Raw genomic sequence first — 252,169 nt, 5'->3', positions numbered from 1 at the left:
GCCACAAATAAATGATAGAAAAGTTAATCTTCTTCATGGTGAAGGGCACGCCATCACCAGACACCGACAAGAAGGAGCTCAGGAACATAATTATGATAAAACTTTACACTAAAATAATTAATTTTCAAAAAAAAAAACATGACTACAATATACATTGCAGTAAAAAACAGTTAACCTAATGTAACTTTATTTTTTAAAATCAGTATAACCCAGTACGGGTACATCTCAGTACGTAGCAGTCACGTACTGAGATTTTTAAGAGGAAATCAGTTCGATGTGAACCCAAAAAAGCGGTTTGTAAAAAAAAAAAAAAAAAAATTCTTTACTTTTCTCTGTTTTCCAACTGATTTCCCTAAACGCCCTGTTAATGTAAAGCTGTTGTGTCTTGCCTTCATTAATAACTGAATCAGAATCTTCATCTAGTTATTGTGTTTCTTGCAGTAAAGTACTACATGCTCAACTCTTTCTGGCTGGTGACAGTGTGTGCAGTTTACAGTCAAGCGCTTGCCTGTTTTTTATATGTGAAGCAGGCAAATGTTAGAAACACAGAACGTCTTTAGTATTTACTTCTCTAACTACTACAGCAAAGATATTGTGGAAAATATTGTTTATGTAATTTTTCTTTGTAAATAACCATTAATAAAAAAAAATGTACATGTATCTGTAATGTCATTTTATCATGTGCGATATTTTCCTGTTCATTTTCCTTTCAGCATAGGTTTATTGTATATGCTTGCTCTTTACCTGTGGCTGCTGTAACAAGTACATTTCCTCATTGTGGGATCCATAAAGTAATCACATTTGATATGAACGTTTTGCCTTATGCTTCCACCCTTAAATAATTTTTTTATAGATCCGACTGTGTGTGTGACGTTTGATTCTACTTTAGCGGTAAATGTGCTACAGCCTCTGCTTTAGGCACATCCCTCTATGATAAATACAGCGTCTACTCTATATATCAGCCTCTTTAATAATGTTTACTAAAGAAACACCTACTTTCTTTCATAAATTAGTGATATACACAGAAATATCAATATTCATAGATATTGCTAACCACTGAAAGAAAAATATCCTTATGTACAATATATACTTTTTATATCGTTAGATGTTTTTTGGAATACATAATTTAAATAAGCCTTGTGATGGACTGCATGGAATGAATGACATATTTAACTATTTAAGCATATAATACTTTATATTATTTAGCCGGCTCTTTTATTATTCATTTATAATCTGTTGTCTTTAGTGTTCTATTTTGGTTCAGAGTAAAAAAAACGTGATTTTCTGTTTTCCAAACGTAGTTGTACATTTATTTCTTAATAGAGAAGGTTAAAGTTTGTCCCCACATGACAAGGTGAGTCTGAGGCTGCGTCCTAATGTTCCTTCCTATCTCCTTTACTATCCACTGTTCCTTCATCCCCGGAAGTGTTTAAGTGGTGGCGATGATAAAAAAAAAAATTAAAAAAAAAAGCGCCCGAGTTCTCTTTAAGCTCAGGAAAAGAGGCTCAATGCTTCCTTTTTTTTACCTCCTTTAACCTAGGAAACACTGATGCATCCTTTACGAAAGGAGACGAGATAATGCTGATTCACAATTCTTTGCGGCGACATTTAAAGGGACACGTACACCCGAACGCTGACAAGTATGGAGATCATGGAAGTTCAAAGCAATAATATGTCTTGACTTTATCAGATTATAACTGACATAAAACAGACAGTCTGTGGTTCTAGACAAAGGGATCATAGAGACATGTTTATCCATATTATGTTTTATTCAACATAATTCATATTCCTGAGTGTGAGCAACCATTCTCAATGTGACGTTCTTTTAATTTCACTTTTGTGAAAGAAGATAGGAGGACGCAGAATGAGTGTGTCTCTGCAGGTGAAGGGGTGAACAGCAGAGGGCGCTGCTCCTTCTTCTCTGCCCGGAGGTTAGCAGGGCCAGGCCTGGACACGTTTGTTTTCCCTGTTACAGAAAACATTCCAAAATGTATTCTACAAATCTGACTATTAATGGTGGCCTACTTGATGCCTATGTAAGGTTTTCTCTACCTTCTTCTGGATCTTTTAATTGAACAGCTCCAAGGACAGAGTTGTTTATTTTAAAGAGGTTTATTCACAAACAACGTTTAGTTTACTAAGCCCACTTGCAGGTGTCCAGAAAAGACATCTATGTTCCTCCTGTCTGTCTCCCTCATCTGTCTCTGTGTACCTCTCTATCTGTATATCTTCATGACTGGACCCTCCTTGGAATCCACATGTGTCACAAACATGATAATACTGTATATCACAGGGAAGCCCAACTCCTTCATTGCTGACCTTGGGGTCATGTGAACACTTGTGTGAAAACCACACCTATAGAGTTTAGGGCCCATAAGACACATTCAAAAATACAGAACTAATCATTTTAACCACCTCCTGTATACATGACATGAATGATTGCAAAGCAATGTGCATACTGACTTCTGGACAAGACTTTGGTGGAACATATCTGCAATGTCCCAGAGAAGGACATTTCTGTCTGGGGCCGAGAAAAGCAAAAAGAGAAGAATGGATGAAGACGAAGGGAAAGAGCATCCTCATGGCTCGACGTTAACGCTTGCCTGTTTCCAGTGGTGGACAGTAACTAATTAAATTTACTTAAAGCTGCAATATGTAGAATCGTGAGGTGCTCCACACTCCCCCCTCCCCTCCTGTAAAACTCAGCGATCTTCTTGGGAAGGCTTGCGCACAACTGTGGAACTTTTTGCAACTGTTTTCTCCATAGATTAGTAACAAATGTTGGGACTTTATCTTGTGTTATTAAAGAGTATTCTGATGTTTTAGAGACATGAAAGCACGTATCACTCGCAGCTGTGAGGACAGTAAGAGTTTCAGAGCTGCTCCACACACAAGCAGCCGTGCTGCAGCCGAGCTGAGCTGATCAGACCTGACAGACTCCACACTGCAAATGAAATCGGTCTGTTCTCTGTCTCCACCTTAGATACGGTTTCTCTTAGTTTTACAATCTATTTATCCCGTCTATTATCACATTCTCTCTCTCTGACTCAGGGCGACTGTGCATGGACTGAAAGCGGATCGCGCGCAGTCTGCCGCACACCAAGTCAGAAGAACCTCTGCTGACTTTGTTCCTGCTTAACACATTTTTGCCTTTATTGTGTTGCTTCTCCACCTCAGTCTTCCTTTGTCCTCTTGATTTGCTGTGTAACCGCTGTGCCAAAAACCAGGTTAGAGACTTCAGCTTGAATATTATACCATGGGACTGTTCCTACTCTCGGATCGGGAACGCGCATTGACTTTTGATGAGCAGCCAATAGTAACGCTGAAAACAGCTCATGGGATCGCCCTGTTGGTAGAAAGATCTCTGATTGGCTGAAGTCCAGCGTCACACTCCTGTATTTTTAAAGTTAATTTACAGAGCCATGGGAGAATAGATTCACTGTCCACTCAGAACATTTTGGATTACAATATGCTCAAAGATGATTATGGATTTTTGAACAACTAACACCAACAAAACTGTACTATACTGTGCAGTATATAAGTTTTTTTTTGATTTTCCTCTGAGTTCCAGAGTGTGGCTATCGCCCAGCTGCCGGAAGTAGGACCCTGTTACAGCGTTAAAAAAAAATAACGCAGTTAATTGTTTTTTTTCACTCCTAAAAGTGCTGAACCTTTCTCATTTCAAGAGTCCCCGGTATACCCATAATACTGATGCACACACTAAAACAAGAAGGGAGACTGCAGAGCTTCTCAGCTTTGTTGACGTTAATTTTAGTATAAAAATCAAAACACTGGATGAAAAACAAAAGCCCAGTTGTGTGTAAATTGTGCAAGAAAGAGTTTGTGGATCATCGGAGCTACCACCTCAATGCTGAACATGTAGCAGCTAGCACGGACAGCTAGCGACGGCACTCAGACAGTGCTAGCTGCAACATGCTCCAAGTCACATTCCAATGGAGATTTCACCATGTCGTTACTGGCCGGAGGTACAGTCCTGTTATGATTTGATTGCTTCTAATATGAAAACATGCATTTGTTTATGTTAAAAGACTGCATTTTAAGTGACTTTAGCTTCAAAAGATTTAACAAACTTACATATTTCTTTCAGAATTCCATGCACATGCAACCGTGTTGTGCTTTAGGTGGGGAGCAGAGAGGGGAGTGGATTGATTGTGCGTCAGTTAAATAGGTCCGTTAATACAACGGACGTCCCCTGTGGTTCCCACCCACTGACTTCCGTTCACCCATTACATATATATAGCAATAAATAACAATAATAATGTGTTTGGTTACATCACATTTACTTACATGGATATTGCGTGGCCCCACAAGAATATCCATACCAAAATTGCCACTGATTTTCAAGTATCTGTACTTTACTTGAGTATAATATTTGGTGGATACATATTACTTTCACTTCGCTACATTTGAAAGACAAATAGCTATAGTACTTGTTACTTTATTATTCTTTTCCACGGCCATTAAATTGCGACCCACGTTTATCAAAAACAGCTGTTGAAAACACACACATTCTCTTTTTTAAAACATAAATCTATATATTTTCCTGTGCAACATGCACTTCACAGCATGCCTATCAAAAGAAGTTTATTTCAAAATAAAAGACAAGTCCAACATGAGAGACTGAGTATTTATTTATTTTTGACCATCTGTTTGCAACCCACTCAGTACAAGTCCGCGACCCACCAGTTGAGAATCACTGCTCTAAACCGTACTTCTTACATTTGTTTGTGTAATGCTGAGCTTAATGAACAGTTTGTTTGAAAAAGGTTAGATGACAGCTGATGCAGTGGCCAAGCAGTTAATGTAATTTACAAAATATTTATTTTTACGAGACAGTTCACATACATGTTCATTGTTTTACTGCTTCTTCACATTATACAGATTGTACATTTTGTAAAATACATTAACCACTTGGCCACTGCATCAGCTGTCAGCTTTCGATTCTCATCTCCACATAGCGTTTGCCTAAATTTAAACAAGGATAATCACTCTCCATGACTCTTTTTGTTCAAAAATTACTCGAACAATCTTTTTCAAACAATCTGTGGAGGCAAATTTCAGCATCCTGCCTGTACAGTGAAGATAAATTACTTTGTTTTGGTCAGTGGCGTGCACAGGTAGACACTAGGTGGTGCTAAATCACCTGCCCTTTGCCCTCTGGACCAAGCAAGTGCCCCAATTTGACATATTCTTACTGGTGAGAATGTTTTTGATGATAAATCATGAACGATAAACTATCACACAGTCCTACTAGACGCTACCCAAAACCAATAATAGATATGATGTGATGATGAGCACCGGTAGAGTTTAAATTGGTATTCTACAGCATGTGAATCTATCAGTATACTTAAGATGAATATTTAGTAGGCTATTGTGTAGGTTTACATAAGGGTACATAATTAACACTTGCAGTAATTTATTTGATAAATGACAAACAGGCAATTCCCTACTGCCTGCAGCAAAAGTAGCCCTGTGCCTTGTTGAAATATATCCAAACAGTCTTATTCATATTGTTAATCTCTTTTTATTTACCTAGAAAGGAGAGGATAAGATAAGAGAGGAAAAAGAAAGGGAAATACAGCATGCAGCTCAGGGGAAAAGCTCTCTGCTCTCCTGGATAAAAGCATCCAGCATCAGCAGCAGAAAGAAGGAAGAGGAAGATGAAGATGAAAGGTCAGAGTCAAGAGTCATGTTCACAGTTCAGGGCATTTTAAAGCTCAGATTTTAAAGTTGAACTCTTCCTCTAATTTTACTGAAATATCTTAAAATCTGTCCACATTTTATTTGGTGGTTTGGCTGTACTAAATTAAGCATTAAGCTATTTTAGCTAAATATATTTGGTTTGTACCAACAAGTTATTTCTATGCCACAAGACTTGCAGTAATCTTGTATTTACCTTAATAGGCTACAGTATATTCAATCTTAAAAGTAGGCTATTACTAAAACTGTTATTATTCTATTCTAGGCAGCTACAGCAGGAAAGCAGTAACGCAAAGAAGAGATGGTTGAATTTCCAGATTCATCTACATATAAAGCAGAATCCATAGCAGCACTATGCACAGTTACAGAATCAGAAGTGCTGTCTGATGACCAGAATGAGGGAGAAAAAGAAAGGCATGATCAGAATCAGAAGAATCAGAATCAGAATCAGAATCAACTTTATTGACCAAGTAATGTATGTTATACACACGAGGAATTTGACTTGGTGAACTGTGCTCTCTCTAATAGTGTAAACATTAAATAATAACAATCAACTAGAAAAAAAAACAAATATATATATATACAGTATATATATAAACAAAAATATAAACAGTAGTTAGACTAATATGTGCAAAACTAAATAAAATAACAAGATATAATAATAATAATAATAATAATAATAATAATAATAATAATAATAATAATAATAATAATAATAATAATAATAATAATCTATACTATAATTCAAGGGACGTCTGTGTGTGTGTGGAGCAAATATCTCCCAGACGCGGTGCGAGTTCAACCTGAAACTCGGTCAACAGGTTCCAAATACCCCGAGTGTATGTATCTGTTATTTTGGATCCAGGGTTGTTAGGTTTAGTTCCAGGGTTATTTCACAGAAACAGGTCTGACACTCTTTGACTGTTTAGCGTTGATCAGAGTGACAGCCTGGGGGAAGAAACTGTTTTTATGGTGGGTAGTTTTGGTGTACAGTGATCTGTAGCGTCTGCCGGAGGGGAGGAGTTTAAACATATTGTGTGCAGGATGTGAGGGGTCTGCAGTGATGTTACCTGCCCGTTTCCGGGTTCAGTTCCAGATGGTTCTGCCTGCACCAGAGAGCCAGCTGTTCCACCTCCCATCTGAAGGCAGACTCGTCCCCATCCCGGATGAGACCGATGATGGTGGTGTCATCTGCAAACTTCAGGAGTTTCACAGAGGGGTCCCCTGAGGTGCAGTCATTGGTGTAGAGGGAGAATAGAAGTGGGGAAAGAATGTGATGCTTCCCAGCATTACTTGCTGCTTCCTGTCAGTCAGGAAGTTGGTGATCCACTGACAGGTGGAGGCCGGCACTGTCAGCTGGGTGAGTTTCTGGTGAAGGATGTCCGGGATGATGGTGTTGAACGCAGAGCTGAAATCCACAAACAGGATCCTAGCGTAGGTCCCTGGGGAGTCGAGGTGATGCAGGATGTAGTTCAGTCCCATGTTGACTGCATCCTCGACCGACCTGTTTGCCCGATAGGCAAACTGCAGGGGGTCCAGCAGGGGTCCTGTCATGTCCTTCAGGTGGCTCAGTACTAGCCTCTCAAAGGACTTCATGACTACGGACGTCAGAGCAATGGGTCGATAGTCATTGAGTCCTGTGATGGCAGGTTTCTTTGGGACTGGGATGATGCTGGAGCTTTTAAAGCAGGAAGGTACTTCACACAGCTCCAGTGATGTGTTGAAAATCCGTGTGAAGATGGGGGCCAGCTGCTCAGCACAGGCTTTCAGGCAGGAGGGAGACACTCCGTCTGGTCCTGGAGCCTTTTTGATCTTTTGTTTCTTGAATAGCTGGCACACATCTCTTTCAATGATCTTCAGGGCAGGTGGGGGGTCAGAGGGTGAGGTAGAAGGGGAAGTGGTGGGGGGCAGGAAGGGCAGAGTCCAGGTGACAGGCTGATGCTAATGAGCAGTGGGGTGGGTGTGAAAACCTGCAGTAGAAGCTATTCAGGTCTTCAGCCAGTCTATTGTTACCTGCAGGGTGGGGGGAGGGTTTCCTGTAGTTAGTAAGCTCATGCAGGCCTTTCCACACTTCTGAAGGGTCTTTGTTTGAGAAGCTTTGTTTTAGCTTCTCAGTGTAGCACCTCTTGGCTACTCTGATCTCCTTGGTTAGTGTGTACTTGGTCTGCTTAAACAGGACCCAGTCCCCACTCGTCAGACAGTGATCAGAGAGCCCCAAAGCTGCCCGGGGAACAGAGTGATATGAATCCTTTATTACAGTGTATAGTGGTCCAGTGTGTTAGCCCCACTGGTGGGGCACTTTATATGCTGTCTGTATTTAGGGAGTTTGTGGGTTAGATTTGCTTTGTTAAAATCCCCGAGAATGATTAGCAAAGAGTCAGGATGTTTTTTCTCCATGTCTGCTATCTGGTCGGCCAGGTGCTGTAACGCCTCTGTTACACAAGCCTGAGGTGGGATGTAAACACCGACCATAACAAACGAGGAGAACTCCCGCGGAGAATAAAACGGTTTACAGTTTATGAAAAAACTCTCCAGATTAGGGCTACACGTCTGCTTCAACACTGTGACATCTGTACACCAACCTTGGTTAATGTAAAAGCATATTCTGCCTCCCCTCGTCTTCCCAGAGAGCTCTTTTACGCGGTCCGCTCTGAGGAGCTGAAAGTCCGGTAGATATAGAGAGCTGTCCGGGATGAGTTCACTGAGCCAGGTTTCAGTAAAACACAGGGCGGCGGATCTGCAAAAGTCCGTGTTTCTGGTGTTTAGGAGCAGCAGTTCATCCATTTTATTTGCCAGAGAGCGGACATCCACCAGGTGAATGGATGGAAGCGCAGTGCGTAATCCCTGCTGCCTGATTTTTAACGAGCGCGCCTGCTCGTTTACCCCGTCTGCGTCTGCGGCGACTGTATGTGAAAGAGATGACACAATTAAAAAGATAGCAGCTATGCAATATCCAACAACTGGCCATAGAGAAAGACATCTAGGTAAACCATAATGAGGTCATCAGACTCTTTAAATACATGGCACCAAGGAGGAGGATGCTGCTTTAGATAGTGGTCATGCTCACTCTTCACTCCTCACTTCAAAATGACACTTTATACACTTCTTTTGTTCTGACAGGGGAAGAAGAGTACACTAATCTATCATTGTAGCTTGTAACTTGCTTAAAACCTCTCCATGTGCGTTCATTCCAAAGAAATAAAACAATAGTGATTGACAGATCAGTGCTATAGTGTGAAACTGTACCAGTTCAAAGGTCAAGTAATTTTATTAAGATATTGACATAATTATGCAATTACATTCAACATGTGCCTGTAATGTTTATTCATTTTTTAAATTTCACACTGTTATAATAAGGCAGCCATCAGTTCTACATGCCGCACCTGGGCCATCACTGTGGCATGTTGAGCAAGTCCCTTAACCCGCGCTCCCCAGGCGCCGCAAAATGGCTACCGACTGCCCCCCAGGGATGGGTTAAATTGCAGAGGACAAATTTATATGTGTAACAACATATATCAATAAAGGCCATTTTAATGTAGCAGCAGATTTGAGAAGTTGTGGTTGTAAAGTTAATTTAAGTAATTAAAAAAACGTGAATAAATATTGGATTACAAGATTGCAGCTGTAATCTTATTTGTATAAATATCAGTCTATCATTTTTTTTCCCATCATTTGTGACATTAAATTTATTTCACGTGTGGACTTTTTATACACAAGCTCACATCACATTCTACAAGCTCTCACATTCTCAACATATCTACCTTCATACTGTGGGTAAGACTGCAGTCTAACAATCACAAAATTACAATATTTTTACAGTAATTATTATAATTACAGTAGCTCTGATTGTCAATTATGCAATTTCTGGGTATCAATATGGACATTTATTGTTGAATTTCTCCACATTGGCGCAGTAAAAATGCTTGATATCAAGTATTTGTAGTCATACATGTGCAGAAGGCAAATATACCATCCATAGGCAGGAATTATTAACCAAAGTGTTTTTAGAGTAGCTCAAATACAGTCAATTATGCAATCTCTAGGTATAAATAAGGTACATTTATTGTTGAATTTCTCCACATTGCTGCAGTAAAAATGCTTGATATGAAGTATACTAGTCTTATATGTGTAAAGGTTAAATATACCATCCATAGGCAGGAATTATTAACCAAAGTGTTTTTTCAGTAGCTCAAAAACAGTCAAATATGCAATCTCTAGGTAATGCAGCATGCGGCACGCGCAGACCCTGGCCTCGCAGGGCACTGCCCAAGCAGGGGCCATCTCGTGCCACACCTGCAAGCATGCCCTGGAAGACCCCCACCAGGACCGGCTCAGCCAACCGGCCAAGCACCCCCCCCAGAGCGTCCACCCCCCACATTGGCGCGGCAGGCCGCTCCGGGCCCACACACCGCGGGGACCGTCCCCAGGACAACCAAGAGACGAGACTAGCACCAAGCCACACACGAAGGGAAGAGGCACCCCCACGCCCCACCAGGCCGACACCAGGCCCGCCACGCCCGACCGAATCATCCTGATGTTTTTGTACTGTACAAAGAGGGGCCGGACCCCACTCGACAGGCCCAAATGTGTGAGCTACCCACCACCCTGTTATGGTACCTCTCCATTCCCCAATGGAGTGGATGTGGAGTTTGTGGTCGTACCCTCCGTGTGGTGGTGTGTTGAGGTGCGATTAAAATTGGAGGGATTGGTAGGGCAACTTGAGGTGGGAGTGCAAATATGGGACTTTAATTGTTGAATTTCTCCACATTGGTGCAGTAAAAATTCTTTATATCAAGTATACTTAATTTTTTACTTGTTCATGAGGCTAAAATGCACCAGAAAGCAAAACATGAGATGTGTGTTGTAAATAACACAACTACCATACCATTAACATTTGTATTTAATCCTCCAGCATTGTTAATGCTTAGAGGTGGTGTGAGGGAGGATGGGGTCGGCTATGCTAGACACTTAACCCGTCCAATTATCCTCAAATATTACAATCACATTTTACCCTTGAGGTCAATTTGACCCCATGGAGATTTGCCTCCTAAAAAGGTTTTTCAGAAAGTTGTTGACCAAGTTTCTGTGTCAGGCACTTTTGTCTTATTTGTTGAATACATAAATAAGCCCTTGATGATGAAACCTTGACCTGTTCTCTAGCGCCACCACTAGGCCAAACATTTAAATGAGAATGAATTTATCTTGAATAGTTTTCACCAAAATCTTCTCAAATTTACTGACAACATTAATATAACCTATTGGTTGAGGTGATGATATGACCTCAAACTTTCAGTTTTAAAGTTGGTGTATACTATAAATCTTTCATCCAAATGTTTTCTAATTTAAATTAAATAATTAAATTGGTTTTTAAGCTTTCATTGGTATATGTTGTTACACATATAAATTTGTCTTCTGCAATTTAACCCATCCCTGGGGGGCAGTCGGCAGCCAATTTGCGGCGACTGGGGAGCAGTTCGGGGTTAAGGGACTTACTCAACATCCCACAGTGATGGCCCAGGTGGGGCTTGAATCGGAAACCCTCTGATTACAAGGCCAGAGTCCTTAACCACTGGACAAATGAAGATACCAGATCTATAAGTGTCCTGTTGTATGTTAACAGCGCATATCATCTATGTAGTGCAAACAGAAGACACAAATAATAACAATCCGACATTCAAAAGCGAAGCGAGCAAACACTTTCACTGCAGGGGGCGCCTTGTTGATATTCAAATGTTGTGTTTCATAAGATCCATCTGGGGAAAATGATTGATCACCCAGATCAGAAACATAACAAAATGTTTTTATGGCTCCTTACCAAGTATTTGGCAGTGATAATGTCCCGTTTTTAATTAATGTTCTATTATTGTAATTAACATTAGTAAGTGGGTCTTGGTCTAAAGGTTTATCTGTTTTTTGTGAACACAACTCTCCCTCCATCACTCTGTTTAGATCCTAGCTTTAGTCAGTGCCCCTCATGTTTTTCACCTTACCAACAGCTCCAAGAGTTAATGAGTTAAGCCTGTTATTCACACATTCATGTTGAATAACATGGAAGCCAGTCAGTGTACAACTAACATAGGGGTGGGCAAACACTTGCTTGTAAAATTTGAATATGGTGCCGAACCACAAGCAAATTGTTTGTGAGCTGATATAAATGACATTAAAAAGCATGTTCGCATGAGTCTTAGTGCACAAGCAGTGTGACGGTGAAACTTTATCACTGGGAGAACACTACTGTATGTGCAGCTCCCTATAACGACAGAGTCTCACTGTGTGAACTGAGAATGAAGGACTTTACATATTTGTTTTTGGTGATGTGTACAGCTTGTATAAACTTTTTAACTTACCGCAAACATCCATATAGACCAGCGATTCTCAACTGGTGGGTCGGGACCCAAAAGTGCGTCGCCGACCTGTCCTGGGTAGGTTGTGGACAGCTGGTCAAAAAGAAACAAATACTTAATGTCTCTCATGTTGGACTTGTCTTCTATTTTGAAAGAAACTTTTCTTTTGACAGGCATGCTGTAAAATTCATGTTGCACAGGTAAATAAATAGATTTGTTTTAATAAAGATTGTGTGTGTTTTCAACAGCTATTTTTGAAAATTTTTTTTTTTTTTGGTTGAATTCTGAAAAATGTAATGGTTGTGGCAAAATGTGGGTCTCAGGGTGAGACCAGCTGAGAACCCCTGATATAAACAATATTCAAAGCTGTTTCTGCTTTCTTCCAGCCATCAAGTTTCATTAAAACAAAGCCGATCAGATCAAGTCAATCCCAATAGATACATTTTTGAAATAATCTAATTTATTATCACTTTAAAAACTTTATTCACTGCAACAAAAGAGTGTAACGGTGCCAGCTTTTGGAGTTGTGATTGTGTTCTCTTCCTTATTCTCCTTCATTCACTCTCTTCTTTCTCTCTCCACCCGCCTGTGTTTGAAGGTATGTGTGTTTGCTTTTAATGCTAGTATGCACAGGCAGGATTAACAGCCTGAAGCACAATAGCTGCTATTGCTTCAGGACCTACACCGTAGTTACGGCATCGACGTGACGCAGTGGATGGCCAACAGCACTTCTGGGTCGAGGGAATGCGTCGCTTTGGAATTGGCCGCCATGCTTCTTGGTGTTGTAGCTGTGTGAGTGTGTGTGTGTGTGTGTGTGTGGTTTCAGAGCAGTAAAAGGCCCTTGTTTATCTTTCCGTCACAGTTAACATTGTTTAATGTTTTTTAAGCATCTTAAATTGCAATTGATTCTGGGATTATTACTTTCCTAAGTAACCATGTGTGCATTGTTTCACGCAAACAACGGTTTCCAGACACACGCTTCATTTGTCAATATAAACATGTGTAACATGCAAAGTATAAAAGTGTATTGAGTTGTAGACTTGAAACATAGATTGCTGTTAATGAAACACACTGTAGGTACAGAGACGAGGCAGAGTAGCGATAACAGAAAACACACCTTTTATCTGTGATTTGGCGGGGCTTCACCTGTGCTGCAGCTATGAATTAGGGCGACCGTGGTTCAGGTGGAAGAGGGTCGTCTTCTGGTCGAGAGGTTGGGGGTTCGATCCCAGTACCTTGACTGTGTGTCGAAGGGCAAGACACTGAACCCTAATTTGCTCCCAGTGGTCGACTAGCGCCTTGCATGGCAGTCCTGTCCCATTGGTGTGTGAATGTGAGAGTGATTGGGTGAATGAGCTGATATGTAAAGTGCTTTGGGACTGCTTCAGTGGGGGGATAAAGCATTATCAAGTCCATTTACCATGAAAAGAAATAATAAAACACTGGCACTTTTTGTCCATCTTGGTTCTCTCCTCGACTCAGTCTGTCAACTCTCGCATTATTTTGCAAAAAGTTGAAACATGCCAGTGTTGACTGGAAAAGGCAATGACCTTGGGTGAGGTTTAGGGCCGACCAACATCACAGTTCCTCGAGGCACAGTCAGGATTTTTGGGAGGTATTTTGGGTGGGTTACCTAGGGTGGTGGGGTCAGTGGCTCAGGCCCAGGTGGGGTCTCGGATGGGGATGATTCTGCATTTCACTCTCACGTTGACAGTCAACTTTTCCCCACCTCTTCCATTTCCTACCCTGACTCCTTGTTCCCTCCCCCATCACCCAGGTGTAACACTGCCCTCTTTTTATATCCTCCCTTCAATAAAGTTTTTCTTATCCTTCCTTAGGGAGGGCTGGTGATGGTCACAATTATGCAATAAAATAAATGTATTTATTTAATTGCAATAACAAAAAATGCATTGCTGTCTTAAGAAGCACTTCTTGTAGTGTTGACCTTCGACAGCATGTGCAAAGTGAAAAAAGACAAAGGAAAGAACCAATCAGATGCATACATGTCAAGTCCTGCCCACGCCCCCAAACATTTTAGTGGCATGACTTTGGATGGCACACTGATGGGTGGGGGAGGAGCTTAGAGGAGGTCTTGGCAGCTGAAACCTTGCTAGCTCTCTAACATTGTGGACTGCATCTTTTAAGAGTAACTAATCCATGAGGTCTGATGCACGTCTAGACTGGAAATACAAAAAAATGCTGGTCCTGTTAACTTTAATTTCTAACTTTGTCAATTACGGTACTTTTTTTAATGTGCGCAAATAGCCAATAATGCCAGCAGTCTTTATTAGTTTTATACAGTATGAAATTCATTTTTCTAACATTAAGGCAGTAACTGTCTTTCTATGTTTGAGTCCATTGTTTGTTGATATTTGTGAATAATATGTAATTTATATGCTTCCAAAGCCAAGCAATAGAAACCAAACTATAAAACACAAAAATCTCAAACCAGCCTAATGGAATAAGGACGCTGTTTAGGACGAGGAATTCGCATGCGTGGGAAGGAGTTTCCTCCCTGGACAGACAGCAGCAGGACTAAACAAGCAGCATGCCTCTCCCATCCTGTTGATAAATTGTGAAGAGAAAAGATTGCATCTTTGGGACATGATTTTTCTTTGAATAAGGCTCAAGTGGAAATATTCATCTTCATAGTACATCAAAAAGGTCTGTTAGTTTGCTCCTCAGGCCATTGTTATATGACTTATTACATGTAGACTCTGAGTCCCAAGTAATGTATTAACCAGTTTATGTAATGATCAACCAAGTATCAACAAAGTTAACTGTCAGTGTTAAAAAATATTTAGTTCCTCCCAGGCAATCCAAGACACACACAAAAAAAAAATGTGTGTATTTGTATGTAAAAATTCCACAATGTTCAGTGTTAGCTTTGTTCTGTGTGAATGACTCAACGTCAACAATGGTTCAACTGTCTTCCACGTCGGGGAGTGCCAGTATATATAAAAAGTGCAATTCACCTTTAACTGAACCCAAACTGGATGAGAAGGTAAAAGGCGTGTCGGTGATTTTAAACAAGAATTACTTGAACAGTGAAAGGCTTCAGTTAAGGCGTCAGAAATGTATTAATATTAAAGCTTCTTTACAAAAAGGTTCTGAAAATGTTAAATAGTGGGTGAAGCCACTCTCTCTGTCTCTCATTAAATTAGACCCATTAGGGGTTCTATGAAATACTTCAGATAACTTATCTTGTCATTTTCTTTCCAATAGCTTTTGGAGCTTTCTCTAAACTTTCTGCATTTTATCACAAACATCTGTGACGTCAACAGAATCAGCTGCTGTGAGCGATGTAGTGACTTACAACCTAATTTTTTTAGTTTTATTTCAAACTTTTGGTTTGAGGCCAAAATCATCAGACCTACTTTGTTCTGAGTGACAACAATGTGTACACTATAGGTTTTCACATTTATCACTAGTCTACATTCATTATTCAACAGTTTAATGAGTCTGGACAGACATAGAAAGATTCTATTATGGGGCTACAAATCTTAATGTGTACAAACAGTGAGGCTCTCCCTGTCGTCTCCATTACAGACTGCAGTCCATAGCAAAAGCAGCTCATTAAGAGCAAAGGCAAATGAACCCATGAAAAAAGGGTCTCGATTCAGGCATATAACATCAAAAAACCCCAAACTGCTGAAGGCAGCTTGTGTAAGTCAAGAATATGGAATGAAGAGCTCTTTTGTAAACACAACTGCTATTTGTTTATGCAATAATCCCTTTGTGTACAAAAGCCTCAAGGCAAATTACACAAGAGCGGGAACTTTCCAACAGATAAGTGTAATCTACAACAGTATTAAACACACAGAAATACAAACCAAATTATACAGGTGTCCCAAGAAAACATCGGCAACATTCTCAGGAGATTGTTGTCACGATTGACCTCATGTAATCCTACATGTTAGTATTCTTTGTTTTTTAGTGCTGCAACATTTATTGGTTCAGCCACAAAGTCTTTCATTGAAGAACATCCAGGTAAACTAGTGATTCAAAATAACAATATTAAATATCCAAGTTTTTGTTACTACTTTTAAACTTTACAAATGAAGCATATAGAGTATATACTTGTACCATAACGGATACCTGAGAGTGTCTGAAATGAAAAGAATAAGAATAGGATGGAAAAAAAACTGTTAAAAAAAGCTACATTTATTTTACTTAAGTCAACAAAAAACTAGGAGATAAACCAGTAACAGTAGATGATGACTGGTTTTACTAAGGCAACAGAAGATATTACAGCCAAAACACCGTTAATATCTGTGTTAGGGTTACCAACTTCTCTGAAACTGTGAGCTGCTTCAAAGCTACTGAATAAGTAGAAGGGCAACCAGTTTATCTACGCTTCTTAAATGCAAAATTGTATGCATTCATCTTAAATAGCGGGTAAGATTAGAGAACTTCTCCTAGTACCAACACTTGTTACACTTACTTAGGTTTTCCCTCCAGCCTAAATTCTTGCATGTGTTGTACCTCACTTTGGACAACAGTGTCTACTGAATAACATTGTAGAATTGTGGAATATAATGAAGGGAGTCTAGCAGTAATTTAAAAAGGTAGGAAATATGGCCTGGGGTCTCTGGGGGTCTGCTCGGTCAAAAAGGGTTGGCCTGGGGCTCCTTGGCTCCCGTTGTTGCTGCCAGCCTGGCTGCACTTTCAGGCACGGTGCGGAGCCTGGGTTGACAAAACATCGCACATCGGTCGTGGATGCACTAGTATGCCTGAGGCTGTGGGATAAGCTTTAATTGGGCTTAACCTTAGACACGTTGATCCCACATATCAGTTTAAGGTATTAGCACTCACTCCTTCCCTCTGTTCAAAGCCACCATTATTATACACAGCATGCGCACTAGGGGTGTAACGACACACAAAAATCACAGTTCGATACGTACCTCGGTTTTAAGGTCACGATTCGGTTCATTTTCGGTACAGTATGGAACAAAATGCAAGACATAAATTTGCTTGTTGTTTATTTGAAACTTTAGTAAACCAACAATGTATTTAACATTATACAGAATATGAAAATAAAGTTAAAAAAAAGTAAAGTGCTGCCTGGTAATAATATGCGCAAACAAATAATACATTAAATATCATAGAAATAAGTTTGCAGTTTGTTAACAACTTTTAACAAACAAAAAGTACAGCACAGTTCCAACATGTAGCCCTTGCTTTAGACCTTCATATTTTTGGTCAGAAAACTTTACTTGTCCACATTGTCGCAGTAAATGCAAATCTGCTGGAAGTTACAAATGCAAAACAGAAATTTGCTTGTTCATTAAAAACTTTAGTAAACCAACAATGTATTTAACATTATACAGAATATGAAAATAAAGTAAAAAAAAATAATACTATACTGTTTTAAAGTGCTGCCTGGTAATAATATTCTCAAACAAAAGATACATAAAATATTATGAAAATAACAGCTTTTATCCGCTGCTATAAAAACTGATGGCAGTTGTTACAGCTTTGGCCAGATCTGAATTGTGAGGCAGAGGCTGCTTGAATGCAGAAGTCAGCTGCGTTTGCACTAAGGACGTTTTCTTTCTTGTCGCAGTGATATTTGCACTCGGGTGGTGCCGTTTCAAGTGAATTAGCATGTTCGTCGTGTTCCCGGAAACATCTCAGCTGAACAATGTCGGCATACTGCCCTCGTTTTATCCACTTGATATTCTGTGTTGCAGTATTTCACCCGGCAGCCTAAGTGTTCCCAAGCAGGAGACTTTAGCGACAGGGAAGGGTCCTCCAGATCTGGTTTCTCAGTAGCATTTGCCATGACGTACGGGCTGCACATGTAGCTGCAGGCGGAAGTAAACACAGGCAACTTCCATTCTGTTCCGGGAACTCACCCGTGCACAACCCTGAACCCGAACCGAACATTCTGTGCTGAAACGGTTCAATACAAGTAAATGTATTGTTACACCCTTAATGCGGACACACACAATGGGATCACAGGAGTGCTGCTTCGGTTCTATGTTGAACCAGCGGGGAAACGCTGTTTGTTGTATACAGAAGAAGTGAGAAACGTTATTTTAACCTGTTTGTTTTGCACAACATTGCATTGGTGAATGGAGTGATGTCTGACATATCAGTGCAGCGTGAGGAGCTAAAGGCTACTTTTTCTTGACCAAAATGTAAAAAAATTGTCTTGATCAAATAGCAGGGATTTACACTTTTAGGTTGTGAGTGAGTACATTTTCATTTAAACCATCATTAGGTATTGGTTAAGTTAGTTATTGAGAATTCGATTCACACTTCAGCCCGAGTTCATTCCAATACGGAAACGCTGTTCACTGCTGCCGTTTTTCTCTTCCACAGAGCAAAAAGCACATCTTTGTTTTTCTTCACTTCAGGTGTGAGGATGCCAATTTTCATCTTGGTAATGTTTATTTCTTTAAATAAATGTATGTAAAAAAGAAGAAGACATAAATCCCTGTCGTATTCTGGCCAAAGGGTGAAAATCCCTGCCTTCTTTATTTGCATGTTTTAAAAAGCAACAAATAAACCACTAGTAACTGGACTGTGGATAAACAACACATGCTGGAACCATACAGCAGTACTGCAGTTACTATGCAATAAAATTTTATTTGATTGCAATAATAAACCATGCATAGCTGTTGTGAAAAGATTGCACTGCCTGTACAGTAGTATTGACCTTTGACAGCGTGTGCAAACAACTACTATGTCATGCATTTGTTTCATTTTCATTACATCCATCCATCAATATTCTGACCGCTTGTTCCTGTTTTTCAGGAACGTGGGGGTCTGCTGGTGCTCATCTCCAGCTCTTAATGGACATTCATAGTAAATAATCATGTTCCTATTTAATTGTACTCGTCAATAAACAATTTTAACAAAATTATAAAACATGTAATAATTGCATGTACATTTAAAAACTTTTTCAACCCAAAACCACTTCTTTTTAGTAAACATATCTTATCACAACCCATACACCAAATCTGCTATACATAAAAACATTTGTCACAATGTTTTGGTAAAAATAAACACCTCAAGATGCTTATTTTAATACAAAAGCTTATCAAGTGCAGGAGTGTTTAACCTTTAATATATCAAACATAGGATGGATATTATTCAGTGAATGGTATGTGAATGTGTAATGTTCTTTTATAGAGAACAAACAGCTGTGATTTCAAAGCTCCACTTACGTTTTTAGGTAACACTTTATTTGAAGTATTATACATGAGGCTGACATTACGCTGTCATAATCTGTCATTAGCATTAGCTGTCATGAAGGCTGTCATTTAGTGTCGTTCGCTAAATTATGACACCTTTGGAACTATGTTGGCTTTTTTTGGGTTAGGTGGAGGGATCTAGTGGGGTTAGGGTTAAGGTTAGGGTGGGTAACGAGCGACACTTCCTTCATGACACCTTATTTATGTAATGATAGGTGTCATGTCATAATGACAGCGTAATGTCATGTATAAAACTTCAAGTAAAGTGTTACTCATTTTTATTATTGTATGTTATCAATTATAATAACTAGGTTTGGTAAAACTGTTTATTTCATTAATAAGATTAGTGCAGTGCCCGTGGGAAGTATGTCTTGCTATAAAAAAGTGGGAGGTTAAGTAGGTTTTTCATGGATGGTTTACATGGGAGCATTATTTTCTCTTTAATTCAGAATAAAAGTCAAATCCTCTTTAAACTGACCTTGTAAACACTTAGTTCCTAATGCAAATTTAATTCTGAATTAAATACACGGTTCACCCAAAGTGAGCAAAAAGTGAAGCCACTCCAGCGGGGTGTTGGCGCTCTGCCGGCCGGGACACCACGGGATGGCCGTGAAGCACCATTCCTTGAGCCCCCGTCTCAGCTCTGCTACCCCGACACAGAGCCTCTGCCAGGCCAACCGTGTCGCGTGATCAAAGCCAGCAAAGGTTCAATCCACAGAGATGATGTCATCAATTCTAAAATTTTATAAAATTGTCCACTCCCAGTGGGCAGTTTTATGAAAGAATTTATTAACGGTATCATTGCAGTCCAAACAAATCTGACGCTGCACAGCTTTGAACCCAGCAGCAGCCAAGTTGAAAGTCTCAGGTCAATCTGAGCCTGATTTGCAAAGATATTTGAGGAACACACACACACACCCACACAGACCTTTCTTACATTATAGTATAGACACTAGTACAATGCCCGTCGGAAGTATGTATTCTATAGTGGGAGCTTAAGTAGAGTTGTCAATAATGGGCATAATAACAACATACTGTGTAGCATTATAAAGGGGTATATTTGCAGGTGCTAAGTAAAATAGTGTGTGCAATTTCCCTGGTTTAATTTTATGAGACATGTGCATGATAAATGTGTTGTTTTTTTCTCATTTGTATTTTTTTCGTTTGGTGTATTTTTCTGTAATGTATGTTTTTTGGAGTCATGTGTATTTTTGTATCTTTCTGTTGTCTTTTTGTATAATTATTGTTTTTTGTTGCCATTGTAGTGTATCTTTTTGTATAAATATTTAGTTTTGTGTAGATTGAGTCATTTTCATATTTTTGTTGTCGCTTGCTGTATATTTCTGTAATATATGTTTTTTGGAATCATTTTGTGTGTTTTTGAAGTCTTTTTGGTTCTCTCACACACGCAAAAAAATGTGCCTCTTTCAACACAGGTCGTCAAACACTTCCAGGTGAGGTCTGTCCAATCTAAATAGCGAACGGTCAAACTAACATGAAAATAAACGTTTTGAAACATCATCACCAAATAAGGAACAGTAAAAAAGTATTTTTCCTCAAAAGAGAAGTCCACAAAGAGCTCTTGCATGCACCGGAAGTGAACTGTATCGTGAAATAGATCTAAATGTGCGCCAGCGCCCCCTCACACTCTGAGGTCAAAAGCTGAATAGGTTCCATTTGCCGTGCGGTCCGGAAGTTCAAAATAAAATTAAAATAAACATTTGGAAATTACCAAAATACTCCAAAATAACAGGTGCACACATTTGGGGTATTTGGAGTCCGTTGACAAAGTTTCAGGTCGAACAGGCACCGCGTCGGGGAGATATTTCTCACACACACACATGCACACACACACACCTTGTATTTATAAATGGATGTAAAACGACTTAGTAATGGGTTCACAGACTTTGCTCTCTTTATTTTTGACGTATATTCATTTTAAAAGATTGTGTAATCCAGATAGGGGACGTATTAGCATTATTTCTCCTAATCAGGCTTTTGTTTTGAGTTTTTTTGCGACTGTGCCGTCAAGTGTTGTGAGTTTTGGGTGCAGCTGCCCACGCTGACCTAGATCAGACTCCAAACTGGGAGGAAGGAGAGGACGACACGGTGTTAGTTTGCAGCAGGTCAGACGGGTTGGACCGTCAGCTTCAGCCTACATGTATCTCCTCAGTGGGTTCAGTGGCTCCAGGGCTCGTTGGCTGCAGAAACCTACAGTGTGCGCCAACTGGACGTGGGCTGCTCGGTGACGTCGCCATTACTGTTGTGTTTACTGTATGAGGGAGGAGTCTGTCAGGCTGGCTGTGCTGAGAACAAACGGGACCGGGTGTTGTTGGTGATGTTCTTCACAATAAAAGCACGTGTCTGACATTGTTACATGTTAACGTGCTGTACGCAACAGAACATTAACTCTGGAACCAATACACGGCCACCATCACACTGGCGCTTGATATTTAATGTGACGCATCGTTCATATTTATCGTAATAACGCCGTCGACGTTTGTTTTGAATGTCTCAGCCGGACGCTTTGTTTAGTTAGTGAGAATTTGACGCCGACAGGAAGTGGGATGTGGCCGTGATGGCCGTGCGCGGCTATGTTGTGAAGCTGCGCTACTCCCGGAGCTGTTGCTCGTCAGTCAGACGCAGCGGGGCTCATCGACACTGTCATCATCTGTGTCCGAGCTCCTCCTGGGGCGAACGTCCCGCCTGTACTCGGCGCTTGTGAGGCTCCCGCCCGGACGCACAGGGAAGGAATGTGACGGCAATACTTCGACCTCTGCTCCTGCCAACAGCGTCGCGTCTCCCCGCGGGTTCGTCCCCATGTCCGCCGCTGGTGCCTCTGTGATGGAGCCCTCTCTGGCCATCGGAAGGCTTGACCTGAGCTCTAACTCTACTGCTGTCGGTGTGCTCCCGGACCCGGAGAAACCCGAGGCTCTCCCGGTGCTGCCCCAGGGACAAACTCACCTGAACGGCTGCGTGCCGCTGTCGCACCAGGTGGCGGGACACAAGTACGGAGTGGACAAAGTCGGTACGTGTCACACACGCAACACTACATCACCTGCAGTCACTTCACGATGAGTGATGACACAGCAACCTTTGGGTAACACACCTGTTGCTGATGACAGACACGGGCCACAGACCCATTTCTAGTGATAATTTGTTTTTAATATCTCTTTCGATTTTGTGTACTTTTTTTGCTTAATGTCTCTGCACTCGTTAAACACTTATATTTGTAACATTTTCTAAACGTTTTAGGAAATCAAGCTGCTCCAAACTTGGTGTTCCGAAGAGAACTTTTTAGCTTTTTAATGAAAAAGAGGGGAAAACCACAAAATTGCCACAGATTTCAGTTACACCACATTTTCTTAACGAGCCATCCACATATGACCATGTTTGTTGAGATTAGTGTTTTCTTAAAAACTGACCTATGGTACACCTATTGTGTTTTGATCTTTAGTAATCACTTTAATTGTTTGATTCAGTGGCCAGATCGGAAGTTATTTTGCCAAAACTTCACAATGATAAATAATGGAGCAGTTCAAACCCAAGATAATTCAACGTATCAATTTATGTGTTGATGCTCGAGAGTTTTGGGTTCTCATAGTAAAAAACTTTGTCACTGTTTCATAGTCGATATATTTTGAACATTTAGTTCACTTTTCTTTAATTTGAGACATGTTCAACAAAACATGTTAATTGTTAATAATAATGCGTATACATGAAAATTAAATCTAAATTTGAATGTAAAAGTTGAATATAAATATTGAATATAAATTTAAATGTTAAATCAGTCACCAAGTAAATTGACATACAGCATGCCAGTACTCTCAGTGAATCTCTCTGTTAAATTGTCTGAGGGCAGTTGTCCACACATTCCCTCAGCTGATGTGCCCGTACACCAGTCATTAAAGCTCTTTAGAGATCCCACTATGTCTCACTCTTCCCATCTCCTCACTCAATTCAATTCAAAATCGCTTTATTGGCATGGCAAACAACTTCACATTGTCAAAGCAAGTGTGACATAGAGGTAGCACAATGTACATACAAAAATAATAAATATTAAAGATAACAAAATGTGTCTTGTGCAATAATTTCTAAACATTTAGCTTTAGACTTGGAGACCAGTTTAACATTTACATTTAGATTTAACATTTACCCCTTTTTTTAATTTTTTTGCACATTTTTTACACAATGGTATAGAACATGCTATTTTACATGCATTTCTGTCTCAAATGAAGGAAAGTGAGCTATACAGCATATACGGGATGGGACAATATTTTGATACTATTTTAGTTACAACACAATAAAATAAAAATGCAAACCCAAGGTACAGTAAAGTGTAAATGTTGCACTGCATATCAAAGTAGTTTCAGCTCAGTGCTGAAATGCTGTTGAATGCAAACTTCAGACCTTCCCCCTGGAATTCACGCCAAGCTTGTGTTGCAAGTCAAGCACTTCTAGAAGTTCTTTATATGCATAATGTGAACCCTTTCAATTCTTTTCCTTCCTGTGTTGACTTCTTCCAACAAACTGGAGTACATATAGTATTTCCTTTCATGCTTAAGCTGAAACATTGCAAACCTTACACAGAGACAAATGTATTGAAGCCGCATTCCCTGAGCTCAGAACACCTCCACTTAAAACGTCATTCCAATGCGTAATGCGTATTATGATGATTTTTGGTGCCAAATGTGTTTACTTCCTCCTGAACAGAAACCACCTGCAAGCATTTTTGAAGGTTACTCATAACTGGAATGACTCTTTGTAATGTCATGTAAAACCTGTTGCAGATGTTGAAGAATTTAAAAAATGTATGATGCATAGGTTTTATTTTACAACTGCTGTCAAATGGATGCCTTGATGAAGGGAAGGTTTTTTCTGTTGATACAGAAGCATTGTTAATGTCTTTATATAAAACATAATTCAGTTTGAGTTTTCAATGCATAAGGAGATATAAGAGTATTTGGGCCTAATGCAATAACTACTGGGTAAGTTCCTGCTGTGTTTGTACAAGTGACATTTACCAGGTTTTTTTTATTTTTATTTTTTTTAATTTAATTTTTTAAAATATTTTTTACCTTGTCTAGTGCATATGGTATCAAAAAGTAACATTGTGTGCAGTGCAATTTTTTTTTTTGTGTGTGTGTGACTGCTACGCACATTTTATTCTTACAATTATTTAATTCTGTATGTTGAATCATTATTTAGCTCATATAATAACTATAATAGCTCTTCTAATAAACCTGATGGGTTTTTTTCACTTTTCTTTAGAGATGTTGAACACTTTTGTGGTTTAAGAGTAACAGAAGGTAAAACGATTGCATGGAAACGGATTAATAAATGTTATTTGGCGTCATAACATCCCTGAGCCCTTCTTATTCACTCAAAAAATTTTTTGTAATTTTGCCATATAACGAGAACAAATAAAATATTGGTGTCATTGGTTAAAAAGTACATACGTTTGTCTATGAGTTTAGAACATCATACCACAAAGGTAGTACAGTTTTATTTTTACCACCTGAGGAATATGCCCAGAATACGCTCTGTTCTAACTTTTAAAGACACAGAAACAATCGTTGTGCTTTTATCTCTTCTGCTTTAGTTTACTGTCAGTCTTTTTACCTGCACGGATCACAATTCCATAAGAGGTCCAGAACTCGGCTGCCAGGCTTTTAGCAAGGACCAAGAAATGTGTTATATTACCCCTGTTTTAGCATTTTTACACTGGGTCCCAGTATGTTTTTAAGGATAGATTTTATTGATTACTTTTAAGGCCCTTAATGACCATATACACCAGCTCTCTGTTCTTTGGGCCCGGCTGAAAACTAAAGGAAACAAAGCTTTTCAATTCGGACCCCAAGACTCTGGAATGATCTATTCGAGGAGATCAGGTCTGCTGATTCTGTGACAATATTACCTTTTAAACATACTTTTATTAGAGAGCCTTCGCTGATTTTAAGTAACTTAAGTTTAAACTTATTTTTCTGTTTGTGTTTCTTAAACTGTTTTAATCTCTGGCCAAAACTCTATATCTCATTTTCTAATGTATAACTGCATTTATAAAGCACTTTGTAACATGCTTTATAAATAAAGTGTATTATTATTACTGTTAATATTGGACAACAAAGGGAAGAAAGAGCAAATGTCACAGCCGACCTCAACGCTTCATTCATGTACAAATGTTGCTGAGCAGGCAAATGGGCCGTTTTGGGGCCTTCATACTCAAAGGCTGAGCTTGCATTTAAAATACGGTCACGTTAGCATTATGACTTCATCACCATATCTCTATCTTGTCCAACTGTCTGCAGTTTAGGGCATGAATGCCACGAGGAGAATAGGAGCTTTTTACGTCTTTGGCCGTCATTACTGTCCCACGGTTTTATGTTATCGAAGGTGTTTATGATCAAGGTTTATCATTAAGCTGGACTTTACACTCAAGTGAACTCGATAAAGGTGCAGTGCTTCAATGGACTTTAATGGCTTTGGTTTTGTTGCAGGTATTTTGCAGCATCCAGATGGAACGGTCTTGAAACAGCTTCAACCTCCACCAAGAGGTCCACGGGAGATGCAGTTTTACAGCATGGTAGCACACAAACACACACACACACACACACACACACACACAGGAACCTTCATGACAGGCCGGTTGATGTTGTGACCTCACTGGATATTTCTTTCCTTTGGAGTGTTTTCTGTAAATTCAGTAGACAGTCGTCATTTCTGAAGAAACGAAAAGCCACTTGAGTTGAGGCCTGTGCATTGCCATGAATCTGACGATTCACGATTTGTATCTCGCAATACGAAAAATTCCGATACTAAACAAGTATCTTTTACAAGTACAAAATTCAATTTATTTAAATTTCTTAAACTTTCGAGAACAAGTAAATGGTAATTAATAAGGATGTCCCGATACAACTTTTTCATGTTCGATATGATGCCGATATTGCAACCTTGCGTACTGATATTGATCCGATATCAGCATTATTTAATTTTTTTTTTTACTTTTAATAAAGAATAATTAGTTATTTTGTGGCTTGATCAGGTGATGTTACTCAAACAGAGAACAATAGTCAGCAACAGTAGCTATGAGAAAAACTGACCCATTTATTATTGGTTGCATAATTTTTAACCTTCAACATAATATCTACGGTATTCTACAGTTGAATAAAATAATTTTTTAAAAAAATGAATGGGGGGGGGGGAACAATTATTTGTTTTCAGGCTGATATCGGACCAATATTGATATCGGATCGGGGCACCCCTAGGAATTAACTGTCATTCAAGTACCAACATAAAAAACAAGTGGTATTTTTTTTTAGCAAACTGTCAAATAAAGTTTTCAGAAAAGTTTACCGTTTGATTCTACAACAGATTGTGATTCTGTTAAGTTCTTAAATTTTTGAAAAAAGTAACCACATACATCTATAAAAGTGCTCAGTATGTTTTATGAAAATGAAGTGTACTTAACTTACAAGCTAAAATTCATTGAGGAGTGAGGTAGTTTAACAAGGTCTGATGTGCTTCACTGACACGTGGTGACTGAGTGTTTTCGTGTTATGCATACCGTATGTTGGCGCATTTGAATGTTTTTTTCATTAAAAAAAGATTTAAAAAAATTGATTTGGACATTTTTTCGATCAATACGATTATCACACATTGAAATATCGCGATGTATGGCCGAATAAATTTTTTCGTACGCCCTTATTTGAGGCTATTTCTTTTCTATTTGGGTTGAACTTTAGTGTTCATGGCATGAGTCAATAAAGTAATTGCCATGTGATTGATGGATTAGCATGATTGTGTTTGTAACCAATAGTGTGGAAAGTCGAGTATATGTTGACGTTACATTGGAAGCAATGCAGCTGCGGTTTGAAGAAATTATTAAAAAGTTAAAGGTATGTCCTTTAAAAAAGTAGAGAAGTACAGTTTGTGACCAAGTCATGTGACTTTAAGTCCTTTAATGTCCAGACTAGGTGTGCTGCTATTTTACATATCTGCATCTCACACTGTATTATAACATGTTTCTCCATGTCTGTGTGTGTGTTGTAGGTATATGAACAGGACTGCTGTGATCCTTGTCTGCTAGAACTTCAGAAGCATCTGCCTAAATATTATGGCACCTGGTCCTCTCCTGACTGTCCAAACGGTAAGAAACATTACCGTGCCACTAAATCCTCAACACTTTACAGCAGTACTTGCTTCTCACTACTCGCACTCGACAAAACCCTGAGCTGTATTTATGTAGCCTAAACGTAAAGATGTCAAGAGAGATCAGAGGATTGTGTTTCCAGTGAGAATAGAAGATATGAACAAATGTGGTTATGTGTGTTTCCTGAGGTCAGAGGGTGAGGCCACTTACCAAAATACTGTCAAAACTGAAAACCAAATGAAAGGCGCACACACACACGCGCAAGCACAGACAAGTCAAAATGTACAAATACAGATACACAATCATGCACGCACATGCAGAGACTCAGTGCACGTGTAATCAACCACATCTTGACACAATGTACACACAGAACTACAAAAAGGATAAGAACAAAGAAGCACACACAAAGACACGATGAATGACATGGGATCACACAGAAACAATAACAATGACAACATGAACACAAACACATTAAACAAAAAACGCTTCCACAAAGATCAACAGTGGAGTCATCCACGTTTGATCAACTGGGCCCGGTTCTTCAAAAGGAACCAGCTCGGATTCTGGATAACGGATTGGATCAAATCTTAAAAATGTTTTTTTCAGAAGAAAAAATTGATAATGTAATCAGAGTAGATCAGATAATCCAATCTTGGTTTTGATCTGGATCAAATGTATAGTTTGAGTTTTTCAGAACTTTTTATTAGGATTGGGATCACATCAAATAATCTGGATTAAACTGATCCCATCAGAAGGGTAGATTCAGCCTCGATTTCAGGCCCAAAATGTATTAAAACTTTTAAAGTGTATCAAATAATAGTATATTTGGATCCGGGGACCATTTATTAGGTGCACCGCCTGCTCCCTTCCCGTCCTTATTGCTTCAAACAGCTCCTAAACCACCTGAAACACCGTGTCTAAACTGCCAAAAAAACTTATGCAATTTATCACTGACTCCTAAATACAGAGCCATTAGAACAACACTGCTGAACTTTACTGTCTGTGAATCTTCGTCCGTTTTTCGTGCAGCGCTGCTTTATGAGAACATGAGCAGTTTCACTTGCTCTGAGTCAAAGTGTGTCACAACATCTCATCTTTGTTATAGAACATTTGTGGATAAAGTTGTTTGATGCTGTGGAGGAGACCACCTATTTGTTGTTTAATTATTACGGTCTGGAATTATGTCATCAGGATCATTTAAATTGGGTAAAATTAAAGTCTTAATGTCTTAAAACTTAAAGGTCGGGGAGGCTCCGCCTTTACCCCTCCCCTCTGTGCTCTGTCTCACTCACATGCATGCGCACAGCAACAGCAGCAAACCTCAGCTCATCACTTGTATTGTGTAGAAACTTTGTTGTGTCATTCAGCAGTAAGTAAACAATAAACTTTCCCATCATATATATATATATATATATATGTGTGTATATATGTGTGTGTGTGTGTATATATATATATATATATACATACACATACATATGTGTATATATATATAGATAGATAAAAACTGACCAAAAACTCTGTTTTAACTGTATTTTAACTCTGTCAGCGGTTACGCGCTTTCAGCGTGAGCTTGTGCATGCGAGGTGTCGAGAACGAGCAGGTAGACAGGGAGACGTGATTGGTTAAAAAAAAAGCTTTGTTTTTTTTCCATTGGTCGAAGTTGTTACAGATTTACAGCTGCTACAGTTGACAGATTTTCTTCGTTCCTTTTTCAGAGCACATAAGATCTTAATTTCTGTCAGAAATAAAAGACAATTTCAACCAAAAATCTAAAAAGTGTATCTGGATGAAATCGCCTACCCTAGCTTTAATCAATAAACCTGATGAGATTCAGTAAATCAGATACCTGAGTGGAATTTGAAATTGGGTGACATTAATGCTGTTCTCATACATCTTTATATGACATATAAATAATTCAAAAGGAGCAGTAACAATAATCCATGTCACTACAACGTGTCTCTTACTTTATTTTTGACATACAATTTTGTTTAATTATGAGTTTTTTATTAATTAGTATTTGTTTTGTTTTCTCACAGGAGTTAAAAACAAAAAACACAAAAACGGAATTTAAAAGAAAATAATGTGGAAAACATGGAATTTTGAAAAAAATAAAACAGATTTTATAGGGCCCTAATTATTGTAATATACAACTACACAAAAATCATTATTTTTTGTATGCACTCATTCCATAATACATAGGAAAACTATACCTATTTTTTAATATTTCATTACTATATATTTCATGAGTAATATAGTTGTCTTTGTCACATTTTATTTGGCTTTCATAAATAATTATGCACATTTACAGATAGTGTACATGATATCAGTAGGTGTGGCTTCAGATTTTTACTTGTCCTTTGGTGTACCTTGGGCATAAAAAATTTGGGAACCACTGAGTTAGGCTATAACAGTATAGGCCTACAGCAGAGTAGAAAGAATTTGGCCTCATGAAATAATCCCCAAACAGCTGTCAATACTGACTCCAAATAATATATTTAATTATGTCACTAATTGATGTATATTCATCACAATCAAAAACATTGTAGTTTTGTTTTTCAATATCTTTTTAGTGATGCATGCAATAATAATAACAGGTTGGTCAGGGTCTCCAAAGGATTGAAGCGGTCTTTATCAAACAAAAATGAGCTTTGGTTATCCAGATTTGGCGATCCTGAAAAGTTTCTATCCAGATCAGATTGATCCAATCCGATGTTGCTTTGAAAAAAACAGCTCAAAATTAGGATGGGCTAAGTGATCAGAGATAGAAAAAAACGGATTACCAAATCAGGATCAAGTTTACCATGACCAACCTCCTGCATTCTGCCAGAACCAGAACCAGCAAACAGGACGTGCAACATGGAATGCCATTGTTAGACTATTTCTGAATTGGATTTGGTTTGGATTTCAAAAACCAATGATGCCATTGCTTTATTATCCTGTTTTATCATTGCACGCATCACTAGAAAATAATCTAAAAACAAAACTCCAATATTTTTGATTCTGAAGAATATACATCAATTAGTGACAGAATATTGACAGCTGCTTGGGGGATTATTTTATGAGGCCAAACTATTTCTACTTTGCTGTAGGCCGATACTGTTATAGCCTAACTAATCACTGTAGCCTGACGGATGAACAAATCAAATGTAAACCTTATGAATAAATTGGATTTCTTGTAGGCTATACTGCATGATCCCAAATATACTACTATCTGATACACTTTAAAAGTTACATTGCATTTTGGGCCTGAAATCCAGGCTGAATCCACCCTTCTGATGGGATGAGTTTAGTCCAGATTATTTGGCTCTAAGAGATCCCAATCCTAATAAAAAGTTCTGAAAAACTCAAACTAAAGAATTTTCAGACCCTCTTTGTCCTATTTCAGGGTTGCAGGGGTCTGCCGGTGCCTATCTCCGGCTCACACTGGGTGCTAGGCGGGTGTACACCCTGGACAGGGCGCCAGTCCATTGCAGTGCAACGCACAGACAGACAAAATAACACTCACATTCACTCCTACCGGCAATTTAAAGACTCCAATCAACCTAACAGTCGTGTTTTTGGATTGTGGGAGGAAGCCAGAGTACCTGGAGGAAACCCACACAGCATGGGGAGAACATGCAAACTCCACACAGAAAGGATCCAAGTGCCCAGCCCAGGGCTTGAACCCAGGACCTTCTTGCTGTGAGGTGGTCGTGCTCACCACCAAGTGATCTAATCCGATTACATCATTAATTATTTTTCTTTTCAAAAAACAATTTTCATAGTTTGATCCAATCCGTTATCCAGAATCCAAGCAGATTACTTTAAAAAAAAAAAAAAACTGGCCCCAGGTTTAGTTTGAAAGTAATTGTAAGTTATTAACGTTTTTTTTTTTACTTGCAAAATATTTGTAACATGTATTCTGCTCTTTATTATTTTGATGCTGTGGATGAATTTTAGTGTGGGATTAATTATCTGTGGCTAGAAAGAATCACACAAAACAATGAAGTCAGCCTGAGAGGATTGACTTTTTCAAAGCTTAGACATTCAGCTAGAAATCAACAAAACAATATTAACAGGTTCTCAAAGGCTGAAAAAACAGATGATTTATTTCCAAGGCAAATTGATTTTAAGTGCTGGTGGTTGACAAGCTGCTAATGCTACAAACACACACTGACTAATGACACACACAGAGAAACAAATTACACAACTGATGATTGGATGCTAATGGCCATAGAAATGGAAGGAATATCACCAAAGACTAAGTCATTGTGTTTCTACTTTGCTGAAACAGATCTGTACCTGAAGCTGGAGGATGTGACGCGTCGCTTCAATAAGCCGTGCATCATGGACGTGAAGCTGGGCCAGAGAAGCTACGATCCTCACGCCTCACAAGAGAAACGAGAGCAGCAGGTCAAAAAATACCCCCTGATGGAGGAAATCGGGTTTCTGCTGCTCGGCATGAGGGTGAGTGAGCTGCTCATTGGACGCTAGAAGCAGGGTTGTGGTCAATTATAATTGTAATCGGTAATTTATAATTAATTACAATAATGGCATAATTGTAATTGGAAAATCTGTTGCCATTGTAATCATAATTGAATTGTAATGTAATTCACATTGTAATCGTAATTAGCATGAACATTTGCTTTAAAAAATTGTCTATTATTTGATTAAAAATAAAAAATGGGAAACCATGTTACAGTTCTGACTTACTCATACGTAGTTAATTATTAACATATGTTTTATATCAAGTTTTTCGACGAAGGGTCAGAAGGGTTTAGTGGGTTTGAGAATAAATTGTATTTAATTAGGGACGATAAAATTTTACAGAGTAACAATTCTGTGATTATCGCTGATGTTTTGTACAGAATTTATAGCTATTGCTAAAAAATCCAACTCTTGTATAGTTGGGCTTTTACATCAGATATTAGAATTAGGGATGTCCCAATACAAGTTTTTAACTTGCAATACGATACCGATATTGCAGCCTTGACTTTTGGCCAATACCGATATCGATCCGATACATTATCAGCACAAATCATACAAACTTTTATTACTTATTTTGTAGTGTGGAATGTTAGAAAAGGCTTGATCAAGTTACTCAAACAGAGAACAATAGTCAGCAACAGTAGGTATGAGAAAAACTGACCCATTTATTATTAACCAATTGGTTATCTATAACAAAATATCTACAGTATTCTACAATTGAATGAATATAATATACTGTATATCGGAGATTTTAGATACAGTCCGATAAAATCCGATATTTGTTTTCTGGCTGGTAACGGACCAATATCCGATATCAATATCGGATCAGGACACCCCAAATTATAATCAATGCACTAAAATGTAAAGATGCTAAAATGACACCATAAAAAGCACATTCAGTAATCACAACAGGCCTGTAAATTTACCACTTTTGAAATGTACTTGGTGTTTATCAAATTTAAGGTTTGGGTCTTAATTTATCTCTACAAACTTAATGTCATAGACCTCCTGTATTTTGTTATTTTCTAAAATGATTTCAAATGTTCCTGATACACTTTATTTTCTGGTTAAGAAATACATAAATTGTTTTAGGTTTTTTTTGCAGCCAACAACATCATCAGCATATCATTAACACTGCAGTTGCTCGACCTTAATCTTTGTCTACTGTACCTGTTCGATCCCATCATGTTCATCAGGGTTGCCAGTTATTTTAAGTAGTTGTGAAATGCTCAGGTTGGATAGTGAGGCACTGTTTACATGACAACGTTTTGATTGCCATTTTTGTTTCCAAAAAATTCCGCATTCACACGGCAACGTTTTCAAAACTATCTCTGTTTTACATGAGACCACGGAAAGCATTAAAAAACAGTGTAGTATACATGCCAGACCAATAGATGTCGGTATAATTTTTCAATAAAAATAAACACATGCACAGATACGCATCCTCTGAACACAAGTAAGAGCAGAGCTTTAATCAGACCTATAAAGTTAGACCCGACCCGGCCCAAGGCTGACAGAATACGGCTCGAACCCGAATAAAGCTGATTTCTCTTTAAGTCTGAATCTATTGCTGCCAGACATTATTGAAATCCATGCGTGGCACGCACACATAGGGGAGTTTTTTCAATGACTTTGCTTTATTTCATAGCCGCTTGTTCTGCATACAACTGTAAACATGACATTCAGCTTCATGTATCCTACACACTACGTAGCGGTTTACTGCTGCAACACACACAGTTGAGGGAGCTGCTCTCTACATATGTGACCCACACAGCAACACGAGTCCAGAACGAGTCATTCATGCATTTTTTTATATTATTTATTCATGTACCAGAGGACAGCCTTCATTCACCTCCTCAGCAAATATTTGTGTGTCATCTTTCGCTGATTGAAACACATCACCTGACCGTTCATTCACAATGCAATGACTGAGCCAAGTCCAACCAGAGTCTGTGTTAAAAAGATAGAAATTAAGCCCGACCCCGGGTTTGGTCAAATAGCTCTAAGTAGGAGTGCAGCACTGTGATTGTCTTCAGAATCTGGTGCAGGCATGAAATACGTCTCCGCTGATCCAAATGACGGTGAAGTAAATCAACACTTTGTTGGAGTTAAATTCCAAGGAGTGATGCACACGAATAGTGTGCACCTCTGAGCTCTGCAGCCTCAGTCTGCATGCTTATGACACAAAGTATAGTTTCCCTGTTTCCACAGAGACGGAGGGGGTAGCGTTTCAAAAACTTTCATTCTGGAGCCCGTTTTTAAAAAGTTCTGTTTTCAAGCACCAGAACACAGTTGCCGTGTAAATGGACCACCAAAATGCAACAAAACTTTTGTGATTTCACTAGAAAATGTTCTCATGTAAACAGGGCCTGAATGTACCCTGTAGTGAATGTTTACACTCCCACAAGTGGTATTGGAGTTGTTCAGAACTGTTGTTTAGGCAGTACCAGTAGTTTACATATGTAAAGGTCTGCTGTGTTGACCCACGTTAATCAGGGTTGGCTGTTACATTCTATAGATGTGAGTTGCTCTGGTGCCATGGTGCATAACAACTTTTATTTATCTATATGATTCTCTTGGGGATCATTTCGTCATTTTTAAAATTGAAATCAAGGGGTATACTCAAAGGCTCAGACACCCACACCAAAAATATTTTCCTGGATAAGAAAGCCTAACAAGGTGACCAAGTGATGATGCACAAATTGCATTATAACATTTTTAGTGTATTTTACAGCTGATTTAAGACATGGGTCAAAACTGACCTGTTGCATTACAGATGCTAACACAAGAGGAAGGTTAAGGTTAAGTTCTTTTGCGTTATTCATTTCAGACTCAGTGTTTGTCATTAATTGTAAATTAACTATTGAGTTACTGGGTTTGGATGGCTGGGAATGGAATTGGATAAAACATCTTTTAAAATCTGATTACTAAAACCACCATCTACATAGTAGTAGACAAATTCCTGATTTAATCTGTGATGGATGACTCTGTGGAGCCTTTTTTACAGCAGTTAGGGCAAAAGCATGCACACTTGTAGCTGGAGTTTCGATGGCTGTGGCAAAACTCCCCCTTTTCTGTTTTGCATTAAAGAGCTTTTATTTGCTTTGCAATGATCTGACAGACTCAGACAAACAGCCTGATTGGTTGTCCAACTGGTGGAAATGGGTGGAAACTGTTTCAATATTAGGAGGTATTTAATTTCATTTAAATCCACCTCCCTGTGTTTATTTTGTAGGTGTACAAAGTGGGCAGTGACACCTTTGACTCTTATGACCAGCACTATGGGCGGAGCCTGACTAAGGACACCATCAGAGATGGTAGGTGAACCTGTTCTTCCTCTTTACAGATCAAAACAGCCCCAAGTCACGCATGATATCACATTATGTTTCTTCCTCTTATATTTAATGCACAAATTCACATTGGTTGGTCCAAGTAGACCAGAGACGGGCAACTTTTATCACAGCTTGGGCCACAAAAATGGGATTGTCTCTGAACTGAGGGACATTATCAACAGCATTTAATATAATATAATGATGATCTGAGCATTAACACAGGAAAGAACAAAGAGTTTTTGTTGTGGGTATTTTTAGTTTTTTTGTTGATTTTCCTCTCATTTTTTTGTTGTAGTTTTCTGTATTTTTCTGTTTATTTAGTATGTTGTAGTCATTTTGGAAACTTCTGGGGTTCTTTTTTGCATTTCTCTGAAATTCTGTATGTTTACTTTAAAGGTCCAGTATTATTATATTTTTCACCCATCTCCATTTGTTCTAAGAACCCCAACAACATCGTATTTTGAGGTTTATTTTCAAAAACCCACCTGTTTTCCAGAGTTTTAACCCTCTGAAAAGTGACTTTCTGAGCAGTTCTAAAAACTGGCTGTTTTGGGACCTACTTATGCATATTCATGAGTAGGCGTGTCTGTAGACATTGACTCCTCACAACAGCTGATCAGCTGATAGCGATTTTCTTTTGCTATCCACACACTGGTTATTGTTTTCAGCCAAAAAGCTTTGCATTACATTAAAAACATGACTATTTAAGCGGCTGTTGTGATTGTGAGTTTGACAAACACTGTTTCAGGGTGTGTGTGTGGCAGCAGAAATCAGCTAAGTCAGCTGGAGCTGCTACTTCACTTTCCTATCATCCTCTCCTCCACTGATTACAGGAATAGTCAATTATGTTTCTAATATTTTTATGAGGAAGCAGAACAGGATCAGCATAAACATAAACTCGTACAATGCAGCACTTCCTAAATTTCCCAAGTTTGAGTAGAACCAAAAGCAAGCAAAAAACAAGATGCATAAACAGAACAACAAAGGTAGTATGTAATTACAATGAAGCCCAAGGATAAGTCACACAAAAACAAACAAACAAACTAACTCACCCACCCTCCCTACCCAGGGGTATGTTGCCCAGCAGCAGTCCATATCAAGACAGTATACATAATAAGCAGCTTATTGTCCTTCTAAGAAGGATCATTGGTAGGAATAGTCCATTCAAGGTGATAGTCCTCTATTTTGTACAACCACTGAGTCGCATTGGGTCACAAACATGTCGGATCTCAAAGGCGAAACGAGGCGGTATAACGGGTACTAAAAATTAAACTTATGGCTACTCCGTGGCCGCCCACTGCTCCTCAAGGTGGGGTTAAATGCAGAGAACACATTTTGTGTATGTCGCTTTAAATACATATTGGGCGACCGTGGCTCAGGTGGTAGTGGGTCGTCTTCTAATCGAGAGGTTGGGGGTTCGATCCCAGTACCTGACTATGTGTCGAAGTGTCCTTGGGCAAGACACTGAACCCTAAGTTGCTCCCAGTGGTCGACTAGCGCCTTGCATGGCAGTCCTGTCCCACTGGTGTGTGAATGTGAGAGTGATTGGGTGAATGAGCTGATATGTAAAGCGCTTTGAGACTGCTTCAGTGTGGTGATAAAGTGCTATATAAAATCAAGTCCATTTATCATTTATTTATATATGACAAAGTATATTATATTCTATATTAAACCGCATTGTTTGTTTTAGCTGTGTGGTAGTTTGAAAGGGAGGAGCTCACATTCTTATAGGGTAGGAGGAGCCAGGATATTCAGAAGGAGGAGTTTTTGCTACGTGATGTGAAGTTGTGAGAAAAATTCAATTTGCCCGTTTGGAGCTGACATTTACAAAATTTGGAACAACAAGGAAGGGAGAAAACAGGACTTTTTAACTCTGGCCCTCTGAATGAGGCAAAAGAGATATACTGTATATCACTGTAGCAAAACCATTAAAGAGATTTTTTCATAATACTGCCCCTTTAAAGAGCTTAGGGCTGGATTTGTGAAAAAATAAAAATTATTTTTAGTCTTTTAATGCTAACGGTTGATGAAACGCTCAAAACCAAAGAGAATCAGCCCACACACATTTCTCCTTATTGCCTTAAACAGATTGTGTGATACATTTTGTACTGCTGTTCTGGGAACAAATTTCCCGGTCAGTTCAGCAGACGCGAAGTCAAATGACGCTGACGGTGAAGTCAAATGCGCATTCTCGACGACTTGGAGAGGCGGCCCAATACCAGAAATAAAATAGAATTAGAAAGATGGCTTGGAAACTGAAAGAAGGCAAGCACAGTGGACTAAACTACTGTTTGGTTCCACAGATGCACGCAGAGGTAAACAGCCACATGAACGGCAAGTAAATAAATAACTGTGTCGCAGATGGAGTGCGGATTGGGCCGCATTTTTTCATCCGAGTTCGACCCAACAGTGAAAACCTCATTTTTCTCTCAAAGAAATGACATATATATACATTTGTTCTAGTGGTATGCACCAATTTTATTAACAAACAACTGTTAATGTCAACATCACATCAGCACACGGGTAACAAGCAAAAGTGAAACAAGTAGGGGTGAAGTGCACACAAGAGACCCATCGAATCGATTTACATAATCCATGTTATTGTGCAGTAAAAGGAATATTTCAACAGTGTATTCCTTTATAATTGGCCTCTGCTCCATCTTCCCTGCATTGTGCATCTTGCTCTCACTGTTACAGTTAAAGCTGCATTCTTCAGGGCTACAGCAGCTGTGCCTTTGCTGCTTTAAGAGGCAGCACAAGAACAAGAGCCACATGCAGCCCCCGCCATTTGCTAATGTTAGGTCTAGATAGTAATTGGAACTGCGGCAGAGCGACCAACACCATAGCATTGAAATTCATTTTGTTTTGTAATTTTTTTCACCATATTTTTATTTTTTATTTTTTTTATTATGACTATTAAAAAAAAAATACATTTGAACCAAAACTATCAAAACATATCAAAAAAAAAAAAAAAAAAAAAAAAACATTGTTTCGTCACATGGGACAAAATCCAATAAGAACTCATGTGATCATGTGGTCGTACGTGTTGATCACATCAAATCTGTGGGTTTTGTTGATGAATGAATTTAATTTTTAAAAATATGCCTAAACAGTTAACTTGTACATTTTAGTCAATTATATCTTTACAGCTTTAGTTGACTAAAGTTTCATTTAGTTGATTAAAACTAGGCTCTAACTGAATGAGTTCTGATGAGTACATTTTTACTAAAAGTAATTTGCACTTTTGTTTAAGGACTTTGACTAAAACTAAATCCCAATTAACACAGAGTCTTAGCCATGTTCCTCTGGCTGTAGTACAAAGTAGCAAGTGTTTGTGATGTTTAGGGTGGATGAAACTGGGATCCAGTTCTGCAGATGGACTGGCAGAGGTTTCTTATGTGCTCTTTTTTCACTAAAGGTATAAACCCTGTTATTCCCGGGAAACTTATTGTCTCGTGTCTTGTTTTTGGTGCCAAACCTTTAGTCTCCACATCATGGCAGACCTGAGACTGACCCAGGTACCGCTAGATCACTGCTGCTAATCTCAATTCGCATTGGACCATGTGTTGGTGCCTACTGCTGCTAAATACCATCATCTTTTCCTTAGTTAACTTTGTCATGTTCTCTTCAAATTTGTGTAAAATACAAGCATATTTGATGTGCACTGCTGCCATCTAGTGGCAGGCTGTCCACTTTATTCTTTAGATTATAGCAGTGGTTCTCAACCTTTTCAGCCCACAACCCCTAAAATAAAGGAGAGACCGGGGAAGGTGGTTGAACACAGACATTAACATTGAAGAACAGTCATGTGGAGACAGGGCCATCGATAAGGGGGAGTAAAAGGAAGAGATTTTTGTGGCCTATCCATAAAGTCAGCAAAATGATGGTCCATTGTTCTATATTATTATTTGCGTCATAGTATATAGTTATCTTAAAGATGTAAATCATTGTTTTAATCAGAAATAAAATGGGTTAAGTGACCAAAGGTGGTGAAATGGGATTTTAAAGAAAATAAATTGGTTAAAGTTGAAAATTAGAATGACCAAGAACAGAGAAAAAGTGGTAAAAATGGTTGTCAATATTGGTTTAAAAGTGGCAGAAATGGGGGGGAGGCTGGTTGGTAGTGTAATTTAAAAAGTAGGAAGAATGAGTTTAAGCTTGCAAATAATTTGCATTATTAATTGTGAATTTGGTAAATTGGCAAAAATAAGCATGAATTATGGCGAAAAGAGGTTAAAAGTGACAATAATTGGTCAACATATGCAACATTAGGTGAGAAAAGTTGTGGAAAGGGTTTATAAGTGCTGAAAATATCTTGGAAGTAGAAAAAAGTGCAGAAAAAGCATTGAAATTTGATAGAGAAGTAGCAGAAATGGGAGTAATGTAGCAAAAATCCATTAAAAGGAGCAAAAAAATGGCAAGAACATGTGATGAAAATAGGTTAAAATTTGGTAAATTGGGTGTAGTTGCAGAAAAGGGTAACAATAAGCAAAAATGGGTTCAATTTGTTCAGAAAATATTCTTAGTTTCTTTTCCAGAAATTGGCGACCCCTACCCAGTGTCTTACAACCCCAAATGGGATCGTGACCACAAGGTTGAGAACCCCTGGATTATAGTGTATTTTTAATTAACACTGTGGCGCACTGAGAGAATGTGGCTGAAGAACTGACTGCCAAAAGTTGATCTTTTCTGTTTTTAATGATGTAATGTGACACCTAAAGCTTCTCAGACTAGTGTTGTGTTCAAGGCCACACTATCTGAGACCAAGACTTGCCCGAGACCAAGACCATAAACATTTTTTCTTTAATTTAAAAAACTATATAAAATTATGACAAGGTTCGACAGTTAAATAACATTCTCTCTTTAATTTTAGTTTATTTTAAATACATTTGATGGAGAAAAAAGGTGCCTGCAAAAAATTAACTAAAATATTAAAACTGCTACTGATAAATTCACAATTATTCTGCGTATTTGAAAACATGATTTTTATGTCAGCTGAATGTACAGCAAGTGTTTAAAAGTATTTCTGCCAACTTATTCAGAAATATTATTAATATTCTGGATACAGTGGAAACAGAAACTATAAAAAATTGTTATATTGTGAACCTATTTATATTGTAGGGAAGATAGTATATGCAAATATGTAATTTGAGTCTAAAGCCACAAAAAACACCACTTTAAAAAGAAAATAGACTAATCCTCTTTACAGTTATGAGTCCAGGCGATGACGTGTTGGTGACGATGTAATCCAAAATGGCGGCGGCCGGAACTACAGCCGACCCTATTTAATAAAAGCCTTAAAAGACATGGATATAATGAAAAGAGTGGATGGACAGAGGCATAAACATGCAGACTTTCACACGGACACACACGGACTGATTAAACGCACACGGACCTCGGAAAACGGAACAGGTTTCATTGACGGCAGGCACTAGGACCCAGAGGCGGAGAAAATGCGTCCCCGTAGTTTATCATTTTACCAGTTGTTAGAGCTACTGTCTTTACCAGGGAGATAATATTTATTCTTGGTGTTGTTTCCCAGAGTTTTACTGGGAGTTTTATTTTTTTTTAAAAACTTAAACCGTAGCCACCCACACACACACACACACACACACACACACACACACACACACACACACACACTAAGGAAGGTTGACTGAATAAAGGATTGTTTTATCTCAGACTCTTCATAACTTCAACATCTAAGGTTCCACTGACGTTCCTTTATGTAAATAAAATAGCATTGGTATCTTCAGGCAGTGAGTAGAAAGCAACAGTAGGATAGTGTTGTATAGAAATCACACTTTCTGCTTCAAACACAAAGTACAGTCGATGACTGCATCAAACCTCATCCATAAAATCGTTAGCGCTTCTAAAAAGCCGCCACAGTCAGAATTTTTGTCTGTTGGATATTTGGAGGTAAAACTTGGCTTTAGTTCACCTCCTTTTCTCTTCTCTCCCTCAGGTTTGGTCAAATTCTTTAAAAATGGTGTGAGCCTGAGAAAAGATGCTGTGTCAGCAAGTATTCGCAAAGTACAGCGGATCCTGCAGTGGTTTGAGTCACAGCAGCGGCTAGCTTTCTTTGCTAGCTCCCTCCTTTTTGTCTACGAGGGTCTCCCCTCCTCCTTCTCCTCCTCTTCGTCCTTCCCGTGTTCGGCTGTCATTGTGACCAAAACATCATCTGTGAGCGATGATGGGAAAACAAAGCCAGAGAGAGCAGGAGAAAGCCTCGCAGAGTACAACAACAACCACATTGAGGTGGCGGAGGCCTGGGACCACAGCCTGTCCACCGTTTGTGACCTACACCATGTAATGAGCCATGGCAAGTGTGGAGATGATTGTGTGGAGGTCTCAGCCAGCTCAGTGTGTGAAAAAAACATCTCAGAACTGTGTGAAGACAACTCCTCCTGGAAGCAGCCTGGAGAGCCGCTCCACACGCCCAACGCAAATGGAAACAAGTCCATGTTGGAAGGCCATAAGGAGGAGGAGGTGGAGCTAAAGGAGGGTGGAGGACACGCAGCAGCAGAATCACAAGTGGAAGTCAGGATGATTGATTTTGCTCATGTTTTCCCAAGCCAGAGCCGAGACGAAGGCTACATCTACGGCTTGAAGCACCTGCTCACTGTGCTGGAGCAGATTCTGTGTGACGCTGCATAAACACCTTCATCATCATCATCTCACCTCTGTACCAAGCTGTACACGGATGTCTGACGAGCCAATCAGGAGTCTGACACGTGGCGTGCTGGTTGTCAAGGAAACGTGAACATCAGACCTTCTCGGTCATGTTCAATCCTAACCATTCCATTTGATTTTCAGAGGATCGTGGTAACCACGGTAACCTTGCTTATATTCTCAAACTTTCCTTCATTTCTTCCGTCATTTGGTTTGTTTTTTTAAGCAAGTCTGAACTGGATCGTCTGATGTTTACAGTGCGGTACTTAATGAGAAGGACCTGTAGACCAATAACTCAGGTATTTACTGCAAACACACGTTACTAATACTACTGTTAACCTCTCAGCAACATAATAGTTGTCCAGTGGTAAAGGATGGTTGTTGTTTTTTGTTGGTTTTTCTCCTCCATGTTAAACACTCGATGGTGTTGAGTTTGGAGACTTGCAGTAAGTGTGATGTCACTTCCTGTTGTCGCGTGTTGTGATCCAGTCCCTCCCCAGCAGGTAAATGTTGCTCATGTCATACCTTGTGCTGCCTTGTCTGATCCTCTATCAGAGAATAGTGCTGCTCATGCTAAGCTAATCCCTGGTGCCAGTGTGTGCGACTGTGACCATGTTTACTTAAACCACTGCTTCTCATGTCTCACACATGTCATTTTTGATTTCGTTTTTTTCGGCCAAAATAGACATTTTACTGTATGTTTTAGCTGATTTTTTTTTTTTAGCCCTTTGGATTTTAGTCGAGTTTACTAACCAGATGTTTCACATGCAATTTGATTGACACATTAATGAAGGCGGGACCACTGCTTCATGACACATAAGCAGATTTTACAAAGACTAAAAAATGTAGATCTCAAGCTTTTTGATGATCTGGACAACAGATCAGAAATGTAGAGTTGAGTGCAGAATGGACTCTTTTACTGACCTACTGGGTCAGTAAATAGAAGCCAGACTGAGCTGGCTTCTATTGGGGATTTTAACTGGATGAACTCACTACACCATCACTGGTGCTTCTATGCTAACCTCTGTAGATAAACTACAGCAGGATTCTCTGTCGCTTATTTTAACATCCAAACAGGCTTTTGGTGTCATAACATGTTCTGAGCATGTGCAGCAGACCGTGCACCTTGTCCCAGTGTAACTTGCAAACTCCTCTCTACTGATCCAGTCTGTGCTAAAAGCCTTTAGGTGACATTTAATCTAACCTGTTTGAACTCCTTTGGTTTGTGTCTAAACTACGAGAGGGAAAGTTGTATTTTTTTAACCTGGACTCGTTTTAATGAACTGGATTATTAATCTTATGTTTTAAGAATGTTTACAGGAACTAATCCACAGATTTTTCTCATGACTGCCTTTCCCTTGTGTGTGTCATTTGAATATTGATTCTATCGGCAGCTTTATGAATTTCTTAAACTGCTTTCTAGCCTGCCGTGTCTTGTCTCAATAAAACCATATCGGGCATTTGATTCTCGGGCATTGTTGAGGGTTGATGGAACACAGGCAGTGTCGTATGAATCCAGACAAAATGCAATGATATACAAAGCATGAAAAGTTAATTTTTAACTGTAAATGGGACAAATGAGTGCAAATGTAAAAACAGAAATATATCGTTTGTAAAATATACAGCTTTGCATTCCAAAAAAGCTCAGAAGTGGAAGAAGATTTCTCTGTTCAAACATTTGATTCCTTGTCTGTGGTTAGTAATAAAAAAGCTTTAACTCTACATTTGTGGTGCTCTTCATTTTTTTTTTTTTAGCTTTTCAAAAAAAAAAAAAGGCTTCCAGCAAAGCAAATGCTCCTTCACCACAGAATCACATCTTATATGTAGATTTTCATTGAAGGTGTTGGAACAGCAACTTAAAAAACATGTACGAGGTGACCACAAAGAACTGATGCTGTTTTAGAGCTAAATCATTGTCATACAAAATGTTGATGGTCGAGATCAGACATGGCCAACTAATGGACCCCAAAATAACTACACAAAAATATATATATATTTTTGTATACTTTATTATCTCACAATGGAGAAATTCACTAACCATTCCTTGGGGAACAGTTGGCAGCCATTTTGCAGCACCTGGGGAGCAAAATAAATCCAGACATACAAAATTACACAAAACCGCAATAAAAAATACATTAAATGACTCCAAAACTAGAGATGAGCTATATTATCTGCCGATATTTCCAAACATATTGAAAAACTGATATTTTGCTCTGTGAGATGACATAAAAGCGAAGTATTCCTTTTTTCCTTGATGTTTATTTGTGGAATACATCCAGTGAGCAAGGCAATAAAAGTGGGCGTATACAGTTATTTCCATGGAGAGAAAAATATTATGATACCTCAAATTAGGTGTAGGGTGTATTATGTGCATAATTTTTGTATCTGCTATTACCAGAAATATTGTGTTGGAAAATATTGGCAAAAAGCTAATATCAAACATCCCTATCCAAAACAAATACATGCACAAAATGATGACAAAAACCCTATTCAGTCATGTGATTATTATTCAAAATATTGACAATGTGTCTTTTTGATCAGACAATTACGTTCCTGTGATAAGTCACTCATGTCTGCTCTAGATTAATTTTCACTGCAATTCTTTGTATTTGTAAGGGAGAGTAGGCTCCCTTCAGCAGCAACCGGGCCTACCATCAACGTGGGAGGAGGGTCCAAATAAATCAAATCAAATTAAAGTGACACACTCACGACTATGTGGGAGGGGGGGAAATGCCCAAACACCTACACCAGGACTGCACCGCACACGAAGAAACCACCACCTCAGACCCACCACCACCGATGGCTGAAACTGTAACTCAATCCCTTTTATTCTCCCACCCCGTTAATAGGCCAGATTAACTTGCTCGCAGCAATACTGCTACATTCCCTTTTCTCTGATCGTCGCCCCGACGAAGCACCAATAGAAGATGAATGAGCCTAATTCCATGGTCGAAAGAAAACAGACATAGCAATTGATTGTGAGGAAACGGTCTCGCGGGGGTCCCCTCCCTAACAGTCCAGGGAAGGTGATGGAGGTTTGAATGCTGGCCAGCTGTGGAGCGTGTTGTTTGCCGCCTAGTCAAGCCACTACTCCCCAGAGGGGAGCATGCTCTAGCGGCGGGATGAGATGCCAGTGTCGTGACTGGGACGCAACAGAAAATCGACTGGAAGCCTTGCCTCACGGCCAAACATGAGGAAGAAAGGAGATTCCCTAGTCGATTGGTGGGGAGTAGTGTTGTAAGCATACAACACTTGTGGTAGACAGGAGTGCCAATCCCGCTTACGGGATGTTGGCAAAGTACGTAACAGATCGTGAAGTGTGCGGTTAAACCGCTCGCACTGGCCATTCCCAGCGGGGTGATAAGGGGTTGTCCGGGACTTTTCGATCCCATATAGTTTGCAGAGCTGCTTAATGAGTGTACTCTCAAAGTTCCTACCCTGGTCCGAATGAATCCGGACCAGAGCGCCAAACTTAGAAAACCACTCCACTGACAACACCTGGGCTACTGTAGAAGCAGTTTGGTCTTGGGTCGGAAAGGCCAGGGTGTACTTGCTGAACACATCTGTCACCGCAAGGACATTCTCCAGTGCGCTATGAGATGGCTCGAGCAAGGTGAAATCTATGGCCAAAATTTCATTCGGCTCTGAAGCCAACAAATGGCCCAGGAAACTCCTAGCTGATGGCCCGGCATCCTTTGCGACCTGACATCGTTCACAGGTTTGACACCAGTGCCTCACATCCGAAGCCATCCCCGGCCAGTAACACAGCTGCCTCAGCAAGTCCAAGGTCCTATCTACACCTTGATGGCCTTGATTTTGGCGGACCTCAGTAAGGACCTGTGCTTTCAAGGCAACAGGCAGGAGCACCTGACGAACTGGCTCCCCACCATCGGAACGCGAAACCTGCCGATAAGCCACCCCAGCCTCCTCAACCAATCGACCCCATTGTCTGAGAAGTGCCAGAGCGAGCCGGGACAGCTGGCTACGGTCATCGCGGTTTGGGTACCGTTTCTCACGCCAGAATGCCAACACATTACCGAGCACTGGGTCAGCCTGCTGAAGGGCTGAGAGGTCAGTGGGTAGTTGCTGGGGAAATACCTGTACAGCGGCTTGCTGTGCTTCAAACCCTCGGGTTTGCAAAGCTTGCCTCAAGGGTGGTGGAAGGCCGGTACCGGCAACCATTGCATCCAAGTCTATGGCCACTGGTGGGTGCAGACGGGACAAAGCATCCGCATTCGAGTTGTTTTTACCTGGACGGTAGCGGATCTCAAAATCAAAAGCAGCTAGCTGGGCTGCCCAACGCTGCTCCAGAGCACCCAGTTTGGCCGAAGACAGGTGGCTCAGGGGATTATTGTCTGTGAAGACAACACACCTGTGGCCAAGCAAATACTCCCGAAATTTATCGGTCATAGCCCATTTTAACGCCAGAAATTCCAATTTCATAGAACTGTAATTTACTGGGTTGCGCTCTGTCGGTCTCAATCCTCTGCTTGCAAATGCAATGGGTCGAACCTTCCCCCCTTGCTCTTGCGAAAGAACAGCGCCCAGGCCACCATGACTGGCATCCACCTCTAGGATGAATGGAAGGGAGAAGTCCGCATATGCAAGCACAGGGGCATCTGTGAACTTGGACTTCAATGCCTCGAAGCTCTGTTGATGATCGGACGTCCACTTGCCCGCAACCAAAGGCTCGGACCGCTTGGACTTTGACCCTCCGAGATTGGCTACCAGCCGGTGAAGGGGGCCATCCAGCTTGGCAAAACCCTCCACAAAACGACGATAATAGCTGGCGAACCCGAGAAAGGATCGCAGCTCTAGGATGGTTGTGGGGGATGGCCACTTAGCTACCGCCTCAACCTTTGTGGGGTCAGTGGAGACACCACTGGCAGAGATGACGTGCCCTAAATAGCTAACCTCCGGTCTGAAGAAGGAACATTTAGACAGTTTTGCCTTCAGGCCCTCCCTCTGTAGCCGCTGGAGCACTTCCTCCAATCTCCCCAAATGTTGCTGGAAAGTGGAGGAGAAGACAACAATGTCATCCAAATACAAAAGTAGGGCCTGACATTGCTTATCCCCAAAAATCCTCTGCATGAGGCGCTGGAACGTGCTAGGGGCATTACACAGCCCAAAGGGCATACGGTTCCATTCAAACAGTCCGAACGGAGTGCAGAACGCTGTCTTCGGCCGATCTGCTTCTGCCATGGGAACCTGATTGTACCCACTGGCTAAATCCATGGTGGAAAACCAGCGGGCTCCAGTCAACACATCTAGTGACTCCTCTATGCGGGGAAGGGGGAAGGCATCCTTCCTTGTTTTACGGTTAACTTGATGGTAGTCCACGCAAAGGCGCAAGCTACCATCCTTTTTCTTAACCAGGACGATCGGAGAAGCAAAAGGACTGCTGCTCTCCCTAATGATCTGTGCACTTAACAGCTGATTTATATGCTCTTTGACTACTTCGTATTCCGAGGGAGGAATACGTCTGTAGCGCTGTCGGATGGGGGCATCATATAAAAGAGGGATCTGATGGGAAATTAAATTAGTGCAACCTAAATCACTATCATGGGAAGAGAACACAGAAATGTACTGATTGAGAAGACAACGCGCTTTCTTCTGCTCCTCTCCGGACAGGAGGGAAAGGTCTACTGCCTCAACCTGGTCCAATAATGTAGGGGCAACTGCCTGCAATGTCACAGTGGCTACATGGGCAGAGGCCTCTTCAATTACCGAGGGTGAACTCGCCACATGAACTTCCACCAGGGCACCTACTATAGTGCGAGGGTAAAGCACGACCTCCACGGTACCGACATTCACGATGGGAATATACGCCGTGCTGTACTCCACATCCACCAGTGATGGGGAGGCCAGCAATCCAGCAGGGAGTCCCTGGATTGGGGGCTTATAGACTACGCTGCACCAGAGAAATGGGCTGAACAGGTGGCTTGTATCACCTGCATGGTGCCACCAGGGATCCTACAAACCACTCTACCAGGGACTTCAGCGAGCGAATCTATTGGGATCCGGTGGCATTTCTGCAATGCTTGTGCCACCGATGGTGGTACTTTAGTGACGGTCGGCAGCTCAAACAGAACAAGACGATACTGGCCAAACAGTGTCTTGCAACACCTTTGCAGGATGTTCATCCCCAGAACACAAGGTAAATGAGGAGAACCATCAGTGGGAGGGTCCTGGACCACCAGTACTCCTCATCCTGGTAGCAGGTTGCCACAGAGCTCAACATCAAGCTCCAGGTAACCGAGGTAGGGGATGGGCAACCCATTTCCCGCCCGAAGTTGCAGCCACTTACAGGATTGTAGCCTATCCTGGCCCCACGGTTCAAAGTGCTCCTTAAAAAATGCTGTGTGACAGTGGATACCATTGAGCCGGTATCGACTAAGCAGGGAACCAGTGCCCCCCCCATAACTACCTCTACCTGCGGACAAGCGGCAACCTGCTTAGCTTGGTCCCTGTACCTGAAAATCGCTAAACTTTGGCTCTGCAGCTCGGCGGGCACTAGTTTTCCGACTGCTGAGAGGAATGAGGCTGCGGGCCTGGTAGAGCGCAAGCAGACCACGATTAGGGACGGGGAGGACCACGCCCTCCCTCACATTCTCTGGCAAAATGGCTGGGTTGCTGACAACGTCTACAAATTACTGTAGCCCGGTTAAGTGGACGATTGTGCTGCTGGTTAGTCTGCAGCCTAGCCAGTGTTTCAGTTAGCTGGTTAAGCTGTGCCTGCTGGAGCTTTAACATCTCCTTTACTTCGAGCAGCTCACTAGGTGGTGGATTAGCCACCGGAGGGGTGCGCTGGACTCCATACTGTTGGCCCAGTACTGAAGGGACCGAGTGACTCCGGCCCCGCACACCTCCTGGTAATCCCTCCTTCTCCCATCTAGTTGCCTCGGCTCTCACTTCGAGCAGAGAAATTACAGGCTGCCGACGTACCAACTGTTTTAGCTCTTGGCGAAGGGAGCAATCCAACACGTTCTCAATAAACTGATCACGCAATAAAACATCCGAATTAAGCACATTACTTGGGGCCCGTTGCTTCACAGAGGCCATTAAACTCATGAGTGCAAGCGAAAACTCCTGAAGAGTCTCCTCCTCCTGCTGCCGTCGTGAGAAAAAAGCCTCCTGTAAAGCAACGTAGGAGTCCGAACAGCCATAAAGCTCCCGCAAAATGGCAATAATGGTGTCTGGATCATTGCGCTCTACGTTTGTTTGGTACTTTATCTCCTCACGTGCTTCTCCTGTCAAGTGATCATAAAGAAAAAACGCTTTATCTGATATTGACAGATGACGTGCTCACATACATGCCTCAGCTTCCTCCAGCCCTAAGCCTGATCTACCTGAAAAAATGGGGCACTTCCTGTCTCGAGGTACTAAGACCAGTCTCTTAGTGACTGGAAAACTAGTAGCAGAAGACGCCCGCTGGGGCTCTGTGGGAGTGAGAGGTGCGGCACTAGGACCAGGCGCGGCCTGCTGCAACCTGTCATTGTCTGCCCTCAACTGTGCTACCAAGTCCCTCAAATCCTGAAGTTCCCCCTCCATTATGCTACCGTGACCACTAAATCTAACCACTATAATCAGGAAACGCACTGCTGCTTCGCCTTAGAGTCAATATCCATAGGACTACCTTTAAACAAAACCGTCAACGTATCAAGAAAAAAAAAAACCCACACCAAGCACTCACGTCTCAACGCTCACTATATACACGTCCTGTCGGCAACGCCAAGTGTGGCGTTATGGTACGAGGTGAGTACCACCAGTTGGGTAAAAGAAATGACAACGCCAACCCCCAAAATTAGGTTTAAACAGACTTCCATCAAGGGGTAAACAGAAGGCACACAGGTGATCGTGTATAAAGGAGAACAGAGACGTGTTTCCTGGTGGAATAACTTACAATGGTTTATTCTTTAACAATAAAAAGGCTGTTCATATAAGAGTAAGCTCCCGATGGATGCCCGCTGCTGCAGGGAGGAGAAGCACAGTAAGGATACAATATAACAAAATAAAACACCAATATAAGCGGACATTTCATAAGCAAAAAGAAAACCCAAATATGTTTACAGGTCAGGTCTGCAGTTTGGGATATTACGTCAAGAAAACAAAACACACACAAGTAATGAATCTTCCCTTAGTCAAAACACACACACACACACACTACACACGGACACGCAAACGTTACACACACACACACACACACACACACACACACACACACACACACACACACACACACACACACACACACAGAAGCTGAACCGGGCAATGCCCCTCACTAAGATCCGAAGCCGTGGCAGCCGAGTTCGAGCCGAAGCTACCGTAACACAGTAACAAAACGCCTGGCTCTGGGGAAGCCTCGGGGTCTAAGCGTTCCCTTGGACACTCAGTAGGCGAAGCAGCAGTGTTCCTTGTTTTACTTAGCTTTCTCCTGCTGGTCCCATGTCCCGATAGTCGGCAGCCCTCCCCCACTAGCAGAGCCTCCGTCCTGCACGGCTGGTGTATTCCGGTTCTGCTTAAATGGACTTGATTTGGTAAATGGACTTGATTTATATGGCGCCTTATCACCACACTGAAGCAGTCTGAAAGCACTTTACATATCAGCTCATTCACCCAATCACTCTCACATTCACACACCAGTGGGACAGGACTGCCATGCAAGGCGCTAGTCGACCACTGGGAGCAACTTAGGGTTCAGTGTCTTGCCCAAGGACACTTCGACACATAGTGTCGAAGTGTCGAACCCCCGACACATAGTGTCGAAGTGTCGAACCCCCAACCTCTCGACCAGAAGACGACCCACTACCACCTGAGCCACGGTGGCTTAACACAGACACGTTATCACAACAGCTAATGGTAGCCTACACATTAGCCACAACCAATGCCGACCCGTTGCAGGGCAGGTCAGGTTTGGGGAGGCTGACGATCGCCACCGTCTGTCGGTATTGAATGACCCTACAATGCGTAATCACCATGGGTCCATCATTAAGATCAGGTAATCAAACATTGAAAATGAGCACACCTACCGATCCAAGAATCAATGAGAGCACGCAGGTCCAGTAGCGTGCAACACGAGTGCCCGAGTCAGGTATTGGGAGGAGCAAAAGCCAGGGAGGAGCGAGTGGTTGGGGGAAGAAACTCAATCCCTTTTATTCTCCCACCCTGTTAATAGGCCAGATTAACTTGCTTTGCAGCAATGCTGCTACATAAGCAAATCCCTTCACCACTAGAGCAATGGTTGCCACATTAAATATTTTTGAAATGTTCCCACAAATCAGATTTCACTTGAATGATCTTGCATATGGCATTTTTAGGGTTTGCTCTAACTTTTCACTTATTTTAAAAGTAACCTCGTAAAAATTAATCCAACTGGAATACACCTTTTCGCGGTGACATCAACATCCGGGACATTTGCCTTAGCAACGCCCTCTGCCTTTTTAACAGGGGTTTACATTTGCCTGACAACCGCTATTTACCGGGAACAACACAAAGGTTTTACTCAATATTGTATGAATATTTCATCAGATTAGAGCCAAAGGCCAAGCATCAATATGAAGGGAAGTTACATCTGGTTGGTTTGGAATCATGTCCATATAAAGCACCTCAAGGTTCATGGAAAAACGACCCGACAACATGACCAGATCTTCAATGGCCTGATATTTACGAGTACTTCATTAACAGCCCTGGCTGTTGATAAGTCCTCATGGAAAAGATGAGGATTTACAAAAGCTTGGATGCTTATATTTTCTTTAATGTAGGCTTACAGTATATATGTGTTTTTGTGTCTATATAGGCCTGTGTCATCAATTGGCTCGTTTTGCGATGTGGCTATGCTAGGCTAGCGCTGCTAATAATATAATACTACAGTCTAAATTAAAACGTAAATGGGTATATTAAGCACAATTTTTTAATTTAATATACTTACAGTTCATATACAAGTCAACGCATTGCATCTTTACTGTTAATGTCACGTTGCTTGTCTTCAAGTGAGACATAATAGCCATAAACATTTCAGTCATTACTGAATAAATTACAATTTAAATGTAGGATAATTCATAATCAATGTCATAAAATCAGTCAGGAAGAAATTAGATCCCTAAAATGCACAACCTACCATTAACTAAATGTCTACTGCAAACATACGACCACTTTGATTTTGAGCTCCATGTAGTTCCATCTACGTTTGTTTGCCTCAGTGCTTGGATCCATGCTTTCCGTTTCTGGGTTTTTTTCTGTCTGTATTCTGTAAAAGGATATCTTTTCCTTCAGCCAGACGTGGTTAAGAAGGCCAAATACTACGCATGATTTGGGCATTACATGATAAAAAATCGGCCAGACTGCAAGATCAGTGGTAAATAGCGGTTGTCAGATGTGTATTGAGAGTGAGGAATCGCGTGGTAAGTTGGGTTGTTTTGGGGGGGGTCTGAGCTCGTCAGCCATGATGGTGGTAGACGCCCCCAGAATTTCACGCAGTCGCCAGAGCTTTACTTTTTGCGCATTTACGACAAGGAAAAAGAAGAAAAGCAATGCAAAAAGAGAAGGCGAAAGAAAAGGGACCTTACAGGGACAAACTGATACCAAGCACAAAAAAGAGGTATTTGGAGAAGCTAGTGGACATTCGCAACATCGACCCGTACGAGCTAACTGCAGCGGAATGGCACAGAGACCTGGACCTTTTACCTCCGTGCACATACATGGACATCGTAAATTACCTAGTTTTTGGTGTAAGTTACTACACAATGCAGGAGTTCAAAAGCCACAAGTCTCTGGAAAGTTACGAGACTTTCTGCTGCGGCTGGGTCCAGGACTTGGTCATCTACAAGCCTCCAGCTGGTGAAAACAGCGGTGTACTGGCACATAAGGTAACCTGCACTTCCTAGCTTTAAGAGACAACTACATAAAGACATTTTAAGAGAACGTTCCAGAGTGAAAATGCAGAGAACACACTCTCATCCACGGGGGTGTGCGATCGAAAGTAAGGTCCTTTCTTCTAATTGCAGCCAACCAAGCAATCCGACGTCTCCTCGTCAGGTCAGACACTTGCTCTCCTAGATGCTGTGTCCATTTCGGTAACCTAAAAAACTGTATCCCGTTGTTCCTCCATCTTCCATGGCTATCGTGGGAGGTATTGGAGCAGTTTTTAACGCAGCAGTGACTTCCAGGCATGGTCAAACAGTGCGGAATAATAAGTACCTCCGCTACTACCCCGTTAAAAACACATGTAAACAATCTGTTTTGCCGCGGGACTTATGCCAACATGGCGGCGGGGAGGATCGGGGGGAGGGGCTCTAGGCCGTGACGACAACTCCTTATTCTCAATAGATGTTTTCACGGCGGTGTCTTCAACCCGGAAGACGCCTTTTTGGAGATAAAGCAGCAGGTCTACAAACAGCACGTAGACAAGAAAATCCCGAATTTCGAGACAAAATGGTGAACTATTGCCGTGTTTTTGGCTGTACCAATCGGTCTCACAGTGTGACACATTTGGAATTTTATAGCTTGCCAAAAATCATCAAAAGTTATCAGAGGAAAGGAGGCGTTAGTGGCTCGCAAAGCTAAACCAGGATCTACGAGGCAAAAATCTGGACTATTACACGAACTGAATTTCACCAAGCCCATACACAGCGAGGACCGTAAATCTTATAGAAGTTTGGAGTTCGGCAGCAGAGGCTCGCGTTAGCAACAATATATATCAGCAAATAACTCAGTCAGTTCTAATAATTTCACAGTGACCCTGCAGCGTAGTTACTCTAAAATAGTATACGACCACCAGGCTATCTTAGATTCAGGCAAATCAAACAGTTCTAGTCCGTTAGATGTGACTACTCTGGACCTCGAGCCTCGGACTGCTAAGCCAGCTACATCCAGCGACCTGTGGAGCAGCGGAGCTTCATACCAGCGTTATCCGCCAGCGGAGGAGACGTAAGCGGTGTGATCAGAAGCAGGAGCGGGGCTAGCAACCAAGCTAAAAGCTAAGCTCAGAGAATGCAGCTTTCTTCCATCCTGCTTTCTAATGTCCGCTCTCTGGAGAACAAACTGGACTACCTGAAGCTGGATTTAAATGTAAGACGGGAGATGAGGGCGGCGGTGTTTGCATAAACATCAATAACAACTGGTGCAACATCCTGATGTAGATTTCTGACTATAAAATGCAGAGATTGTGCTTCCCTCATCTGTTGTATTCTTTGGCAGTCTATAAAACCACGTTTTTCACGATCTGACCCATTAGTACAGCTAAAAACACGGCAATAGTTCACAATTTCCTCTCAAAATTTGGGATTTGCTTGTTTGTGTGCTGTTTGTAAACCGGCTGCTTATCTCCAAAATGGCGACTTCCGGGTCGATGATGCGGTTGATGACGCACCATGAAAACCCTTAGAAAAATAAAATTGCATCAAAAAGGTTAGAATGTATACAATTTATTGCATTTAAAAATAAATTAGGATTTTTAGTGTTCAACACAAAATTGAAAGGTGTGTTACAACAAACTGGAACATTTGTTCTAGTCTAGATTATATGACCATTATATAAAGGGCCTGTACTACGAAGCTGGATTAGTATATCCTGATAGCTCTTCGTTGGCTTCTCCTAACCAAACATCCTCAGTCACAGAGCAGCTGTACTATGAAGTAGGATATCAACATGTTCACTTAAAGGAGCAGTCTGCAACTCTTATGAAAATAACTTTTTGTCATATTTGCTAAAACTTTCACTTTGTAAGGACAGTTTTACATCAAACAAGTAGTTTGTGTGAAAAAAACCCACTCAATGAGTTCCCCCTGCTGCTCCTGTAGCCTTTGGCAGATTGCCAAAATGCACCACGATCGAGCAAAAAGAACCAATCAAGACCAGGATTGTGTTTGATAGGCTGTCTGACAGCTGTTGCTCACAGGCCCCGCCCCTTTCCCTGAGCTAGAGCGCCGTCTCTTTACAGTGTATGGTCTGGAGGAGTAGAAGATGGAATTGGTGACTTTTCTGCTTGAAAGGTAATTTCTGTTGCTTGATTTACATTATATTTGATTTGTAATTTTTACACTAGAACTCTGTAGTGCATGTGTTCATGTGTGCCCAGCAGCTTACGTGTTGTTGCTGCTGCTGAGGTTTGTGCACAGAGAGATGCGCTGCAGTAATATGCTTTTAACAGAGCATGTTATATTACTGTGTTGTTACTGTCGGACTAACGTTAGCTTGTTAGCTCCTCTGAGGGAGGGACTTTGGAAAGTTTGGAGGCAGGGCAAGAGAGGAGCGGGGAGGGAGGGGGAGAGAGGGATCTGAGAGTTGCGGATTGCACCTTTAAAGGAAGGGTAGGCGATTTTCAAAAGCTAGCATGATTTTGAATGTAGCCTCCCCGACAGCTCCACCTTTACCCCCCTGCCCCCTCTCTGTGCTCTGTCGCACTCACATGTATGCGCACAGTTGCTGCAGATAAGCTCAGCTCATCACTTGTATTGTGTAGAAACTTTGTCTCATTAAGCAGTAAGTAAACAATAAACATTACCATTATATATGTTAAAAAAACGTGACCAAAAACTCTGTTTTAACTCTGTCAGCGGTGATGCGCTTTCAGTGTGAGCTCGTGCTTGCGACGCGTTGAGAACGAGCAGGGAGACAGGGGGAGGTGATTAGTTTAAAAAAAAAATAAAAAAAATCTTTTTTTTACATTGATCGGAGTTTTCTTCGTTCCTTTTTCAGAACACATAAGATCTTAATTTCTGTCAGAACATAAAGATAGTTTCAACCAAAAATGTAAAAAGTGTAACTGGAGAAAATCGCCTACCCTAGCTTTAAGCCCATTTATAACAATCTCAAATATCACAAGGTTTGATTTTAATGAAAGGAAAAGAGGTATTGAGAATGGTTGCTCACACACCTTCCACTCAGAAATCAACATTTATCCAACATAAGTACAGTATGATGTATGAAAATGTTACATTTGTGCAATATGTTGAATAAAACATGTGGCTAAAAATGTCTGATACCTTTTTCTTGAATAACTGTCTGTTTTATGTCAGTTATAATCTGATAATATGGCTTGCATAAGTTATCGGTTTTAGATTTAAATTTGTTCAAGGCATATTATTGCTATGAACTCAACACTAACATGTCCAGAGAGATGTCATTTGACACCTATACCTTTAAAGTCCAAGCTGGTGTCAGATGGCAGGTGTGAACAACTCAGCTTGTGACCATTGTTATGTTACTGAGGCCATTACCCCCCCCCCCCCCTCAGCTAGGGTGGGGGGGTTGCTGGGTAGGTTCCAGGACACAAAGACCTTTTGTATTCTCCTTTGTGTTTCCCATAGAGGTTGCAACTTATATTTCAACTTTTGCGACAGAAAGTAGTAAGTAGTACTTCCGCATTGGGTCAAAGGTCAAGCATAAGTGATGGTGTAAACAGAGATTTAGATTATTTTTCCCTGTTGAAGCATTGATTCTTTGTGCATCTTGTGCACTTTCTTCAAATGTGTAAAATAATAGCCTAATAAAATAATCATGGACCTGGTTAGTGAATGGTGGACCTCGTGAATTTACCTTTTTAAAGTGAGAACTCAAACAATCCTTTTCATACTCGGAAATCTCGCTTCACCATAAATAGCAACAATACATTTTATTTATAAGCACTTTTCAAAAACAATAAAGGTAAATAGTGAAAATACAGGAGTAGGAAACAGGAGCTTGGTTGCTTTAATACTGTTTTTATTTTTCTAATTTTATTTATTGTGGTTTATTAATTGATCACAACAAACACAGCTCATTAATTTGGCCATTCTTATCCAATAATTCCATATAATGTTATTTGGATTAACAAACATCATCTACCTGCGAGAAACTGGTTTCTCAACACTGGCCGTCATTTACACAAACGCCCAAAGTTTGTCACTGCCCAGCTGCACATTCCGATCGAATGGCTGCATTTACATAAGAGAGGTGGCCCACTGAGTTGCAAATCAGTGTCATTTGGCAACCTCTGGACAGGGCAACAGGAGTAAGAAAATCTTGGACATGCTAGTGTTAAATGAACTTCAGTCTAATTGAGTTCCTGTGAATGCTCGAATAAGCATGTCCTTTTAAATGTTGTCGCTGCAAAGAACTGTGGATCAGCATTATCTGGTTTGTATTATCTTACAAGACTGAGACTCACGGCTTTGGCACATATGAATACATGGTTGAATGAATGAATTTATTGGTCTGAAAACGCCCGACACACGCAGGCTTTATCAGCTGACCAATGTAAGTCAATCAGCAAAAAATCTATATCCTTCCTATAGGATGTAATCGGGTAAATTAAAGGATTGCATCAATCCTTAAATGTTATCTCGCTCCTTTAAGATCAGATTCACCTTTTTTTCCCAAAACAGTTTTTTATTCATTTTTAGAACATACCACACATAACATACATTAAAAAACACAATGCCCATTTAGAAAAAATAACAAAGAAAGCAAACCATTACACAATTTCTCACACTCAATGACCTTTAACAAACATGAATAGACATACTCAAAAACATTTTGTCTGCCCTTGAACACATAGATGTTGTCAACCCTCCCACTGGAGAAGATCACCTGTTGCCTCCACTGATCCACAGCAGGTCCATGACTCTTTTTCCAAAATAGTGATATACATCTTTTAGCATTCATTTGTACATGTAAATTTCTCTGTGTATAAACCAAATAAGAATAGTCTGTCAGTGTCGTAGTACATCACACACAGAATAAATCCTGGATGTAAAGAGAAAATCCAACTTTGTAGTACAGTCACTAAATGAGCAAGATGATTAGACGTACATAAATCCTTCCAAAGCTTTTTTTTTTCTAAACAGCAAAAAAACCTTAAAAATGTAGAGCAACCTAATTAGAAAAAAAGATTAAATCATCCCTGAAAACACTTCCTCAGCATAAAAACAGAAGGTGAGGCTGCTTTATGTCAGACATTGGATTGGAATACAATTGATAGAAAAACAAATGTAAACATGAAATACACTTGAAGAGACAAACAACATATCATTCGGTTCAGGGTTGTGTCTTCATCAAGCCTGAACTTAATAGCATAACAGTCTGTTCACCTCCTCTAGGTTATGCTAGGCTAAAAGTTTTCCTTTGTTTCACATTGTGAAAGTGACAATTTTTGTTTTGTAACAGAAAAGTCAGGCTATCATCCTTCGATCACAGGATTTATTAGATCCACAGAGACATACATTTGGAGGAACACATTCTTCCTGTGACTTCTTCCAATGCAGGTTATAGTCTTTTTAAGGCCTGCGGGTAGTACTTCAGAAATATCCTATGGGTGATCTCAAACGTGTCCCCGTAAGGTTTGGTCGGGTACTTCCTGGAGTTGTAAGTGAATCCCTTTTCTACCTGAGACACTGCCTGGTTAAAGGTGTCCTGCTTGAAGGGTCTCCCACTATCCAGACACTCCACCAGGGTTTGGACAAACAGAGCCCACCGCTGTGCGTAGTAGTCCTCCATGAGCCCACCCCACTCTTTGTTAGCATAGTCCAGGATCTCACCACTGGGACCCCATAGAGTGAGCTGGTTTCTGGCATTCATATCATAGAGCTGTGCTTCTTCCTCGTTCAGAGCAAGTGATCGTGCCCGTTCCAACCATGTCCCCAACAAAAAGTTACCATCACTACTTAGCAAACGATTTAACTCTGGAAGCAGGTCATAGACCAGCACACCACCAACTGTCATGAGTTCCAGTAACTTTTGGTTCTGGTAAGCATAAACTAAATCTTGGTAAAAGGAGGTTGTCAAGACCTGTAAGACCTGCCGAGTCACATCCACAAGATCATACCGGAATGTCTCCTTTGACATCAGAGAAGGAGCCGCCTCCATAAAAAGTCTCCAGGCTTCATACAAGTCTGCTGGGTCATACCAGATGTCAGTTTTTAAGTGAAATGAGGGTCGTCGCACTAGAGGGCTGTGGTTGTGGTTTACGTAATGTGGAACTGTGCAGTTATAAACACTAGAGAACAGGAGCCTCCAAGCAGCTGTCAGGGTTTCCAGCGTGCTGCCATAGCGCCGCACTGCATACAGCGATGCCCACTTGGTCAGGTTGACCGGCTCTTTGCGCCAAGCCAGCTCACTCATCAGTTCAAACATGACAGGATTCTGCTCAATACCCTCTGGTGTCATGCCAAGTCCTACCAGGGTGGAGTTTGGGAAATCTAACGCTGTGAATGGCCCAGAGTTGATGCTTTCAACTGTTCCAAAAAAGCCATTGTTACCACCAAAGTTCTGTAACATACACCAGATAAAAGGTTGTCCATAAAAAGACTTGGTGTGGGAAAAAATGGGTTCAGTTTCTGCAAACAGGTCCAGCACAATCATTCTTCCAATGGGCACTCCATGTAATAGAGCCTTAATCTGGTCTGGCTTCCAAAAAGTAGCATCACTATAGAACAGCCAACCTTGCATGAGCCAAATTGCATCAGGATCAACTGAGGAAAGAAAACAGATTTTGATTAGCATCGTCCGGGTAGAAAGACTTTCTAAGTTTGAGAGTTTTTGGTGCTACTGAATGACTGTATAATAGAATATTATGTGTGTTTGCTCCTGTACTCCTTCTGGCTTTTGTCTTGCAGGTCCGTGGGATCCTTAGTGTGGAGTTACAGAGTCTCAGTGGCTCTGTCTCCACCCTTTCCTCTGCACACACCCAACACAGCATAACGTGGATGGCTGTTCATCATAGGAATGGGATCCACACAAGGTTCCTGCTGCTTAACAGAAGGTATTCCTTGCCGCCATGATGAATTTATGTTGGGTGTGGTATACATATGTATGTGTATATACGTATATATGCATATGTGTGTATCCATAAAATGAAGAGTCCGTCCTTAAGACTGCTCTACTGTAAAGTGCCTTGAGATACCATTGGTTATGATTTGGCGCTATACAAATAAAGATTGATTGATTGATTGATTGAATATAATGTAGGGGTTTATCACCTGAGCCACGGCGACCGTGGCTCAGGTGGTAGTGGGTCGTCTTCTGATCGAGAGGTTGGGGGTTCGATCCCAGTACCTGACTATGTGTCGAAGTGTCCTTGGGCAAGACACTGAACCCTAAGTTGCTCCCAGTGGTCGACTAGCGCCTTGCATGGCAGTCTGTCCCACTGGTGTGTGAATGTGAGAGTGAATGGGTGAATGAGCTGATATGTAAAGCGCTTTGAGACTGCTTCAGTGTGGTGATAAAACGCTATATAAAATCAAGTCCATTTACCATTTTAGCATGTTGGAATTCGATATCATTGTCACTGAAACACTCACCAGCTGTCATGGAGGCAAAGACGGAGCGACTGACTGCAGACAGGTAGGCAGGGTCAGAGGAAGGTGGAGTCATTTCATTGAACGTGTCAGTGTTGTAGATGTGGTCTGTCCCAAATTGCTTAATCACCTGGGACAGATAAAGGGAGCCGATGTGGAGGAAAAGTGGGTCTGTGGGATTTAAGATGTAGGAACACGAAAAGCTGCAGTTGAAATGAGCCCAGGGCCCTAGTCTGGTGACATTGGCTTCAGGATACAGCCTGGAACACAAGGACACCTCAAGTCAAGCAAACGGCTCTTGTTTAGAAACTAGGGATGTAACGATTAATCGTAAGGCAGTTAAAAATCGATTCATAGGTATCACGGTTGATATCGATTTTCTGAAAATTGAATCGCAATACTTTTTTTAACCAGCAGAGGGCGCTATCCACAAGTGTTGGCGGCAGGCGGAGTCTGCTAATACTTTCTTTTTGGCCGCCTTCTACTCTTAAATATGTTAATAAATGATTTATTACCCCTTTAGCACCGAAAGAATATCTGTAATATTACTTAAATATCTGTAAAAGTCATGTTTTTCTATTAGCTCTGTCTGCTAGCATAGCATCTCTTCTTCACTGCAAGATATCTGCATGCCAACCAACCACTGTGTTACCAGCCCCCTCTGCTGGTCCAAACAAATATGACGTAAATCAGTGCAATCACGGTTTTTTTTTTTTTTAAGTCCAATTGTTAAGGCACAAAATACATTTTCAGTTGCACTTTTAAAAGAAAAAGAACTATTATGCAGTTTTGCATTGTTTATTATAGAACCAGAATTTAAATTAATAGGCTTCATTTTCATTTGTATTATTCCTTTATTTATTTCATTCAAGATTTATTTTTAGTTAAATTGCATTTTTTTTAATAGTTTATCAAGGAATTCTTTTGACAATGAAAAATAAAAGGAAAATAATACAGTATTTTCTAGTTTTTTTCCCAAAAAAAAATTTGTCTACAGTCCCATTTTGTAAAAAAAATCGTGAGAGAATCGTATCGTGAACCCAGTATCGTGAATCGAATCGTATCGGGAGTTGAGTGAATCGTTACATCCCGATTAGAAACCCTCCATATTTTAGTGAAACATTCTGCACAGCTAAGCTAGGAGAGACTTGAGGCGAGATCTTCTGATCACTGATGATAGCAAATGTAAAATGACTGTATGTTTAGCTAGTTAGCTTAGCTTGGGCTTCTATTGTGGACATCTCTGGACTTTGTGAAACCTAAATATTTTTTAGCGTGTAGTATTATTACCAATCAATCAAACTTCATTTATATTGCACCTTTCAAACAAATCCAACTTGCTTTACATTATTTTACAAAAGTAATTGACTATAGGTAAAATGATAAAAAGTTTTAGAGACTAATGCACACAGATGTAATTAATAAAATATTTTAAAAGATGACAAATAAGTGGTCATGTGATAGCAGTGGTGTGAGCAGACAGTTAATTCTGATAATGCCCCAACGACATTGACTTTTTGTGAACGTATGCTGTAGACCAGGGGCCACCGACCTTTCTGAAACAGCAAGCTGCTTTAAAGCTAGTGAATCATCCAAACAGCAAGCAGTTAAAAAAAGTACTTATTAAATACTAAGTTTTTACTTTAAGTTTCAACATGCAACAATTTAGTTCTCCTTATTTATGTAATTGTTTTATTTTCATTATGTTTCACAGGAAATCCTCATGTCCCTATTTTACTAGCCACTAATAAATGTAAATAATCGTAAAACATGTAACATTTGTACAATTCAACCATTATGTAATATTTTTTCAAATCCTCTTTGTGTTTTTGAACCTTACACAACCCATACACCAAAAAACACTTAAAAACATGCCACAATATTTCTAAAAAAGGGTGATTTAATACAAAAACGTATGAAGTGCTGCAGTATGTAACTCTACTAAGGCTCCGACTACATCTGTCATCTGTATTTATCTGTGTGGGTTTGAAGCTTGGCAAGTAAATCAGATTTTAGACAGAGCTCATTGGTGACGAGAACTCCAGAACAGGCCTGAGGGCACCTCACATGGTCCATGCGGGCTACCTGGTGCCCGCAGGCACCATGTTGGTGACCCCTATTGTAGACTATGTCACTAAAAAACTTTTGGCCAGAGTCGTTACACAGTAAGTGTAGAACGAGGGAATATATTGCTGGAAGAACAGGTTACCGCCCTGACGGAGAGCTTTGACACAACCGAGAACTACATAAGAAGGCTCAACATCCGGCTCGTCGGTCTGGTGGAAGGTACTGAAACAGGTAGAGTTTTTAAGATATTGCTGCCCCATGTGCTTAAGATGGAAACCAAGGCCGGCCACAGCAAGTTAGAGGGAGCGCATGGGACCCCCGCATCGAACAGAAGACCCAGACCCGTTCTGCTACGTTTCTACGCTTTCAAAGATCAGCAGAGGGTGATGGAAGCTGTGCACCGACTTGGGGGAAAATGGAGGTTTGATAAGTGTGCTCTTGTTGTTTAAGGACAATACTGTGGGTCACCTGAGGATTCCTTTAGGGATGTTCCCAGAGAAGGCAGGAAGGACAGGAATCATGCCAAACGACCTCATTCGATCCAAGATTTTCAGCTGCAAAAAGAAGAGAAGGATGAGAGTGACAGTGGCATGTTCATCACCCTGTACTGGGGGAAATGCTAAATATAATATCTTTGACAGAAGGATAGTCTGAGGATGTGTTGACATTAAAAGTGTAATCTTGCTCAGTGTGAGAGGGCAAAAGCATGATGTTCAAACAGATTCACTATGAAGAGGAGGAATCAATGCAGGGGTCAAGGTGAAAAACCTAATGCTGATTCAGCACATTGCATTTGACAGGATGCAGTACCTGGAGGACGAGCTGGTTCACATGCCATGACTGAGGCAGGGGTCCTCCAAACTTGAACATGTTTGCCATGCGATTCCAGGCCAGAAAGGCTGGGCCAGAGAAAAACTCTTCAATCTCTGACTGATTTAGGCCGAGAGAACGGTAGACCTGAGGGAACACCACAGCGTCATCAGTTTCTGCTCACACAGTATGGAAAATATTGAAGAGAGCTGAGGAATAGACTAACCTATAGCGGTCAGGAGACCCACACATGTCAGACTCTTACCTCTTGCCAAAGAGCTTCCTGGCCAGTGAAAGCTAATGGCAGGTTGATTCCATTCAGAGCCATCCAGTCTATCTCCCGCTCCCACCTTGGCCAGTCCCACCACACGGCAGAATAGCTGAAGGTGCAGACATTCTGGTAATAACGGAACCTAAACCCAAACACAAGTAAGGCTATATTAGAAACCGGTTCTGTCCTACGCGTTTCAGCTAACATGGCCTTCGTCAGGGCAGGTATACTGGGTCTTCACAGCTGCAGCTTACAATGAACCAGAAAGTCATGTGATCAAAAATGTCTCCACACACTCCACAGTAAATAGAGTAAACATGCAAATTCAATCAGTAATGGGTTTGAGTTTAAAACCAAACAGAGACGAGCACCATCAGATGTTAAAAGGTTTTTTCCTCACCCTCCTGGGCTCAAAGTAACCATACCATTGACTCTCAGCCAAACTTCTACATCTAACAGGATTATTTCAAATTTACTTGCACTGTTTAGTGTTTTTCACTCATCATCAAATATTTATACACAATTCTATCCTAGGGCCTCCCCCCACCAACCTGATTTCAGGTCAAGTAATACATATCTCAAAGGAAAAAACATTAAATCTACTTTTAATCTGATGCCCACTGGATCTATTCCACAAATAAACATCATCTGTACAAAAAGAAAACTTATTCAACTTAAATGATAGAAAAAGTGCCATATTTGTTTTTAATATGTTGTCTCAAACAACAGTACATATCTGTTTTTGAATATCAGTGAAAAAAACTATACCAATGTCAAATGACATTTTATGGCTAATATTGGCCAAAAAAAGTTGCCCATCTCAACATTACTAAAGATGGAAAAATATAGATTAACTCTAATCTAAATCATACATATCACAATTTATACTTTTTTTATGGCAATATTAGAAATCTATTTCTCCCCAGATTCCATGTTTTACATATTTATTTTTAACCATGTGAGCATGTGTTCATATGTAAACACTACATGTAGTGTAGTGCATGTTCATGTACAGTGTAAATAACTGTCAGTGACTGACTGACTTGTGATGTTTTTAGGAGTATATGATTTTGTTTTTGGATATGAAAAAATGTTTTAAAGAAATTAAAACATTGTTACTATTGAATTGCAATATTTATTGAATCAGTACATGCATCAAGATAAAATTGAATCATATGGTCCCATCACTAAGGGTGTAAGAAAAAAATTGATTCAGCGATATTTCACCGTACAATTATTGTATCAATCTAAAAAAATGTTCAAATTCATTTATTTCTTTTTATCTTGTTTTATTACAACAAAAACAAATTTAATTGTGCTAAAATATGCATAGCACAAACATTTAGTCACTAGGTGTCAGTGAAGCACATCAGACCTTGTTAAACTACCTCACTGACTTTTAGCTTTTAAGTTAATCACACTTTATTTTCATAAAACATACCGTTAATATTTTTACTTGAATTATACGTTCTAACAATGGATCCCAAACTTTTTGTGCCTAAGGTACACCAAAGGACAAGTACAAATCTGAAGGCACACCAAATGTGCAAAAATAGTTGGGACACACGCGCGCGCACGCACGCACACACGCGCACACGCACACACACACACACACACACACACACACACACACACACACACACACACACACACACACACACACACACACACACACACACACACACACACACACACACACACACACACACACACACAGGAAAGCCCCAGTGAGCACACAACATAACTGGGATGAGCTGAGGTGAATATAATGCATAATAGATCACTGAAGGGCGGGTCTTTCAATGAGCCGACAGCAGTAAAAAAAAAAATAAATAATGTGTAACAATGCTCCATTTGTCAAACAGCCGGAACAGGCCTACACACACACACCAGGGTTGGGCTCAATTATAATTGTAATCATGTAATTGATAATTAATTACAGTTATGAAATAATTACAATTCAATATTTTTTAACTGAAAAAAGTCTGTTGCTTTTGTACTTAGAATTTAATTGTAATTAAGTTCAGATAATTTACTTTGCAGTTGTCATGGAAATTCTATAAAAACTGTCAATTACAACTGAATTCATTGCAAACCTTCGGAACCATGTTACAGTTCTATGGCTCACACATATGTAGTTAATCATTCAAATATGTTTCATAACTTCTCCCACCACCTGTTAATTCACGTTAGTTTTTTTTTAACCATACATAGAGAAGCTTTCCAAAAAATTTGAATATCATGGAAAAGTTGTATAATTTCCATAATTCCATTTTAAAAAACTCACTAATTTCACAATTTAAATACACAATTTCTACCTTTGTTTTTCTGTTTGCTTTGTTCTTAATAAAATTGTTTATCCAACAGTTGGTTAAATCTACACATTTATACTATATATAATGTACATGCAGGATGATGTGTAACAATCAGTAAAATTAGCTATAAACACATTTTTTAGAACTAAATATAAGGTCTTGCTGTGAACAGAAAGAAAGGAAGACGAGCCAGATAATTCTAAACTTTAGAAAATAATACAATCATAACTTTTAATCATAAATATGATTCCTCAAAATAACAACCTTTGAGTTAGGTATTACCGCTCACTCATTCCCTTCACAGCCACCAACTTTATAGCTAAGCTTCACACTAGTCACCATACCGGTTTAATTACACAACATAAGCACAATATGTTCTACAACTTCACATCTCACCCTCACTGTAAAATAATCTATTCTTCCCCACCCTTTATATTTCCTACCTTGAGTCTCTCTCCCCCCCACTCCCTCCCTCCACCTAGGTGTAACACTGCTCTCCCTTTTTATATCCTCCCTATAATAAAAGATTTCTTACCCTTCCTTAGGGAGGGCTGGTGATGGTCACAATTAAACAAAACATGCATTGCTGTCTCATAATGATTGCACTTCCTGTCGTGTTGACCTTTGACAGCATGTGCAGACAAGGTAAAAAAAATAACCTTTGATATCTCTGTCACAATATTTAAGCTTCCAGTGAATAATTTACAAATAAAGAAAAAACTTTTTTATGGATCGTAAAATGTTGTTATTGTTGTATGAAGCCAATATTTCTGCAGCCTTGCACATCATTGTTGTCCTGTTAAAGTATTTTTATACAAAGACTTAAAAACAATCTGAAATTAGTGGTGACTCAAGTAAATCACCTTTATTATGCATTATAACAATCTGTCCTTGAAACACATCATATAAACCTTCCTTAAGTCTCTAAAATATTAAAACAATGAAAAACATCTACTAGAAAATAAAATCACAGAACATTAACTAATCATGTAATATACATTTCAATAAATAAGTGCATCCCATGTTCCCATGTTGACTCTGAGCTTTATTCTGTCTGTTGTCTGTGGAAGTGATGGGTCTAGATCAGATGATGAAACTAGGGTCAGCTCATGGTTTTAATGTCCAGGGAGGGGCGTGTCCACTCTGCATGGACTTAAAGAAGAAGAATAAAAGAAGAGGTAGATAATGTCATGTTCATCAAAAGGAAAACTGAAAGTGATGGAAATAAATATCCTCAGATGGACACAGACACACAAAGTTTAAACAAACACACAAATACTGTCCTTAACTGTCTCACACATTAAAAGCATCTATTTACATTAAACTTACATTAATGTACACAAAGACTAGCTCCTCAAAAGCAGAACAACATTTATTGATCCAGAAATTAAACTGATCTTACCTTTATAGGCTCAGTTTCCTCCTTTGTTTTCAAATCCCTTTGAACCTCCATTCATGGTGGTTTTTATCAAGAGTTTCATTTTCAATAAATCCACTGCTATTTGGTCTGTTTCAATCTCTTTCTCTCTTTCTTTCTCACTCACTCTCTGTTCCTCGTGTCGATTTTGTCAAAACAAAGCGGCATCTTTAATGTTTCCGTTACGTGTGAGTAAAATTACCGCAATTTACCAACACTGGCTGTAAAGAGCAACTTCTTATCTTTCATAAACTGATGGTATTTCCGATAGAGCAAATATGAGCAGAGTTACGGTCATTTAAATTAACGTGTTGCGTTCAGGGACCCTGGGAAACCCAGTCCGTTTGTATAATCCAGCCATGAAAAGAGCACGTGTCTGGGTAAATATTGACGTATAGTTACCCTACACAACAAAAGATATGAAATTAACAGCATGTACTATCAACAAACCCAGAGTCACTTAATGGTGATGTAATGCCATACATGTGTCATAAATTAACGTGTTGACGAGTTTGTCTGTGGGAACCGAGTTGAGCTGGTGATCACGTCCATCAGAGGAGGGACGAGGAGGGGGGATTCCTGCTGTGAGCTTGGAACGGCCCAAGCTGGAAGTATAAGTACACCCACTTTCATCAGAACAGAGGACCTTGGACCACTGGCCAACAGTCCAGTCCTTCTTCTCCTCTTTTTTTTCTGCAAAAACTGAGAAGTAAATGGTGATTTCACAGTATTCTAATTTTTTTAAATCCTGTTTTTGTGGGTTTTATAAGCTGGAAGCCCAAATTATGTGAAAATAAACAAATAAATACTTGAAATCGTTTAAATTGTGGGTCCTGAATCTATAATCTATGAAAGTTTAACTTTTTTTAATGGAATTATGGAAATTAAACAGCTTTTCCATGATATTCTAATTTCTGTAAATATTAAAGAAAACTAAATGTATACCGACAGAAAAAAGGCTCAGACGCTCACAGCATAATCATTACCACCAATATTTTCATTGATTAGGAAGCCTAACAAGGTATACAAGAGATGAAAAACAAATTGCATGATAGATAGTATTTTTTGGTGTATTTCACAGCTGATTTAGGACAAGAGTCAAAACTGGCCCGTTATTATGAGAGATGCAAACAGAAAGATAACACAAGAGGAAGAATTAGCTTTATGGGCTGATTTATTTCAGGTTTGGTAATTGTGATTCATTCAATTAAGTTATACAAGCTCAGCCAGTTACCATAACAGAAAAGCCTCCAGGCACCAAAGCAGGAGACTGGACAGAAAAGAACTGACAAACAAAACAGACTAAGTGGGCTCCCTGGTGGTTCATCAGAGTACTACGCTAAGGGATGCAAGTTTATATGCAAATAAAATGAGATTTACAACCCAAGACTCAAAGAAAGCTTGGCTAAAAGAATAGTCAATGAAAGTTTTACTAGTCAAGGACAATGAAAATTTACAACACATCAGATACCGAAAGCAGGGGGAATATTTTCTGAACAATTTGAGTCCATTTCCCATTACCCTTTTTCTGCAACAACATGTGCACTACTCACTGCATATTAGGGTTGGGACGAAATCTAACAATAATAAAATGCAGTTTTCCTTTTATGAATAAACGATTGTATTCGTCTCCTGAATCCAGTCTATCGATCTGCAGCCCACTGACCATGAGACTCTGTATTGTTCACTTATCTTCCCTGGTCAGGTCTGTGCTCATTACTAAGAGTGGAACATGAACACGTCTATATATTAAATCTGGGCTGTTCTAGTTTGACGTTTATGCACAGATGAATTTTTGAAGAATGACATGATTTAGTTTTAATTTCAGAGTGATTTAATTGTCAGTCTCTGTTTTAGAATGTTATTTGCAGAGTGGCACTTTTTGCACTTTAAATAGGAATAAAATGTCCAATTAATTATTGATAGATATTTTTTTTTCTGCAACGGACTGGCGTCCTGTCCAGGGTGCACCCCCACCTAGCGCCCGACAACAGCTGGAGATAGACATGAACAGACACCCACCACCCTGAAAAAGACCAAGTGGGTTGGATAGTTTTTTTTATTCCTATTGAGTTTAAACGGTTATATCCAGAATAAATGCAACAAAAGCCAGGTGTAGTCAGGCAAAAGTACGGTTATTTTTTTAAACTGCATTGCCCCCCATTTCACTTTAAGAAAAATATTGTTGTAAAGTTGCACATGCTTAAATAAACAGCAACTTTTTGCAAAATTCAGCAACAAACCACATTTTAAAAAACGTCTGAATGTGTTTGTTACTTTTGACCAGATTTACAGCAAAATTTGTGAAATTTGACACTTAGTTAAAGTTAAATGCTAAATCTAACTGGTAAATATTAAATCTAAATGTTACATTTCAATATAAATGTTAAAAAGCTAAATGTTAAAGGCACACAGTGGACTTCTTGACCAAAAGAGTTGACACATTTGAGTTTTTTTAATGATCCATCCATCCATCCATCTTCTCCCGCTTAGCCGTTTCCGGGTCGCGGGGGCAGCATCCTCAGTAGGGAGGCCCAGACTTCCCTCTCCCCGGCCACTTCCTCCAGCTCTTCCGGGGGGACCCCGAGACGTTCCCAGGCCAGCCGAGAGACATAGTCTCTCCAGCGTGTCCTGGGTCTTCCCCGGGGCCTCCTTCCGGAGGGACGTGCCCTGAACGCCGCACTAGGGAGGCGTTCAGGGGGCATCCTAATTAGGTGCCCAAGCCACCTCATCTGGCTCTTCTCGATGCAGAGGAGCAGCGACTCTACTTTGAGCCCCTCCCGAATGACTGAGCTTCTCACCCTATCTCTAAGGGAGAGCCCAGCCACCCTACGGAGGAAACTCATTTCGGCCGCTTGTACCCGTGATCTTGTTCTTTCGGTCATGACCCAAAGTTCATGACCATAGGTGAGGGTTGGAACGTAGACCGACCTGTAAATCGAGAGCTTTGCTTTTCGGCTCAGCTCCCTTTTCACAATGACGGACTGGTGCAGACTCTGCATCACTGCAGACGCCGCACCAATCCGCCTGTCGATCTCTCGCTCCATCCTTCCCTCACTCGTGAACAAGACCCCGAGGTACTTGAACTCCTCCACCTGGGGCAGAACCTCATCTCCAACCCGGAGAAGGCACTCCACCTTTTTCCGGTCGAGAACCATGGACTCGGATTTGGAGGTGCTGATTCTCATTCCGGCCGCTTCACACTCGGCTGCGAACCGATCCAGTGAGAGTTGAAGGTCACGGTATGTTGGAGCCAACAGGACCACATCATCTGCGAAAAGCAGTGATGCAATACTGAGGCCCCCGTACCGGACCCCCTCAACGCCCTGACTGCGCCTAGAAATTCTGTCCATAAAAGTTATGAACAGAATCGGTGACAAAGGGCAGCCCTGGCGGAGTCCAACCCTCACCGGAAACGATTTCGACTTACTGCCGGCAATGCGGACCAGACTCTGACTCCGGTCATACAGGGAACGAACAGCTCCTATCAGGAGGTCCGATACCCCATACTCCCGGAGGACCCCCCACAGGAATCCCCGAGGGACACGGTCAAATGCCTTTTCCAAGTCCACAAAACACATGTGGACTGGTTGGGCAAATTCCCATGACCCCTCAAGGACCCTGCTGAGGGTGTAGAGCTGGTCCACAGTTCCACGGCCAGGACGAAAACCACATTGCTCCTCCTGAATCCGAGGTTCAACTATCCGGCGGACCCTCCTCTCCAGTACCCCTGAATAGACCTTACCGGGGAGGCTGAGGAGTGTGATCCCTCTATAATTGGAACACACCCTCCGGTCCCCCTTCTTAAAAAGGGGGACCACCACCCCAGTCTGCCAATCCAGAGGCACTGCCCCCGATGTCCACGCGATGTTGCAGAGTCGTGTCAGCCATGACAGCCCCACAACATCCAGGGCCTTGAGGAACTCCGGGCGGATCTCATCCACCCCCGGAGCCTTGCCACCGAGGAGCTTTTTAACCACCTCGGCAACCTCAGCCCCAGAGATAGGAGAGCCCACTCTCGGGTCCCTGGGCCCTGCTTCCTGATTGGAAGGCGTGTCGGTGGGATTGAGGAGGTCTTCGAAGTATTCCCCCCACCGATCCACAACGTCTCGAGTCGAGGTCAGCAGCGCACCATCCGCACCATACATAGTGTTGACGGTGCACTGCTTCCCCCTCCTGAGACGCCGGATAGTGGTCCAGAATCTCTTCGAAGCCGTCCGGAAGTCGTTCTCCATGGCCTCACCAAACTCCTCCCATGTCCGGGCTTTTGCCTCGGCGACCGCCGTGGCTGCGCTCCGCTTGGCCCGTCGGTACCTGTCTGCTGCCTCCGGAGTCCCACAGGCCAAAAAGGCCCAGTAGGACTCCTTCTTCAGCTTGACGGCATCCCTCACCCCCGGTGTCCACCAACGGGTTCGGGTATTGCCGCCACGACAGGCACCGACTACCTTGCGGCCACAGCACTGATCAGCCGCCTCAGCAACAGAGGCACGGAACATGGCCCACTCGGACTCAATGTCCCCCGCCTCCTCCGAGACATGGTTGAAGTTTTCCCGGAGGTGGGAGTTGAAGCTCCTTCTGACGGGAGACTCTGCCAGGCGTTCCCAGCAGACCCTCACTATACGTTTGGGTCTGCCAGGTCTAACCGGCATCCTCCCCCGCCATCGGAGCCAACTCACCACCAGGTGGTGATCAGTTGACAGCTCCGCCCCTCTCTTTACCCGAGTGTCCAAGACATGCGGCCGCAAGTCCGATGACACGACTACGAAGTCGATCATCGAACTGCGGCCTAGGGTGTCCTGGTGCCAAGTGCACATATGGACACCCTTATGCTTGAACATGGTGTTTGTTATGGACAATCTGTGGCGAGCACAGAAGTCCAACAACAAAACACCGCTCGGGTTCCGATCAGGGGGGCCGTTCCTCCCAATCACGCCCCTCCAGGTCTCACTGTCGCTGCCAACGTGAGCGTTGAAGTCCCCCAGCAGAACGAGGGAATCCCCAGAAGGAGCACTCTCCAGTACTCCCTCTAAGGAATCCAAGAAGGGTGGATACTCCGAGCTGCTGTTTGGCCCATAGGCACAAACAACAGTCAGGATCCGTCCCCCCACCCGAAGGCGGAGGGAGGCTACCCTCTCGTCCACCGGGGTAAACTCCAACGTACAGGCACTAAGTCGGGGGGCAAGAAGTATAGCCACCCCGGCCCGGCGTCTCTCACCATTGGCGACTCCAGAGTAGAAGAGAGTCCAACCCCTGTCGAGAAGGCTGGTTCCAGAGCCCTTGTTATGTGTCGAGGCGAGACCGACTATATCTAGTCCGAACTTCTCCACCTCGCACACAAGCTCAGGCTCCTTCCCCGCCAGAGAGGTGACATTCCACGTCCCTAACGCTAGCTTCTGTAGCCGGGGATCAGATCGCCAAGGCCCCCCGCCCTGGACGACTGCCCGATCCACACTGCACCGGCCTCGTATGATCCCTCCTGCGGGTGGTGGGCCTACTGATTCCTCAGACCAATATACAACGCTTGACAGTATCAATGCTCCGAGCGGGGCTTCCCTCTTGAAATACTGACTTTGTAAGTTTGGAGGAGACGGACCATCTTTCTCCAGGTCATGTGACCTGGAGAATGCCTGGAGAAGTTTACTTTACTGCAGTCACATGACCACAGACGCTATATATCAGCCGGGTCCCAATACTTGCGCCCCTCATTTTCACATTCTCGATGAGGGTGCGAGTGCGTAGAGTGTCTCAATTCTCCAGAGTGGTCTTTCGCCCCGCCCCCTATGCGTTTTTGATGCACACTTCGCCGAAGCCTGCATTCAAGCGAACTTCGGCGAAGCATATTACCCATAATTCTTTGTGGTTGAAGTTTTGCAATGATGTCACTGATATCACGTGGGTTTTGTTTATCCTTCTGTGGGTCCTCTGTGCCAAATAAATGTGCTTTTAAGTCCAAGTATTGAAATATTTTACTTGGAAAGAAGCATAAAGCATTACGGTGATTTATACAGCGATATTTACGGACATTCTATGCAAACAACTTCATAACTTTTTTTGTGCAATCATTTATACAACATCCAATTTAAACTTTACACTTGTACAACAAACTTAGGATGTATAAAAACATATTACAAAATAAAGGCTTTTTCTATTTTTGCAACTGAGTTCATGGACTGTATCTTTTTATGACGTTTAAGCTGCAGTTTTTGGTTGAAATTGTACACCTTTTTTGCTACAAAGTTTCCTGTTGTGTACATTTTCTTTTGAATATTGAAATTTTCTTCATTCCTCTGCTTGATGGAATGTTTACAAATCTTAAGTGAAATTTGCAAATGTATATTTATTTGTGGCATTAAAAATACAACAATTGGGCATTAAATCCTTAAATCTGACTTGCTGCTCCATGTAGAAACTCTATAAAATGATTTGTACAAAGAAATAAACTGTGAACCACTTCTTTATCAATAACTGTTCAGTATGATCACCATTTAATCCAATAAAAACTGAACAGAATATGCATCCCTATTTAATTTATTTTTTACTCTTGAAATCGATCTAAGATTTGTTACAATCTTAAATTTTCACATTTGAACTGCATAACAAATGTATTCTAATCATAAAACTAAATGTAATCATGTTCAGAGAGATAGTGGAGCAGAAACCTGGGCAGAATGTTACAGAAGATTTGGAGCGTCTTTTTTTTTATTGTACTGTGGTTCTTAAGGAGCTGGCTGAGGCTAAAGGGAATAAACTTAACCCCACTAATGGTTGATTGTATTAAATTTGGTTACTTTTCTAAAGATAAAAATATAGACTTTGTTGTTAATAGTTTAATTCTCCATACATAAATGCCAATTTAAAAAAAAAAAAAAACATCCTAGTTTCTTACTTGGGAAAAACAACTTTATTCTGCTTGTGAAATCCCTGAAAATATTGAAAAATGACTCTGCACTGAAACTCTGTACAGTGTTAGAGCAAATTATGTTAATATAATTTAACGTATGTACTGATCCTGGTACGCTTTTGTTGATATGTTATTGGTGTTACTGGAAAATATGTGATACTATTTGATTTTACTCTTATTATTATTATAAGTACTTTTTATTTTATTCTCTACCCTTTTTCATAATGTTCGTTCAACCTGTGAAGATGGCAAATAACCAGTGCACACTTTGTAGAGGGGCGTGGGTGCAGTGAGAGTATTGGGACCGAGCCATTGTTCCCACGTGACGTCACAACATACGGACATTTCACGACCCGGCGCCACTGCTGTGGACAGCTGATGGAAAGCTGATTGAGCATATATTAGATATCAAAGCTCAGTTTCCTGTACTAGTGAGGTCTGCACTAGTTTACCAGTAGAACACTCAAACATGTACTAATAAACTAGTAGAGAGGAAAAATCCCTACATGTTAACTAGTAAGGTGCTAAATATCCACTAGATAACTAGTAACATGTATTTTGTGTTAACTAGTGAGCCTCAAAATGTTTACTAGTTAACTAGTTAGACCCAAATGCCCACTAGTATAACGAGTGATGCAGTTACACATTTTACTTGTTTACTAGTGAGGCTCTAAATGTTCACTAGTTAACTATTGAGAGCAAAAAGGCAACTAGTAACACTAGTTCATGTCATTTTAGTCTTAATAGTGAACTAGTGAGGCTCAAAATGGTTAACTAGGTATCTAGTAAGACCCAAAATGTCACTATTTGTACTAGTAGGGCTCTTGTTGGCATTACTAGTTAACTAGTCCACTTTTAAATTTTACTAGTACTACTAGTGAACGCAAAAATGTTTACTAGAAACACTTGTTAAACTACATGTTAATGAGTGGGTGGGGTCTGAGCATATTCTAAACCTTCCCATTGGTTATCTATATAGACTTCTCCCAAAAAATTTCCATGGAGACTACAGCATGAAAAATGTATGTATAAAATGTAACATAAATCATTATACAACTATTGTCAGGATTTGTTTTTTTATTTTATCCCATCATGACTGTATTCATAGAAAAAACAAGTAGGCGTACTTCTTTAGGTCAGAAGAGTGATAAACTACAGCCCAAGATGTAATCGTTACAATATCATACTATTCATGCAATTCTCACAAAAGGAAAGAAATAGTTATTCCGGTAGCACTAGTGGGCGTTTATGGCCCTTACTGGTAGCACTAGTGGGCGTTTTGGCCCTTACTGGTAGCACTAGTGGGCGTTTTGGCCCTTACTGGTAGCACTAGTGGGCGTTTATGGCCCTTACTGGTAGCACTAGTGGGCGTTTTGGCCCTTACTGGTAGCACTAGTGGGCATTTTGGCCCTTACTGGTAGCACTAGTGGGCGTTTATGGCCCTTACTGGTAGCACTAGTGGGCGTTTATGGCCCTTACTGGTAGCACTAGTGGGCGTTTTGGCCCTTACTGGTAGCACTAGTGGGCGTTTTGGCCCTTACTGGTAGCACTAGTGGGCGTTTTGGCCCTTACTGGTAGCACTAGTGGGCGTTTTGGCCCTTACTGGTAGCACTAGTGGGCGTTTTGGCCCTTACTGGTAGCACTAGTGGGCGTTTATGACCCTTACTGGTAGCACTAGTGGGCGGTTATGGCCCTTACTGGTAGCACTAGTGGGCGTTTATGGCCCTTACTGGTAGCACTAGTGGGCGTTTTGGCCCTTACTGGTAGCACTAGTGGGCGTTTTGGCCCTTACTGGTAGCACTAGTGGGCGTTTTGGCCCTTACTGGTAGCACTAGTGGGCGTTTTGGCCCTTACTGGTTGCACTAGTGGGCGTTTTGGCCCTTACTGGTTGCACTAGTGGGCGTTTTGGCCCTTACTGGTAGCACTAGTGGGCATTTTGGCCCTTACTGGTTGCACTAGTGGGCGTTTTGGCCCTTACTGGTAGCACTAGTGGGCATTTTGGCCCTTACTGGTAGCACTACTGGGCGTTTATGGCCCTTACTGGTAGCACTAGTGGACGTTTATGGCCCTTACTGGTAGCACTAGTGGGCGTTTTGGCCCTTACTGGTAGCACTAGTGGGCGTTTTGGCCCTTACTGGTAGCACTAGTGGGCATTTTGGCCCTTACTGGTAGCACTAGTGGGCATTTTGGCCCTTACTGGTAGCACTAGTGGGCGTTTATGGCCCTTACTGGTAGCACTAGTGGGCGTTTATGGCCCTTACTGGTAGCACTAGTGGGCGTTTATGGCCCTTACTGGTAGCACTAGTGGGCGTTTTGGCCCTTACTGGTAGCACTAGTGGGCGTTTTGGCCCTTACTGGTAGCACTAGTGGGCGTTTTGGCCCTTACTGGTAGCACTAGTGGGCGTTTATGACCCTTACTGGTAGCACTAGTGGGCGTTTATGACCCTTACTGGTAGCACTAGTGGGCGTTTATGACCCTTACTGGTAGCACTAGTGGGCGTTTATGACCCTTACTGGTAGCACTAGTGGGCGTTTATGGCCCTTACTGGTAGCACTAGTGGGCGTTTATGGCCCTTACTGGTAGCACTAGTGGGCGTTTATGGCCCTTACTGGTAGCACTAGTGGGCGTTTATGGCCCTTACTGGTAGCACTAGTGGGCGTTTATGGCCCTTACTGGTAGCACTAGTGGGCGTTTATGGCCCTTACTGGTAGCACTAGTGGGCGTTTATGGCCCTTACTGGTAGCACTAGTGGGCGTTTTGGCCCTTACTGGTAGCACTAGTGGGCGTTTTGGCCCTTACTGGTAGCACTAGTGGGCGTTTTGGCCCTTACTGGTAGCACTAGTGGGCGTTTTGGCCCTTACTGGTAGCACTAGTGGGCGTTTTGGCCCTTACTGGTAGCACTAGTGGGCGTTTTGGCCCTTACTGGTAGCACTAGTGGACGTTTATGGCCCTTACCGGTAGCACTAGTATAACGAGTGATGCAGTTACACATTTTACTTGTTTACTAGTGAGGCTCTAAATGTTCACTAGTTAACTATTGAGAGCAAAAAGGCAACTAGTAACACTAGTTCATGTCATTTTAGTCTTAATAGTGAACTAGTGAGGCTCAAAATGGTTAACTAGGTATCTAGTAAGACCCAAAATGTCACTATTTGTACTAGTAGGGCTCTTGTTGGCATTACTAGTTAACTAGTCCACTTTTAAATTTTACTAGTACTACTAGTGAACGCAAAAATGTTTACTAGAAACACTTGTTAAACTACATGCTAATGAGTGGGTGGGGTCTGAGCATATTCTAAACCTTCCCATTGGTTATCTATATAGACTTCTCCCAAAAAATTTCCATGGAGACTACAGCATGAAAAATGTAAGTATAAAATGTAACATAAATCATTATACAACTATTGTCAGGATTTGTTTTTTTTATTTTATCCCATCATGACTGTATTCATAGAAAAAACAAGTAGGCGTACTTCTTTAGGTCAGAAGAGTGATAAACTACAGCCCAAGATGTAATCGTTACAATATCATACTATTCATGCAATTCTCACAAAAGGAAAGAAATAGTTATTCCGGTAGCACTAGTGGGCGTTTATGGCCCTTACTGGTAGCACTAGTGGGCGTTTATGGCCCTTACTGGTAGCACTAGTGGGCGTTTATGGCCCTTACTGGTAGCACTAGTGGGCGTTTATGGCCCTTACTGGTTGCACTAGTGGGCGTTTTGGCCCTTACTGGTAGCACTAGTGGGCATTTTGGCCCTTACTGGTAGCACTAGTGGGCGTTTTGGCCCTTACTGGTAGCACTAGTGGGCGTTTTGGCCCTTACTGGTAGCACTAGTGGGCGTTTATGACCCTTGCTGGTAGCACTAGTGGGCGTTTATGACCCTTACTGGTAGCACTAGTGGGCGTTTATGGCCCTTACTGGTAGCACTAGTGGGCGTTTATGGCCCTTACTGGTAGCACTAGTGGGCGTTTATGGCCCTTACTGGTAGCACTAGTGGGCGTTTATGGCCCTTACTGGTAGCACTAGTGGGCGTTTTGGCCCTTACTGGTAGCACTAGTGGGCGTTTATGGCCCTTACTGGTAGCACTAGTGGGCGTTTATGGCCCTTACTGGTAGCACTAGTGGGCGTTTTGGCCCTTACTAGTAGCACCGGTAGCTTCGATTAGCAGATGGTAGCGCGTGATGTCTGCCGCCAACTTCTGGTTATATTTGATCATGCAAAAAGTATAAAAAGCCCACAAAACCCCTGCAGCTGTACTTCTGAATGTGAAATGATGTATAAAAATCTGTCTGTCTGTCTTAATGTGGATGTTGTTAAAAAAAAAAAAAAAAGATTAAAATCCTTCAGCTGTAGACTATGTCCGTGTGTAAGAAAATGTTAGTTAGATTCCAATGAAAATGCAATATTTTATTTCACACTAATAATTAATACAGTTGTTTTTACAATAACAATAATTTCCATTACAATTCTGCTATGATAACAATTATATTTACATTATAGCAACAATATGATTAAAAAAGGAGCATGGTTGAATATTGGTTTTCTCGTCATCAAAATAGGCTAACAATTGAAAACTAATTTATTTTAAATAAAATATATATTTTATTTTAATGTGTTACTTAAAAGAAGACATTGTTTGGTTTATTTCCGATTCACATGAAAACATTTCATTTGAAATAACACAAAAATAAATTGATCCTACTGTTAAAAAAAACAAAGAAAAAACCATTTAAAAAGTTTACATTTTTACATATATACCTGTATATTTCAGTGACATGTTATAGTTTTATTTCCCACAAATACTGCAAGGAATAATAATAATTATTGTATTTTAGAACAAATAAAACAAGGTTTATTGGACTAGAGATAAAAACTTTTCAGTAATATGAATACAAATATAACATCAGATTCTGAGAAAACCTAAGGTACTATTCAGAGCTGGCCATTTAAAACTGTATAAACACTGGTTTGACATTGACCAATCAAAACCCTTGTCCCGCCTACTTCATTAGCATGCAGTCCACTAGTGGCACTAGTACTACTAGTGGACTGCATGTTGACCTTTACAAGTTAACTAGTAGGGACAATAGTGACACTTGTAAAACACATATGGACTGTACTAGTAAAGTAGTTATGTTCAAAACGCTTAGCTAGTTAATTATTAAGGGCATAAATGTCCCTAGTACCTCTAGTGCCAGTCTTATTGATCTTACTTGTTAACAAGTGGGGTTCAAGATGTTTACTAGTACTAGTAAAAGTCAAAACACACTTGTATCACTACTTGGGTCTTTAAGTACTTACTAGTAAACTAGCGAGACTTTAAATGCATACTAGTTAATTACAAATTGTCAACATGTCCACTAGTTTCACCAGTTAGGCCCTGTGTGACTTTGCTAATTAACTAGTGAGGCCCAACACAGTTAACAAGTAACAGCAAAAATGTCCACTAGTTAGACTAGTCAGGGTCTTTTTGGCAGTACTTGTTAACTCGTTAAAGAGAAATTCTTCATCACATGTTAACTAGTAGTCAACAAATCAGGGTACTAGTGGACATCTGTGTTCAACTAGTTAACTAGTAAAGTGTTTTGGCTGCCCAGCATGTAAACATGTCAAATTGTAGCATACAACTAGTTAACTAGTCGAAAGCAGATGTCCGCTAGTATGTTGTTTTATGTATGTTGTGTGGCACTAGTTTAACTAGTGCCACACAACATACATACATACATACATACATACATTTAATATTTATATATAAGATTTAAAATTTGACATTTAGATTTAACATTGACGTTTTTATGAGACTCCGCAATCCTGAAAAACAGGAACAAGCAGGTCTGAAAATTGATTAATGGATGGATTTTATGAGAATTTTTTTTTTTTTCATATTTCACAAATATTGCTGTAAACCTGGTCAAATATAACACAACATAATTCACAAGTTTTTTCTTAAACGTGGTTTTGTAACTAAATGTTTATTTTATCAAGCGCAACTTTGCAATCGGCGCCCCATAACTTTGTTTATCTTCACAACTCTAATTATTGATCATTATTACGCATCGTGTCCGGGACGGGTCACTGACCTGTGCGGGGTGTTGATCCGCAGCACTCCGGTCAGTCTGGGCAGAGGACTGGGCAGATCTATGTGGTTCCCGGACCAGGACACTTGGCAGTTGCAGAAGTATTTGAGATAGTTGTAAATGCCGGAAGCCACGGCCACGCCGCTGCTGCCGGTGGCCACGATCTTTGAGTTCTTGGCGGAACGGAGCTCGCACACGTCCAGGCTGTCGTTGGACAGACTCCTGTTCACGGCCACTACAAACTCCGTGGATCTGTTCCCGAGAAGCCGCTTCAGCAGCCCGATCACCGCCCAGCTCTGCGCCTTGTCGCTGCCCGCGGCTCTGACGCGCTCCAACGCGGGGAACGAAGGGCTGGCAGTCACACACACACAGAGGATGAGGAGGATAAAGAGGCCCTGGCAGCAGCTTCTTCTCATGTTGGACATCTTCAAAACCAGGAGACTCTACTTTACCAAGACACTGCTGACCAATCACACCAGGAGCTCAACTTTCTCAGTGCTCTTCTTCTTCTTCATTGGGATTTTATGGCAGTTGGCAAACTAAAAAGTGCATTACCGCCACCTACTGTTTCTAAGTGGAACTGCGTTTAAGAAGACCATAACTTGCAAAATGAGTTAAATAATAGTCAAATAAATAATATTATCTCCCCCACCACCACCATTAGACCCCCAGAAAGAGTCCAACAGGGCCCTCACTACACTCCTCTAATCTGTATGGAAGCCCGTTTCTGCCACTAAAAAAAAAAAAAAAAAAAAATCACCAAGGTAAGTCATAATTATGAGTTAATAAAGTCACAATTATGAGAAAGAAAGTCATAATCATGAGATACAAACTAAGCATTTGCAGCAGTCTACCGATGTACGGCTTTTTAGGCACAACACTGGCCTGGGCACATGGACTACTACAAAGGATCTTTCTTTTATCTTATACTGGATTTTTCAATGGTACTGGAAATTAACGATCCTTGACTTTACTTTTCCTTGTATCTTGACGATGTGATTAATGTTCAGAGAATCGTTAAACTGTACAAAGTGGATGCAGGCACCAGCGTATGTCGTGTCACTAACAATGTGCACTAAAGTTATTTATAATATTGACGATGATATGGGATGCTAAAGTGATAGTGATTCTCTCTCCAGTGTTTGCGTTCATAGCTCATCCTCACTAGTCTAGGTGGCGTGACTATGGATCATTTTAGTGTGGAGGGATGCAGATGTAAATAAATGTGTTTAGCATTTTAAAGTAAAGTCGCTCCTTTCCTTTGTGAGGAGCTGCTGCTGACTGGGCCTCAACGGGTGTTGTGCCGAAATTGGTGACCCCGTCAGATTGTGTGTCTGCAGCATTTCACAACAAAAACGTGTGCGTAATTGTCAACAGCAGAGAAGTTATGTTAACAATGGTGTCATTGGCACACTAACCGTAGGATATTTGAGTATTTGAGATAGTTGTAAATGCCGGACGCCACGGCCACGATCTTTGAGTTCTTGGTGGAGTGGAGCTCGCACACGTCCAGGGTGTCGTTGGACAGACTCCTGTTCAAGGCCACTATGAACTCCGTGGATCTGTTCCCGAGAAGCCACTTCAGCAGCCCGATCACCGCCCAGCTCTGAGCCTTGTCGAGCTCCAACGTGGGGAACAAAGGGCTGTCGGTAACACACACACACAGACAGTAACGCACACACACAGACAGTAACACACACACACAGACAGAAACACACACACACACACACACACACACACACACACACACACACACACACACACACACACACACACACACACACACACACACAACACACACACACACAGAGGATGATGCTGAAGAAGAAGAGGCTCTGGCAGCAGCTTCTTCTCATGTTGGACATCTTCTAAACACGTTTGCTTGGACTTCTGCAGCAAACCAGGGATCTCTGCTTCACTAAGACACTGCTGAAAGCTTACAACACGAGCTCCACTTTCTCCGTACACTCTGCCAATTAGAGCAGATAATACTGACCAGCGTCTCACATGATCAGTCTAGCATGTGACACTACCTTGACATGTTGATGTCGGTCAGGAGCTGTACAACACATAGTAATAGTAAATGTGATAGTAAAGCATATAACACATTTCTATTGTTCAGCCTGAACCAAATAAGCAGGGGATAGGGCTGGGTGATTTGGACAAAAACTCATCTCGATATTTTGGCGATAAGCAGCAGCAAAACAAACCGCACGCACACAAGCAAATTCCGAATTTCGGGAGCAAATTGTGACTGAAAATATACTCGCATATGCGACCATTTGGGTCGCAGTCTCGAGCCCTGTGATATCTTGCCCAGCTTTAGCAGAGAAACTTGGTTAATGTTACAGTCACATATCTTAGATGTATCAGGAGATTAATTTATATAAATCAGAAGTCAGGAGACCCATTACCCCAACATTGGCAACTGGCAGTTCCCAAAGCAACTGTACAAAATGACTCAAAATACATAAATAATAACAGACACAAAGCAACAAAAACAAATACCCCAAATTACTCCAAAAATCTACTAAAATGACAGGAAAATGCACAAAACAATAAAAACCCAACAATCCTTCTTTGTTCTTTCCTGTATTTACCAAATTGGTTAAAACTGAAATATCAGTAACATCAAATTGCACTCACCCTGTTCCCTTCCCCCTCACCTAGGTGTAACACTGACTGTCTTCTCTTTTTATATTCTCCCTCTAATAAAGTGTTTATTACCCTTCCTGAGGGAGGGCTGGTGATTGTCACAATTATGCAATAAATGCATTTATTTAATTGCAATAACAAAACATGCATTGTTTTTGCAAAAAGATTGCCATAGTGTTGACCTTCAACAGCATGTGCAGACAAGGTTAAAAAATTATTAAATTAATTATTATTCTTATGCTGACTGTTTCCTGTATTAATGCAGATTATTATAATGCTGATATGAATGTAAATTTTTCAAAGCTACTTGTTGTGCGTTACATTTACACAGCTGTGGTAGAACTGATTCCCAATCAGTTTTTCTTCCTCACCGCCCAATAACAGACCTGGAGTCACTTTGATGATTACATCACTGATGTTCAATGAGTGTATTAATTCAATCAAAACAGGGAAATGAACTACAATTGTTGCACAGAAATTGAGAAATTTGTCTTTTCTGATTTATTGTCAAAACATCATATCATTGGTAATTATTAATTACAAAAACATCATAAAACAAAAGCAAGTGAAACATGTCAAAGATGTTACATTTGATACATTTTCATTAAACCAGAATGTAACTTCGCACAGAGAAGGAAACTAATGAATGCTTAGTAAACAGGCTGGTGCTGTAGCTATAGCAACTAAAACCTGTGTAGCCAACTCCATTTATAAAAAGCTGTGTAGTGATTTCATCCTCTAAGGCAGTGGTTCCCAAACTTACAGTATGTCACGCTTTCTTTAAAGAAAAACATTTTCAGGGCACTCATGACAAAGGTAAAAAAATGTCTTTTCTTTATGAAGACTATTTAGGAACAGTAATAATGGTTATTTGTGTGCAAAGAAAACTATTTTTAATGCTTAATGTACAGTAAGGCTGTTCTCGCCCCCACAACCACTGCTCTGAGGTTGAAATGTATTGATCACAAAGCCAGTCAGTATGATCTACGGTAAATTAATAAACTAATACTGCATCTGCACCCAAACAGTTGCTTGCACGTCGGTGACTTCAGGTTGAAGGAGAGCATAAAATCCTAATGTCGATATTATTCCGTCTGCTCAGTAAAATATGAAAATCATAATATACAACAATGACATGCACATTTCAGAATGGAGGCAATAGTTAAAGAGTACCTGTAGTAAAAAAAAAAAAGTAGATAAACGAATATGTGTTTAATGTATTACCAATAAACAAACTTTACAAAAAAAAAAAAAATTAGACCTGAGCACCAGATTTGTGAGATTTTCCACTTTATTTATGTTTTTGTAGTGCTAATCACTACATTTTCTTTAATATAATTGTATTTAATACTGAGGACAACCCAGGGCTGTCAGAGCCATATAGAGAGAGAGCTGCGACAACTCCGTTCACTCCAATGGTTCTTTTTTTTTTTCACAGCAATGGCGGCTCATGAAGCCTCACAATTGTTCCCAGAAGTGATCAGTTTACTATTATAGCCAATGGAGCAAGAGCGGATTTGACAGTTTGTGATGCACTTTTGAACGTTAAGACATTATTATTATCAGCCAGTGATGTGCCGTCAGGGTAGCCAAGGTAGCAATGCCTACCCAAGGGTGAATTGATATTTTGATTTGTTTTAATTATAAATTATTTATTTTTCCATTTCCAACAGCGCCTATAAGTTTGAAAGTGTCCGCATTTTGTGCTTTTCATCGCCCAAAATACTAAACAGTGCTATTTCCTGGAACGTCTGCAGTCTCACTCCTAACACTTTGGACGTAGCCATGCTATGCTTTTTTTTTTTAAGAAAAACGACAGCTTTTAAAAGATGGGAGACCAACACCTGAGTTACCAGACCTTCAGCAAAGATAAGGTCAGAAAATGTTTCATACTTTGCACAGTGAATGGAACAAAAGGAAGGATTGATGCTCCTCACTGAGGCTGTTTCAAGTTGTCATTTTCTCCGTGTTTGTGTTTCCAACACAAACAACAGATGTCATGAGATATATCTTGTTGGGAGAGTACGGAGGCTTTATTAAATAATTGTTTATGTTTCTTTAATGGTGTTTATTTATCTTTCTTTATGATGAATTTTATATTTTGATAAGCGCATTGAGATGACTTTGTTGTAAATTGCTTTATACAAATAAAGTTGATTTGAATTGAATTAACAGTTGCCAGCAGAAACATATGAAATTGTAATTGGTGGTCTCGATTTCCAACGTGCCTACCCAACCCTAGTGGTCACGGCACGTCACTGTTACCAGCGTATGTAAACTCATTAACGTGTGCATCAAGGCATGTTAGTGGATTATCCCCCGCTAAACTAGTACATTTTTATTTTCATTTTTTGTATTTTCATTTTTTATTACTATTATCATCAATGTTTTTTCATTGTGAGATGCACTACTGCTGTTTTTATGTTAAAAAAATAAATAAAAAAATTCTAAATTATTCTTGTAAAATTAGGGGTTCAATACACAGTGTTTACTTCACACAGTTTTATCTATAGATAATCTATAGATGTCTATCTGGGCAGTGACGTACGTCACCCTAGGCTACATATCTTTTTTTTAATCAAACAATAAGCTTTTCAATTGTGTTATTTGTGGAAAAAGTGCAAATGAAGTGTTTGAATACGATCGCATCACAGATTTTTTTATTATTATAATCCTGATTTTTTTTAGATTGCTCCTGCTGACTTTGGCTAACCATTTTTCTCTGTTTTTTTCACTTCTTTTTCAGAACGAGTGGAGCATCCCCATACAGCACAGCAAACTGTATGACAAGTTATAAATGTTTCTGACTTTGTTAGACATTTATTTAATGGATTTATCTTGGTACATAAGTGCATAGCAAAAAATATAATGTCTATTTTTATATATGTATGAACATAATAAATATGTTTTCAATGTGTCCTGTCTGGATGTGGTGCTTTTTTATATTGTATATACACATACATATGACGGTGTACTGTACACTGTATTACAGTTATTGATGACAAATTCCAGAAAATCCAAGTTATGTCACTAGGAATCAATAGATTCCAATGACCCGTCAGAGCCACCAGCAGGCCCAACGTGACTGACTAAACCTCTAGTACACAGGGTCCCAACCTTTTTTGGGTCATGACCCCATTTTGTTATCACAAATTTCTGGCGACCAGAGAGACTTTTTTTTTAATTACCTTTTGATCATATTTGTATAATGTTACGAGTACTTGCACTGTAGGGACGAGATACGCCAGCTCAGATATTTTTATACTGTATTTTTTTAATACCAGATTAATATTTGAGGAAGTGAAAGTATAGAATGCAGTTGTTTGAGATTGTGTGATGGCTTTTAACTTGGAAAAAGAATAGTAATCTAAAACATTAAAAAATATAATGTAAATTGTTATTTAATTAACTATCACATTTTTTTTTTACACTATTTCTTTAATTAGATTGATATTTGAGGAAGTGAAAGTATGGAATACAGTTGTTTGAGATTGTGTTTTTAATTTGAAAAGGAATAATTGTGAAAATTATAAAAAAAAAAGAATTTTAATCAAATAAAAAAATGTACAAGACATTTCAGGCAACCTCATATGGGGTCACGAACCCAAGGCTGAAAAACACTGCTCTACTATTATTTATGATTCCAAAATTAACCACAGGTACCCTTTAAAGTCTAAAAAGTACCACTCACCCTAGATATAAAACCAATCCCACTGATTAAATAATACAAAATGTAAAGTATGAAAACACATGACCAAACACACTCAGATTACTGTACATCAATGGTACCAAGGTAATAGAAAAGAGAGAAACATTTTCCACTGATTTGTACAAATGTTCTTGTTAAGAAAGGCCAAGTTTCAGACCAAGTCTACATTTAGGGCTGGCTGAGATGAATCTGCTCTCCAATAGACCACAAACTGCCTTCTATGTATTCAACAGTAAGCGTTCAACCTTCTTAGTTTTCAAGGCTTTATTCCAAAAAGGTGGCTCAACACATCCTGAAAGTCAGTGGCTAATGTTGAGGGTGCAACCAATGCAGCGGTGTGCTCTATGTGTGAGTTTTTCAGTCAGTCACACACACGTGTCCAGTGAAAGCTGCTGTCAGAGGCAGAATGTTACCGACCGTCCCCCCACAGCGGAATTAATGAACTGGAACAGCCACTGAACATCACGGTGAACTGAACATTAAAAAACCAGCATCAGATAATGCAGGAAAAGGGAAAGCACTCACAGCTTTAATAACTGAGGACGGATGCACCATGCTACGTACGCAGGTTGGTGTCAGAGTGGAGGGAAAGTCATACATCTGTTGAATATTTGTTTTCATGTTCTGTCTAAAAATAAGATTTCTGATCATTTAAAAAAAAATCAAATACCGGTAATAAATTAAAGTTTGTGGACCGTGGAGCAGTGGCACGTATGCATTTATGGTTGGAAGAGCGTATAAACCGTACAATAAGGTTTGAAATGTAAGATATCACAGCCCATATTTAATAGTAGGAAATATAAACATAAAGTTGTCAAATCATCACATTAGGTTTGTTCAGGAGCGATCGCACAGAGGACTGTGAGGCTGATGGAGAAGCTTATACGTAACTCATACACGTACGCACGCACACACAGCGCTGCAGCAGCCTGGATACAGTAACAATCAGCCAGTTTGTATTAGAAGGAAACAATAAACTGCATGAAGTTGCCAATTCACCACGTTGGGTTTGTTAAGAAGCGATCACGTCCAGATTCCAACTCAGAATCCCTACTTGACGTGATTGCTCCAGGGGGCTGATATAGTTCACTGTAAGGTATAATTGGTTTCAGTAAAAAAGTGACCAGTGAGGAGGAGACTTCATGTAGAAATGGAAACTCAGTTGAAATACACAAAAATCTCTGTTAAACCGAATGGGAGAATAGCAGCCCATTCTGATTGGACGATTCTTTTGAAGGGCACCTTCATCAGCCAATAAAGGGGAAGATTCACTAAAGGGTTAGATGTAATAACGGTCCCATATTATGAAAAACACATTTATTCTGGTCTCTACATATATAAACTGGTCCTCCCTGAGCCTGTCAACTCTCAGAATGAAGAAAACGATTCCTGGATGGTCTCTGCAGCCCACTCACTGGTAAAACGGCGCTTCTACAGGCTGTTGAGATTCAGAACCAGTTGTGACATTACCGAAGGCTTCATTTACATAAGCCGACCTCCTGTGAGCGGTGATAGGAGACATCCGAGAGGGAGGAGTTCATCCCCGAAGTGGAGTTTGGTGTGTCCAGTGGCGAGATAGCAGTAGTGTTTTGCAATGTTGCCGCTCAGATCGAGACACGCAAAATGCCATGTTGCTGGTTGTACAACGCGCCTCCAGTGAACATACACTGCAGTGTGTGCAACATTTGTTCATGTGGAGGTGTACTCCGCTCTAGTGGTTTCCATCGCATCATGTGGTTTGGTGCATTGACTCAGTGATATGTGTTCAGGCACTTCTGTGTAACCTGCTGTTCTAGTAAAAAGGAATATATACTATACTATATTTTCAATTATGTAAAGCTACATAAACGAAATGTGTTCTCTGTATTTAACCCCTCCCTGAGGAGCAGTGGGCAGCCACGGTGTAGCTGGAGCAGACCTGTTATATATAACAGCATAACGTGGATGGCTGTTCATCATAGGAATGGGATCCACACAACGTTCCTGCTGCTTAACAGAAGGTTTTCCTTGCCGCCATGATGAATTCATGTTGGGTGTGGTATACATATGTATGTGTATATACGTATATATGCATGTGTGTATCCATAAAATGAAGAGTCCGTCCTTAAGACTGCTCTACTGTAAAGTGTCTTGAGATACCATTGGTTATGATTTGGCACCATACAAATAAAAGATTGATTGATTGATTGATTGATTATATCGCCTCGTATTGCTGATCTGACGTGTTTGTGACACAATCGACGCAGCGATTGGACAAAACAAATGACTGTCACCTTAAATGCACTATTCCTGTAGTTAGAAGAGCAGAGGAGAATAAAAAAGTGACTCAGCAGCTTAACACTCCGGTGAAAGTTTGAATGACTGCTGCTGCGAAACACGGACCCTGAAACGGTGAGACGAACTCACAATAACCGTTTAAATATGTGTTTAACTGAAATGTGCAGCTTTTTGGCTGAAAACAATAACAAATGTGTGGATAAAAAAAATAAATTTGCTTTGGTGATCACTGATCCCCCTCGTAAAAGAGCGAGACATGCAGGAAAGTCAGCGTCTACAGACACGCCCATTCATGACAATGCATAAGTAGGCCCCAAAACGGCCCGTTTTTAGAACTGCTCTAAAAGTTACTTTTCAGAGGCTAAAACTCTGGAAAACAGGCAAGTTTGGGAAAATAAACCTCAAATACTATGTTTTTGGGGTTAGAACAAATGGAGATTGGTGAAAAATAGCATATGGTACCTTTAAAACATGAGAAAACATCACTCCAGGCCCTAATAAGGGGCACAAACCCCAGGAAATCAGGACTGTGAGTCTTCTGCGCATCACAATGTGCCCACAATCTATTTAACTCGTGTCCCTCTGAGGAACATGTAACAGAGGTGGGAGACTCGATTCATATGACTGGACTATGACTTTAGACTTGACTCAGACTTGAGCCTATTTACTTGAAATGACTTGAGGAAAACTTGTGATATTTTTTTATTTTTACATTTAAGAATTAACTATAAATGTATTAATAGACCTTTCACAATAACCAGAAATACGCAATTGTAGTGTATGCGCTGCGGACTTCCGGTAAAATGTCAACACAGCAGAAAGTTCCCTCACGGATTTGCCTATCATACTTAAAAATTCAGCCGAACAACTCTATCCGTCGTTATTGGAGTCACAGGAATCTGCGACAACGATCAGGAACACAGGTAATTTTCAAAGACATTTTATTTTTTAACAATGACCATGTTAGTGTTAGCCTTTGCTAAGCTACTTAGCTTCACTTAAGTATAGCAGATAAAGGCAATACAGTGATTTTGATATGTTCGTTTATCATTATAGATGCTGTTAAGGCTGGCTGTCTGTGCACGTCTGTGTTTGCGTTGCTAATGTGACTCAATACGGTCAGAATATCAGCATAAGTTTGTGTCAAACTTACGTGCGTCCCGATGTGATTCTATCCATCTATACTTGGACCGAGGGGCTACTGTGTGTGTGACTGAAGGGATGCTGTTGTATTTAAATAAACATGTTTGTGTGTCCTCTTCATCATGCTGCTCAACTTGTGTTGGTGCTGTTATTAATGATCAAGGACACATGACACCTTATTGACCCACATTTAGTTGATACCCACTGCTGCCGTTTGATTTGTTTCAATAAATTGTTTGATTTGAGGAAATCTCAACTGCATTCTTTTATTTAAAAGTCCTACTCCTTAGTTGAGTATTGCATGAAATTTACATTCCCATAAAGAGTTAAACATGTAGTCACATTCATTAATATATATGTTTTGATTTGATGTATGGCTAATATCTCCGTAATTATTGGGGCACCACCTGATGCATTTTTTTTTACATAATTAAAGAAATTAGAAAACTAGAAACAAGATTGTTGGGCTCGACACCTTTAAAACTACTGCCTCGCCAGTACATTGAAAAGATAATTGTTTTTCTTAAATTTTGACAATTATAAAAATTCTACTTTGTGAATGTAAACCATTGTTTATGCAGTTACACAGATGCATCAGGATTGTTATAGATGGAGATTATAGAGTTCAACAATTGTATTATTTTCTTCTTCTTATACGTACTAAAATAATAGTATGGATACTGGATTACTAGCTTCTGACCCCTCCTGAAAGGCGAACATCAGCATGTTCTACTGTCTGAACACGTTACAATATAAGAAATGCCCAGATATGTTCCAAGTTATTTTTAAGCTTGTTCATCTTGGCCGAATTAGAATAAATTGAGACTGTGAATGTTGTTTAGTTTACACTTTGATAGGGGACAAGGCCAAAACATTACAGCAAAATAACTACATGTTGAGCTAGCACAAGATGGGAAAAGTTTTTAATTATTTTCTATTTTTTTCTGAGCACTGCACTGCCCCCTACAAGTAGTTCATACTGCGCTACATATTTTTGAGGTAAATCAAAACTGAGGGCCTCAGTTAGATGACTAAGGGGTCTATTCTCCCGTCTGGACTAAAGCGCTTTTTTAAAGCGCACTTCTACCCTGCTCATATTCTCCGGTCCAGGCTGCTGACAAGCCCACCGCGCGTAAGGAGGCCAAAAACACGTAGTCAGTCAATGGAGGAGGTCTGATGGAAAGGAGGCGGTGATGCCATTTGTCTGAACTGTTTACAAATCCCAGAACATGGAGTTTTCCCAACGCTTGTAAATGTCATTGAAATCCATGAGAATTAATAAAATCTGGAACTGTTTGCGGAGATTGTTTTAGCACCGAAAAATAGTACGACTGACAAACAGGAACAAACACACGCAGAGATCATCGCTGCAGTAAATGTTGACACAAAACACAGTGGAGATGGAAAAAAAACTCCAGTTAACCTTCCTAGTATAAGAAAATAATTTAAATGACACAATTGTCAATATTAACATCCACTGAATAAGAAAATGCTGAGTAAAGACAAGTGTGTGTGTGAGGGAGAGAAAAAGCTGGACACCCGTGGAGGCATATGTAGAGTCCAGTGTGGCTGTGGTGCAGAGAGTCGCTGTGCGCGGAGCTCCATGGATGTCGCTCCGGACACACCGCTCCAGGAAACTCCTGTGTCTTTCTCTCCATGTTTTGACTGTAAAACTCTAGTTGATGGCTGTAGCATCAGGCCAAATCAGCTGAGCGCTGCTCAGGAATACAGACCTGCTGGATGATGGTCAGTAGATCATCTTCAAATGGTGCAGACTAATTGACAGACTGCGTTGATGCATTAACTCAAATCAATGGCACCAATGGAGCAAAGGACGGTTTCTGTCAAAAGTGTTTCATGGACTGATAAGAGCAAAGTTAAAGAACCTGACGGAACAGCCACATTAAATTAAGGGAAAAAATATTGTTAGGTTTTAAAGTTGTTTTTTTCTTTGTTTATTTTGTTTTCTGCATTATTAAATGTGTGTGCAGCAGACAGAAGTCCACCTGCCTCCATTTGAACTTCTTCAAATGTCATTTTGTACTTCTGTGCACTCACCTCTCCACGTTGAACGAGCAAAATGTTCATTTAAATAGGGCCGTCTCAACCACGTCTATACGCACACCTATTGGTGCCGCAATGTTAGTGAATTCCCCACAGCAGGTGAAGAAACAGCACCAGCAAAGGATTTAGGGACGCACCTGGTTTTCCACCCTTTATTTCAGATCATAGTAAATCCACCCCAGAGTGCGACTAATGTGACGAAGCGGCCTTTACGTGGATTTTTTTGCTAAATTATTGGAATGTGGCGGTTTAATAGCCCTGAAAATACGGTATATCAAAAATATATTGATACTGCGGTCAACTAAAAATACTGACAGGTGATAGTTGTTCATTTGGTAGCGAGGCCTTAAAACGTCTCCTCGTGTAAAACACCTCCAATAATTTCAACCTTTAAATTCACTACTTTGGTTAGAAAAATGTCCTTCTCTGTCTGCAACACAGACTGATCGTTCTCAGGCTCAGTATGAACACAGGCAGCAGACTGGAGTCTTGGAATAAATTACCAGAGCAACAACATCTGGATTATGGTGGTCCAGCATTTTGGATGCCTAATTTTAGCCTGAACATAGCCAGGATTACCGTATCATTAATCCAGCTTCTTGGAATAGGGCCCAGAGATTATCATCAACCAATCCAAAGCAAAACAAGTGAGAAGCTGCTCATTGGCAGACGGATGTTCTTTGTCTTTGGTTTGAGCAGCTGGTGAGTCCTGTTCAACTAAAGCAGGGGTGTCAAACTCATTTTAGTTCAGAGTAGTTTGAACTCAAGTGGGCTGCAGATTTTAGGTGGGAAAAAAAGAACAATTTTAACATCATTGTGCTCTAGTTTTCAATATCAGTTCAATTCACTTAAAAAATTATTGATTTTGTTACCAATTTTTGTGTAATTTAGAGTAACTCTGTGGAATTGTTTGTGAAAAATTGCAAGATTTGTGATATAAATGGACATGTAAAAATGCAAGCCCTTAAAAATATTGTGGGGTTTTATTAAACTGGTGATTTTGAGATATCTACAACTGATTTATTTTGTAATTTAAACAATAACACGTTTTCTGTCATTTTTACTTTCTCCTGCAGGCCGAATTGGATGCTCTAAAGGGCCGGATTTGGCCCCGGGCTTTGAGTTTAACAAATGATATAAAACTTTTTTCTTCAAACCCAAAGAGGTTTTACAGCTTTTTTCCTCTACGCTGTTGATAATGCTCCTCCTTTTTCACTTGTTGAGATAAGTAAGCCTACTGTTATATTTATGCCATTGAATTTCTGCTGAAAATGAAATGTTTATGTGATTGATTTGCCTGTTAATGTTGTCATAAGTTAAAGTGTTTGTATGTAAACCATTTTACCATTTGCAGTGAGTGCCATGGGATGATTATTGGATTTGGGGCTGAAGGTAACTTTGAATTAAACTGAGCAGAAGGTAGTCTCTATTTCTTAAAAGCTATTGTTTAAAATTCATTATTAATGCTCCAAGTAAAACAAAATAGATTAGAATACAATTTGTCACAGTACACAATGTGTGAACTGAGATCAAGCTACTGCTGTCCAAAGAAGAAAACCTGAGGTGATTCACCAACGTGTCCGTTCATGTTTAGGACTGCTGGCTGCTCCACTGCTTGGCCATGGGTCTGCGGAGCAGCTCCTCCACATGACGAGCCACGTCCATTGTGTCCTCCAGGTCAAAATCCCCGTCTGGGTCCAGCATGTTGTCACTCCTGACAGCACAGGAACAGAAGGCGAGAAGAGACACGGATGAATTGAATTAACTTCATGTACTGTACATGGAAAATAGTTTGTTTTCATGCAAACATCAATCAAGCTTGAAGACCTCTCTTGTCGTGTTTGAGTGTAGGTGGCACTTTAAAGAGCAGGAATATATCTATGGGAGCAGATTAGAGCAAATTTTGATGGAGAAAATAATTTTGGGCAAATCAAGAATAAAGTTGAAATGTGAATGAGAATAAAATTTTAATATAAGGTTGAGATTAAAGAAAAAATGAACTCATAATACAACATCGTGACAAAAGTCAAAGGTCTGCTAATAAAGTCAAATCTACAGAAGCTGACTAGGGCCAATTCACCATATGACAACAAACAGCAGGTTGTGGTCGTTTACAAAATGCTGTGTATCAATGAATGCGTTAAACTATACTTCAAAAATGGGTTTAATAACAAAGAGATTTTTTCTTCTTTAAATGGGACATATCATGCTAAATCCACTTTTTTAGTCCTTAAATGCATTTTGTTGTATATTTAGAGTGTTTAGAAGTACAGAAAAGTTCAAATTAGTCTCTTCAGGTGCTCCGTTGATATCTTTATATTCTGTTTTGGTCATATTTTTCAATCTGTTTTGATTTTTTGATTCTCTATTACGTTTTTTGAACAAAAACGTCACAGTATTTGCAGCTGAACTGCCAAATTAGGACATCGACTCCAGGCCCAATACTTCGAGCAATCCGCCATTTTTATTTCTCGCTTTTATTTTGTAGTCCAAGCTCAAGGATGCAGAAGTTACGAGAGGTGAAATCAAAATGTTCAGTTGTTGGATGTAGTAACCCACACGATTCATTACACCGTCTCCCAGCATCAGAACCTTTTCAAAGTGCCTGGTTGAGTTTTATTTTTCATGGAAATGTACCCACATCTGTGGGAAAGGTCATTTTTGTGTGCGAAGCACTTCAAGGGTGACTGCTTCAGCAACCTCCACCAGTATAAAGAAGGATTTGCCAAAGACTTTGTCTGATTGAGGGTTCAATTCCTTCTATCTTTGGAGACGACGAACAGAGCACTTCAGTAAGCTGTAAATAACGCTAAAAAATGTGATGATAAGATGTCCCTGTCATTGTTTTGTTAGCATTAGCAGTTGCACCGTCTTCATATGTTAGCGCTGTGTGCTCGTTTTAGATCCTTGATGATATGGCCTACGTGATTTAATTTAAGTCTAAAGTTTTCATTAGTCATTTCATTTTGTCGTTTTTGTCTCTGAAAAGACTGTATTAAAATGCATTTTGTGGCGTTAGCTTGGCGCTAGCATTAGATCAGTGCTTGTGTTAGCTCGGCGCTTGTGTTAGCTCACTTGTTAACATCCATATGAAGACGTTCTGCAGGTTCATTATCTTTTTCATCTCGCTCTGCCGGGTCCGACTCTGGCTCGAACATGTAAGGCCGGATGGACAAGTCTTCTGTTGTTGACATTTTGTAAATAACGTGTGAATAAAAAGTTTCTGCACCGCTAAATAATCATATCTCTTCTATCAAACTACAAAAATGGCCGAACAGGGTGGAGTTCAACCTGCAACCTGGAGAGGGGGCGGGGTATGAAGTGTCTCATTTGCATTTAAAGAGACCGCACCAAAACGAGTTGCTCTTAGAAGCACATCAGAAAAGGGGTAGAAAAGGGGTGGAGCTATAATAATGAGGAATTCAGACCCAAGCATTGCAGTTCCGCTTTATATAGACCATAACTGTACGATTTATATGTAAAAAGGAAGGATTTAAAAGCATGATATGTCTCCTTTAACTCAAACACGGCGGCGTAATCTATTTAAGGCCTTTAAAGAGATATTGACAAAAATGTAATCTGTTCAGATGGAAAAACCAGTGAAGTCTGGAAGAGATGGAACATTCCGTCCATCTATGGCTATTGAGGAGCTATGGAAACAGATTAGGGCCAGTTTGGATAAAGACCGTTGTCATATATGGTGAATTGGACCTAGTCAGCTTCCATAGATTTGACTTTAATAGCAAGCCTTTGACTTTTATCATGATATTGTATTTTGAGTTTATTTTCAAAATTTCAACTTTAATCTAAAAATTTTTACTTTCTCGACATTTGAACTTTATTCTTAATTTGCCAAAAATAATTTTCTCCACTCCTGTAGAAAACGGATAAAAACCTTTTTATTCTTTATTTTTTAAATATTCAGCTCCATCCGCTGTAGCAGCATGAAACTGGTCGTATGTTTTTCACCCAGACAAATGCTGGAGAGCATGTGCAGAACGCTGCGTCCAAGCTAAGGTGTCACGTATTGCTTGATTGCCATTGTATTAACTGGGTTTGTTAGTCAACCTACAGATTGTCCGATTCCAGCCGAGCTAACCTGTTTACAAGCAAATTTTAAATCAGGTTACGATCGGACAGAGCCAATTCTTCAGTTTTCTCAAGCTCCATGTAACCTCACTGACTGGAACCAAGTTCAGACAAATCTGGTAGAGGTATATCTCCACTTTCTACTGCACAGAACTAACCTGAAAACATCAAATCTGCTATTTATTTAGAAACAGCATCGTACTCACACAATGACACCATTTGTTTATCAAATATAAACATTTCCTTGTATTGTCTAAAAACTCTACTTGGCAAACTAAAGTTCACAGATCACTGAACTTTCTCATGAAGTGTCAAACACTTTGTTTGGCATTCACTTGCATTAAAAGTGCTTAAGAAATAGGAAGTGATTAATTATTTGAATTGTACACTGTGAACACACATGGTGTCATATTACCTCCTGTATTGGTGGTCCTATTAAATTATTTTTTGCCTTTTTTGTCAACCATTTTCACAATTATTTTATTTCAATACATAATGTATCTAAAGGATTTATCCAACTTCAAATGTACATTATTTACAGCGTTGTGACTTTCTAAACAATATCTTAGCAACCTGGCAATACGCCAAGTCTTTCATTGATCTTTTCTGTACTCATACTTGTTTTCATCAGATGAAATTGTGTCGTCTTTGAAAGCAACACTACTGATGGAGGATGGTGGAGCAGCACTTACAGAGATGGGTAGGAAGCAAAGCTGTTGGGGTGGCTCGCAGAAGGTGATGCTGTCTGGTCCAGAAACATTGCAGCTCCTGCACTAGGTTCAGGGTTTGGACTTGTGAATCTAAGGGAGATATTTATAATGTGTAATCTGCATTTTGCAAAGTCCAAACAAAAAATGTTAAATAAAATAATCACAGTGCAGACTAGTCTGACATCAGCTTTGAAACATTGCTCTATTACCACGTGCAATAGCTGATAGTACATTGATCTGAGCATCTCTGGTAAAGAAAAAAATAAAAAAACAACTCACTCAGGCACAACTTGTTTGATCTGTGGTTTAACGTAGCCGTCCACAGCTTTTGCTGAAATAGAGACATTAAATATTACATAAAGGAATATTAAAATTAACTCCACAGACTGTTGAGTTATTAAAACATCAGTGACGTGCAGTCAAGGTAGGAAAGGTAGGCAGTTCCTACCCAAGGAATAATTGATATTTTGATTATTTGTTTTAATAATAATATTATTATAGATTATTTATTTCTTAATTTCCAAAAACCTACAGTATCTCAAAGTTTGAAAGTGTCAGCATTTTGTGCTTTTCATAGCCCAAATGACTAAACATCGCTATTTCCTGGTACGGCAGAGACGCTGCACAGTCTCACTCCGCTGTAAGGCAGGAGGAGGCCACACCCTCTCCCAAAAGCACATTGCTGCTCTGCCTCTGACCCCATTGCGTGTTTCTGTTTGCGCATGTCAGTTCCCCAATATGAAAACCATTTACGTAAAAAGGCAGCTCTCCACCCTGCCTTTGGACGTAACCGTGCTATGCTGAAAGCTATACGTAAGTTCACAGTGCGTTAGTGAATTAATACAATGTGGCTGCTGCTACGTTCTCTAGCTAGTGGGCGGGATAACACAACAAGCAGGATGACAGTGCTAGAGACGATAAAGAAACTTTCTTTTGAAGAAAAACAACAGCTTTTAAGAGATGGGAGACCAACACCTGAGCTACCAGACCTTCAGCAAAGGAAAGGTCAGAAAATTGTTCGTACTTTCCACAGTGAATGGTACAAATGGAAGGATTGGCTTTGTGGATGCTCCTCACTGAGGCTGTTCTGAGTTGTTTTTGTTGTCATTTTCTCCGTGTTTCTGTGTTTCCAACACAAACAACGGACGCGCTGCCTTGTCATGAGATATATCTTGTTGGGAGAGTATGGAGGCTATACTGAATAATTGTTTTTGTTTCTTTAATGGTGTTTTATGATATTGATTTTGTTTGTGCCGAAACATATGCAATTGTCATTGGTGTCGACATTAGTGGTCTCGATTTGTTTGTTTCAGTCTAACAAAATATTCAAACATAAATCACAATTTAAAAATTATATATAACAAGACTGAAACAGGCAGAAGCAAAATACTTGTGTTGATACGTACACAGTGGAGGAGTGTAGTATTTGGCAAAAACCTCATCTTTAGGCCGATCAGGATAGAGAAACAGGAGATGATTCAAGTCGCTGATGCGATCAGCAAGAGAGCGAATGGTGAAATCCTTTGTTGTGTATGGCAACAGATTCCACACCATTCTTTCACCTATGAGAATACAAACATGTCATAGGTACGCATTGTTGGAGATTTCCAGAAAGAACTTAAATGCAGTAAAAAAAAAAAGAAACCTGGGTCACATATATATATATATATATGCTTCCAGTCTGTCTATACTCAAGTTTTTACACATTCAAAAATGTGTGAGCATGTGGTCTGTAAATAATAACCTCCAGTCAAGATGTTACAGGTTGTGTCTGTATAAGACGATCAGTGTGTCCATTAAAAACACTGTTTAAAACACTTTAAAAGTCTCCATCTTCTGCTGATCTAAGTGCGATATACAGCACTGACGTTTTTTATAATGCCTACTTAATGTGGCTCTAAACACATGAGACGTTCAGGGGAGCCTGTCGATGCATATATGCAACACATAACAAAAACAAGGGGATAATCTTTGTATTAAAAAGGCTCAAGTGGTAAACAAGACAAGTAAGGATTGGGATCACTGATCGACACAATATATGAGTTCAAAAGTCAGACAGATTGTTTACGACAGCATTTAGGCCTCCAAATCCTTCAGAGAACTTTGTTCCTTTAACTCAGTGAATAGAAAAAAAATTTCTTTATCTAATACTGACACTTTATCCCTAATGTCAGAGGGAAACAATACCCAAAGCAGTTTGTAGATGATGAAGACAAAAAACATTATAAAAAAGGTATGTAACATTCTTTCATGTCCTTGTTTTTCTAGTCCAGTGTCATTAAACATGAAGTTCCAATTAGGGATGAGCAGTACCAACATCTTTGCTTTAGATCAGGGGTTGTCAACATTAGGGTCGGGAGCCCATTTGGGGTTGCGAGACACTGGGATGGGGTCGCCAAATGCCTTTAAGAAAGTAAGAATATTTAAAGCACTGGATGTTCCATGTCGCGCAGGTTGAGTAATTATATCAACAAAGTCACCTGTGACCCCTGGACGACCCGGAGAGTCTATATCTACCAGTGTCATCAGGTGATCTGTTCCTGTCAAAATCTTGTCGCGAGGACACAAGGATCCTGAGTAACAGGATGCTCTGGCAGTCATCCAGGATTCATAGAACCGTAGTTACATGCGTAACTCTTGTTCTATTTCATCCTTACTGACCACCAGAAGCGGTGCTTAAAGCACTGGATGACTTATACCAGAAAGGTCATGAAAGAATCCTCACCTACTCAAGGCCTATTAATATTATATAAATAATAATTATATTGATAATAACTATTAATCATATATCAATAATAATTATATTAATAATAGTTATATTGATAACCGCTGAGCTACAGCGGCTTCAATGAAGGAACTTCACTCAGGCCAGCGAGCGCACCAACCTGGAGTGATCAAACTGTGCTCCCAGTGAATCTAACTGGAACATCATGTGTGTACACAGACACAGACACACACACACACGATTTCATAAAATTATAATATATGGCTGCAGAGACTGGAGAGAAAACAACAATTTTAGCTGAAGCATTTCACATGGTTTCAGAAGGCTTGACCCAAAGCTTCTGAAACATTCAGTACCTGATTTGTTTGGGTTCTCTGCTACCCACGCGATGGTGATGCCTCCAATCTCTGAGTCGCTGAATCGCAGCAGGAATGTGCCGTTTGGCTTGGACAACAACATGTCTTGAGCCTGCTGCTTATTTACAAAGCCCAGAATCGCCCTTCAAACACACATTAAGTATTCAAGTAAACTGTGATGGATGTAAGAGCCACAACAAAAGCATAAACCTAAACAACAAACCTAATTCACATTAAGACTGAAACAAAGCATGAGTAATTACCCATCATTCCAGTGTGGTTTCAGGTGTCTTTTCATCAACTCTACAACTCCATCAAACCACTGCCAGAAGGTGAAGTTTCGTCCAGGTAAGCTGTCCTAAACAATTCAAACAGAATCATCATCAACGAACCAAAGGACTATCATCAGATGTAGTTACACCATTATTACACCTGTCAGACTCTTTGCATTGATAAGAAGCAGTTCATCACGGACAGTGTTCTCTCAAAGTGTTTGATGTCTCTGCACATACCTAAAAACAAACTGAAACACAACACTGCTCACAAATATTTAAAGGGTACCACTACCCGTAGTGTAAATATATGTCAAAAAAAAATGTTTAATGTATTACCAATAAACAAAATATGTGCACCTTTAAAAAAAAAAAAGTTTTTACAACATTTTTATAACTTGGAACATAAACTATGAGGAGTCTCCTTTTTGGTCAGGATATGACACACTTTCGTTGATCAGCATGGCCTGTCGCTATAAAGAAATGGTGCATTGTGGGAGGTAGAGGTGTAACATGTCTGTTTACATTGTGAGAAGCGTAGTTTTTCTGTTTGCGCTCGGGGCGAAGCAGCCATATGTACCCTTTCCTTCAGTGATAAAGTGCAGCATCCAGGTTGTAGGTTAGGAAAGGAATAAATATAACTTTTCACAGCAACTATCTACTTTTTGTGTGCCTCCCTGCACCCATTCAACATGCAGAACTAGCATTACAGACAGAGCAGATACGAGCCATGGCGGAGTGTTGGAAGTGCAAAAATATAGCGAGCAACTGTGATGAAAGCAGCGTGAAAGAATATCTGTTCATTGACAGGATGATGCTCCACTACCTCCGAAGAGGTAGTGGAGCATTTTAGAGACAAATCTCTCCCCATAGATGACGAGTCGCTAACGTGTGTTTAACGAGGGGTTCCTCAGGTTAGAAGTATGAACAACAGGTCTCCCTTGGGCCTCCAATTTGGGTCCAATTCTTTTCTCAGTGTACATCAATGACTTACCTAGAAAATGTGATAACGTAAAGGTACAGATGTTTGCAGATGATACTGTAATCTATACACACGGAAGGACTATGGTAGACATTTCAGCCAATTTAACATCAGCAATGGAAAAGGTCGCCCAGTGGCTGACAATTCCTGCCTCACCTTGAACATCGATAAGACTGCCATTATATACTTCAATAACAAAATAATAGCGCCTACCCCCATAACCATAAATGGGAAACTCATCAAAACTGTAAAACTGTGCCTTCTCATTTAATGCTATTAAACTTTGGAATAACCTCCCATAAGAGCTTCTTAGTATAAATAATGTAACAACCTTGTCATGAGAAGTTAACGCATGGCTTTTAGGTATTGTTTGTATGTTGTATGAATAAGAGTTATTCACTAATCATGATTAACTTTTAGTTTAATTGCATTTGTTAGTGATCTTAAAATTATATTTATAATAATCATAACGTGTTCTTTTTTTTAACTGGTAGAATGTACATAACTTGCACTGTATATATTGCATCTTGACCCCGAGCTCAAGGATTACAGTCTGGTACAAACATCGCTGTTTTTATAACTTAATCTATTTGTATGCTGAATTAAATGAAATTCCCATTGCTGGCATTGCATTTCACTAAGGATGTAGACAACCAAGGAAATGGTTGGTCGACCAAGACTATGGCACAGGTAGCGATTAGTTGACCAAAAAAAAAAAGTTGCCTGTGCACTGTCATCTGATTGGAGCAGAGAGACAGAATTAAGACACGCTTGAAGCATTCACTGTTGAATCAATCCTTTTTTTCACAAGAACATGGATTATCTATATAATTGATACATGGATTATGTAAATAGAGCCATCTCTAGCACGCACCTACTGTATGTGTGTTTGACGTGCACTTGTTTCCCCGTGCGCTGATCTGATGATGACAAACAGTTGTCTGTTGTGTTAATAAAAGCAGGATTACCACTAAAACAAATGTAAATATGTCATTTGTATGAGGAAAAAATAGGTTTTAATTGTAAGTTTCGGGTCGGGCACGGATATAAATACCTAAAGTCTGTCGGACCCGTCGGTTTCAGTTTTGAGTTCGGGCCAAAGCTTGAATAAGGTTCATATCATAAATGGTCTGTGTTTAACCAAAACAAAATATTTGTCTCTCTTTTTCTTTTTCCTCGTCCTCCTCTCCAACTGCTCAATCATTCTCCGACTCCGCTGCACAAAAACTCTGAGAAACGCAACAATGCGCACGCGGGTCAGATTGGAGCCACAAACTATTCACACTTGAGTTTGCGCAGCGGCGGCGTCGTCGTCAATGGCATCACTAATTTTGCTCAAAAAACCAAACTCCAAAAGTTCCCTTTGGAACTATTTTGGCTTTAAACGAGGCAGATACGGTAAAGCAATAGGAGATCCACTGTGCAGGCGCTGTCACCAGCTATAGGAGGCAAAGGAGGGAATACTTTTTGTTTGATTTTTCCACATGGACTCAGAGCACTCATTTTTTTATTTAATTTTTTTATTTACAGAGATATTTACAATGTTCAAACAATATTTACAAATTATATACATACAAAGGAGGGACCACATCCAATCACATAAAAAAACCAGTGACGTCACCCAGAAAATGCATACAAATAAAGTTTCCTCAGGGAATCAGTTGTGTTTATTGCATTTTATCCTCTATGGTTTATACTGTTGGAGATGAACATTAGTTAAACAAATTAATGTGCAAAGAAAACTGAATGATTATTTTTAAAATTTAAACCATATAAATTCTAACTTAATTTATTAGTTTTTTATTGCTTATATGCTTTTGTTCATGTACTCTTATGCACCAAACAACACTAGTAATTATTAAATATTTCTATCTTGTACAAATACATTGCAGTTCATAAAAATAATAATAATAAAAGGCTTCAGTATTGCGATATCACCCGGAACCGTGATACTTTATCTGGTATAGTATCATGGTTACTCATCTTGGTATTGTGACAACTCTACTGCAGTATGGGTCATAAGTCCCGCCTCCTCAATGTTAACGGATAGAATGTTGGTCAAACTGTAAAGTTAAAATACTCGTCACATAATTTTTTATCCAAACCTAAACTCTGCTGTGATCATTGTTATTATCACCTTACATTGTGTTCGAGTGCTAATTTATCTGTGAGGTTTGTTTGAAATAAGTTATTTGAGGTTGAAAAATGGGATTTGACGTCATATATGACGATGATTGTCAGCCAATGATTGGGCGGTACGCAAAATGGGCGGGGCGTGCTACTAGGGCTCCTCCCACCGGATCGTACTGCGCAGACTCTGGCTCCAAATGACTTCAAATTTGCAAGATGGAAGCGCCCCTAAGTGCTGTATTTTGGCTTCAAGAATGTTGAGTGGGAACAACTACAGTACAGGCCCACTAGTCCAGATACCTTCCACAAACGTAAGAAGCACTCAGTGGAAAAAAGAAGAGCACTCACCCGATTGAACTGAGCCCAGGATATCGTCATGGTGCGGTAGTCCTCAGGGTTATTGCTGCTGCTTGTGAACGCTTTTTGTGCCAAAAAGACTTGGTTGTCCTCTGAGAGGCCCCGTTCACTGTGCATTTCTGCCTTGTACTTCATGTCCAGGGCCTCACATAGCTGGTGCCATAACACCTTGTCTGGGACGATGAATGGCACTCTGCCCTGAGGACAAGAGCAACAAAAACACCAGCTTATCTATAGAGAAGATTCCCTAGATTCCTTTAAAGAGTAACTAAACCCCAAACCCACTTTTTCTGCTGAACACATATGTATTTGGGTATTAGGTCCTGCTGTTGATTGATCCTAGTCCAACTTTTAACATTGTAGTAAAAGTATTTTAATTTTACACAATTGTTGTAAAATGTCAGAGTGACTGCCCTCTAAGGGTTGAACTATTACAATTTAATTTTGCTATTGGCTGAGTCAGATTATCAGGGTTCCCACACTTTTTTCACAATGATTTTTCAAGACTTTTCCAAAATATTTTGCCAAATTTCCATCACTTAATTTTGAACCGCTAAGATCTATTCAAGACCATTAGAGCGCAAAAATGAGTGGGCCTTTCCAGTGTACTAGAGGTCTGTGCCATAGTTAGAGGCAAAAATGTGGCACAGGGAATGAAGTTCTGTCCATCACTTATTTATCATATAACATCGTACATTGCGGAATTGCCTTTGACATCCATTTTGCAATATTTTTTAAAGTAAAGATGCATCAGCTATTGGATGTAACATTAAACAACAACTAACTTAGTGCTACCATGTTTAATTATAAGATTACAATTTCAATTTGCAGACATTTGATGAAAGCAATGTACAACACATGGTGTTAGGATTAAGGGTCTTGCTTAACGTTCCATTGTAATAGCAAAGGTTGGATTTTAAACATTAAAATAAAATAGGCTATATTTCATAAACTTTTCCACAACAGTTAAATTATTCCATAACTTTTCCAGGAATTTCATGGATTTTGACGGGTCATTTGGACACGGTCACTGTTGGCCCCGCCTCTCCTCTAAAAGCTGGGAGGAGGGACTAGTTTTCCTTCTATCTCAGCCCTCAGTGAGCATTGATTTACAGCCCTAATGCGTAACTCCATGCTTCATGTATTCCTGCGGAATGTTTTTGACCCTGTGCTTCTATAAAGAGCTGATTCTGGTCTAATCAAAGGGTTCATCAAGCTGTGTGTGTATTGTGTATTGTGTGCGTATGTACAGACACATTGTGTACGCACTTTATTTTAGTCAAAGAGCTCCAAACAGGAAAAATGAAAGACTAAAGAAACTGATATAATTTAGTACTTTGGACAGCAATGTTCTAAACTTTTAATTTGTATTTGAGATACCAACCTCATGTGCAGTTAAAACAACACGTTTGTATTGTTTCACAGGTATTGTTGAATGTTTTACAATAAAATATGTTTGGCACATTCAAGGTGTATGATGTCAGTTATGAAAAAAAATCAAGATTGGCCAAAATCGGTATCGGCCAGTCAGGCTTTTAAAAAAATCGGTGATCTGCCAGAAAATTGCAATCTGTGCACCCCTATTGAATTGTATTTTTTTATATTGCATATACATTCCTAGTCCTGAAATATTGAAATTGTTGGACATGGCCAGCATCACTGTGGACTCTATCGGCAGCAAAAAAAATCCTTTTCTTGCAGCGTGCTCAAAGAGCTGCTACCCATTACCTAAATGTATTGGTCTGTACCTACAGTATTCATTATCATCTCTCTATTACATTCAGGGAAACTGTGCATTGTGGTCTTAATCATCCAGAAGCCCCAGGACTCACCGTCTCAGCAAAGGCATTGTCCCACAGTACTGTAGCTGTGGCATTGTTGTCCTGACTGCCGTGAACAATCACCACCACAGGTAGGGATAAGGTCTGCACATTGCCATACAAAACAGAGACAGTGGCAGGTTGAGGCAGAAGTCCTCAAAGACATTCAATTGGTAAAGTATTCTAGTCCATCAGTGTAATTGTGCTACCTTCACGTGAAAAACCAACTCGTTACTTCCCACACTAAACTGGGCCTCAAAGAGAACTGTGAACTTCTCCTCAGTCACCGACTCAGCACCTCGACGGTCTGAACGCTTAATGCGCTTTAATGACTGGAAAAGCACAGAAAGCATCAGAGCACAGATGAGAAACTGCTCCATGAACACAAGGTCTATCAGTTAGTGTATTGCAAAGCTTGCCATGTTCCTGAAGTGAGCACTGAGGGTACCAGTGGCTTGGTGATACTCCATCACACAGTTGTTGTTCAGGATTTCTCCACTGCTTTCACTTCAAAACAAATAAAGGCAGAGAGGAATGTAAGGCATTCAGTGGAAAAATGACCATTTTAAGATCGTAGCAAATGACATTGAACTGGTTTGATTACAGCAGGTGGCGTTCTGTAAACAGCTAATAGCACACATTTTAAATAATAGGTTTAATTTATTCAGAAAACTTTTTTCAGGAAATTGATTTTAATCTCCTGACATGTTTCGACTGCCAACTGTCAGTATTCCTCAGAGGCATATACTGATTGCTTTAATGTATCCCTACGAGTTTCATAAGGAAAGCATCTATTGGTCGCTTTCATGTGTCCTTATGCTGCATTCAAATGCACTGGGAACCTGGAAAAATCCGACAGAATAAATCGGAAAAGTGCAATAAAACGGCGCTTGAGCTCGAGATGCCGACTTGGGAATTCGGGTAGGCACCAAGCAGCCAGAGTCGGTCAGAATGATGTTTTAGCAAAATGGCAGTCCACACCGTTGAATCTAACAGTCACTTTCTCCTCAACTTTTACTTTTGTGTGTTGTCCAATTTGGCATTTTTGGTTTTAAAAGTGTAGAATAACTTTGTAGCGGCATTTCCATTCCCACTCTGTTCATTTGAACTGCGTAAGTAGTGATGCCGTATAGTTCAATGCATTCTTTCTACAGTCTATGTTTCAATGACTCATGCAGGATCCCCCTCGCTGGTGCATTCAAGTCATACTTGCAGTATTTTATGTTTCTCTCTCTCTCTTAGCCTCAAGGAGCTAATACATTTACCCAGCAGGCATTTTTGTTCCTCGAAAAATATCAAAACAAACATTGGCTTACTGTGGCCAGTCATGTTTACCAAGCTTACTGAATAAAACGCATTTACCTCGGCGGTCAAATTGACGACCCGGATCTTTCCGGGTTCCGAGTGTAATCAAATGCACCAATATGAGTTGTTTCTGGGCATGGCCAACTTGAGAGTTCTCTCATGCTGGCCATGCTCCCTGTCACCCAATGGTCTCTGGATGAATTAAAAAAACTCATAGGGATACATCAAAGCAATCAGTAGATGCCTCTGAGAAAGACTGATAATTGGCAGTCAGACCATGTCAGGAGATCAAAGTACATTTCCTGAAAAAAGTTGTTTGAAAAAATGAAACCTCAACATATTCTTAAAAAAAGAAGACAAAATGAAATTGCTGGAATTAGTCCACATACTGACCTGTGCGTGCTCTCGTTCTTCAATAAAGCTTTGGCCTGCTGCTCATTAACAATGACGGCCTTGACCTGAGGTGGGTTCATGTGGACGTTTAGCTTCCCGCCCACGAGAAGCCGAACTGTAGCAGCAAATTTGGTTTGCGTCTTTAAAACCTGGGGCGGCTGCTTTTCAATGATGAAGGTGCTGAACAGAGGGAAAGCCATTCAATGAAAAGTGTAACACAACTAGATAATGCATTAAAATAACCTACACAAGGTGAGTAAATCAGTTACTAAAACCAAACATGCCTTGAAGACAGAAAAGCCTAAATGAGCTGTAGCAGACTCTCTTTAAGTAGGAATTTGGCCCAAAATATTTCAAAGACAAGTTATCAGAGTAATTGTGAGTTTTGGATGGCATTACTCTGACACCCAGTGACACAGTGTGAAACCGCATTGTTACATTTGATACTGACTTTAGCGTTAACTGATCATATATCGATATCGGTCCGATATTAACATGAAAACGAATATCGAATATCGGATTCAAAGTTCCGGATTCTCCAATCCCCCCCCAACAATTTCATTTTTTTAAAAATTTTCTTCAATTGTAGAATACTGTAGATATTATGTTGAAGGTTAAAATTTCTGTAACCAATTGGTTAATAATAAATGGGTCAGTTTTTTTCATACCTACTGTTGCTGACTATTCTTCTCTGTTTGAGTGACATCACTTGATCAAGCCTTTTCTAACATTCCACACTACAAAATAAGTAATTGTTTTTTTATTTAAAAAAAAAAAGAAAAAGTATGTATGATTCATGCTGACATCGGATCGGTATCGGCCGATATGCAAGGCTGCAATATCAGTATCAGAAATTAAAGTTATATCGGGACATCCATGCCAAAGACTGCCTTCTTCTAGCTTTATATCTCTGTAATCAGAAACAAGTAGGCACAGTAAAACTAATCCACTAATAAGGGTGTGCGATCTGACAATATTAGTTTGTGAAGAATGAAAACATGACGACAATCTGGCAAATCACGGAGATCGTAGAACCGCCTGTAGTGCACATTTTATCCCTCACTGTGCCGACTAGGGCTAACTAATGACTATTTTAATAGCCGACTAGTCATCGATTATTGAAACGATTAATCGACTAATCGCATGACAAATCGGACATTTATTTGCTCTATGTTGCTACAATCTTTTAAATTTAGCTTGAGGCAAATTACAACAAATAAAAACAATAAATAAATAAAACAATTCCCAACTTAGTGTAAACAGGTTCCTTACAAACACAAAATAAATTGAATACATCAACCCTAGAATCTGCTTCAGTAATAGCATTTACACATTAAAAAGCTTGTGCATATTGGTCATTCCATTAGTGTTATTTATATAATTAATTTCCTCATTAATAATAAAATTATTTTCTAAAAAAATAAAAAGCACATGAAAGGCAAAAATAACTACATACACAACTGCATTTTTACTATTTAATATAAACCACTGCTGCTGAATCTAGTTTAGTATATACGTATCTAATAAATTACATAAAGTTATTGTTGATAAATATCTCTCTGATTACTATAATTAAACCAGATCAAGCTGATGATTTAATCATTCAGGATATTAGGTGTAATAATCACAATAGGTAAATATCCTTGTAAAGGATATGATTGTCCAAACTGTGTGAAATGAGGGGTTCATAACACTGCTTTAAGTAGGATTTTATTAACATGAGAGTGTTACCTCAAAAACAAATGGAAATCACTAGACTGATCTGCTGCCTTGTTATGTAGCAAGTGTTGCTAATGCTAATGCTACACCACTTTAGTTAAACAAAGTAAAAAAGACTGTATGACTAAAATAACTTGTCAGCCTTTTTGTTTGATGTTAATTGTACTCGGAACCAGTTTGATAAATTGCTTACATGAATTTTCTATAATGTTTGAAAAGTACCACGACTTAAATTATCTTTTATCCATTTTTTCTATTTAGGGCGATGATTTTAAGGAAATGAATTGGTTTGCTTACTGGTAAATCATTTGAAAATAGTCTAAATGATATGAATAAAAAAACTGCCGTAAGAATGTGATTGTGATTTTACAGATAAAAAATCGTGAATGACCCAGGGCGATATAAATGGTATATTTCTGTGTGTCTCTCCAGGATCTCTGCTGTAAAGTTGTACGCAGCGCACACAGGGGGGCAGACGTCACCTATGAGCTCCTTTATACGGTGGCCGACAGGAACAAATGCGCAGATAACAGCGAAAAGCTGAAAACTATGCCATTAAGTCCAGTTTTCACAAAAAGCACATTTTTGTTTTGCTCCACCTCAGATGTGAGGATTTGTTTTCTTTTCTTACCAGTGTTTGTTAGACCTCAATAGGCGGGGCCTCTGAACCAGGAAAAATTAAGTGCGTAAAATGTTAATGACAATCAAATTCAGTCACCGCGTTTATAAACACCCAATCGTTGGAACGCTGGGATTGGTTTAATACGAATGTTTCATAAATCACACGTTGGTCTTATTGTATGAGTAAATGTACACTCAGATTTACACCCGTTTTCACGGACGGTTGATAAATGATGGCCAATGTGTTCATTCTTACTTTCATCTAGCTGACTGTCTTTCTCTAAAATGGCATCTATTAAACATCAAAGACATTCTCTTTCCCACCTGGTGACGAGTGCAGAGATGATATCTGTGATATCAGCGTTTAGTTTGTTAAGCAGCTCTTCCATGGGGCCAGGCAAAGGCAGCTGCTGGGTCAGATGCTCACAGCGTCTGATCTGCTGCCGATTTTGCCAGATCAGATCAGCAAGCTTCTCACACCTGGAAGTCAGAGGCAGAGGGTAGATGTCTCACTAATGTGGAGCAGATGCTAAAAGCAGAAAAAAGCCCACAGTCGTATTTCTAGACAAAAATAATTAGGCCATTGACATTTGCGTCACACAATGCAATGTGATTTGTTTTCCAGTAAATACCAGGACTGGAGAACATCTAGTCCTCCCTCATGAGGGCCTCCATTGCCAGCCAGCTGCTGCCTCCTCTTCCACTGAATCAGCTCCTCATCCAAGATGAGCGTCTGCTGCTTTCTGAGCAGGGAGAAGGTTTTCTGGTGCTCTTCAGCCAGGTCCTGCAAACACATGGTTAGGGGACTTTTGGACACTTGTTTTAGATAATGTAAGACACAAATGGAGATATTAAACAGTTATGAAGTTTTAAAGTTGTTCACAACTGTAAAATTGATTAATTTTTAAAGAAAGTTGAATACTTCTGCCTGGGATAGGAGCAGTGTTAACTTGGTTGCATATATTGCTGTCAACAAATAAAAACCACATAAAAATATGATTATACAGTACATTTATTCAGAGCTAATTTTGTCTATCAATTGTTAATATTGACAAAGGGGCAAGTGAATTATCTTAATTGAGCTTTTAAGTTATTTCTGAGTAGGAACGTAGACATTATGAAACTGTTTTTGGAGTGGATCATCATCTAACGTTTGGAGAATAGGAAATTAGGTAAATATCATGTTTCAAGTAAAAAATTAAAGTCCATCTACATTAACAGTTTTAAGGAGGCTTTCAAACAGACTTGTTCAGCAGTAAAACTAAGAAACATGAAGTCCTTATTATCAGTGTACAGCCATTTCTTCTGTCCTCAGCCTTTTCCAAGCCTGGGGAAAGTCATTATTTAGCAGATAGCTAACTATTGTTTGTTACCATCATATAAAATGGAGTGCAAGAATGATGAAAGATGCAAATAGCACATTGGTTCTGTTAAAAATGGAAATTAAACGCAAAAATAAATGTAGTTGCTTTGGTTACGAGAATAAATAAATGTGTTCCATTCTAATCAACCAAAAAAGACCATATTTACAAAAAGGTCCAACTGAAAAGAAAGAAATGATTCTGCATCATGTTACACTAATGCTTGATGTCTACTTCCTCCACTGATCTGCCAGTCCATCCTATCAGCAATGTTATGTGTTTACTTGGTACGCTCTCGTAGAAATAAAGTTGATTTAATCAAGAGAAGATTATAAAGTATTGTGGATCTCTTGTCATGTTTCATGCATGTGTGTGGCGTCTTCCTACAAGCCTGTGTTTCTGTAGGGTGCTGGCCTCTGTGGTGAGCCAGGATTCAACAGTGGCTCTTTTGCTCTGCAGTGCGCTCTCCCGCTGGGTGCGTTCAGCTGGAGTCAGTGAAGACAAGCTGCTCAACTGGGCTGATCCACAAAAACAGAGACAGTACACAGGTTATCTAAACCAATTGGATTGTTCAACGTTTTTTGAGCCAAAATTCATCTTTTCATTGAAAAAAATTGCAAAGGCACACCATTAACTGAAAATATATTTTTTGTTTTTTTATTTTCGAGCTTATATTAACAATATACAGTCATTCTCATCAAAGTGTCGATTTGAAATCAAATAAACACAACATTTTTTTTATAATCTTGCACATTTTCAAATAAAAACAAATGACAATCTTTCTTATAGTTAGATAATTATATATTAATATTATTATTATAAAATAAATATATAATACATTTATATAATTACATTTTGTTCTGTATTGCTAAATGTTAACAAATGTTCAGATTTGATCAAAAGACTGTATGTGTATATACGTATATATGCATATGTGTGTATCCATAAAATGAAGAGTCCGTCCTTAAGACTGCTCTACTGTAAAGTGCCTTGAGATACCATTGGTTATGATTTGGCGCTATACAAATAAAGATTGATTGATTGATTGAAGACTGAACTGAATCTAGTTTATTAACGATGAGAACTGAGTGGCTGTTTTTTTTCACAATGCTATTTTTTATCACTTCGTTTCACACAAAGACAAACACAAGCTCTTTATCTGTTCCTCCTCAGAGTGAGAGCAGTCCTAAAGCACAGCATGTGGTGCTTAAGGCGAGCAACTATCACATGGTGGGGGTCTCCTCTCTGTGCGCTTTGTGACGGGGGAGGGGCCACAACAGCACAATGGAATATTTACAGATAATTATGAATTAGTTTTTAAAAATGTTTTTTAGAACAATTTCCCACGGCACACCTGACGATCTCTCACGACACACAAGTGTGCCGCAGCACAGTGGTTGAAAAACCCTGATCTAAACCAGGAGCCCATGGAATTATGTCATGAAGGATGACGGGCTTGGGGCGAGTGTCAGGACACAGGCCAACGTGCCATTTGCAGTCAACACGTGGATATAAAGTTTATGTGAAGAAGATGTTATATAAAATGTGACAGTTACAGGCCAAAATCCGTTGGTACCCATTATAGCGCCACCTAGTGGTGCACTTTTTGGTATGGGTGGACTGTGTGCTCTTCCATATACACCCTGTACATTTGAAAACCCTCAACATGATAGTTGAGCTGAATTAAATGTTTGTTGTTTATGTTGTAATAAGCCACAACCACTTTGGCCATTCACGATTGACTTCGAAATATGTACCCAGGGTCATACCCACCAAATTTGGTAAAAATCGGTCTTGACATTGAAGAGATATAAATGTCCCATATTTGCAGTGCTTCCTAATGGCCTACATTATTCAAATTTGGAGCATACCCCCACAGTCACATCAACCAAGGATCTCCGATTTTGTGTTGTTAGCATTTATTTTACCGAGATATGCAAACAGTTTGTGTTTTTATAGCTAGCTAGAAAACTTTATTTTTTAATAATTTGCGCATATTTTGACCGAACAAAATTCTTTTATCAGCTTTTGATCAGGTCCAACTGAAGACTCTATGTGACAAGTTTGGATTGGACAAAACACCAAGGAGGAGTTGAAAAAGTAGGTTTTTGATGTGTAGCGACTTACAAGAGTAATATGCCGTGGGAGTGGGTGTGGCTTATTTCAGAAGATGCAACTCTATTTAGGGAACATGTAGATATAAAGTTTATGAAGATGTGATTTAAACAGTGAATGCTACAGCCCAAAATGTGTTTGCACTTATAGTGCTACACTTTTTGGCTCTTCTATATATTCCCTGTAAATTTCACAGCCCTCAACATAATTCTTTAGCTGAAACAAATGTTTGTTTATATTTTATGTTGAAATAAGCCACGCCCATTTTGACCAATCGCGATTAACTCCGAGATATGGCCTCAGGAGCAACCCAAAGTCATACCTACCAAATTTGGTAAAAATCGATCTTACCATTTAAGAGATATAAATTTCCCATATTTGCAGTGCCTCCTAGTGGCCTAAATTATTGAAATTTGGCTCATACCCCACAATCAAGGATCTCAGATTTGGTGTCGTTAGCATTTATTTTGACCAAGATATGCAACAGTTCGCGTTTTTTCTACTTTACTAGTTAATTTGTCTCTTACTCTATGTGCCAAGTTTCACGCTGATTGGACAAAACCCCAAGGAGGAGTTAGAAAAAGTAGATTTTGCAGTTTTTTTTGTTTTTTTTTGCCAACAAAACTCAAGGCGGAAATGGGTGTGGCCTAGCTCAGCTGATTCAGTACTATTCAGGGAACCTGAGGATGTAAAATTTTTGGATGTGCGACATACGGTGTGGGAGTTATAGGCCAAAACGTGTTGACCTTGGTTATCGTGCCACCTGCTGGCAAACATGTGAGTTTTGAACTCCATCTAGGTAGTGATACCCTGAAGCCACACACCGAATTTGGTTATCCTATCTGAGAAAAGCTGTCCACTTTAACTCGGACGGACGGAGCTCAAACCTATATCCCCCTTCAAATTTGGATACACTTGTTTCTGAACAGGTGTATCCAGATAAAGAGAAACCTTGAGTATTTTTTATCTGGCTTTTTAGTTAAAGCTCCAGGTGATGACAGCAATGTAATCCATTTGCAATAAAAGCCTTTTACTTAAATATGAGAGAAGTATCAAAGGCAACTGGAATTAAACTCCAAGGCTACGTTCACACTGCAAGCCTTAATGCTTAATCCCGATTTTTTGCTCAGATCCAATTTTTTTGTTTGTCTATTCACATTACCATTGTGACCAGTATCTTACTCCAGTGTGAACGATTTGCGGCTCCAAACTGACCCACATGCGCATTATCGTGTTTGTCTCACGCAGGGCTCGAGACTGCAACCGAATTGGTCGCATATGCGACTATTTTTTCAGTGTGTGCGAGTGAAAATTTCATCTGGTAGCATCTGTGCGAGTGAAAATCCAAAAGGAGGAAACTTCCTCATCCTGTTGAGTCTTCCTCCTGTGAATCAGGGTCCGACATGGACACTACACGTGCTGCCATGTCCCCAAACACACAGCTGTTGCGTCACCAACACTGGGGAGAGACACATTTCCACATGCATTTCCTTTTAATTTTGGCACTCCTGTGATTCCATACTATTTACATAATCCAGGTATCAAATATAAGGATAATCCATGTTCTTGTGCAGAAAAAGGATTGTATCAACAGTGAATGCTTAAAGCCTGTTCCTCTCTGCTCCAGATGACAGCGCAGCAATAATGACGTCAACGTATCAAACACATATCAAATCCGCCTTGATCGTTCACAATGAGGTCGCATTAAAAAACACTCTTATCTGTATCTGATTCAGGAACACATGTGAAAGAGGTCTAAATCAGATTTGAAAAAAATCAGATATGGGTCGCATTTAAGTATTCTCACTGCTATTAAAAAATCAGATCTGGTCACTTGACCCCACTGCACTGTGAATGCAGCCAAATTCATAGCAAGTTTTCTCGCCTTTGCTACTCCCACCTAGATGCTTATTAATCCTCCAAGCACCTTGCGGTTGGACCTGTGTAAACAGTATCAGTTCTGATCCTCACCCTGAATGCGCAGGTTTTCTTGGTACTGAATGATGAAGTACTCCTGACTGTGCTGCAGTTTTCTCAGTTCATTTTCAGTCTCTTGGGTAGCGAGACGAAGCTCCTCAAAGGTCTGGTTGATCTGTTGGTGGCGTTGTGAGAGTGTATCCATGGCAACAACCCCACTTCCACAGCTGACCTACCCATCACATGTTTGTTAGGTGTTTAGTATAGTTTCTCGATGTGTGAATCTACTTTGATTCCTACAAACGTTACCACTAACCTTGGTGGCTTCCTGAACCAGCCTCTGCTCTGAGTGAAGGATGTGTTTGATGCAGCGCACGAGCTCCAAAGGACAGCGGTCATAGGTGCTCTGTAGGCACAACACACAAACACACAATTTAGATTTTCTCAATGCAAAAGCACATTTTTCATTTGCTAAACATTTTTGTTGTAAACTCTAAAAATGTACTTGGCCTTTTAGATTTGCTCCACAGTCAAGCTATTTTAGTGATCGATTATTCAGAAACTTCCCTTAATTGTTCCACCATCTCCAAATCTGCATTGAATTTGGGACTTACGTAGAAATCACCTGTGAATGTGCCGAGTATAAACACCAATGTGCTCCTTTGGAGTGCGTGCGGTCCACGAACGCACATATTGAGAGCAGAAGTAAAAAGGAAGAACATGCTGAACGCAGTGATAGAACGTACACGCTCATCAGAATCATCATGGAGGGACCAGAACTGACGGACTATGATGCCAGGCCAGATGTTCAGCTGTGGTTCTCCCAGAGCAGGGGTCTGCAACCTGCGGGTCGGGAGCCTAATGTGGCCGTTTGACTCTTTTACAATGGCTCCCTATAGCTTTAAAAAAAACTTTTGAAATAAAGTTATTTTTTACAGAGGCTATTAATGATTAATGACAAATAAAATCATAATATAACAATTTGTTACCTTAAAATAAATCACGATGTGCAATGACTCAGCACCTTCCTACTTCACCTCCTGCAACATCTACAGATCATCAACTTTCCTGCACCTGTGGTTAACCTTAAGTTTTATATCCCTGGTAAGATAACTAAACCAACAAAAACACTATTCTGGAATACAATAGAGATTTTAATTGTGTGGGAACAGATTCATTTAACCACCAATGTGCAGGTTTAATATACATGTTTTATGTGTGGCAAGAAATTAGCAATTAGCATGTGTTGACCAACTTTTTTTAAGTTTCCATTTACATGATCAATATAAATCCATTTACATCAAACATTATTCTATACAATTTTAACTGTATAGAATTTAATACACTATATTGTCCTCATTGAGAAGGTATTTATGGCTCCAGGAGGACTTTAATCCAGGTGAGATTAGGTTAAATGGTTCCTTGTTAAGGTTGCAGACCCCTGACCAGGGGAAGAGGGTTAGGAGACCCCACTATAACAGCTGGACCCTCTGAATTTAATTCCATGGGGTGAAGCAATGCAGATGCTACGTTGATTATGCTACTGTTAAGTTAATTCAAGTACAGCCTTTCTGAAAAAAAAAAAAAAAAAAAAAAACAGAATACATGTAACCTGTTGTTAGGGTTTGCTTTTATTTAAAATAAATAAATAATTGTTATGTCTTCTTTTAAAATTATATAAAAGAAATGACCTGTTATTTCAGCCACTGCTTGTTGCAGAAAAACGTAATATTGACACTAAAACCTGAAAACATTTTGCAAATATCAAAAAACGGTGCAACCAAATTCTGTGCTTCAGTGTTTCCACTGGAAAAGTTAATGTAGAGCTCTGGGTTGAGTCCAAGTTGGTACAGTTTGGTGATGAGCTGTTGGGGGATGATTGTGTTGAATGCTGAGCTGAAGTGTATGAACAGCATTCTAACATAATAATCCTTAGTGTCCAGATGTATGAGGGCTGAGTGGAAGGCGGTGGAGATGGCAGTGTTTCAGGAACCCAGATCCTCTGATCCAACTTTCAGTGTAACTGGTTTTTATGACTGGAAGTAGGGATGGGCGATATACACTAAAAAAAAAATAATTCCGATAATTTCTGGTATTTATCACGATAACAATAAAAAAAAAGTCACGATAAATAAATACTCTAAATAAATAAATAAAACAATTCCCAACTTAAAGTATGAACAAGTTACTTACAAACAAATCAATCTGAATACAACAACACTAGACACATTAAAAATGCTACAATCTCTGCTGACTCAAAGAGTTCATGAGCTGATATTTTATATAATATATTTGTGCATGTGGGTCACACTATTAGTGTTATTGTATGCAATTGATTTTTTTCCTCACTTGAAATAAAAGTATTTTCTAAAAAAAAAATAAATAAAAAAAAGCACATGAAAAGCAAAATAACTCCATTAGTGTTTTTACTACTGCTGAATGTTTGTTATTTTATATATCATTATGAGTTACATAAAGTTATGGTTAATTAATAACTCTGATTTCCAATAATTAAACCAGATCAAGCTTGATGATTTAGTCCTTCAGGATATTTAAGTGTAATAATCACAATAGTTACATTACTGTCTAATGGGACCAGCTTTGTCTTGTGAACACGTGAAATACAATTAAAAAATATTGTGCTTCACAAGTTGGGACAAATGAATAGTGACTTTAGTATTTATGCTAACATTTATTTCACACGACGTGTGACACGTTAGCTTTAATCCTTCCATACAAGTACTAAATTTTACCATAAACAAATCGGTGGCTCTGTGGTTTGATGACAGTAAGACGTGTTCTTTTTACTTGGTCTATTCCCTATATGGAGAGGTTAGCATTAGCTCTTAGCCCACTCTATTGTGTTGGTGGGTTAGCTTAGCTTAGTTAGCTTTAGTTGAGTTTCCAGTTCATAATTGTTGCTACAGGTTAATCTCAGTCACTGTTTTTGTGGGAACTTTGGGTGGATCTGACGGAAGAAGTTGGACTGGTTCACTTTTTTGGATGATAGTCTGGTCTTAACCAAGTAGTGGTCCGTGATGTATTGCTGCACAGCAGCTTCAGGTAGCCATGACGAGCACCGTCGTCTGTGTGTGTCTGAGGGGCGGGGGCGGCGCACACCGCGGAGGCTCCCTGGCGGAGGTCCAGTGAACAGCGCTCCGCTCCAGAGAATAATAAGTTGTTGACGACTAACTTGGGGGCATTTTTGTCCAGTGGAACAAGGTTTTTAGGGACATTCTTGGCTAAATTTGATTGACAAATGGCCCGTAACCCTTGCTAATTTCTGACATGGGCATTTATCGTTTCTATCATGGGATGACATATTCTTACCGGTGAGAATGTTTTTGACGATATATCGTGAACGACAACATACCGCACATTCTAAACTGGAAGCATGCAGTGGAAACTGGTAAGGGACTACACAACCACGCTACGTCCGAAGACCACCTGACCTGTGATTCAATGTGGAGGGACAAGGAAAGATGGAAATTTAAACATGAATTAACACTGATTAACTGCAGTGCAACAGTTATCTGTCTGCAGTTATTGATGTGGAGTTCCTTGCTGTGAACCAATTGCCCTCGAGGGGTGACCATGGCCCATACAGTGGAATGAATGATGATGGACGTGGACTACTTGTGTCTCTATTTGAGTTTGCATTAAGGAAAGATGCAGAATTTGCAAATAAAGCAAAAACAATTCTTCGAAATGCAACCTACACAAGCCATGGCATTCAAAATATTGTTATAAATAGTGCTTTAGTAAGAGAGAGCACAGTGGAAGAAATTGGTGAATCCTACAACACATTAAAAGTGGACAGAACCATAGATCCAACAGGGACAGAGAATATCTCTATAGTTTTGTGCTTTCTGAATGAACTGAGCTCGTCCAAACAGTTGCCATGGCTGACCAGGGAGATGCAGTAACATTGACTGACACCATCATAAGAGAGCTGACCACATATGGCCAAAGCTAGGTGTATGATGGTGTCTCACTCATGTTAAGTAAATATGGAGGGGTACAGAAACTGCTGCAGCAAAAACTGAACAGAGATATACCATATGTCCACTCTTACAACTAACAGCTACATTTAGTAGTCAACCATGCCCTAGCATTTGAAAAGGCAGTGATGTACTTCGATGTGTGTAACATGCTGTACAAGTTCTGCAAAAGACCAACAGTTGCCATCCTTTACAAACGGAAGACACTTAAATGCTTTTTGGACCAAAGTAGGAGTGGACCTTTTGTTACAAGCATGTTGATCTGGATGCTGATAATGATGATGTTGTATATTTACAATGTCATCCTGTGTGACATCTTCCACACAAATATATCTATTTTCTCTATTGTGCAGTTTCTGTCATTCTGAAATCATACGATGACCTATCTGCACTGCTCCAAGAGATCAACAGAAACAAGGAATTTGGAGCAGATCTGCATTTTGAAGCAGTGAGATTGTGGCAAAGTATGACCGAGCCCAGCTTTAGGTTCATTACTGAGATGGTGCACAAGATCCTTTTATATCTTGACCCCAAACAAGATGTGGCAGGCTGAAAGCATAGATCTGGTTACAGGTGAGGAAAATGTATATTTATTTTTAATCGAGAGTGAAATCAGTAAATCTACTTCAGAGCAAAATTGTATTGTGTCGTATGTGACGTGTGTGTATTTATATATACCCCACTCTGCCACTGAGCCACTGTTGCTACTAAGAGGTAGGACAATAGAAATGTATTGCCACTTTTTAATTAAAATTTTTTGTTGTTATTCATCTTTGTCTAACTGTTTATATGTTCAAATGAAGCAATTAATTCAATTCAACTTTATTTATATAGTGCAAATTATCTTCTTGAAGGCCGATCAAATTCTAAAATTCTTAAGAAAAAAGAAAAAACTCAACAAATCCACATGAATATGCATCAGCTACAATGGGGAGAAATCTACAATCAATTATTGGTTACAATCCTGAGCAGACAGCACAAACTCCTCACATTCAGGCTTTTAGTTAGGAACCAGCTCATAGCTCATAATTAAGATGCAATAGGCATAGACTGCCGGGGGGGGGGGTCTGGCATGCTCGGTTGGAGAGAGGTTGGAGAGGGCGTTATGAGAGAGGTCATTTAGGTTAGAGAGGGACCGGAGAGGGTCCCATTCCTCTTTCAAACACTCCCTCTATGTCTGCTTCTTCCCTTGTGTGTTTGCTCCTGTACTCCTTCTGGCTTTTGTCTTGCAGGTCCGTGGGATCCTCAGTGTGGAGTTACAGAGACACAGCGGCTCTGTCTCCACCCTTTTCTCTGCACACACCCAACACAGCATAACGTGGATGGCTGTTCATCATAGGAATGGGATCCACACAAGGTTCCTGCTGCTTAACAGAAGGTTTTCCTTGCCGCCATGATGAATTCATGTTGGGTGTGGGATACATATGTATGTGTATATACGTATATATGCATATGTGTGTATCCATAAAATGAAGAGTCCGTCCTTAAGACTGCTCTACTGTAAAGTGCCTTGAGATACCATTGGTTATGATTTGGCGCTATACAAATAAAGATTGATTGATTGATTCAGGCTGTGTGGCCTGGAATCCATCCTAATCACCTTGTATTATTCATACAGGCGATAAGTCTAGATGTGCGTTTGAGTTCTGGTGGCTGAGCAAACACTCGCAGAGTAACCAATCAAACAATAAGAGGACCTGACGACAATCGCCCGACAAGTATATCATGTATATATATTGTTTTTGTCATGTCTGGTATGGTGCAATCAAAAATAAATAATTAAATAAAATTTAAAAAAAATCAATATTTGGCACCAGTGAATCGATAACGTATCAATAGGGAACGTGAGCTGGGTTTAGACCGTCGTGAGACAGGTTAGTTTTACCCTTCTGATGATGTGTTGTTGCAATAGTAATCCTATTGCAACAACACATCTCGATATATTGCGAGATGAAATCTCGCAATAAATCGTCGTATCGATATTTTGGCACACCCCTACTAAAGGGAGCCAGCAGACGAAAACAGTGTGTAGTACGGCACAGACTTACGGTTTTAAAGCCTCTTCTTGTTGTGGTTTCAACATTATATCCAGGTCCTTTAAAACAGAGCAGAGCAAAGCTTCGAAAGTCTTCTCCGTGTCGGCCGCCATGTTTGTTTTGATACTGCTTGGCACACGGAATATTAGGGGTGTGAAAAAGAAATCGATTTCACAATATATCACGATTTTTTGGGTTCCGATTTTAAATAGATTTTGTTTATTTAAAAAAATTGATTATTTTTTGTATTTAATCAATATTTTTGTGTATTTCTGCAATATTTCAGTGGTGGTTACAATGCTTTCAATGTGTTGCAATGATTATTTGATGCACTTGATTTTATGCTGGCAGTGTGTAATGTCTACAATATTTATGTATGCACAGGCATTTTATTTTCATATAATCTGTTCAGATCAGTGTTTAAACTGACACTAAGATAAATTTTTTCTTATTTTTGTGCATTGTCAGTAACTCAGGGTTAACTGGGTTGAATATTGTGATATATCGCGATAATGTCGTAGCGTGACCCAAGTATCGCGATACGTATTGCAACATCCTTGCCAATAATCACCCTTACGAGATATGATGTTTTTTCCTGTTCGGCTCTTATGCGTCTGCTGCACCATCTATTTAATACAAGTGGTTTGCTCAGGTGCTCCTGCCTTCACCTGAAGACCCCTGCAACCACTTAGCTGCCCCGATGTTGCCTGTGTGCATCCTCCGCTTTGTAAAGGCTCACAGAGCTCGGACTCCCCCAGGTCAATTAAACGCAAAGCTCAGATTTTACCACCGCGTGGAGTTCGCTGTATCACACTAAACACTGCTGACATGTATTTTTAAAATCGACCTGCATTAAATGTAACAATGATCTGCATTGCACCTCCTGGTGAAACAGAGCAGCAGAAAGAGTACAAGGACTACAGAGAAGCGCTAAAGTTTGTTTGGGGGGGGGGGATAATTAACAATATACCTTCACGAACATATTGTCAGGTCAACAAACTATGACGTAGAGCTTTGTTTAAATGCCTATTAAGAGTGAAATGGTGTATGTGATATTGTTTGCACTGATACCTTGAGTTGATTTGCATAGTGGCCGAGCTTTATTTTAAGGAGAAAACCATCCTCTCCTCCTTGAAGCTGAGCTTTCATCTGCAGTTCAGCCACCAGATTATCCAGCAAACGCTTGGCTTTAGCTTCCTCTGCTGGGTTGTCCATGTCCACTAAATCCCTGTGAACAGTGGAATAAAACCTATTCAGGCCAATACAGGAAATAATCATTAATTCATTGAAGGGCAACTTAACAGTATCATTTTAAACTGCAATATTTCAAAAATGCCAAATTTGTGGTTTCTTTGAGCTTCCATGGTATATAAAAGGCAGGGGGCAGTGGGGCCGTGTGACATCATCAATCAGATGATTTTATGATGGCAGAACACAGGCACTGTAAAGTAGTACCATTTTTAAAAAGCAATAAAATGAATATGATGCATAATAATGCGTTTTGTTAGGGCAGAGATCTTCTAATAGTACATTTCAAAGATTTTAGGCCAAATATGTAAAAACAGTGGAGGATCCTTTTAAACACTAAAGTGTTTTAGTTTTGTTTGTTTTTTGGGCAAAAACTATGATGAAATTATTAGTCTAACAAGTGTCTCACGGTAACTATATGGTACTTAATACCAATTTGAAAGGCAGACTCATAAGTGAGTTTATACTTTTTTTAACCAAATAAATATTAGAGATCTTGATGAGTTGATGAGATTCATACCACTGTTGGTTTTCTATCCACTGGGCCAAGTAGTGGCGCACTTCGATGGGGAAGTGTTGACCATAGAGCGCCTGCATCTGGTGCAATGCATCGCCTTGCAGCTGCTGGGCTTGTATCCACATTGCCATGGTGCTCATGAGGAAAAACAAACAGTAAACACTTTAGCTGTTTGAATGTTTGAGGATAAAAACAGAAGAAGTAAAACAAACACCAAATCTGTAACTTACTTGTACAATCTTTAATTGTGCACACACTCAGTTGGTTATGACTGTCTTCTGCTCCCAACAGAGAGGAACAAATTGTACATTGAATGTCTGATAAAGCGTCTAGCGGCTATAAAGAAAAAACATCCAAATGAATAAATGTGTACATAAGCCCTGGGGTCTGTTCCAAGAAGCTTGCTCAACATATCCTGAAAGAAAGCCAGAGCTCCAGCTAGAGGGAGCCAGATAGAGCTGGACTTAGCATTCCAAAACATCTGACTAATCTGTGATTACCATTGTTTACTTTCATTCAAATAAATGTAAAAAATAAATATTTTTTTATGATTTTTGTCTTTAGCCTATGATCAACAACATTCTCAGGCTTAAAATGAACAGAACCAGCCAAGGAACAGATTTGACTCCCAGAAATAGTTGCCATGGCAACAATCTCTCGATTGCGGTGTTCCAGCGTTTTACAATTCAAAGTCCTCTATGTCCTATCCTAACCAGCAACTTGGAATTGGGCCCTGATCTGTTACGCACAGTCCACACCTAAAGATTCTCTAAGTCTGAGAGACATTTTGCCTGTTACACACAGACCCACAAAAGAAGATAAAACATCAGCCATCGAACAGTTTTGATCATTCTGTGCGTTTGGGCAACGATAACTCAACACAACCATTATGTCACACCACTGATCTTCTTCCAAAACACAATGCTTGCATAATCAATTGAGATCTAACGACATGATTAAATAATTTTTTTTGTCTTTCTTTTACTTTCCCAAAATATGGTATCATATGTAACGATTAATCGTAAGGCAGTTAAAAAATGATTCATACGCGTCACGGTTCACGTCGATACTGTGAAAATTGAATCGCAGTACTTTTTTTTAAACAGCAGAGGGCACTATATTTATCCTTCTCTTGTCCAGAAGTGTTGACGGCGGGCTGAATCTGCTACAACTTTCTTTCTGGCCGCCTTCTACTCTTTAACATGTTCATAAATGATTCCTTATCCCTTTAGCACCGAAAGAATATCTATAATATTACATGAATATCTGTAAAAGTCCCGTTTTTCTATTAGCTCTGTCTGCTAGCGCATAGCATCTCTTTTTCATTGCAAGAATATCTGCATGCCAACCGACCACTGGGTTACCAGCGCCCTCTGCTGGTCCAAACAAATATCTAACGTAAATACAGTGCAATTACTGTTTTTTTTTTTTTTTATAGTCTAATTGTTAAGGCACAAAATACATTTTCAGTTGCACTTTTAAAAAGAAAAATAACTATTATGCAGTTTTGCATTGTTTATTATAAAACCAGAATTTAAATTAATAGGCTTCTTCTTCATTTGTATTATTCCTTTATTTATTTCATTCAAGATTTATTTTTAGTTAAATTGCATTGTTTTGAATAGTTTATCAAGGGATTATTTTGACAATGAAAAAAGTACAGTATTTCTATTTCCCCCCCCCCCCAAAAAAAGGAATATTTTTCAGTCATCATTTGTCTACAGTCCCATTTTGTAAATTAAATCGTGAGAGAATCGTATCATGAACCCAGTATCGTGAATCGAATCGTATCGAGAATAGAGTGAATTGTTACATCCCTAAATATAACATAATCTATATAGCAGTGGATCTCAAACTTTTCAGCCCACAACACCTGAAAAAAAGGTTCCAGAGACCGAGGACCCCCACGGTATCTGAAGGTGTTTGAACACAAACATGAACACTGAAGAACAGTCATATGGAGACAGGGCCATCTATAAGGGGGGATAAAAGGGAGAGATTTTTGGGGCCCATCCATAAAGTCATCTAAATGATGGTTCATTGTTCTATGAATCTGTGATAACCACATTTATTTATTCATCTGAATAAAGTCCACTGTTATCCAGGAAGTTTATTATTATTTGCACTAGTATGTAATCATCTTAAAGATGTAAATCCTTGACAAATATTCTTAGTTTCTTAAAGAGTCTATTTGTACGGTTGCCGTACGGACAGTCCTCGGTGCTATTGGTACGGTTACCGAAGTACACGTTCGTAGCTTGTTAGATTTAGGGTATAACCCAATATCACAACAATTTTCAGGGTTAGAGTTAGGGTAAGGTTTAGTCTTAGTCAGAGGACCTAAACTGACCAATAACTGACCTATCACGTGACCTATACTGGACAAATAGAGGCGTTGCGTATGAATAGAAGGTTGGTATATTGATACGGCAACCGTACCGATAGCCATTGCCTTTCTTAAAGGCAGTGTCTCGCGACCCCAAATGGGTTCCTCCTGACCCCAAAGTTGAGAACCCCTGGTCTATAGTATTGTATCGTGAACCATTTTAACCCTAGTGTTTGTCTAAAGTTTAGGTAACATAATATGATGGAAAATGTGCATCATCATGTAGAATAGCTTTTACTTGGAAGTCACGAAAATGCAGCAAAAGCTGTCCTTTACAACTATGTTTTCATGTTATTTGAAGAAAGTGTAGTAATTGTAATTGGCTTTGGTAATTGAGAAAGAAAAATGTAAATGTCAATATGTAGAGATGTCTCTTCTTCAGCATGCCTGGTTTCATGGTTTCAGCCCCCCCTGCAGAACATTAGCAGTGTGAAAGAGACAAAAACTCACTTTTCTGTTGTTAATCAACTCAATTTGCATCAATTTTGTCATTTCCTACTACTTTTACCGAACAGCTAATGCAACGCGGAAAAGTTTGTGTTTCTAGACCTTTTAGATTGTCAGATGACGACCTTTACATGTTAGATATTAAACTAACCGCAGACCATTTTTAAAGGTAAAATAAATAAATACAAATCTAATATGAAACATGAGAAGTTAGCTTCCCTCTGTGGCCTACCTTCTTCTGTCCAAGTCCACTGAAAGCACCAAGAATCCAGCCTCGGTCCTGCAGAGACAGCCCCGGGCCACAGCTGCACTTAGCTTAGCCTGCTAGCACCTCAGACCCGAACAGGCGGAGTGAGAACCATTGACAGCTTCTCCCAGCGGGACGAGGGACAGTCAGAGAACCGAACTCCGTCCCACTGTGTGCAGTGGGTCAGAGAGAATCGCGCGAACAGAGAGGATAAAGTCCTCCGTGCAGCGCCACAAGTGGCTCCGTAGGTCGGTTAAGACTCAGGCTGAGCCCGCCCCGGTGCTGCGTACACACGCTGCAGACATGGAGCAGTGTCACCCTCTGCGATACAAGTGTTCTGTAATAAACCCTCACATTCTTTACTCATAGACCGTGCAACAAGTGTTATTTCTGACTGTTTCACTTGTTTCATTCACCTACGTCATATGTGGGCAACTGGCGGCTCGGGGGCCACATGCGGTCATCAGTTTAAGAAAGTGCGGCACCGAAAGCAGGATTTTTATAGTTAACTAAAACAAACGAGGGACCAAAACTAGAAGTGAAAAAAAAAATTGTTAAATGAAATTCAAACTGTATTGTGTGTATACAAAACTAATTTAAACACATTTGACTTATAGCAAAATCATTTTTGTCTTTGTAGATTTATTTTTTTCATAAGCTCTTTGGGTTGATCTATTTTTTTTATCAGCTCATGGTTTACAGCGGCTGTATATAAGGGTGTGTGATATAGGTGGTGGATGATATAAATTTAGCCTATGGTAGAGATTTGGGCTATGTTTGGAATCGCATACTAACGTACTACTCATAGCCTAACGTCAAAATGAGCATGTGAGATATCAACGGATGTATACTATATCAGGACATTCCCTAAGTATGCACTGTGGGCACACTACTCATACTCAACCGCCTCCATTGTGAGCGGAATGTAAAATCGTCTTGGGACTGGCTTGAAGCTAAAAGGTGAACTTCCCCTTTTTAAAACAAAATAATCTCTTTTTATCTTCCATTAGTTTTTTTAACCCTTTTGTAAATAGGGCTCTTGTTTTGAAGTTTACCAGAAGTTGTATCAGTAGCACAATGGCAGGTCTCCGAAAATCTCTGAAATGAAATGTGTCTACGTGCAGGTTTAATGGATCAAATGACCACATGTTGATATTCTACTTGATCACTTTCTTTCTTAAAATGTTTTCAAAACTTTCAAAGGTGAAAAATCAACTGAAATATTTAACCTCAGTGTGCTTCAGGTTATTGTCGTTGTAGGTTTCAGATGTGCATCTTGGGAAACTTGGAAGTATACTTTAGTGGGAACGCTCATCATCAGGATTGGGGTCAATTATGTTTGTAATTGCGTAATTCATCATTAATTAATAATTATAATTAATTACAATTTTATAAATCTGTTGCTGTCATAATTGTAATTAAATTGTTATTGAGTTCAGATAATTGACTTTGTAATTGGAATTGCCATGCAAATACTATAAAAATGGTCATTTATAATTTAACACAAAACTGGGGAACCATGTTACAGTTCTGTGTACAGTTCTACACATATGTAGTTAACAATTATTAAAACACATTTCATATTAAGCTTTCCAACATTTTACCAATTAAGAAAAATAAATCTAGGGGTATACTGACACAAAAAAGGCTCAGATGTCCACATCAAAAATATTGAAACTTATATTTTGATTGATTAGGAAGCCTAGCAAGGTAACTTTAGGTTATGTATATAACCCCGGTTCGATGAGTAATATGAGTGAGATGTCTCACTATGGGATGCACACTCCCTGCGGCCCTCAGAAGCACTTTTTTAAATCCGCCAAACCCTGATTTGGCTGGAAGAACTGTTCATCTGCCAGGGACACTCCCACCCTCTATAAGAGGGAGGGCGGATGTGCAGTTCCTCATTCAAAATAAGCACCTCTTCTCACTTGTTTGAGCAAGAAGGGTTGTCTGGTGAGACATCTCACTCATATTACTCATAGAACTGGGGTTATATACATAACCTAAAGTTCTATTTCACAATATTTCTTGAGATGTCTCACTATGGGATATAGTAGCTCCCGTATTGCAGACATGCTTATCGAGCAAATACCAGCCCGTAAGGCAGAGTCCATTATACATCAGGACAGTAGAAAAGTCCAGCATGTATAACCGGACAAATGTGAGGGGCAAGGTCCAACTCGCCGCTGCACACTTCCCTGAACAAGGCCGAGGACAAGGTGAAACCTCGAGTCGAGTGTGCGTGCAGACCCACAGGCGGCCGCAGACCCTGACTTTTGTAAACCAAAGCAATAGCCTCCACAACCCAGTGTGACAGGCGGAACAGGGTCTGCTGCTGCCGACACCGTGTGTAAATCTGAGGTCCGCCAGTGGTGCAGAGCTGCGCTGCACTCCGGCATAACCAGCACCCTCTGTGCGCCATGACAGACAGGGCTGAGGACAGACAGGCTACCCACAGCTGTATTTCCCTCATGTGGAGGCGGCCAAGGCGGATGACGTGGATGGCCGAAGCCATCAACCCGAGTAACCAAAGACACAATCTGAACTGAACAGATTTGCCTGGTCAAAACAGCGTGAGGAAGGCCACCCGTTGCGTAGACAGGTGCGAGGTGAGAGGCACTGAGCACAGGGACAATACCAGAAAGACAGTTTCCTGTGTAGGGGACAACATGCTCTTTTCCAGGTTTATCACAAATCCTCGATCGGATAGGTGACATAACAGAATGCGCTTGAGCACTGTGGCCTCCGATTTTGATTGTGGGCGGATGCCCCGCCTCCTCAGCGGGGCCATCGCTGCCTCTGTGCATTGCACAAACACCCTTGGGCTCAGTGAGAAGCCGAAGGGGAGCACGCGGTATTCGTAGCATATTCCCCAGAAAGCAAACTTCAGGTACTTTCTGTGCGGGGGATATACTGGAACGTGAAAAAACGCATCCTTCAGGTAGACAGATGTGAACCAATCTACCTGACATACCAGGTGCAGAAGGGAGGCGTGCGTAAGCATCCTGAAATTGTACCTCCTGAGAAAACCTGTTCAAAGCCCGTGAATCCAGGATAGAGGGAATGCCGGCCGCCCTCGTTTGGGGACCAGAAAATACCTGTAGTAGAAACCGCTCTGGGACAGTGCGGGCAGAACGATCAAGACTGCTCCTCTGCTCAGCAGAGAGCCGATCTCCTTCTGTAATACACGGACCAAGTTACGATTACGCCAGCAAACCAGGGAGGGACAGCCACAAACTGCAGCCTGTAACCCCTCGATGTCGTCCGCAGCACCCATGGTGGGTCTGCGATCGCTGCCCATCTCTCCCTCTTTAAGGAGAGAGTGGTTAAGCACTCCGGCTTGTTCATCTCACGGGGGCAGACTACCTGTGGCCGGAGAAACCAGTTGTGGAGTGATGGCGCTCTCTTGAGATGACGGGCCCCACACCAGCCAAATCAAGCTTTGGCGGATTGAAAAAAGTGCTTCTGAGGGCTGCAGGAAATGTTCATCCCATAGTGAGACATCTCACGAAATAATATGAAATAGAACCAATAGATAGGAAAAAAATTGGTGTATTTTACAGCTGATTTAGGACCCGTTATCATAATCTAAGAGATGCTAACAGAAAGCTAACACAAGAGGTAGGTTAACTTTTATAAAGGTATTTATTTCAGGCTCAGTAATTGTGATTAATTGTAATTTACTTTCTGAGAAAAAAGTAACTTGAATTTAATTGTAATTGGAAAAAATGCTGGTAACTGTAATTGTAATTTAATTGTAATTGAACATGGGTAATTGAAAACATAATTGTATGTGAAAAATGTAATTGACCACAACCCTGGTCATCATCCTAATCACAATAATAGTATATACTAGACAGTATATACTCATTGAGTGTGTAGTGTATAGTACGTTAGTATGCGATTTTGAACACAGCCTTAGAGTCTACCAATCAATCACGATAACCCTTGTTGAAGATGTCATTGTATCTGCCCCTGAATGACAATGGTTTCAAGCGCAGAGACCACGGAGCAGGAAGAGCTGGTTAAAAAAAACGGTGTAACATCACTGATTCGAACTTGGGTTGGATTTAAAAAGACAGATAGTGAACAGAAAATGTGATTGAAAGTTGTGTAGAGTGACTGTCTGCAAGCAAAGGCCACGCGAGCGCTGTGTTCTTGTCAAATGGAGAGGCAGAGAACCCAAATGCAGGCACTGTATAAAGATATTTATTTCCTTTAAAGGTCCATTAGTATGGTATTTTTCACCCATCTCCATTTGTTCTAAGAACATAATATTAGAGGTTTATTTTCCCAAACTCACCTGTTTTCTTGAGTTTTAGCCCTCTGAAAAGTCAGTTTAATGATGCTTCTACAAACGGGCTGTTTTTGGGCCTTCATGAGTGGGCGTGTCTGTAGACGCAGACTTCATGCCTTGCTCTTGTGAGGGTGATCAGTGATCACCATAACGATTTTCTTTTGCTATCCACTTTTCTATATTGTTTTCAGCCAAAAAAACTGCACATTACAGTAAAACACATGGTTATTTCAGATGCTATTGTGATTGGGAGTCCAAGAAACGCTGCTTATGTACGGGTGGAAGATATCATGATATAAAAACGTCACAAGATACAATACATCACAGTGGTATTGCAATGCTGGAAGATACATGCTAATATATCCCTATCTGAATCTTGCACAGATAGGAATATTTTTTTGAAGATTATCAATGTCAATTTTAGACTATCATAAATTGTCACAGTGGCATTTTTTAACACTTTAAATAGATCCTAAGATGTTGTTTATTTTAATTTTTATATTTACTTGAGTTGAAAAGGTCATACCCAGAGTAAGTATTTAAGTATGTCCAGAGTTGGTCAGTTTTTTTCTTTACAAAAACATTGTCCTGTATCGTTGTTATGAGTCCAGTTTTTTATATCATATTGTCTCGTGATCTTTGTATATCGTCCCATTCCTAGTTTTCACTCATTCTGCAACATATTCAATCAAGCAGAAAAGCGAACAACACCCTTTTACTCAAATAGGAGCAAACAAGTTGAAAATATATATATATTTTTCATTCAAGATATCACAAAGAGCTGAAACTACCATTTCTCCACCAATATAGGACGGTGGCATCAGGCATCATTATTATTGACTTAAGGTGGGACGGTATATTGAGGGACAAATTATAGCAATTTTGCCATTGGAACAAGTGTGTGTGTGTCTGTGTGTGTGTGTGTGTGTGTGTGTGTGTGTGTGTGTGTGTGTGTCAGTAGCAGCAGAGTGAGTCAGCTGTTTCAAACACTCAGTAGAGTGTTAAGCTGCTTAAGTCACTTTCTTCTCCTCCTCACCTCTAACCACAGGAATAGTCCATTTAAGGTGATAATCATTTGTTTTGTCCAGCAGCTGCGTTGCATTGGGTCACAAACATGTCAGATCATGTCAAAGGTGATGAGAGGCTATGTAGCGGATACTAAAAGTGGAACTGCTCCCTGTTCCACTCCACCGTGGCTGCCCACTGCTCCTCTGGGAGGGGTTAAATGCAATGAACAAATTTTGTGTATGTAGTTTTACATATGACAATAAAGTATAATGTGTAAAATATAACCATGTTAAACTACAGTGTTTGTTTTACCTGTGATATAGTTTGAGAGGGAGGAGATCACATTCTCACATTCTTATAGGGAGGAGGAGCGAGGATTCTCAGGAGGAGGAGTTTTGATGTCACAACACGAGAAAAATCCGACTCGCCCATTTGGAGTTGACTTTTTCCAAAATGTGGAATAACAAGGGAGGGAGGAAATAGAACTTTTTCAACTGTGAGATATATGACTGACGTAATGATTTATATCAACAAATTGAAAAATGAATAGGAGGATGTATAAACCCTTCTTTTTATCCCTACTCTTTTTTACATTAAAGTTGATCTCCTTTTACAGTTAATCATTGCTATTATTATATAAGCACAAATATCCATATAAATATATATTGCACCTATATGTCCATATAAACATATGATACTGTATCACTACTTGAATACATAGTATATTTGTATACAACCATATGATAAATATACATATCCACATTATATAAAAATGCAAACAGAGAAAAATATCCATTTTAGATACATGTTTCATATATACTAAACAAATGTCCATATAATTATCGAACATATAATAAGCAATTACAATGTAAGAATTAGCATTATTTTTGTATGAGATTGGCTGAGCTGAACGAAGTGGCCAGAGAGGGGGAAGTCTGGACCTTGCTGCTCAGGATGCTGCCCTTGCGACCCGACCATGGATAAGCAACAAAAGATTGATGGATGGCTCAGCTGAACCTTTGGTTTTTGTCGCTGGCTGTGCTGGACCCCTGATTTTTACCCAAACTCTACTATTTGTGATTTTTCCCCCCAAGTTGTAGGTGTCAGCGTAGAACTTTTAATGCTGGTGTTTCAATGACCTGGACATCATTTCTTTCTTTCATCACCTCACACAGATGACTAGATTTATTAACATAATCAATAACCCTGATACATGTCGTAAACGTGATACATGTAAAGCTGCAAGCTCGATTGTTCTCTGCTTCCTTCACAACAGACTGCTCTGGATGCCAAAGACATCTTCCTCTCTGACTCCTTTTATAGTGTTTACATCCACAGTTCAAAGTCAGGGATGGGCTATGACAACCCCCCCCCCCTGGTCTTGCTGGTCTTGTGATAACAGGGGGTGACGTCCAGGGCCTTTGTCCTCACATCTTGGCTTCATGCTCCAAGAATCATTATCTTCTATGACCTTGCGTCAACTTCTTTTTACGATGATCCTACTAATCCAACATTGGTTCAAGTGCTCTCAACCTAGCAAGTTAATGTAAAGTTTCAGATGAGAAAAACCAACCTTTATTTTGACTCTAATAATTCCAGTAAGTTGCCTTCTTTTTTGAAATAATATATTCAGGTTTCATTTATTCAGAAAACTTTTTTAAGAAATGTACTTTGAAATTGACTTTAATCACCTGACATGTTTCGACTTCCAACTGTCAGTCTTCCTCAGAGGTATCTACTGATCACTTTCATGTGTCCTTGTGAGTTCTTCCAGGGCATGGGCCAGGTGTGGGAGACTGAAAATGTTCCCTCATTCCTGTTGATTTTGAAGCTCCACTTCCTGCTCTTGATGGTTTCTTTGATCCAGCATTTGTGTTTGTGTCCTTCTGTCTCAAATATTGTTGCGTTGTCTCAATCCATTACATTATTTTTTTGTTCTGCAGTGGTCTGATATTGCAGACTTGAGGGTTTTCCTCAACTCATAAGGATACATCAAAGCAATCAGTAGATGCCTCTGAGGGAGACTGGCATTTGTCAGTCAAAATATGGAGATTAAAGTACATTTCAAAGTAAATTTCCTGAAAAACATTGTCTGAATAAATGAAACCTTAACATATTTACTCTGACGTGTTTATGCCTACACTGTTCCTTTGTGTTAATCCAGAAATGATTATTCAGAACTTTGGATGCTTTAAAAATCACATAATTTTTGTGATAAAAATGAGACATCTGGTCTAGTTACACTCAAGGTTTGTCCAAAATTCTTCAGTTCTTCTAGTTTTGTTAATAGATCAGTATCTGTGTCATCAATATGTATAGGCATGCATCCAACAGTGCACTATGCCAATAGGTGGGAGTATGTAACGCTTTATTGTAAATGCATTGCAGGAATCTTATCAAACTTATATGTGTGGTGAGCCACAAACGCATGAACTAAATCTTTACTGATATATGTTCAAACATTCAGACCTGTAGCCACACAAACACTGTGATTTAAGTAGTTTTTATTCATGGAATTATTAGTGGTTAAGCAATGCAACAATTACAGAAAACAGTTAGTTACAAAATAAAAGCAGAACACTGGTAGATCAGCTGTGAATAAGATTTTTTGTCTGCCATCAGTACAGGCCTTATACTGCATTGTTAAAGCACACAGAGGCTCTGAATGGACCTTTGAGTGCACAAACATCACCAACTCATATCAAAGTGTGCTCTAATTGGTCTGTGCTTTATTAATAATAATAATAATAATAATAATAATAATAATAATAATAATAATAATAATAATAATAATAATAATAATAATAATTTCTTTCTGAACTCTTTTCCTGCTGACATGTCTATAGAACATATCCACTTCAATGCACAGCACTACTTTGTGTAGTGGTGATCACTATAAACACATTATTATATATTTTTAACACCATAAGAGAAATAATAAGGGAATGTGTTGTTCGACAATGAACATTTGGAAGCTTGTTTTGTAGGTTTGTGGGATTTCTGCACCTTAACGCCAGGGGGCAGTGTCAGCCTGCTGTATGTACACTGACTGTTACAAGAGTCTTCACTGGTCCTCTGTGTATTTGGAAGGTATCTTTACAAGTTCCCAGCATATATTTCAAAAGGTCATTCCCAGGAGAACAGTTGTGAGAGAATTCTAGCCGATGTAAGAGAAAGCTGTCTGTACAAAGTTATTCATTTGCAGCGATTATTCTTAAGAAGAGATATTACATAAATGAAATAGTGCGTGAAACAGGAAAAAAAGTGTGGTTAGATACAAGTTGATGCATAAAGGATGACTTCAGTGTATCATCCTGAATCATTCACAAATCTTGGTGCTCATCACATATTAACAATAGTGTGTGTGTGTGTGTGTGTGTGTGTGTGTGTGTGTGTGTGTGTGTGTGTGTGTGTGTGTGTGTGTGTGTGTGTGTGTGTGTGTGTGTGTGTGTGATATATAACACTGAAGATGCTGAGCAGGAAAGTCGGTGAAAGACTGCATGATAAGTGACATAATGCAGATCAAGGTGTAACTCAGTGTGTCTATCGATGCTGAACTTTGAGAAGATAATTCTCATTCACTGAGAGCAGGATGTAAGTGGCATCATTTTTATATGCTAATTCCATCAGCTGTCAATGATTATTCACTTGGTGTTTGAATGCCTGAAACACAACAGCTGTGTTCAAAATTGCATACTAACGTATGATACTACACACTGACACTACACACTCAATGATTATGTACTGTCTACTATACACTATTACTTGTATGATTAGTATGGTGAGAGTTCCCACTGAAGTTTCCCAAGATGCATTTGGAATCTACTGTAAAACAACAAAAACCTGAAGCACACTGAGGCTAAATATCTCCTTTAATTTGCCACCTTTGAAAGTTCTGAAATGTTTTAAATGACAAAGTAGAATATCAACATCTGGTTATTTGAGCTAAAACTCACAGACACATTTCATGACGACATTTCAGAGATTTCCAGAGACCTGCCATTGTGCTACGGACAAAACTTCAGGTTAACTTCAAAACAAGAGCCATATTTACAAAACTAATGGAAGAAAAGAAGATATGCTTTTGTTTTGAAAAAGGGATGTTTGACTTTTAGCTTGAAGCCAGTCCCAAAATGATTTTTCATTCCACTCGCAATGCATCGTGGGGCAATTGAGTATGATTAGTGTGCACCGTGCATACTTAAGAAATGTTCACATATAGTATACATACGGGTATTTCTTGCGTACTCACTAATCTTTTCATCTAATTGTGAACGCATTTCATACTAATTTTGACATCAGACTTAGTATGAACACTACGTTAGTATGCAAATTCAAACACAGCCATTTCTACACCATTGTTCCTCTTTCTCTTATCAACAAAGCCACCATCATCTTTAGTTTCACTTTTTATTCGTCCAATTTATGATCATTTTCAAAACCAGCAAAAAATTGTTGTACCACCCCTTAGGCTGCCATTTAATTCAAAGCACACATTCCTTTCTTTTATTCAAATATGTTAATATTGAAAGTTTAAAATATTGCAGTTATTATTTAGTATTGTTGTTTTTTTGGCTCATTAAAATGCACATGGGATTATTTATTTTCAACATGTCTGTTCATGTTTTCATGCTGTATCTTTTTCAAGATATGAGAGATGGATGCATCGCCATGGAAAATCAGTAAAAATGACAAATCTCTCTTTTAGAGACAGAAATAGCCCTCTCCAAATCTCCGGGTTTTAACTCAGCACACGATGAAGAAGTATGTGGGAGAGGACAATGATACACAACATATTAAAACCAAACTTTTGTAAATCAAAACATTGTTTACAATCTCAACATCCTTGGTTTTTTTTGGGCGGGGGGTGGTTGTAAAGGAGCTAAAGGGGTGGTTCAGTGTTTGTCTTTTTGGGGATTTTGATGCATTCTCTGTTCTATGTTTAGTCGCTGTCTCTCTCTCTGTCCTCAGTCTCATGTAACTCTTCATGGTCTTCTTCTTCATCCTCGTCAACTTCCTCCTCATCTCCACCTCCATTCATCATTTCCATCTCCACCTCCTCGGTGCCCTCCTCCAGCTCTCCATCCACTCCACTGATGGGCTCCACCTCCTGACACACCTCCACCATCTCGGTGCCTTGAACCACCTCAACTGTGCCTTCGCGGATCTTCTTCACATGGAAGGTAAAGGGAGGCACAGTGTAGACCGCTGTCTTGGACCGAGCGTAAACCACATGATCTGGTGTAAAGGCCTTTTTCACTCTATCACCAGATGTTTTCATTTTCTGTTTACGCTCAGCATTGACGCTCATGCGCGTTCCAAGTTTCCCCATCTTCTTCTCAATGTTGTGACGAGTCTTCTCAAGGTTCTCCTTGGTTTTCTGCTTTGTCTTCTCAATGTTTTCCTTGGTTTTTTGTTTGGTCTTTTCCAGGTTCTCTTTTGTTTTCTGCTTCGTCTTCTCAATGTTATCCTTGGTTTTTTGTTTGGTTTTTTCCAGATTCTCTTTGGTCTTTGCTCGGGTCTTATCCATTTTCTCCCTTGAAAAGACGGTCTTCAGGTTTTGCACACGCTGCAGGCTGCTGCGCTTGATGCGCTCAGCACGGGTCTCCTCGAGGATTTCTTCAATCTCCACCCCCTCCTCATCTGAGGAGAGGTCCACGTGGGGCTTGTCTACCTTTTCTCCCTCCTCTTCTCCAGCTTCTTCTGTTGCTTCTTTGAGCTCAAGCAGACTGCCCCCAGACACAGACTCTGAGACCTTCAGAGACTTAGAGATGCTGAGTTTTGAGGGAACTTTCACTTCATCCTGTGGGAAACAGAACATATAAAATTATTTCAATTAGGACAAGAAATGGAAATATGTGCTTAAACAAAGGGCAGTGGTGGCTTTAATGGTTAAAAAAGCAGCTTTGAGCTGTCACTGGGGGCCTATGAGCAAGGCCCTGAAATTAGAACCTGTACATGTGTTACAAAGCAATCAAAATATAGAAGCAATTAAAAATTAGATCACGGACAGAACAAGTGCTGACTTATAGCTGCAGAGCTCACCATTAAAAAAAAACCTTGTGTGGAAGTTAACTCGTCTTCATGAACCATAGCTGTGGTTCATGAAGACGAGTCAGCCAACAGACAGAAAGTGCAAGACCTGACAAAGTGGTGAAGGGACAACAACCACTTCATTATGACTGTTTACCAACCTTTACCAGCAAACCGCAGATTACACCTGTTTTTCACCTTTACCTGGTGCACACCAGAGGCCCTGCTTCCTGAGGAAGCTGAAGACAGAAGGACTAGATGTTGTCATCAGGTCCGTCTACACTACAGCTGTTATTTGAGGGTTGTACTGTCTTCCTGCATTAATGAGGGGGTTAAAGCTTCACAGAAGACCATTGGATGCAGCTTACCACCCATCGGACACACAGAGAAGCAGAGACACACCCACATTCATACACCCCGCACACACTGTTCAACCGCTGCCCTTTGGAAAAAGGCTGCACTGCATCTGGTGAAGAACCAGTGAGAAAAAGCTTTTTCCCTGAAAGAAAGCTGCAGGTATCTGAAGTGTTGCCTCTCAGTAATGGCACTTCTGTCACATCGATCAGGCATGTGAACAATTTCCTATGGTGTTGTTTGATCTCATCTCTGCACTGTACGACACCTTCATCGTTATCATTTATTATTTTACATTAATTCTATTTAAATGTTTCTAGATACAAAAAAATGATGCCGCCTGTATTGAGTTCTATAGTAACTGAATTTTGTTTGTGTTAGTTTAAATGACTGAAAATCACAGCACTTCTTAACTCAGACCAAAAATATGTACAGTATGTCTGGATCAAGCAACCAGATTAACCAGTGTCCATCATCAGTGACAGGTGAAGTTTATTTACTATATTAACAATTATTTCCACTTTAATATAACACAGAAAACAATCATCCAATATCAGCAATTAGTAAAGGACAAGTGTGTCACTCTAACGCAGTGGTTCTCGACCTTTCCAGCTATTAAGCTCCAAAATAAAGGTGCCAGAGACCGGGGGCGCCCACTATACCTGAAGGTGGTTGAACACCGACCTGAACATTGAGAAACAGCCATGTGAAGACAGGGCCATCTATAAGTGACAATAAAGGGTAGAGCTTTTACTATTAGTTTAAACTTACAAATAATTGCCAGATTGGCATAGCAAATCGTGAATGTGTTTAAAGTAACAAAAAAGTGACAATAATGGGTCAACAAATGTGAGATTAAGGGTTCACGAGTGCCTAAATTGTGTTCAAAGTAAATAAATTTGCAGAAAAGGCATTTGAATTTGAAGGTGAACTGGCAGAAATGGGGGTAATGTTGAAAAAATGAATTAAAAGGAGCAAAAATTTGACAAGAAAACATGATCAACATAGGTAAAAAAATATGGCAAGTTTGGTGTAATTGCAGAAAAAGGGTAAAAATAAACAAAAAATGAACTCAAATTGTTAAAAAAAAAAAAAAAAAAAAAAAAATAGTTTTTTAAAGGCATCTGGTGCCCCCCTACCAGTGTCTCGCAATCCCAAATAGGGTCCTGACCCCAAAGTTGAGAACGCCTGCTCTAACGTGTCAGTGAAAGCTGTGATGGAGACAGGGTTGATCCTGCTGCAAGTGAAAACAACATGAATGAGAGCTGTGACTATAATCACATTTATATTGTGCATGTGTGGATCAGTGAGTGAGAGGATCAATCAATCTAATGATTAATTCAGAGATTATACTTTGGCATGGCTGATGTCAGCAACATGGCTCAGCAGTCAGAATGTTCCCCAAAACACAGATGTTAGAATTTAATAAAAAAAAGGATCCTTTAAAATGAGGTTGTAGCCTGGGATGTTCAACAAGCAAAACATTTTTATTCTCACTCATTTTGTTTCTACACACCAATGTGCTTTCACATAAATGTCACACTGACTGACTAACTTGTGATGTATTCAACTTTTTGGATGAGGAAAATATGGAAATTTAAATTGCAATTATTATTATCAAATTGCAATAGCAAATAAATGAGAATATAAATCAAATCTGCAGCTAAGTATCGTGATTAGAATCGAAATGGGACAAAAGCGCATAATCCCAGATATACACACTTCAACACATCCTATATATTTACCAGTATGTACCTTTCACCATTGGATTCATATCAGCATGAAGAACACACTAAGCAAAACACAAGGACAAGATAACTCCGTCCAAGCCTGGTCTGCCTTTGAAAAGTAATCCCACACAGCTGTCCCTCATGGTCTAATTTAGAGCTTCATTCCTTGAGCTTTCGTGCACACACCTACATTTGCATACCAGATGGAGTAGCAGTCTCTCCTTTTCTTTCATACACAATCATATTGGAAATAAAACTGACAGGGGTATATGAGAAGGTTTGTTTGATTAGCGTACAACTTCATCACTGTGGTCTCCTGAATGTCTGCCTCTATATTTGTTTTTCATGTTGTTCCTATTCTCTTTCCCCTTGCACTGCCTCCATGGTCAAAACAGGAAAAGAGCCGAGCCAGAACAAAAGCCTGAGAGGGAGGAAGGAGCAAGGTGTGGAAAGTAGAGATGCTTTTTTGCCATCATGTCAATTGAGTAATAGCACAACTGGGATATTTCTTTAGAGGTTTGGAAAACCATATGCTTAGCAGGAAGAAGATCTAATCAATGTGTGAGCAGCAGGAAGCCAAGAGTATGGGAGACGAGGGTGGAAAGTGGAAAAGGTTGGGTCGTGGCGCTGACGTCCATTGTGCTCTGTGGCAGTGTAATGGTAGTTTTGTGGAATAATTTTAGTGCAGTATCTTGGGTAAACTTGATCTTGGAGGGGAAGTTTGGGCTTTCCTGAGCAGCTGTATTGACAGGCAAAGTGTATCACCCTTGATTCAAATTCTAGGATAAACTGTGGTTGTTTCAACTTAGTTAAGAAGCGTTTCTGACCTGACTTCATATTCATTATGTTTTTAAATATTTGGTTTTGTGTTGCACATCTGAAGAACTGAGTCTTTCACATTGTCTATCAGAAAACTCATTACGACTCCTAAATACCAGAGTGTGCATTTGTAAATGAAACTCAATTCGTGACTTTGTGTTGCAAAGTGTCTTGAAAGTAAGTATGATGAAGACAATTTCTGGTCAGAATTGATTAGAATCTCCCCAAAAAGTAATCTTATGTTATTTTTCAGCTTTTGATACTATTTACTGCAGTTAGTTCTTAATTACATCTCGTTTCCTTTCCAGTGATTTGAACATTTAACTTACAGTATTTGTCCTTTAAAGGGATCCTTCACTGTTTTTACAAGTTTTTTCTGAAATCTTTGAAGATCTATGCCTAACAAAATACATTAATATGTCCCGTATTCATTTAATTGCCTTTTAAAAATGGGACTATACTTTACCGTTTTAGAGCCTGCGTTCCGCCATCTTGAAATGATGTGATTGATGATGTCACACAGCCCCACTGTCTGTAACAGCCCATTATTTGCTATTGAAGTGAAGCATTCAGCCTGCTTTTTGGATAATTTAATACATTTTTTCAGTCAAAATGTGCTGCTTTGGTTACTCTAAAAAACCAGGAAAATTTAAAAATGCCAATGAAACCTTCTTTAGTTAGCGAGTAAGTCACGGACTGTTGAAGACACACAAACAGTGAGGATAGAAATCTTTTTGGGTGTGAGTCTTTCAACAGTCCGTGATTTACGCTGTAACTTAAGCCACCAGAGTGTCGGCCCCACACTGTTTAAAGTAAAGTAAAGGTCCCTTAGAAGAGCTCTTCTTCTCTGCTTCATTGTCTACTATGACACCACAGAGTTGGAATTGTCACCCCCTGCGGTCACAGATTTTTTTGGAGGGTCAAAACTGTTGTTATCCTCTTTCCGTAAACAAAAGAGGATTAGATCGACATCTTTGACTGCAACCGAAAGCAGCACAAGTTGCATTTTGACAGAAAAAGCTTCTAAATGATCTATAAAGCAGGCGGAATGCTTCACTCCAATAGAAAACAATGGGCTGTTTACGGGCAGTGGGGCCACGTGACATCATCAATCACGTGATTTTGAGATGGTGGAACACAGGCTTTAAAACTGTAAAGTAGTCCAATTTTTAAAAGTTAATATAACGAATGTGGTGCAAAATAATGTGTTTTGTTAGGCATAGATCGAATAAGTACCTCTCAAAGATTTTTGGCCAAACTTGTAAACACAGTGGAGGATCCCTTTAATTTCATTAGCCTTGTGTTAATGCTCAGGGGCTAACATTTAATGGCTCTAGAGGCTTTTACAACAAAGCTCCAAATGAAAAACAATGAGGTCCACATGGAAACAAGAGCCTCCATGGTGGAGTCACTTCTCGTCTTCATGGAACCAATGAAAGAAACAAAGGCTGAAGTCATTGAGAGCCCTGGTCTGTCTGCTGTTTCCTTATCTAGCGCCTAGTCTGTCAGCTCAAGCCCAAACACATCTCCTGCTGATGTGTTTGGATGCAAGGCCGTCATCAGGAGCATGTGTGTGTACATGTGGTGATACATGCACACAGTGCTTGGAAACATGGAGTTTATGAGGAAGTTCAGGCATTCACCTTACTGAGTTGACTTCCTGACCCTCCTAATTTAATGGGACATTGTTCTCCATGAGAGCACAGCACAAATGACAGGAAGGTGCTCCATGAGCTGTGGAAAATACACCACTGAAGTATGTAATGGTTCCACTAGTGTGTTTGTGTGTGTGCGTGCGTGTAGTGGGATAATAGGTGATAAAAAAAACAACACCAATGAGGTTTAGCTTTACCCTTCATTCTGTGTGATTCTCTAAAGCTACAGTAATACCTTTTTTACACAGTAAAACTTCAGGATTCACACTCTATTTACTTCTGGAAATTAAAGATAAAAACCACCTCATCTCATTTTCAAACCTTGTCCTGGGTGTGATGAGACTCCCTAAAACGTCTGGGCTCCTGCTTGTGTCAGACATTGCCTTACAGCTGGTTGTGGAGTGCTTTAAGAAAACAAATCTCAGGAAGTATAATTGCAAAGTATTTTTGTTATTTATTACTGTCAGTGCGTAATAAAAACCTAAGTGTTGGAGTACTTATGTCTGCGTTTGGCCCTGCAGTGAGCTTCTGGTCCACCTCACCATTAACTTTCTCCACTTAGTTAGGTTTTACCATGGTAACGGTGCAAAGCTTGGGAAAAGAGTGCTGTTTCCATACAGGGGAATTTGGAGGCAATGAATTCACAAACACGTTAATATAAAAGTGTAAATAGGAAAGCATTGGTATCTGTATAAGTAGAACAAAGTGTGTGTGTGTGTGTGTGTGTGTGTGTGTGTGTGTGTGTGTGTGTGTGTGTGTGTGTGTGTGTGTGTGTGTGTGTGTGTGTGTGTGTGTGTGTGTGTGTGTGCTTCTGAGCAGACTTTGGAGGCTTTCCGCTCACACACTATAACCACTCATCAGTCTAATGTGGAGGAATCCTGCAGAAACACACCCCTCTCTGTTTTTACTTTCCTGTTTAAATCCAGCCAGCCAAAACTGTGTGTGTGTGTGTGTGTGTGTGTGTGTGTGTGTGTGTGTGTGTGTGTGTGTGTGTGCGTGCGTGCGTGCGTGCGTGCGTGCGCGCGCGCGCGTGCGTGCGTGTGTGTGTGTGTGTCACAACTAGAACACCGATGCCAGTGTCAAAAACATAAAAGCAAAATGAATTTTGTGACTGCTGGTTCAGCCAAACCTATAACTCTTTTCTTAATCACTTGCATGCATTATTTTGTGTATTTAGTGTTCTCAAACTAGGGATGAAGAGGTGATGAGGAGCGTGGGGTGCCACTTTTTCTTTCTGGAATTGGTTTTTATCATATTTGATATTTTCTGTATTTTATTAATAAAATAATTAAATTTTTTCTCTTTCTTCTTTTTTCTTTATACTGTGTATGTATTTTATTTCAAGGGTGAATATATAGAATGTGTGTGTCCAGACCCACCAGTTGAGAACCTCTGCTATATACAATTAGTATGATTATGAGGAGCGTTCCCACTGAAGTATACTTCCAAGTTTCCCAAGATGCATTTGGAACCTACAATGACAAAAACCTGAACACTGACGCTAAATATCTCTGTTCATTCTCCACCTTTGAAAGTTCTGAAAACATTTTAAGTGAGAAAGTGACCAAGTAGAATATCAACATGTGGTCATTTGATCCATAAAACTTGCGGAAACACATTTCATGGCGAAATTCTGGAGATTTTCGGAGACCTGCCATTGTGCAACTGACTAAACTTCCGGTTACTTCAAAACAAGAGCCCTATTTACAAAAGGGTTAAAAACTAATGGAAGACACAAAGAGATGCTTTTGTTTTGAAAAGGGGAAGTTTGTCTTTTAGCTTGAAGCCGGTCTCAGGATTATTTTACATTCAGCTGACAATGCATCATGGGGCGGTTGAGTATGAGTAGTGTGCTCAACATTTGAAAAATGTCTCGATATAGTATACATCAGAGTATTTATTGCGTACTCAATCTTTTCACATTATCTAATAAGAATGCACTACATACTAATTTTGATGTCAGACTAAGTATGAATAGCAACAATACAGCTTTGAATGCCAAAAATAACTGAGTGTCAAAGATCTCGGAGGAGAACCACTGCACACGAGTGCTCTCAGGTCATATGATCCATAAAACTCACAAAAACACATTTCATGCCAACATTTCAGAGATTTTCGGAGACCTGCCATTGTGCTACTGACAAAACTTCCTTTTAAAGGGATCTTCCACTGTTTTTTTTTTTTTTACAAATGCGGCCTAAATCCTTTGAAATGTCCTTATTAGAAGATCTATGCCTAACAAAACGCATTATTTTGTCCATATTTGTTTTATTAACTTTTAAAAATGAGTCTACTTTACCGTTTAAAGTTAAAAAAAAAAAAAGTCAATGTAAACCTCTTTTATAAAATGGTTAAAAATGATTGGAAGAGATGCTTTTGTTTTGAAAAAAGGATGTTTGATTTTTAGCTTCAAGCAGGTCCCGGGACCATTTTATGTTTTGCTTGCATTGCATCATGGGGCGGTTGATTATGATAAGTGTGCCAACCGTGTATACTTAAAAAAATGTCCCGATATAGTACATCCTGGTATTTCTCGAGTACTCAATCTTTTCATATCATCTAATGTGAACACACTACATACTCATTTAGACATCTGACTTGTGTGAGTAGTACATTACTATGACATTTACAACACAGCCTCTGTGACCACAGCCATGTGTTCATCATGGTGTTTCCACCAATCAGTGAAGTTACACCAACACGGGACCAATGATTGCATTTATATGCCTCCGTCACAGCTGCACATGTTGATATGAGCATTTCTCCTGGTGCTCAAATGATGCTGGTTACAGACAGATTCATCTTTTCCCATGTGTCCCCTTTAATCAGAGACAGAGCGAGAGAGAGAGAGAGAGATTTCTATATAAAGGGATGGCATGCCGCAGGTCGCTGTGGGAAAGGAGGGAGGGAGAAAGCTACAGTATGAGTCACTCAGACATGAGCTGCATGAGCCCATTGGGCTTCCTTCTTTCCTCTGCTTTTTATCTTTGTGTTTTTCTATCCTTTCAGCTGCTACTGCGTTCCTTTGCTGCGGTTTCACAAGACATCCTTAAGTTTGTCAGAGGCCTGAGGAATGACACTGATGCGCCTCACAGCTCTATGGCAACACAGTAAACATTTCTGTAGCAGCAAGTGCAAGCAATTCACAGTCATTTGGATTCTCTGTGTGCTGCTCTGTGGACTAAACTGCAGGGTTGGCCCATTGTCCTAAAAGTATGAAAATAAACCTTGTTAGAAGGTGGAATGGCTCAAACATCCAGACATTAAAAAAACCCAAAAAAAACCTTTCTTTATTTTTTAAGTGTACTAGTCTCTGTGTGTTGATGTGAATGAATAATTGTGACTAACAATTTGAAGCATAGACAAACTACATCTCCTAAAGACAAAAACATGCATTCCACAACAGTTTCCAGAATTTTAACCTTGGGGTCAATCTGACCCCAGGGATATTTGCCTCCAGAAAAAGATTTTCAGAAAATTGTTGACCAAGTGTCACAATAATGACCATAAGAGTATGACCCTATTGGTTGCTGGGATGATATGACAGTTCCTGTTGCACCACCATCAGGTCAACTAACACATTTATCATGCTCATGTCCCATAAAATTAAACCAGGGAAATTGCACATGCTATTTTACTTTGCACCTGCAAATATATTCCTTAATAACACTACAGAGTACAGAGTATGTACACCTCTTTGTACATCCAACCTTCAAACACTCATTTCGCCATAATTGACAACTCTACTTAAGCTCCCACTATATGAATACATACTTCCAACGGGCACTGTACTAGTTTTTTAAATGATAAACATTGAATGGGGTCCAATTGACTCAATAATAACAGGAGGCTTAAAACATTACAGCTCTGGAAAAACAAATGCATGAATCTTTCACAAAAAAACATTTCCACAAGTGTTTCCAAGGCTGCAGCTACATGTGTGTGAGGAAGCTCTGTGTCATTCTCAACTTCTTTCAGATCCCACTGCAAGACACAGCTTGCTTTTGTTGATCATCTCTGGAGAATGTATTTATGGCATTCTTTCGTTTGTGGGTATTGTGATCATGTACTTGCACACGCACACTGCACCCACAAAAATCCCGTGGGATGAGGAGCCCCATCATTTATTGCTCCTTCTGGGATTTATTATATCCAAATAGATAAACTGTTGTTTTATTACCGACACGTTTGAACAAATGTGAGTTTGTGACCTTCAAAAATATCAGAGTAATTGGTACGCTCATAGTAAAGAAGCCTATAGGGTACTTTGTCTTACTCCACTCACATGCATATTTTGGGACAAAGATTTTGACAAATGTTTGTTCCCATGGTTACTCTGTGTTTCCTTTAACACTGAAGGAGATTGATGTGTATGGAGAGATTTATTCAGCTGCTGAACAAATGTTTTTTTTCCTCTGATATGTTCCCCCTGCTTTAAGCTGCAGGGCTTGTGTAGCAGTCAGTGTCTCTGGAAGCTGTGATTTAATCTTTAATCTTTACTTTCATATCAACGAGTAAATCACAGACTGTTGAAGACACACAAACCCTGAGGAGTCCTTTTAGGTGGGAGTCTTTCAACAAAAAATGGGAGTGTCAGTGCTTCTTTTGTATTGTTCCCCTTGAAATGGACCAACTAAAAATTACTTCTTGAATATTTTTCAAGCTTTTATGAATTCTGGTGTTGAATAAAATGTGTTACATCTGCCATTAGGGTCAATCTGATCCATGTACCTTCTGCACTCTGCTCTTGTGCCCCTGGGTATACACGCACCCCTGTTTGGAAAACACACATCCAGTGTAGACGACGACACAATTTACAGCTGACTTCAGAATGAAATCTATACAACAAAAATAATTTTTCAGATACATAGAAAAAGACATTTTGTTGCTGCTGTAATGAAAAATAAAAATAATAAAAAAAGTTCTATGTATCCAAGTATCTATCCATCTAATAGGCAGGGCAGCTGTTGTAGAGCTTGTTTGAACATTAAAGAAGTTTTGTCACAAAGGTTTCTTTGTTTACAGCCAGTTATTTAACTCAATAAAGGCAGAATCATATGATGGAATGGATCATGAGGAAACCTTTGACTATGAGTCACTGACAATTAACTGACTCATGTGGAAAAAGCTCAGTGGAGAAGACGGATTTGGGGTCAGACAAGGATCTGAAAGATAAACTACGTTTTTGCTTATCTCATGTAGCAAGGAAAAGGTGATGAAGACTTTGAAGGGCAGAAAAACAGAAGATCACAAAGATTTCTAATTGAAAAGATTATTATTTGGGTGAAATAGTCTGTAGACTGCCATGCAATGTGTGATAGAGGAATGTCTGCAGAAAGTAGATTTACACAATGTAAATGCTGATTTCAGTAAGAACTGGTGCAGCTCATGGTTACTCTTCACAAAGTGTTTCACCCACTCATTTATTGCTGTTGCTGTTCGATAATTCTATTTAGTTTAAACAATGTATCCTCTGATTGACAAAAATCAGGCCATGTTGTAAATGTCATACTAACATCACACTAAGTGTAATTTTTTATTAGATAATATGAAAAGATTGAGGATGCGAGAAAGACCCAGATGTATACGACATCGAAATATTTTTCAAATATGCACAGTGGGCACACTCGTCATACACAACCACCCCATGATGCATTGTGAGCTGAATTTAAAATCATCCTGGTCCGGCTTCAAACTAAAAGACAAACTTCCCCTTTTCAAAACAATGGCAGGTCTCTGAAAATCTGGATGAAATGACCACATGTTGATATTCTACTGGGTCACTTTCTCACTTAAAATGTTTTCAGAACTTTCAAAGGTGGAGAATCAACAGAGATATTTAACCTCAGTGTGCTTCAGGTTTTTTGTTGTAGGTTCCAAATGCATTTTGGGAGACTTGGAAGTATACTTCAATGGGAACGCTCATCATTCTAATCGTACTTATAGTCAGGGCTTTAAATTAAATTAATTAAAAAATTAACTTTGGCGGTCAACATTGTAGCATTACTAGCCATTTTGGCTGGTGAAGAATGAAACAAATACCACTGTGTCTGTTTGCAGAAAAGATGCAACAAGTTAATGCCAGATTGGGCTGTTTTCCGCCAAGAAATTTGGGGGTTTTTGTGTGTTTAGACTTTAAAACTTAATGTGTATCTGGCACCACTGCTGGTTGTACTCATCCTACATTTCCCAAGAACACTATGACATGACGTGTCATACAAAAATTGGCGACGTGCTTATGTTAGTGTGATTATTAGTTCGTTATTGGTGAAGTCAAACTGAATGAAGATGTAAAATTAGTTAGGAACAAACAAACAAACGTGGAGATATTTATCGGGTGTAGAGTTCCTACGCAAAGATCGAGCAGCTACTGAGCATATGCAGAGTAGCACAGACTCCGAGGACTCTGAAGGTTAGATTTCACACATGATCTTTATCATTTGTTCACCTTTAAAATGTGCACTATACAGTTTGTGAGAAGTGGGATTTGTTAAGAGTTGAAGAGCATGTATGTTAATAAAACATTTTTCTCTACAGTACACGTAATTCTTCGTACTGATTATTTCTGTTTTTTCTAACTTCAAACAGTGTTCCAGGGATCCAATTATTATCTGATTTAAGAAAAAACATTGTTTTTAAAATAAATGTATATATGTTTACCAATTTAATGTATTTCTGCAATCAACTATATTAAAAACTATTTTAAAAAAACATGAATGCTTACATTTTTTATGTGGCTCATAATGTAGTTTATTTACGATGGAAAAAAATTTAGCTGGTGGAAAATCTGGTTCATGGGTAACTTTAACAATCTACTATCCATGCTGGCTGGTGATCTAAAAAGTTAATTTAAAGCCCTGCTTATTGTATATAGTGAACAGTATATACTGTGTGGCAGGTTATGCAATTTTGAACACAGTCAGAGTTTCAAACATCTCAGAGGAGAACCACTGCACTCTGGTGCTCTCAGGTCACCATTTCTATCTGTTTACACAGGGCTCATTACTGTTGTCAAAGGCCATTCACTCCCACTAATCAACCTAGCAGTCATGTTTTTGGATGGTGGGGGAAAGTCAAGTACCCAGAGAAACCCACACAAGCACAGGGAGAACATGCAAACATAAATGTCCATCTAAAAGATTTATCGCACATCCATAAAGATCTCTTACTGTGAGAAAAACTGCTGGAGCTGAACCAGTCAACACATTCATGTTTTTACACTGTGGGAGGAAATCAGAATAGCCCACAAAATACATGCAGAGGAGAACATGTAAAGTCCACACAGAGGCTGGCCCTGTGGGGCTTCGTGAGGATGAAGTTGAAGGAGTTTTTCTTTGCTAAATTCCTCCTCTTCTAACTTATTAGAAATGGCTTCAGTCTGCTAAAAGCCAGCAGGAACACAGTCCTCTGAAGTCTCCTTCCTTCTCATAATCAAACAAGTATGTCGCTATTTATAGAGCGCTGCTGCCTGTCCTCTCAACCTTGTCTTTTTTTCTATCCCCTGGCTTGCTAAAATGAATCTTTCCTAAAGGTGGGTGGAAAGTATTCAATATCAGCCATAACCACTGAATAATAGCAGAACTCCTCAGCTGAAACAATGTTATACAGTATCTGGCCAATGAAAAGAGCCAAGAACATTTCAGGCTCATATGGCCATATATGGGCCTGGCTCAACAGTGGGCTCATGCTTGATGAATTTATGAGGAAAACATCACTGCGAGGCTGAAATGTGTACTTTAGTGAGCTGTAGATCTGCTTTAAATCTTTGGATGGCAGAACACTTAGAATTGCTTTCCTGTGAATCATTCCAGGAGAAGCTGTGATCCCACTACAGTCAGAGAGCGAGCTGGGACTGACTGACATGGGCAGGATGGTAGCAGCAGGTGTTTGGTACTCTACAAAGTACAGCAACGATCAGCAGGAAGTCATATTACACAATGTTTGACAACAATTCATCAACGACTGATCAATATATCACACCTAGTTTATGGAAAACGTCAGAGGTTCGAGTCCATGACCTTCTAAGATGTCACACTTTCACTCAAACAAAGAATGAATGTACATTTGTGATTGTTGCTGGCTCTGTAATAGACTGGTGACTTGTATAGAAATGATGGGCGGAGCTACAATTTTAAAACATCCACTTACACCTGCTTTTATCGATTATGGAAGCAGATTAGGGCCAATTTTGATGGAGAAAATAATTTTAGGCAAATCAAGAATAAAGTCAAAATTCCAAGAATAAAGTTGAAAGAATAAAAAATAAAGTTTTGAAGATGAACTCAAAATACAATGTTGTGAGAAAAGTCTATGGTCTGCAAATGAAGTCAAATCTACAGAAGCTGACTAGGGCCAATTCACCATGACAACAAACAACAGATCAACTCCAAAATGCAGTGTATCAATGAATGTGTGTGAATAACAAAGAGATTCTTTCTCTTTTAGCTCATAAACACGGCGTTGTAATCTTGTTAAGGACTTTGAAGAGATGTTGCCAGAAACCTAAAGAAACTGTTCAGAAGGAAAAACCAGTCAAGTTTGGAAGAGGTGGAGCATTCAGTCCATCTGTAGATATTGAGGAGCTACGGAAACACAATTAGGGTCAGTTCAGTTTTGACGGGGACTGTCGTATATGGTGAATTGGCCCTCGTCAGCTCCCTTAGATTTGACTTTAATAGCAAACCTTTGACTTTAATCACAATGTTGTAATTTTAGTTTATTTTCAAAATTTTGACTTCAATCTCTTTTTGACTTTAATCTCGACATTATGATTCAACTTTATTCTCAAAATATTCTCTCCATCAAAATTGGCCCTCGTCCACTTTCCTAAACATTAAACCTGTCAGAGAAGTGTGCTCTGTTGAAGGACCCGTTGCAGAGACAGAAGACAAAAACACTCTCAACTAAATCCAAAAATACCAAACAGAACTCAAACACCGACCGACTTACAAAAGAAACTGTGGAAGACTGTGAGGAGGACAATCCAAACATCGCAGCAACAGTCACTCAGTGTTCAACCACACCTCAAACACTGCAGGTGTTATTAGGAGATGAAGACCACCTGAGTGGAAACAGGAGGAACTACTTCTACAAACATACAGTGCAGAGTTAACATGGTGTGAAGACACAGAGGAATTTATTCCAAAACAATTTAGAAAAAAACAGGAATCTCTTGTTTAAGTGTCGATCTCGGCAACACTTAAAAATAATAATAGTTTTTAGCTGAGATAGTACAAAACATTACACCAAGGCAACAGATATTGGACAATAGTCACACTGCTAATTTACTGAATTTATTTTATAAAAACTATAGAAGAAATGTAGTTTGAAGACCAAATTCCAAATAAATTGATAAAAAAAAAACTACATAAGAAGTATATAAAATATGTTTTTCTTTTTTGATTTTACCCTTGACCTACTGACAATGGGTTTACTATCAAGTTATCCGTTATTCACTATCAATTTTGATTAAAAAGAAAAACCTCTTTTCTTCACCCTGCTCTGTGTTTTGTTGTGTTTTCTGCTCAAGTCCGACACTGTCACTAAACAAAAGAGGCTGTTCCTAAAGCTTCACCAAACATGTGAGTAATATTTCCATAATGACCAATCATATCATATGTCCACAGACCTTTAAAACTGCTATAATCAAACCTCTCCTTAAAAAAACCTACCCTCGATTCAAGTGACTTGTTCAATTCTCGGCCAATATTCAATCTCCCTTTTGTTTCCAAAATTCTTAAAAAAGTCATTGCAGGTCAACTATGTGATCACCTACATAGGAACAATTTATACGAGAGCTTTCAGTCTGGCTTTAGAGCCCATCACAGCACAGAGACTTAGATCTCAGTGCAGCCTTCGATACAGTGGATCATCATCTACTGCTGCAGAGACTGGAAAGCATTTTTGGGATTAAAGAAACAACGCTGGGTTGGTTTAGATCCTATTTATCAGACAGAACCCACTTTGTTCATGTTAATAATCTCTCCTCAGTGCACGCCAGAGTTAATCATGGAGTTCCACAAGGTTCAGTTTTGGGACCAATACTCTTTACATTATATATGCTTCCACTAGGTAACATTATCAGAGAACATAATATACATTTCCATTGCTATGCTGATGATATACAGCTTTATCTCTCAATTAAATCAGATGAAACTCATCAGTTATTAAAACCGAAGTGATTTTATTTGGCCCAAAATACCTTAGAGATAGATTATCAGAGCAAATGTCTCTCTGGATGGTTTTACTCTGCCACCTCTGTAATATCTCTAAAATCAGCAATATCTTGGCCCAGAGTGATGCTGAAAAACTAATCCATGCATGTGTTACATCTAGATTAGATTATTGTAACTCCCTACTGTCAGGATGTCCTAGTTACTCACTAAAAAGTCTCCAGTTAATTCAGAATGCTGCAGCTAGAATACTAACAGGTGCTAAAAGGAGAGAGCATATTTCTCTCCAGCGTTGGATTCCCTTCTTTGGCTTCTTGTATAATCTAGAATAGAGTTTAAAAACCTGCTGTTACCATACAAAGCTCTACGTGATCAAACTCCTGTGTATCTTAAAGACCTGTTAGTACCCTATCGTTCGGGAAGAATACTCCGCTCTCAATCTGCTGGTCTCCTGGAAGTTCCTAAAGTGTCTTGAAGTAGAACAGTAGGCAGAGCATTCAGCTACCAAGTGTCTCGCCTTTGGAACCAGCTCCCAGTCTTAGTACGGGAGGCTGCTACTCTCTCCACCTTTAAAAGTAAACTCAAAACCTACTTATTTGCTAAAGCATATACTGTATAATAGTGTTAACCTAACCACTAGGAAAAAAGCCCTAAACCTAAAAATAGGAACAAAGATTATATAGTAGAACACCAACATTATCCACCATCTACATATAGCTCTAATGGGTTGCAATGGATTGATGTCCAATCAGACACAGTTGTGCCAGGTTGTAGACAACTCCCCACTTTAGTCCCTCGTTGCATAACCCATCATACTGCTCACACTGCTTCACACCATTTACACTGATGTCTACCCCAATTTAACCATATTCACAATTTGTCATGCCCAATATTAGCCAGTTTAAACAAATTGTTCCAATATTGACACTTTGATTCCTTTTTGCACTTTTTCAGTCCTTTTTGGCAACATTGAACCATTTTTGTGGTTTTTAAAAGACCATTTTACCATGTTTTCCACCGTTTTTGTCAATTTTAATCTATTATGTTCCTTTTTTTTTATTTGTGACCATCACCAGCCCACCCTTACCCATTATATTCCAATAGGATTCCAACAAATTTTTCCTTGCAACAGGAAAAATGGAATGAAGATTTGTTTTGTATGTCGTGGCCCATATTATATCTCTATAAAATAAATTAAAGAATAAACCTTTTATAAATAAAGGATACATTATATACTATAATACAGACCAATGAGATTGTGTCTTACACATTCACAATGTTTTAATAAATACAGCAAATATACACAAAAAAAAAACCATACAAAATTACAAAAAAATGCACAGAAGGACCAGAATAATACTCAAAATGACTCCAAAAACACACAAGATGACAACAGAAATACACAAAAATAACAGACAAATTAACAAAGAAAATATACAAACTGACATGAACAATTACCAAAAAAATACTAACAAAGACACACAAGTCGTTGTTCTTACCTGCGTAATTTTCCTGATGTTGATAACGTGGCCCCTGCTTTGGATTAAAAAAAACCCAAGCTGCTAATACTGAATTTAATTTAACTTCAGTGCCTTCAACATTTTAGTTAGAATAATGAAATACTTGTATATATAAGTAGGAGGCAGTATGTAGCACAATAACATTGTTTGAAAGTCTTCGACAATGTGACGTGGGAAGAATGCACAAGTTTCTGTTGCTCACGATTCTTTGAATAAAACACTTTTGGAACCTCATCTGTATTTTTTCTGTTGCTGTTATGATTTGTCATACAGTGCATTTTAATAAAATAAAACAAATTTATAAAATGATTTGATGCAGAGCACAATATGGAAAAGAATACAGCCAATTCATTCTTCCTGATGGTAAGTTTTCAGCTTTTAAGGCAAAATAACATACCTTGAATATAAAATAAGAATATATGATTCCAAACTGATTATCCTGGTATTTTTAATAAGCCGTGCTTCTATTTGTGCCTGTCATTTATTGGTAATGAACACTTCCAGTAGATGGATATTGACCGTATACTTGCACTCTCTTCACTGTCTTTACACTGTGTTCTATTGAACCTGGAGTAAATGACAGTGCTTTACAGCTGGGGACACAAAAATTGATTGTCTGATTTGAGGGCCACATTTTTTTTTTTTGTAGGTTTTTTGTTTGTTTTTGGAGTCACTGTGTGTATTTTTGTGGTTGTTTTGTGTTTTTGGATTCATTCATGTGTATTCATGGTTTTAATTTTTCTATTTTTGTGTGATTTTATATTTCTTTCTGTTATTTTGTGTATATTTGTAGTCGTCTTGTGTATTTTTGTCTTTTGGTGCATTTTATTGTGATTTTGTATGTTTTTTGGAGTAATTTGTCTTCTCATCCTACATGCCTTTTTTATGGACATAACTGCTTCTTTATCTGGTTGATTTATTTTAATTTTATCATTTGCCAAAATGAAAATAATCTAACAGGTACATATTTTAAGTTTAGTTTAAGTCTGCACATCAAGTCAAGCTAAATTGATCCTTGACAATGGATTGAGGCAGAGCTAGTAAACATTATTCTGATACACTGGGTGGCGCTATACAATCTGTATGTTAGTTTTGTACTATATTCCTGCTTCTACATTCAAAATTTCCCTCACCAACTCCCTTGAAAGTTCATGCACATCCTCCATTGTCATAGCCGCCATGATTGGAAAGAGTGAAGACCAAAGCAATGGATTTCCTGGATCAATGTTAACCCCTCCCATACAGAGTATGACGAGCAAGTTTGATAGATATAATTAATTCATGAAGTGCTGCAACACCAGACCATGAAATAAATAAATAGTGGAATATTTATACTTCATACTTAACTAATTTGGCTTTTTGGCACTTATTTATCTCCTTGCACACTGTGCTTATGTTTAGATTAGGGGTGTCCTCGAATGCTACTGTTCTGTTTCAGTTGAACACATCCTGGTCGTCAGTGTTTCCCGCAGACATCCTATTAGCCTGAGTTTTGTTTAGCAGGACAGCAGCCCTTCAGGACTAAGTAAATACATCCCTATAGCTGTGAACGTACATGTTGCAGTTCACTGAGGGTGATGATGATGAAGGCCGCGGGTAGAAAATAACTCCCAATTTAAAAGACATCTGAAACTAAAAACAGTGCAGAAAAGCATTTTGTGGTTTAAGGTTCTTTTGGTTAGGTCACCAATGAAAGGCACAGGCATAACTAGTGTTTTGAGTTAACCGTTATGTTTCCTAGCCACAGGGCTGACGTACATTTCCAACAGCAACCAAATGCCAACCTCTTGGGATTTTTTTTTTTTTTAACGACATGTCGATTCAAAAATCTCTGCTTCCTGTCGTTATGATCCATATTTAGACAGGCATTATTTCTGTTTTGAGTGAATTATTTTATTGATATGGTAGAATGGTGGATGCTTGTTCATTTGCTGGTTATTAGGAAGAAACATTAGGTTTGTTGTAAAGTTGAACAGAGAGGGTCTGGGTTGCCATGTCTCCTACTCAGGGGAAACAGAGAGTGTGGGACTGGATCCAAGCCATAATGTCTGAGTCATTGGTGGAAACTCTGAATGTTCTTTTGCTGTTGTGTAGAAACCTGCAAGCTATTACACATCTCACTGCAGCCTGGTGGACTAAAAAAAGAAATGGGGGTCTCCTGAACTTCACTCAGTGTTCAACATGAAGAGCCTGAACGCACTGGCCTCCCGTGCTTTTCCGCCTTGCTCCTTAAACAGCAGTTTGAGTGTGCTTGTGGTATTTTTCATCTTTGTTTGAAAAAGGGAAGAAAGCAAAGCCACTTTCCAAAATAATTCTCTCTCTGACTCAGTCAACCCATGACACATGACGGTTCGTCCTATCTGAAGTTGAACTTGTGACAGAGATATTGATGCATCTTTCCCTGTTGTTTTTTATTATAATGAGGTCAATACACACTCATCACTTCTCCCTAACAATTTTTTTTCCAAAATCTAAACATTTTTATTTGGTAATTTAAAAGATTTACTTTACATATTTTCTAAATGTGTTTTTGTAATAAACCTGGTAAAGCAATCTGTCACTGACTTTTCTATTCATTTGCTTTCTGTCAGTGTGTGTGTGTGTGTGTGTGTGTGTGTGTGTGTGTGTGTGTGTGTGTGTGTGTGTGTGTGTGTGTGTGTGTGTGTGTGTGTGTGTGACCACACCCATCCTTCATCAGATGCCCTGCTGTGCTATGCTGTGTAGATCACACACACACAAGCCGTGCACCATAAACACTACATCATGTCAGTGTGCACGTGTCATTGATAAATAAAAGTCTCCCACCTGGTACACCATGACTTTGAAGTTGCGTCTCTTCAGTAGCTCTGCTTCGTTGCTCTCCAGCTTCTTGATCTGTCCTCCTTGTTTCTCCAGCGTGGCTCGGACGGTCTTCACGTTGATGCTCACCTTTCGAACCTTCTCCATCATCTTGTTGACGCTGTTGGACGTGGTGCTGTGACTCTTGGTCAGTTTGGTCAGCTCACTTTGAATACCGCTCACTGAGCGCTCCATCTCCTGCTGCCTACTTTCAAGTCCATTCTGGGTCTGCTGGATCTGATCAACAGCTCCAATGATCTTATCAAGCAAAGTCAGCACCATCACTCCATTGGTCTGAAGGTCTACTTTAGCTTCATCCTCCTTTTCTTCACCTGCTTCCTCCTCTGGGTTGGAAAGCTGTTTCTTGGCTGCAGACAGAGCATCATCTTCATCATCAGAGGGAGGAAGGTTGACCTCGTCATCTGAAATCTCAGTAAGGGTGTGGGGCTCCAGATGGCCACCTGAGAATTCCAGTGCTTCCATTGCTGCCATGTTAGTTGATTTGTTTGCAGATCAGCCTTACTTCACCTCAAGTTCTCAGGTTGTTTTTTGACTGGATTTCTTCTCCTTCTATCTTTAAAACCAATTATTTTTGCTTCCTGACTAAAAGCTCAAGCATTCATGCACTCTGTCCTCTGCCTTCTTCTGGTTATGGAGCTGAGGAGCCAAGCTGCAGTGGAAGTCACCACTTGAGTGTCAAGGCTTGAATGCCACACCAGGCAGAGAAACTCTCCAGTCAAGCTCCAGCAGGCAGAGAACACTCCTCTTTTTCCATTGGGCTTCCCCTCCTCAGTAAACTCCTCCCTTGTCTCCTCCTGGTCAGATTCACCCACATGAGTAACAGCCCACCTCAGTGCCACCCTTCTGTGAGCCAAACCCCACCCCTGTAGTGAAGTGTGTCCCATCTGCACGGCTAAGCAGAGCTACACTCATCATCTTTTACACAAGCTGAGGCAGAGCAGAAAGAAGAATGTCTGTCGGGTTTCCACTTGAGCTGAACCACTCATGGATGACATGAACAAGCTGAGCTTAATGTGAATCCTGAGAACAGATATTTCAAAATGTTTACATTTTTGTTAAAGAACAAAAATTCCCATGCAAGTATTTTTTAGATGAGGAGAAGGTAAATACTTAAAAAAAGTTGCTTTTATGGGTACTAAATCTGTAATTTTACTTGTACTTAAGTACTTTTTGAAAGAAGTAACTATATCTAACCGTTACTGAGTAAATTATTTATTTTTTGTTTTAAAATGTAAGTACCCCTTAGGTTTTTGTTGACCGGTCACTAGGTGTTCCCCACTTTGAGCGATGATGAACTTTCAAGCCTCACCATTGCCCCCAGTAATTGTTCTCCATAAAATTCTCAGGTTTCTATGACTTTATGTTCCTCATATTTCATTATAAATCATAAATCAAAAACTAGATTAAGCTATTTACCAGCATAAAATACAAATGCAAAAATACTGGAAATAACCAAACATTGTTTGCGATCTGTGCAAAAAGAAATTATAAATAAGGAAATTCAGTGCACGTATGAAATTAACGAACAGGAAAAAGTATCATCATGTTTAATAATGCAAGAAACATATTTCATGAATAAATCAAAGCTAAAAAAATCAATAAATGTAATTGCCTGCATAAAAATAACTGTAAAATTGCAGTTGTCAAACATACAGGAAATAAAGAAACATTGTTTGTATTCTGTGCCAAAAAGCTTAAGAAAACTAAAAAGGAAACTAATGTTTTAAGTCAGCTGTCATAAGTTTGTTCATTGTTCGGCTCATCTTTACATTGCCAAAGCAAATCATTATTTTTGCACTTTAGTTCCACGTTACATTTTGTTCCAGTTCATATTAAATGCAGTCTAATAATTTAATGCTCTTTTAAATTCTGCTACATTTTCAGGCTTTCATTATTACTTTATTTGAGTGTAGGCGTTTTGTTTTGTGTTAATGGTCTTTACTGTCAATGAAGAAAGGCATTTAAGAAGATTGGCATGAAATTAAAAATGTCTCCCTGATTGTCACGCCCCACCTGTCAGGCCTCCTTTCCCCACCAGGTGGGTGCCCCACACACTTTGAGAAGCACTGCACTAGGGGGAAATGTAAGGAATGCCTTCATTATGGGCATTGCTCCTAGAGTAGTTAAGACACTCCCAATCACAGCAGCCCTGCCCCATAGCGCTGCACAGTTCCAAATGGAGCTGTCAATCAATGCTCAATGAGGGCTCTGAGTAACAGTGATGTCACTGATCCAAAAAGACGTCACTGTTCCAATCTCAGCCAATAACAAAATTAATTTGCAATAGCTGGTGTTCAACCCATAGAAGGCATTCACTCTGACATTTTACAACTAAAAACATTAAATTTAAATATTTTGACTAAAATGTGAAGAGTGGGATAAGGATTAATACAATACATTACTTTAAACCTAATCATATATGAATGTAGCATAAAAAAGTAGTTTTAGACCAGACAACAATCAAATGCATCACATCACTGCTGACCAAACAGATCAAATGTAATGCACCGTGCATTTCTCAGACCATCACTAGAAGAACTAACCTCACTGCTGCTTATGTGGACTGAAGTGAACCTTAAGTGTAAAATGGGAGCCACGCTTCTGTCAGTATGCGCCAGATCAGCTGTTGCTACAATGTAGATTACCACCACCAGTATGATTGGTGTGAATCAATAATTATTTTTGTGAGGTGCTTTGAGTCTCCTTGAAAAAAGCGCTATATAAATCCAATCATTATTATTATTATTATTATTATTATTATTATTATTATTATTATTATTATTATCGGAGACAGTCCCGAGAAAACACCACGAGAGAGAGGCTGATGATGATGCAAATCCCAGGCTACATCTTTGCATAACCCATCATTCTGCTCACACTGCTTCACACTATTTACTGATGTCCACCCCATATATCAATACGTGCAACCAGTACAAGACAAAACCTTGTTTGTAGTGGTAGCATTTCCAAGCATGGTGGATGCCGCAAGACGCTTAATATTAACCCAACCACTTGGAACGAATGTATCATGTTTTTCCTGCAGTCAGTGCCTTCTCCTCGCCCTCCGCTCTCTTTTCTGTTTCAGGTGTCTTGATGCTGGAGCTGGTGGTTCCTGATCGATGGCTCACGGCTCAACTAGTCTGGAACACTCGGATGGACTATCCTTCTATCCTGTTCTGTTTGTCCTTCGGTTCACAAACCCAACCAGTCGAAGCGGATGCGGCTGCCACCTCTGAACCTGGTTCCACTGGAGATTTCTTCCTATAAAAAAGAGGGAGTTTTTTTTCTTTCCACTGTTGCTAAATGCTTGTTCATGTGGATCTTGTTGGGTTCTTTCTGTCTTACTATGGACTTCTTTTTTTGTTAATTGCTTTGAGATGACTTTGTTGTAATTTGGACTATATAAATAAAGTTGAATTGAACTGAATTGAATCTTTCTGACATATTTGCATTTAAACATAGGAAAGTCAACAGTATCATAATGCAATTCATTAGAATTTACACAAAACGCTGTGCTGAATTTTTTTATATTTTGAATTGAATTAATTGGTGTTATTTTATTAAAAAAAAAAAAGAATTGTAGATTTTGACAAATCTTTTATTTCATACAGATGCCTATGTGGAAAATAAATTAAGTTCCAAATGTGCAAGATTTCATCTTTTCCTTTTTACATTTCTTGATGAGATGTTTACTGTATTAACACCTTGAGAGCTGGAGATAGGCACCAGCAGAGCCCCGCGACCCTGAAAACAGTAACAAGCAGGTCAGAAAAAGAATGGATGGATGTTTACTGTATGCAAGGGAACCGTGGCAAGATTTATTACCAAAAAATAATGTGGGGGGTGAATGTAACTGGTAGCTTTTACTTTGAGTAAAATTTAAGTGAGCTAATTAAATTAAAACAGTACTTCTACTGATATATCAGCATTCTAAACCTCTGGTTATTAGGGTAAAGCCAAAAGGATTTTTTGTAGACAAAAAGCAGCTAGTCCTGTTTCCACAATCATTATTTATAAACAGAAGGTCACTGTGATCAGAAGCTAATAAAATGATGTAACATCAGTAACCATTCCAAACCAAACAATGAAGATACTTGCAGAAAATCCTATTTAAAACACTTACTCACTACTTACATTTTGCATTTGACTAGTAAAAACTGCATTTTCACAAAATCCAAGAATTCTGTGTCACAACTATATATGAGGAAAATATCAAACCATTTAGAAATTGATGAATCCAGTGAATAATTCTACTATAAAGGTCCAGTATTGTGCTATTTTTCACCCATCTCCAATTGTTCTAAGAACCCCAACAACATTTTTCCCAGACTTGCCTGTTTTACAGAGTTTTAGCCCTCTGAAAGGTCACTTTCCGAGCAGTTCTGAAATCGGGTCATTTCGGGGCCTTCATGCATATGCATGAGTGGGCGTGTCTGTAGACAACCTCTTTGCCTCGCTCTTAGAGAAGGCTTGGCTTACACTAATATTGGACTGCGTCTGTGTTTGGTGTGTATGATTCCAGTAGTTGATTACCATAGTGGTTGTCTGTTGCTATCCAAACACTGCACATTACCGTAAAACACATGGCTATACAGTATAAGTGGCTATTGTGATTAATTGTGAGTGCGACAAATGCTACTTCAGGGTGTGTGTGCGACAGCAGCAGCAGCGGAGTAAAACTGTCATCTGAGTGAGCTGTTTCAAACACTCACCGGAGTATTAAGCTGCTAAGTCACTTTCTTGTCATAGTCACCACTTCTAATCAGGAATAGTCCATTTAAGGTTATTTATGTATTGTTTTGTCCAACCGCTGCATTGCATTGGGTCACAAACACGTCAGATCATGTCAAAGGCAATATGAGGCAATATAACGGCTGCTAAAAATGAAACTGAGCACTTGTGCTGCGCTTTGGATTATCTACATACTGGATCAGGGCTGCCAAGTTTCAGAAAATGACAAGAGTGAGACTTTAGTGACATGATGTGTTCCGGCGAAAAAAATGTGTCCTTTTTCAACATGGCTTTGGCCTGTTTTAACGTTGATTTATACCTTCAGACTGATGTCCTCACCTCCATGCTAGCGGCTCTCCCTGCACTGTGGCCTCCTAATGCTAGTTTTAATTAACCAGAAATTAGAAATGAAAACAAACAAGAATTTTGACAAAATACATTTATTTGTCAATATTTCATTTCAACCATCTCTCCATCATTTAGCTGGGGACATGTCTCATGTTGTAGGTGTTTGTCACAGATTTTGATGCCTTGATGACAGAGGTAGGGGGCTCCCACTTAAAACACTGTGACCCAAGGCAGTGCTACCTTTACCTCAGCTCTCCTTGTCTGTAACAGAAAGGAGGTCATTAAAAAGATAATCATGTAAAAAACATGATTTTTGATTGAATGAATGTCTTAGCAGCAGACTCAATGTTCATAGAAATACACTATTCACTATTACATACAAAAATAATCATAAGAACAATACAATTTTTTTTTTCATTCAAATTATTTAGACTATTTTAAAGTCATTTACCAATAAAACAAACCTTAGGGCGATACTTAAAATCATCATCCTAAATGGAAAAAAGGAATAAAAGATCATTTAAGACAAGGTAATTTTCAAATATTTTTTTAAATTGTATGTAAGCAATTTATCAAACTGGCCCCAAGTACAATTAATATCAAACAAAAAGGCTGACATGTTCTTATAGTTACACAATCTTTTTACTGTGTTTAACTAAAGTAGTGTAGCATTAGCATTAGCATAACTTGCTACATAACAAGGCAGCATATCAGTCTAGTGATTTCTATTTGTTATTGAGTTAACACGGATGTTAATATAATCCTACTTTAAGCAGTGTTTGAACGCCTCATTTCACACAGTTTAGACAATAAAATCCTTTACAAGATAAAATGTTACTGGTTTGGTTACATTAAGCCTGGGTGATATGGATTAATATCTCTATATTTTTCCTCAAAATGGCAATAGGCAATATAATATAATATAAATATAATATAAACCTTTTACCAATAGTTTTACAAAAAAAACAATAATGGGTCAAAGTCAGTGGAGCCGCAAAGACCCTTTTATTAATCACTAGCAGCACAATTAACAACATTGTGTGTCACTTTTGACTTTTTTCTTCATTAAGGATAAAATTTGATTAAATTATGTAGTGTTGCTTTTTCAGGGCAGCTCTGAGTTGCTGAAAGTTGTTTTTAAAGTAAATCACAGTTAAGACACTGTCTCTTTAAGAATGTGGAAACAGCCCCGTTAGCTGCAGCAGCAGCAGATCTCTGCTGAGGAGTGACAGAGTTAGTTACATGTACACACATACATATATATATACATATATATATATTGTTGTTTCATTATTATTATTGTTTATTTATATGCTGCTCAGTGCCTTCCTAATTACCACTCTGGGATAAATGAAGTTTTTTCTGATTCTGATCACTTCTGCCGTACTACTCAGGTAAAAGGAGTTCCTCAAGGAGTGTCGCCAGGACCAGAGTTGAAGAGGAGAGATGCTGACCTGCTTGAAAATATATTAGTAGATATTGAGAAAGTGGGAGCCACCATTAAGGACACAGCACACACAAGGTTTGGCTGTGTTATTGCTGACATGCTGGAATCCATCCCAGCACACAAAGTTGAGTCAGTCAAACATACAATCTACCAAGTGCTGTATGAGAATATAGAATAGAGGTCACAAAGAAGTGCAATTTTTTAGTATATTTTATTTCTTTTGTTAGTGTGTTGCAATAAAAACAGTTTTGTATTTTAAATTCACTGCAGTCCTGTATTTTATTCATTCCTGTTTAGCATACCTTCTGATTACATTCTCCTGCCAGGGAACAAGTACCTGGGGTGTCAGGAACAATGACCTGAGATCATTTTGAGCCGAGAGTGCTTTGCTGAGAGAATATACAACTCTACAAACACTATAAAAAAATAATGTTTTGCCAATGTTCAGGTTTTACACAGTACAGATAGAAAGAGAGAAAACCATGTTGAAAAAAAAGGATCTATTATGTGTTAACGGTTGACATACAAAAATGTTTTTGACATGATCACCAATAGATATACAGTATACCTGGAAATTGCCGCATCAGGTTTTGTTGAAGAGGAAATGCAGCATCAGCCAGGAACACATGTGGTACAGGGGCTGTAGTTCCTGGAAGGTTGGCTCCTACGATTTAAAGGACGAGTCGACCACCTTCGCTTTCTTTTCCGTCTCAGTAGTAACAAACAACAACACATTTCCTCTTCTTCGAGGAGAAATACGAGAAGTAGACGCAGTCGAGCCGTCACGGCCATGTTGTAAACAACGGCTACTTCTTCTACTGTACTTTTGTACCGTGGTTGGCGTGTTTTTAATACACTGCCCCTGCAGTTTGGTAGTGGAAGCCGCACAAAGTATAAATGCAACATGCGTTGTTTCATGTGGATTTCGTGCGTCTCATTCGCGCAGCACGTTGATGCATCAAGCATAAAACAGCCTTTAGAGGTCACTTTTTTTACAAAATGTGGAATAGAAAGGAAGGGAGGAAACAGAACTTTATCAACTTTGGCTTCCTGAATGAGGCTAAAAGAATGTATATCACTCTAGCAGAACCATTGTAAAGTGATTTTTTCTCAATACTGCCCCTTTAAGATTGTTGATTGTCTTGAACCAAACACTCTTGCAATCTGCTCCGCACACACAAGATGGCAGCCCTTAGTCCCGCCTACACGGGCTGTCGGACGATAAGGCGTTTACGTATATGATGACTTTGGGTTGATCAAGGAAGGAAGCTGGTTCATGGAACTGATATATCTATCCAGTATTGTTTCGGAATGGCCGATATCAATTAACGGATTTTAAAGCAGATATTGGCCAATACTACGTACACTTTAAATGACTTTCTCTCCATTTTTGGCTCCCTCCATACTGTGCTGGACTCGTTTTCCCACAATACAATGGGACGCTGTGGTTTTGTTTTTACTTCACAACTTTATTGTCCTGCAGCGAACACAAAATAAGGACGCATCGATGCAGAATCGTCCATCTAATAATCGTGAAAACAATTATTTTCAACAGCCCTTTGCATCCTCATATCCAGCAACTATGTCAACTGATGAGTGTGCACGCAGAAGAAACGAGGGACAGTGTTGACCATTGACAATGCGCAGACAAGTAGAGAAAAAAAAAAAAAAAAAAACGAGGGACAGAAGGTGGCATTGGTAGGATGAGGCATGAAGGCATCTGATTGGTTCTTTCCATTCAGACTGAATGGCAGGGATTGGTCAGAGTTTTTGCAGAATTATAGCTGCTACAGAGTTCTGAATGGAAAGAGGTCTGATTGTTTCTTTTTCTGAATACATAACGCTTGACTCCTCTCAGGATGGAAGGAGCAGTTCGCCCAGTTTACCAAAAAGTGTTTCTGAAGGCAACTTGTTATTTTCAGAAATTAAAAAAATATGATCATCCCATCATCAGCACCATTGATCAAAATTCATATAAAATATATGTAATATACACATTTGGCCAAATGACATAAAAGCAGCATAGAAGCATAAAAGACTCAACTGTCAAATGTAAGCAGTATCATCCACACTTTTCTGGTGGTTGTGATATCTGAATGTGACTGACTGGAAGTGAAGAAAATAATTACATGAAGGGAAACAATTGTTAAAAACAAAGAAAAGAAAAAAATATCATCCCCAGGTCTTGAAATGGTAAAGCTGCAAGTCTCACAGACTAGTCTTTGTAGAAACTTTATCGACTGACAGATGTGTACCATAGTTCTTCAACAGTCTTCTCCAAATCTGTTCAAAGTCTTTAGATGTAAGCGTGGCATTAGTTAAGGCAGTGCTTCTCAATTGTTTTCTGTTAACCTCCACCCCACTATTTGAGAAGGACTGCTTGAAGATACAACATGACCATTACCAATATATTCATCTCATGACACATAACCTGAAAAAACATGTTACAAATACCTGCTGAAAGGTACAGGAGAACATTTGGATAAAAACTGTTTCAGTATCATTGTCAGTCTCTATCAATAATAGCAGCTTTATTATTTTACTGGGATGGCATGTGCTTTTTATTTTCCTATATGAAACAATCTTAATTTTGAGACAGAAATAATGTAAAGCCTTCATGTTGTAAAAAGCACATGCCATCCCAGAGTGAGGTCAAAACCCCCTTTGAGAGCTGTTTCTCATACATGCCTGCCACAGTAATTTATGAACATTATGGGAGCTACACTCACACAAAAATGTCCCCTGGCAGCCTGCCATTGTCCTGGTTTAAACTGTGCACAGCGTCGAGCTGAGGCCAAGAGGCATGAGGTCGTATTCTGCCACGACTCTACTGTTTAGACTTGTGCTAATAGCCAACTCTTTAAACATCTGTGTAGCCTATTTACAAATAGTGGTTGCTGGTGTCAAACATAACTCTTTGGTGGTATTTGGTTTATATGTACTTTTATTACAGATATTATTTCTGCTCTCCTTTCTGGTGTAAAAATAATCTGTGGAGAAGATCTGACTTTTAATAAAAAAAATAATGTATCCTTTATTAATCACTTAACCCATTTTCCCCGAGGGGTCGCAGTGGGCTGCCATGGTGTAACACCCGGGGAACAGTTAGGGTTAAAAGACTTGCATCGCACAGTGATGGCACAGTGATGAGATTCAAACCGGCAACCCTCCAATTACAAGCTTGCTTCCTTAACCACTAGGCCACCACTGCCCTAGCATTCACATGACAGCAGTGTTGTGTCTCATTCAGTGATGTGTGTCCAGAGGGAATTGGTTTCACTACTGGTCGTTCATTTGTTTGGGATGGGTGCGTACTGAACAGTTTTAATATAACAGAAACACACTGAACGGTTCTGCTCAACAAGGTCTCTGTTTGGGAACACTGTGGGATGGTGAAGTCAGACAATAGGTGTGTGTCTATGTTTACAACTCAAATTATCATCAATAAGCTAAACCTAACCTAACTAAACAGTTTAGTTTGTCACATCTCATTTAACTTGGCCTTAATAAAGGGATCCTCCACTGTTTTTACAAATGTGGCCTAAAACCTTTGAAATGTCCTTTGCTTATTAGAAGATCTATGAGTACCAAAACACGTCATTTTGCACCATATACAATTTATTCACTTTTAAAAATAGGACTGTTTTTTATCGTTTTATAATCTGTGTTCCGCTATCTTGAAATCATGTGATTGATGATGTAATAAGGCCCCACTGCTTGTAAAACAGCCCATTGTTTTCTACTGGAGTGACACATGACACAACTCTTTTGGCTTGTAACAATCCTCTTTCCATAAACATAAGAGGGTTACATTGACATCTTTAACTTTTCCTGGTTTTTAGAGCAACCAAAAGCAGCAAGTTTGCTTTTTAACCGAAAAAGCTGCTAAATGATCTAAAAAGCACTGCAATAGAAAACAATGGGAGTTTTACTGGGGCTGTGTGAGATCTTCAAGGATGTGATTACAAGATGGCAGAATATAGCCTTTAAAATGGTAAATTAGTTCTATTTTTAAAAGTTAATAAAATAAATATGGTCCTAAATAAAGTGTTTTGTTAGGCATACATCTTCTAATATGGACATTTTAAAGGTATTAGGCCACATTTGTAAAAACAGTGGAGGATCCTTTTAAAAGGTTACCTGTCCTTGTGTTGTCCATAATGATGACAAAATATTAAAGAAAATGTTGACAATAGCACTAAAAAACATCTAAATAAAGAGTAAAATCAGAGAAATTTGGAAAGACTTGATGTCACATCATACCAACATGGCTGCTCCTCATGGATTGATGATTTTCAGGTATAAATTAATCTTAAAAAGTACTTTAAATGTGTGTGTGTGTTTTACATAAATATGTACACATTTTTTTATTGATAATACATGAACACACTTTCTGTTATATAGGCTACATTTCCATTACAGCTTTAACACTGTAGCTAGACAGGCATTGCTCTGGCTGTGGTGTCCAATGTCAGCTACAAAGTCGAAAAAAGGACAATAACAAAGGTATTTTCACCTCAAGTTGAATTAATCAGAAAGGGGCAAAAGTTTGAACTGGTAATGTTATACTCCAGTAAATAAGTTCATTATCGGAGCAGGCCTACAAATTGTTATTGTAATCTGTACAAGGATCTAATACTTATTTTATTCAGAAGCAGATTAGGGCCAATTTTGATGGACAAAATTATTTTGGACAAATGAAGAATTAAGTCTAAATGTCGAGAGTAAAGTTTAAATGTCAAGATTGAAGTAACATTTTTTAAAAGACACTCAAAACACAATATCGAGATTAAAGTTGAAGGTTTGCTATTAAAGTCAAATCTACGGAAGCTGACTAGGGCCAATTCACTATATACGACAACAGTCTCCGTCAAAACTGAACTGACCCTAATCTGTTTCCGTAGCTCCTCAATAGCCACAGATGGACTGAATGCTCCTCTTCCAAACTTGACTGTTTTTTTCCTTCTGAACAGATTACTTTTGGCAATATCTCTTAAAGTCCTTAAAGAAATTGTTTTTGAGCTAAAAGAGAAAGAATCTATTTTGTTATTTAACCCAACTTTGGAGTATGCTTAACGCATTCATCAATACACATTCCACATTTCGACTTTAATCCCAGCATTTTGACTTTATATTTGATTAGCCCAAAATTATTTTCTCCATCAAAGTTGGACCTAATACCCGTCCGTAATTTCTATGTGTTTTTGAATTATTAAAACTAATTGAAACGATAAAATAAATAAATTTCCAGATAATTTCTAAGTTAATCTTTTCGTGATAATTCTATTTGCAAATATTGTCTTTCACTGCTTTTATTTTTGAAGTAAACCGGATGCCTTCATGTTGTGCACTAACGTGAAATTGACGTCACTCTGTGGACCGCAGCATCCTTCTTCCCTCAGTCATCAGCCATCAGCCATCTTTCATCCTTGGGCCGGAGGACGGACAGAACCAGCCTGTGAGTGGACACACCGCGGACCAGCGCTTGTTAGGCCGACGCGGTGCGGGATTTCAGGTGAAACCGGGTTTTGTTCATTCATAAACGGCCCGTGAGGACCGCTGGTCGGCCTGTTCCCGTCTCTTACCTGTGCCGGAGGCGGTTAAAGCTATTTGTTCTGCTCCTATGAGGAGGGAACACCCGGAACAGGGAGGGGATCCGATAAGATGGAGCCTAGAACCGCAGCAGTAATGGCGACCTTGATCCGTGAAGGGCAGAGCTGTTCTCTGTAGGCCTCAGGGCTTTATTTATCCATCATGTGCGTCATTCTGTCATTCAGCGACTGATGCTTAAATTACAGTCACATTAAAAGGCAGTGCAGTAAAACACTGATATCTACATTTCTTAAAATTTTGCATTTAGATTAAAATGTAACATTGATAATTAGATTTAAATGTAACATTTATAATTACATTTAAATGTAACATTTATAATTAGATTTAAAAAAGATTTAAATGTAACATTTATAATTACATTTAAATGTAACATTTATAATTAGATTTAAATGTAACATTTATAATTAGATTTAAAAAAGATTTAAATGTAACATTTATAATTAGATTTAAATGTAACATTTATAATTACATTTAAATGTAACATTTATAATTACATTTAAATGTAACATTTATAATTACATTTAAATGTAACATTTATAATTACATTTAAATGTAACATTTATAATTACATTTAAATGTAACATTTATAATTAGATTTAAATGTAACATTTAGTAATATAATTAGATTTAAATGTAACATTTATAATTAGATTTAAATGTAACATTTATAATTAGATTTAAATGTAACATTTATAATTAGATTTAAATGTAACATTTATAATTAGATTTAAATGTAACATTTATAATTAGATTTAAATGTAACATTTATAATTAGATTTAAATGTAACATTTATAATTAGATTTAAAGCTGGGGTATGTAGAATCGTGAGGCGCTCCACGCTCCCCCCTCCTCTCCTGAACGAAACTCTGCGTGCACGCGCACACTGTGGAACTCTTTGCGACTGTTTTCTCCATAGAGACTAGTAACAAATGTAGGGACTTTATCTTGTGCTATTGGAGAGTTTTCTGATGTTTTAGAGCACTTATCTGCACTCACTGCTGTGAGGACAGTAAGCGGGTCAGAGTCACAGCTGCTGCTCAAACACAAGCAGCCGATCCTAGCTGATCAGAGCAGACACACTCCGTCAACACTGCAGATGAATTGGGTCTTTCCACATTAGATAATTTTTAATAAACTATTTATTTCGTCTGTTGTCACTCTCTCTGACTCGGGGCGGACTGCGCTGATTGAAAGCGGATCGATTGCAGTTCGCTGCACACACAGACTCCGTGGACAGCGTTCCTCCTGAACACGTCTGTGCCTTTATTCTGTTGCTTCGCCACCTCTGTCTTCCTTTTCCTCTTCTTTTGGGGGATCGGCAATCGGCTGACATTGATTTGAATGTAAATGAGTTGCTTCACTCACGTTCGGTGTGAACGCACCTTTAAAGTCGATCATAAAGTCAGCCACTGTCCTCTTTTGCTGTAAGATGACTGACAGACCCGCCCACCAGCTCATGTGTGCATGTACGTGCTGCGCACATCCAGTCACCTGGAGCACGGTTAGCTTAGTCCGCAGTTCTGCAGTAGTACAAAAAAAGAGAGCAAATGATCGCAATTTGTAATTCCTGTAACGCGGAAATAAGTCCTGGTGGAGCTGCAAACAAAACGCTGCCTCACTCACTAAGACACCACCACACTGCTGAGTGTGGAGCATTTGAAGCTAGAAATCAAGCTAATGCTAAAGCTAACGGAGCAAACAGCAGTGGAGTGCTGTTAGTACTTATGAGCAGTGAAAAGAGCAAAGATGCTATGAAGAAAACGATGGAGTTCATGGATTTGGACATGAATAAAAAGCTTCCACTAATGAACAAGTGACTGTAATAAGTGTGAGAACAACTAACCTGTGTCATGTTTATTGTCATTACACATTGACTTATGAAGATTTTACACATGATGCACTTCATTATTTTTGTAGAATAATTTGACTTTTAGGAGTTTTTATCTTGTAAACTGTTGTAGATTATTTTTAGATTGATATTTATACATTTAAATATCTGCAAAGCTGCTGCATTTGGACTTTTTTTTTAATTTTTGCACTACAAGGAAACCTTAAAACTCAAAGCATCTACCCCAAACCTTGTGATTTTCTTTATTTGTAAAACCAAAATACTGCTGTACACTTGATTTTAGTCAAAGAGCTGAAAACAGATCTGCAGTGTAACCTGTTGGACAACAATGTTCTAAACTTTTAATTTATATTTGAGATAACTTCCTCATGTGCAGTTAAAACAACAAGTTTGTATTGTTTTGTGGATATTGTTCAATGTTTTACAATAAAATAAGATTGGAATATTCAAGATGTATGCTCTTTAAAAAAAAAAAGAAAAAGAAAATTGGAATTGGCAAAAATGGAAATTGGAAGGTCAGGCTTTTAAAAAAATCAGTGATTGGCCAGAAAATTGCAATCGGTGCAGCACTAAATACAATATAAATAGATGATTCTGGATTTTTGAACAAATAAAACCAAAAAAAACAAACTGCAGCTTTAACATTGACATTACATTTTTACAAGAAAAAAAATCACAAATTTCACAAATGTTTCTGTAAATCTGGTCAAAAGTAATTGTTGCGGAAAGTTGCTATTTATTTTAGCATGCGCAACTTTACACTCTGCGCCCCAAAAACCACAGACTCCGTAATGTAAAATATTCACTTTCAAAACAACAGTGCCTTATTATCATAATCTCATGTTGCATCATTAATCTCCTTTGAATTAGAAAAAACTTAGAGGCAGCCCAAGTTTTAAAAGAAGCAGGGTGGATATTGCTTATTTAGTTACTAAAACACATGATGTGATACACAATTGAATTGTTTACGAGAAACCAGAGAGTGTACAGGGCAGCCCGCACAGCGCTTCTTGAGGCCTAGTTGTGTAAATTATTCAAGGTGTGATCAGAGGGTGTGTTCTCACCCCCAATTTCCAGCGGTTCTGTAACTGCTGCGTAACAGTGACAGAGCTGATAGATTTCCATTAAAGTCAATTTGCCAATTTCCCCCACATGTGTAACTGCTTCATCCCACCAGAGCCTTCTGGAACAGCCCTTCTATTTTTGCCGGACTCCAAGGCTGTGCTGCATAAATTCAACAAAGATCAGCCCGTGTAGGACATGAACTAGTGCACAGACACATAAAAAAAATAACCGGTTTATTTTCAAAATAAAACACTCTGTGTCCTAGGTGGATCTGCTGCTGCCTATCTCCAGCTTTCTTCAGGCGCTACACCCTGGACCGGGCGGCAGTGGATCCTATTTCACATAGATATATGGACCTTATCCATTGTTGAATTACAATAATCTCCACAAAAGTGGAAGATCCACAGGGCGGGACAAGTGGATTTCCTTCTGCTCCTCTCCATGGACACAGATACCCATTCAGTAGAAATCCAGTGTCAGAGGAGAGAGGCGGTACCCCTGAGCTCAGGATGGCGCCCACCTCATTCAGCTGGATCAAACTTCCTCATTGTTTATACAATACAGTGATGTATTTGGAGAATAGCTAAGAGATCATTAGATTTTTAACAATATGTAATATGATGATCACAGATTTGGAGTAATAAACCAAATTAGAAGCTCATTTCAAAACTATTGTTGAAGGAGGTGATTAAAGTAAATAATAAGGAATTCTTTCAGCGACTCTCAGGTCGGGACTGTTTACAGGGCCATTATGGTCATCTTCTTGAATGTAAATGAGTTGCTTCACTCACGTTCGGTGTGAACGCACCTTTAAAGTCGATCATAAAGTCAGCCACTGTCCTCTTTTGCTGTAAGATGACTGACAGACCCGCCCACCAGCTCATGTGTGCATGTACGTGCTGCGCACATCCAGTCACCTGGTCATCTACATTTCTTAAAATTTTGCATTTAGATTAAAATGTAACATTTATAATTAGATTTAAATGTAAAATTTATAATTAGATTTAAATGTAACATTTATAATTAGATTTAAATGTAACATTTATAATTAGATTTAAATGTAACATTTATAATTAGATTTAAATGTAACATTTATAATTAGATTTAAATGTAACATTTATATCTAATTATATAATTAAATCTTTTTTAAATCTAATTATAAATGTTACATTTAAATCTTTTTTAAATCTAATTATAAATGTTACATTTAAATCTAATTATAAATGTTACATTTAAATCTAATTATAAATGTTACATTTAAATCTAATTATAAATGTTACATTTAAATCTAATTATAAATGTTACATTTAAATCTAATTATAAATGTTACATTTAAATCTAATTATAAATGTTACATTTAAATCTAATTATAAATGTTACATTTAAATCTAATTATAAATGTTACATTTAAATCTAATTATAAATGTTACATTTAAATCTAATTATAAATGTTACATTTAAATCTAATTATAAATGTTACATTTAAATCTAATTATAAATGTTACATTTAAATCTAATTATAAATGTTACATTTAAATCTAATTATAAATGTTACATTTAAATCTAATTATAAATGTTACATTTAAATCTAATTATAAATGTTACATTTAAATCTAATTATAAATGTTACATTTAAATCTAATTATAAATGTTACATTTAAATCTAATTATAAATGTTACATTTAAATCTAATTATAAATGTTACATTTAAATCTAATTATAAATGTTATAACTAATAAGTATCTCTAATAGTGCTTACATTGGTATGTTGACACTTATTTACAGAAAAGTTGCACTAAAATAGTGTCACTGTTCATAGGACACTTTTTCAATTTATTGTCTTTCAGAAATATAAAATAGAAATTTTATTTTTTCACTTAATCTTTTTTTTTCTTGTTATGTCATAGATGATCATAGATTGATTTCTGACCGATATATCGATAATCGGAGTATCGCCATATTGTGAGATAATTGTTATCGTGAGCTTTGTATTGCGTATCGTATCGTGAGGTACCCAGAGGTTCCCACCCCTCATGCATATGTGGCATTTTGCATCAGCAAATTTAACCCAGAAAGACTTCATTGAGTTAAAATTATCAACATTTCAATCGTATATTGCAATTTGGAGTAAAATTATTGAGATATGAGTTTTGGTCCAAATCGCCCAGGCCTACATCACTTTATAAAAAGCGACTGCTGCTCTGCCTTTGTGTTGGAAATAAACATCTGAGTTCGTGTGTTTCTGTTCTTTACGCAGTTCCTTAGTGTAGCTAAAGCACTCGGCTGCACTCACCATGGGGGAACTGTTTCGGAGTGAGGAGATGACCCTGGCACAGCTTTTTCTCCAGTCTGAGGCCGCCTATTGCTGTGTCAGCGAGCTGGGAGAACTGGGAATGGTCCAGTTCAGAGACGTGAGTGTTTTTAATTCAACTTTAAGGAGTACAAATCATTTTATTATTAGATTTAATCAAGGAAGATTCAAGTCAAATCATTGGAGTGATGACATGTTGACCTCAGTAAATGTTTCATATCGCATCACACACAGCTACTGGAGGTAAGTGACTCTAACTTTTTTTCGTTGTTGATGTTTTTATACTCAGTTAAATCCAGATGTGAACGTGTTCCAGCGCAAATTTGTCAATGAAGTGAGAAGGTGTGAGGAGATGGACAGGAAACTGAGTGAGTAAAAGATTGCATACTAAAGTACTACACAGTCAATAGGTCTGTTCCCATTACCCTTGGAAATGTGCAAAATCTAAATTGTGCAATAAAAACTGGTAATGGAAACACCGGAATTTTGAAACAACACTCATTTATCGCTAAAAGGTTTTGATGCTTTCACAAAGAGGTTTTTCCAGATGTATCACAAAAGCGCAACGGAGACACTTTTTACGCTATTTGACGTGACAGAACGTAACGTACCTGATCACATGACCACATCTCTAGACATTTCTTAGCATTAGACTTAAAAATGATTAGTGCCACATTAGACAGAAAACAACAAAGGAATGTGGAGTGTTATAAGGAGGTTCTGATCGTCCATCTTCCTGCAGCAAAGTCTCACTGGATGAGATTTCACAGGAGTTACGAGGCTCCAAAATGTTCAAACATATTCAAAGCACAATTATACTTTGTCTAGACTTTAGAAATATGGCCATTTTTTTTGCAAAAATCTGTATTGGAAACACAAGTAATGAGCATATACTGTCTACTATATATATGATTATTATGATGAGCATTGCCACTGAAGTATACTTTCAAGTTTCCCAAGATGCATTTGGAATCTACGACCTGAAGCACACTGAGGCTAAATATCTCAATTGTTTCTCCACCTTTGAAAGTTCTGAAAACATTTTAAGTGAGAAAGTGACCCAGTAGAATATCAACATGTGGTCACTTGATTCATGAAAGTCGCGGAAACACATTTCATGCCGACATTTCGGAGATTTTCGGAGACCCGCAATTGTGTTACTGACAAAACATCAGGTTAACTTCAAAACAAGAGCCCTATTTATAAAAGGGTTAAAGACTAATTGAAGACAAGAAGAGATGCTTTTATTTTGAAAAGGAAAGGTTTAATTTTGAGCTTAAAAAATGTCCCAATATATTATAATATACATCCTGGTATTTCTCGTGTACTCATTCTTTCAATCTATCTATCTATCTATCTATCTATAAAGCCAAAAAGGTGTGCGTGCGTGCGTGTGTGTGTGTGGAGCGAATATTTTTTGGGTTTAAAAAAGAAAAATGATTCATGATTATTTAATATTTCATGGTTATTTAAAATGATTCCCGTGATCCCAAACTTCCTTTGAATCACGGGTCACGGACTCCACACACACCCACACCCACACACGGCTGATGCGTGTGAGAGTACCGGGATGTACATGCTGAACGCACACAGAGCCATTTTAGAGAGAGAGTTGCGACTTTGGTGTTGCAAAACGTTTACTTTTCGTGGTACTTCCGGGTCTCTTTTTTATCTCTCAACAACCTGTGACGGATTATGTGCATGCGCCCAGCTGACGTGCGTGCGTGTGTGAGAGGTAACCCACGGAGGAGATGGAGGTAGACACACACACGCACACACACACACAGTATTTATAATAAGAATAAAAATATACTAAATGAGTAAAATAAAGCAAAAAAATATTATTATTTTTTTTAAACTAAACAATATTTAACAGAAATGCACAAAAATATACAAAAAGGCTCCAAAAACACACAAAATGACTCAAAAAACATGTATGACTGAAAAATACACCAAACAACAACAAAAATATGAAAATGACTCAAAATACACAAAACTAAATATTTATACACAAATTGACAGCAGAAATGCACAAAACTACACTAAGAAAGATACAAAAATACACAAAATGACTCTAGAATCACACTACAACTGCAACAATAATTATACAAAAAAAGCACAACAAGAAAACGGAAAGATACAAAAATACACTGACTGACTTCAAAAAACAAACATTACAGAAAAATACATCAAAGGAAAAAATATAAAAATGAGTAAAAAAAACAAATACATTTATCATGCACATGTCCCATAGAATTAAACCAGGGAAATCACACACTATTTTACTTTTTGTTACTTAATAAACATGTGCTTTTCTGCTGCACAGGGTTTGTTGAGAAGGAGATCAAGAAAGCCAACATCCCAACAGTGGACACAGGAGAGAACCCTGAGGTTCCCTTTCCCAGAGACATGATTGACCTAGAGGTAACCAGTGAGATCTATCATTAACAATCCAGCTCAAATACAAACATTTGTTGTCTTTTTTATGTCAGGCCACCTTTGAGAAGCTGGAGAATGAACTGAAGGAGATCAACACGAATCAGGAGGCCTTGAAGAAGAATTTTCTGGAGCTGACGGAGCTTAAACACATTCTTCATCGAACACAGCAGTTCTTTGATGAGGTTTGCTTTTCTCCTCTCTCTCATCCTGAATGCATTAAATGAGGAGCATTTTTGAACAACAGAGTTGTTTTATAAAGACCTGGAGCAGATGCCATGGTTGAAGGAGGAATGAAAAGATTTAGTGTACCGGGTCAGCATAAGCTAGAAAAAAACATTTTTTGGTAATAATGAGTGAGATTCATTTTTGTTTCGTAACAATGTGATAGCATTTACAGGCTGTAATAAAACAGGCTTGTTCTTTTTCACTGCTGAAACTCTTTTTCCCATTGATCTCTGTCAGTAGAACTGTTGAAGTTGTTTTTTGTTGAATGAGCACTAGCGTACACTAGAGATGCAACAATACGGTCCGCCCACGGTTCAATACGTACCTTGGTTTTTTTGCTCACTGTTCGGTTAAATGTTTCCCGTGTTAAGTGTTTTAAATAACAGCAAGGGAATATTTTAAACCGTTTTGTTTTACTTTGAAGCAAAACAAAATTCATACACATTCCTATGTGTATGATATAAAATACACAACTTAATAAAATACATACATATTGTTCCTCTGGCCAACAGATGCAATGTGTTTTTCTCTTTGACAGATGGAGGATCCAAACCTGCTGGAGGAGTCGTCAGCACTGATGGAGGGCAATGAGGGGGGCCGTGGGGCTCCGCTCAGACTGGGGTAAAACAGATTTTTCTCTTTGAGACTGTGAATATTGGTAGCCTGAAACAAAGCCTGTCAAGCTGCTCCAACATGTGCTCTGTGCAGGTTTGTGGCCGGAGTGATCAGCAGGGAGAGGATTCCCACCTTTGAGAGGATGCTGTGGAGGGTCTGCAGAGGTAATGTCTTCTTAAGGAAGGCAGAGATTGAGGACCCTCTGGAAGACCCCACCACTGTAAGCACATACACAGCATTCACATGATTCATTACAAAGCAAACTATAGAGAACTACAAGAGCTACAATGTGCATTTTGGAAGTCCAGAATGAAAGAGTTCTGTGTGTTCTGACACCTCCTCCTCCTCCTCCTCCTCCTCACAGGGAGACCAAGTGCACAAGTCTGTGTTCATCATCTTTTTCCAAGGAGACCAGCTGAAGAACAGGGTGAAGAAAATCTGTGAGGGGTGCGTGTCACATCATGAGCTTTTATCAAATTTTTGTTCAAAATACTTTCCAAGTTCCTGAAAAGTCAGTGTCGAGGAAGCGGAAAAATGAAATCAATCCAAACCAAAGTGTCTACAGCCCATCTTCAGACTGTTCTACACACACACATCCACACACATTTATGACTTATCAAAAATGAAGTGTTCAGTGTTCACTGAACACTTACAGTCGCTGATCTGAATCAAGGAGTGACCCTAATACACTGTCAGGTATTAAAAGAGTTGAATGTCCAAGTGAAGGAGGATAAGTAGACTGATGACACATGTATGTGCCCAGGTTCCGTGCCTCTCTCTACCCATGTCCAGAAACCCCACAGGAGAGGAAGGAAATGCTGGCTGGGGTCAACAGTCGGATTGAGGATCTGCAGATGGTGAGTTCATTACTAGTGTTGTATTAGTAGGTGATAACGTCACACTACAGGAATTTACAATTTGGTTTGATAAAAATAAGAAACGTGAGAGGAGTTAACGCTGGTTCATTGTTATCTCTCATGTACTGTGTTTTCTTTGTGAAGTATTCTGTCCAACTCTCTTTGTACTCTTTGTTTAGTTTCTGGTGCTTAAACAACATGAAATGAATCAACTATTTTGCAGCACGGGATGTCTCTGTCCAGACTTCTGCTCAGTTTTCCTGAGTAACATTTATTTTCTATTACACAACAAAAGCCCTTCTTATCTGTGAAAGACCATTCACCAGTTTCAGAGCCCCATGGTTCCTCAGCTTTTTCCTTTTTAAGGTCAGAAAAGAGGTTTGCTTGTGCCTGAGAGGGCTGTCCTCATCTGTCAGCACAGAAAGAGAGTGAGAGAGGGAGGGAGGGAGAGAGAGAGAGAGAGAGCGAGAGAGAGAGATACATACATCTTGGATGGACTATCGTTCTATCCTATTGTTTGCCCTTCTGTTCACTAACCCCAACCAGTTGAAGCGGATGACTGCCACCTCTGAACCTGGTTCCACTGGAGATTTCTTCCTATAAAAAAGAGGGAGTTTTTTCTTCCCACTGTCACTAAAAGCTTGGTCATGTGGATCTTGTTGGGTTCTTTCTTTTTTACTATGGACTTTATATTTTGTTCAGTGCTTTGAGATGACTTTGTTGTATTTTGCGCTATATAACTAAAGCTGAATTGAATTGAATTGAATACATCTGACTTTAAAAGATCAGAGGCTTGAAACATAATGGGCACGGTTACATGATGTTTTTTAATTCGGAATTAGTTTACATGGAAAACCGGTTTATTCGGCTTTAGATAATTCTGCTTTAGGTCTGGGAGTTGGGAAGGCTCTGATTGGACAGGGAGTGAACATGACGTATCACGTCTATCGGGAAAAACACACAACAAACTAAGGATGTCCCTATTCGATCACGTGATCGGAAATCACGTGGTTTCAGACTCCATCGGAATCAGACGTTATCTCCCGATCAGGACTCGGATATATATGTATATTTATTATCATTATAGGGGTGGGCGATATACCGGTTCATACCAAATTCCAGTATATATTTTCATTATGATATACATTTTTTATATACCGCCGTACTGGTATATTGATTACACAACGTTCGGAACGCTGCGCGCAGCTAATACTTTACATGCTGTGCACCTGCAATGCCAAGAAAATGAAGTTGTCTTACTTTTCATCAAGAAAAACATACATTTCAGTCTGTGAAACTAAATGAGGAGAGTAAGCATTAAAAGTGAACTTCCTAAAATCACATTACTGGCTTTACTTTACAGCACTGTGGCACTGATTGGGACATCCCTACAACAAACATTTTTATGTCGGCTATAACACAGAAAACCACATGAGAACTGTTTTATTTTGATTGTAGTTTTGAATCAGCAGCTCGACAATAACACAGTGCCAGCCGTCCGGTAAAGCCTGTTCTGTTCACCCTGTTTACCGAGGTCCGTGTGTGTTTAATAAGTCTGTGTGTGTCTGCATGTTTATGCTTCCGTCCATCCACTCTTTTCATTATGTCTATGTCTTTTAAGGCTCTTAATAAATAGTCTCGGCTGGAGTCCGGGCCGCCGCCATCTTGGATTATGTTGTCACCAGCGCAGCATCGCCGCAAGTCACGCAAGTGCAAAATGATCTGAATTAACTTAAAGCGGCTTTAAACAAGTTAAGTGTTTACAAGAAAGAGGAATTATTTAATTCGGAATACAAATAAAAATAAACCAGCCACTTAATTCGGATTTAAGTTTAATTCGGAATTAAATTAGCATTAGAACTGTTTAGAAGGTCAGGTTAAAGAGGAAACTTTTATTCTGCTTTAAAGAGCAATTAAAGCTCCCATGTAATCGTGGCCAGTGTTAACTCGTTTTCACTCACAAAATAATAATGAGATTGATGCATTACCGGTAACAACGCTTTGCCATGCAAAAGGATACACACAAAATATAGGAAAATGGAACATTAGATGACCTGTCTAGAAGGAAAACGTCCAAAGTTAGTCCAAGACTGAAAACATGTTTGCACCGTGCACGCGCTTCACTATATATCGCGGCAGCCAATGAGGAGGCTCCTTCATGGGCTCTGCTTACCCCTCCTTTCTCTAAATCCTGTGATTGGAGCTGGAGGGGAACCGCCTAGTTTTTGTCTTCCAGGGTTGTATTAACTGAAATACTTAATTATAAGACACAGACAGCACGCAGACGCACAATTTTCTCAGAAATTATTACTTTTACGATATACTATATATATATAAGAATCTTTTTTTTAATTAAAGAAAATTATTCGAGTACCTCAGCTTTAATAAATTGTGGATTATCCTGTCCACGGTTATAGAGATGTTAAATATTAGCCTTTTGCCGATATCTGATATTGTCCAACACTAGACTTCTGATATTCACCGATACCTATATATACGTACAGCCTTTCTTTAGGTCACATTATATATCTCTTCATGGAAATAACAGGTTAATCCTACTTTTGATGTGATGCTTTACTGGAAGTATTCCACAGATAAACATCATCTGTGCAAAATAAGAACATGTATTCAACTTCACTGATGGAAAAAGTGCCTTACTATTGGTTTTTAACACGCTGTCTCAAACAGAGTTGGAAGAACTCAACAGCATACAAGGTTTCATATTCTGACAAAAATTACAGCTCTCCATAGTTTCTAAAAACTCCTTTTAATGTCATATTTTTTGTTTTGTTTTTGTTATATACATTTACACTACAGATACACTTTAATGGAAAATATCCTGGACAATACAAGCTGTTCAAAACATACATATGATTAATTAGCTGTGTGTATACAATCGACCTCAAATGTGTCAGGTATCAAAATGATCTCATAGCAGTCTGAGTCAGACAATGGCTAACTCCACACAATGGGTATGTTCCACAGGAAGACAGGGAAATGATGTTGGGGAGGGAGGCCATTCCAAAGCCTGAGTTCAACGGGGTTTCCATCCAGGCTTTGCGTCAGAGAGGGAGCAGTAACTGGTTACAGGCAAAGCTTGAAGCTGATCTACAGAAATATCAAAGTGTGAAATAGATTTTGTAACATCTATTTACAGAGAAAAAAAACTGGAGACAAAAAAAAACAATTATTTCCTAAATCTGTGTTGATATCAATGGATTAACTTTTGTTGATAGACTCATCCTTCCTCCTCCTGTCTCACAAAATGTGTGTGTAACAGTCAGTTGCAATCATCAATCTGTCATTGTGAATTAACTTTCTTAATTCAAAACACTCAATGGCAGAGCATTTATCTCCATCTATAAATATTTAGTAAATCACAGAGAAGTATTCGTTTCTATCTTGCTTATAACAATAGAGTCACACCCTTTAACTTTGAATGAGGGCTATATTACATGTGGGTACTCCAGAACTTTACACACCCTTCAAAATAACTGCACGCCTCGAGCTGAATCAGAGCAGAGCCAACGAACCAGACCTGACCTGAATTAGCCTCTGAAGGAATGGTCATAAATCCTGGAAACACTCCTACAGTTTATTGGAAGTTTTTCCAGGTTAAGCTGCACAGGAGGAGTCCGCTCCACGATAAACCTCACTGAGTCAGATCATTGAAGATAATGTGAATATCTTCAATAGCTCTTTGTTGCTTTCTCGGGTGTGTATGTGGGGGCGGTTAACGCATCGTGACCTGGGATCTTTGAGGGTGCTGCTCGGTCGTGGGGTTGGCCTGGGCTTCTTGGCTCCTGTTGTTGCTGCCGGCCTGACTGCACTTTCGGGCCCGGGGCGGCGCCTGGGTTAACAGAACATTGCAATTCAGACTCGTGGTTACACTGCCTTGGGCTGTGGGATAAGCTCGTACTGGGCTAAACCTTAGGTATGTTGATCTCAAATATCAGTTCTAGATATAACCACTCACTCCTTCCCTCTGTTCATGGCCATCACCATTACAGTTACTGTAAGCTGGGTGCTATGTCACTTTCACTGTCAATTTCTCCACACTTGTCACCAGATTGGCTTAACTGATTACACAACACAATACGCACAACTGTAACATCACATTGCTCTCTCACTAGGGCTGGGCAAAAAAATATTGATTGATCAAATTTGTAGATAAAAACTATTTTTATTTTGCAAATTCGATTTTCAATTTTTTATTTTACATTTTTTTTCCCACCACAGTTTTTTCGGCCTTTTTCGCGTTCCATCGTTGTGGGTTACTGTTGCGCAATGTTTACATTTGTTTACCCTTTGAGTAGGCTATATGTGTGCCAAAGGCATGTTTAATTTTTTATTCGCACTCTGTTGAGATGCTAAGGGAAGAGGTTATTATTATTTTCAAAATTATAATGTATGTTATAAAATATGTAGTTATCTGATTTCTTAATCAGAAAATTTAAGCTACTGTAAAGTTGCTGTTGCCCTTTTGCTTAATCCTGGGTTAAAGCTTGAAATTGTTGAATGACAGAGCCTCATTTACTTTTTTTGGGATTATTCTATGCATTTTACCTCTTGAGGACAATCACTGCAATAAAGTTGCACTTTTGACAATATATCTGATGCCTGCAGTCATTTTTAGGCGCATTGAAAAAGAAAATCCAATTGAAACTCGAATTTTTCTTTAAAAATTCTGGGATGTTCTTTTAGGCAAAATCGCCCAGCCCTAACTCTCACCTTAAAATAGCCGATTCTTCCCCACACCTCCCATTGTCCTATCCTGACTCCCTCTTCCCTGTTCCCTTCCCCCTCACCTAGGTGTAACACTGCCCTCTCTTTTTATATTCTCCCTTTAATAAGGTTTTTCTTACCCTTCCTTAGGGAGGGCTGGTGGTGGTCACATTATGCAATAACATAAATTCATTTGTTTACTTGCAATAATAAAACATGCATTGCTGTCATGAAAAGATTGCACTACATATAGTGTTGACCTTTGACAATATGTGCAGACAAGAAAAAAAAACCTGAACATACTGTGAATAAAAAAGCAGATATTCCAATATGAAAAGTAAAAGGAATTATTATGGTGCAGTCTCGTTTGACATTGTGACTATTTGTTTCATATGTAGTAGGAATGTGTGATATTTTATCATTTATGATTTATCGTCAAAAACATTCTCACCGGTAAGAATATGTCATCCCTCGATATAAACGATAAATTCGCATTTCGGAAATTAGTGAGGGCCACGGGCCATTTGTCCCTGTGTGTTGTCAACAACTTATTATTCTCTGGAGCGGAACGCTGTTTACAGAAGCTCTGTCTGTGTGTGAGGTGTTTATCACGGCTACCTGAAGCTACTATGCTGCGATACATCATGGACCACTATTTGGTTAAGACCAGACAACATCCAACAAAGGGAAACGATTCAAGTTCCTCCGTCAGATCCACCCAAAGTTCCACAAACACGGGGACAGAGATGAACCTGTAGCAACGATTATGAACTGGAAACTCAACTAAAGCTAACAATGCTAGGCTAACACACAACACACAGACTGAGCTAAGTGCTAACACTAACCACTCCATATATGGAATAATAGACCAAGTAAAAAGAACACGTCTTACTGTCATAAAGCCACAGAGAGCCATCGATTTGTTTATGGTCAGATTCAACACTTGTATGGAAGAATAAAAGCTAAACATGTCACACGTTGTGTGAAATAAATGTTAGCATAATAACTAATGTCACTATTCATTCATCCTAATTTGTGAAACGTAATATTTTTAATTATATTTCATCAGCAGTAAAAACACTATTGAAGTTATTTGTGCTTTTAATGTGCTTTTTATTTTTTTAATAATTTTTTTTTCAAGTTAGGAAATAAATGAATTACATGCCAATAACACTAATAGTAATCCACATGCACAAATATATTCCATAAAATATCAGCTCATGAGCTGTTTGAGTCAGCAGTTGTTGTACATTTATTTGTGTTTGTAACCTGTTTACACTAAGTTGTGAATTTTTTAATGTATTTTTTTATTTATTGTGATTTTTATCGTTATCGTGATAAATACTAGAAATTATCGGGATACATTTTTTTTGTCAATATCGCACATCCCTAATATTTAGCAATCATTTATGCTTTGTGTGCAGGTGACAACAGAGTTTTTGTACATTTTTGTGTCATTTGTAAAATAGAATTAAAATGTTAGAACAGCTGAGATCCAAAGCTAATCCCTCCTGGTGCTGCTCCAGGTGCTGAACCAAACAGAGGACCATCGTCAGAGGGTTCTGCAGGCTGCCTCAAAGACCATGCGGGTGTGGTTTATCAAAGTCAGAAAGATGAAGGCCATCTACCACACGTTAAACCTCTGCAACATTGACGTCACCCAGAAGTGTCTGATAGCTGAGGTGTGGTGCCCTGTCTCTGATTTGGACTCCATCCAGTTTGCCCTGCGCAGAGGGACGGTGAGTTTGATTTGTTCATTTAGGACCTATGCTACAAAGATAGATCATTTTATCCTGGATTTAGCTTCATTAGTGGGCTTCACCTAACCAAACATTGTTCGTCAGACAGAAGCTGTCCTACGAATCTTGATTCCAACTCGCTAGGTTAAGCGTGTTGATTCCAGCCTGGCTACGTATGAGCTCTAGTGACAGGGGAGGAGATTATACAGCGTCAGACCAATCACAATCACGGATAAACTGTGGAGAGTAATTTACGACACAATTGAGGAATAATTCTTTAAAAATATGAAGAATTAAAATCCATAATTCAGACCAAAAACAACACTGTTGCTGCAGTAAAAGCAGCAAGTAATTAATGCAGGAATTGATGAGTATTAATGCTTAAATGAGTGAGATTATAAACAGAGATTAAACAGACACTGATCAGTTTCACTCTCTTTTACCTTGTTCTTGGCTCTGATGCTGCTGTTCATGCAGATCAGCCTACATCATAAGGTGGAATATATTTATATTTTATTATATTATCTTACAGGACTGAGGCTCTTTGCATTACCCCAGAATACATGAATTAATGAATTAGTTAATTAATCTATGGGTCTTTTTAAGAGTTTGCCTCTGAAAAAAGAAACGAACAGGTACGCTATGCTATAATAGTTAGTGGAAACCCTAATTACACCACAGAGAAAACATCAATATATATTGAGTATTGCCATTCTGGTTTCATTGTATGCATCACAGTATCATCTCAAGGCAAGGGCAAAATATTGAGATGTATATCGTGTATCATGATGTGGCTGGAAAATATTGAGATATTTAATAAAGGTCATATCGCCCAGACACTGGCTTCATCAGCTGACTGTAGATCAGTCCATCAGAGGTGAATCTATATCTTTCTTAAAAGATGTCATTGGTCAATGAAAGGATTGCATTCATTATTAATATTATTTATTTCCTAAACGCAGCTGTCAGATCTCATAACAATGGGCAGGTCGTTTTCCAAGAGAACTGATTGAGCATGAGGCGGGACTTTTGTGCTTGCTTTGATTGTATCCACTTCATTACCTAGTCCTGACCAGGTTAGGTGTTCAGCTTAAATTACCACGGTGATTTAGCCAGGGAAGAAGATAACCAGCGTTGTAGTATAGCACACACAGAATTAGTCCTGGAAGTTAGCGCGATAGAGGAAATCCAGCTTCATAGTACAGACCCAAACAGTTTCTAAAAATGACTTGCATCTCTAACCTGTCTTTCTGTATTAAAGTGGTATGTGATTTAGTTTAACCGGTGTGGCTTTATTTGACAGGAGAGAAGCGGTTCCACTGTGCCGTCCATTCTAAACAGGATGCAGACCAAGCAGACTCCGCCCACCTTCAATAAGACCAACAAATTTACCTCTGGCTTCCAGAACATTGTTGACGCCTATGGCATTGGGAACTACAGGGAAATCAACCCAGGTTCCTCACACATGCATATCATCTCTGAGTACAATACTCTATCAAACAAATACACTCAGCATCAAAATTATTATTATTTTTTTTATTAGTGTTCCCTAAACAATTTAGATTTCTCGAGTTTTCAAGTGTAAATGAAGTACTTATTTTTGTCCTTATTTTCTGACACATAGGTCCATCATTTGTTCTTTAGTTGTCGTAAATTTTCTCCATTATGGAAAGTGTTCTGAGTTCGGTTTGAAATTAAATTTGATAAAGTAGATAGCAAAAGGTTATGATTTCCATGTAATAATAAGATATAGAATCCTAAACTTTGACAAGTATGAAAGAGAAAAGAACAAGAAAGTGCATGACGAGCTTAGACTTAGTTGTCTATGTTTGACCTGTCAGCTCCGTACACCATCATCACATTTCCCTTCCTGTTTGCCGTGATGTTCGGAGACATGGGTCATGGTTTGTTGATGACCTGTGCCGCCCTCTACCTGGTCATTAGAGAGAGTCGCCTTGTTGCACAGAAGAGTGACAATGAGGTAAGGAAACACATAAACAAGTAATGCAAACTTCAAAAACCTGAAAAGAAAAAATTAAATGTCCCCCCCTGATCTCTGCGTTCTCTGCTTTGTAGATGTTTAACATGGTATTTTCTGGCCGATACATTATCCTCCTGATGGGGGTTTTCTCCATCTACACGGGCGTCATTTACAACGACTGCTTCTCCAAATCGCTCAACATGTTTGGTTCTGGTTGGAGTGTCAGGCCCATGTTTGGACCCAAAGGAGCCAACTGGTCGTAAGTCAGCTGACATGCTGATCCTCAACTGTTTTTACAAATGTGTCCTCAAATATTTAAAATGTACTCATCGGAAGATCTATGTCTAACTAAACACATTATTATGAACCATATTCATTTAATTGCCTTTTAAAAATGGGACTACTTTACCATTTTAGAACTTGTGTTCTGCCATCTTGAAATCATGTGATTGATGATGCCACACAGCCCCGTTTGTCTGTAAATATCGTATTGTTTTTTTATTGGAGTGAAGCATTCAGCCTTCTTTTTAGATATTTTAGCAGCTTTTTCTGTTGAAATGCCAACTTGTGCTGTTTTTGGTTGCTTTAAATAATCAGGAAAAGTTAAAGATACGGATGTAAATTTATTTTGTTTACTGAAAGAGGATAAAAATTGATGTAACCTGAAAAAAAAAAATGTATGATCACAGTTCCAACTCTGCAGTTTGATAGTAGACAATGAAGCAGAGAAGAAGAGCTCTCCTAAGAGACCTTTACTCTCCCTTAAACAGTGCAGAGAGTACATCACAGACTGTTGAAGGACTTCCACCCAAAAAGACTTCTATCCTCAGGGTTTGTTTGTCTTCAACATTCCGTGATTCACTCGCTAACTTCATCCATCAGAGACATAGATCTTCTAATAAGGACATTTCAAAGGTTTTAAGCCACATTTGTAAAAACAGTGGAGGATCCATTTAAGAAAGAAATTGAATGCACGTGCAAAGGGAGAAGGCCCAACAGTTACTTCATATTTTACCTATACTTTATGATAGGGTTGGGATGATATACAGAGTTCATGATATGATATGATATGATATGATATCGGGCGACCGTGGCTCAGGTGGTAGAGGGTCGTCTTCTGATCGAGAGATTGGGGGTTCGATCCCAGTACCTGACTATGTGTCGAAGTGTCTTTGGGCAAGACACTGAACCCTAAGTTGCTCCCAGTGGTCGACTAGCGCCTTGCATGGCAGTCCTGTCCCACTGGTGTGTGAATGTGAGAGTGATTGGGTGAATGAGCTGATATGTAAAGTGCTTTGAGACTGCTTCAGTGTGGTGATAAAGCACTATATAAATCAAGTCCATTTACCATTTCCATTTATGATATGATAACGGTCTCATGTTAATGATGCAATCACTTGTAAACATAAAAAAAAATATCAATTAACTCTGGGCATACTTACAAATAAAATAAAACAATAACATAAACAAGACCAATTTTTCTTATTTAGAGTGCAAAAAGTACCACTCAAATAGAACGCACAAATAGACATGAACAACTGAAATGAAAACCCAATCATGTCATCATGACATTCTTAAAACAATCAGTACATGAACTTACTGAGCGTGATTGGCCTGCAGACTGGCCTGAGCTGAACTCTATACAGAATCTATGGGTTATTGTTAAGATAAAGATGAGAGACACTAGAGCCAACAATGCAGGTGACCTGAAGGCTGCTATCAAAGCAACCTGGGCTTCCATTCTGCCTGAGCAGTACCACAGGTTAACGACCTCCATGCCATGCTGTACTGATGCAGTCATTCATGCAAAAGGAGGCCCAACGAATATTAAGTGGATAGAAATCAACCGACTTTTAGGAAGCCTGACATTCCTGTTTAAAATGTAATTGTGCAATATTCAAATTTTCTGAGACACTGAATTTTGGGTTTTCATTATCTGTAGTAGGCTTTACACGATCAGGATTTTTGGGCCAATCGCCGATCAGTGAGTTTAAAAAAATGATCACCAATTCAATCATATGAATTCAGGTTTTTTTTTTTTAATAGGTACCAACCAAATTCCTTCAGTATTACCTGATACAGATTCACGGGAAATGAAACGGTACCAAACTTTCTGGACCAATTGTGACTGTGAGTGAGTGGAAGAGTTGAAGAATTTCCATGCAGGACTTGAACATAACATTGCATGCACAAGAGCGTCATGGCTCCACTATTGAAAATGCACTGTAGACCGAGCACTTGCAAAAAAAAATTTCAGATTTAAATGTGAACTCCGTCACTTGAAAACCATTTAATTTAGTCCCTGAACAGCAGCCGTGTCGACTACAAGGGAGTTGGAGATGAAGAAGGAAGACACTGGAACTACATAAAGCATATAGCATTATAGACATATTTCCTGACTGTGGCATCATAAAACCCGCTGTTACTTATAGTCAGTATTCACAGGTGCAGGTGGGGCACATACACGAGCATGCGCACACTTTTGTGTCCCTGAAACGTACATAAGGGTCTGGTATAAAAGCAAAAGTAAACAGGAGCACATCGCTCTGCTCTAGGACTCACCCTTTTAACATGCTTGGGCTGAATAAACTAAACAAACACACACACACAAACACACACAGACGCTGTCCCTGCTTTCACAGCCAGTAGAATGGGGAAGAAGTCCAACCGCTCCAAACGATGGACATTTTTGCCGTTCACTCGTAGGTTTTCACCTTTGTGCACAAATGTGAATGAAAGAAAGCTGTGTCACGTAAAGCAAACAACTCTTCGATGTGAATGAGATGATAAAACAATGCAATGAGAGAATCTACAGAAAGTTTCATTACGTCATTATTCAGATCGACAAATTAAGACATTAGAGACGATCACATTAATTGCATAAAATGCAAAATATTGGCTGATCCGATCAGATCGGCGTAAAGTAAGGGTTCCTGATCCGATATTGATATTGGATATCTGTCCAATATCAGCCAGAAAAGGAATATCGGATTTTATCGAACAGCATGTATGATTCGTGCTCATATTGTATCGTTATCGGCCAACTCAAGGCTGTAATATTGGTATTGTATCAAGTGAAAAAGCTGTGTTGGGACATCCCTAGTGTAAAACCCAATCTGTAGGTCAAAATCATCTTGTGGCTTAAAATATTTAACTCTATGTGTCATAAGTCTATAATATATGGGTTTCACTTTCTGAAATGAGTGACAAAAACATTGAAATATTCTAATTTTTTTTAGACGTATGTACTGTATATCGTCCCAACGTTAGTTTATGTCTTATGTGAGCTTCTCCAACAGGAGGAAATAAACGAGGGAAGGAAAGCGATTGATAGAGAGAGAGATCTGTGTGTTTGTCTTTCTCTTTCATCTGCTTCAGCTGCCGGACCGATCCATTTCTTTTTATCTCCTTCAAACATTAGGACATGAAGCAAAAATCAGATTTCATCGATGCCCATTTATAAGTTCTGTTCAACATTTGCTGCTGTTTCTTCCTAGGTTCGATACCCTGGATACAAATGCAGTTCTGCAGCTAGATCCTGCGGTCCCTGGGGTCTTTAATGGACCCTATCCACTTGGGATTGACCCGGTATGTAACTGACACCATAGCAACAAAAATCGAAGTTAACACATGTGTATCGTGAAAAACCCTGGAAGCATTTTTACTTTTATATCAAGTTTATAAAGTAAAATAACAGAGAGGTTCCTTATTCATATTTATATTGTATGAATAAATCCTAGAGCCAAAGTGAAACTGAATGCATTTACATCCCCATTTTTTTGCAGAAAGTAGTGGATTTATTATTTTTTTGTGTTAAATTAGCACTATTAATGTAATCATTTGATACATACATTTGTGATGCACTGAAATTCTGGCCACCGAAGATTTTCGGCCGAAAATTGCCCAAAAGTAAATTTTCAGTTTCTAAACACTTTTCTCACCAAATTAAATTGACTGAAACAGGATGTTGTAAAGACGCGAGCAAACACAGTGTGCATTGTTAGAATGTCAGTGCTTTGGAAGCATTAATATTAAACTACACAATTGTAGTGTTTTGATTTTGGTGAGATTAGTACACATTTATACCAATATAAATGCAATGGGACTAAACATTTGCATAATACCTTCTTTCAGTGTTTTGGTTTTCGGCCTTGGTTTCCTCATTTTTTGTTTTTGGTTTCGGCCAGAAAAAATATTTCGGTGCATCCCTATTATAAATGATTACTAATAGGTATCAGCTCTTTTGCGGTTTTAATATTTGTCACACACAGGCTAAATTTTTTTTATTAAATTAATTAACAAAAGTAAACAAGAATAACATAATCAGTTGGATTTATATAATACTTTGTGAAAATGTCAGTGGCTTTTTGAGCTTCTTCTGTTAAATAACTTCTAACATCTTGTGTTTATATTGAGTGTTAGAACAGGCTTCGTACACTGCCTTATCCCGTCCTTATAATACTCATCCCTTTGAGTGAGAAACCTGCTCCTTTTATAGCCTTTGTTTTAGCCTTTACTGGCATGTAACGGACCATTTTGCTATTGTGCTAAGTCGTGATGACCTTTAGCCTATCGATCTTAGGTTTGCAATAAAAGGACTTACCGGTGTCTGATAGTTGTGCTTCCTGACTGCACTGCCTGGGCATCCACAGGAATGTCAATGTTACACCAGCATGCTGCACTCTTCTGGACCAGTGACACTAATCAAGAGCATTTAAAAGTATCCTCTACTCTTTTTACAAATGTGGCTGAAAATCTTTGAAATGTACTTATTAGAAGTTCTATACCTAACAATATGCATTATTTTGCACCATGTTCGTTTTATTACATTTTAAAAATGGGACTACTTTAAAGTTTTAGAGCATGTGTTCTGTAATCTTAAAATCACGTGATTGATGATGTCACACACCCCCACTGCTTGTTAATATCCCATTGTTTTCTATTGGAGTGAAACAGTGAAACTCTCTTTTGTTTACCGAAAGACGATAAAAACAGTTGTGACCGGAGAAAATCCGTGACCGCGGGGGGTGACAGTTCCAACTCTGTGGTTTTGTAGAAGACAAAGAAGCAGAGAAGAAAAGCTCTCCCTTAAACAGTGTGCAGCTGAGGGACTTCTAATCTTAGGGTTTGTGTGTCTTCAACAGTCCATGATTTACTTTCTATCTTCAGCCATCAGAGCATCAGCTGGGCACTGTTTAAGGGAGAGTAAAGGTCCCTTAAGAGAACTAAAGAGGGTTACATTGACATATTTAACTTTTCCTGTTTTTTTAGAGCAACCAAAAGCAGCACTAGTTGTCATTTTGACTGAAAGCTGCTTAATCATACAGGCAAATCAGTCACTTTTTGGCAAAATTAGCAATTTTTAACTCCCAATAGGCCATTTATGTGAATCATATAGATCCGATGAGTTGTTCCTGGGGGGGTGTAATTTCTACATGTTACCTTTGCAATATGTAGATATGTAGCTGAGGCCTTTGTGCTATATGTGAGCACAAAGGCCTCAGCGCTTGCTCTCTGGACAGACTTACTTGGGACAAGTCACAGGACAGGATTAGACCGGTTTTACTTGACCGCAAAAACATGAAGATGCTCATCAGGTATGAAGGGCCCTATTCCCTATATCTTCCACGTAAAGGAATCATTAAATCGACCAGGAAAAATTAAATCCACTAAAAGTGGCATATTGTGAATGAAACGCCGTCATCATGAAGGGGCTGTTCATTCTTTCCCCGGCCCCGCAATACAATACATCTCATCACGCACTCTTAAATACAGAGCTGAGCAGTTCCCGCTTAACTTTTGTGTCTGTGAAGCTCTGCTTGTTTTTGGTGAAGCTACAAACAGGGAGGGAGGGGCTGAGCAGCCTCCGGCATCTCATCAGTGCTTCAGAAGATCTGTGGGAACAAGTTGTGTGTTGTGGATGAGACTGATTCCAGAGATTGTAGAGTCTGAAACATTGTGGTTTCATGATAACTTGATAGCTTCTAATATTCTGGCCCCTATGTGAAATAACTGATGCATCTTGTGTCTATATTTGTCTAATCATCTGGAATAATATCATCAGGATAATTTAAATTAGGTTCTATTCAATTAAGTTGATCAAAACTTAGTAAATCTGCTCAGATTCAGTAAACCAAAAAAAATTAAATGAATGGAATTTGTAAAAAAATAAAATGTATTTTATAGTGCCTTATGTAAGTCCTGTTAATGTTCACCCAACGATGAAAGAGCAGTGCAAAGCAAAAGCAGTGGAGAAAGAAAGAGTAGCTGGTCAAAAGCACATGGATCAACAAAGAAAGCTTTAGAGGCTGGTTCAGACCAAAAGAGGAAAGAAACAAGGCACATGATGGAAACTTTTAAAAAGACTATAAAACCAGTAGCTCAGCAGCAGTGGTGTTATGTAACAATGCTAAAAACATTACAAATGTGAGGTACTTTTACTTTAACATCACAATTCTTCATATATATCTTTTTTTATTGTTTTTCACAAACCACAACTTGAGTGGCATGAATACATGTTTTTTGCTTGAAGAAAAAAGTGTATTTTGCCTTAGTGTACTCTTCAGAGTGTTCAAGATTGCTTAATTTAAAGGTTTTAGGCTACGTATGTAAAAACAGTGGAGGATCCCTTTAACGGGTCCACTGACCGACTTTTAAAAGTAAGGAAAAATACACAAGATGTCAAGCATAGATGAGGTTTGATTAGGGGTGTGAATTCACACTTGACACAGCTGGTTGCACACTTGACTAATCAATGTTAACTTCAGGAAACGGAAAATGTGCCTCAACACTTATTTTAAAAACAAACTATTTACATCTTTTAAACCACCATTTAGATACATTTTTCAAATCGTCAATGTTGTGTTGTTCTAAACTCTTGCTCACCTTTTTGTTTGGTTTCACAGATTTGGAATGTTGCCACCAACAAACTGACTTTCCTCAATTCCTTCAAAATGAAGATGTCAGTGATCCTCGGTGTGTTCCACATGCTGTTTGGAGTCAGCCTCAGCCTCTTCAACCACCTGTAAGAGCTGATGCTTCCTGTTACCTCTAAGTAAACATCAGTTGTTACAGTAAAACAAATGACGTTCATCATAAGCTGTGTTTCTAATAGCAGAATAAAAGCCATATTTCAACAAAGTATTTTTGTGCTTTGAACGTGTTTCCACTGACGGAGTCTTGTAAATCTTTTGCAAAACTTTTCAATATGGAAACATCTGATTACATCCATTACCAGTTTTGATTGAACTAATAGTAATGGAAACACAGCTATAGTTAAGATCAAATGATACAGATGTCATATAGACCAGGGGTTCTCAACCTTGGGGACAGGACCCACGAGACGTGTGAGGGGGTCACCAGATGCTTTCAAGAAACTAAGAATATCTATCTAATTTGAATTCATTTTTGCTTGTTTCACCCTTTCTGCAACTACACCAAACTTACCATATTTTAACCTATTTTCATCACTTTTTTGCTCTTTTTAATGCATTTTTGCTACATTACCCTTATTTCTGCACATTTTTTTCAAGACATTTTTTGCACTTAAAAACCCTTTCCACCACTTTTCCTACCTAATGTTGCATATGTTGACCCATTAGTGTCACTTTTAACCTCTTTTCACCACATATGCTTATTTTTGCCAATTTAACCACATTCACAGTTGTCATGCCCATGACTCGCCAGTTTAAACTAATTGTTCCTACTAATTGTTCCAATATTGACACTGAGTTTAAAGCCTTTGTACCACTTTTTCTGTTTTTGGCCACTTTAATTTGCAATGTATGTGTTTTTTAAATTAAAAGCCTTTTCTACCATTTTTGGTCACTTTTAACCTAGTTTATTTCTGATTAAATCAAGGATTAACATCTTCAAGGTGATTATATACTATGGCCCAATCAATAATAAACTTCCTAAATAACAGTGGATATTCAGATGAATAAATAAATGTGGTTATCACAGATTCATAGAACAATGGATCATCATTTTGCTGACTGTATGGATGGGCCAGAAAAAGCTCCCCCTTTATCCCCCCTTATAGATGGCCCTGTCTCCACATAACTGTTCTTTAATGTTCATCATGTCTGTGTTCAGCCACCTTCAGGTACAGTCGGGGTCCCCGGTCTCTGACACCTTGATTTTGGGGGTCACAGGCTTAAAAGTTTGAGAACCCCTGACGTAGACTATGAAGCCAAAAGATCTCAGAATTCTCTCTCTAACGTTTCATTCCTGTTGAAATACTTTCACTGCACTGCAGGTATTTCAAAAAGCCCCTGAACATCTTCCTGGGCTTCATCCCAGAGATTGTGTTCATGTTCAGCCTGTTTGGATACCTTGTCCTGCTGGTCTTCTATAAGTGGACTGCCTATGATGCCTTCACCTCCAAGGATGCTCCAAGTCTGCTCATCCACTTCATCAACATGTGTCTCTTCAACTACAGCGACTCCACCAACAAATTTCTCTACAGTGGACAGGTACTCTCCTAGGATTTGACATGTCAAAGCACTGTTAATATTGTTATTGTTTTTTATTCATAGTGACCATATTTTGACTTTCAAAAAAGTGGAGACTTGGGCCGACCTCTTCATACTCAAATTACTCAACATTTTTTTTTAATCTAACTTGTAATGGCAAAAGACAATATAGTAAATACATATTGTTCATAAGGTTTAAAAATCAATTTCTGTCTTTATAACAAAGTCTGAAGTCAATCAATTTTATTATGCATTATTACATTCTGTCCTTGAAAAATGATAGACCTTCTTAAAATCACTCAATCATTGAAACAAAAATAGAAATCACAAAAATAAATGAAAAAACTCAAGGCTTACAGAACAGTACATAATCATTAAATACACACTTCAATAAATAACTCTGGACGTTTGTATCACATGATCCCATGCTGACTCTGAGCTTTATTCTGTCTGCAGTCTGTAGAGACAATAAGGGGATGAAGTCTAGAGCAGATGATGGAAAATGTACCTTAATTTTCTACGTACATTTTAAGTTTAAAATCCCTCTTTGAACCTCCATGGAGGTTTTTTCATCCACCAGGATCTCCCTGCTGATATTTTTATCCCCCACCACAAAGTGGAAGGGGGGATATAGGTTTGAGCTCCGTTCGTCCGTGCGTCCGTCCGTCCGAGTTAAAGGGGACAGATTTTCTCAGAAACCGTTTAAGATACAATAACCAAATTTGGTGTGTGGCTTCAGGATATCAATACCTTGATGGAGTTCCAAAATGAGAAGCTCGCAATAAATGTTTCCCGGAATTATTGCCCTTTTTTTTTTCTCTCTCTCTGTTCGAGGTATCTTCAAAGCTTTTCTTAGAAACTGTAGTTTTATATTCTGATGTGATAATATTTTCTCATGTATACGTCTAAGTTCTTAGATTTAGGACATTTAAGAAAAAGGTTGCGAGTCATAATGACAAGCAATCTGGCGTGGGATGTTGATGACTATGTCTTGTTGTTTAAATGAAATCCACCAGTATTTGGTCCCTTTCAATCCGTCTTTTCCTCGTGTGTGACGGTTTTGTCAAAACAGCATCTTTAATGATTCCGTGACATGTGAGTAAAATTAGCATACTCACATTAAAGTGGCTGTAAAGAGCAACTCATTAGCTTTCAGAAATGGCAGGAATTTATCAAATATTAGCAGAGTTACGGTCATTTAAATTAACGCATTCCCCTAGATATGTTCAGGGTCCCTGGGTAACCTGGACGTTTTGATGAGTTTGTAAAATCCGGCTGGACAGTAAAGACAAGATGTGAAAAGAGGACATGTCAGGGTAAAACCGGACGTATGGTCACCCTATTATTCATTAAAAAAAAAATTGAATGTTGATAAAAATTTCCGTTGATTGTCAACAGCTGTACAGATTTAGGTTTTCCTACAAGATATGAATGACAGCAGCCTTTTGTGAATAACCGCTCTTTGTCTGTGTCTGTAGATGGGGATCCAGGTTTTGTTGGTGCTGATTGCCCTTGCATGCGTTCCCTGTATGCTGATTGTGAAAACTCTTGTGCTGCGGCGTCAGCATCTGTGGAAAACGCACCTGGTATGTGGACATGACTCCACTATCATCTTACTGACATTGTTGGTTTGATACCAGTAATAACTGCTGATATAACCTGCTTTTATTCCTCTTCTGCTAATCCATTGCAATGCACATTGTACTGTATGATGTGGTTTGTGTGTGTTGCTTTGAGAAATGCTTACAGCTGGCCTTGGGAATGCTGATATTTTGATGGGAAATTTGTAGAGTATAAAAAATAAAAATAAAATTTAGAAATAGGGCATCCTAATAGCAGATGATTTGCTGTTTGTGATGTTTCTCTTCTTTAAAAAAAAGTGCTATTCTAAGCATTACACCAGGAAACATTTTCTTTGGTTGAGTTACACCTAAAAAGTCACACAACGTCAAACGAAACAGAACAGAAGATATTTGCATAATAAATGTTCAAAACTTCATCCAATTTATCCAAATGAAGTATTAAAATAAAAAATAAACATTTTGAAACAATACTCCATTTAAAGCTCATTTAAAGAGAATGAGTAGAGACAATAAAATTAAAATGAGGGAGGTGAGGTGTTTTATGCTAAACCAGTTGTTCAATGGATTACCTTCTTCATTATTATCTGTTGTCAGAAATATCACATTGACTTATACCTGTTACACTTACACAATGTTTTCCTGCTGTAGATGAATATTATTAACAAAGGTTGTGCTTTTTGAATTTCAAGCACATATTTGTAATTGTGCATGAATAGCTCTGCGCAAAAATAAATACATAAATCCCCTTCAAAATAAAAGCACAAAAGTTTTTTTTCTGGGCCCATGCAAAAGCTCCCTACCCACTAATAAAAGATCATTTAGTTTGAGCTATTATTTACCTAATATCTACATATCGTAGTGTCAAAATGTTATTTTTGACTGATATTTTACATCACAGGTCTTATTTCGAGCATACATCTGTGTGTTTAGGGCGTGGTCTCAGGCCTGGACTGGCACTGGTCCGTGGACCATTTAAAAATAGACAGAAAAAATATATTTTTTTTTTAAATTGATTTAAAAAAACTACTCACTGCCGCTTTGTGCTCGCACTTCGTTTACTTGTGTTGTGGTTGTAGCACTCTAACGCTCAGGGTAGTGGATTTATAGCTGTTTGGATGCCCTGTTATTTATGTACGACAGCATTCCTTATAAGGCCGGCTTTAAGCTGGACACGGCTTGTGTACGGTGTACATTTTGGGACATCCTCATTTGTCAGACCAAACTGACTGATTTGTCAAACCAAACGCCATCAGATGACACGGCTTCAGGCCATAAAACACGACATGACGTTGTATTTTGAAGAAACTGGCAATACACATGACATCATTAATATGTGCTGCTTCGAAGGTAAAAGTATTATGCTATTTTTTGATGCACAATGCGTAAGTGGGCGGTCTGTCAGGGGAGGAAAGAGTACAGAAAAAATCTACTTAAGTAGAAGTACTGATACTTTGATATATTTTACTTAAAGTAGAAGTAAAGTTACTGGTGTAAAAATCTACCCAAGTAAAAAAGTAGATCACTTAAAATGTACTCAGAGTAAACATTACTTAGTTACTTTTTTTTTTGGGGGGGGGGGCACGTTAGCCTGACAGTCAAGGATACATGAGGTTTGTTTTTACACATACACATACATATACTATTACTGAATAGTACTTTATGACATGTACTGTAGTGAAATAACATTAGGGTGTTCAGCTTTATGTGCACAGTGTGCAGCGGGGGTGAAAGAAAGAAGGTAAAAAATAATAAATTTGCATTTAACGACAACTTAAGGTTATATAAACACAGCCAAAGTTAGCTCGCTAACATACCTCTGACCGAGTGGTCTCTACAGACACGGACATCAGCAGACTCTACTCCTACCGACAGCAGACGCAGGTTTAAAATCCACTTTTTACGCCGTTGTTCTGTGAGCTTTTTTTCATTTCTCACCTCTGTGAAATGGTACTCTATGAAATATCTTTTCTTTTTCTCAGTTAGAATGAGTGGAGCAGCCGTAAACTACACAAAACATGGACTTTTTTATTATTTCAGACGGCAGATTCTCAAGCTTCTTACTCTCCATCTGAATTTTTTGCTCTCACTTTGTCGCGATGCAGCAATGTGAGTGACGTCACGTGAATCAACAGAGCAGGCCATAGACATAAACACATTCTATTGGCTGATCCTAACAACAGCTCTAGGGTACGTTCAATAGCACAAATGTTAAACAATTACACCACAATGTATTATATCTATGGAGCAGACTCCTGTCCGTGCAGGATTTATTTTACTCTAATGGAATCTATTTCCAATGTAACAAAGTACAGTTACATGAAACAAAATGTACTTAAGTAAAAGTAAAATTACAGATTTTAGAAAGTACTCAAAAAAGTAAAAGTACACAAAAAAGCTACTCAATTACAGCAACGAGAGTAAATGTAATTTGTTTCTTTCCACCCCTGGTGTCTGTAGACTAGCGATTTTCTTTTGCAATCCACACACTCTTGTTATTGTTTTCAGCCAAAAAATTGCACATTACATTAAAACACATGGTTATTTAAGCGGCTTTTGTGATTGTGAGTCTGACAATCTCTGCTTCTCTGTGTGTGCGGCGGCAGCAGCAGCAGCGGAGTAAACTGTCATGAGTCAGCTGTTTTAAACACTCACCAGAGCTGCAAAGTCACTTCCTTCTAGTCATGTGTTAAATATATTATCTGTGGATAAAGGGACTAGTGGTTAAGGGAGCAGGCTTGTAATCATAGGCTCAATGGTTCTAATATTGCAACAACACATCATCAGTAGGGTAAAACTAACCTGTCTGACGACGGTTAATATCAGTTCCTTATATTAACCCTAACTACTCCCTAGGTTCTACATCGTGGCTGCCCACTGCTCCACAAGGAGGGGTTAAAGGCAGAGAACACTTTTTGTGTATGTGGCTATACACATATGACAATAATGTTTAATTTATATTAAACCAAAGTGATTGTTTTAACCTGTGAGGTAGTTTGAGAGGGAGGAGCTCACATTTTAATGTAGGGTTGGAGGAGGAGTTTCCATCTTATGACATAATATTGGGGGGGAAATCCAATTTGTCCAGTTAGAACTGACTTCTTTCAAAATGTGGAATAACAACGGAGGGAGGAAACTGAACTTTTTCAACTTTGACCCTCTGAATGAGGCTAAAGGAATGTATATCAATGTAGCAAAACCATTATAAAGTGAATTTTTCATAATACTGCCCCTTTAAGATATATCAACATTTCATTTAACTATGTATTTATTACTCAAACAATACGTTGATATATCTTAACTTTTAAAATTTACTTTGTCATGTGTACTTCCAGTTCCTTAAAAATAAAACACCATGTTGTATTTTACGTCCTGAGGCCGTTGAGTCTGATGGCTTTTGTTTTTAAGCCTGGGGCTGTTTCATCTGACAGAGGTTTTCCTGATACCTCACACCTGAGGATGTCCTAAAATGTACACCGTACTTGTGGCTTTTGTATCTAGTCCCAGAAGAGGGAAGAAACCCCTGCAGAGAATCTAGAGCAGTCTTTAGAGCAAACAGGCGTGTCCTCATCATGCACCGGGCTCACCCAACAGGGAACGCAGAAGTTTGGAGGGGTGCGGGTGGGCAACGGGCCCACGGAGGACGAGGCTGGCATTATGGACCACGACCACCTCTCTCATCACTCAGAGGAGGGGGATGAGGTAAGCCCTGAAAAAAAAACATCTGAACTCTGTGGTTACACCTAAAAATCCATTCTTTTTAAATGCTACTCATGTCTGTAGGGCCTCTCACCCTTCACTGTGTGTTCCAGTGAAAGTTGTGTTTTAGTGTCAGGAGACAAATGCAAATATGACATAACATTAAAACTACAATGTGGCTTGGTTGCATGATAAGACCTTACTATTTCCTTTGGATTGATAACGGTTGATGGAATTCCTAGTGCATTAGGCAAATATGAAGGGAGGACTGGGATGGAATGGAGCAGATCAGAAGTTTCCACTTCCCAAACAGAAACAATGAGGTGATTTTCAAGGGTGGAATTTCTCAAAATACCACCCAACTTCTTGATTTCTGTGCTTTGACATAAACATTCTTCTCAGAGTTTATGTAATGATAAGAGATTACAAAAACACCCTTTACTTTTTTTCCATATGTGGCATCTATACAGGTGTCAGTGACCTTTAGAATTGTCAGTCATCACATAGTTAATTGTATTACAGATTTACATGTGTAGATTTTTCATCATTTAATGCAGGGCAATTATAGATTTTTCATAATTTGTAGATTCAAAATTGTCTGTAACTGCCAAAAAACTCTTTGAATGCAGGATGGGAGTTTGTGTAATGCCGTAAATCCTGATCGTGTCACTCAACCACTGTCTTTTATTTATTTCCAAGCACTCAGAAGAAGAGCCGGTAAGATGTGCAGTTTATGGTTGTAGCAGCATGTGTCTAATCTATTCATGCTACTTGTACCATCCTGTGGAGTGTCTGTTGGTGCCAGCCATGCATATGTATGTCGGTGCATGTGAGTGGATGAAGGCACTGCTGAATATGCACTTGGTTTAAATTACACTAACAAACACCCTGATAACAGTGTCAGTGTTTCTGAGTGAGTGTGTAGTATAGGGAATGTACTGCATCTATGCGAACAGACATACACAGAGTGAGCGTTGTACAGTTAAAAAGCATAAAGGTAAAATATGATTGTAATTTCATCCCATAATTGGGAAGTGTCCAGTATCACGTGACACAATGGAAACAATAGTAAAACAAAACCTGTGGATTTGATATGAGAAAAAGGAAATGGTTTACAAAGGGTCACCAGGCCTTATAGTCCAGAAAATAAGGTATATACATTTTTCCTTTTATGAATGCAGTTTTTTTCTTGCAGTGAAATTGTTACATGTATTTATAGTGATGCACAGAAAATTTGGCCACCAATAATTTTTGGCCAAAAATGGCCCAAAAGTACATTTTTGGTGATTAGCCATTTTTGGTGTTTTTGGTGTTTAGTTCAACAAATCAACCCGGCCGAAACAAGATGTGATGACGCAAGCACCGCGGTCAGTACATGTGTGTGTGTCTGGAAAAAAGCCAATATGTCCATGGAGCGGCCATATTTGAATACATACTGTACATAGCACTAAATCTGAGATGGGGTTTTCTGGTACTGTTCTCCAATGGTTTACCGCTTACATTAATGGAAGAACCTTTAATGTTGCTATTAACGATGTTATGTCCAATATGTCCAACCTGTCATGTGGAGTAGCCCAGGGCTCTGTTCTGGGGCCTGTTTTGTTTTTATTGTATCTGATGCCTCTTGGTCGGTTGATCCGTGGTTTTAAAAATGTGTCTTATCATTTTTATGCTGACGATATCCAGTTGTACTGCTCCTTTAATGACTCAGAGTTTCACTTTTTATCCGAGATCTTTGACTGTATATCCTGTATCAAAAACTGGCTGTCATCAAATTATCTCCAGATAAATTCAAACAAAACAGAAACTCTGATCATTGCTCCTGATAAAAACATCCTCTAATTAAAAACTCTCTTGGTGATCTGGGCTCATCTGTTAAAACCAGCCTCAGAAACCTTGGGGTTGTTTTTGATCAGTCCATGTCTTTGGAGGGACATTGTCGTCAATTGACTAAAAACTGTTTTTACCACCTGAAATATCTCTAAAGTGAGGCATCTTTTATCAAAATCAGATCTGGAACTAGTTATACACGCATTTATATCATCTCGTATTGACTACTGTAATTCTGTTTTTACTTGTTTTAATAAGTCGACCCTAAACAGACTCCAGATCGTTCAGAACGCTGCTGCCAGACTTTTAACTGGTGCTTCTAGAACATCCCACATCACCCCATTCTTGCTACTCTGCACTGGCTTCCAGTTAAGTTTCACATAGAATATAAAATATTAGTTCTCACGTTCCGAGCATTACATGGTCAGGCCCCTAAATATATCTGGGACTTGTTGTGCCCCTACTCATCAGGGCGATGCCTTCGGTCTTCAGGTCAGGGTCTCCTAAAGACCCCAAAAACTAAATTTAAAACCAGAGGAGACCTGGCGTTCCAGGCTGTAGCTCCCAGACTCTGGAATAACCTGCACCAGTCTCTCAGGGAGCTCAACTGTGTGGACACTTTTAAAAAACTGCTGAAGACTACACTTTACAGTAAAGCTTTTAGTTACTGGATTTTAATTTTTATTTATCCTTTAATGTTGCTGTTCTTATGATATTTATGCACTCTTGTTTTATTATTCTATTGTGTTGCACTTGTACTTTTACCACAACTCTGTACAGCACTTTGTGATTTTATCTGCAAAAAGCGCTTTATAAATAAACTACTTACTTACTTACTAAAGCGATTCTAAGCAGAGGTTTTCAAAGAGATTCGCTGCACTTCATTATGACTGTACTTGGTCCGCGTTATAAAGATCTAAAAATATAAAGATCTAAAAATAAATAAGAGCTTTTCATCAACAACTTAAATGCACTTTGTGTTATGAGAGAACATATTTGATTTGACTCTCTTTCAGCAGCCCAGTCAGTTATAGGCCTGTACATTATTATTTAATGTATGAGTTGAATACTTTATTTAGTATTTTATTTTATTTTATATTGTGCACTGTTGGAATGTCAGCTCTAAATAAATATTTTCATATATTTTCAAGTGATTTATTAATTGAGGCGATCATATTCCAATGCTTTAACACATTCATATAGCCATTACTGTAATTTGCAAAATCATTTATTTTGGTTTCGGAAAAGAATTTTCATTTAGCTGCATCCCTATGTTTTATTAGTCGATCCTCCTTGGATTTGGATATAAAACTTTATGAGAAGATTTTATATTAGCAGAGCAGGTGTAGCACACCAGAGCCATTATTTAGACAAACACACTTACATGCGCTTTCATCCATAAACTCAGTAATATGTTGGTGCTTATTAAATAAACATTGACAAATATAATAGGATTTTATAGTACGTGAGCTTTGTCATAATAAGGGACAATTATTTCCCCCAACCCCCTCTGACTGTTTTAAATCCTTAATTTCTTTAAAGGGATCCTCCACTGTTTTTACAAATGTGGCCTAAAAATCCTTTGAAATGTTCTTACTAGGATATCTATGAAGAAGAGAAGAAGAGCAAAAAATTCAGACTTAAACCATTAAACCATATCTTCACCATTTCTGACAAGAACACTGATTCTTTGCAGCAGACAGATTTAACTTGGGTCAGAATTAATGAGCAGCAGTCGATCCTGGTTGCCTGTATTTACATGTACGGAGCTTCATGTCGTCTACAAACCAGCAGAGTTGGAACCTTTATTTTGGGAGTGCGCACGCCGACACCAGCGCACTTGCACACGCACACCAGCGCCCTTGTGCGCGCAAACCAACGCTCTTGTGCACACGCTAACACGTTTAATTAAAATAATTAAAAACCTGTGTCACAAGTGGGTGTGCTGGCCGCCCCCCCCCATGGCCCACCCACAGCGACAGGCCTGTAGACATGTGTGGACGGATCCTGACTGTTTGCGGTGGTCTAGGACTACTCAGGACAGATTCAGGCTTCAGAATAACTCGCTGGCCAAGAGAAGCAACTCATAGAGTCACATGACTGGTGATCTATATCAATAATATTGCTCTTTTACCATTACCTAGCTGTCCTGAAAATTTCATCAAAAGCCTTTCAGAGTAACCTGGCAAAACTGATCAATTAAGTGAACAAACACAACAAACCAACGTTGGCAAAAACATACCTTTCACCAAAGGCAGCGCACCTGTTTATTAACTAAATTAATAAAGAACCCATTTATTTTAAAAACTACTAGTAGAAAGCAGCTGAAATAAATCTTAAAACAGTTATGATTATGAACAGTTATGATAAACAGAGAAGACTGTGTGTGCAAAAGGGAAAAGGGCTACAGAATTCGCTCTGTATGCTACATGCTTTAGCGCAGCGGTTCTTAAACTTTTCAGCACACGACCCCCATATTAAAAGTGCCAGAGACCAGGTGGTTGAACACAGATATGAACAATGAAGAACAGTCATGTGGAGACAGGACCATCTATAAGGGGGAATAAAGGGGAGAGATTTTTGGGGTTCATCCATAAAATCAGCAAAATGATGGTCCATTGTTCTATGAATCTGTGATGGGATCCCGACCCCAATGTTGAAAACACCTCTGAGGTGTTTGATGAAGTAAAGTCTACCTTTGCATTGGCAGTGAAGAAAAGAAAAATAACTTCAATAAAAATAACAAAATATTCTTAAGTTTTGTTCTTTTTTAAGTCTCAGAAATTGCAAACATCTTTCTCTCTGTGTACAAAAAACACATGGATATGAATGAACTGAACTTTACTTTTAGTTTGGACAAATAAATACACAAAAAGAAAGCACAGATAAGGATTGACCTGCAGATGTGCTTTTATTGAGTTGTAAGTAAAGTCTAAATGAATCTCAGGTATATGTATACATTTTTTATGAGCAGCCAATGTTGCTAATGAACGTACACATTTTCATTGCAATCCTGAATTCTTTACAAGCTTGTTTCCTTCTAATCTTGGGGAAAATATCATTTATTCAAACTTGGTGCACTCATTTTATTTATGTACATTTTGGTATTAACATACAGGAGAACGCACTGTGCTGCATATTCAATCCTTCCTAACAACATTCTCTTTCAACACTTGAAATTATCCTCTTTTTAAATTCTTATATTGTTATTGATATATATTTATTATCAGTTTTTTCATTACTTTAAAGAATGTATTGTTCCCTCGTTCTTTTGACCTGAAAAATCTCTACACTTATGACCACTAACATGCTTTCCCTTTTTGTTATGAAATTAGACAAGTGAAGTTAGCTGTATTTTTATTTTAATTCTAATTCAATGGTGGGAATCATTTTGTACTAAGGTTCTTAAATATTTTTGATACGTTCTTGGAAAGATGGGTCGAGTCGATATTCGCCAATAATTCCTTATGATTTTCACATCATTTCAATCAAAGATTTTGGTCTTCTGTATTTTTAGCCTCGTATGTCGTATGGTATGTTTTCTTTAGCTGCTTTGAGCAGGAACAATGAGCAGTGTTTCCTAGAGCTCTACTTTGTGAGAACAAAGTTAAGGGAAGTACAAAGTAAAGGAAAGCAGACATAGAAAATGTGCAGCAGTAGATTTCCATGTTGATGCTTACGAGGCTCTTCATACATCCGTTAGTCATGGTTGTGCAATCATGGAAATATGAGCACAACTTTGGCTTCACCCCTCCTCACTTTGTTTCAACTTTCAAAATATGTACAACAAATGTAAACATTTTGAGTGTTGAAAAACCTCATTTTATAGTAAACCACAAAAACTAGATTCCATTTATTGTTCTTTTCTGGTCCAACATTTAATTTGAATAAGAAAAACTGCACCCGACTGCACACAAATCAGAGAATGATAATGCTGGACAACAATTGATCCTTTGATAAACATGTTTTTAATATATTGCAAAGTTGTGTAGTTTGCATAAAAAATGACTATAATACACATAAAAGGACAATATGGAAGTGCTGGATCCCTGGGCTGGCTCCACTGTAGGTGTAAGGAAAAAAATCAATATATCGCGATATTTTACTGCGCGATTATCGTATTAATAAAAAGAATCATGTTTTTAACAAAAAATCTATTTCATTGTGCTAATGTATGCAGAGCATGTTAGCACACTTTATTTTAATAAAACATACTGGGCACTTTTATAGATGTACTGTATGTGGTTACTTTTTAAAAAAAAGAATTTAAGAACTTAACAGAATCAGAATCATTTGTTTTTGATACTGGCACTTGAATAACATTTAGTTACCATTTACTTGTTCTAGCAAGTAAAAAAAATGAAATGGATTGTATTTCATATCATTTTGTACTTTTAAAGGTGAAATTTGCAATTATTGATATTGCAATGATATTTTTTAGTATCGGGATATATCATATCGTGACAAGCAAATCGTGAATCGTATGGTCTAATTCATGGCAATGCACATCCCTAGACCTTACTGTGGGAAATTTTAATGTTTCGGGTGGAATTTGGAGTCTTGATTTATCTTGAGCTGCCATGTCATCTGCTGGTGTCGGTCCGTTGTGTTTTCTGAAGTCCACAGTCAACAAAGCATCTACCAGGACATTTTAGTGGACTTCATGCTTCTTTCTGCTGACAAGCTTTATGGAAATACTGATTTCATTTTCCAGCAGGACTTGGTACCTGCCCACACTGCCAAAGGTACCAAAAGCTGGTTCAATGACCATGGTGTTACTGTGCTTGAATGGCCAGCAAACTGGCCTGACCTGAACCCCACAGATAATCTATGGACTATTATCAAGAGGAAGGTGAGAGACACCAGAGCCCTAACCCAAAGCAGAAGACCTGAAGGCTGCTATCAAAGCTACCTGGGCTTCCATTACACCTTAGCAGTACCACAGGTTGATCACCTCCATGCTACGCCACATTGATGCAGTCATTCATGCAAAAGGAGGCCCAACCAAGTATTGAGTGCATAGAAATGAACATACTTTTCAGAAGCCTTACATTTTTGTTTAAAATGTGCTTTTTTATTGATCTTATGTAATATTCTAATTTTCTGAGACACCGAATTTTGGGTTTTCATTGTCTGTGAGCCATAATCATCATATTTTCAAGAAATAAAGGCTTGAAATATTTCACTCTATGTGTCATTAGCCTATATCATATATGGGTTTGACTTTCTGAAAAGAGTGACCAAAAATATAAAACTTTTTCATGATATTCTAATTTATTGAGATTTACCTGTGAATAAAGTTGAGTTGGGTACAGTTAGGACTTGTCGCAGTATATTCCATCAGATGGTTTTATACTTTACACGACCGGTCGAACCATCAGCTCTGCTTTTATTAAAATTATGTTTAAATCATATTTTTCATCACAGTTTGATTTTGGTGACGTAGCTGTCCACCAGGCCATCCACACCATTGAGTACTGCCTGGGCTGTATCTCCAACACAGCCTCATACCTGCGCCTGTGGGCCCTCAGCTTGGCTCATGCACGTGAGTCCACACACACACACACACACACATACAGTAGCACCTTCACACTGTCTCTCGTGTGTGCGTACAGAGCTGTCTGAGGTGCTGTGGTCCATGGTGATGCACCTGGGCTTGTCGTCTCGTAGTGGCGGTGGTTTCTTCGGCCTCTCTATAATCTTTGCAGCCTTTGCCACTCTTACTGTTGCTATCCTGCTCATCATGGAGGGACTCTCAGCCTTCCTACACGCCCTACGTCTGCACTGGTAAGTTACACACGTATGTACACAGTGTATTCATCACTACACCAAGTGATTAAAGAGCTTTCAGTGATTCATTCTTGAGCAGTGGTTCCCAATCTTTTTGTCCCGTCAAGTCATGTGTACCCCCTCTTTATATCATAAGTACCCTCTCCATAATTTGGACATTATGCTGTCAATAATGTCACATGTGTCAAACTCAAGGTCCCGGCCCTTTAGAGCAGTGTTTCTCAAATGGAGGTACATGTACCCCTAGGGGTACTTGAGAGAGAGAGAGAGAGTACAAAATTAACAAATAAAGTGTCAGTCTTGGTCCCACTGCAGGCGTGAGATAACCAGAAATTATAAAAAATATAGAAATAAATTTATTCATTAAATGGGTTTAAAAATAGATTTTTGACATTTTTAATTATTATTATTTTTAAATTAAAACAACTAACACATTTGAAAGAAAAAAGAAACCTGAATTTCTATAGTTTCACTTTGTGAAATATGAATCTAGTTCAACTATAATGCAGTTTAAAAAAAAACATGAAAACTTGATCAAAAACTAATTCTAGAAAAAAAACGTCTTTGGGGTCGCCAGAAATTCTTGATATCAAAATGGGGTCATGATCAAAAGAGATTGAGAACCACAGCACTAAATATTGTTTTTGTCCACTTTCCAAAATGAGATTCTTTAAAATGTGTGTTATCACCTGTTCATGCCATCATCATGCTCTACTAGGGATGTAACGATTAAAAATTGATTCATAGGTATCACGGTTCGCATCGATTCTCTGAAAATGGAATCGCAGTACTTTTTTTAAATAGCAGAGGGCACTGTATATTTATCCTTCTCTTGTCCAAATGCTGAGCCAGCGGGCGGAAACTGCTACTACTTTCTTTCTGGCCGCCTTCTACTCTTAAACATGTTCATAAATGATTCCTTACCCCTTTAGCACTGAAAGAATATCTGTAATATTACGTGAATATCTGTAAAAGTCACGTTTTTCTATTAGCTCTGTCTGCTAGCACAGCATCTCTTCTTCACTGCACAGAATACCTGCATCCCAACCGACCACTGGGTTACCAGCACCCTTTGCTGGTCCAAACAAATATCTGACGTAAATACAGTGACTGTTTTTTTTTTTTTTTAAGTCCAATACATTTTCAGTTGCACTTTTAAAAAGAAAAAGAACCATTATGCAGTTTTGCATTGTTTACTATAGAACCAGAATTTACATTAATAGGCTTCTTCTTCATTTGTATTATTCCTTTATTTATTTCATTCAAGATTTATTTTTAGTTAAATTGCATTGTTTTGAATAGTTTATCAAGGGATTCTTTTGACAATGAAAAATAAAAGGAAAATAGTACAGTATTTTAGTTTTTTCCCCAAGAAAAATAAAGGAATATTTTTCAGTCATCATTTGTCGACAGTCCCATTTTGTAATACAAATCGTGAGAGAATTGTATCGTGAACCCAGTATCATGAATCGAATCGTATCGAGAGTTGAGTGAATCGTTACATCCCTATGCTCTACAGTTGTTTTTAAATAGTTTTCAAAGGGGGTACTTGGACTCAGAAATAAGAGGAAGTGGTACTTGAGCCGAAAAAGTTTGCTAACCACTACAGAGCATCAAATTCAACCCGCTCGAGAAAGTAAAAATGATAGAAAGAACATTAAACATTTTGTAAATTAACAACTATTTCCGTCGTAGATATCTCAGTCCCTCCAAAAACAAAATTCTATTAAAATCCACAATATTTTCTAGGCTTGGTTTTTCACTTCTTATATCACGACAATCATTTTTAATCTCAAATTGTTGAAAGAACTCTCAATTTTTGCAAAATCTGTCTCAAATTATTCCACAAAATTCCCCCAAATGTGCAAAATCAGTGAATAGTTATAGTTTCCTATGTTTTTTTTATTAGTGGAACAGTGGCTTTTCTAAACCCCTATCTGTGACCCCAACATTAGCTCCCTGAGGCTTAATCTAGAATTTCAAAACAATGAATGTAATTTATTTTAAATAAAATACCAGTGTAACTTTTATATGATTACTTCTATAATAGTTAGAGTAAATACGGTATCCTATGTAGCTAATTATTGTCTCCTACTGTCAGAAGTGTGATAAAATGGCCCCTACAGCATAAAACAATCTTGTTTTAATAAATTTCAGGAAAATCTAATATTTTATTGAGCAATAATACTGTTTGTTTGTAGTGAATTTATCCAAAACATAGCCTAAAAAGGAACTAGGAACATTTACCGATTATTTTCAAATTAATTGTTAAATCTTTCCGAGTACCCCTTGCATTGTGCTCCTGTGCCCCTAGGGATACGCGTACCCCTGTTTGGGAACCATTGTTCTTGAGGGTAGCACCAGGTATCTGATGTTTTTTCCATTCTCAGAACAAAAACAACATGATTATTGGAGCATGCCGATGTCAGACTCCTCTGGACTCCAGATAACCTCACACACCATGCAGCTCCATCTCCTCCCAGTACCGCCTCCACCCTGTTAATCCCTCATGCATTAGTGGAAGCTGCTCTGTCCATAAGGTTAAACAGGGCATGTTATACTCTATGATATATCTCATATGTTATCTCGGATTGATTATATTTAATCAAAGTGAAAACAAAGTTTACATGATACTAACACAACCCAACAGTAAAGCCCTGACTGGGGATCTGTTGTCTAAAAAAATAGTATTGATGAGAAATTGTTTGACTGATCACTATATTTATGAAACAGGGCCTAAAGTGCTCCACTATTTCAGGAGAGATTAGTTTTTTGATTATTGTATTTCTTTTCTTCTCGGTTGTTTCTGCAGTGTAGAATAACACTTGGTAAGGTCGCTTCTGAAGTCCTATATCCCATGAATTTATCTGTCTCTGAGTTGGATTCATTGTAAATGATGGTGATGGTTCACATATGGATAAACATGTGAGGGAGGGAACATGCCATGCATTTTTGGAGGCCAGATGTGCAGTGATGGTGCTCAGGACCAATGTTTCACTACAACCTACGTATGTATGTCTCTGTGGAAAATAGAGCCACACAGTAATAGTAATTATAAAACATTTTATAAACACTCAAGGACACTTTACAGAGAGATAAAAACATCATAAAATGACATGATAGAGGGAAGTGATGCTATGTGGGGGAAAAAAAAACGTATCATAGTCAACGTTATTTTGAACATTTAGCTAATTTTTCATTCATTTGAGACAAATTCATGTAAAATAACATGTTCTATATCATTGTTAAAAATGTGTAAACAAGAAAAATAAATCTAAATGTTAGAGCTAATTCTAAAAGTTAAATCTAAATGTTAGAGCTATTTGTAAATGTTAAATCTTAATGTTAAATCATTAGCCAATTGTAAAGGTAAATATTTAGAAATTATACAAAATGGCAGGTCAGCGCCTGTTGATCACGAGGCCCAACCCACACTCCACACACCCCACCCTCTAGCATGCCGGTACTCTCAGCAAATTCAGATTTATTAAACTGTGTGAGGGCAATTGCCTCGGCTGATGTGCAGCCTGTACACCAGTAATTACCACTCTCAGTTTGGAGCGATCCCGCAATGTCCCGCTCTTCACTCACTGAGTCGGTGGTGTGGGCAGGTTCTCGTAACTTGCCCACTTTGCATAATTTTTAAACATTTAGCTTTACATTTGGCGACCAATTTAACATTTAGATTTAGATATAAATTTAACATTTAGATTTACATTAAACATTTAACATTTACATGTAGATTTGCATTTAACATTTACATTTAGACTTATTTTTCAGGTGTGCACATTTTTAAAAATGAGAACATGCAGTTTTACATGAATTTGCTAAGTTAAACAATATTAAAGGCCTGATTAGTGTTGCATGCGTGTTGTAGTGGATCTAGTAATTGAGCGCACTGAGGATTGTGTCTGTCAAACAGGAAAAATAACATTAGCAATCTATTGTGTTTACTGTAATTCAAGAATATGTTGATTTTGAGTTTTTGCATGTGGTCACTGCTTTCCAACATTCACCGCCATAACACGTTAAAAACTGTTGTTGAAATAAGGTGCTCTTTAACACTTGAGCACCTGTGATTCTAATAACAGGTGAACCAATAGCATTTGCAATTATTTGCGTGTGCACCCACATCTCTGTACACTCTTTAGTTCCTGCCCGAGGTCTGAATCGTCCAAATGTAGCACTGTTTGCTCATGTCAAACCTTCCTTCCAATCTGTTCAATTTGTAAAGCCGTGATCTGAGAAGTTTAGTAATAATAATGATAATAATGCATTGGATTTTATATAGCACTTTTTCTCGACACTCAGAGCACTTTATATTGATGTGCATTATTCTTTCACTCCACACACAGTGGTGGTTAACTACTATTGTAGCCACAGCTGTCCTGGGGCAGACTGACACTCACACACCACATTCCACTAGGCAATGTGGGTAAAGCGCCTTGCCCAAGAACACGACAATGGCTTGGGATTTGAACCCCCAACCCTTTGGTTATTGGACGACCCTTTGAGCCACGGTCGCCCCTTTCACTAAGTAAATGTACTTCCTTATTATACTTAAATATTAGCAGTTTTTTTAGATGATTTGTTCTTTACTTGTGTTTTTTGTTTTTTTTTAATCAGCACTTTTACTCTACTACATTTAAAAGTGAAAAAATATATAATTTTACTCCTTTACTTTTATTTTTGCCTCCTCGTTACTCATGACAAATTAAAATAGTGCAGATTGGAGGTAACTGGGATGCCCGGGGCGACTGGAGATCAACGTGCTACCTCAGCAGTTACCGTTGATTAGGGCGACCATACGTCCGTTTTAACCCTGTCATGTCCTATTTTCACGTCTCGTTCGAACCGTTTGGCCGGATTTTACAAACTCATCAAAAATGTCTGGGTTTCCCAGGGAACACGTACATTTAAAAGACTGTAACTCTGCTAATATTTGCTCCATCGCAGAAATTCCACTAGTTTGTGAAAGATAATGAGTTGCTCTTTACAGATAATCATGTTATTATTCACGGGGGAAAGAGAAGAGAGAGAATAAAGTCCAATATGGATAGAATGACACCAAATACCAGTGGATTTAATAAAAAAAATATCAGCAATGAAAATACTTCACTTCTAATTAGTGTTGTCGCTCCATCCGTTAGTGTTTAGCATTAATCAACTAATTTCCATGTTGTGTCTACACTGAGTGACTGTGTTTTTGTTTATCAGGCACAGAGATAGTGGATCCCAAAAGCAGCTTCAGTTTGTGTCTTTTTCTCAGGAATAGTGAATCCAGCCCTCTCTCTGTGTTCTCCATGCTGCTTTCACACACCTTGGGACACACACATTTTTTAGCCAGCTGTATGCAGAACTATTTGATCTGAAGTGCGAGTGTTTCCCTCTCACTGCTCGAGCAAGCTAAATATTTTCCACCACAGGAGACATTCCTGAGCACTCCCCTCACTGAGGCCTGGAACACGCAGGAACTCACAACACACTCTTATTTTTTCCTCTTTGATGAAGTCATTAGAATGTGTGAGTTTGGGAGTGGCATTTTCCAACCGTACATATAATCTAGATAGAATATCTGATTTCATTTTTACATGATGGAAAAGTATTAAAAGTTTAAGTTAGGAACTCGTGGAGAATCTGCTTTGAGACAGTTCACGGCTCCTCCAAAGATTCACATCTGTCGGTAAATCTAACAAAGAGAAGCAGATGCTTCTATAACATCCCCTTTTATTTCATTTTATTTTATATACATACTGCAGATAGCAGAATGTATTTAAGTGAGATATTCTGGGCAATCTTGTGAGGTTCTACAGTATCTTATCATCCCTACGTGTTTATGTGGCTAAAGGTTCATGAGCAAGCTGCTCTTAAGAAGACACTGGTTCACCTGAACCATTGAGTCTATAACTGGCATATTACTAGTACTGCTGCTTCCAGATTTGTTGATGTAACACAGAAAAACGATTAACATAATATAGTCATAATAATCTAAACAGGGACACAAATAGGGATGGGAATTGATAAGAATTTAGCGATTCCGATTCCATTATCGATACTGCTTGTCGATTCCTTGAGAATATTTACAGTGCTCCTTTTGAACTTGAACAACTTGATCCAAAACTAATTCAGACATAAAACAAATAATTCTTCTGTAAAAAAGAACATATTAACCAAAAGTACAGCTGCACTTATCATAACAGTAAAGCTTTAGTTTACATTTCTGTAAATGGACCTTCAGAGACGCCGTCCCCGTTGTTACAAGTGACATCATCAGCCATGTGTGTGAAAGAGCAAACTAAAGAACGATCAGTACCAGTCCGTCTCCCGTGTCTGATTACTTGTTATGAGGACATAAACTGGCGCCGAGGTGTGTGTTCTTGCTGAAGTTTGTTGTTTTTTGGAAGTAAAGTCCGTGCAGAAGCACTTTTTGCACAAGTGTACAGAACCTGGAAGTGAGTAGCGTAGCAACAGAGACGCTACAAAGACAGTACGAGGACAGCACAGCTGTGGGTGGAGGAGGTGGAATCTCCGCAGTGGACAGCAAACAACTATATGGTGGGAGGAGTTTCACTTGGTTCTGGCATAAACACACAATATACAGGACCTGGGGGAGTTTATCGTTACGTATTTGCGACGTAAGAGGAACCGATCAGCGGAATTGACAGGAAAGCAAACTAACAATTCCTAGGAATTGGATTACTGGGATCCGGTTCTCAGAAAGAACCGCTTTTCGATTCACATCCCTAGACACAAAGTGCTTTACAGATAGTAAGGACAATAAAAGATAAAGCGTTAAATTAATTATGGAAAATGTGAGGAAAACATATGATAATAAAGAATAAGACAAAGTAAAATTTAAACCATCAGCCAGAGAAATACAATTATACTGTAAGAACTTAAAGAACCAAAAGTCCTGCCTGTGATGCTGCCTAAAACAGATTAAAATGTGCATTGATAAAAATGTGTCTTTATGTGAGATTTAAATGAGGATATACAGTAGGCCTTGTTAGGTTTAGCTGAATGGAAGTCACAACACATAGACCTCAAGGATTATAACGTTCTATGTTTCCAACAATGATGTGAAATGTAGCGTCATTTTGATCCCAATCTGATTTTATGACGCTTGAACCTTGAACTTGTTTCTCATGCTGTGATCCAACAGTAGCCTTTTTCCTTAAACTCCTGTAAATTCTCGTCAGGCTGTATGAAAATCAAACATTTAAAAACCCTAGTTTAACTGTATTCCATTCTGTCACAACAGAGTTTTGCTGCAAACACGCTAAGCTCACTGTCACCCATTTTTCCAACTCAGTTCACAAACAAATAACGTCAGTGAGTGCTGCCCTCTGCTGTTGGTCTCGTTCATTTATTTATCTTCTGAAGGAATTAAAACATGTTCTCTGTAGCATCTTTGTTCATGCATTGGCTTGTTTCTTTTAATCTTTAATTCTCATGATTCAAAGCTAAAGCGACTCATTTTACATCTTTGACACAAACCAGTTCAGTTTTCAAGTTGGTTTAAGCAAAGATTGGGTGAGAATCAACACAATTTTACCGATCCCTTACATTTTTCAAAAATAATCTGAACAATCTTAAATTTAAACGTATTGTGGAAAATGTTATTTTGGCTTCAACTTCCGGGTGGATCATATTAACTATTGGTCCTCTTAATTGTCAATCATGACGATATGTTTACGTACGGCGCATCGGGTCCTTTGAAAATGGATTTTCACTTACCGTCTGACATAGTGGGAAAAATGCAAGATAAGCTGAACCAGCAGCTTCTATGAGCGATGCCGACTCCAACTTGTAAACAGAGCTGTGCACGAGGAAAACTGGGCTCGTGCACGCTCTCTCGCAAACGTAGGCATTCCCTCTTGGAAGCAGGTAGAGTGTTGCGCATGTGCAGAGGGCGTGTGTTCTCTAAACTTCAGGAAAATCATCCTCTATACCTTTAATAATACTGATAGCTTCCAGCTGGACGTTCTGTTACAATGTGTAATAAAGTTGAGCAGTAAATGGTACCAAAGCACTCATCTGACTCCTGTCTTTGTTTTCCAGGGTGGAGTTTCAGAACAAGTTCTATTCAGGCCAAGGCTTCAAGTTCGTACCCTTCTCTTTTGAGAGCATCTTAGAAGGCCAGTTTGATGAATGATCATCAGGCCCCATCAGTCTTCAGTGGCCCCGCCCTCATCTTGCTGTTTGTGTTTGTGTGTGGCGGGTTTGCTCTGACATCGCGGTGGCATGTGTGTGTTTGTAAAGCCACAGTGAGTGTGTTGTGCTCTCCTGCATGAACAGACCTGTCTTTTCTGTGCATACCTGTCAAGTATCCCGTTTTGGTCAGGAAACTCCCGTAATTTACCCCTCTTTCCCGCCATCTTCCCGCATTAGTATTTTCCCGTAAATATCTCTTATTTTAATATAATAGTAATTGAAAAAATTCCTTACTTGCCTCACGAGAACTGCCACCTGAAATGGCGAGATTAGTACCGACAGCGGCAACAAACCCGCAAACAGCAGACAGATAGTTTACCTTCATAAGAGCAGCAGGATGTGACACAGTTACACGTTCTGTTAGATTAATAACTGAGATTTTAACGTCTACCACAGCGGAAGGAACGACGTAAGTCACCATGAAAAATCAGCCAATCACAAGCCCCACAAATAAACGCTGCTTTAAAAAGTGTTAAAGAATGTAAAGTCTGTAACAAACGTGTCTAATAAGTCATTAGTGAATACCAGAGAACCACATGAGTGAGCATGAGAAATTATAAGAAAATATATAATGAAAATAAAATGTTAATGTCTAATATAAAGACAAGCAACGTGAAATTAACAGTAAATATGCAACGTGTTGACTTGTATATAAACTGTAAGTATATTAAATAAACACGTGCTTCATATACACATTTATGTTTTTAATTAGGCTGTTTTATAATTTATAAATTAGGGCTGGGCGATATATCGAGATTCAAGATGTATCAAGCTTTCTTGGCGATATAGTAAACTAATATTTCATATATATATATATATCAATATGATATGTTTATTATGAACACATAAAAGAGATCAGCAGACACATCTGAAGAAGACTGGCAGTTGACAGTGGAAACATGTCAGGAGATCAAAGTACATTTCCTGAAAAATGAAACTGAAATAAATCAAAGATTAGATAACTTCTTGTTAATTCCCCTCACAGAGTTGTAATTAATTATAGGTAATCAGAGCTCAGCATGTGTTCATTACAGTGAATGTCTGTCAATGTAGCTCAGATTTCTCTGGAACAGGCAGTGTGTGTGTGTGTGTGTGTGTATAAACCTTTGGATTCCTTGTGAGGTCCGTAAACCAATGTGTATTAAATCTTGTTCAGCTCTGACTCATGTTCAGGAGATGTTGTAGGAACTGCTTTGGTGTTTTTCCTCATGTGAGAAACCTGGCTGCATTTAAATGTGATGTTTATCTTGATGGATCTATCACAGAATGAAAATATGTTGGTCAGATGGAGCTGATCACTCTTGTGCTGTGACCTGGTGGTGTTCATTTATTGAGTGATTTGTTTGAATTGTGATGTTTGTCAGGCCTTGTGGAGTCCCATGTTCCTGGTAGTGCAATAATAAAGCTTTACAAACAGTTTAGTTTGTTTTCTCCTCATCTTTCTTTCTCCACAACACATTTCAAATAAATACATGATTATTTGGTGATTAAAACAATCCTTAATTACCACTCAGTCTTGCCTCTGGTTATTATCAAAATTCCTCCCTTTGCTCCACTGTTTGTAGTTGAAACTGATTTTAAACCACTTTTAAACACTTCCTGGCTTTCCATAGTCCACATCAGGGGTCAGCCCGCATGGACCACTGGAGCCGTCAGGCCTGGTCTAACAGCAGTATTTATTTACCAATGAGCTCCATCTAAAATCTGATTTATTTACCAGGCTTCAAACTGGCAAAGATAAAAACAAATAGAATAGAATACAATCCTTTTATTGTCATTGCACAAAGTACAATGAAATTGCAGATGCCCCTCCTGACACCATTCAAGTACACTTCAAAGATTAAAGCTAGACAGACACAGTTATCATAAAAACAACATAAGGTACGATAAAAGTGTGTCAAAAGTTCCTCCGAATAAAAGTGCATGGGTTTTAAAAGTTCATCAGTATAAAAGTGCACGGTATAAAATATAAAAGAGAGTATTTAATTTTCCATTATATTAGTAGTGATGCTGGTGTCTATGGTGTGGGTTTATTGTTTGCAACCTGTGACTCTTTGACTCTTTTGCAATGGCTCCCTATAGTTTTTTTTTTAAATAAAGAATTGTTTTTACTTACAGAGGGTATTGAAAATTAATGACATTAACTTCAAATAAAATTATGATAAAACCATTTGTTAACCTAAAATAAATCACATTGTGCAATAACTTTGCACCTTCCTTCTTCACCACCTATCAACTTTCCTTGCACCTGTGGCTAACCTTAAGTTTTAAATCCCTGGTAGGAAAACTAAACTAACAAAAAAAAAAAACTATTCTTAGGAAAAAAATGGAGATTTCAGTTGTGTGGGGAAAGTCTTTTTTAACTGCCAATATGCTGGCTTAATATGCATGCTTGATATGTTGCAAGATGTGAGCAATTAGCAAGTGTTGACCAACAAGATTTGTGTTATCAAATTCAAGTAATTTTTTGTAGCCATTCAAATGCATTAACTTAAAAAAATGTTCACATAACATTATTCAATATAATTTTAACTGTACAGAATTTGACACACACTATTGTCTTCATTGAGAAGATATATATATATTTTTTTTTTTGGCTCCGGAAGGACTTTAATCCAGGTGAGATTAGACAAAATGGCTCCTTTAAACGTCCAGTATTACGCCATTTTTCACCCGTCTTCATTTGTTCTAAGAACCCCAACAACATAGTATAATAGAATAGAATAGAATAGAATCGAATCAACTTTATTGGCCATGTAATGTATGTTATACACACGAGGAATTTGACTTGGTGAACTGTGCTCTCTCTAATAATGTAAACATTAAATAACAATTTACTAGAAAAAAAAATATTCTCCTGAAGTCCACTGTCATCTCCACAGTCTTGAGCAGGTTCAGTTCCAGATGGTTCTGCCTGCACCAGAGAGCCAGCTGTTCCACCTCCCATCTGAAGGCAGATTCGTCCCCATCCCTGATGAGACCGATGATGGTGGTGTCATCTGCAAACTTCAGGAGTTTCACAGAGGGGTCCCCTGAGGTGCAGTCATTGGTGTAGAGGGAGAATAGAAGTGGGGAAAGAACACAGCCCTGGTCGGCGCCAGTGCTGAGTGACCGGGTGCTAGATGTGATGCTTCCCAGCATTACTTGCTGCTTCCTGTCAGTCAGGAAGTTGGTGATCCACTGACAGGTGGAGGCCGGGACTGTCAGCTGGGTGAGTTTCTGGTGAAGGATGTCCGGGATGATGGTGTTGAACGCAGAGCTGAAATCCACAAACAGGATCCTAGCGTAGGTCCCTGGGGAGTCGAGGTGATGCAGGATGTAGTTCAGTCCCATGTTGACTGCATCCTCGACCGACCTGTTTGCCCGATAGGCAAACTGCAGGGGGTCCAGCAGGGGTCCTGTCATGTCCTTCAGGTGGCTCAGTACTAGCCTCTCAAAGGCCTTCATGACTACGGACGTCAGAGCAATGGGTCGATAGTCATTGAGTCCTGTGATGGCAGGTTTCTTTGGGACTGGGATGATGCTGGAGCTTTTAAAGCAGGAAGGTACTTCACACAGCTCCAGTGATGTGTTGAAGATCTGTGTGAAGATGGGGGCCAGCTGCTCAGCACAGGCTTTCAGGCAGGAGGGAGACACTTGTGGGTGACCGTGGCTCAGGTGGTAGTGGGTTGTCTTCTGATTGAGAGGTTGGGGGTTCGATCCCAGTACCTGACTATGTGTCGAAGTGTCCTTGGGCAAGACACTGAACCCCAAGTTGCTCCCAGTGGTCGACTAGCACCTTGCATGGCAGTCCTGTCCCACACACGTGTGTGAATGTGAATGTGAGAGTGATTGGGTGAATGAGCTGATATGTAAAGTGCTTTGAGTCTGCTTCAGTGTGGGGATAAAGAACTATATAAATCAAGTCCATTTACCATTTACTCCATCTGGTCCTGGAGCCTTTTTGATCTTTTGTTTCTTGAATAGCTGGCACACATCTCTTTCAATGATCTTCAGGGCAGGTGGGGGGTCAGAGGGTGAAAGAAACCTCTTTTCCCAAACTTGTCTTTTTTCCAGAGTTTTAGCCTTCTGAAAAGTTACTTTCATGGCGCTTGCATATGCATGAGTGGGCGTGTCTATAGACGCAGACTTCATGCCTCTCTCTGAAGCCTGGTTTAAGGTTCAGCTTCAGGCCGTCAACGTGACTTGGAGGTTGGCCCTTTTAATTCTGCGTGGAGGGAACGCCTCGCTATACGATGGACCGCCCTGCCGCTAGGGGGTGTGGCTGTGTGTTGTTGTTACAAATGAGCATTAAAAAGCCCTTGTTTATCTTCCGGTCACATAAAAATATGTTCTATGTTTTTTAAGCATCTTAAAATGTAATTTATCTCTGGATTATTACTTACCTACTGTAAAAAACCATGTTATTTTGTTTGACACAAACATTAAAACAATGGTTTCAAAACGTGCACTTTGTTGACAAGTTACCTATGTTTTTATTGAAAAATAAAGAATAAAAGTGTATCGAGCGCACTGTCGACTGCTCCGATCAACAGTCAACAGTTTAGTGAGAAGACCCCGACCAGTCCTTTATATTAACCCTAACTGCTCCCTGGGTGCTGCACTGTGGCTGCCCACTGCTCCTCAGGGAGGGGTTAAATACAGAGAACACATTTTGTGTATGTAGCTTTACATATATGACAATAGTATAATGTATATTCTATATTAAACCGCAGTGTTTGTTTTACCTGTGTGTTAGTTTGAGAGGGAGGAGCTCACATTCTCACGTTCTGATAGGGTAGGAGGAGCGAGGATTGTCAGGAGGAGGAGTTTCTGCGATGTGACGTCACAACGTGAGAAAAATCCAAATCACCCGTTTGGAGCTGACTTTTTACAAAATGTAGAATACCAAGAGAGGGAGGAAACAGAACTTTTTCAACTGTGGCTATGTGAATGAGGCTAAAGGGATGTATATCACTGTAGCAAAACCATTATAAAATGATTTTTTCATCGTACTGCCCCTTTAAGAGAAAAAGTTGCAGACCGCCGGTTTAGAGAGTGGATGGCTTTTGGGAAGAAACTGTTGATGAGTCTGGTGGTACGTGATCCGATTGTCCTGCATCGTCTCCCTGAGGGCAGTAGGGTGAACATGTGATGACCTGGGTACCGTTTGTTTGCAAAGTCCTGAAGTGAGAGAAGACAATGAAGACAGATGTAGTCAGTTCCTATACACGGGCGACCGTGGCTCAGGTGGTAGTGGGTCGTCTTCTGATCGAGAGGTTGGGGGTTCAATCCCAGTACCTGTCAAAGTGTCCTTGGGCAAGACACTGAACCCTAAGTTGCTCCCAGTGGTCGACTAGCGCCTTGCATGGCAGTCTGTCCCACTGGTGTGTGAATGTGAGAGTGATTGGGTGAATGAGCTGATATGTAAAGTGCTTTGGGACTGCTTCAGTGTGGTGATAAAGCGCTATATAAATCAAGTCCATTTACCATTTTACTTCATACAGTTTTTATATTAAATTAATTACATTATCTTTAAATGTTTATTTTAACTTAAATATTGTTACAAATGTGTCCAAGTATCACAGGTAGTGCTAATGCTAGGCTAATGTTTATGTTAGCCCAATGCTAATGATAGGCTAATTTTCATGTTAGGCTCATGCTATTGTTAGACTAATTCTATTGCTGGGCTAATGCTAGACTAATGCTAAAGTTACCCCAATTGCTAAGCTAATGCTAATGCTAGGTTAATTAGGCTAAGCTATGCTATTGTTATGTTAACGCTATTGATAGGTTAATGCTAATGCTACATAAATATTAATGCTTGGTTCATGTTAAGCTATTAGTGCTAATGCTAATGCAAGGTTTTTGTTAATGCTAGGCTAATGCTAATGCTAGCCCAATGTTAGGCTAATATTGCTAGGTTAATGCTATTGCTAGGAAGCACAGAAGTAAAATTATCGTGAAATAAGAAAAATAAAAAAATAAAAAGCTATTTAAACTTATATCAGGAGAAATCCCTCTACATTAAGAAACTAATTTAAAAATAAAAAGAAAGAAAGAAAGAAACTAATCAATGTGTAAAATAAAGCATGTGCAAACAGATTAAACATCACCAGCATTATTAGAATAAATCAAAGAAATATTCAACCACAAACAATGTCAACAGTATCAATGGTAACTACATTTCACCCAGTCTAAATGAACATCATTGGATGCTAACAAATAACAAAGAACTGACAAATAAAATAGAAAACAATCAATTTTGTAGCATTTATAAAGTATGAAATTAAGTACAATTTTCTAATCAAATCTACCTCAGAACAGGACTTAATTATATTTTTTTACTTTTTCACTAAATACACATCTGCAGCCCATGCCCTCACTTCAGAGTAAAATTATCACTAAATCTATCAGCATTTCTTAATTTTCATTGAGTTAACACAATTTTCTGTAGTCGTATTCATCTTTATTTTGAATTATTTGACCGTTTTTAAACCTAAACCTGTGTAAAGTTTAAACCAAACGTCTCAGGCCCCAAACCTAATTTAAAGACATACTGACACAAACCTGATGATTAAATGACCCCATGTTTAGGCTCCATCATGTTTAGTGCTAATGATTAAAGTAGGTCTAAGAATTCAAACATGACTGACCCTCTGCCATGCGTGGGCCCATGGTCTCCTCCTGGTCTTAACTTCTTCTCTGGTTTGAAGACTTTCTCTGTCTGGTCCTGGTCCTGTAGAAGTCTCTAATGAGACTGTTTTGTTTCTCTGCTCAGAGCTCACAGCACTTCTCGCTCCGTCTCTCGCTGCTCGCAAAGTAACTGAAGGTCAGCAGGTGATTTTAAATAAGGCATCCTCCTGGTTTCCATGGCTACAACGCCATGTTCACGCACACACGTACAAAATGTATCAAGATACACTAATTATTATGATTTTTGTACGTGTATGCATTGATTTGGACTCTCTAGACGTTTTATATGACGGATAAAATAAAACATTTCCGTAGGATGACCATACGTCTATTTTCACCTCAGGTTTTGGTGTAAAGTTAATTATGATTTGCTGGTTTCCTACGAACTTTGAACGTATCACTGTGATTACTTTAATTTACCGTAACTTCACTAATACATACTCTATTGGGACAATTCAAACAGTTTTTGAATGCTAATTTGGTCATTACGGTAATTTTACTCATACGTGTAACAGACTCCATTAAGGAGACCAGAGATAGAGCTTCAATTACGGGCGAGAATAGAGCAACAAGGATGAAACGAGAGAAAATAACTGTGGATTTTAATGCCGCATGTCAGTAAGAAGACATTCTTGGACAATATAAACGTCCATGGAGGTTTACAGAGGGATTTGACACCAAAGGAGCCATGGGAGAAGAAACTATAAGATGTTTTCAATGTCTGGATGAATAAATGTCTTTCTGCTCATACTCTTTACTTTGTGTACATTAATTTACGTGTAAATGGATGCTTGCAGTGTGTGGTAGTTTATGTTTTATACATAGGTATGTTAGTTTAAACTATGTGTTTTTTTGTTTTTTTTGACCTTTTTGTGACTAAATGTGCAATAATGTAGTAATTAGGCCTTTATGTGTGTGAGAGAAAATGTTTCTTCATTACTTGTGATGAGGATGTGCTATGAAATGACAATAAATGATTCTTCTTTTTTAGGTAAATGAAGAATGCACAGGTCCTTCTCTAGAAATCTATGAGATGACACAGAGGGTCAGTGCATGTTTTGGTCACTGGATTATCAGTTCAGAAAAGTCAGGCCTGTAGGTTTATTCCTGCCACTAGATGGGGATGAGGATTCAGAATGTCACTTTAGAACTCGATCACACTCAAAACACACACACACACACACACACACACACACACACACACACACACACACACACACACACACACACACACACACACACACACACACACACACACACACACACACTCTTTTCCTATTTTTGTGCATTGCCAGTAACTCAGGATGATTTATCCTTAATGTTCTCACTTACAGTTGTTACAATGCCGTCATTATGTTGTAATGGTTTACTTTAAGACTTCTACACAGTAGTTTCAGTGAAAAGAAATTTGTTGCACTTTTATGACGGCAGTGTGTAACACTGCATTTTCTTTTTTCAGTGAAAATGCGCAAAAACACTAAAAATAAATATTAAATAGGATGTTTTGAAGCAAATAGATTTGACTTAATTTGTCCTCTGAATGATCAATATCTTCTTATGAACATATACAGCAACTTGATTTTTCGTCTCTACATTTATTTTGATATTAACTGGGTAGAATACCGTATCGTATTGCAACATTCTTGCCAATACTCACCCCTAACACTCACACACAGACACACACACACACACACACACACACACACACACACACACACACACACACACACACACACACACACACACACACACACACACACACACATAGTAATGATAATATTAATAGCCTTTATTTGTATAGCACTTTTCAATATAAATAACAAAATGCTTTACAGCCAGGGTTGGGAGGGTACAATTACAAGTTACCTGATAAAAAATGTAATCAGTAACTTACTCTAAGTATCACTATATTAAAGTAATGTAACTGATTATTTTTAGTTACTTTTGGATTACTTCAATACCAAACATGCAAATAAAGACACAAAAGGATAGAGTACATGAAACCTGCTCACTGTACTATTTTAGACAAACATAAAATCACCTTTTACTGTCACACTGCATTAAAGGAAATGTTTTAGTTTAACACAGACTGGGAAAACCCACAGTAGTTTAAATGAATAAGGTGTCGAAAAATTATCAATCAATTTATCTCAATAATTATGAAAAATTCATTTGAATCAATAGCCTAGACCACAGACCATACTATAATTAGGGGCCTGGGGACCGCGTATGTTCCTAGAACCAGCGGTGCTAGGAACCCTATTGTAATCGTTCCGATTATTATTATTAGGGGGCCAAGCCCGCGGGGCCAGGGAACCCTGTATGTAAGCATACACAGCTCCTAGCACCAGCGGTGATAGGAACCCTATTGTAATCGATTTCCCTGGTTAAATTATATGGGACATGAACATGATAAATATGTTTTTTACTCACTTTTATATTTTTTTTGTTTGGTGTATCTTTCTGTAATGTATGCTTTTTGGAGTCATTGTGTGTATTTGCGTATCTGTAATACCGGTTCGTCGGAAACACTTCCGTTTTGGCCATTTTGCATTTGTGTTGTGACCTTTTTGCATTTGTGTTCATTTCTTTAAATGCACTCACCTGACACTTCCCGGCCACCGGGTTTCCGCAATGGAAGTGTTTCCGACGGACCGGTATTACAGACGGACACGTTTCTGGCGGATGTTTTTAACTCACCAGAACAGTTAAGAACAAGAAGAAGACATCGAAACACATATGAAAGTAAGTGAAAGTTGATTAGGATACTCTTATATTTTTCATATCAGGCTATCATATCATTATACCCGTCCGTCGAAAACACTTCCGTTGTGGCCGGTTTGCATTCGTGTTGTGACCTGTTTGCATTTGTGTTCGTTTCTGTAAATGCATTCACCTGACACTTCCCAGCCACCGTACTTTTAGGGTACAAAAAATGTTTTTAATAGTGACCTTTTTTTTTTTTAACCCAAACAACCTGCGACATGGTGACGTCATGAACCCGGAACCGGAAGTAGTAATTATAAAATTAATGTTTTGACCGTTTTGCTTCACCAAATTACTCCAAAATAACAGATGCACACACTCGGGGTATTTGGAACGTGGATGAATAGCAGTTGATTCACAGTTCATCTGTTTCGCCTTCAAAATGGATACCGGAAGTCATCTCTCAACAGATGGTGCGCTAGCGCCCCCTCACACCCTGAGGTCAAAAGCTGAATAGGTTTCATTTCGGGGCCGTCCAGAAGTGAAATAAAATTAAAATAAACATTTTGAAATGACCAAATTACTCCAAAATAACAGATACACACACTCAGGGTATTTGGAACCCGTCGACCAAGTTTCAGGTTGAACTTGCACCGCGTCGCGGAGATATTTTTTCCATATGCACGCACGCACACACACACACACACACACACACACACAGACCTCCCTTGCTTTTATAGGTAGATGTTTCCCTTAGTAAAAGTGGTGCTGCAGGCTAAACCGTGCAAGGGAGGGCGGTGCCCTTTGGAGGGTGTGTCCAGGAACCTTTGTTTACCTTGGACGCAAAAATTCACATATGTTCGCCAGCAGGTGGCGCTATAACTAAGGTCAACACGTTTTGGCCCATAACTCCTACACCGTATGGCGCACATTCAAAAACTTCACATCCTCCCTGAATAGCACTGAATCTCCTGGGCTAGGCCACGCCCATTTCCACCTGGACTTTTGTCGGAGAAAAACCTTGGGGTTTTGTCCAATCAACATGAAACTTGGCACACAGAGTCTTCAGCTGGACCTTATCTAAAATAATTTTGTTCGGGTAAAATATGCGCAAATTATTAACAAGTAAAATTTTCTAGCTAGCTATAAAAACACTAATTGGTGCATATCTCGGTCAAAATAATTGCTAACAACACCAAATCTGAGATCTTTGGTTGGGATGTGACTGTGGGGGTATGAGCCAAATTTGAATAAATTAGGCCTCTAGGGGGCACTGCAACAATGAGAAATTTATATCTCTTAAATGGCACGACCTATTTTTACCAAATTTGGTGGGTTTGACCTTGGGTCGCTTCTGGGACCGTATCTCAAAGTTAATCGCGATTGGTCAAAGTGGACGTGGCTTATTACTACACAACATATAAATAAACAAACATTTATTTCAGCTGAAGTATTATGTTGAGGGTGGTGGTGTAATTCCATGAAATTTTTATGTAATTTCAGGACTCGTTATTATGGTAAATACATTGCTCCAAACAGTCATGTCAATACGAGCATTTATTACAGAGGAGGTCAATAAATACATTTCATGGCCTTCAGCTGTGTACGATGGCCCAGATAATGACAATTCACACACACACACACACACACACACACACACACACACACACACACACACACACACACACACACACACACACACACACACACACACACACACACACACACACACACACACACACACACAACCAGATAATGTAGTATTTGTACATTAGTATTTACATTATCTTACAACTGAACTGAGTAATAATGTTCACAACTGTTGCTTTTCTGTTCCCATTTTTTAGGTGCTATTATTTCATTGGCAGAAACATTGCTGGCTGGCTGTTTCCTTATCACAGACAAATACACAAAATTAAAAAAAAAGCATTTTAAAGTAAACTGCAATAGGTGGCTGTAGAGATAAACACAATAAAATACCATCTGGGACAAAATCTCCTCCAGGTTAGCGTATTTGAAAAGCTATTGATAAATCTAATAAGTGTATTGTATATCTGATTACATATTGTTCCATTTTGTGCTGCATAAGTTCTAAACTCAGAACTAGCATTTTAACTGAGTCTGTTTTCAGGATGCATAATGATATGCAAAGTCAATGCTGGGATTATTTACAGGCAGACAGTGGGCAGGCATACTACTGAGCTGCCCACATTACAAATATTATTAAACATCACCATATTAAGGTGGGCTCAGCCTATTCCAATTATTTTCTCTACTTTAAAGTAGGGGAGCCTTGATCAAAGGTTTTTAGGCCATCATCACCAAATATTGATCATTGAAATTGGTACCAACAAATACAATCTCCGATCAAATGATAAATTTGAATGTTTACTTTTAAATTAATGATCGTGCTCATAAAACTATTGCTGACAATGTACTTTACAAGTTAATATGAAAATAAATCACATTAAATAGAAAAAACAAAAGGTCTGTTTGAATTTTACCCAACTTACAAAAACTTTAGTGCAAAAAAAAGAAGCTATAGGTGAAACACTGTGAAGATGGTCAGTTTTTGCTTTTCTCAGCATTTACCACAAACCATTGGCCATGGAATGACTGTTGTACTGCTAAATCTTTAACTTTCTCTTGTATTGGATGGAGCTCCGATGCGTGAAGTAGAGTGTGTGCATTTCAGAATTTATATTACAAATTTGCATAAAATATAAATTTGCAAAACAAAATGAGCATTTGTGAATCTGAAATACAACTACAAAAGAAAGCATGTGCATTTGTGAAAAACCCTGCAAGAGTTCATTCATTATGATACTGTTCTGATTCCATATTACAGTGAAGGGACATTCGGGATCAGATCCCAATCTGTCGGAGAATCCCTACTTTAAAGTATGATTTCTATACAGTCTTCACTTGGTACTGGATTCAACTATTTCAAGATATTTTTATTTATTTATATTTACTGTTTTTCTACCCAGTTATTATATTAAATCAAATTATATATATATATATTTATTTATTTTTATTTATTTTTTTGTTCAAGCTGAACGGTTTGATTCCTTAAGATAGGCAAATCAGTTTTGAAGTCACTTTTTTGCCATTTGAGCAATGTTGCGTGAATGAATAGTATGGCCATTAGGGATCTAAAGAACAGGAGTAAGATCAGTAGATTCTGAAGCTGCCTCATGAGGGAGTTTGTTCACTCTTCTTTTACAACTTTACTGCTTCACTGAAGCAATCTTCTTTCAATAGCATAAATCCATGGAACAAATACCAAGATTTATGCAAAAACTGAGAGTTATAGCAACAACAAAAAACAACAACTGTAGCAAAAGAATGCTCAGCAGCAGTACTTGTACTGTCAATTATTATACAAGGCAGCACAATGAAAAATTAGGCAAATGTGATTTAACTTTAACAGTAGAAAAATGCAAATAAAAACATAAGAAACATGTAGAAGTACATACAATCATGCACATTGCAACATCCTCTTTGTCCTTTAGTTTTCTGATTGCGTCATTGCTGGTGTCTACAAATTCCTCCAGGTCAAATCTTCATTCCAAGCTTTGCTTTCTGCAAAGGAAAAACATCACTGTTAAACTAATTCAATGCTAACATCCATCCATTCAACCATCCATCCATCCACCAAAAGTGTAAGGTGCCCTTGAGCAAGGCACTGAACCCCAACACTCCTCCCTTCATTGTAAAGCGACTTGTTTGAGTACGGTACCCAGAAAAGTGCTATATAAAATTGATGAATAAAAATAATAATTATAATAACTCACTTGCGAAGTTCATTGAGAGAAGTGTGTAGTGGCCAGTCCTATGTGCAGTAGCTATAAAATTGGTAAGCTGTACAAACATTGCGTCCTTAAAAGAAACATTTAGGATTCTTCACTACTCTCTTTACCACAAACAAATCTTTCTTCACCAAAAGATGGGTTTTTGAAACTTCAAGAGATGTTCAAGCAGAGGCAAGTTCTTCTTCTTCAGTGTAGTTTTCCAAGGCACGGAGCATTACCCGCCCAAAGAGACAGTTAAAAGATGCTAAGAAGATATTACCGCAATCAGATGATTCTGATTGTATTCATTATAGAACACCACCACCAACTAGTTGACCCTTCTTTTAAAAATAAATCTGTAAAAATATTTACATTGTAAAGATTTGACTATTGATTCATTATGTAATTAATCAATAGTCAAATAGCTCTGAGTTTTCACTCAAAATCTGTTAATGTCACACCAAAATACCTGCATGTTAAATAATAAAAGCAACAATACTCCTCACAAAGTAAACGTTGAACTTACAATTCCAGAAGCATGTTTAGGTTTAACATTGTAGGAAGCTTTCTCCTTGACCTGCCGGAAACCTTCTTCTGCTGCTTTTAACCTGTAATATAATTAATAGCTTTATTTGTCATTGCACATGTTACAGAGCAATTTGTTAAAGAGTGCTCACATAATGGCCCATTGAAGAAAAATGTCACTACATCACATATTGTTGTGTTGGAGGAGCCAAAAGCTTTAAACAGTTTTTATTCTTAACCAAACTAAATTTCTAGGCTTTCCTCACAGTGTTGCCTTACCTCTCCTTCAGGATGGACTTATTCTCTTTCTTCCAGTGATCCTTAAAGTCAGAGGAGAACTCGTGCCACACAGAGAAGAATGTGTTGGGTGAAACCTCCTTTTCTCCTGCCTTAGCCTTCACTGAGAAAGCCACGGTAAGCTCCAAGAACCTGCCAGCACACAATATCACTGACCTTATACAGGGTTTTAAAATAGGACAGCAAACTTAGACGGGCATCCTAATGATAAAAAGACAAAACATTAAAATTAAAATCAGTTTTGAAAGTAAATATAGATAAAAACTTGAACTTTAAACTTATAGCATGATGTAACCAAATAGGGAGAGTTCTCTTACAGTTTGTGAGTGCTGCTGAGTTTAGAGTCCAGGGTCTCCAGTTCACTTTTAGCTGTGTGAGAAAAGCGTAAGGACAAAAGCCATCTGAAATGTAAAAATCTGATTGCACATTTGTATCTAAAACTACATCAAGAATACAAAAAAGAAGATGGCGCACATTTGCTAATTGTTCATATGACGCTGGCAGGATGTTCACGACTCACAATAACAACACATACTACTGACTAAATGAATATGAAATATGTGGAATAAGCTCCCTTTACGTAGGTGATAGTAGATTATAATATTTATATTTATTATTATTGTTTCTGTATGGTTCTGACATTTTACATAGATTTTTGAGGCACTTCCTGGGGGTGCAATTCAATAAAATAAAGCATGAAGATATGGTTAGATATAAATTTTTAACATAAAGTTTTTTTATGCAATTTCGGGACTCATTAGCGCCACCTATCGTTTGTAACTTTCCATTTATTTGAACTAGTTAGATGAAATTCGGTACATTTATGCATTGACCGTGACTAGGAAAAATGTATTTTGGACCTATAACGTAAAACACACAGGCTAAATTTGGTACTTTTTCTTATTATTTTGACCAAACCACACCGTCTTTAAAAGCAAACTCCTCCGAGTGTTCATCATTTCCATTTGAAATTTTGGATTTATGTTCTTGACAAGTTAGAAACAAATTGTTGTTAAAACTGATTTTTTTTTACCACATTCCCCGGCCTACAAGTGGTGCTAAATTTGCAACAATTTTAAAACTGGAAACTTTGGAATAAGTCGAAACTCATTCATATGCAGAACGGGAACACGTTTCACACGCAATGACCTGGCAATTTATGCGACAAGTCTTACTGCCCCCTGGTGGTGAAAATCACTTCTTTCATCGTACTATGCATTGTGTTGACAGTTTTCAAAACATTTTTCCCAAATGTGTTCAGAAATGCTCTGGACAAGTTGTGTGATCATTTGTCAGGAAGATTCTACGTGTTTACGGAACGCACTTCCTGTGGCAAAGCGCTATTCACGAAAAAAACAGAATGTCTCCATTGGAGTAGTTAGAAATTTTGCAAGTGAGGCAACCTGCCATGTCTGTTAAGAATACCAAAACCTCCAATTTCATAACATTTTTGTAATTACTTTTTCAAAATTGGCTCTGTAGTGCCCCCTTTGAAATGTTTAAATAAGCAGCTCCTCCCACACATTTGAAGTAGACGTCAATTTAAGTCTAATGTTTTTAATGAAAATATTTTTTTAGGGACATTTTAGCCTCTAACTCCAAAAGGAATCATCACTAAAGGACTGGTGGGAACTCAATAGGTAGTACTAATGACTTTATACAGACAAATGGTTTTTGTCATAAGATACGAAAATATTTTCCACCATTACCTTGTGCTAGAAAGTCTTCCATCTTGTCTTTGAACGGCTGCAAGTTATCCTCATCTGACACTTTACACACCTTTTCCACTTCCGATGTACACACTGATAAATAATAGGGGGAAAATGAGAAATGTGTTGAGTGTGTTCGTATTTGTGTGTGCGTGTTGTTTAATTTTGTTGTGTGTGAATGGATCACCTCTTAGTTCTTTTCTGAGTCGCATCACGTCTTTCTGAAAATCTTCAATCTTCATTTGTGAAGCTTGAAAGAGATCATGAGGCTCAGGAATAGGATACACACATGTTTCTCTGCCAGCGTCCTGTTGATGTACACAGGCGTGCACAAACAATACAGAGTCATCTTAGTTCAGTGTATTCTGGAAGCATTGAAATACAATATATTGGGGTTAAGAGCATTGTAGCACTCAAAAATCAACAAATTATTTTTGCATTTTCTGTTAAAAATACTCTAATACACATATGGACAAATGATGGCACGGGGGCCACATGCGGCCCACTGTCTAATTTTTTTGCGGCCCCTAAAGTAATAGTGCAAAATTACAGAAAAACATCCAAAAAAGCAAAAATACACACAATGACTCATAACACATAAAACGTTTTAAAAACAACCCCTGAAATACTATATATATATATACATATAATTCTAAATGTGGCCATGAATGGTGATAATGTAGCCCTCAGATCAGATTTATCACATTCCATTTCTTTCCATGTTTTCAGAATAAACATTTACCTCATCATAATGCCGGAGATAGTATGCCACAATGTAAGAAAGGAGACTTTTCGTACTGTCCTACAAGTGGAGAAGAAACAAATATTTTCACCTAACTGTTAGATTGTGAAATTCCTGCTCACATTCACTCATGAAATCTCTGAGTGAAAATAAAAACATTATCATTCTCTTTAACATTAGTGTACAGCCACATAAACCAACACTACATATTACAGCAACAACATATAAACACACCTTAGTGCACCGTTATTCAGAATTTTTTTTTTTTTTAAATCTTACTCACACTGCTCTTGACATCTTTGAGCTTTGGAAGGATCTCTAATGCAAAGCCATCAGCTTGACCTCTGGTTCGATTTCCACCATTCATGAAGTTACCAAAAGCCAACACAAGACCAAGAACCTTCTTCACCGTCTCACTGTCCTGTAATGCCTGCAAGAGATTTCAAAAGAAACTTTTCTTAATGTCATAAACTAAAATGTGTATGTAAAAGAGCAAAAAAGTAAGCAATAACTCCTCTGTTAATTTTCAATATACTGAAATGTGTTATTACATATAGACTGAAATTAAACACATTTGTGTTCAAAACAAAAAACTAACAACTTTGTTCAACTAATTTTTTAATAAATCTTCAGTAGCCTAAATAATTTCATCTGATGCTCAACAATGTAATATTATATAAAAAAAAATCAACTCAAAACACTTTATTGTGATTACTCCTGCACCAAATTACACACCATTTACCGTCTGTTTCTCCAACCTGTCCAAAGTGTAAAGCAGCCGACGGCTCTGGGTCACCTATTCTGGTCTTGTCCCAAACTAAACAAGTTTTGGTCCGACATTTTTACCTGCTTCTCTGTTATATACGACTTTGTCATTACACCAGATCCTTCAACAGCCATCTTTGGTAGAACCCAACACTTATTGAACTTGTCTTATTTACAACAAAAAACATTGCAGTACGGCATGGTTGTGGCGAAGAGGAACATTCTGTCTCTCTGGAAGACTGGGGAAGTACCTTCCTTCAGGACCTGGCTACAGGAAATGACCAACTTGTTACACATGGAGAGGGTCCGATATAGTGTCTCACTCAGCTCTTCAACCTTTGATAAAATGTGGCAACCATTCATGTCTTACTTATCAAAGACAACCTAAAGTTTTACTTTGCTTAAATAACTTTGCACAAATAGTTGTCCACCTTTCTTTTATGTATACTGCAGAAACCTTGTACTTGTACTGTCCTAGGCTAATGGGACATACCGTGATCTTTTAACAGCTGGTGATGATTCCTTAAAAATGTGACTTACTGTATTGTAAGAACATGTCCTTGTTATTGTTTTGTTTTATTTTTGCCCTGCCCTATGTTTCTTATTTCTCTATTTCCTCTTTGTGTTAGGATTTTTATTTTTTTTCTTCTGTCTTGTCAATGTACTGTATGTTTATAAAATTGAAAATGTACAAATAAAATATAAAAAAAAATAAATAAATAAATAAAATAAAAAAACACTTTATTGTGTGATGGTAGTAAATAGGGTTGGGACAATATTCAAAAATCATGAGATGAGACAATATACAATATTTTGTAAAAAGAAAATAAAAGTCCAAAAAAATTCAGTTAAAATAATTACAATATGAATATGAAATATCAAATAAGCAAAAACATACTGTAATTCCAATTTTTCCTATTTCAAATGCAAAAATATTATAACTGTGCATGAACTTTGCAGAATAAGTTTTTAAACATGAAACTAGAACAGTCTACACATACTAAGATACAGTATGGACATGTTCTTTATATATACCATATTAGCATGGATACATGTATGGCATTTGAGACCTTTAGACATTAACTATGTCTCCTGCAGTTAAAAAGACATGCTGGATGGAGAAGTAGGCTTTTCCCACTTTTATTAGTATTGACCTTTGCATTAAAAATCTTTGCATAAATATATATTTACAGGGTTTCGCTGACTTACCTTACAAACCCTCTGAAGTATGTCCAGTTTCTTGGTGGCGGATGACATACACTCAGAAAAGCTGGATTGGAAAAGAATACAGAAGACTCTGCCAGAAAAATTTGGGATCAGGGAGAGTTGATGCAGAAATCTGCAGAGAAAAAGCATATTCAATAACAGCAACATATTCATTAAAGATGTATGTCACTGTTATGGAGACAGTAGCTATGATCTCATTCATTCAGTCTGTAGACTTGATCATACACACAACTTTCTGTGTGACAAGTTAGCAAGAGCTAAAGCAATGCTAGCTGCAGTTTATTTCCAAAGTTAAATAAATAGTGGGACTCAATAAAAAAAAAAAAAATTATTTAGACACTTTGTAATTATTTAATCTCAATTAATTTTGATCAACATTTGACACGAGAAGCAATGTTTTTCAATAGAAATAGATATAGGTACTGTATATGAATCAATGAAAACACAATAAAGGACCTTAAACATTTATTATTTTCGTTTTTAGTGTATTATTTCCATCACTGAGTGCTCACATAATGTGCAATATGAATTAAGATGATTATGATTGCATTGGCCACAAAGCACTCATTCATGGACTTTTTGGCTCAGAACATTGTCATCTTCTCAGTGTGGATTGGAGACACTGCCTGCTCGGACTAGGACTGTTGTCCATGCTAGCTGCTACATGTTTAGCATTGAGGTGTTAGCTGCTACATGTTTTGCATTGCGGTACTAGCTGCTACATGTTTAGCATTGAGGTGCTAGCTGCTACATGTTTAGCATTGAGGTGTTGGCTGCTACATGTTTAGCATTGAGGTGCTAGCTGCTACATGTTTAGCATTGAGGTGCTAGCTGCTACATGTTTTGCATTGCGGTACTAGCTGCTACATGTTTAGCATTGAGGTGCTAGCTGCTACATGTTTAGCATTGAGGTGCTAGCTGCTACATGTTTAGCAGTGAGGTGCTAGCTGCTACATGTTTCGCATTGAGGTGCTAGCTGCTACATGTTTAGCAGTGAGGTGCTAGCTGCTACATTCAGCATTGAGGTGGTAGTGGAGGCTAGAAGAGCTCCAGTGATCGGGAAACTCTTTCTTGTACAATTTGCCACACAACTGGGCTTTTGTTTGTGTGGGGCGACCGTGGCTCAGGTGGTAGTGGGTCGTCTTCTGATCGAGAGGTTGGGGGTTTGATCCCAGTACCTGACTATGTGTCGAAGTGTCCTTGGGCAAGACACTGAACCCTAAGTTGCTCCCAGTGGTCGACTAGCGCCTTGCATGGCAGTCCTGTCCCACTGGTGTGTGAATGTGAGAGTGATTGGGTGAATGAGCTGATATGTAAAGGGCTTTGAGACTGCTTCAGTGTGGTGATAAAGTGCTATATAAAATCAAGTCCATTTTTACCATTTACCATTTGTTTTCCATACATTGTTTTATTTAAACTAAAATTAAAACTCACAAAGCACAGCAATTATTTCTCCTCTGGTTGTCTCGTTTCTTATTCCGTGGTCAGTGTATCAGTATTATGGTACACTGAGAACTCATTAAATGAGAAAGGTTCCGCGCTGTTTTGAATGCAAAAAAAAAAAGGAGATGAACTTGTTTTTATTCTGTGGGTTTTTTTTACTGCAGTAATCTTCCTATCCATAATATATTATATTTCAAGCCATTGCCACATTAAGCAGTGGAACCAACTGCTTGATGTGTTTAGTGAGTTTTCTATAGCAACTGTTAAAAAATGATGATAATGAAACCACGTATTATTTATTTTCTCAATGAGCACATATACTACAGAAGTGTATATATACTGTATATATGAATATATACACTGCAAAACAAGAGCTTAAAATACTACACATCCTTGTGTTGTCCACAGTAATACGTAAATAAAACAAAATCAAAGAAAATGTAGAGAAAAGCATTATAAAAATGTAAATAAAGAGGACAATCAATGGAAATAGGATTGACCTTATGTAAACACTGCACCAGTCAACAACTTCATGTCACATCAACACTTTAAATGAGTGGGTATTTAGAAAAACAAACACTTTTTTAAGTTGACATATTTTGTTTATTAGTCATAAATAATTAAACACATTTTAGATTTATTTTGTTGCCATTTTGAGAAAAAATGTGAAGAAATGAATTTAGGCCCAGCTCACCCTGTTCTGTAACTGTTCCAAGCTGTACCATTGTTCACCAGAAGTAAAGGCTGCAGTTTGGTGTTTAGAGGATAAGGCCTTACAGTATATTAAGATGGTTGATCATTTTATCACCTGCCAAATGAATCACTTACTGTTCAGGTTTGTCCAGAGGTTTGGGGTTTTCCTTGTCTTTGGAGGACTTGATGTGCTTTTCAATTTTTTCCAGCTCATCCTGCTGCGCCCTCTAAAAAAAGAAAAAGAAGCAACAAAGTCAGAACACTGACTGAGTGGCAACAAGAAAATAAAACCCAGAAAGAGTACCCTCTGAAACTAGTTCCCACTCTTTACTCCCCCTTCAATACGTTATTTAGAATCGTTTTATTCCTTAGCTACAGAAAACCCCCAAAACAATCCCTTTAAAGACCGATGACTGGTATTGTCAGTCTGTGCCACATTTTGGACCTGTGTGTGCAATGGTCTTGAGTTTTATAATAATACAGTAAATTTAAAAGTTAATCTGTAATTGTGTTGAGATATTGTTGTTTCCAGCACTTTTCAATTCTGTCCAACTGAAATTCTGAAAACAGTAAAAAATTGTTGAGACGTGTTGCTGTCGCTGTTTACAATAAATGCCTAGCAACAAACTGAGGCTAAATCTAGTTCTGTGCTCAGGATTACATAAATATTTTAGTCATGCACAGAGCGGACTGAGAGAGCATGCACACGCAGTGCACACACGATTCCGCACCAAAGAGCAGGACCTCATCAGAATCATACACTGTAAAAAAGATGGACGACACACGCTCACAGGGAAGTGAAGCTTTTGTTTTTAGAGCTCCCCCTGCTGACTGGCTGCAGTACAGGTCATAAAGCCCGCCTCCTAATGTTAACGGATGGGATGCGGGTCAAACTGTAAAGTTAAAATACTTGTCACATAATTTGTTTCCAAGTCTAAACTTTGCTGTGATTATTAGTTATTATCACCCTACATTGTGTTCAAGTGCTCATTTTTCTGTGAAGTTTGTGGCGTAGCTGGGCTGCGTAACCACGGCAGTACGTTAAATGGGCAAGGGCGTGTTACCAGGGCTAGCATAATTTGACTCTTTTGCAATAGCTCCCTATAGCTTAAAAAACTTCACCTCCTGCAACATCTACAGATCATCAACTTTCCTGCACCTGTGGCTAACCTTAAGTTTTATATCCCTGGTAAGATAACTAAACCAACAAAAACACTGTTCTGGAATACAATAGAGATTTTAATTGTGTGGGAACAGATTCATTTAACCACCAATGTGCAGGTTAAATATACATGTTTTATGTGTGGCAAGAAATGAGAAATTAGCATGTGTTGACAACATGATCATGTGTTATCAAATTCAAGTTACTTTTGTAGCCTTTCAAATACATTTACTAAATAAAAAATCTTCTTTATATAACATTGTATTCATGTAAAGTGAAATGAGTAAGAATTTGAAGATGCAAGATACTGTTTTAATTCTTGATGTCAATTTATTTTATTTTATTTTAAACTGTTTTTAAGTTTCCATTTACATGATCAATATATATCAAATCAAACATTATTCTATAGAGGGTTAGGAGACCCCACTATCAGAGCTGGACCCTCTGAATTTAATTCCATGGGTTGAAGCAATGCAGATGCTAAGTTGGTTATGTTACTGTTAAGTTAATTCAATTATAATATTTATGCGAGGAAAAAAAAGAGAGAAAAAACAGAATACGTGTAACCTGTTGTTATGCTTTGCTGTTATTTTAAACATTTTTGTTATGTCTTCTTTTAAAATTATATAAAAATCTGTGAACACAGGAGGCGACAGTTCCATCTCTGCTGTTTCATAGACATGAAGAAGGGAAGAAGAGCTCTGTACATGTAAATACAGGCTGCTCATTAATTCTGACCCAAATTGAATCTGTCTGCTGCAAAGAACCAGTGTTCTTGTCAGAAATAGTTGAAGATATGGTTTAATGGTTTAAGTCTGGATTTTTTGTTCTTCTTCTCTTCTTCATGGCATCTATGAAACAGCAGATTTGTCGCCCCCTGTGGTCACATATATTTTTGGCTCACGGATTTTGTTTATCAAATTTCGGTGAACAAACTTTTACTGATTTTTAGAACAAGCCAAAGCAGCACAAGTTGTCATTTCGACTGAAAAAGCTGCTAAATGATTCTGAATGCTTCACCTCCCATAGAACTCAATGGACAAAAAGGGGCAATTTACCTCATCAATGACGTCATTTCAACATGGCGGAGCACGGGGTAAAGTAGTGCCAGTTTTAAAAGTTAATAAAACGAATATGGTGCACAATAATGCCTTTTGTTTGGCATAGATCTTCTCATAAGGACATTTTAAAGGTTTTTAGCCACATTTGTAAAAACAGTGCAGGATCCCTTTAAAGTGAAGGGAAATTAAACTCTGCCTTTATCCAAACACTGAAGCCAGCGAGCAGGCACAGTACGTGCACGCCTGTGGAATCAGCTTCGGCTTTTTCCGTAGTGTGACATCATAGGGTGGACTCGTAATTGGCTGCATGATTCTGACACAGAATGACTTCACATTCAGAGCAAGGATTGCACCCATGCTTCCCAAACACCTGGTACACCATTCATTACTAGCGCCGCTAGGATGGAGAACCGACACGTCCTGGCCCAATCAATGGTTTTTAACGGGGAAGCAGTAACAGTGTTGACAGTTATGAGGTAGGCTGCAGTGAAGCGAAGGGACACAATTGAAGGATCACACTTTTTTCCATGTATTGAAGTAGTGTCAGGGTCGGTGTGGACCAGACACTGACACTGACATCTGGCCTGGGGTCCTCTAAATGGGGTTGACTCCCGGGTCCAAAAAGCATGAAGTGCTGACCACTATACCCCTGTACTGTCATAGTTTTGTCCCACCTTTTTCACAATCTAACAGCTGTTACAAAAATCAAGAATATGTTTCTTCAAATTCAGAATGGAACATTAAACATGAAGCTGAAATCAGCCAAGTGCCTGCTTCCTTCAAAGACGGTTGTCTAGATTTAAATGTGAATAATTAATGTGTTTGTCAGTTCAAAAAAACAGTCAGTGTTGGACCATAAAAGAATCAGAATAAATCTGCATTTTAGACACAAGTCCTATGAACGCAACACAAACAATGGATAGTTATTACTTTCTTGATCTATGGTTTTACAACAGGAAACAAACAAACAAACCTCACAAAACACACGCAAACAAAATGTCCGTCCAGAATAGCCAATCTCTGAGCTCTGAGATGGATGTGAAAGCATCTATGTCAATGAATCATCAGTTACTATAAACCCTGCATGGTATCTGGTTCCTGAAATCATGTACTCTAGCCTAATTAAAACTCAGATAAACTATCAAGCCATTAGGCAGTTGAGATGCTGAGATTAGACAAATAAGGTTTGTCAGTACCGTAAAGAGAAACATTAGCATAAATGCGTAGCACAGCTTCTAAAACCACAAATACAGCAGCAATCACCTCTGATCTATACAAAGACAGATACCTATACCATCACATCTGAACACCGACCGGGCAGGACTTTTGGACATTTAGGATTTGTATAAAGCATAAAGTTTAATGTTCACTTACCAAAGAAGATGAAGTGACTGTTTTGGGTTTCTGAACTTACATTTTCATATAAGGCCTGCAGGGTCTCCAGGTCCACCACAGTGTTGTCCAGGTACAGGATCGCTGCGAGACACAAAGAGAACAATGACTAATGCCTTGGTATTGTACTAATGTAGTAAATAAACATGAGGTCTACATTTCTTATGTGACATTAGGTTAATAAAACTAATAATGACCTCTACCAGCTTAATACATTTTTTTTAAATGAAATATTAACTTCCTAAACTAATTTTTACAAGGGATGTAAGATATGGGATGGAGATTTCAGCTCCAATAATGGCACATTTCTTATACAACTTCATTATGTGTCCTAAGGTTCATGGTGAGGCTACCATGTTGCCTTCCATCTTTATAAAATGGAAAACTTTAAGTTGGCTGTGAGACGTCATTTCGTTGTGGAATGTAACCAATCAAGAAGCAGCTTACTGACAAACATGTAATGCTGCGTTCAAGGCAACTCAGAACTCGCCATTTCCCAGTTGAAAATTCCGATCACTATATTATTGTGCTACCTACTGCCCTATGCTGGCCAGGATGGGTAATTAAATGACTGTCAGTATGAACACATTGCACAGACATTATGTAACAATGCAAACCAGTTGCTGTGTCAAACTTTTTTGACAAATAAAGTCAAATTTGCAGATCTCACGGCACACATGACGACCTCTGATGGTGAAAAACACTGTCCTAATACACCAAAGAGCTCACCGTGTTGGATGTCTTTCATGTCAAGATGCAGAGAAGACATGAGGATCCCAACAGCCTGGGAACGCTTGTTATTTAGGAGCTTTACAACCTAAAACATACAAAACAAATCCAGTACAAAGCTTGTGGTCACACTTCATGCTTCATTCTTTACTACCTCAAACCCAAAAAACTAAAAGTGGATGCTCTCTGATAGTAGAGCAAAATGAAAGACAGCATGCTAAGTGACATAAGTAACATTTCTCAATTTAAGTGCAAGGTCCCTCACTACAGTTGTCTTTGCTTTCTTTTAATGTGTGCAGATACAAAAGCCATCATCACAGACCTGTTTGGCTTTGGTCTTAGTAATCGTCTCAGAGAGTGGCTGCTTTTTTTCCTTCACAGCTGTTTTGGAAAATAATTTCACAAACTCCTCAAAGTCCACTGCAGGTTCCTCGATTTTGTCCCACACTAGTGACGAAGACACGTCCCTAAGACACAGAAATCAACATTTGCATATGGCATAAAACTTTAGTTGCAGCAATTTTTTTAAGATGTAGCGTTACATGCCCAAAGTATGATTCAAAAAAAGATTTCTGTAGTTTGTGCAATACTCACAGCATGCCTTGCCTAAAGAATGGAATGGCCAAATTAACCTACTTTGAAGCATTCTATTCATTATGTTAACTAAGAATTGAAGGGGTCTATACATTGTGATTTTTCAACATACATTTGCTTCCACTTGAATAAATAAAAAGACAGACTGACAGACAGACAGTAACTGTAGAGGGTTGAGTTAAATTTACTCGGAGTATATCCTCATACATAACATTGTTATTGATGATATTGGAAAGCACTGAAGCTCTAGAACTTTATGCTTTATGCCAACTAACAAAAATGTTATATCATTCTCTTACTTTTTGGTGTGAAGCTGAATCCTGGTCCAGTAAAGAGGCTTCATGGGTCTGGGGGGTTCCAACACTGATTTTCGGGGGGGCTTCTCTTGATTCAGACCAAGACAATACAGTCCTAGAGGCAGCGGAGGAGGCAGGGAACCCAGAGCAGGAGGAACACCAGGGGGAGGAGGAGGACCACATCCTGAAGGCGGTGGAGGAGGAGGAGGAGGGGGAGGTGGGCCTCCAAGTGAGGCTAATGGTGGGGGAGGAGGGGGAACAGTAATGCCACCAGGGAGGGGAGGTGGGGGAGGAGGGAGACAACCAGGAAGAGGAGGTGGTGGTGGGGGGAGACACACAGGTAGAGGAGGTGGGGGTGGGGGGCAAGAACCAGGTAGAGGAGGTGGGGGTGGGGGGCAAGAACCAGGTAGAGGAGGTGGGGGTGGGGGGAGACACACAGGTAGAGGAGGTGGGGGTGGGGGGCAAGAACCAGGTAAAGGAGGTGGGGGTGAGGGGCAAGAACCAGGTAGAGGAGGTGGGGGTGGAGGTGTTGGTACTGAACATTGTGTTGAGGGTGTTGGAGGAGGGGGAGCATCACTCTGGGCTGAATGAAGTGGTAAAGATTCAGAGGGAGTTTGAGGAAGTTGCTGCTGACATGAACACTGAACATGGTTCCTCCTGGTGGGAGGCTGCTCAGAGGTTCTTACTCCACCCAGCTCACTCTTAGAAGGCACTCTAAACCTGAAGGAGTCATCCATGGGGGAGGTCTGCACCGATTTGGCCTCCAGGCAGCCCAGAGAGGACCCCCCCTCTGTCTGCAGGTGAGCATCACAAACAGCTCTCAGTAGGTCCTCATCATCTCCACACTGCCTGTCTGTCGTAGCGCAAGGGGGTTGTCGCTCCAGCTCTGCGATCTTGGTCCTCAGGTCCTCTATAGTTTGTTCCAGTTGTTGAATGACGTTAACATGCTTTTCCTTTAATTTTGTTGAAGGTAAGACACATTCTTCGTGCTAAAGAATAAAGATACTGACATCAGTGAAAGAAAGAGCAGCCATTGTTTACTTTATAAGATACACAGAGATGAAAAGCTTACAGTTTTTCTCAAGTTTTTACACACAAATACTGGTACACGAGACACAATGACTACAACATGTAACTCATGCACCAACCCCCTGAACCAAGTCTGCTAAACTACCAGCACAATGCCAGCTTTACCCTTACATATCAGTTGTAAAATACACTTCTTTAAAACCATTACATACGCCAAGGCAGAGGAGTGAGAGTAAGAGGAGGAGGATGAGAAGGAGGAGGAAAGCAAAGAACTGTAATCTCTGATGTGATCCGAGCCGCTTTGGTAAACCATGTGACCAACCATGGTGATACAATATGGGAGACTGGGCAAATGGTGTAGCCAAACCTAAGCATCCATTATCAGGACTTTCCAAAAAAGAGAATAGTTAAGAAATCTACTCTCACTGGAAAATTGCATGAATGGATGGGATGTACACTGTGTACACTGTTTTTACATTAAAAACTAAATACATAAATGTTTCACAAAACACTTATGTATTTGCCTGTCATTACTATGAATGGAGAAGAAGTGTATTCCATTCCTCATGTGTCTTGTGTTTTACATTGAGCACATCAGTGTTCAAATGGTTCTCATAAGTCTATTCATATGGTGGTTTGTGTGAGTCATTTTAAATCAAAACACCATTTTGAGAAGAAATAATATTGTTTTGAATGTGAAGTTTCTTTTTTTTTCCCCATTGTGTGTGTCCTTTGATTTGTGTGTGGAGATCTGAGAATATGAGGCATGCTTTCAGAAAATGTGTGTAAACAATCGAGAAAAACAGTAAAGCAGGGACGTGCATGCGTGTGCTATAATTGACTTACCTCCTGCTCATCTTTCTCGTTTGTCCTTACTCTTAAAATGGCATTCTGTGTCTCTACAACAAAAAGACACATTCCCTGGTCAGTATTACATGCAACAGTTTAAATAGTAAGAGGTCAAAAAGTCTTGCAGACGTGACGTTAAATTACGCTGCTTCCTCAACGGCTTGGAGACTGAAAGCAGATGAGCGCGATGGACCAAACTACTGTTTGGTTCTGCGGAGGCATGCGCGGAGGTCTTGCAGTAAACAGGCATGTGAACGGAGAGTAGATAAATAACCATTTCACAGATGCAGTATAGGCTCAAATATACTTGGGCGGACATCTGCAGAGAGACCAAATGAGTGCGCACAGTTCACGCTCGAGTATGTTTGAGCCGAGTTCACGGCTTGGCTGAGGGCTGCAGTTACCCTAACGTCCATCGTGTCACTATGGAGTCTTATTTCTTGATCCTGCCCTATGCTTCTTTATGTACAGTTAATCATTATTCTTTACTATTTTTATCACAATTTTCTTAAGCTTTGTTGACCATTTATTTAACATTGTTCAAAGTCCTTCATTCATCTCCTGAAAGACAGCATTTATGTGAGCTAGCCCAGCGTTTAGGCATAGTGTAAATATCAGCACCTGCAAAGTATCATCGAGTGTTAGATTTTATATTTATTGAAAGACTGTAAATTTACTTCAAGTTTTGCTTTTTGTGCAAACTTTTCAATTGTTAGAATGTATGTTAACTGAAATAGTATATGTGCAAAACAGGAATAAGCGGGTATGAAGATGGATGGATGGGTATATGTGCACTGTAAGAGTTTTTAATAATCATCAATGAATGAATGAAGGAATAAAGTCATGCATGAAAATAACATTTGTTAGTTATTAGGGGGACATTTAAAATCTTGAAGACCATGAATCAGTAATTGTTACCTGTATCTGTGGAAACAGGGATGGAGTCTCCTCCTGGCTTAGCGGGTAAACAGGGGCCCTTGATGCGACCTGGGGCTTTACCATCAAGAGGCTCCAAGGAGTGCAGTGGCTGGTTGACAGCAGCCCAAGTGTAGAGCTGGTCATGCTGGAAACACAAATAGTTCTCAGAATTGATAAAACTCACTTGATTTTCAGAAAATTGTTGGTCAAGTGTCAGGCACTTTGCTTATTCGTTGAATACATGAATAACCCCTTGATACTGAAACCATTACCTGTTCTCTAGCTCCACTATCAGGTCAAACTTTTCAATTACAATTAATGTATCTGGAATGGTTTTCATCCAAATCTTCTCAAATTTACTGACAACCTTATTTACTGACAACCTTATGAACTCTATTGGTTGTGGGGATGATATGACCTTTCCTGCAGCGCCACTATCAGGTAAAATTTTCAGTTTTAGAGTTAGTGTATTTTGAAAATCTTTCTTACAAAGCTTTTCTAAATTGGGGTGCACATTCATGACTCTCACAGAATAAACCATATTGATTGATGTTGGTGACCCTGCCTTTCCTCTCATAAACATATTTATGTACTAATTTTTAAGCACTTTTTTGTAACATTAGTTCTCTTCAACACAATCCTCTGTCTCAGACACATTCTCCTCTGTCACTTTCACTGTGAAAGAGCTGTTCCAAAACCAAAACACAATGAAGAATGATTTAGATAAAGAGTTGCCATGCAAGCTTTTATACGTTTGCTCCTCCCATTATTTTGGATGAACTACCAATGTCCTTGAGGGAATACCCCACCCTCCACAGCGCCAGAAATACACACACATATTCATGCCAGTGGTGTGGGAATGTTCTCACGTTAATATTGCAACTATTATTTTTTGAATGATAAACATTGAATGGGGTCAAATTGACCCCAAGGATAATAGGAGGGTTAAGAAGTTTTTTTGGTTTACTTTGTAGAGACAATTCAGACATAGTTCTTGGTACATTTGTATTAAGTAAGAGGGCCATCACACTGGCATTCCAGGTCAGGCCTGTGCATGTTTCACACCTTACGGGTACTCAAAATCCAATTGTTTGACTTGTGTGAGTGTAACTGTGCCATGGTGGAGCAGGGCCAGCTTGGCCGGACTTACCACATGCGTGAAATGCGGTAATGACTGTTCAACACTCTATATCTTAAATCCATGAGCAATTGCGCTATCAAAGTCAGCACAGTGGTCCAATGAAACAGTGGACTGTTTGCTTGAAGTGTGCAGGATTGTATCTAGTAACAACTTGACCAGACACAAAAATATGGAGTCATTAGGCAAAATTGGCGAGTAACTTTGCAGTCCTGGATTTAGCATGCTACCACATACAGTCACTTAACGATGACGTTCTGCTATGCGTAAGTCCTATATGAAAGTCATTATGTATTTGTTGCTGGGAATCGTGCTGGGCTGAGGGCAGTATGAGTGTGCCCTCAGGCCAGGCCATCAAGGGGAAAGAGGTGAGGGAGGCTCTTCTGTGAGCCCCGCAATGCAAAACTAAAGAAATGAAAAAAGAAAGTGGCCTGAAACGTTGAGACCTAAGGATTTATCTTGTGTGTGGTGCCAAATCTGTTGGTGTCTGAGTTTAATTTCTCAGTTATTGTAATTTTTCCTTTAGGTGTGCATGTGTTTGGTATTGGATATTACAGGTGATGAGTATTGGTTCCTCTCTCTCTGCCCTTTCTCTGTCCAGGACATTTCTGGACTTCTTTACGGCCGATTGGAAGAAAGATCTTAGTGTGTATGGTGTGAATAAACACCAGAATAAGTGATATGTGTGCAGCCACATCAGGGAATCTAGAGAGCTACATGTAACATCAGACTCATTTAGGTTGATACATTCCTAAAAAACCAAGAAAATGTTGATTTATATTTTAATGAAACGATGACCACTTTGATTAGTCTGCAGAACAATCTTTGGGACTTTTATAAGACATTACAAAGCTCTGCAGGATTTTAAAAGGATTTAAATAAATATTTACTTTTAATTTAAATACGTTTAGTGCTTTTCTGAGTAAAATTATCCCTAAAAAAATCACATGCCAAAACTTTTAGTTATTTGGTATGGCCGCAATTATTGTGAAAACTCTTACATCAAACTTAGCTTGTGTCGTTGAAGCGATGTGTGCAGAGCTGCTCCCCAGCTGCTCTCGGAAACAGTCTGTGAATGGCAGCATCAGACCCATGACCAGGATCCTGGAGCACAGCCTCTCAGCCTCCTCAGCTTCCTCCTCCTGCTGCTGCTGCTGCTGCTGAAAGAGCTTCTCCAGAAGAGTTCGCCCTGGAGGAAAAAACAAAAGGCTTACACACCAATCCATCCATCCATCCATCCTTCCTTCCATGCATCAAAGCCAAAGAGAAGATCTGTTAAATCCGTAAAAAAATGAATAAAATAAAAACAAAAGTTGACATTTGACAATAACACTTTAAAACTTAATATTTTGATTTCTTTATCTAATTTTAGTAATATCAAAACTAAACTCCACTTTCTCCTTACCTGTGAAAACATCTTGAAAGCCACATGAAGAAACTTGCCCACAGGATGATCTTCTGGTGGCACAGATGGGCTGGCTGCCTCCTCCTCGGTAACCTAGCAGATATTCTCCAGAACACACAGAGCCTCCTGGGTCCTCCTCTCTGCTCTTCAGCCTCCTTTCAAGTTCTTCAGTCCAGTCAGCCGAGCGACTCAGAGAGCCAGCAAGGCTTCGAGAGCGCTTTCTGAAGCCCTGGTGACCCTCAGCCACCGCCCTGTCCACAGTAACATCTTATAGTGAAACAAATATCTGTATTTTCACTGATTAACTGGTAAATGGACTATATCGCTTTTATGCCTTCACTGAAGTAGTCCCAAAACGCTTTACAATATCAACTCATTCACCCATTCACACACCAATGGGACTGAGTTGCCATGCAAGGCGTTGGTCAACCACTGGGGGAAACTTAGGGTTCAGTGTCTTGCCCAAGGACACTTTGATGCATAAACAGGTATAGAATGGGATCAAACCCCCAACCTCTCAAAAAAAACCTGCGCCACGATCGCCCATATATGATTAAGATCTGAACACTGTATGAAGATGTTTTAAAGAACAATTTCAACATTATTGTACTTTTCACTCTTCCACATGTAATCGCCTGTAAAAAAATATTTATTCAAAGTGTAAATAATTAATTTACTGACACCTGATAAACTAAACTATAGGCTCCTTTACTAGGAGTTAATGCTCTGTAATTTTCACTTCATATGCCTGGAGGCCTTTAGTTTGACACGTTCTAAACCTGATTGACAAGATCAGAGGCGAGGGGAGCTGGAGCCACACACACCAACATCACAGAGTCGGCCACATCATCTTTCTGCTCAAACAGGACAGAGAATCATAGAGAGATTTTAGGGAAGTATACCTGTAAACTCACTTGGAAAAGTGACATTTTAAAGTTTGTTTTTGCACATGTATCAATCTGTGCCGCTGACTCATTGATGTCGAGTGTTCAGAATGTTTGTCGAGTGATCCTTTATTTCATTTATGGCTTTGATCGAGCATTCTTTGAGTGATTGTTGCTTTTTCACACTGGGCCATGGAGCTTTGGATTTTTTCCTTCCTCATTAATAAAACCCTTCATTTAAAATTCATTTTGCGTTTACTTGTGTTATCTTTGACCACAGTTTAAATTTGTTTGATGATTTGAAACATTTAAATGTGGAAAACATGAAAAAAGTAAGAAATCAGAAGGGGGCAAACACTTTTTCAACCCACTATATGCTCATTTAAACTTTACAAAAGGTTAAAGGCTTTGAGATGATTTGGTATGAAATAAATGCTGAGTGACATTTGAAAGACTTGAAAACAGTATTGTTTTACAATATAAGGATATCTAAGTTGTATAGGAATGTATGGGTTTAGGATTACAACAGAGACTTTCACAATATTTTGAGATGAAACAAAAAACAGCAAAGCAGTGGCATGTTATTGTTACTTAGCAGTCACATGGTTTAGAATTATTGTAGGCTGTAAAATTATTTTTTATATACCTGTACTTGTTTACTTTAATGAACAGATGCTGAGTACTTGAAAGGATTACTGACCCTTTCTTAATAATTGTTCGTGTATTTTTCTAAACTAAGATCTGTTTTTAAAATTCTAAGATTTGCATAATATACTCAGTGAATTATTATTAATGTACAATGGTGATCAATGTCTAAACTTTAAATCTGACACATTTGTTATGCAGACTCATCAAGTACCTGTGAAGGTGAAGGTGATGGTGGGCTCGGCGGGGGGAGAGTGGACTGTGAGAGGGGGACAAAGCTGGGGAGTGTCCAGGGGAACTAAGCTGTCTTGTTGTGGTTTTGATGTAAGATGGAAATATTGGAGGGTATGGTTTCACCATTGGACCGGAGCAGGCGCAGGACTGGGTCGACCGGAGGAGCTGTTTGGCCAATGGGGGGGATTCCTGGTGGGGCACATGGATAGCACTGCTCTTGCTGAGCGGCTGCTCACACGGGGGGCAGCTGACACCCTCCATGGTGGAGTGATTGGGTTCAGACACATCCCTCTGGCAAGGTTCAAATGATTCGGCGCCGGTGTAACTACCAGCGTCATCAAACACGTTCCCTGAGCCGTATCTCTCTGGGGGCTCAGAGCTGCCACTGTTGCTCTGCCCGGGGGGTGGGCTGATGTCAACATCCAGCCTCTGTTGGGTTTGTCCTGTGGTTTCAACCTCCTCCTCCACCAGAGATTTCCCATTACTGTCAATCGAGCTTTTCTCGCTAGTTGTCATGGTGACCAAACTAACTGTAGCCCCCCCTGTGGTGTCTATGGGGATACTGGTGCAAGTGGGCTGCTGCAGCAAGGCATGCTGGTCTTTTGTGCTGGTGGCAACACAAAGAGCGCTTTTGCTCTCACTCTGTCTCTTCTTATCTGGTGGTGACTTGTTCACCACGTTCTGCTCATTCTGCTCGTTCTGCTCGTTCTGCTCATTCTGCTCGTTCTGCTCATTCTGCTCGTTCTGCTCGTTCTTCACAGTTGTGGGTAAGGGGTGACACTGTGCTGGGGGAGGATTTTCGACAGAGATTGTTCCGGTATCAATGAAGGAAAGGGCGTCTGACCCAAGCTCTAGTTCTGGGGTCACATCCAACATCTCAGGAGGAGTTAGTCTCCCAACTCCATCACTCTGCCTCCTGCCCTCATCTCCTTGTCCCGTTGCTGTATCTTCACTTAAATTTACACCCTTGAGATGCTGGAGCTTTATGGTCAGCTGGATGTCTGCAAGTAAGTCCTCATGGTCAGCTGCGGAGTGGAAGCTGTAAATATCAGTGTCTGAGCCAGAGCTACCTGCCTTGTGCCCTCCATCCCCTGCAGGAGACGTGGCTGCTGTAGAGCTTTCCTGGTTCTCTCCTCTTGTAACACCGTTTCTCTTTGTTTGCTCTGCTCTTGTCTGTTCCTTGGGATGAGCTGACTCTGTATCTGATTGTCCCTGTTCATCTGCTGACAGATCAGGGGTTTTTGTGCTGTCCAGCTCATCATGTTGAGAGGTCAAAACATCCTGGGAGCCTGTCACTGATGAACACACATCTCCATTCCCTTTCAGGTTACCTTTTCTTTTCCGGATGGAGAAAACAGACGACTTAGATTCTGACTTATTTTTCTTCTTGCCTGTGCCGTGCACGCCTCCTCCTCCATCAGAGCTGCTTCCTCCAGCTCCTTTACCCCCATGCTTGCCATGTTTTTTTCCTCCCTTTTTAGTCACATCACCGCCTCCTTTTCTCCATCCCTCATCCAATGATGGGTAGCTTCCATTACCAGATGCTGCTGCTGCTTTCTTTTGCTTTGTCTCCTGGTTGCCCATGTTGATGGCGAGTCAGCCAAGCTTCTTATTCTCCTCCTCAGCTCATGTCTGGGAGTGTTTTTCTGTCTGGAGGTAAGCCTCACGTTGCCTGTGTGTGGATAAAGTAGAATCGTCTTGGCTTGTAATCAGTGGATGTAGAGTAAGCAGAGAGGAGGTGAAGCTGCTATTGCTAATACTGATGATGACTATCAAGCACAAAAATGCCCCTTGTTTTCCGGTGACGAAGGCTGGCGTAGCTGTGATGTTACTGCTGATGCAGTGGAGACAGGCTGCTCTGATTTTCCTCCACCCCTTTCTCTCTCTGTTGTACCCTCCCCCTCCCTGTGCTCCTCTCCATCCAAGGAATGACGCAGGCATTCACTGGAGCCCAAACAGGAAGCAGACTGGGAGAGGCATGATGTTTTTTTTAATATCTGTTAATTTATTTTTATTTGAAACGTAAAAAAATATTCACAGAAATTCACAGAAGCCGATATCTCAAAAAAAGAGAAACAGTGATATTTATACCTCCACAAACCTTTGGCAGCAGATTTAACTTCAACATTAACTGAGCGTACTTAAATAAATATGTTAACTATGGTGCAAGATTGTAAAACATCATCATTCAACAGTTCATTTGGAATAAGAAAACACCTAAAATACGTTAAAATATGTTAACACGCCATTGTCAAAATGGTGGATTTTCCCTTTCAAACTTTCATTATTACTACTGGGCTGCCAACATACGAAATAGACTTTACTGGAAGGGATCCCAAAACTCTGATTCAACCCCTAAATGGCTCCAACTGGAACATTTGTCCTGTCATTCTACCTCTTTAGATGCATTGCTTAATACAAATCTTCCTTTACTTAAACCTATATCTGAAGATTCTTCAGATTCAATAATCAAACACTCTTTTAAGATATGGACGCAATTTTGAAGAGTTTTTTCATTAAAAGATATTTCAATCCATGGCCTTATAACAAAAAAAACATCTCTTTAAACCATCAATCATGGACAAAGCTTTCGATGTCTGGGTTAAAGGAGGAGCCACGACAATTGAAAATCTGTTTATTAAGAACACTTTTGCATCTTTTGATTAATTGGCATCAAAATGTAATATTCTAGGGTCAAATTTCTTCAGATCCGTAATTTTGTATCAGCATTTATCTCCTCTTTTCCATCCACACTGACCAGCTCTGTCCTAGACTCGATTTTGAAACTGAACCCATCTTCTAAAGGGTCTATTGGACTTGTTTATTCTTTAATTAACACTCTTTAATTAACACTCTTGAAAACTTTGATCAGGTTGAAAAACTGTTGGGAGGAAGAATAGGGGTTAGAACTTTCTGAGAGAATGTGGGAAGAAGCCGTGTGAAATATACACTCTTCATCCATTTGTTTGAGACACGCCGTGATCTAATTTAAGGTTATGCATCGCCTCCACTGGTCCAAAATCAAACTATCTAAAATGTTTCCTGGTATTGATCCCTTGTGTGACTGTTGTAGGCAAGCGCCAGTGACTCTTTCACACATGTATTGGTTTTGCCCAAAACTGGATGGGTTTTGGAAACTGATATTCTCAACATTTACAGATGTTTTAAAAATGGCATTAAAACCCACTCTCATTACAGCAATTTTTTGGGTCATTCCACCGGAGTTACATCTCAGTTATCAGGCAAAAACTATGGTTGCTTTTGGTTCTCTCTTAGCACGTTGACTGATATTGTTGAAATGGAAGGACAAACATCCTCCGAGTTTTAAATCATGGGTAAAAGATATTGTTAATTTCTTAAAATATGAGAAAATACAATACACCACAAGTGCCCAGAAACTTTATACTATCTGGCAACCTTTTATAACTTATATACTGTAGATAAAATGGAAGCTAAGGATACTGTAAATTTGAGCTGATGATCCCACCACTTTTTGGGTAACTCATTTATTTTGTTGTTCAATCAAGTTTTTTTTTTCATTATTTTTTAGTATGTGTATGTATGCCTATATGTGGGCATGTGTCATTGTGTATGTATTTATGTATGTGTACATATGCATATATCATATGCCTTCTATAATTTTCCCATCAC

The 252,169-nt window shown here is 39.0% G+C and overlaps 6 protein-coding genes across 13 annotated transcripts; 2 read left to right on the top strand and 4 right to left on the bottom strand.

The window, feature by feature from the left end:
* Positions 1-21,615: 21,615 nt before the first annotated feature.
* ipmkb (inositol polyphosphate multikinase b) lies at positions 21,616-43,609 on the top strand. Its single transcript, XM_028476194.1, has 6 exons — positions 21,616-22,295; positions 25,765-25,850; positions 27,317-27,413; positions 31,690-31,862; positions 35,119-35,200; positions 41,181-43,609. Exons 1-6 carry the CDS (start codon positions 22,088-22,090, stop codon positions 41,870-41,872), a joined length of 1,338 nt encoding a protein of 445 aa, XP_028331995.1. The 5' UTR covers positions 21,616-22,087; the 3' UTR covers positions 41,873-43,609.
* Positions 43,610-56,869: 13,260 nt separating this feature from the next.
* On the bottom strand, positions 56,870-80,549 carry naglu (N-acetylglucosaminidase, alpha). The gene is made up of 6 exons (XM_028476824.1): positions 80,025-80,549; positions 63,302-63,449; positions 63,037-63,183; positions 62,695-62,780; positions 60,163-60,419; positions 56,870-59,334 (listed from the first exon to the last, which is right to left on the bottom strand). The coding sequence occupies exons 1-6, from the start codon at positions 80,444-80,446 to the stop codon at positions 58,130-58,132; spliced, it is 2,265 nt and encodes a 754-aa protein (XP_028332625.1). The 5' UTR covers positions 80,447-80,549; the 3' UTR covers positions 56,870-58,129.
* Positions 80,550-91,908: 11,359 nt separating this feature from the next.
* LOC114481627 (signal transducer and activator of transcription 5B-like) lies at positions 91,909-125,983 on the bottom strand. Of its 2 annotated transcripts, none has more exons than XM_028476592.1 (19): positions 125,609-125,983; positions 122,547-122,678; positions 121,850-122,006; positions 115,058-115,147; positions 114,796-114,973; positions 111,097-111,227; positions 109,981-110,132; positions 109,673-109,828; positions 107,009-107,188; positions 105,730-105,817; positions 105,520-105,642; positions 105,323-105,415; positions 103,482-103,688; positions 100,013-100,107; positions 99,750-99,892; positions 98,075-98,230; positions 96,948-96,999; positions 96,651-96,758; positions 91,909-93,583 (listed from the first exon to the last, which is right to left on the bottom strand). In XM_028476592.1, the coding sequence occupies exons 2-19, from the start codon at positions 122,672-122,674 to the stop codon at positions 93,460-93,462; spliced, it is 2,361 nt and encodes a 786-aa protein (XP_028332393.1). In that variant the 5' UTR covers positions 122,675-122,678; positions 125,609-125,983; the 3' UTR covers positions 91,909-93,459. The 2 variants fall into 2 exon arrangements, with proteins under 2 accessions (XP_028332393.1, XP_028332394.1); XM_028476593.1 differs by lacking the exon at positions 125,609-125,983 and adding an exon at positions 122,774-122,896.
* A 7,430-nt stretch (positions 125,984-133,413) lies between these two features.
* On the bottom strand, positions 133,414-156,808 carry LOC114481788 (caveolae-associated protein 1-like). Its single transcript, XM_028476828.1, has 2 exons — positions 156,020-156,808; positions 133,414-136,734 (listed from the first exon to the last, which is right to left on the bottom strand). The coding sequence occupies exons 1-2, from the start codon at positions 156,542-156,544 to the stop codon at positions 135,874-135,876; spliced, it is 1,386 nt and encodes a 461-aa protein (XP_028332629.1). The 5' UTR covers positions 156,545-156,808; the 3' UTR covers positions 133,414-135,873.
* An 11,141-nt stretch (positions 156,809-167,949) lies between these two features.
* On the top strand, positions 167,950-216,058 carry atp6v0a1b (ATPase H+ transporting V0 subunit a1b). Of its 7 annotated transcripts, none has more exons than XM_028475816.1 (22): positions 167,950-168,057; positions 173,393-173,538; positions 173,728-173,806; positions 175,765-175,862; positions 175,931-176,059; positions 176,641-176,723; positions 176,811-176,937; positions 177,082-177,164; positions 177,481-177,574; positions 183,826-184,038; positions 185,342-185,492; positions 185,880-186,019; positions 186,115-186,278; positions 189,517-189,607; positions 192,925-193,043; positions 194,277-194,493; positions 195,972-196,079; positions 199,575-199,775; positions 200,472-200,489; positions 207,030-207,147; positions 207,218-207,389; positions 215,454-216,058. In XM_028475816.1, the coding sequence occupies exons 2-22, from the start codon at positions 173,422-173,424 to the stop codon at positions 215,545-215,547; spliced, it is 2,616 nt and encodes an 871-aa protein (XP_028331617.1). In that variant the 5' UTR covers positions 167,950-168,057; positions 173,393-173,421; the 3' UTR covers positions 215,548-216,058. The 7 variants fall into 7 exon arrangements, with proteins under 7 accessions (XP_028331617.1, XP_028331618.1, XP_028331622.1 ...); XM_028475817.1 differs by having other exon boundaries at positions 167,956-168,114; positions 173,398-173,538; XM_028475821.1 differs by having other exon boundaries at positions 167,956-168,114; positions 199,668-199,775.
* Positions 216,059-226,594: 10,536 nt separating this feature from the next.
* fmn2b (formin 2b) lies at positions 226,595-250,380 on the bottom strand. The gene is made up of 19 exons (XM_028475701.1): positions 248,499-250,380; positions 246,756-247,006; positions 246,352-246,539; positions 244,213-244,357; positions 243,292-243,344; positions 241,420-242,405; positions 240,849-240,993; positions 240,527-240,614; positions 239,820-239,881; positions 236,318-236,409; positions 234,029-234,158; positions 232,338-232,484; positions 232,055-232,114; positions 231,500-231,620; positions 231,313-231,405; positions 229,921-229,972; positions 229,586-229,735; positions 229,308-229,389; positions 226,595-228,572 (listed from the first exon to the last, which is right to left on the bottom strand). The coding sequence occupies exons 1-19, from the start codon at positions 250,100-250,102 to the stop codon at positions 228,546-228,548; spliced, it is 4,476 nt and encodes a 1,491-aa protein (XP_028331502.1). The 5' UTR covers positions 250,103-250,380; the 3' UTR covers positions 226,595-228,545.
* Positions 250,381-252,169: the final 1,789 nt, after the last annotated feature.

This window comes from Gouania willdenowi, chromosome 19 (assembly GCF_900634775.1).
Source record: "Gouania willdenowi chromosome 19, fGouWil2.1, whole genome shotgun sequence".
NCBI lineage: Eukaryota > Metazoa > Chordata > Actinopteri > Blenniiformes > Gobiesocidae > Gouania > Gouania willdenowi.
Note: the sequence above shows the minus strand (reverse complement) of the source record. Positions and strands in the feature narration are given on the sequence as shown.

Bases quoted from the DNA above. Each gene is read 5' to 3' on its own strand.
- ipmkb (XM_028476194.1), top strand. From the start codon at position 22,088: ATGTCCGCCGCTGGTGCCTCTGTGATGGAGCCCTCTCTGGCCATCGGA. The intron at 27,414-31,689 runs GTAAGAAACATT...TTGCTGAAACAG, and splicing joins CTCTCCTGACTGTCCAAACG to ATCTGTACCTGAAGCTGGAG. The intron at 35,201-41,180 runs GTAGGTGAACCT...TCTCTCCCTCAG, and splicing joins TAAGGACACCATCAGAGATG to GTTTGGTCAAATTCTTTAAA.
- naglu (XM_028476824.1), bottom strand. From the start codon at position 80,446: ATGTCCAACATGAGAAGAAGCTGCTGCCAGGGCCTCTTTATCCTCCTC. The intron at 63,450-80,024 runs GTCAGTGACCCG...GTTTGGGTTTAG, and splicing joins CGGATCAACACCCCGCACAG to GTTCCGTTATTACCAGAATG. The intron at 59,335-60,162 runs GTGAGTGTTTCA...TTCTTTCCTCAG, and splicing joins CTTTGCCTCCATGACAGCTG to TTGATCCTGATGCAATTTGG.
- LOC114481627 (XM_028476592.1), bottom strand. From the start codon at position 122,674: ATGGCAATGTGGATACAAGCCCAGCAGCTGCAAGGCGATGCATTGCAC. The intron at 107,189-109,672 runs GTGGGAAAGAGA...CCCTCTGTTCAG, and splicing joins ATCTCTGCACTCGTCACCAG to CACCTTCATCATTGAAAAGC. The intron at 105,643-105,729 runs GCAAGCTTTGCA...GTGCTTTTCCAG, and splicing joins GTGCTCACTTCAGGAACATG to TCATTAAAGCGCATTAAGCG.
- LOC114481788 (XM_028476828.1), bottom strand. From the start codon at position 156,544: ATGGCAGCAATGGAAGCACTGGAATTCTCAGGTGGCCATCTGGAGCCC. The intron at 136,735-156,019 runs GTGGGAGACTTT...TGTTTCCCACAG, and splicing joins TCAAAGTCATGGTGTACCAG to GATGAAGTGAAAGTTCCCTC.
- atp6v0a1b (XM_028475816.1), top strand. From the start codon at position 173,422: ATGGGGGAACTGTTTCGGAGTGAGGAGATGACCCTGGCACAGCTTTTT. The intron at 177,165-177,480 runs GTGCGTGTCACA...GTATGTGCCCAG, and splicing joins GTGAAGAAAATCTGTGAGGG to GTTCCGTGCCTCTCTCTACC. The intron at 189,608-192,924 runs GTATGTAACTGA...TTGGTTTCACAG, and splicing joins ATCCACTTGGGATTGACCCG to ATTTGGAATGTTGCCACCAA.
- fmn2b (XM_028475701.1), bottom strand. From the start codon at position 250,102: ATGGGCAACCAGGAGACAAAGCAAAAGAAAGCAGCAGCAGCATCTGGT. The intron at 246,540-246,755 runs GTAAGGAGAAAG...TTTTTCCTCCAG, and splicing joins CTTTCAAGATGTTTTCACAG to GGCGAACTCTTCTGGAGAAG. The intron at 228,573-229,307 runs GTAAGTTCAACG...TTTCCTTTGCAG, and splicing joins CTAAACATGCTTCTGGAATT to AAAGCAAAGCTTGGAATGAA.